This window comes from Cheilinus undulatus, linkage group 5, assembly GCF_018320785.1.
Source record: "Cheilinus undulatus linkage group 5, ASM1832078v1, whole genome shotgun sequence".
NCBI lineage: Eukaryota > Metazoa > Chordata > Actinopteri > Labriformes > Labridae > Cheilinus > Cheilinus undulatus.
The window spans coordinates 20,526,379-20,814,736 of record NC_054869.1 but is presented as its reverse complement, the minus strand read 5'-3'; the positions used below and the strand labels follow the sequence as shown (position 1 = coordinate 20,814,736).

The following is a 288,358-nucleotide window of genomic DNA, read 5'->3' as shown; positions in this document are numbered from 1 at the left end:
AAACAATTAAAATTAATGCTTCCCTTTTACAGCAATGCATCATTTTTCTCCCCTTGTTGGTCTTTGGGGGGTTCACCATCTTTTTTTTAACAATACAAGAAGGGGGTGCTCCAAGTCAAGGCCTGTAAAAAAATTCCTCAAAGCATTCTTAAGATAAACCATTAACCATCAAGGGATGAACAATGGGCCCAATAACCTTACCTTAAAGATAAAAAAAAGAATAACGGAATCAGAGACGACAGTCATGCAAAGTTTTAAGGAAAGTCCTTTAAAACATTCATGACATAAGAGATGAGCATGAGTCCAATGACCTTGACTTTTGACCCACTGGCTCCGTAATTGAATTAGTTCGCCCATATGTCAGAGTGGACTTTGAGCAAAGCATAAATAAAATCCCTTAAGATGTCTGAGATATCTTGATCACAAGCAAGGGATGCACATGATGCCTACTGGCCTTTAAATATGAACTTCAAAAGCCAACTAGGGCTGCAAGCAGCACTGGTGGGCCCTCGCACCCCGTCGCATGTCGGGGTGTGGTGAAACAGCCAGTGTGTGGTAATAGTGGGGTGTTAGCATTGTGCAGTGAGCTGCAAAACAGCAGAGAGACCATGCAGATTTTGAGTGTGGTCCCTTTAAAAAAATAAGCACAGTGCACTTTGTTTATGAGGTAGTACTGTACCTCAACAGTAGTTGGCAGAGTGACAAAGGTGGATACTGATATGGAGAAGTGATCAGGGAATGATCATTATCAAGTAAAATTTATAAAAGAGTAGACATTTTATGTCCAAGGTGCTTCTGGTGTGTTACAGTAGGGGGCGCTACAGCAAAACCATGAAATTAACATTTAACTCTGTAGAGAGGCAGACACTCATCACACGTTACATTTAAAGGCAACCGGCTGTTGAGAGTTATACCCACTTCCTGTCTTATAGCGAAGGATCAAAATGGCCACTGGGGCATCTGTTAATGAAACATATGAATGTTGGGACAGATATTGAGGACTTCAGATCAAAATCAGAGCATGATAGGTTCAACACACTAAGACAAATGCAGAAATGACCCATTGGCGTCACTTCTTGTTGGCAGAAGAGGGTATCATAATCAGCTGTTTCATGTAGGCGTGTTTTGTGTGATACTGTTTTGTTGCTATAAAACTTCGAAGTCCATAGAATGATGTTCCCCAAAGTTACATCAGTTTTCAGTGAAGCATTTTCCAAAAAGAGGCATTATTTTGAAAATGCGGTGAAGCAGGTGGACTTCCTGTTGGGATTCTGGCATGTGTCCAAGAGGCTTTTTTGTAGGTCTGATAATGACCTATATACACACCAAAAATTATAGGCCTAGGATGAATGGTGTAGCGGAGCTGAATTTTTTTGTGGCAACCCACAGAAAACACATGAAAAATCAACAATGGAGTAATTGTGGACTGGCAATAGGGGGGGCTGTGACAAGTAATTATATTAATGCATGGCTGTATTCAGGAACAATGTGTAATTATCCATGTAAAGTTGGTGATGATCGAACACAACACTAAAACGCTATGAGGCAATATTAGTGTAATTTCACAGCACAAAATAGAGAAAAATGAAGTTGAAGTTTGGGCTCTGGTAATGGCCCCGCCCGATGCTGAAATCTCACCATTTGAATAACTTGGGTCTCAAGGTTGTCTAGTTTGAGTAAGATAAATCTGGAGTTAATCCGATGAAATCCCTTGGACACGTTCGTTCAAACAAGTGTCTGTCAGTGAAAAAAGCCAAAAATGCAAAATTTTGACCTTTCAGCATCCGTAGTTCAGTTCCTGTACGTTTTAGAGGATGGTCATAATGTAATTTCTTTTTCGTCTGACCATGATACACGTGTACTGAGTTTCATGAATGTAGGTCTTACCCAGGGCCCTATCTCCCTTTAGGTGCCCCCTAGAGGAACCTGTGCAATGGACTTATACCGTTCCACCACCGGATGGCTATTTCCCGAGAGGGAGAACTTTGGAGAAAGTTTGGTGAGTTTTGGGGCATGTTAAGGCCCCCAAAATAGACCTCAAAGAGGTGAAAAGTAGAAAAACAAATCTTGACCAATCTTTGATCAGGCTCGGGCCCTAATTATTCCGCCCATGAGTTTGAGTGGGCATTTTTGCAAAGCTTTGAGGTAGAGACTTCCTGGTATATTGTGTATGTAAGCAAAGGATTAATATGATTCTGATGACCTTGACTTTTGACCGTCTCACTCCAAAATCTAATTTGAACACCTTCAAGTCAGAGTGGATATATGAGGACATTTTTAAGAAAATTCCTCAAAGAATTCCTGATGTTTTGTATTTACAAGCAAAGGATGTGAACATTAGGTTATATGACCTTGACTTCTGACCTTCAAAATCTATCAGTTTGTCCTTCAGCTGGAGTGGACATATACACAGAGCCTTAAGAGAACCTTTTAGGTTGTCATGTGATATCATGTGTACATATGAGGGATGAACATGTGGTCCAGTGGCCCAACCTTCAACGTTCACAATGGAATTAGTTTTCTCAAAGCATTCTTTATACATTCACAAGAAAGGGATGACTATTAGTCCAATCACCTTGACTTATGACCTCTTACTTTCAAAATTTATGTCAGACTGGATATTTTTCTCAAGCATGAAGAAAGCCCCCCATTTTCTTGATACACTTTATGGACAAAGGTTTTTGGCCCCACCTGGTAATTCATGAATTCAGGTGTTTCAATCAGACCTGTCGCCACAGTTGAATAAAATCAAGCGGTCTCCATCTGCAAACATTTGTGAAGAGCTCAGTGACCTCAAGCGTGGTACTGTGAGGGATGCCATATTTGCAATGAGACAATCTGTGAAATTTGATTCTTCCTCAAGGCAAGGACTATAAAGACATGGTTTGATGAGTTTGGTGTGGAAGAACTTGACTAGCCCACATAGAGCCCTTACCTCAACCCTATCAAACATCTTTGGGATGAAGTCGAACAGAGATTGCGAGCCAGTCCTTCGCGTCTAACATCAGTGCCTGACCTCATAAATGCTCTACAGAATGAATGGGAACAAATTCTAATATATTTGTGCAAAGGTGGACATTTGTGAAAAGTTTAAGAAGAACTCCTCAAAGCCTTTCTGAGATATTGCATTCACAAGAATGGCCCAGGAGCGCATGGAGAGATAACCTGGAAACACCAGTATGGAGGCATAAACAAATCTGGACAAAGAGCCATTTCCATATGTCTGTATACTATAGCTGGATCTCTAGCAAAACAAACCCAAAGACTATAGGTTGTTTCTCAACATGACAGCAAGAAAAAGCAGCAGCAGCAGCAGCAACAGTTTATAGTGCACCGCAAAAAAAAATGACATAGCTGTAAGTTGTACCCGCTCTGTGCAGTGGAGTCATGACAAATGAGGGGACACTGAGAGAAATCCAGGTGACATTCTCTGGCTGACTGCCTTTTCTCTGCCCACCCAGGGGAGTAATTTCACACTGTTGAGAGGCCTCTGCGCACATTTTTCAAACACAGGGAAGTAAGAAGCAGCAATGGATGGTAGCATTTGATTTCCCATGTGTGCACCTGATGATAGGTCCAGTTTTGGGAAGTTTCATGGATTTTAGAATGGAGTTTTTTTTAAGGCTTTACAAGGTGAAATGAACTCTCTGAAGGCTAAAAACCAGACAGAGAACACATCTGGTATGTTAGTTTAAAAAATGGATCTCAGAAGCACTTCTGTTTTGTTTTTGCCCTTTCCTTCTGCTCTTCGTCTTCTTTTCTCTTCTCAGACTCTGTGGGAAAAAGCGGGGAGAAGACGACAGAAAACAAAGCAGAAGGCACTGATATGGGGACGACACCATCCCTATGTTTTTTCTCTCGGTGAATTCTCATAAGGATTATCTGTGGTTATGCTTCTATTTTTTGACAGGTCGATTGAACAACACTATCTTGTTTTCTCTCCAAAGATAGAACCACGAGCAATGGAAAATACTTTGTCTGCTATCATCAAAGGCCACAATAATCCCCTGTGCTTAAATATATATAACTTCTGTCAAAAGAAGGCAAAGAAAGTGGACATGAGAGGAATACACAAAGCAGCTGAATTTAAAGCTTCTTAGGCTGGCTAGCAACAACATAGCCTGCCCTGTAATTCCAGATTACTTGGTCATGCTTTCTCCACATATACATAACAATTTCTATATGATCAAAGCTCAGCCTTTCAAATATATGCAGCATGAATATAATTTCTTGCTTACAATGCAGTTCATAGACTGTAAAGTAGCCCCCTCTGAGCGTTTTTGGACATTACCACCCTCGTCATATGGAGAAATGCCCCAGGCAGGTAGGCTGCAGAAAATGAGCTGGTGTTAGAATCCTTTAAACTTCACTTTAACTACAGCTAAGGTTTTCGGCTCTGTGTGCTTGCTCCCACACTAATTTATATCTGTCAGCATGCGAGCTAATAGAGCAAAAGAGAAATACCAGGGGCATGACGAGAGCTAGGTTCAATGAATGAGCCCCTTCTTTTCATATTTGCACAGGGTCAGAGGTCACACACAAATATTTTGAACTTGCATGTTGCATGCAAGAATAGTGGTGTGCCATGATCAGAAATAACACAAATAAGCCCAGAGGATATAGCACGTAATTACTCTTTATTAGAAGGTCAAAAAGGGGAACCCAAACAGAAATAAACTCCTTTGAAGACGGATGACCAAACAATATACAGCTCTTTTCTCTATCTCTTGTTTTATATAGGTGAAACATTCATGCAAGCATTGTATTTTACATATCAAACATAAAAAATCCTATCTGCTTGGACATTACTCTACAACTACCTCAGATATATAACTTGCAGGTGCTTACATTACATGTCATCAAATTTAACCACTTATTTCAATTATCTTTCCATATTTATACAAAATAGTTTAACAGAAAAAGACATAGGACAAAGAAAAGCATTTCAAAAAATGCAGGTAAATACATTTTTTAAAACAGAAAATGAGTGGGAGATTCCACTCTGGTTGCTTATCAAAACACAGACCTCTGTAAAATTACATAGTCTATTAAAAACAAATAATTTTCTCATTAAGATTTTTGATTAGTTTATAGATAAAGAGAAATATTTTGACACAAATTTACATAAAAACGAAGATATTTTCTCCCATGATCCCTTCAATAAATAAAATTTCATGTTATCGACCATGACCAGGTAAATATTGTAAAGCTGTAATCAGGCAGATCCATCCTGCAAAGCTTCAATTTGAAACGTTTGTGCCCAGTCTGATAATAAACAGACCAACCAGCATCATTTGAGGAGAACAATGTGGTAGCTTCAGGCACAGATAGGTTCTACTGGAAGCCGATAGCAATGGCTGCCACCGGTGTAGCGCTTAGCTCAGTTGTAGCTCTAGTACAGCAGCAGTTTTTAGAACTGGATCACATCTCTTTGTTTAATAAAGAACAAAGAACAGCCACTGAGTTTGCAATTGTTACGAGCGGGGTTTAGTTGTACTGGAAGCAGATGGCGATGGCTGCCACAGGTGTAGTGTTAAGCTCAGATGTATCTATAATATAGTATAGTATAGTAACTGGACCAAATTTCTTTATTTAAACAAGAGCAAAGAGCCACACTGAAAGCTTCTCCTCACAAAGATGTTTTAGCACTCTCCCACCTTGCCTCAGCAACAAGCTTTCTCCACCGATGAGTTCCATTGGTTACAAACTACGGCTGCGCCTGCCTGTCAAGCTCAGGTTACTACTGGAGCTGCACATGCCTACTACCTCATTTTGTCTTGTCCCTTTTGATTGGCCCGTTGGCACGTCTATTCCCCTTCTAAGAATTTTTATTCTGCCCTTCCCAAACACTTTATATGAGAGATTCCCAGATGAATGGGAAATATATCCATGCATTGAATATATGAAACAGTCTATCCAGTGAGCCAGGTTAGTGTCAGTTTGCTTCCTCAAAAATGTCCTCACGTCACACCACAAATTCCCCATTACAATCTTTGCAGCACCCATTTTGTATAAGGAAATGTCAGTAAATGATGCCTGCAAATCAAGCATAAAACAGTATAATCCATAGCAACATCTCATTTGCATCAGAAACACTGAAAGGTCAGAGCTAGAGCTAGCAAACACTGTATGGATTAAAATGTGGCCCTGTTTACTGGTGTTTGTTGGGAACAGAAAGAGCACTTGTTAAATGCCTTCTTGTGTTTGCCATTAAAGACATGTCTGATGAGAACATTTTGACATGTTCATGAGAAACTAAACTAATGCCCTATTCGCATAGGACTAGTATTACCAAGGGATCTCTGGTCATTTGTAATAATCGACAGGACATCTGTATTTTCAATCCAGTGTGAATCAACCATGTCTGTAATTTGTGAAGTAAAACTTACAGGAAAAATTTCCTACCTTATTTCAGCTCCTACATAGGTTCACAGGTAATTCTAATCCTGTGCGAAACAGCATCTCTGTGATTTAAGGTGGTAATTATGTTTTTGTATGGTCTGTGCAACTTTCTGTGTGCTTTATCCTGATTAAAAAAAATATTAAAGGCAGTGTAGGAGATTGTTTACAGTTTTTTTACACATATAGGTTATAAATAGTACTTCTCTTTCAGTTCATTTCTGCTTCTTTGTAAAAATGGTTTTATTTTACCATTCTTTATTATCATTCTTTATTTGGACTGTGCTGTCCAAATGTATGTGCACACACCGCTTCTCTCTTCGTGCACAGTGCTTCTGCTCTGCTTCCTTCAATCCCTGATCTTATATCAGTATAAGTTAGCCATACATTAAATGCATAACACAATTTATGATTAAAATGTGCCGCTCAACATGCAGTGTTCAGGCAGTAACAGCTGATCTGCATGAGAAGGGTTGTTGTGGATGTGTGACAATCCCATATTCATAGAGCACAGAGTAACATCAACAGCATCAACTTCATAAAAACTGTTAAAGGTAACAGGTGAGGTTCAGATTTAACATTAGACATCTCCCCTCTCATACATTAACATGCTTGACTTTCTCTGTCTTCCTCTGTCTGATCAGCTGCAAATATGCACAGGTGACTTACAAGACCTTGGTACATGTTACCTGATAGGTTCACTGTGCATTTTCATTGCTGCAGCCATGCAGCACCTTCATATTTTCCTTCAGAAATGTCTGTAGCCAAAATCTGAGTACATTACAGACTTTGCTTATCCCATGCGAATGCACCGCAGCAAATTAGGGGAGAATTCATAAGGTAATACCAGAGGTGGAAAATGAACACGACTACTGTAGACTACTCAAGTTAAAGCAAAACTGGTCTATAAATCTACTCAAGTAAAAGTAAGTTACAGGCGGGGACCCTAACTCAGTAGATAACTTGCCTCATGGTGCAAATGTGTCAAACTAGGGCTGTTGCAGTATACCGCTATTGAAGATAATTGTGGTATTAAAAAATAAATTTTCGATATTATGTTAAAAATGTGCATATGATAATATCGTGTAAATGATCCAGTGTCACTTGAACACAGTTTGTTTTCTACGTCCGCCCACTTTTTTTCCACCCTGCTTCGTCTCCCTCCTGTAGCACCCCAACAACCACTCCCTCTTCCTCCTCACACACACACACTGACCCTCCGCAATGACAGCAGCTGCAGTACCTCCTTAGACAGGTATTTTGAGTGTAATTCATCTGCCAAAAGAGAGAACACAACATAAATAAAGTTAAAGATAAATTTGGTTAATTGTCCCATTATTATTTAAATTTTTATCGATGTCGTGATAATATCGTTATCGTGACACTTTTTGCCCATAATAATCGTAAAGTGAAAATCTGTTATTGTGACAGCCCTTTGTCAAACAAACAAACAAAAAACAAACAAATAAACAAAAAAAAAAAAACAGGCAACAATCCAGTTGAAAAAAATGTCCTAAAGAACTCCAGCAACAACAGGCAATACCTTAACACATCAACATACAAAACATGATGGAAAACTCTGCCAACACATTACCCAGCTTTAAATTACTGTGTAGTCAACTGAGGTGGAAAATGTACAAGAGTATGGTACTTATGTAAAAATACAGTTACTCCATTTAAAACCCAATAAAACGTCTCAATTACAGCAATCTGAGTAAAAGTAATTAGTTACTTTCCACCCTGGGTAATACTAGTCCTGTGCAAATAGTACAAAATAATGTATTTATATGGGCAGCTATGTGTGGGTGTCAGGGCTTTTGTGCGCCTTTAGATCTCTGTCCATGTAGGGAAAAATTTCTCTTTCAGTCAACTTTGTTAGCACCCTTGTAGTGATCACCACGAGATACAGCGTCACTGACATTTGTGCTGAGTGGATTTCTATTGTGTTACTCGTATGACTCCCAAATGAACCTCAAGCTTAATTGTCCATTAAAATGAATGTAAGCCAATTTTCAACACTGGTGCTTCTGCCATCCACCACAGAGAGTGATGTCATGACAGTAAAGTGTCTGCAGGTGGTTAGTGACTATGGTAGACATTAAAATAAGTCAGAGCTGGCAGTGAGGAACAGTGCTGTATGAGTGTAGAGCTCTCAGGCTGTTGACATATAGTTCCTCTTTTGCTTCTGCATCACCATTACACGATGTGAATCTACACACATTTGTTGTAACCTATTGCAGCATTGCAATGTAAAGGGCTAATGTGGCATCTATGGACTGCCTTCATCACAACATCTGTTGGATTCCACAGTTATCAGAGTGTGCAAACAAAGTGTGAGGCAGGTCAGAAGTCATAGACAATCAGCATCTTTCAGTGAAGGTGACAAAGCAGGAAGCTGGGGTCAATATTGACTCTCTCTGTGTACCAACATTCCTCCCGCTGGGAGACCTGGGGCAACCAATTCAAGGACAGACGACTTCTCTGGTCTTTTCCCCCTCTTAAACAGCATAAAGAAAATGGAAAGGGAAATTTTCAAGTGCTGAAAACTTCAGTCAAGCTGCATGAAAGCTTTCACAAAAATAAGAATGAGTGAAGCAGTTTTTACCCGCAATGTTTTTAAGAAGGGAATCCTTGTCACTCGCTGAAGAATTACTTTGAGAAGCAGCTTTTCACAGGACTGGAGACAGACGCTTTACATAGCAAACATTAGGTCCTCTTCCCTCTGGTTTGTGATGGGTTTGTTTGAACAGGCAAATGACAGCACAAGGAAATCACAGGCATCCTGCGAGTAGCACGCCACATAACAGCAGGAAGTAGACAGCTGAATCCAGGTAAGCTTTCTGTTTTATCCTCTCCTTTGCTGATCCACCTTGGCTTCCTGCAGATGTGAGTCTTCAGGTGTGTTTGTTTGACGCTATTTTTACTCGCTGCAGGTCCAAACACAGGAATAACCTCATATAAATTAAACTGTTACACCCTGACAACCTCTATTTTCCACCCACGCAGGATCGGGCCTGAGACATTCCTGCTGCGCGTTGGCCTTATTGAGCTATGATTGGCTGGTCACATTGACCTCAGCACATCATCAATCACTGCCGCCTCCAGGTGCCCCAGTTTTTTTCCTCCCCTTATTAGTCTCTCATGGGCCAATGCCATGATGGATATCACCACGGGGATATCGTTCATCTCTTCGGGGGCTGCTAATGGGATGAGACCACCCCCACTTTTAGGTGGGGATTTAAGATAACATGAAGAATGTGTCGAGAACATGGAGGGGAGGGAGAGGGGTTAAACAAGGGAACATTTAGGGCTGTTTGTGTTATGATACACCAGGGATTGATGATCTCCTCTGACTAAGACGTTTGTCAGCCTACACTGCAAGCTACGCCGAAGATTACTGCATCCTGCTCCTTTATCGCCTGCCAGGAATACTGTGCTTTTAAAGGCTTCTGGAAAAAGATGGATGCATTAGAGTCATCCTAGACAAGATATACACTCTGCTCTGTTTGTTGTTCACCTCACACCTTAACAAAGCTGCTGTGGATAACGAATGTAGTCCAAACAGCAGGTGGAGCTGTCTGTACAGGTAATAGAGCCAGAATAAGGCATAAATTTAATAACAAGGCATGCATAAAAAGATTGCCCTTGTCTGAACTTAAGGTATTTTTGTAGAAACAATACTGATGTAGCATTTCATTGCAATATGAATGCACTTGAATGAGTCATTGCTATAGTACAGTGTGCTTTCCTTCCTTTTTTAAACCATTAAAAATGTCACATATAGAGAGGGAAACTGGGCCACCATACAAAACACAATGCAAGTAGATTATACAATGCAGCGCCAGAGCATTGCATGAACAAAAATGATGAAATCCATGCAAAAGAGGGCTGCAACTAAGACAAGTAGGCATTGCTTTGCAGCTTTTTCCACCTGAAGTAATGCAAAATTCTGAATAAATCTAATCAGATTCCTTTTGACACAATGCGGACAGTATCTCTCTGGTTCTAAAGTGAGAATGTCTACATTTTCTCTGGCTTTTCCTCTCATAAATCTTTAAAATGCGAGTGCAGTGCTGTGATTACTTGCAGTGTGACCCACTGAACAGCAGATAGCACCATTGGACACGTCATGCTCCACCTCTACACCCCTCCCTCTTTCTACAAATGGGCTGTAGTAAAGGAGGTGGGCTGAAATCAGTAGGTGGATTAAATCACTGCTCTCTATGTGCTCATAATGTACATTCAACAGTCTCCTCGCTGACCTTTTATTCCTTAACATCCCATTTTCTGTCCAAAATCCCTGTATTTTAAAAGAACTGTAAACACAATCTGAATGTTTAGAGTCCTTACTTTGATACCTGAAGTTTCAAGCTTGTTATCATAGGCATGCCATTTACAATACATGAAAGAAACATGATGATAACAGAGGGGACATACACTCGTCTTAGTGTACTGTGAAAACACCCACTGTGCAGAGTGTTGCATAATGTAAAACCAGGGTGTCTCATTGCATAAATACATGTGTGCTGTAAGAATGCTGCAAGAAGGTCAGGTTATGATGGCATACACTTAAGATGCATGCCAACAAATCATGAGACTGTGTTTGAATTAATGAGTCTAAATGCAGGTTTTTGTTTTCCCCTTATTTAAGAATACGTGACGTGGAAACAGCAGTGGTGTTTATCTTCACACTGCTAGAGTGCAGCATTTCCAGCATTTCCTACTGTTTACAATTTCTCCATTTCTTTTGGAGATGCCTCACATTTTCATCTTTATTAGGATAGCGCTTTTAGTTAGTTTGTGATAGATAGCAATCAATATTACGGTTATTCTAGTAAACACATGCAAATATGATTTAATGATGCACTACAATACCAAATCTTGGACTATTTTCATCTGACTTTGCACATAAGGACAACATTAATGACCTTTGATACTCTCAGATTATTGAGAATATACATTCAGATTTTCTTACTTGTTGTGCAACTTATAAATACCCCAATAAAAAGTCACCAAACATGTTATCCACTGCCTAACAGTTTTCCTCCAGCTAAACTTGGTCAAATTTAGTCCAGTAATTGTAGAGTTTATTACTGAATGCCAAAATTTGTGCAGTGCAACTATCCCTTAAATCTATAATACAGGTGCATGTCAAAAAATTAGAATATCATGTCAAAGTTATGTTTTCCTGTGACTTTAGAAATTTACATTTCCATATTCAACATTAATCTAAAAAAAGTGACACATTCAAGACTTTTTTGTTTTGATCTGGCTTAAAACTTACAAAAATCCACTTTATTGTAGAAAAGTTTTCTTCATTCTCTCATTCTGGTTCAGTACACACAACCACAACCATGGGGAAGACTGCTGATTGTTTTCCAAAGCAAAGGTTGCATTTCATTTACAAATCTAGGTCCCAGACTTTGGAGGAAGATCTGAGAGGCATGGAATCTAAGGTGATTGAAGTCCAGTGTTTCCAGTTTCCACAGTCAGTGATTGTTTGAGGTGTCATGTGATCTGCTGGTGTTGGTCCACTGTGCTTTATCATGAGTCAAAGCTGTCAGCCATCTACCGGGACATTTTAGAACACTTCAGGCTTCCATCTGCTGAGAGGCCTCATGGAGATACTGACTTCCTTTTTCAGCAGGACTTAAAACATAACACCCCAGCAGTGCCACAGACTGACTGCCTCCATGCCACATCACAAAGATGCAGTAGTTTGTGCAAAAAGGACCTCCAACCAGTCACTGAGTGCATAAATTAGCATAATTTTCCTGAAGGTTAACATCTGTATTATAAATCCTTTTTTCTGTGACTTTTCCCAGAGCTGGATCTGTATGTGTTTCTATAAAGATTACTTTACTTCATGATTCACTGCTAAAAGCAGCAGTTATACTGCAATTACATCACTTTTGCATTACTCTGCCTGCAATGCACAGTCACTTAGTTGTTAGTAAAGAGCATACATTTAAACCTTACGATAAGGACGTACTCAAGATCACTTTTGATGCTCTTTGAAACAAATAAGGTGACACTAAGCCTGTTTATCTCCTTTGTGAATGTCTGTTGCTGAAATTTCAGCCTCTGATTTATGGTTCATTTTGGCATCATGCTCTTTTCTTCATAGTCCACGGGTCTTTTAAGCTACGAAAGCAAAGCTACAACTTTGAGTAAAGATTTGATGTCTGCTTAACAGCAGTGGAGAGTTGTTTCTGGCCTTGACATAGTTGACACTTCACCATTATGGCAGTGTGCAGACCTTCAAGTCTCAAAAGTTTCCATGATTTGAACAGCTCTGCTTTTTTTACTTCTTCTTCTTCTCTGGACTTTGGCTAATGTCATGTGAGTAATGTGAGTCAAGTGAGAGTCATTTATCTGTATTGTTTGGTTTTATTTTAAAGCTTCTGCCTTAGATTAATACATTGGTTCCAAACCCTGGAACACTTGTTTAACAGTTTATGCAGGGTGTTTTGGTAAGAATAATGTGTTCATCTATTTCCTAAGGGTCTTATAATGAAACAGTTAAAACTGGTGTTGGTTTTTGACTGCTCTGTATCAGTTTTTTCTGTCATGCGGGTCATGGGACTTTTCTTCAATACAAGAAGGAGGCTTCAAGGAAAAAAGGTTAGGCACCAGTGGATTTATAGATGAAGCCCTTAAAGGTGCAGTGTGTAAAATAGGGGAGTATTAGCAACATCAAACAGTCAGAGGCCACCAGTGTAATAAAGAAAAAAAGGTCCTGATATTTGCTCCCTTCTTTGGTTCTGCATTTAGGGGGCCCTCCATATGTATAAATAAAAGGTTTTTTCTGTTCTGGGGTATTAAAAAATTAAACTATTTGATATATTCGGGTAATCAAACACTAATTTAGTCAGGCATATTTATTTGTATTTTGGATCATTTTGACCAAGTTTATTCCTCTAACGACCACATGGCTAAATATTACACACTGTACCTTTAACCATATTTTCCCTTTATCCCACATCCTTTCAAAACAAACCCGATAAAAATCCGGTCTAGTTTGTCTGTACATTTTTGTTATTTTAGAAATAGAATTCATTGGACGTTACATGATGACTCTTACAACATTTGTTCTCAGTGTATGTCTGTATGTGACTTGTAAAAATACATGGAAAATAAACTAAAAGGAGACTGTAGGAATTTTCCCATTTCCATTTCCATAATACTTAAAAATGGATGATAAAACCCCGAGGAGTTGTGTGTAACACTTGTCCTTGTTTTAAGTCTTTATGCAGAGAAAAATCACTGTGGTATAACAGCTTTAGACTGAATGCACTTCATCATTTTCAAGGACGTACATGTCATACTATCACTTTGCAAACTCTGTGATATTTCTTTCTTTCTCTGTCTTTTGAGAAAAGTGTTGCTGATTTTTAATTCTAGAGTTAAAAGCCAAAGTTTTCTTTAATTCTTACGTTTAATAAATAGTGGTTTATCGATGGCCACTGGCTGGATAATTGTCTTTGGAGTTGGATGAACATTTTTAGTACAGTCTGAAGTTCAGGAAGAGCTACAGTACAGTCTGAATCTGTATCCTTGATAGTTTGCTCTTGTCTCTTAAAAGAAAGATTATCTTAGAAAAGATCCTGGATTAACTTTACTTAAAAAATATGCATATGTGAATGAAAAGCATTTTTAGGTTCATGTTAATGGACTTTTTCAGATAAGTTTCTTTTAAATGCAGCTCTTTCATTAAATGCTGACAATAAGACTGATTTCATGCTGCTATAGTCTGGCTTTCCTCTCATGAGATGGATCCAATAGAGGCCGTTTTATTGAGATGACAATAAAACAATACAAATGCATCAACACATTTTTGTTCTTGCAAAGCATCACAATGTGATTAAAAATGATCTGCATCAGTTTCCTGCTTTTATTCGAACCAGGTGATTATGAATTCCATTAGCGGTTCATCCGCTGTGAAAATCCGACCTGATGGTAGTGATTAGGCCCTGTGGGTCTTTGGTCAGTTTGTAGAGCATCGATGTTAGCACTCAATGTCCCCCTGCTGCTCAGCCCAGCTGTGAGGTGAGTGAGCTCCAGATAAACCTCTGTTGGTCTGGAAAGAGGAAATCACTTTTTTCCAAACCATGATATTAAATGTGCACTGCTGGTTTGATTTTAAAGACAGACTCGCTGTTTGTTGATGTGATAAACACATAAAAAAAAGGAATCAGCTTTTGGTGGAGCAACAATTTTGTAATTTTCTTCACACTCCTCGTTTTCTTGGACCCCAAGGCTTTCCCTACACCCATGTTGCCTTTTTGTCCAGATCTCCTGTTTGCTGCCTGATGCCCTTGCCCTTTTGCTTTGTTTACTGAGGCAGATGTGAAGCGGTGTTGGGGAACGGTCTTAACCCACCTCCTCTACAAACAGCTCTGCCGCTGCCTTCTGGACCTGCATTATTGAACACGCTGCAGCACGGCCTGAAGGCTCGACACCAGGTCAGAATCACAGATTCACAATCAGCTGTCGTGGACAAGCTATATTTAAATCAGGGTCAGTGCTGCTCTGAGACCATCATCCAGCACATTACCATCACTTAATAATCTTTGAATGGATCCTGTTTGCATTTTAACATCATTGATGTTGAGTTCAGGGGGCCTAATCCCTATCAGCAAGAGTTAATGGGAAAACAAATTGCAGTGAAACACACCCAGATTAAAGAACTGGTGCAACATTGTTGCCCTCTTATTTCATGAACTTGGATATTTAGAACAACAAAAGGAGAAATTAGAACCCCAAGCTTGTTTTATTTCCCTAACAGAAACCTGACCAGAATGAAGAGTCTTTTTTAACCATGTGTTCTGAAGCTGTATAAAAACTGGACGGATCCTTACCCTGGTGTCTGAGTGAGGTTTAAAGCTCATCCTTTGTGTTGCCATGTTGGAAATTAACTTTCGGACACATGTTAAAATGCAGATTATTGCACCTCTGCATTACTTTCACTTTTCAACACAAGAGCTAGTTACTTGTGTAGCAGTAATCAATGGGAATGATAGCAGGCTGCTGACATCTATCTAGGTCTGAAGAGTTGAACAGTGGACAGCTTTATCGCCTAACAGCAATCAAACAACATCCAAATGCTGCAAAGGTCAAAATATGAAAATAAAAGAGAGCTCGTTCAAAGCAGCAAATGAAATAGACAAATCATCCCAAAATATGTCCCTCAGAATAAAATTCTCTTTTGAAATTTGATATTAATCATTCTGATTTGAATGCGAACACGGAACACAGGTAATGTTGATAAAGTGTGCTCTTATCGGGTATCAAACAAAATAGGCAAGTCAGATGACATCTGTAGCAGATCTTATGACTGGCCACACTGCATTCTGGGCCATCCACAGTCTCTCTGGGCTAGGCTCGCCATCACAGAACTCTCCAGATTCTCTGTTGATAAATAGAACCAAACAATGCCTGCACATTGTTTTTAATAGCAAAGAATATCGAGTGTCTCCTGTGGAGAAAGGTTGAGTCAAGCGGAGCTGAGAGGGAAGTGGGGAAGTAGACAGTCTGGTTGTTGTTTTACATTTTGGGGCTTCATTTAAAATGTTCAGGGTTCACAATGGGTCACCTTGGGTGTGCAGCACCCAACCACCTATAGCTGATGGTACAGTTAAATGTTTTACTGATATTTGAGGCTGAGTGATACATATCATCTGATATATTGGCTGTATAGATAAGCAGCAACTTATGCTACTATCTGCCTATACAGATATAATGCTGATAAGATTGTGCGTCCCAATGTATGACCAGTAACTGAGGATATTCTTTAACAATAATGAAATGAGTTACATAGTAGAGAAACATGATGATTTGTGGCTATAAATAATTCTTTATTAGAAGTTATTAATGAGCACTTATATCTGGCGTCATGGCTGTTCTGGGACCCTGCTGCCTTTCCTCGAGCCCACATGGAAAGTTTTAAACAGGAACAGCACACATTCCTGCTCTTCCTATGCCAACAAGGAAAGCATAAGGCAAGGGCAGAAGCAGCAAAAATCCCTGAGCACAGCATGCATTAGTGACAACAGAATGACACTGATTACACCAGAAGCAGAATAAAGAAGAGGCTGGAGTGGAGGAGGCTTGCAGAGAGTGTAGCCAGGCAAGAGCAGTTTAAATAAGATCGCATGTGAGCGATTAGCCAATAGCATGCTTAGAGCAAATCAGCTGGCCTTTAGCTTATGGCAGCACTTGACTCTGTGGCCTGCCCGAACGAACATTATATGTTTGATTACATATCAGTCAGTGTTTTTGGGGGTCTTTAGTCTACAGTTTTTGATATATTCCACTTTTACTATTGAAATACCTCATTTGAAGCTTTAACATGAAATGAACTCATTCTTACATGCATATGACATTTATTGTTTTTGTTTAATAACCAATTCTGTTAAGTTGCGGTCTCCTTAAATCACTTCCTTATATTAGCTTCACTTAACCAGAGGGGCTTTACATGAAACAAAATAGACCCTTAAACTTGACTATCCGATTACAAGTCCACTCACCAGAGGTAGAAACTGGCTTAGCAATTAGCATAGGCTAGTTGTTTATATAAACAATGTAATAATAGCTACTAAGACTCAAATATGCAGCAGTTACCTTAGAAAACCCTCTCATAGTCTCGGTGGGTTCTAGGAATAGAAATTCCTAAACATTTAAAACAAGTTTCATCTGTCTTTCTGTCCTTGAACAGTGGTTAAAAACATACTAGCATAGGAACGTGTTTCAACTCACGGGGGATCCAATGGACAAAAAATTGAACAGAAAGGTTTCTCCGTGGATCACGGGTAGGATTTTTTTTTTTTTTTTTTTTAACAAAAGATTAGCTTGCTAGGTGGAAATCTAGAGGCAGTCACACTTTCAGGAACATTTTGTGGATTTTGTGCAGTAAATCAAAAATATTTCAGAGCTGGATAACAATGTGTGAACATTGAGATTTCAAGGTGAAGTGAAAAGTGAAAGTAAACTGACTGCTCGTAGCATCCTCTATAGCAGTGGTTCTCAAACTTTATTTTTCCAAGGCATATCTAAGGTTGAGCCAAAATCTCAAGGCACACCACATTCACATCAATACAAAATAGACTTTTTAAATAATGTTACAGTCAAGGAGGCCTATAAGGGGGGATAAGGGGGAGAGCTTTCTGGGGTCCAGCCAACTGGGGAATCATGGAATTGGCAAAGGGTGCCTGAAAGGTGACAAAAATGAGTTAAGAGTGATGAAAAAACATGGCAAAATTGGGCAAAAAGTGGCAAAACAAAGTCAGAAATGGGCGACAACTGGTTAAACAAACGTCCAAACAATGGGCTGAAATTGGCAAAAACTTGTTGAAAGCATTGAAATAGTGGCAGAAATGGGTTACAAGTGGTCTAAAAGGTTAAATGTTGTAAAAAGATGTTAAAAATTAGTTAAAAGTAATATAAAAGGACAAAACTGTGCAAAAAGGTGGTCAGACAAAGACAAAAGTGGGTTATAGTTGCTAAATGTGGTATAAAGGGGTTAAATGTGATGGAAATAATGGCAAAAAATGGCCAAACAGCAAAAGTGGTCAAAAAGTGGCAAAAGGGTAGCAAAAATGGGATAAACGTGGCCAAAAGTTCCAAAAATGTGGCAAAAATGGGTCAAAAGTAGTAGTAAGAATTGGCAAAAATGCTAATAAGCAGCAAAAAGGTAGATGAAACTGTCAGCTTGGTTAAAAGTTGCATGAATTAATAACTTCAACACTAATTTCAACCCAATATTAGCTTGCCACTTAGCTCTAAATGAGGTAACTGTTAGCCAGAATGCTAGCACCAATGCTACCAATCCAACACACTGACATCATCAATAAATCACAACTGGGGAGCTGGGCCCATTCTCTGGGTTTTTCAGCACTTGCCATGATGTTGTAGTAATAACATGATTCCTGATGCACACCTGGACTTGCCTCAAGGCACACTCGTGCGCCTGAGAGCGCCCTGCCACACCATTTTAGAACCACTGCTCTATAGAATGTACGGTGCGCCACCTTGTGGAAACAAGATGAAAATGTATGTCTCAGTAACATAGGTTTAGCAGCCCTGTATTTAATATGGGCTATGCTTGGTCCTGAGTGAGATTTATTTGAGCCAATGAAGAAATGTCTCTTTCATCAGCGCTGCTGCCAGGATAAACTCCAGGCCTACAAGACATGGCTCATCAAGCATTTCCTCTTAAAGCCCCCAGAGCTCTCCTATATTTTCACACATGACTGAGTAAACCATCCAATATCCTGCACTGAGTAGAAATCTGAAGTATCCACACTGCACAGGTCATCTAATGTCATACTGTAGCTTTCCTGATGTCTAATTTCTTTCAACTCTTTCACCCATCTGGGTGTTTTATTTGGGGGGGTTCAATCTTTCCAGATCATGACTTTCCAGTCGGGTGTGTGATGCACATACTTAAAGAACTTAAAGGTGGAGGAGGGATCACCAGGAATACCAAGGCAATTAATCCCATGACCTGTTTGAGGTCAGAGGGAGACGTACACGGGCAGAATTTCATCATTTTGAGGGAGAATGGGCCTGAACTGTAACAGGAAAGTATAAAAAGACTCCTATCTCAACAGTTTTGTTTTCCAACTACTTCTCTTGCTGTAATCTGCCATTGTTATGCTTCATTTTGTCTAACTTTGTGCACACATTTTGGTTTAATTTGATTTTAAATTCAGAATGATGAGAGATCCTTAAGAGTTGGGAAATATTTGTGAAATAAATAAAAATGCACCATCTGCACAGCTTGAATCATTGGCCTCTATTCAAACACAAAAAAGGGTTGCATTTGGTTGTGCTGTCCTGGAAACTCTTGTTCAAAGAAGAAGATGTTTTAACTTTTACTCCTGCTGCAGTATGAAAAGCATATACACCTTAACAAGCCTAAAACTCATGCTTTTTAAAATATGTATCACTACTCACTGTCATACTAATGCAGTGCATGATGACAGGCTAGTTGAAAATACTCAAAAGTGTTTGCACCACTTTACTGTGTGTTTTGGTGTGTGCGTGATGACACCAGCCGCAGTGATCTTTTGTGTGTGACCAAGAGACCAGCTGGAGTGTAGGATCAGGTGTTTGTTTTTTCCTTTTTATTCCTCCTCAGGTGCTTTAACAGTATCCATGTGCACACTTGGACTCCCTGTGTGACAGCCATACTGCCTGCAGTCTGGTCTGCATCTGCCATCCCTGAATATCCAACGAGGAAAGAAACAGAGACAACGCACCACCCAGATAGAACTCTCGCTTACACACAACTTGTTCCAGCGATTCAGTCTCATATAATAAATCTAAACAGAAAAACATATAAAAATGATTAAAGTGCTGAATTTTTCCAGTGTTAAAACAAAGTGTTTAAGCAAGAAGTCTTTTGTCATTCAGAGAGTTTTCCAGTGTTTTAAAGACAAATCAGGATGCTGGCAAATGGAGCCATGAAAACTGAATAACATTTAAAAGCCTGGAGCTTTAGCTATGTCTGTAGCTGAAAACCCAGCCAGTGTTAGCTGGGCTGAATTTAACAGTCACAGATGCTCAGTCTGGATAAGGCACTGTCTTCAGAGTCTCAGTTGTTAACAACAGCAGCGCTCATGGCCGGAGGCTAAGGGTATTTAACCATCATCCATGTGTGTCACATAGCCAGAGGTAGAAAAATTACACAACTACTTTACTCAAGGAAAAGTAGGTTAAAATTTACTTGAGTAAAAGTTCTGGTCAATAAATCTACTCGAGTAAAAGTAAAAAGCATTAATTTTAAAGTTTACTTTAAGTACCAAGTAGCTACTGAGGAGTTGTACGGTAAAATATAATCTTTCTTTATCGGCAAGAACAACAAAAGAATAGAACTCCAACCAAGTTCTTAAATTAAATTCACACCTCTATAATAAACTAATACAACAACAATGAAAGTGATGATTAAACTCATATAGAGTTAAATTTTACACTTTAAAAGTGTCTATATTGGTCCACACTAATCAGACATCTCACATTGTAATGGTTAAGCATTTGTTGCAGCAGCAGAGTATGTTTGCTTTCAGCATCCTGGCTATGACCTTGATATAAGACCTTAATATCAATAAAAAAACAATATGTAACAGTTAACATAGATTTGAGAAAAAATATGAAATAAAACTCCCTTTTAAGGGATATTTTGGTATTTATAAAGTTGTGTTGTATAAGGTATCTGGCAATAGTAGTGGCAACCAGTGTTTTCAGAGAGCATTGCCCATTCAAACTTGGTGAAGCTCTGCTATACAACTAAGTTACTCTGAATAATTTAATGAATTTAAGGTAATGATGGGCAAATGCTGGCTCAATTGTGCACTATATCGAAAATATCTGAGCATTTCATTTTTCACCTAGAAAGTCTGTTTGGTACTATTTTGCTTTGGCTACTGGTTATGCGCTCTTCTGCTACAGCTTCATCAGAGGAATAAGCAAGAAACTATCTACAACAAGCTGTTTCTGCTCAGTTCAACGGCTGGCACAATTTTTCATAAACCAAACATATCATAGCATATCATAGCTTGTCTAGTTATCAGACATTGGAAAAAATCTGCAACAGATATAAACTGACTTGAATGACAAATTTCCATTTGTAAACACCAGCGTTCAGTAAGGCAGGGAACTCTGGATGGGGAGTGATGCAGGCTACAGGCGTCTGTGAGCCGCTATCCTTGATCAGAAATTTCCTGAAGAATGGTTGTGACTAAGTCCCACTCATGACTAAAGTAGCTCTCGTGGACATGGGCTCACAGTTTCCACATCTATATTGGTGGTTAAGTCAGGATCTCCCCTGCTCGCCAGCCTCCACTGACGTTTCTCTCACCTCTCTTTCTTTCCACTAAGTCTCTATCTGCAAAAGTTCCTGTGTACTCTGGTTCATACAAGTATCCCCTTGTAACAGCATTGAAAATCACATCGTAGTCACTTGAGTCAAAATGGCTTATTTTAGTGTTGTTTTAGCTTAATTTGATGTTTCCTCTGATTAAGCCTGTATACCCAAACACCTATTCAGATGTGCTAAGGCGGAAGAACACATAGCAAAATATCTGGCTAGTGCCAAACACATAGGCTTTCTGGGTAAAAAATAACATGCTTTAAAGGGTTTGATATTAACAACTAAGCTAGCATTGTTTTTGTGGGGGGTTAATTTTTCATCTAAGCTCACTAAATTATGTAGAGAAACTATACCAATCTGCTACACTGTATAGCCTAGCTTCTCCAATCTAGCTCTAAAAATAAAGAAATATCCCTTTAACTGGCAGAGGGGGATTTTTTCTGTGTTTGGCTTCCCCTCTTTCCATGTCATATGTAGTCTTTTAAGCAAGAACTAAAGAACAAAAATAATAACCTATATTTTCATAGAAAAAGGGGAAAAGATATGTTTTCATTATTTCTGTTCGAGGAATGAAGGGATGGGATTTGCTCACAAAAAATTCTTTTGAAATTGAAAGGCTTAAAAGCTATTTGATTCAAGCCATCTTGAATATAAGTTTAGTGATTAGGGCTATCCTACAGAATAACAACTGCAAAGTGAAACTTCAAAGTTGAAACTGCCACTCTTAGTTCCTTTTGTCCAGCTTTGATCTGTGTTTTGTTTTGATTGTGGCAGCAGCAGAAATAACTATTTCACATAGGCAAAACTCCTCGTCCTCCCCAGGGTCATAAGCCTCGCTGTGGGAATCACTGAATAAGCTGATAAATGTTTATAAAATGCGAGGGGTGTACTGCTTGATGTAATTATATAGGCTGAATGAAATGCCAATCAATAAGTATTAACCACATCTGCATTTTAAATCAAATCAAAGTGAAATACAACACTTTTAATTGTATGCCTGATAATGGCTTTTGCTGTGTTATTGCTGCACTTCCTCCACTTGAAGCTGCTGTGTTAAAATCTCTCAAAGTGGTGTGGCTGTTTAAAAGCCACACCACCTGATTGTCATTAAAAAAATCAACATTATTAAATAGAATGAAAAAAATTAACATGTATTTTTCTACAATACACCTTAAAGTCTGAGGCCCTGGTCCTCTGCTGGAAAACAGTTGGTTGCCCCCTCCGGGTGGGGAGTGAGTCTTTGCCCCAAGTAAAGGACTTCAGGTATCTTGGGGTCATGTTCACGAGTGAGGGTAGAATGGAGCGTGAGATTGACGGGCGGATTGGTGCATCAGCAGTTTTGCAGTTGCTATACTGAACTGTTGTGGTGAAGAAGGAGCTGAGCCAAAAAGCAAAACTTTCGATTTATCCGGTCAGTCTATGTCCCTCAACTGGTCATGAACTCTGGGTAATGACCAGAAGAATGAAATTGTGGATACAAGAAGTTGAAATGAGATTCCTTAGGAGGGTGGCTAGGCTCAGTCTTAGGGATAGGGTGAGGAGCTAAGACCTCTGGGAGGATCTCGAAGTAGAACCACTGGTCCTTCACGTCAAAAGGAGCCAGTTGGAGTTGGAGCCAGTAGGAGCCAGCCACAACACAAGGGGCTTGTGGCAACCATACTGCCGCCTGAATGTACTTACATGCTTCTGTTACGTTGGAGTGGACAATTAAAAACTAATCCACAAGAGGGTGGCGTCTTTCACCAAGCTACTTTGATGCTACTCCGTCCACCCCGCAGACTGAAGAAAGAACAGTCTGTCATCTGCTCAACTGTGCTCTTGTAGTTGTCTGTTTTTGAGGCCAGGTGAGCTGACATCATTGATATGTTTTTATTTTTGAACAACTCACTCAATATTTCCTCAGAAAACTTGAATAACTTCTGACTGTATGGTCTGTCCGTATCCGTATGCATTTCAAATGTAGACCACAAATGAGCATTTACACTGCCCTAAAGGTGTGGATGCCCCTGGTAATATGTAAGGACATCCAGAGCACAAGTGGTGTTGTGTAAATCCGTTTTCCTGCCTGATGGTGCCTATAGACGAGTTTACTCACCACATCTACGCTCTACTTCAGTCAATGAGTAATGATGATGTAAAAATCCAAAGTAGCTATTTCAGCTCAATTTTTCTGTGTTGACAGAAAACATTTTTAGTTTTAAGTAATCAGTACTCAATCATTTTAAGCATTTTTAAAAAATTGTATTCAAATTATTTGGCAATCATCCCTTAATCTGTGGAGTTTCCAAGATTGCCTTTGGGCATTAGATCCACAGGTACAAACAGAAACAGTGAATTTGTGCTGAAAAGATTTTTTGATTTCCCAACAGGTAAAGGGAAATAGGACAGTTCCTCAAGTAACAGATTACTTTTATGAAAAAAACTGATAACACATTACTTGAATTGTGAAAGTATGGCTTTATATTACTCATTAAAAAAAAAACCTAATATGAGGACCCTAACAAAGTGACAGCGAGTGTATAGGGTTAGTTTAGGCTGGCCATGGAGTCAAGCGCTCCCATTAACAAGCAAGCACTTATCAGCTGACAGACGGCTTATTTGCTCTGTTAGCTAATCACTCTGATACTGTCTTATTTAAAAATGCTCTGGCACAGCTACACTCTGCTGCTCTCTCTGCAAGCTGCTTTTTGTAACTTTCCTCCACCCCAGCTCCTCCTTCATTCTTCTTTACTGTCATTCTGTAGTCATTAACTGCATTTCCATTACCCTTACAAATGCGCATAATCTAAAAAGCGCAATAAAAAACTGGTAATGGAAACACCTGAATTTAGAAAAACCTCTCAAAGTCACTAAAAAGTTTTTCAGATGTTTAAGATATAGAAATATTTGCAAAAGTGCAATGGAAACACTTCTGCATTTACACATCACAGGATGTAACGTACGGTGTCACATGATCAGTTCACTGTGAGAAAACAGTGCAGAACATGTGGACAAAAAAAGGAGACCGAGACTTATCTTAATGTAACCCGTGGAATTAGATTGCCACACAGGACACAATAGCTTCAGAGTTCTTGTAGCTGAGTTTTTATTTTAACAACTGAAAAAAATACGGCAGTGGCCTTTCCAGTCTCCACCTTTAAAACAAAAAATAAAAAATGTACATCATGTACTCTTTCTTTCAACATTACAAAATCACGTGCTACTCAGTCTAGCTAACATTACCTTACAAGATCTACAGTGATGGCGCAGACAATCCGAACACATCTACCTCAGCAGAGCCTAAAACACACCATCTTGTTAACATAGTCACAGAAAACATTTTGTTACAGTAAAATCCAACAAGATGTTTCAGTTTACTTATTGTTTCTAACCTTGTTGTATGCACAGAAACAGTGCAGTCATTTCAGCAAAACCCCAGGATTGTCGCGTGTGGTAAACAGGAAGAGAAAAAGACCATGATGCACTTGGTGGAGTGACGTTTATTGCAACTCCATGCTGCCACCCAGTGACCATAATCAGCAACTACCTGTGGAATTCCACTTACAGTCTGATTCTTCATTCAGTACAAAACGATGTCCAAAACACAAGAAAACAACACAGAACATGTACATTTGAATTCACCAAACAGTTGAACTATAAATACTCAGTGGATAAAATATATATACACTATTTTACCACCGGTCACATTAACATCCTACTTATACCCTCATAAGTGGCTTTTGCCATGTAGATGTAATCATAACAGCACCAACACGCAACAGGTTTTGAGTGTCCAGCTACCTTGCAGAGGAGTCTCACAAGATAAGATTTTACGAGAATTGCAAGGCTCATGCCCAAAACTCCCTTCAATGGAAACACATTCAATGAGCAATTGTACTAATATTTTAAGAAAAATTGCTTTTATTTTGCGAAAAGCTGAAATGGAAATGCAGCTAGTGATGCGTACTCTGGTTTGGGTTTTTGGAAGGGCAAGGGGATCCCAGAACAGCAACATCACCAAACATAACAGCGTAAATGCTAATTAATAACTGCTCATAAATAAATGTTTACAGCCACAAATCAGGTATGTTTCTTGACAAAGTGGTCCTGACTGATTTGAATTAAAGGAATAAGAATCCGAGTTCCACCTACAGCTGAAATGAAAATTAAAGAATAGCATAAAGACAAGGAGTTTTCAAAGTTTTCAACCCTCTACTGTGCAGCATCCATTTGTCTTTGTTAATGTATTTATGTTTGTGCTACAATTTTTGAAGTTTAGTCCTCTGCAGGTCATAAAATTGTTTGATATAGAGAGTTAGTTGCTCAGACAGAGCACAGGTGACAGATATGAATTATGCATTGGAGAGGAAGAGAAGGCTGGATATAAAAAGCACACTCACATATTCACAGTTACAGTTCACCAGAGCTGCACTGTACTGTTGCTTGTGTAACTTTATTAAATAGACTTAGACAAGTGCAGCCAGCACCATTTCAAACACATTAGGGCTGGAGAATAAACAGGCATATATAGAGAGTATAAATTGTACCCACACATATTCGTGTGAGCTTTTGTGCATGTACAAACAGCTTTTTACCCACCCCCACTGTAGCTGGCTTCGTGCTGCTGCTCCCTCAGGCTCTGAAGGCAGTCTGAAGCTGCACTTTAGTGCCTAACGGTGGAGAACAGCTTTAAAAGGAAAGTCTCAGGTCTCTCCATCTGTTGTTCTGTTCTGGGCAAGGCAGCAGTAGCTACAGTAAAATCGCTTCAGTGATCAAAAATTACAAACCTGATGTCAGCAGCAGCAGAAGCACAGTATACCCAGCAGTCAGCTGCTGATGTCTCCACAGAGGACTCCTCGCAGGTCCGCATTTGTCCTCCTTTGCTGCTGTGATTGATACTTCAGGTAGAGCGCCTCAGCTACATTCGCTTTGTACAGGTGTTGTCTAATTAGCTGCAGAAGATTAATGGTGTGGATTAATCGGTGGTAGGAATTTGCACGTGCACCTTAGTGTCAAGTTAATTTTATGGAAATAAGGGTGATGAGGTTTTTCTGGTTCTCTTATGTAACCCGATCTTAAACGTTCTAAATCTGTCCCACCATTTAACTCTGTAAGTTCTACTAAACCATAAGACTTAGTAATAAGGGTATATTCTTCAAGCTGCTTTGTCAGTAGCTTTTACATTAATTCTACACATTATTGACACTTGATTTCTTGTCCTCATACACTCTATGGAGCTATTTAGTTTATGTAAGCAGCTCTGACATGGTTTAAGAGGGACCTTAACCTGACATGCCAGATGGATTTGTTTCACACATCCATCTGGGAAAACTTCAATAGGAAACATTTGAGATGGGGTGTGTGATTGGGTGAATGTTCTGTCTGTCACATCTCTACGGACCAATCAGAGCAACAAAGCATGTGACGTAGCCGCTAGCAAGCTGCGCGTGCGCAGCTACTGAGGAATAACGCGAAACATGGCGACTATAGACATGTCATTACTTGACTTTTGTCATTTTTGAAAAGAAAACAACTCACTGCTGTTCTTTGTTCTTCTTTTAACTAAGAGATGTTGTCAAGTTCTGATAAAACTGGTGCTTTAGCAGCATTCACGCTAATCTCTTCCTCCATAACTGCGCCAGCTCTTGCTGCTGCTTGTCTACGTCTCGACTCTGCTGCGCCTGAAAGTACTGCCCCTCGTAGCTGATTGGTCCTGTCACTTTCTAACCGGGCCCAAACGGTTCAGATGGGAGCTTTGCAAGATGGATTCGCCAGTGAGAAACAAGGAAAAGGGCGTGTCCATCTGCTTTGCAAGGTTGGAGGGACCTAGCATCTGACTTTTGATCTTGTAGATGTCACACTTTCGACTGAGTCTATTACATCACAGCAAAGCTCCCACAGTGCACTGCTTCCCCTCCTAACCCACTCCTCCCTCAGAGTTTGACTGAGTGAAGCCATTGGTACTGTATTGTCATGGTTGACCCGTGTTATGGAACTTTTGTGTTGGAGTGGAGGCGCTTGGTTTGTTTTTTTCTCTTTCTCTGCAGGCTGGTTGGGCAGAGCAGAAGTGGCACCCTCAGCTGCAGCTCATCAGGTGTTGCAGCTGCTGCTATTGGAGGCAATCAGGAGCTCCTCTTAACCACCCTGGGTTGAAGCTTCAGACGTCAGAATATTCCTTCAGCTACTGAGAGGTAACCTGACTCTCAACCACCACTGTGCCTTTGTTAGTGATTTCTTCTGTGCATTTTGAACTTCTGACTCCTAATACTTTGTCTTTTTCTTGCAGTGCCTCCAACACCCTGCCAGTTAATCTGCCTGCCACCAGCCAGCCAAATCACCTTTGTTTCTACCTTTGTTAATAAACCCCTTAACCATCTACCTTGGCCTGTGCTCTGCTTCTGGGTCCAAGTCAGCATATCGTCACAAGTATGTCTAAAATCAGTCTAACTGTTATGCTGCTCAGTGTCTTAGACCAATCAAGTGTTTTTATAGTTTTAATAATGTGACATCAACCCATTTTACCATCATCTCTGAGTGGGCTAGGTCATCTCTCTTCCCCCACATGGTGACAGGGCTAATGTATGGTTGCCCTAAAGGTCAACTGCAAAAATATGTAATTTAATTTGAAACAAAACTTTCATGAAACTTACAAAAAAATTTCATGAAATACAAAAACATTTTGGGAAACATTAAATAGAAATAAAAAAATAACTCCAAAAACATTTCCCAAAACTCAAATCATTTTCTGAAACTCGAAGACATTTTGTGGAACAGTAGAACTCTGAAAAACAAAAACATGTCATGACATGCAAAAACATCTCTTGAAATGCACAAACATCCAATAATATTTCTAAAAAGTTTTGTTGGAAATAAAAACTTTAAGAAAAAACACCTTGAAATGCAAAAATGTTCAAGAGACTCCACGAAAAACATTTAATTGAACACAAACATGTTTTAAAGGGATATTTTAGTTTTTTTTTAAGTTAGTTTTTACTATTGGAGTGAAGAGTTAAAGTTTGTCAAAGGTCACATATTTTACCCTTTTAAGACAAGTAAATGTTGGTCTCAGAGGTCTCCAAAACATGCCTGAGAAGTTTGTTGCTGAAAAAACACTCCAGTATTGGATTTTTGCATGTCTAAAAATCAATCAAAAATTGGCCATAAAACAATATTGGCTCAAAATTACACACTCACACTATTAAAACTTTGAAAATAGTGACAAAAACACAGAGGCCATCTGGGTATAAAATAAAATACTTCAACAAATTTGATAGTGTGCATATTTGAGGGAACATTGTTTTGTGGCTCATTTTTACCAAAAATTTGCATAATTCTGCAGTAAAACTGTACCCATCTGTTATGCTGTATAGCCTGGCTTCCTGGCTGGTACAACCAGCGAGTCCTTCCTAAAGTGTTGATGCTCACTGAAATCACTGAAGGCTTATGCCACAATTGCTGCTAGTTACCTCATCGACTCAAGTTCAACAATACTGAAATATCCCTTTAGTGTTTTTTTTGTTTGTTTGTTTTATTGTTTTTTTTTAAGCTTGGATTATTGTGATATCTGATATAGTAACATTCAAATGGTGAAGATCAAACTTTTAAAGAGCAGTAGAGAAGCATAATTTTTTCCACAGACCTTTTGAAGATCAATCCAGAGAAAAGGTATGCTAATTTTGGACATCAGATGGCCTGAAACAAGGCATCAGATAGACATTAATACTGCCTACAGTTGAGGCAAAAAAAGATCAATCTGCATTGTTAAGATACAGCCATATTTCATTATATGTGTGGATGAAGAACTAATAAGGACGTGGTGCTGTCAGCTAGAAACTAATTTAGAGTCTTTAATAGAGGATGAGAGGAGGTGAAAAACTGTGTGAAGCCATGCAGGGTAAAAACAGCTGACATGAGAAACCGATGAAGAAAGAGGCTTAGCGAAGACTCAGAAGACTCTGAACAGAGGACTAAAGAGTAAACAGAGAGGAGGGGGAAGCAACACACCCACAGACACATAGGCACACACAAAAAGCAGAAGTGGACTCGATCCCAGCTGTATCTATGAGATGCTACCTACAGAAGTTACCAAGAGCACAGAGCGCCTCATAATTAGTCTTTCAACAGGCTGGACATTGTTAATCTCAATCTGTCTCTTATCTCTGGTTCCAGACGAGGGGAATTAGTGGCCCTCACCCTCGTCACTTGGCTTCTTTTCACGCCTCAGCCATTTCTCCTCATTACAGCATAACAGGACCATGTGGCACAACGCGATACCGCAGCAGACCACAGCTAGCTTGTTAGCCCTACTCTCATTCTGCCTGATGAATGATATGTAACCTCTGCGGCATCGGCCTCTCAGCGGCGTCGAAAGGTTCTTTAATCATGGTAGAATTATAACAGAGTGCTTATTGTGCTCTTCGAGTGCACATCGCATAAATGTATTGGTATGTGTTGGTGTATTTCACCAGTAAGACAAATGAATTGACTCAAAATGAAACGACTCAAGGAATGATCAGTTTGGTATTCTTAAACATTCTCCTGAACACCCTGAAGCTGGATGTGCATTTAAAATCCATCAAGGTTGTTTCCCCATGAGTTTTATCTGGGTTCACCTCAGCACTGTTTAAAAAAATGAACATTTCTACTTATCATTTGCATCTGACATCCTCTGTTACTACCCAGATAAAGCTAATTAAGACATTATATAGAGCTAAGACCACACACAAACTGATGTATTTATCTTCCACTGAGAACCAACTCTGAATGTTGGAGCTAGCCTATAGCATCTTGGGAAAATCTCACTCAGCATCAGATAGCAGTTCATAGTCATTCCATTCACAACACGGTAATCCCAGAGCAGGCGTTGCCAAAAACAAGAGATAAATAAGTAATGAAAGTGAATGTGGAGAAAAACAACAGCTAGAATGGAAGACAATGGGAGAACACGGAGTTAAAAATGACAAAAGCGCTTCTGCATCTTATCTAAGAGAGGTTTTATCCCTCTTTCCCTATTCAATTAAAGATACAACCATGGCTTTTTCTCCAGAGGATGACACTTTCAGCACAGCCCAGCACCATCTGATTGCTATTTCACTAATGTTATTTTTATGCAAATGTGGTTTTTCCTTCATTTTCTTTTTCATGTCTTAATGAAGTGTCTGCTATGCTGGCTGTGTTACCAACATTGGCTACACGCAGAGGAAAATCACCAGATACATGCCTGAACCCTCATTCAGGGTAAAACAATTGTGATGAAACAGGGAAAAGAGGTGATGATATTTCAGGTAGATGCCTTAAGAAAATTAACAGAGTAAACGCGTGTGTTTAAAACGTGTTTCTTGCGTAACTTGAGGCGCCAGATAGACTGTTTCATATATCCATTTGGATAGATATTTTTCACTTTCATCTTGGAAACCTGCCATACAAAGCGTTTGGAAAGGCAGTACGTTTCAAAAAATTCTTGGAAGGTGATTGGATGACTGTTCTGTCTGTCACGTTCATAACAACCAATCAGAGTGACAAGACAAAATTATGCAGTAGGTGTGCACAGCTCCAGTAGTAACCTGAGCTTAACAGACAGGCGCTGCCATTGTTTATGAAGGGTGGAGATTGTGGACAGATAAATCTCGTGCTGAAGACAGTGGGGGGACATGCAAGAACATCTTCTCTGCTAAGAGAAACTTTCAGTGTGGTTTTTTGCCCTTTAATGTGATCAAATTCTGATAAAACTGTCACTATACTATAGCTACATCTGAGCTAATCACACTGATAGGGATTGTACATACTGGTTTGCAGTACAACTAAATCCCACCTGTAACTATAACAAACCCATGCTGAAGCAGGTGGGGAGAAGAGCGACGAAGATTTCAGTGTTGTTCTTTGCTCTTATTTTAATGAAGAAATGTTTTCCAGTTTGGATAAAAACTGCCACTGAGGCTACATCAAGGCTAATTACTCCAATGGCAGCAATTGTTTACCACCTTGCAGTACAACTAAACCATGCCTGAAGTGAAAACTCATGCCAAGGCCAGTCGGAAGAGCAAAAATCTATTTTCTGCAAAAAAAGCTTTGGGCACAGTTCTTTGCTTTGTTTTTTTTTTTTGTTTTTTTTTTGTTTTTTTTTCTTTTAAATAAAAAATCTAGTCCAGTGCCTTTTACCATAGCAATAACTCAGTAATATTCAGGAAGTATTTCTGTAGTAATAATGTATTAATTATCTAGTAATTCCTTCTAATATTGTGGTAATCCTCTGGTAATTAGGTGGTTTTTAAGTCTAAGCCCTCTACTCCTTACCCTTATTAACTGTTTTTTTACCTAGAAATTTTTTAGAAATAAGATGATGATTTTCTGTATATGCTGATTTCATTAATTCCCAGGTAATTTCTTTATTTTTGCCCACTTATTAAAGTCAGTCCTTCCAGAATAATTTTCAAGTAAACTGGGTTAGGGTGGAATACCATCTAATTACTAGAGAATTGCCACAATATTACAAGAAATTGCCTGATAATCAAAACATTATACTAGCTAAAAACTTACTTGCTATTGTTTAATAAGTTATTACTTATGCAACTTGCTTAAAAGTTATTACTACCTTATTACTATAAAAATACTATGTAATTAGGCTCACTAAAATAAAGTGTTACTGAAAAACCTGCTTCTTTGGCTAAATCCAAGCTAATCAACATGAAGACCAGCAACAACCTGTTCAATCCACATAAGCAATGCAATGCAATTGAAAAGAAAGTCTATAACTGTACTTAAACTTTCACTTAAACTTGCAATAATTCTCCATACTTTGCTTGGGTTGACCTTAACTGCCAGATAAGCTATGTGTAAAGAGATATCTTAGAAAAGACTAGCAAGGTGTGCCTGCTTACTCCAAAATAGACATACATATATATTTGTTAATATAGGAGGCAGCATTCGATGTTAATATTTTGAATCAGCTTGAAATTGTAGCTTATGCCATACTTGGTTTATCCAGTCATCACTAGGAGGCGCTATGACCTGTACAAAATTTGACCATATAAATATGTTCAGGTCAGGACCCTCTGCATACATGGAAACCTTCAGTAAGATTAGACCATGCACTTCCTGTTTCTTAAAAAACATGCAATTTGGGGGCTCGCCATGGCTATGCCCTTTGAGTTTTCTGAAAAATTTTCTTAACTTTTCATCACTTTTTCATAGCAAAATTCTACTTGACTGGATAAATGCCCTGGGGAAACTGAATCCCCAAAGACTCTTGGGAATGGCCCAAAAAAAAAAATTATAGACAACTTCCTGATTCTTAAAAAATGCAAATTTGGGGGCTCGCCATGGGTACGCCCTTTGAGCTTTGTTAAATATCAACATCACTCTTCATCAGTCATGTCCCCTCTAGCTGTATACCAAAATTCAGCTTGACTGACACCCTCCAACATGTTAATTCTCAAAGGACTCTTGGGAATGGCCAAAAAAATATCCAGTTTTACACTTTGATTCAAAAGGTCAGACTTCCTGTTGAGAATTAACCATGACAATACAAGACTTTTTTGTTTGTCTTTTTTGTGTGACTTTTTTTGTTCAGGTCTGGACCCTCTACATACCTACAAGGAAAGTTTCTGTCAGATTAGACCATGCAGGGTTATAGACAACTTCCTGATTTTTGAAGAAAATGCAAATTTGGGGGCTCGCCATGGGTACGCCCTTTAAGCTTTTTTCACTATCAGCATGACTAATCATCATTTAGGTCTCTTCTAGCTGTAAACCAAAATTCAGCTTGACTGAATGAACATGCTCCGAGAAGTTAATCCTTGAAGGACCCTTGGATAGGACCAAAAAACACCCAATTTTCCACTTGGATTCAAAATATCAGACTTCCTGTTGAAGATTCACCAAGATGATATGAGACTTTTTGTGCCTTTTGTGCTCTAGGTAAAATGGCATAGAGGGGCTGAATTCTAAGCTCAGTTGAGGAGGCGCTACTGAGTCAATTCATCCATGTCAGGAACCATTAAAATATCACATTAAACTGGCATGTGTGACTGCTGTTCCAAAATAGGAGTACATATATCTGTTAATATGGTATAGAGAATTTTCAAAGAGTGCGGGACTTAGATTCAGGGTGGGCTCATTTACTAAACCTTTTGAGGGGCCCAGTCAAAACTGAAGGTAGGCCTGCCTATTAATACAACCATTTTATTGTTTTTTTAATGCTAAAACTGAACTTTAACTACCAAACCCACCATTACAAGCAGCAATAAAGGAAATAAAAGAAAATCAGTGATATAAATGGACCTATAGTGAATTATAATGATTTATTAATGACATTATTTTAAGGAGTTCAAAGAGAATATAAAACTCTTTCACTCTTTTAACACCCTTTAATTTAAATATTGTCATGTTTCTGAAACATAATTACTTTAGCAGCCAAAGGGCTTAGTGCGTATGTGTTAAAACACCAGAAGGAGAAGGTGAAAAACAAGGACTAATTTTGCATCTCTTAAACAATCCAAAGAGTCCATTTTGTGCTGGCACAGTCACTGCAAATGGCAGGAGACAGGATGGCACTAAGAGGGCATTCAAAATTCTTATCACTGCCTAAAGATAAGGACAAGCTGAATTAATTTGAACTTTCACACACAGAGATAGAAATCACCGTCTTGGAAATAGGGAGAAACACGTATTTCAATTAACACACTGCTGTTAATATGTTCAATTAAACTCTATGTTACACAATTATAAAGGAGTGTGCGTTTTAACTGACGTGTGAAGTGAAAAATGCCAAGTCTTACATGATGTATGAAGCAGAGCTCCTGTTGTCACACAAGTGTTTCTACTTAACAGATGCCTTCACTTTTCTTGATGTTAACATGATATGTTAACATAACACCCTATGTTATTGTCTTTTACGGGATAAAAGCTCTGCAAAGATATGGTGATCTGCAGTTAGCACCCTAAAAGTTATGTTTACTGTCCTTGTTATAAAACAAAGACTGAGGATCCAAATGGCTCCTTAATTAAAATGTCGTTAATTTGTGTTCTCTTATCAGACCTCACAGACAGCTCTTAACGCAGGCCTGCAAGGAAGATAGAGCTTGCATGTTCACCACATGCTGCTCCCACTCTCACATCAGCTATCTCAATAATGTGATGTAGGAAGCAACAGTCTGACTGCACAATAATTCGACAATTAGCCAATGACATATAATCTGGGTAATAGTGGGATTGGTTTGCAGGACTATTCGCCTTGTGCAAATATCTCATTAAAAAAGTAAATGAGGTTACATGATCACTGGCTGTGACGATTCGTAACCTTTTCCCTTCATATGACTAACACATTAATATATACACACATGCATAAAACCGCCTGTTGAACATGAGGAAATGCACATGCACACATTTGTTATCAGATGCATATTAAGCAGACCAGGCCAGTGTGGTAATTTACAGTCAGACATTTTCATATTAATGTCATAAATGGATCTGGTTTTATCATCTCAGGACAATTTGGCAAATGGATTATTTAATGAAACACACATTACTGTTATCTTAATTGCCCTATGGTTCTCATTTCACAACAAGTAGTGGAAAAGCTTTCAAATTATCTGGTCAGAAATAAACCTAAACACAGACACCCATGATGACAACATGTTTAATGCTGTATTTTCAACTCCTCCATATATCATCATTTACTTGTGATCAGCTGTTCACATTAGTCACATTTATCGAATAACATAGCTACAATCCCTCATTGTTAGTATATTACAATTCAGTTCAGTTAGATTCACTTCAGTCATACTTATCCTGTCAACAATTCAAATCAGTTCAATATCACATTGCATTCATGATGCATCATGAAGGGTACATGGCCCCTACAATGAAAACAAGCAGCCGTATAAATAGCAACTAACTTCTCAACATTAAGAAAGAGCTTTAGAAAATACTGGAAAAAACAGCCAAAAAAATAATTACTGGAAATCCTTAAATCCAGGCTTGTATTTGTGTCATCACTGCAGGATAAAAGTCTGACTGTCTTTCCCATATTTACATACCAAGCCAACATTTTGGAACCACTACCTTTTTCCATGTTAGGACCCTGTTTTATGATGTGCAGCATGGTTGTCTTTCTGACTTTCCAGTTGCCATGCATGCCCAGTGTTCACATCTTTTATGCTTCCATTAACACTCATGCTCATCTTCAAATAAGCAGTGGCAAAGTGGGAAGCTGGCAAGTTTCTATCTTGAAGATGAAGACCACCTTTAACCTTGTCTATACCAGTGATTTTTTTAAGTAGGGGTCATGACCGCTAGAGGCATTTCTTGAGCCTGACCCCCAAAATCAACATATTTATTCTATGTAACTCTTTATTTATTTTGAGGGGACAGAGCACATAAATGAAGATAAGCCCAAAAGACAAATGTAAATGTGCCAGAGTTAGCAAAACTGCCAATTTACATCCTTAGTCCATTAGCAGGGAACACAAATAGGCAGAACAACAGTACTTACAAACATGCAGTAAACTGTGCTGAATAAAGTGCATGGTATAAAGTATGTTTTAAACATTGGTGGATAGAGTACACAGTTACAGTACTCAAGTAAAAGACTACTCAAGTAGCTAGTAACTTCATGAGTAACTTCATTTTGTGCAATTTATTAAAACATATTGCATTATGACATATTATTCAGGGTAGTAATGTAAACTGCACATTGTTTTAAATAAAGTAGCATAACTCACCAAAAGTAAAAGAAATAAAAAACTTGATACATAACGCATCAGTCAAATTATGTTTGTTAATCACAGTTATGGGATGAAAAATTCAATATACTGAGAAAAAACAGACTCTCATAATAGTTATCTTATTTCTACATGATGATTTTAATCTCATATACATGAATTTGTACCTTGCAGTACTTACTTTTTAATCACATTATATTTATTTTATCATGTGTTAATGATTTTTGGTTCATATTTATGAAATCAACCTTATGAACTGGCCTCATTTCTGACTTTTTTCCCCTTTTTTATGTAATATTTACTTTTCAGCTCCAATTTATGAATTTTTATCCTGATTATCACTCAACGAATTCAGCAAACCAAACTAAAACTTCTTAAAACCAAAGACAACTTTGGCCCACCAGCCCCACATTATAACCATGTTAGGTATAATCACTAGAATAAGAGATATGCCACACACACGATAATAGTATCACCTACGACGTAACGTTAAATAATGCCATGTGAAATCACACTTGTGGCAGAGTTGCAGAGGTGGTTGGATACATGACATCATTTATCACTGACACAACTGTGTCTTTGCAGTCTGCAAGTTAAAACAGAGATTTGAACATAAACTATGTTTAGCTAACTAGCAGTGCAGTCGTTAGCTTGTTTAGCTTTCTTACCATAACGTGCTTCTTAGATTTGACGTGCTAATTTTAAAGCTTGACATTTCCACTGTTTTAGGTAGACACAGTAGGCAGCGCATTATGTGGCTGTTGTTCCTCGTTGTTTGAAAGCAAAGAGTCTTGATGTTGGACCTGGGATAAACATGCTCCTCTGAAGGAGACGCAGGTATTACATCTTCAGCCTTTATCTGCGTTGATATTTAAGGGGGAGGGGTCACTACTCTATTTACTCTGTGGTGCTGAGGATTTTACCTCACACTGCTGTGAGAGCTTAGCTGAGTGTAAAAAAATACTGAATGAAAATAAATTATAGACAAGTAAACGTAGCAACCAGTGCATGCCCAATGTAACGGAGTGGGAGTATAGATTTTTAATCACAAATGTAACAGAGTAGGAGTAAAAAGTACTCTGCTCAAAAACTACTCTCAGAATTAGGATTTTTCAAAAAACTACTCAAGTACATGTAACGTAGTAAATGTAATGCATTACTACCCACCTCTGGTTTTAAAATGCCATTTCAGGTGCAAGGAGTAGTTTTTTACATGTGTGTTGCAGACACAGGTCAAGTACCACACGAATATAAAAGAGGAAGCTTATAGCTGTTATAAAAGGTGTAACAATGTGATGATGGACTGGAGCGTGTGCAGTGGAGTTGCAAAGATTGACTAGAAAGGCAGCGATATGCACCGCAGTACACTTTGTGGGCGGATCATGGCGCAGGTGAAGTATGTGGAAATTAGAGGTGAGACTAACCCCATGTGGCCCTTGGTCCTAAACCAGACCAAGCCACTCTCCCATAGGGGCCAAGGTCATGGTAGGCTAGAAGAGACTCAAAGACATCCGGTTGGACACAAAAATAACTGTTTTAACCTAGATTTTTTAGTTTTTGTCTATTTTTCTTATAATAATTACAGCACGACTTGCCTCTGTATAGACCCAGAAAATGACACATACTGCCCCACTCCTTACCGTATTTCTTTAATCAAAATAGCATGCAATAGCAATATATTTACCAAACACATATCACTGTTTTCTTCATGTCTGTTTTTGGCATGATGAGTGAAAGGAGATGTTAAAAACTGTCACTGCCAGCCTGCTGCATTCTGCAAGGACACAGTGAAATAGTGAAGTGTGGGACAGAGAACAGCATGTTATAATGCATAGGTGGAGGTAAAGAAGCAAATACTTCAGCTTTTCTTCTGCAACCCAGTTTACCAATGAGGGAAGTAAAGAGTTGTGCAGATTGCTCTGCATGTTCAGTAGACAGTGATGTCGGCATGCCCCGCCCCTATGGGCCTCACTACTCTAATTGTCATACTCTACAAATAGGCCATGTCTGTCATACTTCTGTTTTGTACTCATGTTCTCATCTGAACAGATTTCCATCACTAATGCAACTCTTAAGTTGTAGTCAAAGCTTCAGTCATTAAAAGACAAATAGGGCTTGGGTCCATCAGTGCGACAGACCCTGGTCGGAGAGAAAATATAGGGATAATTATATACACAGATGTTTATAACTGTCCAGTGTCAACCTAGCCTACCTTTTTTAATGTTGAGCTCACAGAAGATTAATCAACACAGATCCTGTCCAATCCAGCCAGTTTGTCTGACATTGTAATAATTAATGAAGTTACACTTTTGTGTTTGATGTGGAAGTGTTAACAGTGCCAGCAGCACGTTTTAATAGGTCCTGTGAGAAGAAACTAGAGTTTAATTGACCTTGTTTGACTAATAAGCTTTATCGAACCTTCACATTGTCCCCCATCAGTTTGACCCCTATTCAAGTTTAGCCGCTCAACTGAACTGAGGCCGTCTGCTGAGCCGAGCTGGCCGAAGGTGTCGTTTTACTCACGGGGCTTATGATGGAGATCAAACAGGCTGAGTGATGGCAGGAAGCAGCCAAGCCTGCTATCCTGTCCTCGTACCTGAACAACCTGCAGCATCAGTCAACATCATCTGAAGTCTGAGCCCCAAGCCAGGAGAGAGATGTTGTTTGGGGGGGGGCATGACTGGAGCTCATGGGAGCTGAAACGAGGACAGCTGCTGGGGACAGATGCCACCATTTGGAGAACTATAGTGGGTTTTAACCGTGCGTGTTATTGGGCTGGGGGCCTCGGTGCGGAGGTTGCGCTCAGTCACTGTTTTCAAGCTCAGACAATGTGGACTTGCTGCTTTTTGCAACAACAACAGGCCTCTTTTCTAGTTTGTGTGTGGAGGAAGGAGTTGTGCTGTTCAGTACTTGTACTTATTCACAAGATAATTTTATTTCCTCTAAGTGCTCAAAAGCTCATGTAAACAGATGTGCCTGTAGTACTCACAGGGGAAATGATTATAGCCACTTCATCCTGTATGTTTACAGCAAAAAAAATCCCTTTTTAAATCTAAATTTGTTATGTAAAGAGCAGGTTATACTTCCAGACATATAACTGGGATAAAAAAGAAGAAATAAATAAATGATCTGTCCTGTTTGATGAGCTATGTATAGAGCAGTCTGACTATCAGCAGACAGACTGAGGTTGATTTAAAACTAGGTCTCTCACATCAGGGATGTGTGAAAAAGACGGCTAACTCCCTTTGATTCCAGCAACAAACCTGCAAGAATACATTCACTTTTTCTCCAGCATCCTTCAAATCAGAGTGACTCCACCGCTCAGTTCTGTTGGAGCACAACATGTGCCAAGCAAATGTTCTTCCTGTAGTTGATTTAACTGTCATATCACATCTGCATCAGCAGCAGTGGAGCTGGATCCTGTGTTGAAACCCCTCATTAGTGTTGCAGTGCGCTCTGATTGCTGATTGACCAGATTGGGATTGCAGGCATCAAAGCTGTTTCCTCTTCCAAGTCACATCCGGCCCTGTATTCCCTTCTTTATCCTCTCCTGCCTCCTGAGCTTTAGGGGTTTTTTAAGGTTGGGTTCAGGTCAGATCTGATTGCTCTTTATTCAGGTCTGCTTTTTCCATCTCTGGCTGCCAATTGCTTTATTTTTTGAGAGCTTTGAGCAACATTTAGACATGATTTGAACGTCTGAAACACTCAAAAGCCTCTCTTTTATCGTACGCATAAAGAGTTTACAGAAACTGCACAAAAGATTGAGAAGAAAGGGGATTCAATTGTATTATATCCCCCAGTAGACACGCAAATATCATTTTATTGCAGATAAAATGATTCAACTTTGTATGGCTTGAAATGAAACATACTTATCTGATGTTATCATCGTCACATTTACCACCCCTGTGAGTATTACAGTCTACCTGCTGTTTAAAACCATTAACCAGCAATCAGCTTTACCTCTCTTTCACAGGGCGAGTGTGATTTTTAGCAGCGAGACAATCCCAGCACCACTTAGTCTCTCTGAACTCAATTTCACCATAGAATACATTTCAGGCAATGAAACATATAACTGCTAAGATGAGCTATGTGCTTTTTCCTCTTCAGGTCTTTTTTTTCTCTTTCCTGATGTGGATTTTAAGTCAATTCTTTTCACCCTTGATGAAACTACTGAGTCGTTTCGTGTGTTTTGGCATGAAGTTTTAATGACATGCAGCATTCATTGGCAGAGATGAGAGGGCGGTTGGTTTGAAAAGCTCTCTGAAGTGTAACGCTGCACCCGAATGGCTCATTGGGCCTTTCATGTCAATTTGGTATGATCTCTGCCATCTCCAAATGTAAATAAAGAAAGCTTATGCAAATGGAGAGGATTTTATTTTTCTGCAAGGATTTAAATGTTTGTTTACTCATAGGGCTCCCTGGGAGGATATGGAAGTTTTTTTATTTTTTTTTATGCGAAACTGTTGGGAAAACATACTGTATGAATATGCAGATGATGCTGGCTTATTTTTGCACTGACACCAGGTTTTCATTATCTCATTGGAAATAATCTAAAAGCAAAAATTCTGCAAATGAAAGGGATGTTTTTCCACAATATTTTGTAATGGTCTAAGTCTAACATTTTAAAAACATGAATATCACTGCAAATCTGATCATGACTATAAATTCATTGTGTGGATTCATGAATTCATTATGACATAAATTCAGGAAATGGGCCAAGCCACAATGTCAGTACTTTCAACCAGAAGTTTCAAGAAAAACTTGATTAGACCAACCTTAGTAGAACACTGCAAACATACTCTACCAATGTGGACATGCATACACTATATGGACAAAAGTATTTGGTCACCTGCACCTGCAAATACAATACATGCACTCTAAGATGGAGTTCACCTCGCTTTCGCAGCTGTAACAGCTTCCACTCTTCTTGGAAGACTTCCCACAAGATTTTGGAGTGTTTCTGTGGGAATTTTTTGCCCTGTAGAGCACTTACTAGATCAGGCACTGATGTTGGAAGGGGAGGCCTGGCATGCAATCTCTGTTCCAGTTCATCCTAAAGATGCTTGATAGGGTTGAGGTCAGGGCTCTGTCAAGCCGTGTCTGGCCAGCCAAGTTCGTTCACACCAAACTCATCAAACCATGTCTTTATAGTCCTTGCTTTGTGCACTGAGGCATATTGGAATAGAAAAGGGCCTTCCCTAAACTGAAGCCATAAATGTGGAAGCATAGCATTGTCCAAAATATCTTGGTATGCTGAAGCATTAAGGTCACCCTTCATTGGAGATAAGGCACCTAGCCTAAACCCTGAAAATCAGCCCCATACCAATATCTCTTCTCCACCAAACTTCACAGTTGGCACAGTGCAGTAAGACAGATAACATTGTCCCAGCATCTACCAAACCTAGACTCAACCATCTGACTGGCAAAGAGAGAAGGATGATTTGTCACTTAACAGAGCATGTTTCCACTGCTCCACAGTCCTGTGTCTGTGTGCTTTACACCACTTCATCCAATGCTAGGCATTGGACTTGGTGATGTGATGGCCATGGAAACCAATTCCATGAAGCCCCCACCACACAGTGTTTGTGCTTACATTAATTCCAGTGGAAGTTCAGGACTCTTCAGCTATGGAATCAGCAGAACATATGGAACTTTTACTTACCAGTTGTTGATCGTCTCTGTGGTTTTACGTGGTCTTTCATGCTTCCACTTTCTAATAATATCTTCCTGCAAAGGTGGTATCCTTAACAATATCATGCTTTAGGTCACTGAGCTCTTCAGAAGGACCATACACTCATTCTGAACCAGTCAGGCTGTAGGACTGCCAAAATTAACACTTATCATCACGTGTCACCAAATATATTGTATTTTTAAAAACCATCCTAAAATATAAACTCCTCCATTGGGATCCTGGGTAGTTGGTTCCACTTTTTCTGCCTGAATGACACCCCTGCTTGGAGGCAAATAAAAAGAGAGGCTCTCTTGTGTTTTGGAGCCCAAATATAATTTAAAAAGCAATGGAATAAGATTTCCAACTGTGAATGATGCAAGGACAAAGTAGTGTGACGGAATAAATGCAGAGAAAAGGCTGAAGGCAAAAAGCACCCAATATCATTGTGAAACAAATATCCAAACTACACCATTCGTATGTTGAGGGATTTTGTTTTTCTTTTTTGATTCTAATTGGGTCCAAAGAGGCTCTACAGCACTTTCATATTTAAACTACCAGAATAAGAAGTGTTTTAAGCATGCTGGTCTGGTTTCACAAGCCTACAGGATCAACAAAGATATGTGCTGTTGGTTTTTATTTAAAAATTCTACATGTATTAATGAGTCCAGAACTTCATTCACAAACAGCATGGGGAAAGTGAAGGACTAGTCTTGAAGGGATTAAAGATCTACATAAATATGGAAAGGTACAAGAAAATAACCACATTTTTAAGTAGCTTACAAATTTATTCAGTGCTCTCAGAATTATTTCTGGTGAATCTGACTTTCATTAAAGCATAGCCTTTAAATGATTGCTGGTTAAATTTATGTGAATTAACAGACGTAATACACCTATCAGAGGGAAGTAAACATCATTTTCTTAAAATTTTCAACAACTGTATTCATGTATTGATGGACCACAGTGATATCGGTTGGAGAAGGTGCTGACCTTGGGAACTCCTCGGGAACTTTCACGTTATCTTCAGTACTGTAAATAGTTACCTTATTACTGAGACGTTAGGACAATATTTCTATACATGCTTTGAGCTGCTTCTTAAACTGGTGACTCTCTCAGGCCCTTTAACTCTCATCTTTGTTTTTGAAAAGGATTGGAGGCTCATTGGAGTTCTGCTCATGTACATCTTTCATAGATTCTGCTGCAAACCTTTTGTCACTTTCATCAAACAGACACATATCTACGGGAACTCATCTCCACATGCCTCATCTGTCTTGTATAGGAACTGCTTTTACCTCTTTTAGCTTTTATCCTATCATAGAAAAATATCAAGCTCTGCTTTGATTAAAATAAAGATAAGCATACATTCAAGCAGGAAGACTGTTCAGTATTCATTCATATTGCTCACTCGCTCTCTCTCTCTGTTTCTCCCTACTCTAAGGATCAGTATATAAAGGATGATTCCTTTAAGCACCAAACCAACCAGATCTAGACACAACCTCTATGAACCAGCCATCTTGCTGCTGCCAAACGTCCATCCCAGTCACCATTGTGCAGCTCATCAGTGTCAACACAGGCATTTTTACCATGCAGCAATGTAACTGCCTGGACCCTCAGTCACCAAAATAAAATCAATGCGAGTGCGCTTCAAAAGCAAGGTACACATCCAAATTATTTCAAATCATAAATACATGTATTTGAAATGCAAAGTAGCGGCCAAGAGTGAATCGCATAGCATCAAATAAATTTTAATTGTCCAAAGAAGTTGCTGAGCAGGACTTTTGGTCCAAACAGCAAGGTCTAAACCTGTCAAAGAGCCCCAGAAAGTCTTCACATCATGGAATTTATTAGAGCCTATACAGTATAGGACAATAAAGTGGTGCATTTCTGCACGGTAAAATGGCAAATAGAAATGTATGATGTGTGGCCAAAGAATGGATATTGCACCAGTAGTGAGCATATATATGTTTATTTTTTCATGGGTTATACCCGGCCAATTAGTTGTTTTGCAAACAATCCTAAATATCCGTTGGGGTCGGGAATAGGGCGAAGGCCATTAGGAATGAACGGGAATGGAGGAACGTTGATACTTTAAAGCTCTTCATGGATCTGTATGCTGCAATTATATATATAAAAAAATCTTTCTTTTGTCACAAACATGCTTTTAACTCAAACGCTGATATGCTATCAACCTAATAAACCTTTTGGGATAAGAGATCAAGTAATGATGTGCAATTTACAAACAAGCCTGTTCTACTAATCTCTAATATGGGCCACTGTAGCAAGCTGCCATGTTTGAGTGCAAGTTTCCTTTCCTCCATCCTTTGTCGTGATTTTATCCACATTTGATAACCCAAACTGTTCAGAAATGAAAAGATCTTTGGGAGCCAGACAACTAGCTCTGCTGACCTCAGCCAAATGATCTAGATCTCTTAAAAGAGACGAATTTCCCATCACAATAAGTGAGACTGGACAGACATCAGTGCATACATAGGCAAGATCAGACTTTGATAAGCTAAACCATGGCAAAACTGTACTGAACCAAAATGGTCCGCTCTGTGGAAATGGAAATGGTTTTCAGAGCACTGCTTTTGGACATTTTGACCAGCTGTTCCCAAACCAGTGATATTCACAAATTGGCTGTTATAGGTGTATGACAGTGACCATCAACTGGAGGCCCAGGGCCATATCAGGCCCTGCAAAGCCTCCCACCAGACCCCCGGAGGATTATAAAAATCATTTTAGAGGGCAAAAATATGGCATACAATTGTTTAACTTTATATCTTGAAGTTGAAATAAAAATGTGACTCATCAGACAAGAAGCACACTAGTATTTTTGTAATTTGGTGTATCGAGCACATACTTAATATTGTTATCTTAATTAATTCACTGAGTACCATCGTTGGCTTTTAAATGACATATATGTCATTTAAAAGCCAACGATTGAGTGCCATTGATGTATATATACCTCAAAGTGTTTTTTCAGCGGCTGGCACAAGGGGGCACTCTCACGCTCCCTGTGAGTAATTTTGGGGCTTCTGGGATATGTAGTCGGAACACAGAAGAGACAGTAGATCAAAGCCACAGAGATCAGAGGTGGAGACCCTGGGGTCAAAGAGCAGAGCGATCGTTACGGAGGTAATCTAAGCAAAAAGTTATAAAACAGACGCTGGAAGAAACTTTAAACTCTTGCCTGAGAAATGGCTTACTCACTGAAACAGACACTGAACTTAACGACAGCAAATCCAGGGATCAGCGCGGTCATTCATCTGCCTCGGCCAGCCAAGAGGCTAAAGAATGCTGTGATGTCTCCCCTGTGCGTCGGAGAAAAAAGGCAGCCGCTCACCAGCTGGATGGATACAGCGACAACACTTCAGAGACGGACTTTTCCGACCCAGACTCTGAGGAATGGCTGCCGAGTGAGCAGACCAGATCTTGTTCTCCGTCCCAGAGCAATGGAGGTAAGATAAACGTTAGGAACCCACTGATTATTCAGACAAATTGGTCGAATGAAACCATCACTCATGCTCCTGTGATTTCAGAAGCTTACTTGAGAGAAGAGCAAGCCCCATGCAGTTCTACAACACCATCTCTTGGCAGAAAAAGAGGTAAGAACAAAAAAATTCTATGTTATAGATTATATATATATTTTATATATATGTATATTACATTACTTCAATAATTTACAGGCAGTGCCAGGGGACACGCAAGCAGGAGAGGATGTGGGTGTATAGGGGGTCACGTGGAGGCCGTCCAGTTGGCATGACTGTGACTGGAAGCATTATTTATTTTACAATAAAATAACATTTGTAATACAATTTTCAGATGTCTTTTATGTCATTGAAGGCAAAATTATAACATTCAAATCATTGTTTTGCTTGACAGACTCTCTTTCACAAAAATGCATTTTTCTCAGCTTTCTAGAAAAAAAAGTGGTCTTTTTGGTGAAACTAGCCTCTTTTCAACTTCAGATAAATCAAGAACTGAACAAGGTGGAAACAAACATTTTTCCATGATGAAATAGAGAGTTTCTTCTTTCATTTGAGCTATTTGATGTTTTCAGAGTCATAGTACAAAATATTCTGTGGGTCTTAAAAGATGACTCAAAATGGCCAAGCCACTTTCCACTTTATTAAAGGGCTGGCACTCAATGAGTTAAAGTTGCAGTCTTTTTTATCAATTTTCGAAACATGGCTCTCTGAGAGTGCAGCTTCCCCCTCTTCACAGGAGATCTGTTTCCTGCATTTTTGGCCAATCAAGACACAGCATATTTGCATCAAACTCAGTGACAGACATCAAGAGGGCTCAAGAAATATGTAAGCAAAAAATATCTCAATTGCCCCCTTGTGACTGGCTGCAGTACAGGTGATATCGACTGGTCTTGCTGTGGAAGGCTTATTGTTCCATTAATTTTCAAAGGAAATAATATTTTTACAAGAATATTTTAGTTAGGTGAAATATAGATTTTATTTCAGTTTATTTCAATGTCTGGCCCTCACAGCATCAGTCAGGAAAAAGCTGGCCCTTGTGAAAGTGGCGTTGATGACTCCTGGTGTATGATAAACAAAAACAAAATGACCACAAAGATTTTAATTATCATATTAGATCCCTAACAATGTAAAAGCTTTTACTCTTACAGGAAATGACATAATACATTTATAGTAGGGGGTTGTCTAATGGCTCGGAGGCCAGTGCTGTTACTTCACAATATTAAGATTCCTGGTTTAAATCTCAGTTGGACAGTGCCTTTCTGTGTTGATTTTGCATTTTCACTCAATACATGACTAAATTCTTCGATGCTCAGTCATGCTCATTGGTGACTCTAAATTGCCCGTAGGTGTGAGTGTAGCTGCTTGTTTGTCTCTATATGTAGGCTTTGTTATTGAGTGCTAAGCAGTCCCAGGGTGCACCCCACTTCCCACTTGATGGCAGCTGGGATTGCTCCACCCCCTTGCAATCCAAAACAGGATAATTGGTATAAATAACAGAATTTATAGTATGCAACTGTTATTAAGTTCATGGGAAATGTATTACTATTTATAAGGTTACGTCAAAAGTTGCACATAATGTCTCTCTTTACTGAAATGTCAAACACCAAAGTCAAAGACCTTAAAAAACCTGGCTCAAAGTTAGAATGCTTTAGACAAGTTTTTTCCTCTCTGATATTTCTTCTGTAGATAAAACTACCAAGTGACGACAGCAGAAAAGGCTGAATAAGGACAATTCAGATATAATCTTTATTGGTATGGGATAAAAAGCACACTATAGATTTTTACACCACTGAGATAACACAAAGAAACATCATAAGTCAGCAAACTAGTGCTGACTTTAGTTTTCTCAAGCTCCAAAGATCAATAATTATTGCACAGTGAGTATTCAGCCTCACAAACTGTGTTTTGGATATAACACTGATACACCTGAGTGGTTTAATCTAAGAGAAAATATCATAACAACCAGTGGCCAACATCTCCACTGTCTATTTCCTCTGAGCTGATACACATTACATCACACTGTGAAATAATGACTTGCCATCAGGGAAGGCTTGTGGTCTAAATTAGCTTGCAGACATGCACCTCTATGTGAACGTTATGTAAAAATGTTTAAACCCTTCTGACCCTTTGCATATATTCTCTCCGAGATGCCTTTCAGATGTCCTTGTGGTGTCTATTTTGACTGAATCAGGCTTTTGTTCACTTCTCTCACCAACAGTGCAGTCCTTTTATCACAGCGTTCAGACTTCTGGCTATCACAAGGTATCCAAGCTGACCTCGGTGCTAATAGATGAGGGTTGGCTTGACGCTTTCTGAAACATCTTATGATAATTTCTGTCTAACCTGAGTGTTTTGCAATTAGGGAACCCAAAAAGTATTTGCATGGGTTTTATTAAAGAAGTTATCAGTGCACACAAAATTGTCCCAGTTCTGCCAAGAACTCCCCAAAGACTCTGCAAAGAAGATAACAAGAGAGATATCACAGGTTCCTTGGAGCTCATTAGTCCTCAATACAGTTTTTGTGACAAAAAAGCAGCATGCAGACAAATTTAGCCTGTATAGAATGTGGCTTAAACATCAGGCACTGCTGTAATGATTCAGACAGACCAAACTCCAGCAGAAGCATGATGAAAATTGACATCATACTGTACCTTTTTTTGCTTACAAACATGGAAGCCTTGTTATAAATGAAGTACATGTTGTGGATAGATTTTCCCAGATTGAGCCACATGCTTCGGAATTCCAAAGACAGACCAGGAAGGACAGTTTGCTCCATAGTGCGAGGTGCAAACCGAACACTGTGTAGACGTGTTACGTGAATGTTGCAGGATAGACTGTATGTGTTTTAAACAGTTGAACTAAATGCAGTTCCAATATATTTTACATTAGGGAACTGTCAGAAGAGCTTGTTTTTTATCTGCCTTGGTCAAATAAATGAGCAAAAGAGACAGTGATTGATACAAGGATCAGAAACCTTAAAGTATTGCTCCACACCATCCTGTCACCCAGCCTCACATTTTGTAATGCTGTATTTTCCATCCCTTCTGAACCACTGAACAAAATGATACGCCAACATCAGGACTGGAAATCACTTTATGTGTAACATCTGTAGAGTGAGGCAGGGATCTCTGTATTGTAGTTGTGCCGTAAATCTTGTTAAGAAATCTACCTTGACCAAGTGAGCTGTGTCAGAGTGATAATAAAACGACTCCATCCGTTCTTTTTTTTGTGTTCATGTTGAAATGCCTCCAGACTTGAGAGAAGCCACACGCTCAGAGGCACCCAAAGCTGGACTGACAAAAGATTGCTATATGATCTGCATAAAGTTATTCATCAGCATCACCACAGGTTTATTCTTCCTGGACAATATATTTGGTTGGACTGGATTTTACCTTGGTTGGATTCAATAGTATGCAAGGTGGATATAAATGGTAACAAAACAATCAGTTTTTTAGGCCTAATGTGAATTATACGGTTTCAAATTTCACACCACAAATAGATTTTACTGTTTAAAATATTCATATGGTGAAGAACTGAGGCTTTCAACCTTGTGTCACTTTCCTTCTGTCAACTTGCACAAGGATCAGGCATGAACAGCCCTTTTCAAGTCCAGCCACAAATTCTCTTTTGGATTGAGGTCCAGGCTTTGAATTGGCCCAAGAACATTCACCTTATTGTACATCTCTTGCAGACTGAATAAATTGTCCTCCAGGTTTTTCCTATATTTTGCCGCTGTTACGCTGCTACACTAACCCCAGCACTAGCAGGCCTGTTACCTAGTACCTTACCCTACATGATGCATTTTATGTGTGCTTGGTAACTGAATAACCCTGTGTGAGTGTAAAACTCCCACCGTCTGCGGGGTTTGTGTGTGTGGATCACTTACTCTCTTCGGGCTCCATGCATACCATGACCAGCTCAATCTCCGTCAACCAACGGTAGCGGTCTCCTGCGGCCAGGCCGCTCTTATTGTTATCCGTTCAGTTATGATGTGCTCCCAAATCCATGCTGTGTTGAAGAAAAAACAATATCCTGAATCAGTCTCCCATGTGTCTCAGGGGTAGTGCTTGGAGTCCATTACTCCTCAGCCTCTTGCTACACCTCCAGAGGTATACTTCATAAAGGCTGATCAGTCAGAGCCACCACACCCCTACTGTGTGACATAAATATGACCATGCTTCTCTCTGCCTACCAACCACACCTACCGCTACAAGACACATCCGATTAATTACTTCAGACAGTATCATAACAGCCACATTCATTTAACCTTCTACCTTTACAAGCCTTCGAGGACCAGCTGCCGAGAAGTATCCCCACAGCGTTATGCTGCCACCACCGTGCTTTACAGTGGGGGTAGTGTGTTTGTGGTGATTAAAAGCACCATTTTGGACTCATCCAACCAAAGGACTTTCTTTCACTTGGTGGCCTCTCTCACTAGTCTTCTTCTGGGTCACTCAGTTTGTGAGACCAACCTAATCTAGACAGATTTACACATGTGCCATATTCCTTCTTTTTCATTTCTTGATGATGGATTTAACTGAATTCCCAGAAGTGCCTTAGAAATATTTTGTATCCATCCCCTGATTAAGTTGTTTGGAGTGTTCTTTTGTCTGCATGGTGTAATGGTAGCCAGGAATACTGATTATCCAGGGCTGGACCTTCCAGACACTGATGTCTTTATTCTACAATCACTTGACTTATACTTTTCAGTAACCTTTTCTCTGAGTTGCTTGGAGTATTCTTTTGTCTTCCTGGTGCAATGGTAGCCACTAATACCAATTAACCAGTGACGGGACCTTCCAGACACAGGTGTCTTTAGACTACATCACTTGAGACCTATTCACTGCAATCAGGTGATCCCCAGTGAGACTACTAGCATCATTTGGCTAGCACTCAAAGTTAACCCTGTACATTACAAGGCAATATATGAAAAAGACTGTTCTTTTTTCCCCATGAACAGCAGCACATGTAATAGCTTTAAACCATAATGTCCTCTTCTCTGGGGTTTTCTTTTACAGATGAGATTCTGCAAAAGTACAGCTTGGGCTTTTTTCCCGGTGGTTTACTGCATCCAGCAGAAGAACATTTCATCTAAAGAAAAAAAAAAAGATTTTCTTGATCAAATGTTTTAAACTGGGGCCTTTTCTGTGTTGTAGAAGGCAGCTCATGTTTCACTTTTCTTCTCACTGTCACCCTATTGAGCAGCAGGAGAGCATTAAATGTAATATAAGCTGTCACTCTTGCTCACCTAATGTAACATGCTACAGTACAGTGATGGACAAGCTCCTGATGGGAACAGGACCTATAATTTCCACACATTGCTACAAGTAGTTCTAAGTACACGCAATAGACTAGGAGATGCTGGATTATATTAAATCCTACCACTAAATAGCTTTATTCATCAGTCTTTCAGTCTGCCCTCTTAAAAATAACCTTTCTGGATCATTATATGCTACTCTTAATATCTCTCAGGCTGTGCTGCACCATTCTGTGATTGAAACAGGTCCTTGCAAGACTCAAATTTGATAATATGAAGTTCTATCATGCTACTGTGCAATATTTTACCATTTTTCTCTCTGGAATTTAATGTCAGGGATTTTTTTCCTCAAATAAAGTAGCACTCCTTCATTGAAGTTTGTTCCACTTATCTCTTTGGTGAACATTTAGTGTCTGTATAACATATCAACTATGGTTTTACATCTTTTCCTTCACTCACTTTCAACAGCTTATATAATTTGTTTCATAAAATAACATGTCAGAGTGAGAGAAGACCAATTTCACACTCATTTGAATACGGTTTTTGCCTTACACAAAAAGTGGCATTATCAAATCACCACATTTTTCTTGTTACACAGAGGCTTCTTTGTAAATGAATGTTTTAGCCTCCCTGCACCGCAGGTTCACACGGTGCAATGGGGGCTTTAATCTGCCGACTCATTTCATCAGTTTGCAAAGCTAAATTTAATCAGTGGCTCCCCAGAATAAATATGGCCCGCCTTTTGAATGCAGTAATAGAATTATGCACCTTGCATGACCAAATAAAAAAAGGAGTGAAATTGGAAAGGGAATGAAAAGGTCAAGAAACAGAAAAGAGTCTACAAATATTTAAATCTAGACAGAAAACCATGTTAGATTGATCTATTACAGCAGAGAATGTCTTGCATAAATATAACAGCTTTTTAAATCAAAGGGAGGAATCCTGAAATGGTTTTAGATGCACAATAGATTAATCAAGGAGGACAAGGAGGAAAATTTATTCAGCATTTTGCAAATATTGGTAGTATTCCCTGCAAAATATACAGCATGCCTTTTAAGGTGAGTTTTAGGGCAAATAATTTCTTTATCAAAAACTTCATCCTGCCACATTTCCTATTTTGTCAGACTCCAGTTAATGCATGAAAAACAGTGCACATTGGCTAATTCAGTCTAACATCTGTGAACACAATATTTCTTATCAGGTTTTTTCAGCCAGCTGCACTGATTACGATATCACTGCAACGGCAGTAAATAACTGCATCTAAGTTGTAAAACAAACTTTTAAAAGTCCCACACATTTTGAGGACATATTCAAAAACCACTTCTGGATGATTGAAGCCTTTTTTCCTGCATAAATACCGTGTACGGTATTGATTAGCTGCATGTAAAACATCAATGTAACGAGGGCAACTCCTCCAAAAGACCACCAAAACGTAGTCACTCTCACTCTGAAGGAAAAATCTTTACAGATCAAGCTTTAACAGAAAGGAGCTCCGGACTAAAGTGGTTGCTTTTTAATCAGCTATTAATTGAAAGTACCTTCACTCACCTGAGTAAGAAGGCAATTACTTCCTCCCGCAGCGACACTTTAAAAACAGAATCACTACTGGACAATTCCGTTTCCACTGCTGTGTCAGCCCTGTGACTCAGTCTTTGATTCCCTGCCACGACTGTGAGAACTCACCTGAGAGACACAGAGCTGGGAGAGGCAGCACAAAGAAAATCAATAGAGCAGCTTAATGTGGTAAAACCATGTTGACAATGAGCAAGGCTTGATGGAGTGGAGTGCTGTGCAAAGCCAGCAGACTCTTTACTGGAACATTTGTCTCTGCTTAATTAAAGTACAAAGCTTCTGTGTATACTTAAAAATTCTATAAGATTTGTACATTTTCTTAGTTTTAAATTTTGGCATTAAATTTGTAGGACTGACAAGCTGCATCAGCAATCCTTAGGACATGAATGAATCGTTATAGTAAACTCCCTCACGGTATAATTGAAGAGATACTTGAAGATGACAAAAATCTTTCGGTTAATATTACCACCTAAAGCAAAGGAGTCCATATATTTTTTTTCACTGAGGGTTACATATAGAAAAACAAAAGGATGACCGGGCAACATGGACAGCTCACCTACAGAGTGTAAAACTCAATCAATATGCTTAAAGACAAACAACAGGCTGCATTACAACTTTCCATTAATGCCTGACGAGGCAAATAGCCATTCACTGTGAAAGATTTAAAGGTGTCCAGACAGATTTCAGGAAGGCCACAGCTGGGCCCTGGCTTCCACTGGTCAGGATATTAATGATGCTCCATATTCTTTTGTCTTTAGTCATCAGTGCATTTTGAAATTATACTGTAAATCCTTATTGTTTTGGTTTAAATGCTTTGTTTACCACTTATATTGTCATCTTGACTTTAATCATGAAAAAAAAAAACAGTTTTAGAATTCTAAAATGTTACCAAAACTCAACATTTATTCATCTATCTGTATCCTTCCATTTCTGAATTACAACAAAGTGGCAAAAAAGTCCAAATTACACTTGAAAACTTTGAAGTACGATTAATTTATAAGGAAAAGGGATTATCTAATCCTTTTTTATCTCCTTAAGACTCCATTGTTAAAACACAATGTTACCATTGATGTTCCCAGTAATTTCAAGGTATTAAACATCATTTTAAACATAGGTCAGGTCAGGTCAGGTATGGGAGCATATGCCAGTTCGGCACGCTGGTCCTGTACTGCTCTGGCCTCCCAATGGCCATCCTGGAAGCCTGCGCCGGGCCCATCTCTCCAGCTGAACCCTTCCATGACGCACGTGACTGAAGCCTGCATCTGATCCAGCCCACCAAGGCCTAGGCACCCACTATGCGGTGAGCTGGATCAGTCCCTTGAAAGGTCCCCGTAGAAGCTCCTGCTGACCCTTCCCATCTCTGCTGTCTTGATACACCGTCATGCCTATGATACTTAAAGATGCACCAGAGAGAAGTTGTCTCAAAGGAGTCCTGTCAGCACCTCTGGCCATCAGTCAACGTCCAGGGCCTGAGAGAGTATAGTAAGACTGGGAGGACCAATGAACAAAAGACTCTTGACTTTTGCATGCTCGGATACCAGAAGCGCCACACTGTCGCCTTGTGCACAAGTCCAAGTCTGTGGTTGATCTCAGCTTCACAGTCAGAAGATTGATGACTTACGCTGCAGAGGTAGGTGAAGTGCTTCACAACTTCCACGCTCTCACCATTCACAGACACAGATTTGATCCAAGGCATCCCCAAATGCCTGGATCTTTGTTTTGGCCCAGGAGATGTGCATTCACAACACTTCAGCATCCTCACTCAGAAGGTTAAGACAAGGACATCTGCAAGGATCACAGCATCATCAGCAAAGTCCAGATCAGTGATCTGGACATTGCCAAATGACACGTCACACTTTGCTGCCCCTGTTAACTGCCCCATTATCCAGTCCATATCCAGCACTGAAGAGCATAGGGACTAAGACACATTTAAAACATAAACTAAGCAAATATAACAAATATCTTTAAAAATAATGACTTCCAAAAGGATGGGGCTTCTAAATGAATGAATACATTTATCTATTTTTACATTAACCTTTCCTTCTCCAAGGGTCCTTCTACCTGTAGGAGAAGAGAGACAGCCTCATCCATTCAGGGATGGTGTGAAGCAATGGTGTTTTAGTGTCAGAGTACAATTCAAGAAGAATCAGTTGACTTTTCAAACCCAGCCAATCACAGGGGAACTAATTTGTTTCAGTCTGAGAAACTGGTGCTAAAGTAGACATCGTTTCCAAAAGTTGCATAATATACTCTCAGGGAAGTACTTTGACATTTTGCAAGAGTATAAAGCATCAGTTTGTGGCCATAGTGCTTACTTCATAAGAATAATATACAGTAAATTTAAGCTAACAAACATGGTACTTTAGCTTATGACTTTAAACGGATTAAAAGGATATAATACAGTGTTACTCAACCCTGCTCAACCAAAGAGCCAAACTATTAAAAAAAATATTAAACAAAAATATTAAACAGATATCCTCATGCACACGTTGATTATTGGTCACGTGACCATGTGTATAAAGCACACCTGTGTATCCCCATATGATTATGCTGGGTGAACCTGAAGAAGCTACAGGTGAAACATCTTGTTTGCTCATAATAAAGTTTAAGTAAAGTCTATCTCAGTGTGTGGTGGATTATTTCTTCTTATTTAAAAAATATCTTTGCAAGAACTGCAATCTAAGTGGTGAAAAGAGGCAATAAAGGGTTAAAGCTGCAATAAAAACAAGTAAGAGGTAGTCAAAAGTGGCAAAAAAGTGGAAAAAAATGGGCAAAGGTGGCATAAATTGACAAAATTTGTGTGAAAATTGGCAAAAATGTGGAGAAAAGTGGCAAGAAAGGACAGAAGTGGCAAAAATGGTTGAGATGTGACAAAAACATTAGTTACAGGTGGCAAAATGTTCAAAAGCAGCAAATATGTAGCAAAAAAAATGAGTGAAAAGTGACTAAAATTGGCCAAAATGTGGGATAATTTGCAAAAGGCAGTCTAAATGGGCGAAAGTGGCAAAAAAAGGGGAAAAAAATGGCAAGTTGCAAAAAGCAGGATATGCTTGGCAAAAATGGGATTAAAAGTAACAAAAAGAAGACTAGTGGCAAAAGGGGCTAAAAGCAGCAAAAATTGATTAAAAGTGGCAAAAAATGGAAAAAAAGGGACAAAAAACGTAAGTAAGGGCAAGAGAAATACACAAAGAATAAATTAAACGTTACTGTACAAGTGTGGGAAACAAACTGATTAAGGTGGATTGCAATTGATCATTTCTAGGGTCAAAGTTTCCCTTTTCAAGGTTTTTGGGGGAATAATATTTCAAATTAAGATATAGAAGAGCCACAAATCAACACAGAAGAGCCACACGTTGATTAACACTGTTCTAATGTTTTATAGTGAAGCAACTAACAATACATGATCAGACATCTACAGAAACCACAGAAACCATGTCATTTTCACAGATATGTTTTTATTTGTCAAACTGAAAGAGCCTTTGTTTGAAGTAACATCTTTTTTTGACTGTACACAGTTTCTCACTCTCCTCCGCAGGCTTGAACCTAAGCAGCCTTATTATAGGTACGTTTTCTACATCGTGATCGACACTCAGGGTGAGGAGGTGAGAAATGATATGTGAACAGCAGACAGAGATACAAAGACAGGATGAGCTATCCACTCCTGCTCCCATTTCAAACTCGTGAGATGAAGTTTTACAATGCACAAGACAGTGGAATGGTGAGTATAAAGTAAAGGCTATTAGATCTGTATGATATGCAACAACATAATGTGCCTGTGGACATCTTTGTTATACTGTACTGTTAGAACTCATACATCATGCAAACTTCCTCAAAGCTTTGTAGCAGCCTGCTGGCAGGGAGCTGACTACAAAGACCAATCAAAACAGATGCTGGCCAAGGTTTTGTTGTTTAGAGTAAACAATTGTCAACATAGAAAATGTTCAAGATGATAAATTAGATAGAAAAAGTGTTTTTTCCATGTCTGTGGATGTAAGGAGTGACACAGATTCCCACTTCAAACATTTTGCACAGACTGGTTATGGCAACATCTGGGCAATGAGACGCTTCCATTTATATCATATATGTGCAATTATAGATATCATATATTGTTGATGATATTGCAAGTCAAAGTGGTATCAGTTGAATATTCTTACTCCAATCATCAAGATAAGAGAAAATATTTGACTTTTAATGGATACTTGTCAACCATGTTGATGGCATGACAACTGTAAATGCCACATTTTAAAGTCTGCTAAGCATAACAGCGAGAAATTCTCTCTAATAAATCTTATAACTGTGCTTTTCATTGATTTGAAGAATTATATATATATATATTTATATATACAGTGCTTAACAAATTTATTAGATCACCTGTCATATTTGTCTCAGAGACCATCCAGCATCATGAAGTGCTTTAATGCGGACTCTTTCATTTTCAGTGAGCTCTCCATGTTTTAACAGTTTGAACAGGAATGAGGAATTTCAAACTGAATTCACCTTTTTATACCCAAATTTAAGCCAGCTCACTGGGCTTCTCTGAGAAGTCAGAAATTAATCAAGCATAACATTTAACCAATAAAACTTTTTTTTCTGTTCAGGAATGCAAGTAAATAACTATAATTTGACATATTAATCAAGAAATATTAATGTGCTTTATTATTTTTGTCAGTTTTTTTGTAAATCAGTTAATTTGAAAATTAATGGATAACAACAACAATTATATTTTAGCATTAAAAATATCATTTGGGTTAAAGAGCTTCTACATAATTGGTGTTTTAACCATTGCAGAGACATAAAAAATGATTTTGGTAATTACCAATGCCGTTAATTTAGGGCAGCTGTGACATAAACCTTACTGTGGGTGGTGGTCTAATAAATTTGTTAAGCACTGTGTATATAAAAGAACCTAATGCTGTTTGAGAAACGTCACGGTTCTATTTCTAATCAAGTTCTGATTAAAATGATTCAGAAAGGCGTCAAAATAATCATGGTTTGTAAAAGTCTGACTTTATTTCAGGCTGGGCTGTGATCTCACAACAAAGACGTTATATTTCACTACATGAAATCATTTGTTAGTTTAGTGACTGAAACCTGACAGGTGAAACACGAAGCATAAGAGTAGACACAGCTCCCTGAAGCTGTTATTGTAGCACTCGAGAGCTCTGGGAAAACTAGTCGAGGGTGGAAAGCACTGAAGTAATCCAGTGCTTCTTTTTTTTTTCTTTTTTTTTTTTACCCGTGAAGAAGTGTTGACACTGCTGTGATGCTTCAGGTACTTGTTTGCTTTATTTTATGTAACCAACTGAGTATCGCTGTTCCCTATACTGCAGGATATAACTCATAGAAAATTTAACAAACAGCATCCTGTAACCTTAATATGTCTACAATAGCAGCCTGATAATGCAGAGTGCTGCTTTTTCATGTGACAGTACCTTGCAACCTCTATAAACTTAGCACAAAGAATAAGGATATTTGTGTTAGATTATTTCTTCGCTGTAACAAGATATTGACCCACACCATCACCCTGCCTCCACCAAAATATGTTACTCTATTGATACAGAAATCAGCATAGCATTCTTTGATCCTATGATCAAACTGCTGTAGGCAAAATCTGAACATAACATTCCTCCTCATGTTCAGGTTCCAGTGCATGTGTTGCAGACACCAGTAGTATTGGGCCTGAAAGTAAAGGACAATTTCTTCCTGGCAGCCCTATGAGACTTGAGATTGGCTGCATACAGTCTGTTCTGGATTGTCTGGGCAGAGAACCGTCAGCCATATCGCCCTGCAAATCTCAACTCTTGAAACGGTCTTGGGATGCCCACTTTACGGCCTGTCTCTAAAATCCCCGTTATATGGAACTTGACCTTCAGATTGGAGATGTTACTAGGGCTCACTTCAAATAATAATGCAGCTTGGTTTTGGGAAACACCTGCTTGAAGTTGCCTTATCGCATGGGCCCTATCTGGATCAGTCAAATGTGGCAGGCTGATTCTTGGAGCAGACACTTTGACATGGCCCATGCCCACAGGTGCTGATACTCAGGTGCCAATCAGGATTGGACCTGATTGTCAGCACCTAGGGGTACCAGAAGCTCAAAACAAGAGTCAGTAGCAACAGCATTGGCAGAGATGTTTAATGGGTGCAACCTACATACTAAGCTCTGCTGCTCATCCCACAAATGCATGTTCCTTACAAATGTGGCACCATTTAAAGGGGAAATAAACAGGCTTTCCAACTGTATAAGACTTATTGCCAAGAAGTATTGATACAATAAAGAAATAATCTACCTAACTCAAATTTCCTTACTCTTTGTGCTAATATCATGTCTAATAGATTCCCTGAAATAAAGACCCTTCCCATAATCAATTTAGAGCTTTGTGCTATAATACAGCTGAAGATTCTTATTTTATATTCCAGTTAATAACAACACTTATAATCTTCTAAATCTTTGAAATCAGCTCTCTTTTCAAATAAAATTATTAATAAACCGTAATATTATCTATCAAGGCAATAAAGAATGCTATGAATATTTGAAAAATGCATATATGGGTGTAATATAAATAACTGATATTACTTATTTGACATTTATTTAAATAATATTACACACTTTGTGGCCAAAAGTTAAACACTTGTGGGTTGTTGTGATTGACATCTATCCTGAGCTTTTTTAATTGATTTAACGTAGATCTCCATGACAAAACAAAGACATTACAAAAGGATTTTATGCATCAGACAGATGAGACAAATAAACCTAAATAAATACAAAAAAAGCACAAACAATATTTCCAATAGAAAAGTGATGCAATCAAAAAGTAAGAAAAAAGACAACGAAAAAGAAAACAGACAGCCTATAAGCCTCAGTGTCAGTGCTGCAGCCCTGCACGTCACTGCAGAGCTTGTTTATAGCCGCACCTATCTGTCATCCTAGGTAAGCTTTTGCAGTGTATATTAATGTTTCAGAACTGTTTAAAAATGCACATAAAAATAGGTCCCTAAATCAAAGCCATTGCTCTCAAGGCTGCAGGTTTTAAATGATTTGTCATAATATACATGTATAATTCACGCACCATGCAATTTCTTAGTCTTTTACATATTATACAAGAGCATTAATAGTGTTTGGATTGATGTAGTAATGCCAGTGTCTGTTCAGGTAAAAGCATGGCTTGAGGAAGTGTAGGAATCCAAATAAAAATATATTTGATAATGTGATGACAGGTGATTTCTACATGGTATTTCAGACAGATTATAATGTTATGAAGTGGGTTAATCATGTTCAATGAAGCACAGAAGACAAGTTTCACATCTTTGTCAAAAAGTGACACTGTACAATAGCTTTCATGGCATTAAGTTAAAATCACATCAGGACCCCCTTTCCTGACTCCATCCCCAACTCTGCCCCCCCTTATATTTTACAGAAGTTCATTCCAAACAGGATGGTGACTCTTGAGAAGAATAAAAAGACAAAGATCACGCTTTAAAGAGGAAACTCAAAGACTAAAAGTGGATCAGGGGTAGGTCTGAAATCATTGTACAAAAGAACAAACAGCAACCCACCACAACCAAACACGTATTCTTGAAAAATCCATTGTAAATTGATTTCTTTTTACAGGTTGCACAGTTTCTTTCTGAAATACTGGGTAAGATAATCCAGTATGCCAAGGGACAGGGGACGATGGCGGAAAAAAGATGGAGGAAAAAAGGTCTTCACTCTTCCTCTGTGCATCCCAGTATCTCTACACGCAAAGTGATCCTGCCGTACCACGACCAGGGGAGGATCCGGATGAGCCGAGCGTAGATGGGTGGATCTATCACGTTCTTTCTGTGCGTGTCATTGTCAAAGTTTCCCTGGAATACCTAAAAAAAAACACAAATATAATTTATGAAGTTATCAGAAATAAAAATCTAAGAAACTAAAGGGTTATTCCTGCTGCTTTTCTTCCCTTTACTCTTCAGGCTTTTATCTTAAAGGACTCATGTCTGTGCAGAAACTGAGTGACAGGCAGACAATCAGAGTCAATTCAAACAAAGAAAATGAGAGGACACCCTCTAAAGCCACCCTGATTCTTGTTCTCTTTCTCTTTTTTCCCTTTAATTCCCTATACGTCAGCACATCAGTAGCGCTCCCCTGAGGAAAATTGTGCATTGTTAGCACAGCACAGCTGGGAGTCCCTCCTTCACAATTAGTGACAGACATCCTCTATTGTTTCTGCTGCTTATTGTGGGATGTTATTAGCATACATCTTATGCAAGGGTGATCACATTTTCAAACCTCTGAATAGAAACACTTGAACTTTTCAGCAGACCTACTTATGGGAGCTCAGAGTACAATGGGATTTTTCATCAGTTGACATCAGAAAATGTCTACATGCATTTTGAATGATCCATAAACTTCACAAAAAAGTGTTTTTCCACAGTTTAACCAATTGGTGTGAAGGAGATCAATATGACAAATAACTCAGTCCTGTGGACCTTCAAGGGTCTAGCGTCATCTAGCCAGATGAAAGGAGACAAGTCTCAAGGAATGCTTGACATAGTCATAAACGCCTACCTTAAACATTTTGACCTCATTTTCTTGCAATTCTTTTAACTCCCCAGTAAAAGAATGTCTTTTGAAACTAAGTTATATTGTGGTATAAAAGAAAAGCCCCCTTTCTCCTTCTCTGGATCTATAAAACACTGAAGCAGCCTTGTTTGCATTCTGGAAAATCACACCTAAACTGTCATTATGTAGCTATAGTACCACATCGTCCAGGGTAAGTAATGTAAATCCAGCTGCATTCAGCTAAACATGTTAGCTTGCCAAGGGAGAGATTTCAGCGTGTGCATCTCTTTTATAGCAACTCAGAAGCTGTAAGGCATCAGCAGTTCAAGATTTAACAAAGCAGCACATGCAAATAAGCTAATTGTCCTAACATGATGTGTGCTGTAATTGTTGATTATTAGAAGCTTTGTGTTGATGGGTGCTTATTAGCCAGTAGAGAGAAGTATATTAAGAGGAAATGTATCAACAGGGGCTGCTTCATCAAAGCGTATGATCATTACAATTAAACAGACATGAGTATGGCTGTGTAACTGGGATGTGATGGGAGTCACTGTTATGTGGAGAGGAGTCAGTGAGGCAAAGCCAAGCAGGTGCTAGAGACAGACGCTGACCTTTTTAAAAGTATCTTTAACTTACTCTCCCTGTAAGCAATCATAGGGACTGGTTTGGATTTAGATGGTCAAACACAGCCATGACTTTTTGTTTTATTTTGCTATATAGATAACATAAATGACTCTTCATCCTTGATTCTTGGGGTGAACACAGACACCTTCGCAACATTTGAATCTAAAAGCACAATGACGTAAAAGAAGCCACTCATACAAACTTCCTAGGGCCTATATGATAACTGAGATCAACATCAGGCATTGGTTCATTCACACAGATGGACAACTGTAATACTGCCTGGTAACAGGAATCTCTTCATTGTTAAGTGAGCAAAAAAAAAAAAACAAAAAACAAAAAACAAAAAAAACCCATACATTTAATGCAGAAAGACTTCCCAAGCTTCGGGCTACTTGTAGAACAATGAGAGCTTGCCATCTTGGATGCATATTTAAAAATGTAAACGCAATTGACTGAATGAAACATTTAATAAAGTTTTCCATAAACCAGAGCCGTCTTTTAGACCTGTAATTCACACAAAGGGAGACGCATATACAGTATGCCTGTAGGCTACATAATTTCTAGAGTTTAATTTAATATTTACATGAATAAAAATCATTCAGCCATAAGTATTTTAAAGGGGCATACATTTATTAACACCACAGTGGAGTCATTATCATTGCATAGTGAGGCTGAAATCAACACCATCATAACATGTATCACAAGCTACCCTAAACAAAAGAGAAAAAAAAAAACCTGACACTTCATTTTAGCAAGCCCTAATACCTACACATTCAATAGAAATAAGTGGTAATTATCTAGTAATTTCTCAAGAATAAGGTGGTAATAACCTTCTGATAAGTTGGAATTTTACCAAGTAATAACTCAATAATACATTACTATTAAGGGAGTATGTACCTAAGTAGTAATGCATGAATTATGAATTATCAAGTTATTCCTTGTGATATTGTGGTAATTCTCTGGTAATTATGTGGTACTGTACCCTAACCCTAACCCCCTACCCCTTAGGCCAGGGGTGTCCCAAACCTTTTTCTCTGAAGGCCACATCCAGAAATATAAAAGGAAGTTGGAGCCACTTTAATATCCACGAGGCAAGGTTTATGTAAGTTTGTCTGAAAGTTTGATTGACATTGATTAAGTCAGGAGCAGAATAAAGCAGGAACTGGGGTGGAGGAAGGTTGCAAGAGCAGCTTGCAGAGAGAGTGTCAGAAAGCAGCCAGGCAGGAGCAGTTTGAATATGGCAGCACGAGAGTGAATGGCTTCAGCTGATGTGGGCTCACATTAGATCAGCTGATTGGGGCAGAACTTTACTCTGTAGCCTGCCTAAACTGACGCTAAAAGCTCAATTTAATGGCTGACAAGGTAAATAGATGATCAATTTCAGGTTTTTTGGGGATGCTAATCCGATATTAGGGGGCCCTGTTTGGCCCTAGCTGCCACTGGCTCCACCCCTGGAATATTATTGGTTTTGCTATTTTTTGCAGAAACTCATCAGGGAGTTAGAAAACAAGATGTTATTATTTTGGTTGCCAATATATTTACCATGTACAGTTCTGCCTCAGTTTAGTACAAAAAAAAAAAAAAAAAAAAAAAATCAATAAATTCTTGTTGCCAAAATGTTTGTTTACAGAATTTGCATGGTAGCACCACCTTGTGCTGGATCTATGAAATGCAGTCAAACACAAGCTCCATGTCCAAATGTGGGCCATATTTGTTTTTATTGCTAGAATTTTCTGCGGGCCAATTAAAATTAGACTGCCGTCCGCATTTGGCCCCCAGGCCATAGTTTGGACACCCCTGCCTTAACCTAACAGCTAACCCTAACATTACTCTAAACCTAACCCTTATAATTACTTGAAAATTATTCAGAAATGACTCACTTAAATTTAGTGGGCCAAAATGATGAAGTTACCTGGCAATTATCAAGCAGCTTACATAAAAATTTCTCATCTTATTTCTAATAAATTAATTGGTAAAATGCCACCTAATTACTAGAGAATTGCTACAATATAATGAGGAGTTACTTGGTAATCAATACAGTATTATTAAGTAAACATTTCCTTTATAGTACTTATTAATGAGTTAATGCTTGGTGAAATACCAACTTATTACAAGGTATTTACCTAATGGCTGGCATCAGGCCAAACCCTGTAACTGTTTGTAATTATGATTGTAATTTTTTCTCAATAAATCTGCTATTGGCCACCCTTTACATCTCTCAGTGGGTTTTTAGAAATTTTAACTGAACAAACAGTGTCAAAAATATGTAAACTATGGGAGCGCAGATGGTTGAGTGGTGTAAGGAGCTACCCATGTACGCGGGCGGCCCAGGTTCGAATCCGGCCTGTGGCCCTTTACCGCATGTCTCTCCCCACTCTCTTCCCTGTTTCTGATTCTATCCACTGTCCTTCCTCTATAAAATAAAGGCATGAAAAGGACCAAAAATAAATCTTAAAAAAAACAAAACAAAACAAAACAAAAAAACAACGTAAACTATGACTGTGTATTAAATCATTTAAACAAAACAGCCTTTTTTAATTCCCTGGAAAGTGGAGATTTTGTAGATATGAGGTTTTGGCCTTATGGTAGCAAAATATCATTTTGGTACGACTAAGTATAAAATAGTAAAACAAAAAGAAAGTAAGAAGAAAATCAACATATCAAAAAGAGATTAACTTTAAGCATTTTTTTAAAGTCCTTGACCATTTCTTTGAGAGAAATCCACAATCCATCACTTTATTTTGATATGATTGCTTCAAAAGAAAATATTTCACATTTTAGTCTGTCATTACATGCCACTCTATCGCCTTGGCCTTCTTTTTTCAAGAACAAATCTTTTAAAAAGCATGCTCTTTGGTGTAAAAAGATGTTTCCACTATGGAATTGGTATAAAAATTGTAATTATTCACAAATAAAAAGGGCAGATTCAAAGTGCAGGTTCAAGGCATAATGTTTACATCCTTGTGACATTTTGTGCTTGAATGTCTCACAGGTCTGATGGGGGGATGCAGTGATCTCCCCCTCTATTCCAGCTTTGGAGGGAGTAACAGAGGTATTACAGAAGGGATACTGGATCAGCAGAGCCAGCAGGAGAGTGCAGCGATAACCAGTGTGAATAAACAGGAGGAAACAACAAATACCACGGTGTCATGGAATTAATATGAATGTGTTAACGGGTGATGACAGTTGAGCTTTGTCAAGGCACTGTTGCAGAAATGCACTGTACAAAACAACTCCATTTATATACTTTATACTGTGTATTTATATCAAATGTTTTAGCATCACAGCTTAATGCCTATTTCTGTCAAAGTCTCTGTAAAGCAGCTGTTATCAACCACCCAAAACTTCTCCAAGTATATAAAATCAAGTTTCAAAATCATGAAAAATAAGGCTGAGTTGTCCAGTAGCTCACTCTATTTCCTGATGTTGCTCTTCAAATAAAAATGCTCCATGGTAGTGAGTTGCAGAGATTTTTATTGTTATGAACATTGCAGAAATAGAATGTGTCTACTGTTAGACACTTATCTAAACCTTGATGTAGTGATGCTAGCAGAGAGCAGGGAGTAGCTGCTGTTTTGAGAGAGACAAAGCCTCAGCCTGCTTCAGGAAAGTGAGATATCACTTAAAGTACATTTCCAGCAGGTAGTAATGTTTGTTCCTGCTGTGCTGAGCTAAAGTGACACTGAGACAACCACTCTAGCATATAGCCTACACCCCTGTTCTCAAAGCGCAGCTGCTTGTCCTTGTTTCTGTAGTTAAATCTACATAGTTTTTGTCACCAGTCACTCAGTTACTTTTAATAATCTGTCAGCTAGTGTGGGCAAATGCACACACAAATTAACATTTGGCTGGTGGGTTTCCAATGGAGGCATGGTTTGCCAGCTAAACAGCAGCATGTGTAAAGATAAAGAGCTCAGTGATTTTATGTTGCTGTAGTGTTAAGAAGGCATCATTAAGCTAGCCCTGACAGTGGGGACAAATTTTCAGACTAAATCCAAAATTCAGGCCCACATAATCTCATCTTTTTACATGTTTCCAGCAACTTTTTTCCTATCAGATATAGTGTGCTCAGATATTATTTTCTGATTTACAGGGACTTTAAGACACTTTCATAACTCAGTCTTCTTTGCTGTGAACCCTACATCAAGTAAGGTGAGGATGAATTACTGTTTAATATCTCCTGAAGCTGTATTATTAAACATATGGCTCACTAATGTGACGATCCAGAAGCAGCTGGCCATATAATATGCAATTGTCCCCACTCAACATGCAATAATGTGACAGGATATCAAACGTCTGCGTGGTCTTCCTTGAATGTGTGATTCTGTGTGTGTGTTTCCAATAAAAAAACAGCCTTCGAGGAATTGTTTAGTCTGTCACTGTCAGAGCTTTCTTGTGTTGCTGCTAGCGCCAGCTAAAGCTGAAATCATGTGACAGGTGTACACTTTCATTACTTTCCTTCCTCCACATGTCTAAAACAAACGAGTGCAGGCCACCTTTTCATACTCCGTTCTTTTTCATCATTTCTCTCCTGCAGTGAAACCTGTTCCTGGCCCTGTTTTTCAAAGCTTAGACTGTAGTCAGACATCATGGCTTGCATCTGCAGACAAGCAAACAGCACAAAATCAAATGGCATTCTGCCCTATGACATTTCTCCCTCTGTCTCTGTACATCTGAGAGGCAAAGAACAGAAGAGAAAATGCTCATAATATTTAAGGTTATCAAATCCTACTATTAATGGTTGAATATAAGAATTATTTTCTACCAAAGACAAAGTAACAGACCTTTTATCATAAATGTTTTTCAATCACAACTAATCTCATAAATGTCGTACTTAATCTCTATAAAAAAGGTTTGTTAAAATGTCTCCCAGTTTCCTAATTTAGGACTAAAATGAGTATAAAGATATATGATCTCGACTTTTACATTCAGTACTGTATAAATTAGTAGCACAAGCCTCTTAACTTTGATATTAACCATTCATATCAACCATTTAAAGCCACATTTCTACAGCTCTCAAAATAACTTCAATATCAGAAACTCTGTTTGGCTTCAGGTTGAAAAAAGTTAAAGAGAAAACTGAATCATAACTGGAGTTATCAGGGGTGTGAATCTCTGCTTCTCAAGATGATTCACTTCAAAACTCTATTCACAGGCCATGAACTGATTCACTGCTGATTCATTAAAACACAGAATGATTCAGTTGGATTGGATTGAATCCAGTGCAAATTGATGATGGAATCCCATTAACTTTTTTTTGTTTTATAAAACTGAGAGAAAAAAAGTGGAAAACAAGATCATAACAAAATAGTTTAAGAATCTTCATCACAACTGCCCAGGTGTCTCACATAGACATGTAGTTAGGGGGTAAAATTAGATGTGTTTTTACTGGAACATCAATATTTACCCTTCTGTATTTCTCACTTCATTAACTTTAGGAAATCCTGTTTATGATTAAGATAATTCCCCCAGGAAGCACAACTTAAAGACAGTTTCAACAATTAAAGGAGATTTGGAAAAATGCAGAATTGTTCTTAAATTAATATCCAGGTCAGTGAAAAGCTGTTTGATCTGTTTGTATTGATTATGTCATGAATCACTCTAAACAAGTCCTTAGTCTTTCACTCCCAGGAATGAAACAGGTTGTCTATGATGTGATCATCACTGAGTTGTAAGTAGTGCTGGGTAGCGTCACTTTCAAAACTAACTTGTTAGATTACAGCATTACATACTAAGAAGATAAACTTATTATGTTAGAGCACCACCTGCTGATAAAACTAACGCTTTAGAGTAGTTTTGTGTTAACAAATATTAAAATCCTTTAACAAGCTGTTCCACTTGACAGATGTAAAAACAACATAGAGCAGGGGCCTCAAACTCATTTAGGGTAGGGGGCCGGAGCTGCTCCAAGAGATGTCCTGTGGGCCAGATATTCTTTAGCAATATCAATACGACGAACGACTGATATATAGACTGCTGTAATGTTTGTAAAGAGAAATGATCCAATATTAGATGCAGATACCATTTAATGAGTGCTGCATGTTTGCACACAAAAGGGTTAATCAGCTACTTTAGAAAGAGGACAGGCAAAAATATACTACCCTTGTAACATATGACAATTATTACAGATTTTAACGTTTTTAGAATCCACTGATCATTAATTCACAAGACTGGATTTTTCATTAAATATACATTCGACATGACTGTTTATGGCTTTAAAACAGCAACCTGTTCACAAAACCTGATATGAGCCTTATTTCACCTGACCTGGGATCAGTGCACAGAGTCAAGAGAGAAGAATGAGAGAGAGAGGGAGAGAGTGAGAGAGAGAGAGCAAGAGAGTCATGATCTTGCAGAGATTCATTGCACTACTGCTCTATTACTGTTTGTAGCACTGCAAACTCTCACCTGCTAAGTGAAAACTTCACTTTAAACACTTGTATAAGCCCTACAGTCGTTCTTCTTCATGTCCATTCTACATGAATCCCCCCTGTGCGTATTTTAGTGCTGCATCAAGACTAAACATGCTGACCTCTCATGTCTTAGGACAGCCTGTGTCCAGATTAGGATTGAATGTTCAATTATATAGAATTGTTTTTACTGTTATGGGAAGAATTTTTACTATTTGATGAGAGCTGGAGTTAAATATGCCACAGGATTTATAAACGATGTCCCGTTTAAACGTAAGTGATCAAGACCACAATTTCACTTCTTGTTGACATAAAATTAAACCGTATGTAAATAAAGTTAGTTGAAATTGGTTTGGCATTACAGATTGTAATAATGATGGATTAAATCAGTCAGGAGATTGAACTGATTTGCTCACCAAAGCCAGATACGATATCTGCATTTGTGGCTGATAGACTATTACACAGGGAAAACATTTGTCATTCTGAGTGCAGCTGTTTTAATCCCCCTCAGGAGAACAAGTTTGGTTTGTAAGGCAAAAACCTCTGGATACCTTTATAGACTTATTTAAACTCCTATCCATACCTCTGACCCTTCCTGTCACATCAGTGAGCTGTGATCACAGGTCCTCATGTGTGCGTCGTTTAAAGAATGACTTGAGGAATAGCAGCGGAGACTCTCAGACCAGCAACCTGGTACTGCTGGCAATAAACTCAGACAGAACCCAAGCCCTGGACCAAACAAAAATCATTGTTGCCTTCGCCCTCAACCATAACAACCGGAAGATTGTTTATTATGAAGACATAAAAAGAGCATGTTTTTCAGCTGCAGTGTGTTAATTAAATGCATTTGGGGAATAAGGCACCTATTTTGAATTCTTGTTCTTATCTCTTGTTTATTCATATTATGGATATAATATTAACTGAGCCTTTTGTTGGCTTTAAAGCTGCAGTGTTGTTGATTGGCAGCAGAAACTAGTTGAATTTTGTAACTGAGGCTGTAGTGTGCGTGCCACAATTGGCCCGCGGGCTGCGAGTTTGAGATCCATGACTTAGAGCATAGCAACAGCACATCTGCCTTTGAATGTGTAGACTCTAATTTCATTGTACAGCCTAATATACAGCACATAATCTGTAACTCTCAGATTGATAACACCACTAACAGACATAAAAACCTTTATAGCTCTTTAATCTGCACACAGTCTGACAGCAAACAGGGCAGAGGCATACAAAACTACACAAATGCTGTGCGTGATAACTGTGCATAATTGTAACAGCAAGCGGATAATTCCACAGTGTAATGCCGTCCTCTGCCAAATGTAGTTAAATAAGCTAGCAACACGTGCGTAGTGACACAGCTGTGTTTATCTTCTGCCGGCACGCTGCTACATGCCAAAAGGAAAGACAGAAGGATAAGAAGTGCTGCTGCTTGGTGGAGATTCTTTTTTCCCCTTTTTATCTTTTTTTTTGGCCGCAGAAGAGAAAGGGAATTGTAGATTTTTATTTCAGCAACAGATTACTTTTATGAAAAAAGTAACTAATAATAGATAACTTGAATCGTAATCAGTTACCTTATTCATTACAACAAAAAGTAATCTGAGTACTTTAACAGATTACTTTGGAAAGCATTACTCCCCACACTCATTGTGACTGAGAAATGAAGGTCAGCGCTAGTTCATGTAGGACATGGTAGTTATATGGCCAGCTGTGATCAGCTGACGGCCAGCTGATCCTAATTATTGCCTCCCAGCTCCCACAGCCGATGTATTTAAGTATGACGTACTTCTCACTAATCTGTGCTTGCATTAATGTTGATGCATCATGCTGCAGCTGCTGGCAAAGCTTAACCTCCTCCACCCCAGCCTCCTCCTTTACAGGATAAATCTTATGCACACTCATATTCAGATTCATGCTACTATGGATTAATTATTTTTGAACTAATTTTATTGTATTCAATACACATTGTCATAAATGTGTCTATCCACATGGGGGTTTCTAGCCATACACTCCCTGGAAAATCAAAGCATGCAGCTTGGCAAACTTAAGGAGCATCTTTTGAGCAGAGCCTTCTCCACCAAGTAAAACTGTACATCCATTTTGCAATAGTATGGTTAAATGTATGACAAGAGTGTTTCTGACTGAAAAGCGTTTAATATTCGGGTTTTTTTGTGCTGCTTGTTAGTGTTAGCATCTTTGTAAATTTTTAATTGTCTCAACAGGTAAAATTTGTGTGCTACAGCTGTAATCAATCACTTTCCTTCAATGTGCTTAGACATAAATACAATTTGAAAATTTTCCCTCCTTCATGAAGTCCATGAGTTGTTTTCCTAAGGTGGAGGACTGGAACTGCTTTGGCGATGCTCCGTGTAAGACCAAGATAACGAGTCGGTACATCGACTGATTTGAGTTACATTATCCAGGGCTCCGAATACTGATGCATTCAGAGCTTTGATGGTATAGATCCAGATCAGTTCATAATACACCCCTAGAGTTTGTGTTTTTGACTTTTCTTTAATACTTAACAGAGCTACCTGTGTAAGTTCAAGCAGAAAGACGTTGATACTCATTCATTAAGCCATCACTCATTCTGTCTTCCTGCTCTGGTGATCAGCTGATTATGGGCGTTTACCCACTTAAGTACTAAACCAACCAGATACCATTACAACCTCTTCTGACCCTTTTTCAGCTAGCTGCTGCTATATTTTAAAATCCCCTCTTTCACACAGCCAGTCTTGTTTCGATGTAATTGCTGTGACCGTCTCCAACCCAATCACCTCTATTCCATCTCGTCAGTGTTAAGGCACAGCTCCTCAGAACTCTACTCCTTATTGCATCCTGCATCACTCCACCACCAACAACACCAAACTCCTACATATCCTGCTGTCGGCTTACCTACCTCTACTGAGTACATAAAGACAGCATGACTGCACATTTCATGCAAACTTCATGTTCGAGATTCTCCTGATTAAAATGTAATTATTTATGACATAGTTGATATAGAAAAGGTTTATGCCAATTGTTGCAATTCAGTCCATCGATGGCAAAATAACCATAAGCATGATTTCAAATTTGGGCCTAATTTTAGAAATATGTTTCGGTTTTATATATGCATATAGATGCCATTTGGTCAAAATGTTAAAAATGCTTCCAAACTGACCATTTAGAATATCTAATTTCATGTTAGAGTGGTGAATTAACATATTTTGTCTTCAATGTTAGAATAAAAAGTCAAACTTTTCAAATAAAAATAGGAAATGAGCTCCACAGAACTGTTTCATAGAAAAAGATCAGAAATAAAAATAGATTTAGGTACTCTTTTAAGACCTGCCAGAGAGTGCACAGATTGAACTTTTTATTAAGTTAGCAAACAGTCCTGGCCAAAATGCCCCACTGCCCAGAAAGCCTTGTTGCTTTTCACCACCGCCATAAATGATACGGTGTAAAATATGTCTGTTAAAGTGTCAATAGGGAACCTTGGAAAGCAGACATTTGAGCTCTGGATGAGTTCATATTTGTCAAACCCCCTCAGATGCTAAAAAACTTTATATGCCACTTTTATTTCATCAATTCAGCTTGTGTTAGGCTTCTGGTTTGTCAGTTCTGAAACCCTGACCAAAAAAAGAAAACCTCCCCCTGTCTCTGGACCGTTGTGTGTTGACCTATTCTATTCACTTTTTATTGTATTTCAGAACTGCAGCATTTCTCATTTAGAAGTGAGAAATGTGTCACTTCCAGGAATGTTACCACAACTGTAATGTGTCAACCAGGACACATCATTGCACAGTGTAAAGGTAGAAGAGGAAGACCACCGGAGCAGCAGCAGCTGATTGAAATATGACACCAATCTCGCCTAGACTGTCAGGGGAGCCACAGGGTGTCAGAGGCAGTCTCTAAAATAAACTGTCTACTGCAGGATGTGTGAAGATTCCCAATATGAGGACAAATACTGTGATGATGAAACAGAAACAAGAAAGCCGACAAAAAATTGAGTTTATAAAATACTTCAGGAAAAAAATAATGAATAAACTGATGTTATATTGATTCACTATCCAAAATAAGGCAAGATACACATATCTTATCTCTAACCAAACTACATAAAGACCTGTGACCATATTTGGATGTTTTCCTATAGCATTTAAGGATAAAAAATATATATATACTTTATCAAAAGTTACACACCCTTCTAACACCATGTATAAATGCTACAGGTTATTAACAGGCAATAAGAAAGGGGCCAGACTTAGGCCCTGTTTACATTTTCCACTAATAATGCATCTTGAGCATTTAGGTACTATGTGACTGTACTTTGGTACTCACTTAAAGACTCTGTAAAGTGAAAATAGATCTGTGTTTAGGTTTGTCGTATGACAGGTCACTGTGTTATGGAACCCCCAGGTCAAATGTCTCAAAAAAAAAAAAAAAAAAAAAAAATCTCTATGTTTATGAAATTAAACTTCAAAATCATGAAACATGAGGCAGTAAAATCTGCTCCAGGATGGTGTCGGCGTGTCTGTTGAATGAGATGAAGCCACACCCACTCAGGAGAAATATGATCCTCTCAAATTAAAAAAAAAAAACAAAACAAAACAAAAAACTACAATATGAATTGAGGAAAGCACTCACGCCATTAGCCTGCCTCTTTACCTTTTGTTGGCTTTAGAAGAGGAGACAAAATCCGTTTTCTGGCTAAAATCTCTGTTATGATACATAGGCTGTGGCTGACAGATTTGGCAAATTTACCTCACAATGAACAGAAAAAACAGCATTTAACTGACTGTTAACTTTCAATAAAGGCGGTGACATCAGCTAAAAACAGACTTTACTGAGAGGAACTGCTCTGTGATTTTATATTGTAGTGTTTATATTGGCTGCACCCAAATTAAACCAAGTCATCAAAGAGGTGAAAACTTTCTGTCTCAGTCCAAAATTTAGTCACACACAGATCTCGGTGTTTTCACATGTTTACAGAAACCATATTCCAACATAGCTAATGTGTTAGGACACAAAATTTTGCTTTCACTTTACCGGGTCTTTAACTGCCTTTCTGCGACTCTCTTACTGTAGATTGGTATCCCATCATGCTGTGTGCAGAGAGGCCATACAAATAAATGGGGGCAAATTAGCACAAGCCAGGAGGCTAGCAGTGTCCCTTTGGCAGCTTTTCTCCCTCATTCTGTCATAGATGTGCTTTTAAAGGAAATGGTAGAAAACTATTTAGCAAATATATTTTTTGGGAACTGGTTAAACTGAACTCAATTCAAGACATCAAGTCACTAGGGAGTCATGATGTGCCATTCGTTGGCGAGCCCACTCCAACAGTGAGCATTAGGAGCCTGCTCCCATTTGAGAGACGGTTATCTTTTGCTTCTTTTTTTTTGGTGTTGTTTTGAAGATGTAAAATGCACAATAATACTGAAGATATGATTGGTAACTGAAAGATTGGCTCTTTTACAGAGCTGAGACCAAAAATCTAGCTCTAATCTAGATCATGCCCTTTACTTCGATTATTGGAAACAATCTTAGTGCTAAGTGTGAGAAAAGTTCAAACAAGCTAAAAAAGCTTTTGAACTCTGTTTTAAATGTTCTTTGGTCCTTGAAATCCTGAAAATAAGTTGTTTATTTGCATTTGCTTGCAAATAAAACCTTACTAAAATAAAACCTGTCCTTTTTGCAGTTAAGTTTGATATATGTGAGTATTGCTCAGGCTGGGCTTTTCTAAAGAAGAACAAGTTAACCTCTAGAGGTGCCACAGTGGCATAGCTGTTGTTAAAATGTATCTGCACTTTGGCTGTATGAAGCAGAGAAACTACAGCTGCAAGACTGCAGCGACATATCAAAACACAGATATAGCACAGCATAAATGAGAGTCCCAGTCCGCCATGCTGACCTTTGCTCTGAAAAATAGAGGAAGATTCTCCGCCCCCTGACTGGTACAGCCAATTGGTTTATTTGTGCAGTCTGCCAACTACCAGCAACTGAAATAGTAAGTCTCACTTCATCGCCCCCAAGTATAATTATTTTATCCAACAATCGAGACACAAGTATATAGCACCCATTTGTCTCAGTGTGTCTGGAGGCTGACCCAGGAGCTACAACTCTGCTCCAGACTATTGATTTTCCTGCCGGTGGAGTCTTGGGTCTGCATTACCGAGGGAGGCCGTGTATGCCTCTAGAGATACAACTCCTTGTGCTCCCATTATTTAAACCTGCTGCACAGGTTAAGGCAGCAGGTCATTCGGATCTCATCTCCATCTGCCCTCATGTAGCCTTTGCTGGGACACTACGAAAACAGGAAGTTCATTGAAAGGTCAAGAGCAGCCCAACAGCTTAGAGGAAGCAGAACTACTTCTACTAAGAGAGCGTTGTTATGTTCTCTAGTGCATTCCTCTAATCCTGAAGTGCATTAAACCTCTCTGCAAACAATTTCCACACTCTAAGAAAGGAAATATGATTATTAGTCTTAAGATGCTCTCTAACATTCAGTTACCCTCTGACCTAGTGGGAATTGAAGGCTCTAATGGCTAATTAACCCCGTGTCAACCGAGTGAAACACTATTAAACATAAATCAATTACTTTAGCACTTGATTGCCACCATCAAATGAGTGTGTAAATATTGACACCCGGGATAGAGTAGTAGAGCAGGGACTAGCTAAAGTAGCGACCCAGGTGTGGAGAGGGTGCACATGTGGGAACGAGCCGAGCTGATGTGTATAATTATGGGATGTATCCCAGTTTAATTATGTTTAAACAAAGGGCTGTGTTGCTACTTGACTTGGTTACAAGAGCAGTACACAGGTATTTATGTGTGAAGGAAAGGCAAACAAGGCACTCGATGGATTTTTGCAGAGGGATACTGTTGTGTGTACCCTGCTTTGACAACATCTGTATTCTGACACAGCCTCCTCTCTCAATCTAGATCTAACTGCCTGCAGCCTCAGCCACACAGGAGCTGGAGGGGGGAGCTGAGAAGAATACTTACAAGCCTCTACCTCTGTGCCCCGACCAGACACCCAGACACATTCACGTTTGCAGCATATCCCTGCCAAGTAAAGCATTGTGGTGTGGCAGGAGGAGCCTCGGGACTCCAGCAGCCAAATGTGTCCTCTAGCATTAATGGCTGCTTCAGCAGACTGAAGGGGGAAAACACCTTGAAGAATCATACATCTGAACGGCCCCTTGGCTCCGTCAGGGGACAAACTGATTGACATTCTCTGAAGCCTCGCTAAACACGCCTGCCCTCTAATATTGAGCACACACTGGCTGCCTATTCTTGCTTTGCTCTGAATAATGCAGCAATAACAACAAAGAGAAAGGCTACAGTCCTTATAGAAATGTTCGGTCTCCACTTTAAGAAGACTTTTAAATCCATGAGTAGCTCAACAAAAGTGCTTCCTTTCGCCAAGTCTTTTCTAAATAAATTAGATTTAAAAATAAAACATCTATACCCGAGATGTCACAAGTACTTTTCTCCCAATCTCCATCTCTCTCTGCTATCTCCGATCGTGCCAGTCCTTCAGAGTCCTCCAGTACTGAGTTTGCTTGAGTGAGAATCAAGCTGAGCACGCAGTGGCCCATATCCAAAGATCATCATGGGTGTGGAAATTATGAACTCTGCAAGCAAGGGCTCTGAACGGCAGGAATGGAAAAATATCTCTGAGCCTGGCAGTGATTCAGTAACAAGTATAAGAACATAAATGATATCAGGCTACAGAGAGCTGTTATTTGCCCTAACAAGGTGCTGTCATATTCTAGTACTAGGTCAACCACACTAAAGGAGAACATAAAAAGAAGCTCTGCTTAAAGAAATGAAGATCAATTTAAAATAGCAGTTCAGTTCTGGTTTAACCTCGATGGACTGTTCAGAATTAGTTTTTCCATGAGAAAGCCAGACATCTGTGTTATGTGTATATGTAACTGTGGAATCAATGACGGTATGGTGGTAAATATCAGACTTGTGGCCTTTAATGTGCATATTTCTTAGCAAAATGGCCAATATGTGCAGAAGATAACACATAGTTACTTTCAACTGATTTTCCTTCAGTTTTAATCAAATACAGCAGCCAAATGAAGAGTCATTATTACTCAACTTATGGTATGCATATGAATACAGAGGGAGTCTCTGCCTGTACTCTGTGTTAATTCTCTATTTCTGTTTTCTTAAAGCTTACGGGTACAGATGAAACCTTGCAGTACAAGTGAAAATTGTATCCAGCAAACGTGCTAGCTTGGATAATTCCAGACTCAATCTGGTCCTGATCTGGTTCTTTCTGTTTCATGAGCCTGGAAGACACCACTTTACCTCCTTCACAAAGGCTTTCCTAGCATGCTCAGCCCCTTGGGCCTTCAGTGGCATGGCTAAGACTTTAGCTCTTTTTTGTACTCAAGTGGCTGGTGGTCTTGTTTTGAATTATTTTCTGGGGGAGAGGGTAAGTGTTCTAGGGTGGAGCTCCCTCATGTGGCTATAATGTTTACAGCAAAATTAAATGTCCCATTAGCACAGCAATTCTGAAAACTCAGTTGGCGAGTCCAAAATAGGAATGAGCAATCAAACTGTGGTTCCCAACCCAGACTTGGGAATGAATGAATTAGATGATTGGCTTCCAACCTGGAGTTCCAAGCCCTGTGAGACTGTGAGAGTGAGATTATAATTTACAGATTAATCAAAAAAAAAAAAAAAAAAAAAAAAAAAAAACCAACAAGTGTTTGTAGGTGTATTCTTATGGGATTGTAACAATTCAAATATATATCAATATATTAGTGCTGTTACGCGCTTAAAAAAACTAATCAAGTTATTCACATCCCTACGCTGTGATTAATCATGATTAATCACAGCATTTTTTATAGTTTAAGTATATTTTTATGCTTTTAGATATTTTAAGATTGTTATTGTCAAGTGTTTAATTTTAATTTTTTTAATTCTATGTACAGCACATTGAAAGTGCTGATCTGAGTCCTTCACGATACCAATATAGATACTTCTATAGTTTGGTGGAAAGACAAAATAAGGGCAGATATTTGAACTACTCTTAGCTGAGTAGTGTTTGAGTTAAAAACTACGATTCAGTCTCTAACATCTATTGTATAACCCTCAAATATAAACACATATTTACAACTGTATTTATTGACATTTCTCATCAAAAACTAAATTTTCCTATTTTTCTGTGACATTTGAACATATCATAACATATAAAATACAGTCGTCTAATTTACCAAGGTTACCTGAACACATCATATTTCCCCTGTCAGCTCGTAAAGTCGCTAATTAACTTCAATTTGGCCAATTCCACCATGGATTTCTCCACTGGATTAATATTTCTAACAAACAGCACTTTTCAGCATTTATCTGAGCAGCTGAAGAAGAAACCTGTCCTGAAGCAGCTGAATAGAGTGGTATGAGCATGGCTTGATCTGGTGTTGTTGTTAGCATCTTTGCTTACATTAGCAAAGATGTGCTTTGGTCAAAGATTGAACTTAAGACTCGTTGTGCTTTGGTGTAAAGACAGTTAACCACTGCAGCTTGTACCCACAATTTTGTTTTTATCTTAACTTATATTTGCCAGCTTTTTAAAAAGAAAATTGCTATTAAACAGACCTGGGTTTGTCTTTTCACTCATCACTGCTGGTTGTGTCTGACCCACCTCTCACCTCTTCACCCCAAGGCATGTAAACATCCGTGCTGGAGGACTACAGGAGCAAGCTGTGGTCAAACTTAGTCATATGATTAAACTGCATTATTATTTTTTTAATGAGTTAAGGTTTCAAGATTTATCACAAGCGTTAACATATGTATATACAGTGCTTAACAAATTTATTAGACCACCACCCAAAGTAAGGTTTATGCCACAGCTGCCCTAAATTAACAGCACTGGTAAAAACTGGTAAAACCAAAATCATTTTTTATGTTTCTGCAATGGTTAATACACCAATATGTAGAAATTACAATTATTATTGTTATCCATGAATTTTCAAATTAACTGATTTACGAAAAAATAAATAAATAAAAAAACAGTAAAGCACAGTAATATCTACTGATTAATATGTCAAATTATAGTTATTTACTTGCATTCCTGAAGAGAAAAAATAGTTTTGGTGGTTTAAAGTTATGCTTGATTAATTTCTGACTTGTCAGAGAGGCCCAGTGAGCCGGCTCAAATTTGGATATAAAAAGGTGAATTCAGTTTGAAATCCCTCATTCCTGTTCAAAATGGTAAAACGTGGAGAGCTCACTGAAAATGAAAGAGTCCGCATTAATGCACTTCATGATGTTGGATGGTCTCTGAGACAGGTGGTCTAATAAATTTGTTAAGCACTGTATGTATATAAAATTTTTGACAGCAGTACCTATTTTGGGGACTTTAAAGGTCTTAACTTAGACTGGATAGTGGATAGAGTTGTAAACTGTGGAGAAAAAGAGTGGGGAATGACATGTGGGAAAGAAGCCATGGGCTGGATTTGAACCCACACTGTAAAAAAAATTCCGTTAAATTTACGGTAAAACGCTGGCAGCTGTGGTTACCAGAGATTTACTGTAAAAATTACGGTGAGAATGTATGAGAAAAAACGGTGTTTTCATTCTACAACTGTAAATATTACAGTTCAAACCTGTTTTTTTTTAACTGTAAATTTCTGTTAAAAAAATACAATATTGTAACCATTTATACAAGGATTTGCTGTAAAAATAACAGTTATACTGTAACCATATTTACGGTAATTTGCTGTACAACTTACTGTAATTTGATGTAGAAGTTACAGCTCTATTACAACATTTTCTACAGGGATTGGCTGTAAAAATAACGATAATGAAACAAACCTGTTTACGGTAAATTACTGTAAAAACACCAGAAATCCTGTAAACCTAAATACAATCTATCTCAGTAATAAAAACAGTAGACCCGTATAATGTTAAACGGTATTTTATTATAACTACTTAAATTTTACAGTAAATTACTGGCAGCTGTGGTTACCAGAAATTTACCGTAAAAAATACAGTACAAAACATGAGAAATTACAGCTGATATTTGCAGATTTTACGGTAGTCGCAAAATACTGCCCAACTTTAAATTTTACAGTAAATTACTGGCAGCTGTGGTTACCAGAAATTTACTGTAAAAAATACAGGACAAAACATGTGAAATTTCAGTTAATTTGCTAGATTTTTGCAGTAGTGCCCTAATACTCCTACTTTTAACAAAAGATTCAAGCTCTCTGATAAACAATAAGAAACTCTGCAGTTATATGTTTGCAATAAAAAACCTTTCAACACATCTGATAACTTGTCCGTATACTCACAAAGCAGTTTAGATCTTGGAAGAAAAAGCTTGTGTCCATATGTATGACAGGTAGTCCTTGGTGTAATGCATAAAGATGAAACAAAGTCACTTGCCCCTAAATGATTCAAGAGTAATGAGTCCAGTCTTGACTGAAGAAGGCCTTCCACTTGGGAAGCTTCACATGGCCAAGAAACTTCATCTTCTTGAAGACTCGAGCACAGTTCATCAGGTGTTCTACTTTGGACTGGCTCCATCCTCTCTGCAGCAAGTACATATACAAAACAAAGTTAGAGTGATTCAGTGCTTCAGTTTAATGCCTACACAGATGTAAATTTGAGAAAACTAGGCTCTAATAAGCCATGCTTACAATCAGCACAACAGAATAAAATAAACAGTGTGTACAGTACATACAGATCATTTCTATAATAGAATATGGTGAAGAAACGCAAATGTACCCACAAGTGCCAGCTATTAAGTCAGCAATCACCTAACAACAGCCAATTACTTTTTCCGTTATTGATTATAATGAGACAGTTATGACATATTAATTGCAATTTGCTTTTCCTTTATAGTTTAGAGCTGTGGTGCCCAGGCTTGTATCCACTGAGCTCCCCCCTCCTTCACATATCCAAGAAGATCGGAACCACAAAAAAAAGTGACATAGCTATTGCTGTAAAAACTAAACATAAATTTGAATTGATTTCATTGTTTAAAGAAGTTTTAATTTTGGCAGATATTTTTAATTTTAGTCTTAGTTTTAGTCTTTAAGTGAAATGAATTTTAGTTTCAGTCACATTTTAGTCATTTCTGTCCATTTAGTTTTAGTCCTAAAAGTCCTCACATTTTAGGTTTTACTTTTAGTCCAAGCATTTATTGTCTTGCTTAAATCTGGTACCAAGTCATAGTGGAATGTTCTCTGCACCCTGCCAAACCTGGGGTCCCTGCTTTCTATAGCTGAGAGACAGAAGAGCTACAGCTGCATTGTTTTTTGACAGAATTACCCACAGTGGAGAGATATCATGGATTTTGAATGTCCAACGAAAACTACATTACATTCTAGTCAAAAACTAAACTTAGTTTTTGTCAGTTTTAGTCATCACAGATCTATTTTTGTTAGTCTAGTTTTTGTCATGGAAAACAAAGCTGTCGATGAACATTTTTAGTCATAGTTTTAGTCGACGAAATTAACACTGGTTTAAAGCTACACACAATAGCCCAAACCACAAGTGTTAGCAAAAGACCTTGGTATGAACCATTCATAAGGGTTATATTGTGATTTTAGGTAGTTGAACCACAAGATAAATATTTGCAAACTATGCTCTTTATTTATATATTTACTTGTAAGACCACCCAAATAAATATAGAATTTGCTTTTACATGTAAATATAATATATAATTTTATATATAATTTCTATATAATTTCCCTTCGGGGATGAATAAAGTTATTATTGTATTGTATTAGGGTAAGCCTACCCATTAAGCCCAGGCACCATTTAAGCCCACTTGTGACTTTGAAGTCAATTAAAAAAAAAAAAAAAGAGGGGCCTGTCTTATGCTATACATTATTTTGTCCAATCACACAATTTCTTAATTATATGTCAGTTTTTGTTTGACACCAATCACATTTGTAGATATTGAAAAAGGCCCGCCTACATCTGTGCAGTCTCAAGAAGGCTCAGATAAATTAGCCTCAAAACTTTGGTGTTTTGGGACCCCTCAGAAAGAATCTCTTTTCAACCATTTTCAGCCACTGACTTGTTAAGTACATTCATATTATGTAATTTGAGAGATTATTGATTTGTTTTTTTTTGTGTATAAACAGGTAGTTTTTTGTAATTTCTTACTATTTAGTTTTATGTGAAAAGATGAGTCATGCTAGCTGGCGTAGCGAGCTAATCACTAGTCAATACATGTAGCCCTACTGATAGATACACTGCTTAATGATTAAAAATGATAAGTACACAAACTAAGTGTTTTCTGATTCATTTTACATAAATCTTACATAAAACTTTGAACAAGAATTCCTTGATAATTCAGAAAGTTTGGTAGAAGAGGAATAACTGTGATGGCAAGTTTTGCAGCATATTTAGCCTACAGGCATTTCTTTAAACATTTGTTTAACTTTGGTGAGAACATATTATCTTCATTTCCCTGGTAGTCACTGTAGTACCATTTAAGCCCAGTGTGTTCATTTAAGCCCATCTTATGTGTTTCAATAGAAAAAAATGAAATTTTGAGGTTTGATAGCTTTTCGCTGTCATCATGTTGGATGTTGTTATACTAACTTCATTAACACAAGTACATCACAGATCACACACTGACCAGAAGAATTGTTATGTCAGTTAATTTTGCATAATAATTTGTTTATAGTGAGAAAAATGCCAACAAAAAAGAGGAATTACAGCAACTGTCCTAAAATCATCATTGTTACAGCCAAACATTAAATCCAAGTTCAATAAGATATTGTTGATTCACTGTAATGTCATTTAATACTTTTAAAAACAAACACATTTTCTTTATTTTGTCAATATTGAATCAAATTTTGTCAATATTAAATAAAATGTTCAATGAAATTTTAAATACTGAAGCCAATGAAAATTAGGTTTAGGCCTACTTAGTCATGTTTGTGGTGGTCCATTGTTACAAGCCAAACATTAAATCCAAGTTCAAAATAAATTGTGTTTAACATGTATAACATGTTACTGAATTAATATATGTTTACTACTTGAAAAATGTAATAATTTTTTAAATTTCTGTCAATAAACGTGGTTGTGGGCTTATTTGGAACACACGTGGGCTTAAATGGTACTTAGGTACCAATTAAGCCCATGCCAGACTTTTGACTTTATTCATAATATTTCTTTAATTTGTTCTCTAAAATATGCATAAGTAAATAAATATACCTTCAAATGAGGGATTAATCCTTCATTCTAACAAATGATCATGTTTATAAACCATCTTAGTATCTATGAAAAATACGTGAACTTAGATTTTGGTGGGCCTAATGGGTACACTTACCCTAAATGCTTTGGGGTACAAAAGGATTTTGCTGTAACAAAGATGATGGGCCCTGAATTTTAAATCAATCATAATGAAAACATATGACTCACACAGAAAACTGTATTGGCCCCCATATGGTGTGATCATCAGAACACTGAGAACAAGCTGGACAAAGCAGTGGCATGGCAGTATTCTGGGTATTTCTACATGACCAGATTAATGCAGTGCTTGGTGTAAACTACATAAAATAAACATAAAATGGCTTCATGTTGCTTAAAGAAAGATTAATCTAAAGAATTTATTGAGGTATGTACAAATGCTGTGCAAGGCTTACCATTATTTTTCCTTGATAACTGGCGTCTTTTTAGAAGAGTGGAATACCGGAGACAGTATAAAGTAATGGAGTCCTAGTCACCACTAGCAGAAGAAACAGGACCTTAAAAAAGAGTAAGGAAAAATAGAAAGACAAGGTAAAGCACCAAATCATGTCAACTTAGAAGTTTTGAACACTTATGTATGCACTGATTGCAAAGTACTATCCAATTTTTGAATTCACTCAAAAAAGGAGGGGACCCAATCTCTTCTTGTCCCGTGAGCTGAATGTCTTGTCACATCCCTTGTGTTTTGTGGCAGAAGCTACAGCAGACACAAAATGCAGACATACATGTAGAGTGATCCAGCTGTTAAGCAGTTATCAGACGAGTGTTGCTGTGTTTATATGTTCTTCTAAGATCAACACTAAGCTGTGACTGGTGCTACCCTCTCCACTTAGAGTGTGTGTTGATCCCACAGCTCTGTATGTCATCTTGCTTGCCCTTGCGCTTTTTCTGCTCACAACAGTTTTGGTTTAGAAAAAAATGCTGCACATCTATTTCTTTTTTGTTTTTTAAATTTGAAAATTTGGATACTATCAAACCTAAAAATCTGAACCAGAATCTTTATTGTCATTGTACACAAGTACAACGAAATTTTGCACAGTTCCATTCAGTGCAATTATTATTACCTCTGCCAAGGAGGTTATGTGATCGGCAGGGTTTGCTTGTTGGCAACATAACCCAATAAGTTATGGATAGATTCTGATGAAATTTCCAGGTAATGTCAGAAATGGCAAAAGGAAGAACTGATTTGATTTTGGGACTGATCCAGATCATCGCCTGGATCTAGGAATTTTAAAGGACTCTTCACTATTGGGAGATAGGGCTAATGGCGGAGGTCTGCGCTCTCTGAGTGCTTTTCTAGTTTATTATTGCAACTGCTCTGGGATATGTGCTGTTTTTCAGTCTGTTAGTTTTGGCTCTTATTGTCCTGAACCGTCTTCCTCAGGATAGCAGTTGTTACAGGTGACAATAACACAGTTATAAAAATAACTGATATTGTATCATATGATGCACACGGCTGGAAGGAAATAAAACATTTTGCCAGCATTACACTATACCATATAACTACCTCTAAAGAGGAAAAATTATTACCTCTGTAGGAACTCCTGAGTGGATCCCAATGCTGGTCAATGCATAGCATGAGCTGCCTTGAAGCCTAGCAAGAGGCTCCTGGGAGGATGATAAAAGTAGAAAAGAATTACAAGCAAATCATCCATTACCATCCAAATGAGTCTTTAAAGTGTTTCTGAGATCCACTTACTACAAAAAACAATACATGGGGCAGGCTTTCCACTGGTACCCCATCTGGCAAGAATGTTTCAACAAGGCAAAAGAGGTTGTCTTCTTTTTTGTCGAAACAGGAGAGAAGGGGAAACACCATACCCTTTATGTCCTCTGAGCAGCCCTCCAACTGTCCTCTCTGAATCTTGAGCTTTGTGGCATCCTGCAAAAATCAAGTGAGCTATTAAATCTTTAGTGCAATGACACTGATGTGCACATATCCCCATTGTGCATTTAGGAGGTGCTGGAGCCAACAGGTAGTGCCCAGGACCACCACAGTCCACCACCACACTATCCCCCTTATTCCTGGGGCCGCTACTGTAAATGTGAATATGGGCGAAACTTCCGGTGCCAAAACGGAAGTAGGCTACATTAAATACATGTATTCTAGTACAGCAACTAACTATGGACGCTAACAAAGAACGACAGTTGTTTCAATAGGAATTCTTCTGGAATTTGTAAATATTTATATTTTTGTTATCACATGTTCACATTGTTTGTATTATAAGCTGTAGATAAGTAAATAAGGTGGATACCACATTATTCCTGGGGGTCTACTGTAGCTATGAATGGAAGTGGAACTTCCAGTACAGTAACAATAATAGCAAAAACATGATTTTTCCAAAGGCTTACTAAAGTGATTTAGTGTCAACAGTGGTTGTTCTGAAATAAATAAATATTTGCTGTAATAAATACTGCTTCATTTTTGTTAAATCAATGAGCTGAAATGTTTTAATCATATTTTCTGTAATGCTCAGTACCTGCTGCTATGTTCATGGTACTAATATTATGACAAAGTTAAATATGTCTCTCACAACATGCTGTCCACTGTCTAAATGCATCGGGGATGTGATTCTTTTAGTATTAATTTATCATTAATTCTTAATACAAAACTTGACATTTACCAAACTGAAGAGCTGGCAACTTGAGTCATGGATAATTTTATAAATATAATTCCCATATTTAAGAGGGATTAGTTTGTAAAATGAGAATTTCAGCAACTCCACAAACTAGAAATGTATCTTTTTATACCGATATAAAGCTACTAAAGTTAGCTAAATATGCCCTTGTAGGTTATCTAAAGTAATGTCATCAATTTGAACTCTCCAGTAGAGGCTAGAGAAATAATAATAATATTATCCCGTCTGAGGTGAAGCAGTCTAAGTTTATGTAGTTTGGTATTAAAATTGCTTTAATAGTCACGTTTAGCATCTGGTTTCTATGCAAAGTCCCATTTAGATAGAACGGAGCGGAAGTTGCGCCCATATTCATGGAGGGGTAGGAATAAGCTGGAAAGCCTGCCTCAGGGGCTCTGAACACAGATATGAATGTGACTCTGAAGGGGAAAAAATCCTTCACCTTAGGTCGCTCTGAAGCATCAGTGCTGCGGCGGGACTCTCACTTTTTGGCTAGGGGACATCACGGTCCTCACGGTCACTCCCACCTCATCTGGAAAACTCCGTCCTTTTTCTTTGCCTCTTCCCAGTGTTCCCAGTATCCAACCGCCCATTTTTTGAGCATTTTTCAAAAGTCTGAAGTGGGCGGAGTTAGCTCTGAGCTTGGGGTTCACTTATGGTCCCCAACACAGCAAGTGTTAAACGTTCTCCACGCTAAAATGACAGCAAAAAATACAAATCAAACAGCAATGTTGGCTGGTCTAGAATTGAAACAAAATGCCTCCTGACCCATTTAACTTCTACCTATAAACACGTGGTGTTACTGAATGAAAAGAACTCAAGAAATATTTGACACTACGACAAAAGAGGTTCTACATACCTTACCAATAGCTCGTAGGCTGATGCTCCGGTGACGCCGAATTAATACACGCCAATGTCCTGCTTTGTATTCCATCTTCGTTTGCAGCTCGTTCTACGAGCAGACAGCAACTTTATGAAATATTTCCGCGCACACCACAGAAGACACGAAAACGCTGTAGTTCACCAGGCAGCCGTTGGCGGTTTGATTTTCCAACGAACCACACACGCATGCGTATAAGGTCCTTCTTTCCCCGCGCCTGCGCGAAACCGTATTCGCGCATGGCAATTGACTGCAACCACAGTGCGCAAACGCATTTCGAGAAAGCAGCACTGTTTGTGTACGTGGAAGGAGGTGACTGAAAACTGTTCACTCTGCAGCTCGTTTCCAAATTGTTCCATTTTTAAACACCCAAATCGCTGTTCTAGTACAGACAGAATAGAAAAGCGTTCCTGTGTAGACAGGGTTGAATGGCGACGGGAAACAGTTTTTCAAAATTATTTTTATATATTTATTTTTTATATTGATACAACTTTATTGAACAGATTCCAATAGTTAATACAGCATTGGCACATGAAACAAAACGTATTTTCTAGACATAAATAACCCCACATACAGGTAAAGAGAAGTTTAGATTAAATTACATAAGGTATGAGAAGTAAATTAAAATTTCAGAAACTAATTGCTATTTGCATTCATGTTTAAGTTGTTTAACCAGTAAAAATAACTATTGTATTTATATAATGTATATACTATATATTCAACTGTATTATATACATATTATATATACAGTATGTATCTCTCTCTCTCTCTCTTTATGTATATATAAAATAGTTCTTTCCAATTACCTTGTTATATTTCCTATCGGTAATATGTGTCATCCAATTTCAGTTCTGAAAGATTGACTGAAACATTAAAGTACATCAATGTATTTTGTGTTAGATGCATTAAAGGAAGTGGAATGGCTTTACAAATGCAATGGCATTCTTTGTGAGAGCAATTAACATCATTCTTTTCCAATAAATCAGTTAAACTAAAATAATTGACCACTTTCATCCATCAAATTAAGAACAAACAAAATGATTTTTGGTACCATTCTTGGTTTCAATAAGGTTTTCATATTAACTGTAACTGTCCGTTTATTTCACAAGGCAGCATCATGTGGTGTAGCACTGAGAAACAAATGTGGACATAACAACAAATTGGTGCTTGTTCACAGGTTTTGCAGGTTGACAGGTTTTTACTGTATTTTCTACAGAACTTTCCTGATCATGCAGTATTTTTAACCTCTTGTCCCTGCTAAAATTATGGTATGTGATTGCAATTTTTTTCACAGATTTTTACTGTGAATTTAAATGTACATGAGAGAAAAGTCTGTAATTTTAACAAAATACTACTGTAATTTTTAGAGTAATTGCCCGTCTTGAAGATTACAGTATTTTTCCTTTATTTTCACAATCTTCTTTCGTTTAAACGGTACAATTTTGTAATTATTACGTACTTTAATTGTAAAAATTTATGTTTCATACCGTTGCTTGATTTACAGGAATTCTGTGTATTTTATACAATAATATATGTTTATTTGTTTTACGGTCTTTTACTGTTGCTATTTGACAGTCTTTTGCCGTATTTTCTACGGACATTTTTTACAGTGCAGGCCACCTGGTTAAAGGAAAACATTCACTGTGCATGGGATGCTGGGCATTTCTACTAGGCTACCTGCACCCTAAGTTGTCTATTTCTGTCAGCATTTCATAGATACAAGTGGGGATGGGGGGGGGGGTGAATATTACTGAGTTAGATTGTAATGAACTGCACTATATGGACAAAAGTATTCTGCCTTCCTCAAACTGTTGCCACCAAGTTGGAAGCATAGCGTTATCCAAAATGTCTTGGTATGCTGAGGCATTAAGGTCGCCCGTCATTGGAGATAAGGAGCCTAGCCCAAACCCTGAAAAAAGAAAGAAAAAAAAACCCAAAAAAAAAAAACAGCCCCATACCATTATACCTCCTCAAAGTTGTCACAATGCAGTCAGGCAGGTAACTTCCCCCTGGAATCCGCCAAACTCAGACTCACTCATCTGACTCCCAAACAGAGAAGGGTGATCCATCACTCTAAGGAACACGTTTTCACAGACTTGGTAATGTGAGGCATGCATGTAGCTGCTCAGCCAAGCTCCCATCTCATAGTTTTTGTGATTACATGAAGATAAGGCTCAGAAGTCTCCATCTATTGAATCAGCAGAGCATTGGCAACTTCATGGCTGAGTTACTGGTGTTCCTAAACGCTTCCACTTCTAATAACATCACTTACAGTTGATTTGGACTATCCAGCAGGGATGAAAGTCTTATTCTCTCATCTGCATCTATTTCTCTGTTCTTTCCTTGTCTTTGTAATGTCTTTGTTACTTTGTCTAATTTCTGCTTCTTGATTATTGCATAATAAAGTAGATAAGTAACTTTAAAAGATAGCAGCAAACAAGGTTTAAGTTGGTGTGAGACTGCGCCCTCCAGTGGATGTATTTTTAACTTCCATCACAACGTAGATAACACATGGGAATAAATGGGTAGTGATGTTATATTGTTTAAAATCTTTTTCTTCACATAAAGGGACTATAAATGAGTCTTTAGGGTCTTTACTTGCTCTTGGGTTCTCTCATAATTTTTAATGTTCAGTTTTTGTGGTTGTTTAATCCCACCTGCTTATCCACACAAAATGTTGCACCTGGAGAGACTTTCTCTCTGAAATGGCAAGTCTTAAGAACACTGACATTTTTATATTTGTAAGTGCAGACAGCTTTTGGCAACATAATGCTAAAGGAAAAAGAATATACCCTCAATAAAGTGAAACACTTGTACACATAATTATAACAGATTCCGATGTATTTAACGTTTTATACACATTTACTTGCTTTTTTTGTAATTGCCTTACAGAAGTAAAATAAGACAGTGATACTAAATAAAGATGGAACTTGGATCTTCTTTGTTCCATGATGGCAACATGGATTTGACTAAGTCTTGACTTTTTGATGTACTGGATTGAGAACATCCCTGATGCACAAATACAGACGAAGAGACCTTATCTGTTTATAACACAGCAAAGAGAGCAAAGTAAACACAACCTCTCCTGTGACCGGTATCTGAAAGAGAGGAGGCTTCAGCTCTAGCTGTTACCCGCTGCCTGCAGCTCTCCTGATATCAGCTCAGAGGCTGCTGCAGCCCAGCGCTGTCTCTGCTGTCGTGGGCGATTGGAAAGGACATGTACTCTGTTGAAGGGCCGTAAACAAGATTTTCAGCATAGCACTGGCCGGAGCAGGTTGACAGCACGGTCTTATCTGATGGTGAACCACAGAGAAACAGTAGGACAGCCCAGGCCGGCTCGATTTGAGCCATAGATGAGACAATGATAAAGGGGAGGCAGATGAGTGCAAAATTGAACATTTAATGCTTAAAACTTTTTGACATTTGGTGTTTTGTATGTTGCCGGCTTCTGGTTTCTGTTCTCCAAGTGCATATTTCTTTTATCTCTACCCAGAATGCCCTTTTCCTTTGTTGTGAGATGCATTATTTATAACTCACTCTTACCCACTTACAATGTGCCCAAAGACATGCATTTATGATTCCACTGTTTTTTCAGTGTTTGCTTTGTGTGAAGGATAAAAACAAAGATTTGGTATCTGATTAACAGTCCTGTCAGGAATTTGTTGTTAGCACTAGCTTAAATCTATGTAGCTTGTGTTTATTATGGCTATTATATACTGTGAAGGCTCCTTACCTTGTCCTTTCCTTGTTTCTCATCTTGATATACTTTCCACCGCTCTCCATCGTTACTGTACGCCACTTTGTAAGAGCCAACAAACTGGACATGGCCAAAGTCTTTAGCTCCCTGGGTGATGATGCCAGTGACCTTTGTGGGCACCAGCAGGTCCACCTAAAAGAGGAAAGACACAGAGGAAAGAGAGTGAAATAAATGTCTTACAAAACTTGTCAGAAAATATCAGAGATGCTACATTTTCTCTAAGTAGTCAGCATCTTTTTTTTCCCTTCTGATGTCGACTGAGAATTTACGTATAAAGACATTGAGTGCAAAAAGTCAGCTTCAATTATTCACAGAATATTGAACAGCAAGGCAAAGTCCACAACCTCGCCTCAGCAGAACAGAAATCGCATGCTGCAGCAGCTTCTGAGATGCAGACTGCTCCATTTGGGTTAATTTTTAATAGCTTCTCATTTGTTGCAAACAATTTACAGCAAAAGGGTGTTAGGCAATACACACAAACTGTTATCTCTATTGATATTTTTGGATTCAATTATGCTTTATTATTTAAAGAGAACACACTCCTGTTGGGCTAAGATCTGAAACATGGTTGAGTTAATTCCTTAACTGAGAGGAAACATTCATACGTCCGTCAGCTCCATCACATTCACCTTCTTCAGTGCATCTCAGGGAAACAAGAACAGGCTGAGCTTTTTCTAGGTATGGTTTTGTACCGTGTTAATTATGTCCATGAATAATACATGCGAACGACCTAAAGTGGAAGCAAAAAGGAGGGCGTTGCCTACTTAAATGGACCATTCAGTACCGTGTGGAAGTACACCTCACATTCAACATAAAGCTTCTAAAAGGCTTTCCACTGACATTTTTCCAACATCAAGCACTAGGAGCTGAGTAATGTTTCATTTATTTATTTAACTATTCTAATTTAAAAAGAGCTTTTGTTTCATTTTGGATTTTTGTACTGTCATAACCTGAGGGTAACTGAATTCCTTCCTTCCCTCCTTCAATTCATGTAGATTCAATATTAGGGCATTAAACATGAAAAAGGAAACTTGTTTTGGATTGGAAATGAAAATAAGGAAACAATAAAATAATGAAAGGTTTGATAACAGAAGGAAAAAATAAGAGGAAATAAGAAATCAAGGCAGAATGGTGGACATTTTTTACATCAGTGTGGCTGGAGGGAGATGCTGCAGTGGCTTAACCAAAGTGTGCTGAAATTGACAAAAACATGCAATTATTACTATTTCAAAAAAAATACATGCACCAAGTATGAACCTTAATCAAACTGCAAATAATGCAGTCCTATAAATTATATTCAATAATTAAAAAAAACCAAACTCCAAAACAAGTTAGGCAAATACAGGAAATGGGTTGTACTGAAATGCAATGAAAGCAACAAGCTTGTTACAACCTGGCTTAAAAAACTCAGCAAAAAAAAGCAAGTAAATTTGTGTATGCTAGATTATCTCTTTGTTGTAACAATGCTTCTTGGAAATACATCTGAACAGTTGGAAAATCCTGTTTATAGCCACATTTGAAAGGAACATGCATTTGTGGGATGAGCAGCAGAGCTGAGTTTGTTGGTTGCACCCATTAAAATTTGCCAAATCTTCTCTGCCAGTGCCAAATGGCGTTTTCTTCCATTAACTCTTGTTTGGTGGATTGGATGATGGAAGTCTTAAGAAATAAGACATATTGGCAACTTAACAATTAACTCATTCAACAAACAGGAACCTCAATAGAACTGTGTATGGTTGTGGATGTGTATGGTTCAGCCTGGCACCTCCTCCCCATGCTGGTCACCAGCCTGGTCACACACTGCTGTGGGATGGCATCCCATTCTTCAACCAGCGTTTGTCTGAAGTCAGACGATGTAATTGTGGCAGACCATTCCATCCTTTCTACTCCCAAATTCTGGAAGTTGTCTCTGATAAACCCTGCTCCATGGGGGCGAGCATTGTCATCCTGGAGGGCAGAGTTTGGTCCCAGACCACCATTACCATTGGTTGCAGAATCTCATCTTGATATCTCTCTACATTGAGATTGCCTCCAATAATGACAAGCTTTGTTTTGCCATTGAGAGAGCTGCAGCCCCACACCATCACACTGCCTTCACCAAAATATGTTACTTTATCAGTGCAGCAGTCAGCATAGCATTCTCCATGTCTTCTCCACACTTTGACCCCATGATCCAACTGCTGCAGAATCTGGACTCATCCCTGAACATAACGCTCTCCACATGTTCAGGTTCCAGGATGTGATCCTGACACCAGCACAAATTGGCCTGTCAATGAAAGGCAGCAACTGTAAATCTGTAGAAGACAGCTCACCGTTACAAGGAGCTGACAGGGTGAAGAAACGGTCTTCTTGGTGTCAAAACAAGAGTCAGTGGCAGAATAAGCTGTTTAGCATTGGCTGAGAATAGTTGACAAATTTTTCATTGGCGCAACCCACATACTCAGCTCTGCTGCTCATCTCACAAATGCATGTTCCTTACAAATATGGCACCACTTAGAAGGGAAATAAACAGGCTTTCCAACATTAAAGATTTATTTCCAAGAAGCATTGTTACAACAAAGAGATAATCTAGCGGACACAAATTTTCTTAGTTTTTGTGCTAAGTTTAGTTGATTTGGGATCTTTGGGAGGCACCTTAGTTGGCAGATTTAATTTAATCAAATTTTGAATCATGGATTTATGGTAATACAGTGAGGAAGGGGACTGATGTTTCATAACTTTTGGTTAGCAGTGACCCAGCAGGATATAAGCTGCTCAGTAATATGACCACAATCACTCTTTCTTTGCAGTGAGTCTTCATTACAATTTATCATTATTTAAAGTTTAACTAAGGTGAATGTCACTGTTACATTTACATAAAAAGCAGGAAAGTCAAATGATTAATATGCATCAAAAATAATTAACATGTTAATGCCTAGACTAACTGCATACATTTAAAGCATTACTGTTGACAGCCTTATAAATTATGTAAAAGATAAGAACTTTTTGTTCATTGTTAAGTCTCAACTCTGCTTGTAAGATATTGTAACTATGTAGCTACATGTAACATCTTACTGCAGTCAGTACAGAACAAAAAACAAGTTTTAAAATTGTATTGGAGTCACAAGCAAATCCACAGGCAGAAACCTTAGCATGCAGATTTATGTCTTCTGCTGAATATACACCACACAGAGACGACCATATATCACACTAATAGACCTGGTCATAGGCCAACGTACACTGTGCCACACTCCTTTGACAAAAGAAAATAGGGCTCTGTGGAGATTAAACAAATAAGCAAACATACTGAAATAATGCATGAGTTACGGCTGAGTTTCATTCCACTGCTTGTTCCTCACAACACCGCTGAGCATCTCAGCACATCACGCTCCACTTTTATTGCTTGCAATATGCTACAAACACTAAAACCTATTCTGAGCATTGATTCGCATGAGCTCACTTCGAGTTCTCATCCCTCATAAGATTTGAACGCTACGCAGGAGCCCCCTTTTGTTCTTGCTGCTGTAAAAATAAGAACAGCTCTTTCCTTACTGTACATGCAGACCTCCTGCTGTGTACGTATGCAGGCACTGACCTAGAGCACAACATGCACAAAGTGAACTCACTGCTCTATAAAAGGCGGTCAAGAACATGATCTCCCTGTTCTCCATTTAGGAGATGTTAAGCCAATGGAAGTAGTGCAAAATGCACTGAATTTTGCATGCAGAAATATTAGCATGTCTTTGGTTGCACATGTGTAATCTGGCATGTTTCAAAGTACAACTGTGCTTCATTTGTTTTAAATGCAGTACCTTTTTTTCACTCAACAGACTTCCCTTTTAGTGTAAGTTTTTGAGCAGAGCAATCTCTATTTACAGATTGTGTGTAGAGTTTTAGAATCAGTACACAGGGGCTTGGTTCTCAGCATGTTAAATGTTCGTGTTTCTGCTTGTAGTACATTAGTTGTTGGGGCTGTTTTGAACGTTTATGTATCAGCAGACTTGGATGCATGCAGACACCATGGTCTGTGTTTACAATATAACCCGACAGACTGCTATTTAACATGTCCAATTCATGAGACATGCTTCACGTCAATCTGGGCTACAGTTGTTTCAGGCAGGAGCTTTACAAGACGGATCTACCTACTAACAGAGGTGAACCTGACATTGCAAGGTTACTGACAACAATGGACAAGCAGCACATTATCTGTAAAATGCTATACCAGCTCCCATCAACAGTATTATTGGATGTCTGCATTAAAATGCAGCTAAAAATCCATTATTTTCAATTATTTCAACGTTTTGCCACAAATCTGCTTGGGGCTGTGTGGTGACAGCCAATCAGAATCAGCTTCATGGGACAAGTAATCTCAGTGTACAGGAATCAAATAGTAAATACAAAAAAATAAATTAACTGAAAAAAGTAAAAAAAAAAAAAAAAAAGATTTAAATATTTACTAGCACTTGTAGGTGTTATTTCAAGTATATACAAGTTGGTATGCATGTTTGCAAGATGTGCAAAGGGTGCAAGAATGCTGACTAGACATGATTAGATAAAACATGCAAGGATGTGGGTGGATTTAAAAGAGGTATATAATATCATTTAAGATTGCTGATTAGAGCAATGCGAATAAGAGGTGAGGCATTTTACCACACAGAGCCCTCTTACAGCTTTTGAGTTGCAATGAATAGATTTAATTAAAATAAATCAGTAATTAGGAGGGTAAGTAGATAAATTGGTGCAAATATGCATAAGAGGTGTATATCACTGAGAGCCTTCATACGGCAATTGAGTTACAGTGAACAGATTAGATTAGATCAGTTGTTAGATGCTGTAAATACCTGAAATTACTGAGGGCTGACTGAACCACTTTCAATTAAAAAAAGACAGTTTAAAAGTTCTTCTACTCTGGGTGACAGACTTTAACTTTATTCCCCTTGATGGTGAGTTAATCACAATGAAAGTGGTTTCATTTTCGTGCTCGTACTGCTAAAATGAGGGCAAATAAACCTTAAAATGTATGGTTCATTAGACTTTGCTTTGGGAAGCTATGAACAAAGAAATGACAGCCTCTGCATTGCAGATGAAAAATGCCACACAGAAAAGGAAATCCTGCCTGGAAGTCAGTTAATGCATACCTCTGGCTTTACTGTACTGCAGATAAATCAACATCTATTTCCAGAAGTATACAGTATATAGTACAAGGAGTCCAAGATCAAGAGCAGAGTAATGTTTCTGAGTGTGCAAAATAAGTAGTGTAATTTTTCCCTGTTATATATGTGAATAACTTTTAACAACAGCTCTTATAACAGCCATAATGTCACAACAACCTGTGAGATAAAAGAGGCCATAGAGAAATGATGTCAGTGGCTGTTTGGGTGATATAGAGGGCTGTGGCACCTTGCATTGTGAGCCTGTGATTATGCTCCAGTTGCAGGATGTTAAAGCAATCTTGTTCTACCCAAGCAGTCAAGTCTGCCACCAAAACAAAGGCAGGCTTGAAGGGGAACCTGTAATTGCTGTCACAGGTAGCGGTCAAAAAAATACAACCGCCCCTAGCGACGCTGGCTCTCAACACTTTGATGGCCCAAACTGAATTAGGGAGCGAGATAAGCTTGTTAAAGCAAGGCCGCTCCCCGAGCCCCCACCTTTGTTCTTTTCCTCCATCACCCTCTCTCAACCCCATTCCCTCCTTCATGAGCCGCTCACCCAGACAAATGAGGAGTGTGTGGAGTCTCTGTAGCAATCGCTGCATGCTCGTGGCATAGATGTTCCAAAGGAATAAAACATGAGAATCAATTTTAGAATTTGGCTCGCTGTGTCTTAGATTAGAAAATGCAGCAATCTAAGCTTCCTGTTTCTCTAACAATAAAGCTGCATATTGAAAAGTGAGACTGGGTCAATTACTTATTTGTTCATCTCTTTGATGGCAGCATGTGAGGGGGCAACATTTTTGCACTTCTGCAAGACAAACACCCGTCTCCTCTGCTCATTAAGACAAGAGTTGGCGTGTAAATCTTACGTCCCTGTTTGAAGTGGCTTTTCACATGTAGGATAAAGAGATTACTGCAGTGAGAGGCAGCTTCATGAGGAGCTGAAGGAGGCGCAGTTTTTTTCTCTTACATAAATACACAACATGGATACACTGCATCCAAGTGACTGTTATTCAAATGCATGTGCTGAAGACTCAATGAATCCTCAAAGCCTGTAGGAGACATATATGTGTAAGTGTGTGAGTTTGATCTAGACTTTCCGTATATTCTCAGGGGTCACAGTGAATTCTGAAATGCATGCAAAGAAAAATAAGGCGTGAGCGGGACAATGCTATGGCCCATCAACCTCACCACAGGGAAGCTATTATTAAAGCTTAAAACTGTGATATCAACTTAGAATCTGCACATTCACTGCTCTGCTCTCTGCAGGAAGCCTTAAAAAACCTACAGCCGGTCATTTTCATTATCATATATTTGAACACAACATGCCCAGAGTCTTTGCAGTTTTTCTTCACTTAATCTAACTCTTCTTAACATTAAGTATTATACTTGTACTAGCACTGTTATAAAAAGTCATGCTAGTCTTTATCAAGTCTGGCTAAGGCAGGAGAAGCAATGTTATATCACATTTATAACATTAAGGTAAATGTTTCATTTCCAAACCGCGTCGATCTACATAGAGCAGACCGTTCAAAACAGACGGAAAAATGTGCAAAGTATCCGGTCAACTTTAAAAATATAACACAATGCATGGACTCCTGATAAATCCTGTAAATCATCAATATACCAAGATTACGTCTCATCCTGCAGCACATGCAAAAGGTTATTGAGACGTCAGGGGGTCACAGAAGTAAAACTGCACCATGGACTAGGAAAAGTTAACTTTTCAAGTGAAAAACCAAAAAACTTCACATGAAACCATACATTTTTTAAGCAAACATTAACCTTTCAACTTCAAACTGCATCCATCCATGGCAGAAGCAATAAAATCATGGAATCATGTTGACATGATGGACAAATCAACCCCAAAATCAACCCTTCTAGACACAACTCAGGTTGCAAGGTTGCTTGCCTTCAGTCGGAGCCCTTAGCCCTCAGCTCACTAGTGAAGGTTTTAAATATTTCACCATCTACAGTTCATAACATTGTTAAAAGTTATAGACAATCTGAGAAAATCTCTGCATATAAAGAATAAAACCATACAACCAACACTGACAGCTTTGATCCTTTGATCCATCAGTTGATAATGCATAAAAAACAACATAATTCTGCATGGATATTACAAAATAACTGAGAAAACACTTCAGAACATCATTCAGTTACCACAGTATGATGCGGCATCTACAAATTTAAGTAAAGTCTCAGCCATGTAAAGCGAAACCAAAATCAGCAACATCCAGGAGTACCACTGACTGGGCTTGAGCTCATCTGAGAAGGACTGACCTAAAGTGGATTTTTCGGAAATGGTAGCTTTCAAGTCCTCCAGACTAAAGAAGGAAAAGTACCATCCTGATATTAATCAATTTAAAGCCAAAAAACCAGCATCTGTGATGGTGTGGGGGTGTGTTAATGCAAACGGCATGGGTAACTTGGACATCTGTCAAGGCACCACTACTGCTGAGAGATACATAAAGGTAGCCTCTTTTAAGGGATGTCCCTGCTTTTTTCAGCACGACAATGCCATACCACTTTCTTCACAAGTTACAACAGCATGGCTTCACAATAGAAGACTGGCTTGAAAATGTAGATTTGATGTGGAAAAATCTCTTGTAAAGAACTAAATTTCAGCACTTCTCTGATTGTATATGGTTGTGTTTTGCCCCCAAAGAGAGGCTGAGGGTAGACTGTCTATTTATTAATGGATCTGAGATGATGCTGATCTCTGGGATGGACATGCATTTTAAACAAAATCTGTAATGTTTGGTTTGTTTCTTATTATGCTTTTATGCTCAAGTGTGAAGCACTTTGGTCAGCTGAAAGCTGTTTTAAACGTGCTATATAACTAAATTTACTTACTTACTCACTCAAAGCCATGGAGGCTGATCATGTAGTGGAGGGATGATCACGTAAATTTGTTATGATTAATTAATCAAAATTAGTTACCAATACACTTAGTGAATTATCAGCAGCAGCAGCAGAAAAACAATAACCAAGCAAGGAAACATGCTAGAAAAAGAGAAAAACATCCCTCTTCACTGAGTAAACCAACAAACTCAGCCTCAAGATTTCATATTTCTTGCACTTAAGTGAAACATATTAATTGTAGAGTAGACTTAACATATTTATACTGCTTCACTTAATAGAGTGTATGGGAGTCTCTGGAAACTTAAAAAAAAAAAAAAAAAAGTTCATTTGTAACCAAAGCAATTATTAGTTTCTTGAAACTTGCTTTCCATTGGTTCTGAAGACCAAATTAAGAATACAAGGGAGAAAACTCCCAAAGACACCATCTGATCTGCAAAAAAGATAAACAAATCAGTAAGAAAGTGCTGAAATCCTGCCCAGATGCTGTAAATTGGGCCAATGTGTTCCTTTTCATATTCAGATGATGAAAAAAAATCTGTGCTTTAGCAAAGGAGAGTCATGTAATTTGGATAAAAAGTAGTAGGAAGGCAGCAATCACAGTTTATTTAATGTCTGTGAAGGAGACCAGACAGCAAAACTCATTTAGCTCCTGTGATTCTCAAAGAAGCCTCTTAACCCCTCAGTTTGCTTTAGTATCTGATCTAACTCTTGTTTGCCTGTGTGAAATCTGATCATTACATTTCATGAAAAATTCTAAAGAAGACTCGTCTGTGCTGGAGCAACTTAACTACCTCCAAAAAGCTCTGGAAGCTCCCCTCAAAATGACTCAAAACTACGAGGCTAAAGGGGGACAATTTCCAGACGGACGGCTGACTGAGTGCAGCACTTCTCCACTGAGTGCAAAGCAAAGTCTGTTTGTGTCATGACACCTCTCTGGGGTTCACAAATGTGTCTCTGCACACACAGGTGAGCTAACTAAGCTTATTCCATGAGAGGAAGCAGGTGTTGTGTCATCGTTGCCATTTTCTGTTTGAAGAAACATAGTCACAGAACAAGAAAGTGTAAATTAAAAGCTATACAATAAGAGTGCAGCTTCCTTACAAGTGATAACATAAGCCCAAAACAAATTAGAGTGAAAATTGTGTTCATTAATTTTGGGCCCGTAGCACTTCATAGATTCAGCCTGTTGGACAACAAAGGTCAAATGACTTATCATAAAGTTACATCTACACGGTTGATTATGAAGCTGCAAGTGAAAAAGAAACAGAGCAAAGTTTTTTAAGTGCTAACAGCTCGCTGGTGGCTAAATTGAAATGTTTTTAAGGAGGTACACTTTTAGACCTTCAGGCAGGTGGAAGATGAGTCAGAGCTGAGCATTCCTACTGTCACAATATGAAAATATAAATTCAACAACATGTTCTATTACTGATTCGGGGAAACAAAGGAATCGATATTCAGATTACTTTTGTCTTTGTACAGAGTAACGTAAAGTGATGGGTTTGCATCTTAAGTAATCCTTTCTTATTTAAGAAAAAGCCCCTGCTCTATTCCCGTTCACCTTTTGTTACAAAAATACAACAAAAGAAAATAATTTTTTAGTTAAAACCAATCAAACAAAAACTGAACTCCAAAGAAAACCTTGAATGAACAAGGCCAAAAGCCCAGCTGACTGGAGTGCTGGTGAGCTTTCTCAGTGATTTTCTCTTGTCATGACAATCAGTCTTTTCTTTCTTTTGACCATCTCTTTTCTTTTATACGTTTAACTCTCTGAGCACTTAGCTATTTTTCTAGCTATATTTTGGTATCTTGTCTGGACTTTTTGTCTTTTAAACCTTGTAAAACATCAACACTGTGGTGCACAGTCAAGCTCTAAACCTCCTTTTATCAGGACAGCCTAGGCTTTAAAAATATGTGTGCCGCAGAATAATGTCACTTGAACTTTAAAAACATTCTGGAACTATAAAGACAACAGGAAACAACTAAACAGAAATTAAAAAAATATATATTTTCATGTATTACACACAGTAAACATTAATGACAAAGGGTTTTTTGCCCAAACTTGTTCCCCCTTGTCTTTGGGACAAAAAAGTGAGATGAACGAATCATTTTGAGACAAAAAGTCTTTTCAAAGATTTAAATTTTTACAAAAAAGTCCGTGGGCTTTAGGGAATTTGTGCCATTATTCAAAGCAGTTTCTGTCTGCAGTGACTCGACACATTACAGCCTCTCTGTGTCTCTCTCTCTCTATTATGAGTCATTCAGGCTCTCTTCTTCTGTGTATGTGTGCTGTTCGGCAAAGCATGGCGTGATGATGAAGCAGCCTGCCACTGATTGCCACAACCCGGTCACAATGCAATCTGGGATACAGACAATATGGCAGAAGGCTTTAGATGCTAGCTGACCACTGAAACATAGATTAGAAAATGGATTAAAAGACATTTGATATCAGAGTAACTTGTGTGGATTTAATCTTTACTTCCAGGCTCACTAGAAATGTTCTTTGAGAAGGTGTGGACAGTCTCATTAGAACAGCACAATTGAGGGAAATAAAAGAAGCTGCTAGGATTTATGGTTAAAAAGTTACCTAACTTTGAATAACATGTCTCTTCTTGTTGTATATCACAACACCAGTCTCAAAGGGTTAATATTAGGGCTATAAGATCATGTATTTTTTAATACCAGATTAGCCTGTAACACACATGCAAAGCCCAAAACACTCGGAACTGTCTGACATGAATCCAAATGATCACCCCACTTTTTCTCTATGAACAAACCTACACCAGGGACCACCAGACAAGCACAGCAGTGCTGCCTCACAGCCCTTTATGCCACTGTTCTATTCCTGGTGTGGCCAGTGGCGGCTGGCAGAGTGTTTTCCTGAAAGAACAGCTGTTTAGTCCATCTCAGCTGCTGTAGTAGCAGATCTGTTTGAAAAAAAAAAAAAGGAATTTAGTGTCAACCTTTGTTCAAGGTGTGGAATAAAAGTGGGAAGCAATGCTACACATGTGCTAGGGACTCAAATTGAGGCGCGTCATTTGGCATGATGCTATGGCCCATCGCCAGTATGTTTTGGGCTTTATGTTTAGTTACAAGGTTTAGAATTTTTGGTAGTATTTCATTTCATTAATGCAGTAACGTAACATGTTATCATTGAATGGCAGTAATCTAGTAACATAATGAGTTAAAATAATGCTAAAACCCTGGTCCCAACTGACATAACAAACCATTTCATTATAATAACTGACAATCTAAAATATTGTTTGTTTTTTAGTGTTGTGTAAAACGTAACATCAAAGTAAAGAAGCACACAATAAAACCCCCTGCTATTAAAACATGTATTAATCCTCTTAGCATTTTCCATATGGCACTGTCTTGTGACGCACATGCCACTCACACATAGAGCCTCACTGCATGAACCTTGTTTCTGACACCTCCAGTAACCAGTGTTTCAACATGAGGCGAGGGAATGTCAGACTGTATAAATGTCTGCCAAGCATTCACACAGAGACAGCAGAGTGTACACGCAGTCTGAAGTGGGATGTGGTTGAATTGAAGTAAAAAAAGGACAAATGTGTCCTCACATCTGTGTCATGTTTTGACTGGTAAGGGGGATGGGCCTGTATTTTAGCTTGTGCTTAGAACCCATTTTTTCTTCCTCTTAATTCTTAATTTGATTTTTGAAAGTGACTTGGGGAGAAACTTGAATCATCTGCTGAAAAAGACATCACCATATGAAGCGAGCTGTTCCTACATGAGGATAGATGTCTCTGCTGCTGGATAAGATGACTTTCTTTGGCAGTTTATCACGAGGTAAGCCGGTCCAGACTCATGCTGCAGCCAAAATGCTGGTGATATAAATACAAGGGAAAGCACCATGCAGTGACTCACTGTGAGTTGGAAAAAACGGTGGCATGCATACAAATTTAAAAGCCAAACTGTTTTACATGGCATGGACATTGCTATGCACTCAACATCATCCCCCTTCCTCCCTTCTCCACTCCATTTCTTGCCAATACAGCTGTAGCTTTACAGTTTGCATGCCTAATGTGCTTAAACACATAATGAATGATACCTGCAGCAGTGCTTCCTGTAGTGCTTTCTTGGTGAGGTAGCCGCTTTAACAACATGCACCCTCTGTCTTAACTATCATCAGCATGTGCACACACAGACCAAAGGGGGCTTATGAACTTCTGTCCTGTACAGAGAAAATACCCTTCATTAAATGAGTGTCCCTTTGCACACAGAGTGAAAGATAACCTAGCACTTAGGGAGTTTTGTTTTGGTCATTAGAGGCTGGTGGGACATCTACTGGGTCAAAAATGGCATATTTCAAAAAAGTAATATGAATTTCTTTTTTTTTTTTTGAGATTTATATTATTTATAATATGAATTCTTAATATTACTTTTAATGCTAATACCCACTGCTGGCTATCACACAAAGCTACTGTGCTAAACATGGTAAACTCTTCACCTGCTGAAAAATAACATGCTTTCATAACAAAGGCTGTAATTGAAACCACCTACTACATAGTCCCCTTTAGCAGTCCTCCAGTTTAGCCTCCACTTACAGTCATGATTTATTTGGATTTTCATGGTTTTCATAGAGATTATCCTTTACCTATGAGATGTGTAACATCTTTTTTACACTCAGTATTCACCAGTGTTTGTCTCACATTTATGCATTAAATGCAAATGAATTAATTTGGCTTTGGTTCCGTCACATTACCTTTGCTATCCTCCTTCAAAGTATTCCTTTTTAAAAAACAAAATTGCTGGTATGTTTTTTGTGGTCTGGTCTCATTATAAGCAGTTACCCTGTTATGATAGCTGCATAGTTTAATAAAATACATACAAAATCTCATGTTTTTTTTTTTTTTTTTTTTTTTTTTTTTTTTTTTTTTTTACCATAACACTGTTGCTAACACTAAAGATGGGTTCCATATTGCATACTTCCTTAAATACCAGGGGTTGACCTATAGTTGTTTTCAGGGTCTATACTGATACCAATTACTGGTAGTTCATGAGATCGGTAACCCACATTTGGAACTGATATGCTTTTATTATGATGTATAAAATGTACTTAATGTGGCAAAACTGCATGATCAAAAAACTGAAGAAAAATAATCTATTCAGCTCTAGCTCCATCAGCATGAGAAAAGGTACAGAGAAACAAAAAGCACAAAAGCAGCAGTAAACCAGGAAGTGATGTCATAAGCTCACTGTGTCAGTGGTACCCAGGCTCAAGTGTTGATTGGCTGACATTTATTCTGTTGTATACAGGACATTTGGTGAGACTGGGGAGAGTGAAAATAACCAAGAGGGGTAGACACACTTTGCAGTGGACCAAAGTTGCGCACTCTTTGATCAATTAATTTCACTGATTATCGATAAACAAAATGCTGATACTGATAACTGGCCAAATGGCAAATATTGGCCTAAATAACTGGCCAGGCTGATAACAGTATGACCCCTACTAAATACTTCATATAGTGAGTGCGTAAGTGTGCAAAGTGCATTCACGCTGATATAAACACTAAAATTAAGTATACAGCTGGCACATTCAAAACTGTCCAATAAACGAGTGTGGTATGATGGACACATCCCAGTGAACACCATATTGGTGATTAGCAGATTCATTACCATTCTTATGCGAGCTAACATCAGCAAGCTAGCAACAGTGGCACATTTCAATCAAGCATAAGGCCTTAAAAGCATGGGGCATAAGGAAAGTGCCAGTGGGTGTTTTTGTTTATTGTGAACTTCCCAAATCTATCAGCCACAATGGTCTACAGGTCAAAAACATCATAACAGAGAGATTTATGATAGAAATCAGTTAATTTAATGCCCAATTTCTAGTTGTCTGCTCTGGCACAGAGCCAGGCAGCTGCGCTCTGACCAGAGTTCACCTTGAGGCCAGGGGGCAGGCTAATTGCTGGAGTGCTCGTCTATTTTTCACTTGAACCAGGCGCAGCATGATCAAACATCTCATCTGCTGAAGGTGTGTTGTAATCCATATTTCACTTGTCTTTAGACCTGGATGAGTAAAAGATGCAGGCTGTGGCTTTGTCTCTCTCAAAGCTGCCACAATTCAATCCCTCATGTCTGTTAGCGTTGCTGTGCAAAAGTTTAGCATTTGATGACAGACACATTATGTCTGTCACGATAAAGCCTCCTATGCTAATCATCATGGAAGGCTTTTATTTTGAAGACTGACATCAGGAATTTAAAAGTCTTAAAACTTCCCATAACTCAGGGAATGGATATAAAGGTTAGCTGAAGTGTTAAATACAGAATGAGAAAATGAAACTGAGACTTTTTACATCTAAACTATCTGCCTATGACATAAATGTGACTGTTTCTATGGTGGCTTAAAGAAGACAGTTGTAACATAGCAGCATTACAGACAGATTTCTCTGTTCAGGTTGTAGCATTTTTAATATTTGAGAAGGTCGTATTTCTTGTGAGTGGGTGTGGCTTCAGGTCATTCAACAGACACGCCCACACCACCCTGGAGCAAGTATAACTTTCTTATTTTTCCTGATTTTGAAGCTTGATTTTATAAACCTAGAGATGTTTTTCACAAATTAAATGTGGACTTGTGATTCATAACACAGTGGCCAGCCATACAACAAACCTAAATTAAATTTTTTGTCACTGTACAAGGATTTAACTGACATAAAAGTGCTTTCATTCAACAAAAGTGTGAGTAAAGGTAATCCAGCACAAAAACATGCATGGTAAAACATTTTTATCTGTTTTTATTTTTCTATTTTGTAATTTAACCCAACAAAAACTATAAGTGCTAATTAAGGTCACTGAACAACGACTGTATCTAACTCTAATTATTTCCTCATAAAGAAAAGGAGACTTCATAAAAGCCAGTTCATTCAAGCAGAAACATTTACCTCTGCAGATCCTGACAGGCTACAATTGAAAACTTAATAATCATGCCAAGCGACATCTACATGAACAGATAGAAGGAGCTGGCTACAACAAAAGGAACAGAGAGGAAATGAACCACCATGGTCTGGCTCATTTACAGCTTTTAAAAGCAGGAGAACACCATCTGTAGCAGCAGCAGCAACTTGCATACCGTGTCAGCATGATTGAAGTGAGGAACTCAGATCCATGGTTGTAAAAAATGGCCTTGATGCCGCTAGTAAGAGACTTGGGGGATTTCACACTCTGTTTAATGTTCACTGTGACGAGACATGCGTCGGACACTTACTGATAAAATCGAAAGTAGTCTGTCTCCGTGTGTGATCGTGTCTGAAATCAAATCTGTAATTCAAGCTGGAAGGAAAGAAAAAAGTGCTATCTGCTGGAATATGCATGATGTTCTCTTTGTAACAAAGATGATGCAGGTTTTCAAAGGTCTTAAAAAATAGGTGAGTTAAAAATAAAACAGTTTATGAGTCTGGCTGCTGCACTCACGGCTCATCATACCTTGCTTCTCTCTCCTGCTCCTCACATGGTACATGAAATATTCATGCTAGATTCTCACATGTGTGCACATACACATAAGAACACATTATTCCTTACATACAACAGAGAAAAAAATAAAGAATCTACAAAATTGAACACTTAGAAATAGTATGGGATGTTTAAGTTTATCCTGTTATATTAACAAAGCCCAGCATGCAGAAGCCCTTAGCTTCAGATATGAATAAAGAAACATGCTGCATGTAGCTGTGCATCATGAATGCAGTGCCCACTCTCCTGGGTGTCTCACATAAAGATGTCAGATTAAAATGTGAGGATGTCAGAGGGGGTTACATGCTTGTCAAGAGATGGCTTGCAGACACTCTGAAACTATAAGATACACATGGAGAACGCACTGGACACAGTCTGTGCTGCACTGATTTAAGCTCTAGTGCCTTCTGACAATTCCTGCAGATCCCACGATTACACCAGGCGCTGCTGCAGACTCATGAATCACTCATCCTGAGATAAAACAGATAAATGCATCCTACGTTAGCAGAGAGCGAGCGAGAGGGACACAAGTAGAGAGAGGGAGATGGCGATGAGGATCAGAATGCGGTGTTAAAGGAAAAGATGGCTGCCTTGGATAATGAAAGTAAACATTACACAGGTTCAAAGCAGACCTGTACAGCTGAAGACACAGAGGGAGGGAGGGAGGGCAAGCTAAAAACATCCAATTGAATCAGGGAAGCAGATGGATTTAGCATAACTTCATTTGGAAGCTAATTGAATCAGCACACTAGCTGCAGGGAAAGTGGATAAAAAAGAGAAAAGAAAGAGCCCTATTGGACAGGATTACAGTGAGGCTCAGACGATAATGCCTTAATGAAATTAACATCAGGCATGTTTTTGAATTCAGAGTGGATCCTGTTTAAGATTCTTTTTCAAATCTTGGATAATGTTCTCAAGATGATTGAATAAGCAGTAGCTACAGGCAACATTTTCAAACCAGCATGCAGTGTTCGTGTCTGAAATGGTTTGAAAAAAATCTGAAAAATAAAGGAGTCTCGAACTGGGCAGCTGGAAGTTTGATATCCAGGTCCATCTGACATACTCCTATAGAGAAGGCTGATAATTGCCCCCAACCATCCTTCTTAATGCGATCTCCATCTTGCCAAGTGTTATAATCATGCACACACTGTACACAGATAAATGGAGCGAATTTGATCTCGCCTCTCTGAAACTAGCCTGGTACAGCTGCCAAAGTAAGAGCTGGCTGAGCAATTTGCAGTCATGGTTACATCTGCTGTTCTGGCTTACAAGATTTCTATCAGTGGGTAGTGCTATAACTCTGAAATAGTCAACAAATGCTTCACTAAGACAAATAGAAAGCATGCTGTTATGCCCTAAATGCATTCCATATTTGTGTATAAAGTGCCTTTAAAAAGTACTCACCCCTTTGGATGTTTGATTTTATAAATCAAACATGGTCAATAAAATTTGGCTTGCTTGTCAAAAAATAATACAAAAAACCTCTTAAAACCTCTACAAAGTAAAGTCAATTAAATGTAAATATGTAATGTAAAATAAGTGTCTGTATAAATATTCACCCCCTTCAAGTCAGTATTTAATAGATGCACCTTTGGCTGCAATCACAGCACTAAGTCTGTGTGGATAGGTCTCAATCAGGCTTGCACATCTGGACACTGCAATTTTTCTCCATGCTTCTTTGCAAAAACTGCTGAAGCTCTGTCAGGCTGCACTGGGATCGGGCATGGACAGCCCTTTTCAAGACCAGCTACAAATTCTCCATTGACTTCTACTTTTCCATGACCTTTTCTCTGAGTTGCTTGTTGTGTTCCTTTGTCTTTATGGTGTAATGGTAGCCAGGAATACTAATTAAGCAGTCACTGGGCCCTCAAGGGAAGGTGTCTTTTTAACAAAATCACTTGAGACACAATGACTGCACTCAGGTGATCGCCATTTCAGTAACTGTGAGACTACTAGCAACAGTTTGCTGGACCTGTATTGAACTAGGTCAGTCTCTTTAAAGGAGGTAAATATTTATGAGGTCACTTATTTTAGCTTACATATTTTTATTTAATTCTTATTGTAGAAATCAATTTTCACTTTAATATTGAAAAGGTTTTTTTTTGTAATTTTTTGGGGGGTGAATACTTCTTACAGGCACTGTATCTGTTGGAATTCAATGAAACCAATGTTATGCTGGGTGTAACTGCCACATAAAGTCCTACAAGGTCTGAATCCAAGCTGCTTTTTCATGCAGCTCAATACAGTGTCAATACAGCTAGACATATTTGCAGCATCACATCTGTGTCTAAATGGCTTTGTGCTTCTCACTGATTGCAAAGCAAACACCTGGAGACGATGTCCCTCTGACACTCTATTTCTTTCATCAGTTCAGCAAGAAAACTTGGCTGCTGGTGCTGCTCCTATTGATTCAATTTTGTGTGGAAAGTGGTTCGACAAATAATGCTAAAAAGCTGAACAGCCGGTAGAATAAAGAGTGCACCTAATGTGATTAGAACTCTGTAAAGCCCAAACCACAGAGAAAAGTGCTGTTATCTAGTTTGGACTAGATCAATAGAACTATAATAAAAAAGCTGGATTTAGGATGATACACCCTATGTACTCGCTCGCAATTCATGGTTGTAAGGAGTCCACTGGGGGAAGGGGAGGGTCAAGCTTGAAGGACTCAGAAGACGACACATTGTTGAAAGTTTTCCTTTATTCTTACAGTCCATATTTCCCATGAATTCAACAAAGTGCCATCCTCTTGTTCTTGAAATAAAGACGTGATCAGTGCCATTCCAGATGATCAAAATCCCTCTTAAATCCTTTCATGCTACAATGCTTTTACTCTCTCTGAGGCAGCTTCTCTACGCACAGAAAGGACATGCTTCATATTTGCTGCATAAACACTCAAGAAGCGCTGAGAGTTTCAATGGGACAAATTAAAGCCATTCTCCTCTGTGGATGGATGAAACAAACACCCAGCTAATTCTATTGATTAAAAGAAATGGAGTTTGTTGTCAGCGCTGCTGTATTTGAGGTAGCGATTTGATTAGCAAGCTCTGCTCGGCAAAATTGGTGTAATGATAATACCCGGTTTGATTACAACAAATGCACACTCACAGGCACTGAGCGGGTATCAATCTCGCATTATGTCTACTTATTGTTCCTTTCTAGCCTCCACTCCACGTGGGACGATGCTCTGTGTGAAGTGTCAAAATGTACTGATGCTTTGGAACAGACTGCAAACAGAGGCAGCAATTACTGTAACATCTAATGGGTTTTTATTAATGCAGTTGTTATTTTTGAGGAAAAAAAAGATTCAAAAGGACTTTAAAAGTCTTATAATGTGAGAAGCACTTTGAGGACAATGAAAACTACATACAGAATGGATAAATGAAACATATTTGCAACATTAGAAAGGCAACAATGGAAGAAATTCAACATTTTTACTGTCAATACAATCTATTTGAAGTAACATAACTCCTAGTGTGTCAATACATTGTTTAATGCATCCCTAAAATACAATTTGAACATCAATAGATTATTCTAGGTTGATTTATTTGGGAAAATTCACACAGATTTAAAAGCTGTCAGCTCTAATGTGTTTTCTAAAACAGAAATATAACATTGATTTGGACACACTTACTCCTGTTATTATTAAATATAAGGCACAGAAAAAGCTACACTTTAAAATGAAACTAAGAATTACTCTGCAAATGTATTCCCTTTAATATTTACTCTCTATAAAAGGAATTCCTTAAACTTCAACTGTCAAAAGTGTCTTCATTTGACGCTTTATTAATTCTTGCTCCACCCTGACAAACAGTCAGAAGCCTAAACGCCCTAACATAAATTTAGTGCCTCGCCTCTAGCAACACTCATTACTTTTATCCCGTCCATATAAATGCACCTCTGCAGGACGTGCTTCATTCTGCTTAGCCAGTTCTACTGCAGTATCTCGTTCCCACAAGTGTTTGAATTTAATTGTTGCGGCACAAAGCAAAAACGTGCTTATTCACTCGAGCAGAATTGACAAATTAAGGTTTGCCCTGAGTAACTTTTAATGAGATTAATGAGACAGAAAAGGCTCTGTCACTCACAGGACGAGGAGAAGGTGACTCAGTGCAGCTGGCCAGTACAAGATTGATCATCCTGGATCAAGAATTGGGTGGCATCCATCTGAAGTGCTGCTTGTACTCTGCCCAGCTGGCAATGTCCTGCAGTAGAACTTGTGCCACCACCTTTTGTGTTGGGAGACTTTACATCAAAAAAGTGCTTTGCTTATAGAGTTTGGATCTTGTATTGAGCATATTTAGTAGATAAAATCAAGTAAAAGCCAGTGCGATGGATGATCAGTGTCTTTTAAACTTTTCTCTGAGCAGCCTTTGCTACGTTATCAAACCCCTGACAACTTAGAGCCTGTCTTTATGGCCTTCTGGTGCAACCTTTGTGACGTTTATCTACAATGTTTTTTATTCAATAAGCTTTGAGAGATCATTTGCATATGTCAAACCAAGTCATTCTGCCGACTACTTTTCCTCACAACAGGCCTAAAAACAATGATTGTGTAAAAACACTGGCCCAAGATTTTATTCATCCCCACTTTGCCTAATGATGCTGTGTTCTTCCTCATCAATGGGTACAAATCCACTATTTTTTTCCTCAGACAATAAAACAGTATCTTTCTCTCACATACTTATTTTAATGAGCATTTAAACCCAGTACTAATGAAACACAAGACGTTCTTCCAAACCTTTCCTTGAACACGCTGGTCATTTATGACCGAGGGCTCTGGCTGTAGACGGTACATTTCTGACAGCCACTCTCACAGACCGTCCATCTGATAGACATTATATCTCAGAAAGGAAGTGCTGTAATTTGCCTGTACAACATTTTCAATTTTTCTTTTTTTAATCTCTGGCAGTTACATTGATGAAATAACCATACTGTAAACACTGTGGACTAAGCAACATTTCATAAATAAAACAGAGAAAAATATATAAAACTGTTTGAGAGTACACAAACGGTGGCTAAAATTAGATTAATTAGCCGTAGCTAAATCTAACATAGCTACGTTAGATATTCAAGTATAGTTGCTACATAATGCAATGCAGCTTAAGCAAACGTAGCTAAAACTGATGTAGCTTTGTTGATAGCGTACCTATGTAGCTTACATAGCTGCTTAGTGAGGTTAGTTTTAGTTACTGAGCTCCATTAGCTATAACTCAGTTAGCTGTAGCCACATGGGACTTAGCAATTGTAGCTGAAGCTAACTTAGCATTGAGATTACATAGATATGTAGCTGCTTTGTGAGCTTAGCATTAGCCTCGTTAGCAGAATATCTCTGTTAGCTATGTAACTCTGTTATCTATGTGTCTCACATAGCTAACGCAGCTGTGGAAGGTACAATGGCTGTATGAGAATGTTTTCATGGAGGACAGCCTTTTTCCTGTAAGCAGACTGTTTACTTGGCTTTATTAAATGTATTTTAATCAGGTTTGTCAGGTCAGGTTTTTGATGTTGGTAACCTAAACCTTACAACACAGATGTCAAACTCAAGGCCCGGGGGCCAAATCCGGCCCATGGTGCAGTTTTACCCAGCCAGCCCAGATCATATCATATCTTAATTAGAACTAGCTCACCTAAATTTAACCTCGAAGACTTAAAAAAATCCTTGTTAAATTAAAAAAATTATGAAAAGGTAGAGTAGAAATAATTAGATAAAAGTCAGGAATGAGGAAAAGAAATTAATGTGTTTTCATTTCATATTTTCACATTGCAGCTCAAGATTATGACTTAAATTTAGGATTTTGACCTTTACAATTCATATTTTTGACCTTTTCTCTCATATTGTGACCTTTTAAACTCCTAACTTTGACTTTTAATCCCATATTTTCACTTTTTAAACTCCTGAAATAGAATTTTATCTCATATTTTGACCTTTTACAGTCACAGTTTTGAATTTCATCTTCTATTTTGATTTTTTAAAGTCTTGATCTCATATCTTGACCTTTAAACTCAAGATTTAACTCTCTATCTCATACATTCACCTTTAAAAACATTATTTTGACATTTAGTTTTGTATTTTAACCTTTATGACTTCTAAAGTTGACTTTTTATCTCAGAATGTGGGCCTTTAAACTCATTCATTTAGCATTTATTTGACATGGACACACAGTAACACTGATGCTGTGATATATGGCTCCTGCTGTGATTGAGTTAGACACCCCTGCTTTACACCATACCCATGTTAGCTGTGACCAGAAGAAGTAATGTTTGTTATTGTTTTGACAAAAATATGGAATGGCATTCCACCTGCATGTCATTGAAATATCAGTTCAATGATAAACCAAGTATGATAAGTGTAAAATATTAGCTGTTTGTGTTTTTCATTGATATGTGCTATTCACTTGTGGATTGTTGTTTCTTCAATAGTTCTTTTTTAACCCTAGTTGTAACTGAATGTGTGCAGCACAATGAAGCAGATCAAATTTCACCAAGTGAGGCAGTGAAGTGTATCATATTGTATCGTATCGTATCATATTGGTTGTCATATCATATTGACCACATCGTAATGACTGCATCGTATCATATCCTACATTACATCAAATCATATTGATTATATTGTATTACATTGTAATGTATTATATTAAATCGTATTGACCTATCGTATAGAGTTTTGTAGAAAAAGGTTTCCGTGAGCTGAAGGCATTTGTCAAGCAGGACTACAAGCCACAATCACATCACCAAAGATGTAGAATATGAGGAAAGCACAGCAGTAGCAAGTTCTGATTGGCAACATGTTAATAAAGTGGCGTGTGCATTTAGTAAATAATAGTCTAGATCCAGATGATCTGTGTCCAACACGTTTCCTGTAACAGTAAACTATAATATATAATACAAGGATGATCAGTTACTGTATAATGGCAGTCCTTGAAAATTGTTGTTGCAGAAAATGCCTATCCTTATTCAGTAAATATCCAAGGTCTTTCAGGGAGTCCAAATTGCTGCTTTGTCAAATCCAGCAAAGAGTAAATTTGTTGTTGACTGCATCCTTGTACTGTACAGATGGATTTTAAATCAAAGACAGGAAACAAACAGTCTCAACCCATTTCTGTCAAACAGCTGAGTTGTTTTCTGAGCGTTGCCAGCTTTTACACATTTTGTGGGAGCATGACTTATTATTTTTATACCCATTCATATCCTTCTTCTGGGCTCTTATGGTGAACACAGTGTGTCTGTGAAACTCAAGCTAAGTTTCATCATCACACATACTGAGCATTAATCCCCCATGACCACCACGGTAGTCACTCAGTATGAGTCTATCCCCATTTTTCCAATGATCAGACACTCTATTTATTTGTATGCCTGAAATGTTTGTAAGGGTAATGCACTATTACATTGATAATCAAGACATGTATGCAGTCACACTGTTGGTAGAGATAGACCACTACCAGCAGCTCAACAGGCTTCATACAATTGTGTTCACTTTACTTGCTTCTATCCACTTGTCTCTGTCATCTAGGTTTATAGTCTCACGCTGTGCTCTCCCTGGTCCTGAGTGCTCCAGCAGACACTTTCACCATGTGCAGGCATTTCCTGCTAGGCTGCCTCTCTTCACCTCATCAGCATCTGCCTATGCAAGCCTCCCCTCTCACAGCAGTCATTTGCTTAATTGTTGTGAGTGCTCGGCTCTGAATGTTTGTCTATATTTAAGTTCCCTCGATCCAGTGAATTAACCGCTTTCCCTTTAATCAAAAAACTGACAAAGTGTGATCATGGCTGCAGCTGAGTGTTTGCATGTTTTAAGCCAAACAGTTCAAAGCTATTTCTGTCTTATGCTTCGTAATGATGGAGGAAAAACATTTAAATTGATATTGACTCTATTTGGTGCTCATAAATGTCATGTCAGCAAAAAAAAAGGGGTTCGACATTGCCACATAAGTGAAAGGTGTGCACTGATTTATGTCAATGACTCTATGCTCAATTTCACATTCGCACCCATGTGTCATCTGCATAGGGACCAAATGGTTCTCTCAAAGTTTACACACAAGTTTGAGCCTATCCTCCATTACAGAGGTAGGGGTGATTATCAGGGTGTCACAGGCACGCAGCACACATATTTATCACTTTAAGGAGATAATTAGGTGTGAAAACCTTAGAGACAGGGGATAACAAATGAAGCACAAGGATGGAACTACTTTCATAGCTTGTTCTGTAACCTTTGGAGGCAACGCTTCAATTCAAACACGTGCAAATGAAGTGAAGGTTTCATGCATGCCCAAGGTATTTGCTAAAAATGAAGGAAAGTGATTCCCTATTCTTAATTTCAGTGGATGGTTTAGAATTGATAGGGGGGTTTCTTCCTCCCTCCTTGTTGCAGCTTGTCAACTCCTTTTTGGACAGGGGGCAAATTAAGACTAGTAGAAAAATGCTATACACAGAGAAAAAACAGTGATTAGACAATAATATGACAGCTTGAGGTTTGTTAAATATACAGTGGGTATGGAAAGTATTCAGACCCCCTTAAAATGTTCACTCTTTGTTAATTTGCAGCCATTTGCAAAAATCGTTTAAATTGATTTTTTTCCTCATTAATGTACACACAGCAGCCTATTTTGACGGAAAAACACAGAATTGTAGACATTTTTGCAAACTTCTTAAAAAAAAACCCTGAAATATCACATGGCCATAAGTATTCAGACCCTTTGCTGTGACACTCATATATTTAACTCAGGTGCTGTCCATTTCTTGTGATCATCCTTGAGATGGTTCTACACCTTTATTGGAGTCCAGCTGTATCTAATTAAATTGACTGGACTTTATTAGGAAAGGCACACACCTGTCTATATAAGACCTTACAGCTCACAGAGCAAACGAGAATTATGAGGTCGAAGGAACTGCCCGAAGAGCTCAGAGACAGAATTGTGGCAAGGCACAGATCTGGCCAAGGTTACAAAAGAATTTCTGCTGCAGTTGAGGTTCCTAAGAGCACAGTAGCCTCCATAATACTTAAATGAAAGAAGTTTTGGATGACCAGAACTCTTCCTAGAGCTGGCCGTCCGGGGAGAAGAGCCTTGGTGAGAGAGATAAAGAACAACCCAAAGATCACTGTGGCTGAGCTCCAGAGATGCAGTGGGGAGATGGGCGAGAGTTCTAGAAAGTCAACCATCACTGCAGCCCTCACCAATCAGGGCTTTATGGCAGAGTGGCTCGACGGAAGCCTCTCCTCAGTGCAAGACAGAAACCTGAGTTTGCCAAAAAACACATGAAGGACTCCCAGACTATGAGAAATAAGATTTCCTGGTCTGATGAGACCAAGATTGAACTTTTTGGTCTTAATTCTAAAGGGTATTTGTGGAGAAAACCAGGCACCAAAACAATCTCAACAGTGAAGCATGGTGGTGGCAGCATCATGCCATGGGGGTGTTTTTCAGCTGCAGGGACAGGACGACTGGTTGCAATTGATGAAAGATGAACGAGGCCAAGTACAGAGATATCCTGATAAAAAATTTTCCATTTATTGATGCTCAATAACCATCATTGTTTTGTAAGCAGTGAGGATGAGCCTGTGGCTCAGTCACTCCTTAAATTCACACTGGGACTGTCCATCCTGACTCAGAGCATCAAACAGCACCGGCTTGCATGTCATAGTACAGTGCCAAGTTAGAAAGCAACATTTTTATTCAGTCCCTACATGGCTGTGAGTACAAACTTATGCGTTCATTTGTTTCTGTAGTTGATATCCATCTAATACACGTGCTAATCAGTGTTTCAAGAGTGATTTCTGTGGGAGGGAGGGAGGGAGGGAGAGAGAAAGGGGAGGGGAGTAAGCGAGTGAGAGAAGGAAGCACCACACGCTCTAAGATGTCAATCATACTTTAAAACGACTTTTGATGCGGAAAAAAAAAACAAACGAACAAAAACGTAGACCTGTTCTCAAAAACATGGACGAAAGATTCTGTGTCAGTGTGAAAACATGATAAGATCAACATGAGTTTCTTTTGTAACATGAAAAAAATTTGGACAGAAAAAAAACATGTCAGTGTACACAGGCCTTCAACCTGAGGACAGTGTAGTACGGACACATGAGTTTCTTTTTCAAGTCAGACTGTGTGGGAGTTTTCCTGAAATTAGTCATCATTTAAATTTGACCAAAAATGTCTGCAATATAAATATATATATTCAAAAATTCTCATACAACATTTAACCATCTTATAATACAGACTACTATTTATTTGGCTTGTTAACCACTTTCTTTGTATTTTTAATGCATGGCTATGGTGTCCTGATTTGCTTGTCTGGAGCTTAGTGAGTGTTTCAATATGAAATGTTCCAAAATGAATGTGTCTGAACTGTAATACTACAGCAAAAGGTTTCTGTATAGTTAAACAAGGGTGAGTGCAGTACTTTGATTGATCTTGAATATTAATTTTAAAGACAGAACCTGTCCAAATAAACTCCCTAACTATCTTCTACTTATTTATCTAGAAGGTTTCGGTGAATCATAACAGAGGGAAAAGATGCTTCTGACACAATGTCAGTGAGTGACTGTGTAGTTCATAGCCAATATAAACGCACCTTTGAGCCACCAAAGTCTTGAGAATCCAATATAAATATGTGTGCTTATGAACAGCTAACCTTCTTAAAACGCATTATGAATTAAACAGTTAATTCTGTACCATTTATACCCACAAAACCCATAAAACACTTCATTTCTTATAGTAAATTCATACTGATGCAAGCATTTGGATGTATTTTAAAGTCGGAGCTTCAACAGATAAGCTCTGCTCAATGTGAACATGCCTTTACAAAGTGTTATGTTTCAGTGCCACATCCCAGCCTATCACTGGTGAATCAAGAATCTCAACATCAAAGCAGAGCAAAAGGAGAGGATGAGCGTAAGAGAGGGTGATGTAATGAATCCAGGTGTTTTTAAAAGTAGTACTTGTTCCCTGAGATTGAAGCTATAACAGTGAGCTTTCCCCTTCCTACCAGCTGGGACTTTTTCACTGCTGCAGAACTCCGAGCTGAAATCTACATGGTGATTCAGGAGAAGTCGGTCCTTGCTGAGCAGCCTGCAAAACACAACAACTCCTCTTCGACCTTGTTTACGTCTCTGTCTGAGGAATGTTTACCATATCCAAAAAAAAAAAAAAAAAATCTCCACAGTCCTGGAACAGTGCTTACCATAAAACCTTTGTGGCATTCACAGCCACTCTGTGTAAGGGTCTACTGCCTCTCTGGTAGTTTCTCTTAGCTACGTGGACTTATTAAAGCAAACAATAAACAACTAATCAGCCTCTGCCAGCTGGAACACTTGGCAGCTCAGTCCAACAGCTTCGGCTCCTCTCTTGAAAAGCTCTTGAAAGATTCTGCTTCAGCCTTCCTCTTTGTAATTTTATCTTCTGCATGTAAAGAACACCAGCTTGGACAACCTCCAAACAGGTTTTGTTCTGGTGTTTTTCTTAAAATTTGCTGTTAAAGTCCATATTGTACTTAGTCTGCTGTAAACTATGTTCTCCACTTGTAACTTGCATAATTTCAATTAATTATTTATCAAATATTGGAATCAATAATGTTCTTGTATTATTTAAATACCTTTTATGTATACTTAAGCTTTTTTGTTTAACCACTGTTAAAACTGGGGGCAAATATCAGCAGCAAATTCAATTAAAATGGGATAATTAAGTATTATCTTGAAAGTCTAATAATGGTGGTCTAAGACTCTTAGACAGAAGTGCAGTATGTATCTACAGTGCCAATAAAAAGTATTTACCCACTTGCATGATTTACCCTTTTATTGATTTTATAAATAAATCCTAGTCAATATAATTTGTCTTTTTTATCTGAAAAAATAAAACTCTTGAATGTCAAATTGATAACAGATTTCTAAAAAGTAATGACAAACTAAATATAAAATGCAAAATAAGTGACTGCATAAACATTCACCCCCTTTAGAGTGACTAACCTAATTCAACAGAAGTCCCGCCAACTGGTTCAAGTAGTCTCACAATAAGTGAAATGGGGATCACCTTAGTACACTGAATGTGTCTAAAGTGATTGTAGTACAAAGACACCTGTGTCTGGAAGGTCCAGTCACTGATTTATCATTATTCATGGCTACCATTACACTATGATGACAAAAGAACACCCCAAACAACTCAGAGAAAAGGTTATTGAAAGTATAAGTCAGGGGATGCCTACAAAAAAGTCCAAGGCACTGAACATCCCACCAAATTCAGTTAAATCAATTGTTAAGAAATGGAAAGAATACCTCACATGTGTAAATCTGCCTAGATCAGGCCGTCTTCACAAATTGAATGACCACGCAAGGAGAGACTAGTGGGAGAGACCACCAGGAGACCTATGACTACTCTGAAGGAGTAACAAGCTTCAGCAGCTGAGATGTGAGAGGCTCTGCATACAACAACTGTTGGCCGGGTTCTTCACCAGCCAAAGCTTTATGGGAGAGTGGTGAAGAGAAAGCCACTGTTGAAGAAAACTCATCAGATCTCTACTAGAGTTTGCCAAAAGGCATGCGGGAGACTCCATGGTCAAGTGGAAGAAAGTTCTTTGATCTGATGAGACCAAAATGGTGCTTTTTGACCATCAGACAAGACGCTATGTTTGGTGGACACCAAACACTGCGTAACACCACGAACACACCATCCTCACTGTGAAGCACAGAGCATCATGCTGTGGGGATTCTTCTCTGCAGCTGGCCCGGGAAGGCTTGTAAAGGCATAAGGTCAAATGAATAAGGCAAAATGGATAAATCTTGGAGGAAAACTTAATTCAGTCCGCAAGAGAACTACAGCTTGGGAGAAGATTTATTTTTCAGCAAGACAATGACACGAAGCATACAGCAAAGACTACAGAGAAATGGTTTAAAGACAGCAAGGTGAACCTTCTGGAGAGGCTGAGCCAAAGCTCAGACCTCAATCCAATACAGAATTTGCAGCTGGACCTGAAAAGAGCTGTCCATGCCCGATCCCTGTGCAACCTGACAGAGCTTGAGCATTTTTTGCAAAGAAGTATGGAGTAAAATTGCAGTGTCCAGATGTGCAAGCCTGATTGGAACCTGTCCACATGGACTCAGTGCTGAGATTGCAGCCAAAGGTGCTTCTGCTAAATAATGACTTGAAGGTGATGAATATTAATGCATTCACTTATTTTACATTACAAACGTTATTTAATCAACATCACTTTATAGAAATCTGTTTTCACTTTGACATCAAAGTTTAAGCACTTTTTCTGTCAAAAAAGCCAAATTATATTGACCACGATTGATCTATTTCAAGGGTATAATCTCCTGGGTGGTTAATACTTTTTAAAGGCACTGTATGTATTGTTCAAAGGCTCAAACAGATCTATTGTAAAATTAGTATGCAAGGCAGTTCAGAGACAAAATGATATCTTGTTCAAAGTAATGCCTTTAGAAATCCAGTTTGACATTCAGTGTCTGTACAGACCTTCCCACTACACACCAGAGCAGTCCTCATGATTAATAGGAATACTTAATTTGTCATTAAGGCTGATTAATTCTATTAATCTTTAAGCTTTAAAGTCATTCAGTGATGTCACTGAGAACCAATTATTTGCCATGGTTACTGGTTAAGGAAGATACCAACTCTGGGAGAGAGACAAATGCACCAAAGACGATCATTGCATATAAAAAATCAGTCAGTTCCTACAGTGTATCAGTATAAATGTGCAAACAGCAGTCCCCACTATATAACTCTTAATGTCTACTTCTCCAGAAGCAGATATAATATATAAGCCTGGGTGCACAGAAATGGTCCTTGGCAGTGGAAGCCATTGATTTTCCTACTTCATCTGCACAGCATTCCCCCTCTCCTGCCAGCACTGCATGTCATATGAGACCACAAGTTTTCCTTTACCCGCTGCAATCAATTTTGTTAAAGCCGAGCTCCTCGGCCTGGACGGGGGCCTGGCCTAAGTACCTGTCTCCTCTGACACACAGCCCCACATACGCTCGATGTCTGAGAAAAGCTTTCAGCCTAATAAAAAACATATCTGACTCCAAACCTGACCGATCTAATAACGACCACACGGTGTGACTACAGAGTGCTAACTGTGTCACCGCTCGGGAGGTGGTGGGTGGGGAGCGAGTAGCCGAAAGGCTGAGAAATCAGAGAAATCCCTCTGATCTTCAATTCCCTGAGAAGACGATCCAAATCACAATTTCTTCAATGCTATCAGTTTAACAGCTCGGGTAGGGCACGGTTTCTCCCTCTAAAAGCAAAGAGCATTATTACCTTTTATCTCTAAGGGAAAATAAACTAAATCCAATATATGAGGCCATATCTGAGGGCATGGCTGGCATGGGTAAGCCTGGCTGATACGTATTTCAATCTTCTGTCTCACATATAGCTTAACAGAAAGAATGGTTCATTCATGTTCATTTAGAGATGTGCCATGTCCCTTTCAGAAGAAATTTTCACCCATCAGTTGCTGTATTTTTAACAAATACACCAGATTGGCTGTTTCAGTCAGATAAAAAGCCTGAAATACAACCATAGACTCTTCCAGCCGAAGCAGTGTGGGTGTTAGAGTAAAAAAGACTGGAAAAGAAGAAAAGAAGTGACTGACTAATGCTGACACTTTCTATGAATAATACTGAGAGCTAGCTAATGGAGGTAGTATGTCAAGATCTAATTTCCTTCATAGCTTACAGTGTACACATCAATGAAGTCTTAGTCTTGAAAAATAATTGAAGCCATTGGCATGCATTACCATGTACACACCATCAATTACTATGCCAGAGAGGTGAGAGCTAATCCTCCAGCAGGGTGAAAAGCAGCTATCTGCAAGAACCTGGCAGTCTGCTCTTCATTTTCCTGTTAATAAAATGATTTAATCTCTACATTAGGGAGGACAGATAAGAGATTAAGCTCTGATAGCATCCTACCTGTAGCCACTGTGACTGGTCGCTGTGTCCAGCTGTCCAGGCATTGACCTTGCCCTGTTTGTCCAAACGGGCCTTTCCAGGCTCCCAGGTGAACATGTCCATGTTGAGAGTCCTGAAGATGCTGGAGGCTGTGACCTGGTAGTCCTGGATATGACCTGACTTCATTCCAAGGGGTTCAGAGCAGCCTGGCAACAACAAAACAACAGATTTTTGTCCAGCCCTCATGACCTTATACGTACTTTTGCCCAAAACACCTGATTTACAACATTTTGTAGTTTGCCCCCAAGCTTACAGCTGACATCCATGCCTATGTTAAAGTATGTACAGTAGGTACAGGGAAGACTTCCACTACATTTAACAAAATAAATGAAGGTGTCTTACTTTGGAAATGCAGGGTAAAACCCTACACTGACAAATATCTAAATGCTGATAAATTTAATTCAAGTAAAAGAAAATCCTGCAGAGAAATGTGCAGAATTTTACAACACTGACCATCAAGGTCAAAACATTAGTCTACTTTAACAAATACTTTATGAAATTTCTAACATCACAATATTTCTCAAACAACATTTCAGCCACTCTCAGACCACTTTTTCAAGAAACACACATGATTTGCAGCTTTAAATTTTTCTTAATTAGCAGTTATTAGATAGCTGTTATTAGTTAGCTGTTATTTATACTTGGTAGTGCGGCTGTTCTGGGATCCCCCTGGCCTTGCACAAGCTTTTGTGTGAGGTATTAAGCAGGAACAGCTCATGTTCCTGCTCTTCCTGTGCCGATAAGGAGGCCTAAGGCAGAGAGAGACGCAGCAAAAAACCCCAGAGCAGAGCAGGCATCAATAACAACAGAATGACATTGATCCAGTCAGAAGCAGAATGAAGGAGGAGCTGGGGCATATAACAGGTTTTAAGCCAGTCTTGTTGAGATTATAATGTCGAAAATCCAACTGTTTTCAGTTTGGTATCTTGTAAATTTCTGATAGTACACTGCGGTAAATTTACCCTTTTTAAAACTTGACGTTTTTCAGTTTTAAATGTCAGAATTTAGGACTTTTTTTAACTTGAAAATGTCAAGTTTTTCTTGTAAATTTCTGACTTTATAGACAATGAAATTTGAGTTTGTTTTCTTGTAAATATAGGTTTTAATTTAAAAATGCTTCATTCTCTCTCTAAAAGTCTTGACTTTTTGCTCAAAAATCAACAGACTATCTCCATCTTTTAGGCTGCCCCTGATTTATAATGTTTCTAATCATGATTAAAAAAAAAAATATATATATATATATGTATATATATATATATATATATATATATATATATGTATATATATATATATACATATATATATATATGGACATCTTAATTTGACAACACCGGAGCGAACGGCCCCCCCACCCAAGATCTTGCCTGGACCTGAGATTTAGAACTACTGCTCCACAGTAAGTGTTATAAAGATGCTCACTTAAGGCTACTTCACTTTACTTTAATTATGATAAAATATTTTTATGTGCATGTTTACTGCTGATGAAAAAGTGTACTGCAACCGTCATTCTAAACCGAGAGTGCAGGATAACATTGGCAGCAAGCAGCTGCAGAAGAATTAGCTATTAAAACTGGGCACTGGAAGCTTCAGTTTTAACATCATACATACACCACGACCAGTACGTTTATAAGAGGAATGCACTGGTGGACATCTCTCTTAGTCTCCTTCTGTCTCTATCAAATGCCGATTATATACAGTATGTACATCTGTGAACACACTTGGACAACCATAAATATACGTGGGCAGCCCATCCCTGGTATGTCTGTAGGAAACACTGCATTTCTGGACTGTTGTAGGTTTTAACCCCCAGGGTCACCACAGTAGATACATATGTTGTATTCACAAAAACGGTGAGAAATATGAGGGCACAGTGACACATTGGGCATTTGTGCAACATTTGAATGAATGCCCATGAGGCATGCTAAGATATTGTGTTCAGAGCTTGGGACTGACTGCAGGGAAGCATAAAAACAAGTACATTTGTCAGTGCTGCTGTCACATTAAGGAAAGCAGAATCAAACAACTGTGTAGGAGGTATACTAAGAACCTTTTATGATTTATTTGTGTTCACAGTCAGCTCACTCACCTGTAAGCTCACATCCAAGCAGCTCCATGCGTAGGGTACAGTGCCTCCTGCAGACTTGTGGGTAAATGCGCACGTACTGGGCCTCAATGGGAGGGGTGAAGGAGTTGGCTGATGGAGCGTTGTTATCGACGTTTCCTCTGAAAATCTGTAGCAGGGGATGAAATAACAGCAGATGGGGGGTGGGGAGGATGGTGGAACATCAGTTATGCGGTAATGTAGCAGTCTATCGGCTTCTCTCTCTAGTGTCTGCCACACACTCAATAAATTGCTGTCATTCAAGGTCAATGAGCTAGAATTACAGGGAAAAACAGACAATTTCTCGCACCATTTGAGGCCATAATTCATAAGAACAGTGGTGTGTTTTAAATTAGTGCTCAAATTATATCAATATACCTTCTGGAGTGGTTTATCCTGCTGACCTGAGATAGTCTGATGGCGACCGTCTGGTTTGAGTGACTGATTTACTGCATGCGTGAGAGCCAGAGAGACAGAAAGAGCAAAGCGACAGAGCAGTGTCTTTTCATGCGAAACAGGAAATAGAAGCTGTCACAGGATGGCAACAGGTCGATGTGGAAAAAAATCCACAACTTATGTTATCAAGGATCAGGGCATGTAGCTACTTCACAGACACTGACAGGTCCTTTGGTACAGGAATTCTTCCCGGCTTAGTCTTAGCGTCACAACCTCCAAAAATAGACAGAGAAATAGAAGAGGGACTGCAAACCAGACGGATAATATGAAATATTCAAGTCCTGACTCATTGTTCCATGTAATAAATTTGAGGACAAGTTTGGAGGTTGGGGTCATTCGGAGCTGAGCCAAATGGAGGACAGCGGCGGTTTGCTGTCAGGAATGATAGAATGCTGTGTGGCCTATTTGGTGGCTGTTCATCCCCAAATAGTATAAAATTCAATCTAGAAGTCATAAAAGTGGAGGGGGGTAAGGGGCAGCAAGATGGGCCCGGTGTGTGTGAGCTAATTAAAAAGCCATCTCATCATGTCCTCCACCCTGCCCTTGACTCAGTCTCTAGTCGCTGTGCACGCACGTGTTTGAGTGTGGCCATGTGTGAGTGTGGGATGTCTTAGAGAGAAAACGAGCGTAGAGATGACAATGTGTGTGACTCACCATATCCTCATCTTTGCCCTTGACTTTGTATGTTCTCCAGGTCTTTCCATCATCACTGTAGGCTACTTTGTAAGACTTCACATACTCCGGGCTGCCGATACGCTTTGCACCCTGAGTGATTAGTCCGGTGACCCTCATTCTCCTCTGCAGGTTGATCTGTTAAGTTAATAAAAGGCAGAATTAGGAAATCATTGTTTCATTTCCTGATGGTTTAAATGTGTGTCAGTGTGTAATCATGGGAATCCGTGCAGCGCCATGTATCTTCTCTGCCAGGGCCATCCATCTTATTCAGAAAAATCACTGATCAAATGAAACATTAAATCAATCCTAATGCTGCAGATCCAGTCTGTCAAGTCTGTGCAGGCTGTCAATATAGCGCCAACGTGAAGTTACTCCAAGAGCGAACAGGAAAAGCTTAAAAAACAGGAAAGAAATTAGAGTTGTCATAGATCCTGTTCAAAGTGCACAAAGCAGGATTAATATGATTTAATGAGATGGATGTGTTACGTGTTCAAGCTTAGGTTTGACATGTTAGTCGCTAGCAGGAGATTTTGATTAAGAGGCAACTGATAAAGTTGAACCAATCTCACAAAAATGCAAAAGCCAACGTTGCAGGGTCGGGGTATTGGAATAATTAGGTGGGTTTTGATTAGGCAAATACTATCCTATCCAGTTAAATGGAAATTCTGATTCCATTTAGCCAACTGGCCTAAAGTCAAGTAGATACATTCTGTAAACCTCACACTGCAACAATAAAACATTTTCACACTGTATAATAATAATAAAATGAATAATAATAATAAAAGGTAATATAAAACTGGTTTATGGAATGTGGCTTCACCAACTTTCAGTCCTTTTTGCAGGTTGGTGTCAGCATTCCTGTGCTGAATACCATCACCCAGTGCTTCAATTATAAATTAGTATAACCTAACACAGCCTCTGGACAACAGAATCCTCATCTTCTAAATCAGAATATTGTGGCAGCACGGCAGTAAGAACAACTACAGTGGCTACTTGTGTTGGTAACAAAGCCTGTATCATAGAGAGGGGTTTGGGTACAGGCCGTACATCTGAGACACTGTATATCTGAGAAAGAAAGTGCTGTGATTTGTGGGTACAACCTTTAACCAGTTACAAATATTTTTCAACTTTCAACTTTATTCATAAACATTCATGAAAAAACTGTACTGTAAACACAACAGACTAAGCAACATTTCAAAAATACAAAAAGGTCAGAGGTCTAATTTTGGCTTAAATTATGTAGTTACACGAATGATGGCTTACTTTAGCTATGTTGCCTTTAGCTAAAGCTAACATAGCTAGCTTTAGCTTAAGCTATTCATAGCTGCACTAGTTACGTAATCAATGTAACTACATAAGCTAATGTAGCTAGGTTAGCTTTAGGAGCATGAGCTTTAGCAAACATAGATAAAGCTTATGTAGTTATGATGTGGCTATATAATATATCTGCTCAGCCGACACAGCTGCTGTATGAGCTTAGCTCTAGTTATGTTATCTACGTAGCTCTGTTGTGTATAGCTTGGTTAACTTTAGAAAATGTAGCTAAAGCTAGATTAGCCATGTAGAAAGCTTGCGTACATAGCTGCTTTGTAAGCTTAACTTATAGCTCTGTTGGCATGCAGCTAACAGAACTATGTAAGCTACACTTGCTGTGTTGAAATGTTTTCATGGCGCTGTTCACTAGGCTTTATGAAACATTTCGTAATCAGGTTTCACAGGTGAGGTTTTTAACTCTTAACTTTCTAGAAAGTTTTGTTTTCTCTCACATGTCCTTCATTGTTGGATATGAGGTCAAAATGATTCAGTGGAAGCCACAGTGCATTGTTTACAACATTTCACTGATACATGTAATTCACAGTATAAAAAAGGGGGAAAGAACACGCTGGAAACAGAAGTAGCTTCATATAAAGACCAAACAGGTCATACAGCTTTTACCCCCCTGCCCACGATGCAGAGGGGAGTTTTCTTCAGTATTAACTGCTGAATTCACATTTCAGTTTACCCTGCCTTCTCACATATCTTTTGATTTTTGGGGGAGATTTTTGTCTAATTTGAACATGACAGCTAAAGACAGACCAGAAGCACGGGGAGAGACATGACTGGGATTCAAACCTGCAACCAGTGAATCAAGGGCTGCAGTCTTTGTTTATGGGTGTCTGCTCTATGACTAAATAAAAGGTGCCCTCACATATCATATTGATCTAGGATGCTGGCTGGAGAGAAGCCAGATAAAGTTAGGATGAAAAATGTAGCTCTTTGTGTTCAAACTAGCAAATCAACTAGAATATGCTTAGATATTTTCAAAAGTTTTGTGCATGTTTTAGAAGATTTTAAGAAAGACAGAAACCAGTGCTTCCGATTGGTTGTGACACAATGGCCGTCAAACGATTTATCCCCATCTGAGCATCATCTCCAGCAAAAGTCTTCCTAACAGCCCTCTGCTGTCTTGTTTGATGGACAAGCTGCAGCCTCCCCATGCTGTGTTGTTTGTTTCTCACACCATGCTACATCTATATTTTTCTACTTTCTTTGTCCTGACACAGTCATTGCTGGTTGACTGCCAAACTGCCAAACATTGACTCAATAATTCGGAAAAAAAAAAAAAAAAATCTTTTTTTTTTCTTCCTATAAAGCTGATGGCAGTTGACGACAGCTCAGCTCACAGCAACATGTCAAAGCCTGTAGTGTCCAAGAAATGGCTGTGTTTGGGTAACTTACACACACACAAGCACAAACACTGACTTTATTTTACAGTGAATAAAAAAAGTAGGGCATGATAACATAAGGCTATTTCAGCATTTTAATACTGTAACACTCTTGTCAAAGTCAGTAACACAGGAGGAAAAGTAAATAAGCGGTGATGACAATAATTCATTCATGATTTGGCACTGGAGTTGAACTAAGCTGCTTAATTTCCAGGACAAAGAAAAACAACTTGGCTTGTCTAGCTCTCAATTTTACTAAATGTTAGAGACATTCCTGTCTGTTTTTCAGTTGCCAAATGGACAAGAAGTATTATGAAGTACTGAGTGAATATTAGGCATAGAGCCAGTAACCTGACATGGCAAAAACCTTAACAAGAAACAAAGACTATATCGCCACAAGCGGTGTGGATTTCAGCTCTGTAAGTCGAACAATGACAAGCATGTTAGAGAATTTACAAAGTTGGAAAAAATCACTTTCATCTGTTTAATTTTGTTTAAAGAGTGAGACCAATCAAATGTTCATGTCAACATCACAAGGCCTGCAGCACTTCAATAACAGCACACTCAGAGTTGTGCCATTCGTCTTCTGTTTATCATATTTGAACAAAATGTGGCGTTCATGTTGAATACACAACACAGGAGGTCTCCTGAGTTTCATCAGGACTGATCAAAGGCAGTTTGAGTTACGATCAAACATGTAATAGGTCAAGATCACTAATAAAACCAGATGGTATTTTAGATTTTGATTAACACCAGTTACAGTGAATTTCTGCTCACTCTGTGTTGATGTCAAGTTATGTGAGGTTTTGTTCAACTCCTGCCCAAAGGTAAAAAAAAAAAAAAAAAAAAAAGGAAGGCTTCACCCCAAAAGAACACACCAGACAATTCACATCAATTTTCCTTGATTTTTTTCGGTCCACTTTTAGTCCACTTAGAGGTACTCCAGGTGGGCCACAAGAGACCATTTACAGTAATTAAAAAATACATAAATAAATAAATAAATAAATAAAATAAACCAGTTTTGTCTGATGTACCACTGGTGTCACGGTTTAACTGGTGCTGGATTAACTCATGATACACTGTTAATGATTCTACTACACCACTCATTTCCCGATTATAAGCATTTAGCATTGTCTTTAGGAACATTAATGCTATGTGGGAATAGACTGGGCCACAAAGTAGAAACACATTTGTTTTTTAGCTTTCTCTGCCTTTATTCATAGAGGAGGACATGGGATAGAGCCAGAAACAGAGATGAGAGAGTGGGCAAAACACCTGTGGGGCATGGAGCGTTGTTTGGTGGGTTGGGAAAATGTGCCTGGAAAAAAATGGTGTCAAAAGTCTATGAAGAACATGCATACATACCTTTTATTTTACTCTGTTTTATTATGATAATGGGTCAGTGTAAATGTTTAACCAATATATAGAGACATTTATTGTCTTTTCCTGAAATAAAAAAGTGGCTTCTACCAAGATAATGAGGTAACTTCTAAAGATCTCTAGAAAATTGGCTAAAATTGACACTTTATCATGGGGAAAGGGGGTGTAAAGCATGTAAGTTTGGTCCTGTCTTTTGTTATTCTAAATTCTGCTCCTCCAAGACCTTGAGTGCAACATTTTTATTTACTAAACATGCATTGTTGAGTTTTTTTGGAAATTTGGGTTGCAATTTGTTGTCCGAGATATTGGTGGGTCCTGAGGCTGGACCAGTTGACAACCACCGCCTTAAACCACTAGGCAATCTGCATCCCAGCCACAAAGTACATTTACAGAAATTAATATTCTAAAATAAGTGGTGACTTTGCAGATGTCTGGTTAAACAAAAATTGTCAGTGATTCATTAATTGTACTTTGTGACCCCACAAACACTGATGAGACAAAAATATGACAAATGAAAGGTAAATATTTCTCATGTTCTGGTTGTACAAGGGCTTGTTTTGGTGGGTCCAAGGAGATTTTCAGGTCTCAACTGTGGCTGCAGTGAACTGAAGTCTTGGAGAGGCTGCTTTATAGTCTTAATAACAACATAAAAGATAAAGCACGTAATTAAAATACATGAAATCTAGACTTGGAATTACAATTTATTGTATAATATATTGTATAATATAGGACTCTTTTCAATCCTTTTTCTCACAGAGTCTGCATGATGGTTAACCTGGCACGCCAGACTGTTTCACATGTCCATGGCATGGGATGTATTTCACATCCATCTAGGCAACAGTCCATACATGGTGTCTAGGAATGGCAGAGCTCTTTAGAAAACAAATGGATGAATGCTGAATCTGTTATATTCATCACAGGCCAATCAGAGCAAGAAAACACATGCATCTGCTGCTGGAGAAGAGTAAACTACATCATATGAAATTGGCAAGCAGCCGTTTTTATTTCAATACACAATTCTTCACTATCAGTGGAGCCAGTTAAATTTTTTGAAAAAGCAAGCAAACCTCAAGAAAAAAGAAATATATTTAAAGTAGGATGTCAATTGATCAAAGTGTTATCAGAATTCTGTAGTTTATCACAATTTGCCCTTTCTGTTACATTTTAGTCCACTATTTCACATTTAAAATGTTCTGTTTCAATTTCAATTTTTGAAATGTCTTTAATTAAGGGTAATTTACTTCCCTTTCGGATAGAGACCTGCTTTTACTTTGACAGACAACAGGGAACTTAGGGTAGAGTGAAGATTATGATGTGGACTTAAACACTAAGAAAGAAACTTGTTACAGATTGAGGCAATACATCTTGGTTTTCATCTTCCTTTATGCTACATATTTATTTGATTTATTCTATTTTTTCATTAACTCATAATCATGTTTTGTTGGATTTCTAATCAAAATGTCAGACTGTGATTATATTTTTTTTATGAAAAAATAAAAAGTAAAAACACACACATTAAATCTTAAGACATGTTGGTTCCATGAAGGGTGTACCAGAAGGATCTGCTATTGGACTGGGTAAAAAGGCTGCACTTGTCTGATGTATTTGGTAGAAACTTTGAAATAGGTCACCCCACTGTGAGCTGCTTCATGGTTCTCCCTTGAGCTACAGCTGTGTTTGGCACCACAGCCCTGTGAATCCCTACCCTGCTGGGTGGGGATTGCAAAGCTCCAGCCTCTGCTTTCCTTTCTCCATTTAACAGGTCTAACACCAATAAAAGAGGAGTGCAGCTTAAGTTATTTGATTTCTTGGTTTGAGTTTGAGGATTTCCCCATTTTCAGTAATGTGATCTTTCCCTAGAGGAGGGTGTTTTTCATGTATTTTTGGTGGGTGAGGATCAAAACGACTGGTGCGGTCCGGGGGTTATTTGCCCACATTTATGATGACTGGTGAAACTGTCACTGAGTTATGGCCATCTTTCTGCTTAGGCCTGCTCCACCATAATATTACAGGTCAGTCATTTCAGAATGAATTAAGATATCAACAAGCCTTATGCAACTTTAATATGCTTCACTCAAAATACACAGAACATTTAGTAGCAATCAAATCCTTGATTTAGGAGGAGGATGAGATCAGAAAATTCAAAGTGGAAGAAATCCATCGTGGTGGACTCCAGTGGTCCGGGAGGCTTTCTTGTAGACTACATTGAGGAGGACTTGTGCATCAAATTTCATGTAAATCCCATTTACAGGGCATTTTGTAAATTGCTTTTCCTTCCTTAATTTTAGCACCAACATCTGGCTGAAGGGTTTATACTGCTAGGGTAGGTAAAGAAAGGGATTTCCAGTCATGCTGGAAAGTTTAGTGTGTCTAGTCAACAAAGAAACAGTAGAGTTGAACCTCAGTCATAGACAGGGAATTTAAATAACTCCTCTGGATTCCACTAGTGCGCCTCAAAATTGCATTAAATCTTTTAAGATGTTGCACTCTAGACAGGGAAATCCATAGCTTAAAGTGATACAAACAAGCAGCGTATGATTGTAAAATCAGTTTCTATTTAAGAACATGGACCATTTTAAAGCTCATCTACCAGGAATGGGGGTTTAACTTTAGCAACGATATGACCATATGCAGATCCAGGAGCTTAAGCTCCTTTTCACAGCAGAAATCTTAGCATTACTATGAAATAAGGCAATTTACAAGTAAAATATTCAACAGGAAAGTCAGAGCCTGCAAGTTATATTCTCCTTTTCTGTTAATGAAAACCTCTAAGCTGTGTCTCTTGAGGACATTACTGATTATTCCACTGGCTATTAAAGCCCTAGTCCAAGAAAAAAAATGTTAAGGCTCGCCAGCCTCATCTGACCTGCCAGGAACTAAAGGAGTAATGAGAGACTATTATATTTCAGCGAGGGTTTCCTTTTATCATTTTCATACATATAAACATGACTCATTTACATCTATTTCAAGCATGCACTTAAATCAACATCTCATCTTAATTAAATATAAAGAAGGCTCTTACTTCAGCTTCAGTGACCCACGCTTTCTCATTCACAGTTTCTCTTTTCCAGTTTTCTCCATAAGGAGATCCTTCTTACACTAATTAGAGGCTCTGTCACCAAAAGGCCACCGCTGAGGGTAATTGGTGCGATCTTTCACACTTTTAACGAGCAATCAAGAACATATGTCTTCACCTGAGCACTAATAGTGATGTATTTGTGTGTTTGAGTGAGGAAATAATGTTTTTAAATCAAGATCGTATCTAAAGATGTCTGCAGACACTTCAATGTGAATGATGGTTAACTAAAATATGGAAGGGGATGATTCAGTCTACCATGCAACAAATGAAGGACAACACATGCTGATGTAGAAAAAACATAACAGACATCTGTGGCCTAAGCATAAGGCATAAACTCTTAAAGTTTTGTTCAAAACTTTTGCTAAAAGGATCTAGAGAGAAAACCTAGAAGACAAAGTTCAGTTTGAACTCTTACCCTCTCACCATTTCACCCTTTCCTTTCTTTCCTGAAACACGCAGCTTCCTGTGTATGAAGTGCTCTGGGTAAAATGCATGAGAGAAGAAGAGAAAAAACTTTTACATCAAATGATTTCCATTCTCCAACTTTTTTTTTTTCAACACTAAGAAAAAAAGCACTTGTTTGCATGGTGTGATATAACCAGTTTTCTCTCTGAAAAACATTCACTACTTTGAGAAATAGTTCAGCATGTTTCCTTCCAAAACTTCCTAGAACTGAAGCTGCTGTGTAGCTGTAATTCACATGCTGCTTTTAGGAAGCTCTATTTTTGATCATCACTGATATTGTGAAGAAATGATCAATGATTTCAAGATGTGATTCTACTGAAAGACATCAGCTATATTGCCAAGAATATTCACTTATCCATCCAAATAATTGAAATCAGGTGTCAGACGAATCACACTTCTCCATCTGGCAATCTGATGGACAAGTCTGGGTTTGGCGGTTGCCAGGAGAACGGTACTTGTCTGACTGCATTGTGCCAAGAGTAAAGTTAGTTGGAGGGGGGATTATGGTGTGGGGTTGTTTTTCAGGAGCTGGGCTTGGCCCCTTAGTTCCAGTCAAAGGAACTCTGAATGCTTCAGCATACCAAGAGATTTTGGACAATTCCATGCTCCCAACTTTGTGGGAACAGTTTGGGGATGACCCCTTCCTGTTCCAACATGACTGTGCACCAGTGCACAAAGCAAAGTCCATAAAGACATGGACGAGAGAGTTTGGTGTGGATGAACTTGACTGGCCTGCACCTCAACCCAACAGAACACCTTTGGGATGAATTAGAGTGGAGACTGAGAGCCAGTCCTTCTCGTCCAACATCAGTGTGTGACCTCACAAATATGCTTCTGGAAGAATGGTCAAAAACCCACATGAACACACTCCTAAACCTTGTGGAAAGCCTTCCCAAAAGAGCTGAAGCTGTTATAGCTGCAAAGGGTGGACCAATGTCATATTAAAACCAATGGATTAAGAAGGCAGGTGAGCGCATACTTTTGGCAATATAGTGTATCTTAACTCTGCTGAATCCTGGTTTTAGCAATCTTTTTGTTCTTTTAAAGGGGACATATTTAACCCTTTTAAGACAAGTTTATATTGTCCTCAGAGGTCCCCAAAACATGCCTGTGAAGTTTGTTGCTGAAAAAACACTCCAGTTGGATTTTTGCATGTCTAAAAATCCCTCTGTTTCAGCCTTTCTCAGAACGAGCTGTTTCTGTGTCTGTGGCTGGATGTGGCACTCCTGATGTCACAGACACTTTTGTCCAAAGTTAAGGATCTGACTGCAATTGAACCATCAATCTGCCAGATCAAAGTCAGCAGTGTAACCCACTGAGCTATCCAGCATCTCAGCTGGTAGCTGAGACAAAAAACCGAAAAAATAGTAAAGCACATTAATATTTCTTGATTAGTATGTCAAATTTTTGTTATTTACTTCCATTCCTGAACAGAAAATTTAGTTTTAGTGGTTGAATGTTATGCTTGATTCATTTCTGACTTATCAGAGAAGCCCTGTGAGCCGGCTCAAATTTGGGTCTAAAAGGGTGAGTTCAGTTTGAAATTCCTCATTCCTGTTCAAAATGGTAAAACGTGGAGAGCTCACTGAAAATGAAAGAGTCCGCATTAAAGCACTTCATGATGCTGGATGGTCTCTGAGACAGGTGGTCTAATAAATTTGTTAAGCACTGTATTTTGGTTAGAAAAGTCTGAAAAAGTGATTTTTGTATAATATGTCCCCTTTAATACAGGTTTAGAGTAACCTGACATGCCAGATAGACGGTTCATTTCTCCATTGCCTGGATGCCTTTCACATTTGGGAAAACTCCAATAGAAAGCGATTGCTAGCGATTGCGAGCTTTCACCACCGTAGATTATTATTGGCGGAGCTTCTCAGTGAATACAAGTGATACCAAGGTCGGTCAGGAGACGTGCAAAATCATCTCCACTGCCTTGACAAGCTTTCAGTGTGGCTCTATGCTCTTGTTTTAGAAAGAAATGTGGTCTGGTTATAATTAAACTGCTGCTTCATCCAAGCTAACAGCTAGCACAGCGGCAGCCATTGGAGAAAACAATAAAACGATTGCAAACTCATGCCAAAGCAGACCAGGAGAAGAGTGAAAACTTTCAGTATTGCCGTCTACCCTTGTTTTAATAAAGATCTGTTGTCCAGTTCTGACAAAACTGCCACTGTGGCTAAGTCTAAGCTAATCACTCCACTAGCAGCGATACACTGCCTCGATCTCCTCAAATGCATCCACATTGTGGATTGGTGCTTTTCAAGATGGATTTTCCTGATGACAGAGATGGAGTCTGACAAACCCATCTGCTTTGCAAGGTTAGGTTTAGAGACAGGAACCATAAGACACCTGAGTCTGATGCAAATTTCAGTTCTGCTGTTCTGAAAGGTGAGTGGAGCTAAAAAGAACCAGTTGTCACAATGAATCACTGCTGCACTTCATAGTTAAATCTTGAAATATGCTATTTCATTTTCCCAGCAAAGACTTTTTGGAATATTACCACATGTTTGAGTGTTTACTGTTATGATGTTGAACTATTTATAGACATTTGGTTTGAGAAAAGAAAGGCTAACTACATAAATGACTTAGAAGAGAATCAATAGTTCAATAAATAATTTCAAATTATAGGTTATTCCCCTGAACATGATACAAACTCAGTTTCTTATCTTCACTGCTTTAAAATAACGCTGCATGTGTATTTTTACTGCTGCAAAGAACACAAAATAAGACATTTTTTATTTTCCAGTGAACATTCTGCTGCTCATGAAGCCTTCATTGAGAGGCAAAAACACATTTATTTACAGCTAGAGCCTTGGATATACATGGAACAGACCACACAGTAGCCAGCTTATAGTCCTCTATGTTGCCAAGACCACAGACTATTAATCAGTGTAATACACCCACAATCACACCTTACACACAAACACACACACACACAAAGGTCAGAGGAATATAAAGTAGAATTAATCAAACAACCTCAGTTGGTTACGCATTAAAATAAAACTGTTAAGGGAAATGAAAGTGCTTTGTTAAAATTAGACCGACTTGTGTCCTTGAAGCAGGCAAAGAGCCCTCTGGCACTTTGGTGTAAAAAAAATCATGTGAACATGTTCACACGTAGTCACAACGAGGCTGTTTAATATCCAGCCCATTGCTCTAATGTTTTCAACAACACGTGCAGACAAAAGCACATATTACAACAACATAAGGAGTTTCTATCTGCCTTTCTTTTTACATTCTTTAAGCTTATTAAACCATTGTAGTATTGGAACCTTATGGTCAGTATACTGCTCCAAACTGTGGTGACCAGAGCTGTACTGGGGTTCTACAGACTTGTCACTGAACCTAAAAAGATCTGTGGTAGAAAATAATAATAATTCAGACATTGAGGTTATGTCGTCTCTGGTTCTCGATTTGCAGCTTTTTGTCACAGCAAGGAGAGAAACAAAATATGATTAAAAGTACAACATCTGTGAAGTCATTCAGATGTACAAAGATGTATAATAACAGTTAATGATTGTAATATCCATCTGCTGATGATACGATTTTATATTGTTCCTGTCTGGCACATCACCGATGTAAACATGAGAAGCTCAGCAGTGGCATGACAGTTAGTGCATAGAAGGAACAGCACGGTATCACAGAAGTAGTGAACGGAAATAAAGTGGTACGTAGGCTGTCGATTGTTAAACTCACGTATAACTTCCACCTGAAGTGAAAAGAAGCCACATCTCAAAGCACGATATTAATCTGCAAAGAGGAATGAGGGCCGACAGCACTAGCTTTAATGTTAGCCACGCTGTAGAGAGTATATCAGCCTAACATCACACCTGCTGACACTATGACCCTGTGAGGAATTTGTCTGTTTTCTAAGGATTTTCTCCTCTTTAGACTAGTTGGTTAAATGAAATTTAAATGAACGTTTTAGCCACATACTGAAATAGATGCTTAGGAACATCCTTAGTTAAGACTTGAAAGCATCAAGTCAAGATATAAAAGTATGAAACCCTTCTCTACAGTGTATTTTAAAGAAAGGTTTAGCTTGCGTAACTGTGATTTAAATCATCGTTTAATAGAATATCATGTAAGGTTATTTCCCAGCTTAATAACAGATGGTGGATTAATGGATTTAATTCAGCTGTTCAATTATAACAAACATCATAATACAATAATAATTACACTATTGCTGGTCCAACTCCTGAAAACCAGTAGTTTAAAAAAACTGAGTTGACTTTTTCATTAACCAGTGGCTGCCATCCTGTCCTGTCTTCTCTAGCTCTCTCACTTTTTGAACTAACTAAATATATGGCATGAGTCCCTCTGCTCCTCACTTTAATTAAAGTGAGAGCTGTTTTGGTGGGAGGGGCACAGCACATGCTGTGCTGCAAAGCAGGGGGGGTTCATGTATTTCCCACTCACAAATCCCATAGAGGAAACAAGCCCTACATAGCATGCTACAGAGAAATCATTCCTTCTCTTTTATCCCATCTTCATTATCATGGGAAACTATAATTGTAATTGAAACAGGAACTCAATTAATTGTCCAGCACTAGGTATGAAAAGGGAAAGCCTCCCTTGACAGATGCAGAATCAGACCCTTTTCAGGTTTTAGCATGTCATGGAAGCAACCTGATTGAGATCTGCATCCAAATATAATGTCATTAAGTGTTTAGCTTGCTCTGAATTATGTATGGAGCTCCTTAGCCTTTACAAGTGATTTGAATTGTTTCATTCGTCCAACATGTGGCTGCAGCCATATCTCCCTGATAATGGTCAGACCAGCAGCATATTTCCCCTGAGTGTTCAAATGCAATTTTATGTGTGAGCCAGCCACAGCAAGGCTGTGGAAAACTGATATTCTCAGCGTACAAGGATGTGTGAACAACAGCAAGCTCACACATACATACACACTATAGTGTCATGAACACAAACCAGTATGCAGCAAATGCATGCTTTGTCTTTCCTTCTATGATGTTTTATTAAAAGTGTGTTATGTTTGATTCATTTACTGAGGTTTATAGGAGAGAGCTGACTCTGGCTGGCATCCAAAGAAACACACAGCACCAGAGAAAACCTTACAAATAGCCAAACATATCTGATCCCCATCCTGATAGGGGTGTCAGCTGTCAGTATAACCTATTTCGCATGGCAGACATGCAAAGAAAGTCACCTCACTCTGCACTACAAAAGAACACCAGCGACTCCTTAGCATAATCCCAAAACAGTGACACGACTGTACACCTCCGTACTTACGTCCCAATTATCCCGGCCCTCTGTAGAAACACACAATGCCTACAGCAACCCGCGCAACTTCCCACGTGGCATCATTAAAGTCAAACAAACCGCCTGAATGTTTTATGTCCTGCTCTCTCCTCAGCCTCTCTGTGTTCTCGGCTCCTTTTCTTTCCTTCATGTTGGCTGTTCCTTCGACTATCTCTCTTTGTCTGTTTCTGTTCTTTTTTTTTTTTTTTTAACAAATCCATTTCTGCTCTTTCGTACTATTCTCTTGTTGCTAGCTACAGCTTCACTTTCTCCATCATGCTGTCACACTGTTGTATGTTTCTCTATTACAGTTTGTTCACAGTCCACTGACTGTGTGTTGTGCATCTGATAAACAGTCGACTTCAAAGGCTGCTCTCAAAATGTATGTCACTGCAAAAGTGGCCCAAGACAAAAGAAAATTCAATGAAGCCAAAAACATTTTCTTTTTTACATTACAGCAACAAATTAACCAATAAACAATCTCTCTTTTATTCTATATTTCTTTTATGAACATATAACAGGCATTAAATGATCTAGTTCTGATCTCTTATCACAATGTGTACTACATACGACATAAAAGACATGCACCACTCTCTGGTACAGTACGATATGCATGGTCCATCATATGGGATGACACCTTTTCTTATTACATGGTATTGTTTCCGGTCATATTGTGTCATATCATATCATATCAGATAATATCACATAAAAGGGTAGCATATCGTATTGTTTCCTCATATCGTACCATTATATGTACCGTGTCATATAGTATAGTAGTGTAGCATGTCATATCATATCACATCCTACCAGTGTATTTTATCGTATTGTCATATCATATTGTATTGTATAGTATAGTAGTGTAGCATATTGTATTGTATCATATCATATCAGGCTGCACAGAGGCATGAGTATAATATACAATATAGTCAAGAAAATGCAGATAGTATTTCTTAATGTTTGCAGATACAGCTTTCTTTGAGATGCTAGCAGTGCTAACATCCATCGACTCTGTCCTAGTTTTCCAGTCAGCAAAGGCTTCACTGCAAAACTGCTTTTTATTTGCAAATCCTGTAAAATCTTAACAAGAATCAGTCCCAGCTTCAGCTCCATGATCTTCTTCTACAACCATTTCTCAGAAAACCTGCATTACCCATTATCTACGTCCAAACAGCACTCAATCACATAGTTAACCTGGTAGCATGGGACACAGAGGAGCTATAAGGAAGCACTGATAATTTAACAAGCCAGAACATAAACTAGGCATGCCGACTGACGTTGGATTCGATGGAGTTCCATCAGAATATCACTTCTGCTTAAAAATAAATATAAAAGCAAAACCAGAAAAACAGCCTATGACCACTGTTGATAACAGCTGCAAAATGTTTGACCTTATGGTCTTGCGTGTTAGACTTTTTAATACTTTTCAAAAGCCTTAGTTTTAACTAAATTGATCCATGCACTTTCAATACTTTCTAAGACCTGCAGACCTTGAATAATATAGTGAGGGCTTTTATTAGGGCTAGATCAAGCCAAGGTATAGATCATGACAATAGCTTATAAGAGTTTTTCATTTCTGTTTGTTTCCAAAATCATAATGCATAAGCTTGGCAACAAAAAGAAAAAAAAAAACCTCTTCTTAACTCTCATGTTGATATACTGAGTGCTCTACCATTGTAGATGAAGGAATTGCAGCTTTCACTGCTGCTTAACAAAATGAGACACCACATATAATTCTACTAGATTTACAAGGCTGTCATTGTAACCGTTGAAAATTAAAACAGGGAAAAAGACTGAAATAATAGGACATCTTCTATGGACTGATAATGTGAGGACAGAGGCTTGGGGATGTGAATGTCAGATACGAGCCAAATCCATGTTATTGATGCATCTTTGCAGCTCTTTGACAATAATAGTTCAGTAATTGCAAAGCACAAAGGCTGACATTAACAAAGCTACAAAGAACAAACTAGCGTCTTTTAATGCCTCGCTGCCATAAACATCCAAACCCTTTTCATTACACAGTTCATGGGGATGATTTAGAGGGAAGGCTTCTCGGTAGTTAGAGTAACTCCTTTTCAAAATGACAAAAAGAGGCACTGAATTGCCAAGCATCATTCAATCTATTTTTTTTTTGGAATAACAGGAAAATTGCACTTAATGGCGCTGTTGAATGTTGTGTAAAATTATGCATCAAAACTGTCTCTTGACAGCACAGTGATGTGCAGATCAGAAATTGCACAATACATAACAAAACATCAATGCACCGAGTCATGACAGTACAGTGCACTTTACTTTCCTTGCAGGAGACCCCCCATTTCTAAACTCAATTTATGTCAAAAGAGAGTGAAAGTGCCAAGGCAGTTACAACCTCGGAGCTTTTCACATCTCAGCATCAGAATAAGAGATGGCACAGTTGTGCAACTGTTAACAAACAGCCACAAGCTGAAAACACTTTTGCCCCATCACACTGTTCCTCACAGCTGACTACACCTACATCTGTTCTGCCCCTAGCTCAAACTTTTTATTGCTCTTTATTATCAGTAAGTGAGCCATCAATTTTAAAGTATCTGTAATTAAAACTTAAGTTAAAGTTGTTGCATTTTGACATTTATACAATTTATAGTATTAATGACCACCTGGAGAGGTTAGGCCATAAGAACTTTGCAGACATAAATCAAGGCAACAATTAGGAGTGTTACGACTATGCTTGTGTCTTAATTCATGTGTGACTCGTCCTGGCCTCAGCCCCAGCTCTGCATGTCTCCTGTCCTGTAACTGAGCCGAGCTTTACCTGGATCCACGGCCATCTGTCATTCTCGGCAGCAGTCCAGGCATTGACCAGGCCCTTCCTGTTGAGGCGTGCAAAGTACGGGTACCATTTCTGCAAGCCAAAGAGAGCACGGTGGGTGGAGGAGGCTGTTATCTGTTGGTTGGAGATTATGCCGCCCTCCATGCCCAGTGGTCCAGAGCACTCTGAGGAAAGAGGGAAGGACAGCTGAAAATTATTTCCATTCCAGCTTTCCTTCAGGAGAAATACAAAATACCACAAAGAAAGTATTTTATAATAACAGGGATGCTGTCCTCCACATTCATTTTTCTCTCAAGTGTTTCCACATCAAAGTCGAAACTCTTGTTTGTGTCAAACTTAAAACCAAAACCTCAGATGGATATAAAGCCAGACAAATAGTTGTAATACCAGACAGAGTCATTAAAACTGCTCCATTTCATTCACTTTTCTGTGTATCTTTGTGCTGAGTTCTTGTTGTTGTTCTTTGTTGCTCGATGGTGTTTTGTGCCCTCAACTTTGCCTGGAGGACAGAGGCTGTTGTGAAGGCACATCCCATCCTCCATCCCCCTTCCAATCAGGTTAAGTCATGAGCTTAACCTCTCATCTAATCACCAGTCATCATCATATTGAGTGAGCGAGCTTGCTAATTTCTCAGACAACTACGTTAGCCTGCTTGCTAGCTTCTATAGGAGGGAGTTTATTAATATTAGCTACCATAAGTCAAATCTGAATAATGTCATAGAAGGCAAGCGCTAACTATGCCAAGCTGCCTTACAGTCATCAGCAACCAGCGGGTTGCCTGGCAAGTGGCCAGTATGAATGGTATAGTATGTATGATGGGGTACCTGCCAGGCTGCATGTTTGTTGTGGACGACTGTAAGGCATCCTTCCAACGTATACTCGCTACCTCCTAGTTTGCCTCTTGGCACTTGGGGTTTGAGGGTGGGACGTGCCTTCCAGGCGAAGGTGAGGGCACAAAACTGCACTGTCCAGTCTGTTTTATGTCTCTATAAATGCTTTAATGGTAACAACAAAATTCCCAAATGTTTCCTTTATAACTGAAGTCACAGCAGTTGGAGGAGAGGATAACAACTCTCCACCATCCTGCTATCCTCATCCTAGGGAATAACACACTGCTCCTTCATCTCCCCCAATAGAAGCAGAGCCCTTGAGCCTCTGTCCAAAGAGCTGTAACCACTTCAGGACAGCATTACCCCCAAAGTCAACAGCCTTTGTAACAACTCTAAATATCCAACAGTACAGATGTCTTCAGCCAAAAGCACTGTCCTTTAATCTTTAAGCTGCTTGTTTTCCCCTTGTAATCCTAATTGGTACGTCCAGGAGCATTTTAATAGTCATACCTGCGGTGAAACATCTTGGCAATGTTTATCCAATAGAGAATATATTGTTCTGCAAAACAAGCACTCCTTAGTCTTCCTTGTTTGAATAAAAAGCCTTTAGTGGAGGAAACTATTAATATGAAACACGTGAGAACTGAAGCACAATGAACAGATGGAAAGGGAGCATGCATCCACAAAACAGGCTGATGAAACTGTTTAAAACTAACCACAGAATACATTTTCATTCTTAATATTTCTACAGCTTAAGTTCAAAAAAGGTTGCACACAAAACAAGATTCTTAAAATGTCAAATATAACACAAAACAAATAAACTTTTCGTGATAACATCAGATTTTATGATAGGACTGACTAAATAAAGACTAAATGAGCACGTAGATTGTAAAGTTTGTTTTCCATGATGATTTCACTCAGCCAGCGGAAAGCCATTATAAATGAAGACTCAAGTGTGCCACGAAAACAAAATAATGAATTCAACTGGGGCTGGATTGTTGCTCTAAACAGCTGTGGGATATTGCCACCGTTGGTGAATCAGGCCTTCAGAATCCTGCAGGCTGAGTAAATCGAGTTAGAGAGTTTTGTAACTGAGACGGTAAATTAGATTGTCTCTTCATTGGACAACATTATGAGCACAAGTTGTAAGATACAACTTATTCACTTGCAATAGTTTAGAAATTGGTTTCCCACAGCTGTGAGGTGACACAAAGTCAGCATGGATTCTGCTAAGCAGTGAGAAGGCAAAATCCCCTCAATCACTACATTTCCTCCTGCACACAGTGGCTCTTAAGCACAGATGAATCTGAGATGTGCTGAGCTGCAGTTGTGCCAGATGTTCAAGTTTTAATTAGTCTTTAAGTCTAGCGTATAGGTTATTAATGCTATGTTTTATAGCACTGTAGTTTTTTGTTTCACTGTTCTTTATCCTCAATTGGTGGAGCTAATGCTTGCTAAGCAGTCTAATAAGAATAGTTACCACAGGTTGAGAAACTACCTGAGATTTGGTCTGCATGATAAATCGAAGAAAAAAAAAAAATCCTGACCACAAGAAGACATACGTGAGACTTAATAAATGACAGTGATAACTTGTTTGCATTTCCCTATGCATTCATAACAAGCTGTGTTTACTTATTTGCAGTGTTGGGAGTAACATGCTACAAAGTAGTCTGAGTACTCAGTTTACTTGTTTTGTTGTAACAAGTAACTTAATGTGTTAGTTTTGTAGTACAAGTAATCCTTAATTAGCCATGTATTACATAAAAGTGAGAAAATTGTTACAGGGGAAAACTGCAAGACAATCTGGCTGAAGATAGTTCATCTGAGACGCTGTATATCTCAGAACGGAAATACACGCTAAAACTTTTGAAACAAAATCAAATTAAACTCCTGTTAAGGTTAAGAGCGACTCCTCTTATAGAGCTATGTAGATAACAGAGCTACATAAATAAGAGAGCTATGTAGATAACAGAGCTATGTAGATAACAGAGCAACTCATCTTATAGAGCTATGTAGATAACAGAGCTACACAAATAAGAGAGCTATGTAGATGACAGAGTTATGTAGTAAGGGAGCTACACATCTTCTAGAGCTATGTAGATAATGGAGCTACATAGATAACAGATCTAGGAGGAGGAGATCTAATGGAGCTACGTAGATAACAGGGCTGCATAGATAACAGAACTGCGTAGATAATGGAGTTATATGGTAACATATCTAAGTAGCTAAAGCTACGCTAACAAAGCAGCTATGTAAGCTACATCGATATTTTATCTATGTAGCTACAATAGTGTTTGCTACATTTTCTGAAGCTCACCTTGCTAAAGCAAACTTAGCTACGCTGTCTTATGTAGTAACCATAATTATGTAGCTATTGTAGCTATGTTAGATTTAGCTAAAGCTAACAAAGCTAAGGTGAGCCATCATTTGTGTAACTACTTTGAAAAACGGGTCTTTACATAATTTTATCCTGGATTAGACCTCGGACAGTTTTCTTTCTTTTATGAAATGTTGTTCAGTCTGTAATGTTTACAGTGTGGTCATTTCATGAATGTAGCTGCCAGACAGATGAATAAATCTGAATTTTAAGAAAATTAACTAAAGCTAGAAATACTTTTTACCATCAAATTACGGAACTTCCTTTCTGAGATGTACAGCATCTCAGGTGAATGGTCTGTGAGAGTGGCCGTCAGAGAGGAACTGTTGGCAGCCAGACTCTCTCAGAAACTGCTTTATTTCTTTTGATAGATTGCTGCTACAAAAAGAAAAAAAAAGGCTCTACTGCAAGGGTTGTGTTTTGTTTGGGCTTTTTCTGATACCAGTGCTAAATCAATACTTTTCATATGCTGCTGGTGCCCATACAGTGCCTGAATTGATTATATTGAGAGAAAAAAAAATGCATTGAAAGTCAGCAGGAGAATAATCTGTCTGGGTGTCATGAATAATGTGCAGAAATTTCTGTATAATGTGCCTGTCAAATATGGGATAAGAAAAGCAAATTAGTGAAATTTAACACCCAAATCACACAAATAACAGACATAATTTTGTGCGATTCATTAGGTGGAAGGATATCAAAATAAAGTATTGATATTTCTATAGGTGTTGGTACTGGTACCATGGTGGTAACCATTTTTACAACTCATCCCACCCCACTGCATCATTTCATTCAAAGTCTACTGAACTGTGTGTCTCACCCTTCAGTTCACTCTGAAATATCTGTGTTTAACACCTAAAACCAAACATGTTGGAAGAGAAGGAGAAACTTGGAAGTGTTCCAAAAAAAAAAAGGACGTATGATAAGTGCAGAGTTCAGCTAGAGGCACTGATGCTCCTGTAAGTGTCTGTGTAAAGCAGCCTTCAGGGATCGCCTGGAGTGATGGTCACCTGAAGGCTGCAAAGCCATCTCCACCATTTAAGCAAAACACCTGAAAGTTGCCAGCACACACCCACACACATACACATACCAGCAGACAATGAAACTGGCAGAGCTTTAGAGCTGTAAAGACTTACAATACAGAAAAAAAGCCAAGAGTCAGAGAAGAATGAAACAATGAAAATGGCCCCAGCATGACTTCTCCAGCTGCTAACAGTGGGGATGCAGGCAACAGGGGGCCCGGGCAGAGACAGTGAGTAATGTCTGAGGACAGTCCGGGGGGAACGACTCGAGGCTGGATAAGAGCAAAGAGTATATCTTTGTGTTTTATGTGTGTGGATGTGTATACCAGCAGAGCAGTGTTTGTGTTTTCCACCATGGTAAGTTACCCTCGATTCTCTGGCTCTTCCTGTGAGTCATCGCTTCCAGTCAAATGAGAGGATGGTGTAGGTGGATGCGGGATCCTAATAAGAAAAGCCTCTAATTTTGTGAGGAAAAAAAGAAAGAATAACCTCAAAAGGACTCAGAGAGATTGCCATTTTCATGAGACCTTCATTGCTCAGTGTTTGTGGATCTTTTATTAACTGCAGTGTTGCCTGGAAGTTTGAAAAATAAGCACTGTGTTTTTTATACAGAAATCCAAGCTGCATATGCTTGAATTCTCAGGCATTATCATTCTTGTTCAAAATCAATAGGTGTCTTATCTTAGCAGCTTTATCTTCAACCACATAAAAATACATGGGCAAGTCTGCCATTGTCAAGGAGAATTGTGCATCAGTAGTTAAAAAGCCAAACTTTGGGTAATATTCTGCAGGAGTGACAAAACCTCAGTATGAGAGGACAAATGACTAGAGTTAGTTTCCAGTTACCCAAAAGTGAAGCCAAAAGATTCAGCACTCTGTCGGCTGCCTCCTCTCATGAAAAAACATGCAATCTTTAAAACTGACATGCGTGTCAAATAAATGTTTCACAAATTACAATTCTGTCAGGATGGTCAGGTACTGTCACCCAGTTTCATGTCAAAGTGTCCTTTTCTCAGCTAAATCTGGTTTTAATTGGTTATTTTGATGTGAAAAAGACAGGATGTGATGTCATGATTGGCAGCTCTGTTTATAAATGTGGCATTCTTTACAGGATGAGCAGAGTAGACGAAGAATGATGAAAGGAAATGAAACAGAATTATACAACAGTCATTAAACTTTCCTGTTCTCCTGTGAACTTAACTGATCCAAGGGATTTTTTCTGATGTTTTTCAATACTCCTCTTACTAACTAAAGTTGCACTTTGGTTTGCAGAAGGGGTATTGTGCAACATTGATCCTGTGGCTCCAACAGCCAGATCGCTTCTGTGTGTCTTGGCTCTGAATGACATCACCAGCCCAGCATATCAACACACAGCAGGGTCATAGTCAGCATCTTTTTAACACTTTTTATTAGTTTTACATTTTTGAAAACCCACTGACAGATGAAAAGGGTGACCAATAGCACTGGTTTAGGAAAAAAAATCACTAAAAAAAGGCCCAAGGCCAGGATAATTGGGAGTTAAACAAAGGTTTCTTACAGAATAGATGGATTTAAAATAGAATATTTCCTATTTTCATTTAAAAAAGGAAACTGTACCATTAAATTTGAAGCTAATGGTAAATGGACTTGAGTTTCTACTTGTCTGGCTAAGCACTTTTTCACCGCAAGTCACGTACCCATTCACACCCTTTCACTCCAGACACTCCTCATTCACACATTAATGGTGGAGGTTGCTATGGAGAATTGGCCATCAGTATTAGCTTATGCCATTCAAAACATTCGTACACATTTAAACGGCACTGATGAAGCAGTGGGAGCAAATTGGGGTTAAATGTCTTGGCTACAGAGCTGGAAATCGCACCCACAACCATCTAATTGCCGATCTAACTGACTCCACCTGCTGAGCCACAGTCGTCCTAATGCTGAGTTAGCTTTCATTACATGTCTTTGACATTAACCCATTGCTAGCTAAATTCAATTGCTGCTGCTGTTCAAAATTATTCCACACTGTTTTATCCATATTTGACATCCATCCTCTTGGTTTCTGTCTTTTAGAAAGCAGAAAATTCAACACCCCCCTCAAAACATTTGCAGTATGGCACATACTGAAAAAATCAACAGCCAGAAATCTAGCAGTTCAGTTTGGTTCTTACCTTACCTTTGCAGCACATATCAATAGAATCACAGTCATGCTTCTTTCATTTATGCAGTATCTCCAAATTAAAACCCATCAGTCAGACATGGAAAAAGTCATCCACGCCCTCATTTTGTCTTGTCTAGATTAGTGCGACTCACTTCTTTCTGGTATTAACCAAAAATCCCTTTCCCTCCTTCAACTTGTCCAGAATTCAGCAGCAAGGCTTCTAACAGGTTTTAACAGATGACATCATACCACCCCAATTTTAGCATCTTTACATTGGCTTCCTGTTAGTTTTAGAATTGATTTTAAGATTTTACTCATTACTTTTAAAACACTAAAGGGTCTGGCTATAATATATGTAAAAGAACTTTTAACCCTCTATGAGGCAGCCCACACCCTGAGATCCTCAGGTGGAGGCCTCCTGGTTGTTCCAAAGTCCAGACTTACAAGTAAAGGTGACAGGGCCCCTCAACTTTGGAACGACCTGTCTGAGGAGGTAAGGCATGCATAAACAGTCACTGCTTTTAAATCACTTCTTAAAACTCATTTCTATAGACTTGCTTTTATGTGATTTTGTTTTCTTACTCCATTTTCCTTTAATCATCATTCTACCTTTTGATCGCCACTTTCATTATTACCATTACTGCTACTATTGCCATTTTACTGTTTTTATTATTATTGTTACAAATATTTCTTTACAACTTCTGATTTTTAGCTTGTTTTAATACCTTTTACTCTTCTTATTTGTGTTCTGATATATCTTACTCCTGTAATTGTTTTGATTTCCTATATCCATGATCCTGAGTTTTATTTAGGCAGTTCTTACTGGTTTTTGCTTTCACCCTCTTCATGCTTGTATCATTTTAGCGTTTTCCTTTCTCAGGCTTATTCTTTTACATTCATTTTTCTTTTACAATTTTACCTCTCTTAATGTTTGTAGTTCTTACTGCTTCTCTTTCATTTGCCTTTTAAACTTTCAGTCCCCTTGGTCTCAGGTTTTTTGTGGATGGGTTCCTGTGTTGGCTCGGTACTCATGGGTTCTTATGATGTCTAGTGATATCTCAGGATGTCTTGTTCTAATGAAGTCTTGTCATGGGATATCTAAGCTCTTATGACTTCCTTGGATTTTTAGTTCTATTATTGTCTGAGTAACAATGTTGTTTGGGCTGAACACGTAGTCTGGGTTTTGACCTTGTTTAGGTTCTCTTACCTTGAGTGGTCTCATGTTAAATGTCTTTAACTCTTTTAGGGTTCTGCTGCTTTGTTTTTCTGCATGTAAAAGCACTTTGTAAACCCTTGTTTTTAAAGTGCAATATAAAGTTAATTATATTATATTATATATTATATTATTATTATTATTATTATTATTATTATTATTATTATATGAGTCAGTGTGCCCCCATCACACTCTGCAGAACTTTAAAGGCAGCACCACTGATGCTATCTGAGAGGGGGATTTCAGATTAAACTAGCGCAACTCACAGCTGGCCAGAGCTGTTGCACTGAATCCCAAAAGTAACACTTTTCTTGATGTAAATGCTGTGAAGCATATTACAGGTCTTACAGGATCGCCTGTGATTGAAACAGACATACGACGTCGATAAAGAGGTTTTTTCAGCATACAGAAACAATCATAACAAAGTGAAGGAGACAGGAAAATCCAGCACATTGTGCCTGAGTACCACACATCTGACCACACTGCTCAGTGACTGCTCTCCAACATGCCAGCTATTTTAAAGGTAAAAATATGATGAAATGACTTGACCATTTGGGTTTAATGATTTTATAAAAGGTTTAATGTTGTCTGTTGTCAATGGCAAACATATGAATGGATATCATAGAGCTATGAATGGCAGTTTGTACTCCTCCACAGTTGCCATGTCCTCCCATCTAATTTGTTCTAGCGCTGACTCTGTCCAACCAGAATGAGACAATAAAAAAGAAAAAAATCTTTAAAACATTTCCAGTATCAGCTGTAATTTTTGCAGGTCCTGTAAGCTCACCCCTTCAGCAAAATTGCTTCTGCTGAAAGCGAGACAGGCCTTCTGTGCTTATTTAAAGTTGGTAATTTGGCTGTTCTAGGGATAGATTTGGCAAAGGGTCTGTAGCTTGTGTCTGACTGCTGAAAGGTTTAAATGTCACATATTAAGCAAAATACACTTTTTCAGGCTTTTCTAACAAAAATATGTAACCCTGGCATGTCCACAATCCCCCTAAGAATCATAAAAATCTACCCCCCCCCCTTCCCCTTTCAGATAATGTGTACTGAAACAAGCTGTTCTCAGATTTACCCCTCATGATGTCATGTGGGGACTTAAACCACCTTCAGGTTTGGCTGGCCTTCCCCACTTGGAAGAAATTTGGGAGGGCCAACCCTCCTCCTCTGATCTTCCTCTCAGCTGGCAGCTGAGAGGAGGATCATGAGAGCCACATCTGTTAAGCCACATCCATTTCTTGAGAGGGGTGGAGTCAGGGGCGGATTCAGACAGCTTATCAACATTTAAAGCCACAGACACAGCAACAGCTCGTTCTAACCAGGGTTGAAACAGAAGGTTTTTTAGACATGCAAAAGTCCAATACCAGAGTGTTTTTCAGCAACAAACTTCACAGGCATTTTTTAGGGACCTCTGAGACCAATATAAACTTGTCTTAAAAAAGTGAAAAATGTGACCTTTAAAGTTGGTTATGTGGCCGTTCTAGGCAGAGGTTAAGCAAAGGGTCTGTAGCATGTGTCCTGCTGCTGAAAAGCTTAAAATGACAATTTTAACCATCTTTAAGGAGTTAGTATATTAACCAAGTTCTCTATCTCTGTACAGCTCACTTATGATATTAGAAAACCAGGACTCACAGATGGCAGAACATGATTTACATATTGTAATTACCCCTCATGAAACATCACATGATGAGGAGGATTTGCCTTTACTTGGTGTCTTAAAAGTGTTTATTAATAGTTGAAGGTTTATTTCCTGATCAAAATAAATTGACATAGAAGAACAGAAGCATTTTTTTCATGATCTTTCACTGAATGTGTTAGGGATGCTGTTCCTCTCAAGTACAAGCCCCATGTTGCAACACTTGTTAAAACACCTGAAAGTAAGGTGGGATGTTTACCTTGTTATCACCTTATGTGATGGCAGAGGTGCAACGTTGCATCAACACAGCACCATATTTGTCTAGATGTACCTCTCGGGCAGCTCTCTTGTATATTCTATGTGGATGTTGTGGCAAGACACTGTTGCAGAGTCGTGGTCTCTCTCTCACCTCGCGGCGATGATGGGCCACTCTTAACGAGCTGCCTGCCAGCCGTCCGTCAGAGCAGCGGAGCCAGCCGGCCCCCGGGCCTTGGCCTGCTGGCCTCTGAGCATACATCAGCCTCGCGACAGCACACATCACTAACACCACCGCAACCATGATGTGACAGCTGAATCCATCTCCCACAAGCCCTACCTACAGCCTAAACAAATTAGAGCCCCGTTGAAATTAATGCCAGCACACCAATACTAATGAGCATGTGGTGGAGAGAAGAGAAGAGGAAAATGATAATAAATGCACGACATGAGCATCGGACATACAGCAGTGATTCCACCTGTGACAAATGAGAATGAAGAAAATACACCTGTTTGTATTTCTCGTGAGAGCATACAGTCTGCATATGTGCAGTTATGCATGAAGGTGGCATACATATTAAGATGGCATGAGTAAAAGAAGACACATATAAGGGAAAACAACTGTATACATGTTTAATACAAATAAAGCTAGACCAAAAATGGCGTTTAAATGTCTTGACCTTTAAAGGGCCCTTGTAATCAGTGGTGTACTGGTGTCTGTAGAAATAGGTATACTTTATAAGTGGCCCATCTACCTAAGTATAACCACTTGGTTTCACAAATAAAGCCATGTAAGAACATCTTGCAGTAGGTCCCCTAAAAAGACCTTTAATATTTGCACATTGTCACAACCTCTGCTGCTTCAGGATCATTATGAGATTCATAGCAAATGAAGATTTTACCATCACCACTGGTCCAAACACTGAGCCTGACCATTACACCATTACACCGGTAGCAGTTTGAGACTGAGATGTTGTTGCTCCTAAACTCTTCCACTTTCTAATAATATCACTTCCAGTTGACTGTGGGATATCGAACAGGGATGAAATTTCCAGAACTGTCTTACTGCAAAGATGGCATCCATCACAGTACCATGCTTGATGTCTCTGAGCTCAGAACGACCCATTTTGTATCACACATGTTTGCAGTTGGATGCATGGCAAAGTGCTTGATTTTAAACACCTGTGGCAACAGGTCTGATTGAAACGCTTAACAAGTGTTGCCAAATACTTTTGTCCATATAATGAATATCAAAGTGTAAGTAAAGTCAGCTGAAAAACAAAGTGTAATTTAGACCACAGAATATAACACATTTTATATTTGAAAACTGGACATTGCACTTCTCTTTGCTGTCAGAGCTTGTATTGAATATTTGGCAGTTTGGCTAACTTTGAAAAATGTGAAAAGTTTATTGTGATGGTTTCACGGCAGCCATCACTGCTGCTATTCTTTTCAGCACAAAGGAATATTTCGTACTTGCTGCCATGATCATAAAAAGAAAATAAATTCTTAACATTTTATTCTGAAGAGCACTGACAATTTGTTTTACAGAACCTTGACTTTTAAACCACTGGTTATGACACTCTAAGGCAAACTAAGAAAGCCAAGATTTGTTGTGTTCATTTATTTACTTTCATTGACTGTTGCCTCACAAAAAGTTTTTGAAAATGTATTTAATTCCATTAAATTTGTTATTATGGCATTTTTCAAATGTATGTGCTTGCAAATCATGCTTGCATCAGCACATTCAGGGACACTGTTGCAGCAGGGAGTATTATACTCAGAGGTTAATCACTTTTATGGCAACCTCTCTTAAAGCAACAGAGACAAAGCAGTATGTAAGCTGTCACTTTTACTGTGGATACTGTTTGAACATTTACACCCAGTTACCTGCTATTTTTCATTCATCTTGCTGTAGCATTCAAGACAAGACAAGACAGATTAGTTGGAAGAGTAACAAATTCTTTCATTAAGCTTAACATTTTTTCATGATACAATTTTTGATGCAGTAGATCATTTTACAATTCAAATCCAAACTCTTCACTCTGGCTGTTTTGTTTTCTAACATAAAGCTCTTTTTCAGAAAACATTCAGTTCAGTCTAAAAGTGTTGGGACTGCAGCATGTTCTGTTGTGTAAGATTTGAAATGGGAAAATAAATAAATATATAAATAGCAGGGTTATATTGCTGACTTTAGTGCTTTAGGGCTGTTTGGGGTGTTTACATCTATGCTGAGAGAAAAATGTTTGACTTGTTGGCCTTTTCACCTTTGGGGATTTGTATAAATGGGATACCATTTCTACATAGTTCAGCTTATGTAAACACCAACACATTCAGACTGAGAGTCAGCACTTTCCCAAATGGTTTTATTTTGTTAGAAGAGTGGTGTATCATAAAAATCCTCACAACTTGGAGTGTGCTGCATTATTGTAAATAAATGAAGCAGAATAAATGGTTGTATAATTTGCTTCACAAACATCGAGATGATATGGGGAAATAGAAATTAGCATCATTACACAAATAATGGAGCTTCACATATGTTCAGTGAGCAAGATTAAAATCTTTTTCCTCAATATTTCCACTCTCTACACCCACCAAATAAGTACGGCTGTGCCTCTTCACTCCTCCTTGCCTTCTGTTATTTACTTTGCAAAACAATGACAGCAAACCTTGTCTCAATGGAGAATTGTTCAGCATTTCTCCTGAACAACTGTGCTGCACCTACAGTAAGACAGAATCTGATGAATCAATCTGTTAGAAGCAGTGCAGAGGTTTGCTTAGGGCTCTGAGTCCACTGATACATTAATCCTAAAACATCCCTGGACCGAGCCCACAAAATCCCTTCAATGGCATAATAAACATACCAGGCAGCTTTGAGATCTACAGCTTGTTCATAAAGAAGTCACTTCTGATGGAACTAAACACTGGATTTATAAACTGCTTTGAAACAAATGTTGATAAATAAATAAACATTACATAAATACAAACAAACATAATTTCTAGCACACTAATAAAATGAAGTTTTGTTTCAATAAATGGACCATGCAAAAGTTTTGCATTTTGCATCTTAAAGCTCTCAATGATTAGTCTGGTCAGTCTAGTCAGGGCACAGATGGCCAAGTGTTTTAAGGTGGCCCACGTATGCAGTTGGCCTGGGTTTGAATCCAGCCTGTTGCCGTTTCCAGCATGTCTCACCCCATCTCTCTCATTCCTATTTCCAATTCTGTCCACTTTCCTCCTCTATCTATAAAGACATAAAAAGCCCAAAAATAAATCTTTAAGAAAAAAAAAAAGAAAAAAAAAAGTAGTCAGTCTAGTGGTTCCTAAAGTTGGAGTCAGGATCCCTGAGGGGCTTACAAGATACTGAGTGTGGATTGCAGGATGTTTTCAAAAATTCAACAAAGAGAAATTTAAAGAGGTATGTTCTTTATAAAATTTTCTTTAAAATTAGTTGAATTTAAAATAAAAATGAAGCAAAGCCTGCTAGTCAGTTCATGCACCATCTCGAGCCAGTGGTTCACACCCGACATGCATCTTAATCAAATCACAAGACTCAAATCCTCCTAGTTCACTGGTTTACTTAAGCTGCAAGATTTCCGGTCTCTTCTTCTGTTCTGAAATTGCCTGCTTTGTCCTAGATCGGCACTGTGCTCTCATGATTAACCCTCCTCCACCCCAGCATCCACCTGTAGGCTCCGACAGGGGGTTTTAGATGTTATCTCATCACTCTTCTATTCTAACCTTGCAAAGCAGATGGATTCTCCTGTTTCCCTGTTTCTTACTGGTGAATTCATCTTGCAAAGCTCTCATCTGAACAGTTTGGGCCCGGTTAAAAATTGACAGGACCAATCAGCATCAAGGGGCAGTACTTTCGAGCGCGGCAGAGTCGTGGTGTAAGTAAGCAGTGACATGAGGCCAGTTCAAGAAGCGGAAGAGCTTAGCGTGGATGCTGCTACAGCGTCAGTTTTATCAGAACTCAACAACATTTCTTCATTTAAAGAAGAAAAAAGAACAGCAGTGAATTGTTTTCTTTTAAAAAACGACAAAAGTTGTGTACTGACATGTCTACAGTCAGCATAGTCCCTAGTACAGCCATGATTCGTGTTATGCAGCTCTCTATGGAGTTATCTTGTCAGTAGTGGTGGACCTCAGTTTGGGGTTCAGTTTGTTTCGTTGCTCTGATTGCCCGTAAAGATGTGACAGACAAAACATTCATCCAATCGTTTCCTGAGGTTTTTTTTTTAAGGCTTTGCCCTTTTCCCAAACACTGTCTATGAGTAGTTTACCACATGGATGTGTGAAAAAAAATCCATCTGGTGTGTCAGGTTACCTCTATTCTGCATGAAAAACAAATCTGCAAGGGTTTTGTCTGCTTTATGTTATGGGAATGGGAAATTCCATTTTCACAAATTCAGAATACGTAAACTTAACCTTAACTTTCCTGGTTTCCTTAATGAACTGAATCAATGCATTAAGACTCTAAAATGTATAGACAGTATAAAAAGTAACGGAATGGTTGACATCTTTTGTGAGATTCTTGTAATTTAATAATTGTAGCTGGATATGATGACTTTCTATTATCTACATTTGTACTTTACTATGTTAAGAATGTCCCAACATTTTAGTTTTCTCTCTCTCTGTCTATCTATCTATCTATCTATCTATCTATCTATCTATCTATCTATCTATCTATCTATCTATCTATCTATCTATCTCAAGCCAGTCCAATGGCAAGTTTTGACAAGAGCACAATTTCAGGATCCAACATCAAGTCAACATCAAGTTTTGACAGCTCAACATCAGGATCAGTTGAAGTCCAGCGTAGATTTTTATGTCAGCTCAACATCTGGAATTGATGTGAGCTCAAAGTAAGGATTTTATGTCAACCCAATATCAGAGTCTAGCATCAGCTTAATGTCAGAATTTGACATCAGCCCAACGTTGTGATCTAGCTTCAATTCAAAGTTAGGTCTCGGGGATGCATGATATTATCAGCATGATATTGGTTGGAAGTTGATTACTAGTATCAGCAGTGTATTTCATTGACTAGACTTTGTTTCATTGTTCATTACTAAACACTAGTGGGTTTTAAGGACTAAAGATCTGAACCAGATTTAGATATCGCCACTGGATACAGCAAAAATCCAACATCATGCATCCCTAAAAGTTAATTCATTGTAGGTATCTAGAGCCAATTCAACATCAGGTTTTGACATCAGCTTAACAGCAGCAGCAAGTGAGAAACTGTCCAATGTAGACTGCCAGAAACCCTGCACCATCAAAATAAACATGCTAATAAAATTTTGTATTATATCCCAGTGGCTGTAGGACGGCATCTGTATTGGGATAGAGACAGCGTTCTGCCATTTGGACACCTTTGAGAGGCATTGGAAGCGTGTCAGGTGGTCTTTATCCGGATAACTAGCAATCTTTTAAATCTTGGCTTGGTGAACTAATTCCTTTGCCAGTTGGAAACTAATAAAAAAGGTATGATAATAAAACTGAAAGGCAAGAGTTTCACAGAACAAAATATTAATAAGAGAAATGAACACCTACTGTATTGACAGTTCCTTCCCATGTATTCTCCTGGGCAGTCACAGGAATAGTTGGCCACCAGATCAGTGCAAATGCCTCCATTCTTGCATGGGTCCCTTTCGCATTCATTAATATCTGAAAGAGCCAAGACACACAAAAAGGGTACATTCATTTATTTGGAGCAGACATGTAGGCAATTAGAAAGACCTCATCCTCATTAGAATGCATTGGTAGAGAGCTTCTATTGAATTCTCTCTGTGTGTTTCTGGATTCTGCCCACAGACACTCTCAAAAAGACACTGGTTTCTTGAAACTAATAAATCAAACAAGAGACCCACGAGACATTTGATTCTTCCACACAAGCTGTGAGTTGTGAAATGTTAACAACAATTAACCTATTTACTTCCTTTGCAATATGTTTTATTTTTAGACTTTTCAGCAGACCTTCAATGTGCGCTCCATGTACTGTCATATTCTAACGCTTATGAGGCTACTTTACTTTTTTAAAGCAATGCAAAAAAAATGAAGGAACATTGTTTTATAACACATAACTACAGAGGCTGGACAACAAAAACTACATACTATTTAAGTTATGATGTTCACATTTGCCATAGTGTGTCTGCCAAAGTGATTTCAACTAGAAAATTTACACAAAAGTATGCCAAATGATAAAAACAGGAAAATTAAAAATACACGTTTTGATCCAGTTCGAAAAGGAAATCCTGCAGTTGTGTGCCAGAGAAATAGTTTTAAAAAATAGCAACACAAAAATATTCATCAATCAATCAGAAACTTTGAGTCCCAATGAGCAGAAAGTCAGCTTTGAAAGTTATATATTGAATTATTCAGGAGAAGCACCATTCAATAACCTGAGTTTAGCGTGTGGTGGTGTCTGCGTCTGCACAGACCCTAAACTGTGCCTAAGTAGCTCATGGGCGATAGAGATGCCCAAGTCATCAATGAGGAGAGTGTTGAGCCTGAGCCAAGTTTAAATGTTGCTCTTAAAGACTGGTACAACAAAACCCTATGTAATCATCCGATGTTTTAAAATCTTGGTAGAACTAACAGTGATGAGGACAATTCATTGATCACCCTATTTCTGAATGTTTGGTTTTTATAGCAACTATCTTGCTATAATGCAATTATTGATTCACATACAACCTCTTTTCGTATAAATTTATCAAGTACAATGATCTTACAGGTTAAGAAGACTTGTATGTTTATCAACCTCCAGGTTAATTAGATCATATCAACTAGGGATGTGACTATATTTGTATCTGAAGTGTCTATAAAAAATATTATACTATAAAAAGTAGTCGTCCAATTTATTAAATAGAGATTACCTGAGTGCAGTCAATGTGTCTGAAGTGACTGTAGTACAAAGACATCTGTGTCTGGAAGGTCCAGTCACTGGTTAGTTATCAGTATTCCTGGCTACCATTACACCATGAAGACAAAATAACACTTCAAGCAACTCAGATAAAAGGATATTGAAAAGAATAAGTCAGAGCATGGGTAAAAAAAAAAATCCCAAACACTGAACATTCCCTGGAGTTCAGTTAGATCTATAATCAAGAAATGGCACATGTAAATCTGCCTAGATCAGGCAGTCCTCATGAACTGAGTGACCGTGCAAGAAGGGGACTAGTGAGGGAGGCCACCAATACACCTATGACTACTCTGAAGGAAGCAGTGGAGATGGGGGAGACATTGAATACTTTTATGGGAGAGTGTCAAAAAGAAAGAAAACTCAGATTAAATCTCAATTAGAGTTCACAAAAAGGCATGTAGTAGACTCCATGTTCTTTGGTCTGATGTGACCAAAATGGTGCTTTTTGGCCATAGAGATCAGACAAGGAGTCATGGTTTGTGGACACTAAATAATGCATATCACCACAAACACACCATCCCCCACTGTGGAGCACGTTGGTGGCAGCATCATGCCATTGGGATTCTTGTCAGCATGGGGATGCTTCTCCTGGAAGGCTTGTAAAGGTAGAGGGTAAAATGAATGTAGCAAAATAAAAGAAAATCAAGCAGAACAAGCTTGTTCAGTCTGCAAGGGACCGCAGTCTGGGGGAAGATTTATGACTGAGCCTGAGCAGTTTTGCAAATAAGAATGGAGTAAATTTACAGTGTCCTGACATGCAAGTCTGATTGAGACCTATCCACACAGACTCAGTGCTGTGATTGCAGCCAAAGGTGCATCTACTAAATACTGACTTGAAGGGGGTGTGTTGCCACTTCTTGTCTAATGATTCATCCACTACAGACTGTACCAACTATTACAGGTAGTCCTTAACCACACAAGATGGAACAAAGTGTACCTTTCACTTCAGCCGTTTCCAAATAAATGAGAAATAATTTGTTTTAAATGGCTTGGTTTAATCACTCTCTAAAAAGCTTAATAGCTTTGCACTGATTGATACATTTTGACGGTTAGAAAAAAAATGCAGACAATTCCTCAAGTTAGTTTGTTACAGAACAATTTTTGATTGCATTTACTTCAAAATATTGCAGAAAAAGTTCATGAAGAGAGTGAGGACAAGAAGAACTTTCAAAATAATGGAACTTATTTTCAGTTATTCAGTTGCCCATGGCTGCTAAATTACCTTTTATCCTCTCAAACATTATGAGTCATCTGTGACTCAAAGTATGTTTTAGCCTCTTGAATAAGCATCCAGGCTGAAGATTTAGACATTTTAAGACAGTGAAACATGATTAAAATAAGCCTGTCATGATGCTACATCTCTGAGATTTTAACTTCATCACCTATTGTGACTTGGCACTTACATTAAAATGCATCATTTTTCTGGGGATTACAGTCATTGATTCACACATAATGGTCTGACTGGAAACAGCAGTGTATTCAATCTGAAGCAGAGCGGAAAACTTTATTAAATGAAGAAAAGTGTGCAGTAAGAATCAAAGAGAAGACATTTTATGTGCTTCAACCCAAAACCTGCAAGTGATTTTAAAGTTAAGTTTTTGGAGAAAATTAGGCCATAAAAAACATTTCAAAAACCACACACAAAGTGTCACATTTAGACCTGAAACTCTCATCTTTTTTATTTTCAGTAAGCAAGTATGAATATTAACACGGGCCAGATATCTAAATGCAAGGCTGCCCATAAGGGGGGATTAAAGGGAGAACTTTCTGGGGTCCAGCCAAATGGGGGCCCATGAAGGTCAGCAAAATCATGGTCCATTTTTATGTTAAGCTATAACATCCATACTTAATTTACCTGAATAACAACTAATCAAAGTAACATTTTTTAATCAATTTATGCTGTTGTAAATAGCTTTCTTTAAACTATTAACTCTTTTTTTTTAAGTTATGAGCATAGGTTAAAAGTGGCAAAAATCACATAACAGAGGCCCAAAAAAGGCATAAAGTAGCAAAAATGGGTTTAAGGGGCAAACATGCTGTAACAGAGTAAAATGTGTTTACAATTGGAAAAAAGTGGCATTATAAGTGATTAAAATTTGGTTAAAAGTAGCAAAAAAATGGGTTAAGAGAGACAACAGATGGAAAGTGGCAAAACTGGAATAATCATAGTGGCAAAGACAGGCAGAAAAAGTGGTGGAAAGGGTTGAAAAAGTGCCAGATATTGCTTAAGAGTGGCAAAAAGGGGTCAAAAGATGCAAAAACAGGCAGAAAAAGTGGCTTAAAAATGCCAACAAGAGGTTATAAAAGCAAAAATTGGATAAAAAAGGTAGTAAATGGGATTTTTAAAGTAGCAAAAATGATGAAAAGGGGTTAGAATGTGGCAAAATGGGTAAAAATGCAAAAAAGGCCTGCCAGATGGTGCCCTCATGCAGCCTACTCACCACATCTAAGCCTTAATGCAGCCTCAGTTTTTGGCCCAAACATGCCTAAAAGTTCTGCACAGCACTGTACCATAATATGTTTATGAGTGGTTTGGTAAATGTCCTGGAAATGAAACATAAAAAGAAAATGAATCCAATTTGACTCAACTTGTGCACCTGCTTAATGCATTATTCTTGGGAGAACTGAGGAGGAGTGATTTCCCAGGTAGCATCTACTGCTGTAGCCTACAAAGCACAACAAAAGGAGCAGGTTTCATAATTGGCACAATACTACAGGGTTAACTGACTTTACAGTGGGATATCAGTGAAACATGTTAAGCTGTGAGGACCCATACATGGGATGTTCATTAATAGGACTGCCGCCATATCTTCTTTGCATTATGCCATTGGACAGATGGTCTGTGGCTGTTTGTGTAGATCTTTTCAGTTTTCCCAAGACATTTTTGGAGCTATTTAATAAAGCTATTAAAGACGCGATGCACAGTTGGTGCACAATCCCCGACCCCCTACATAGCATCATGGAGGGATCAGCACGCTCTACAGTCCACTGGGTGTGATAAAGTGGATCCTATGATGTGTGCATCATGAAGAATCAACCTATGAAAGGTGACTGGAGAGCTGCATTGTGCACTGTATGTAAAAAGGCTAAGGCCTTGAAACTGAAGAAGGATGTGTTCTTACACCAACAATAAAAACCAACACCATTATGATGTGTTATTCTGGGAAAATGGACTAAGAAGTTCAAGGTGTGAGGATTTTCATTATCTAAATTCTGCCTTGCTGGTGCATGTCAGAAGACTAATATCTCAGAGCCTTAATGGGTTGGAAGTGAGCATGTTTGGTTGTCATATTCAAACAGAGACAATACTGTAATCTGTTATTATTATATTCCCCCACACATAATACCAGTACCTGTCATGTTTCATATCAAATTAAGAAAAATGCCTGGAGCAAGTTTCCTCCCATTTAGCTCTTGTCTTACCAGCCTCGACTGTGACTGTGCTTTGATGAGATACAGTTGAATAAGATCCTCTGATCTTATATGCAGTCCAAAAACAGACAGTTCGTCAGTAAGCATGCTGACATTATTATTGGTGGTTATTGGAATCAGGGAGGGTCAAGTTCTTTTTGTTGTTGTTGTTGTTGTTGTTTTAATCTATTTGTGCCAAATTTGTCCACATATTTTTTTATGCACATATACCCATTTTATAACAATATCATGTTTATTTGGTCCCATATGAACATGTTCTGCAGTTATTTCCTATTTTTTTTTTTTTGCTCACATGGCCAGAAAATCTTGAATGAGTGGCAACAGTTGTTGCCAGTGGGCACATACCTTCTTTCTACCATTGGTAAAATGTGAATAATAGTACACAATATCATTAGGAAAAAAACTTTAAAACACAACATATGTGACAAAAAGTATGTAGGCTATTATTTGTATACTGACTATTTCCTAAATAGTCTATATGATTGGCAGCCAGTAGGATTTTTCATTCCTCAAGAAATATATTGTAATCTGGATTTTATTCGACAAAATTACCAATGACGGCAATGGCACTTTTTTTGCAAAATAACTTAAAATACAGAGTCCTAAAAGCCCTGTGATTGACTGGTGATCAGTCCAGGATGTACCCTGCCTCTCGCACAGTGAAAGCTGGGATAGGCTCCAGCCCCACCGCGACCCTGAATGGGATAAGCTGTATAGAAAATGGATGGATGGATTGACAGTGTCCTAAATTATTATGCTAAACAGAATTTTGAAACAATCAGTAGTTTCAAAAGGACTGAAAATAGAAATTTGTTGCATTTTTTGCATTAGGAGATAATTTTTCCCAAATCAAAAACACCTCTACAGGTCAAGTTAAACATTAACACAGGGGCCCATCTTTGATATCACCCTGACAACTCTCTCATCGATTGAACTTGCAAGTTCATGTATAGTTTCTGCATGTATTTCCTTTAAGGATGCCACAGTTGCCTCCCAGAGCTGCTGTTTTGAGGTAAACTGCCGTCCACCCCCATAGAGAGTCCTTTTAAGGATGCTCCACAGGTTCTCAGTAGGGTTGAGGTCAGGTTAAGATGGTGGCCACACCATGATTTTTTCTCCCATTGTGCCCATAGCAGCCAACCGCTCAGGGGTATTTTAGCGGCATTGGATGGTGCATTGTCTTGCATTAAAATGGTTTTACTCTAGAAGGCATGGTTCTTCTTTTTATACCATGGCAGGAAATGGGCTGTTAGTGCTCAACATATTATGCTGAGATCCCTTTGACACCTTCAGGCAGCTTATAGAAGCCTACCAACTCACTTCTTATGATTCCAGTCTAAAACATGACTCCACCATCTCCTTGCTGATGTTCCAGTCTTGTTGGGACATGGTGGTCATCCAACAACAATCCAGAACTCCATCCACCTGGAGCATCCAGTGTAGAATAGCATTCATCAGTGAATAAAACTGTTATTAGTCTTCATATATTCCTGAGCCCACCGCTATCTTTTCTCCTTGTGGGCATTGGTTAAGGGGGGCTGAAACACACATCACATGTAACAGGAAGTTCATGGAAACTTATTTGGTATTTTAAGGTGGGTTACACTGTGTAACCCAATGATCCTGTTAAATTCTTACATTTTCATAGAGACAAACAATGGGAAAAGTCTGTTATACAAATCAACTTCTTTTTTTCTAATGGAGCCATTATCTAACCTTGCAAAGCAGATGGATACACCCGTTTCCGTGTTTCTCACTGGTGAATCCATCTTGCAAAGCTCCCGTCTGAACCATTTGGGCCCAGTTAGAAAGTGACAGGACCAATCAGCGTCAAGAGAAAGTACTTCCAGGCGCCACAGAGTCATGACATAAGCAAGCAGCAACAAGAGGGCGGTGCAATTATGGCAGAAGACATTAGCGTGGATGCTGCTAAAGTGCCAGTTTTATCAGAACTTGACGATATTTGTTTGTAAATAGAAGAACAAAGAACAGCAGTGAGTTGTCTTCTTTTCAAAAACAGCAAAAGTTCGGTACTGACATGTCTACGGTCGCCATGGTTCGCATTATGCAGTTCTGCATGGAGTTTACTCCTTTGGTACGGGCGCAGCTTGGCAGCGGCTACGTCACGTGTTTTGTTGCTCTGATTGGCCCAAAAAGATGTGACAGACAGAACGTTCATCAAGTCACCCTCCAAGTTTTATTTTAAAGGCTCTGCCCTTTTCCAATCACTGTCTATGAGTGGATTTCCACTCCAGGTTAGCCATTAACTGGAAGGAACTGTAACTGTAAACATACTTAAAGAGTCATTAATCAAGGACTGCCACATGAAACATTCATACACACAGTATGTGCTCTTTGCTAATTGCCTAAGTGGAAAACTCAAATGGAAATGGTATTTTATAGCCACTTGTGACCACAGAGATGTAATTAATTCAGTGCATTACTGTTATGTAGCTCTACGTTTAGTAGTATTAATAAGAATATCTTAATGTGAATGACGCAAATGCTGCTTAGTGTATATTTAAATCAAGTGACTTCTTAAGGTACTATGTGAGCAGAACAAGAGAAAATTATCATACATGTCAAAGCAAGGAAATTAATATGCTTTCATTGTACCTTTGGTGCTAAGGCTCACATAATGGAGCTAATCCCAGCTGCCGCTAGGCGAAATGCACAAACGCCTCAGACAGGTCAATCACAGTGCAGGAATGTACAATACATTCAAGGCCTATCCACTGCTATTTCACCACTATAATTACACCACTTTAGAAAAGTAAAGCTGTTATTACCCTTTAAGCTGATATCCTCCACTGTTGACAGCAGAAGCATGTAGGTTCAAATTCAAAGGTGAGCCAAATGGGCCGGCCACTGAAGTAGCCTGGAGCGCAACATGCTACTGAAAGAGGAAAACAGAGCAAGCCCATCTTACAATTTGCTTCCCTTTTATGAGAGGCCATCAGCCCCTGGGAGATGAGCGCAGAGGGAGTGAGACTTAAAAGCGGTGTATAGCCGGTAAATCAGGTGGGAGAAAGGGGATTACTTCAGGGAATGCAGTTAATCCACCTGATAAAAAACTATGAGAGGAGAGGCGAAGGGAAGCATGAAGAGGATGGAAAAGACTGAAACTGTGAAAAGAAGGGAGAGACGGTTGCAGAGACGAATATATGGCAGCCCAGAAGGTAAATAAACGGTTTACACAACTTGTTTAACACAGTGACAGGCATCCATCTGAGGTTCTTTCGTCATGAACCCACAACTCTGCATTTAAATATGACATTAAAGCCTTGGAAATGGTAAAACAGCACTTAACCACTCTTCAGTAAAGTGGAAATGGCACTATATAGGTTATAACCATTTAACAAGCCAGTTTGAGTAAAGATTTCTACAGCAGACAGAGACAATAAAACTACCAGGCATAAAATTTAATGCAATACAACACACTGGCTCTTCAATAACACCACTTAAGTGAAACTCATAATGTTCAGTTGTTGTTGAAATAGGGCCAGGATTCAAATTCAGTTGCGAGAGCATTTAGGAGCATTTTTGTTGACTGGTATTCTCTTTTATAATATTTTGCAAAAAAGTGTCAGAATTAAGAGCACTTAAGGAGGCTGCCTTCATTCATCATGAACCAACCTTTGTTCTTTGAGGTCTATTAAGATGAGGATAACGTATTCAGTGCCATCATCATCCTTAATCTTCTGATTCAGCCTAAAGCTCAGTCTCTGAACCCCAAAGCATTTTTTCCTCAGTCTTAGACCATCCTCTCTCACTCCATTGGAATGTCTTGCTCCCTGCTTCTGTCCCTCTTTTGCTCTAAAAAGTGTCTCAGCCAGAGCATAATGAGAGCAATGAATAGTGCGACGTGTCAGCAGCTAACGCTGGCTGTGAGCACTAAATTGGCTATGCTGTGCATCAAGAGAGCAGGAATAGGCCTGCATAGGGAGGGGTCACCTCTGCCCTCTCTGCTGAGCTGCACTGACCTCTACAGTGCCTGCACCTGCTACTACAACCACACAAACACAGCCTGATGAATCTGCTTTCCAGCTCAGTAAACAAGAAAGCTATTGAGACAAATCTTGCACAAAGGAGAGGGCTGCTGAAGACGTAAATGTGCCAAAAAGCGAGGGCCAAAAACTGATGGAATTCCATCAAGTGTATTAAACCTTTTGTGCTTCTCTGAGTGTGAATAATTGAACAATAATTGGTGTTTTGCGACACCTCAGATACGAGCTTTGAGAGCTGACACAAGCAGAAGTTGAGAAAAGGGACCATTTTAGCAGTAAGAGCACATGTTTGTAGTGTTCTCGAAGACAAGTTCAGAATGAATTGATGAGAGTTATAAGGTGGTTTAGAATTTCCTTTCTACAGTTTTTCATAGGATATTTATATCTGCAGTGCACATATTAATACCACATGCTGGGGCTCCATCCTATAACACTCACCCTCTCCACCAAAATTAAACACAAAACAAGACTGCCAGTCACTGGATGGCAAAGGGGCTAAAATCACAGTCATGGATGCTTGAAAAGAAACCAGACCAGACAGCCCCTGAAGGTCAAAGGGGCCAAGCATGCAAAGCCTATGTGACAAGGGTAAAGTCACCCCTTCTAGGGTCATAAAACACAAAGCACCAGGGCCAGACCAGAATCAGTCTGGAAATGATGCTATCTAAACTAGCGCAGCCGGCCTAGCTCAACCACCCAGCTAAGGGCGGAGCAAAAGGCAGACTTGATATGCAATAACATGCGGAAAGTTATTGCGTCACGATGGCTTGTACCTTCTAAAAAGTGACCAGAAAAAGCTGGGAACCACAGCCCTAATGGTTACAATACCTTTGGTTAATTTCAGTAACCAAGTATTCACAGTTAATCAAATGTTCATTAGATAAGATAAAAATGACATTAAAGTAAGAGACACTGTAGTCATAACCACACGACTAAAGGACTATAAAGTTTTAGATATGCATGCTTTATTGTAAGACCTAGATGTCATGTACAAGCATATGTGCATCTTCTCTCTGGCTGGTCAGTCTAGCACAGAAATATAAATTCACAGTATGATCAGTGACCTTTAGGACAAGACAAGACCAGACAAGATAAGAAATAAGATAAGAAAAGATAAAATAAGACAAGATCAGATAAACCTTTACTAGTTATTACAACAGCTCAACAAAAGTAATCAGCAGTAAATAATAAAGAGTAAGGTTCCAACAATACTAATATTACTACTATTGCTACTTCTACTACCACTACTACTAATAATGATAGTCGTATCTACATGTTTACATGAGTCCAACCAATTTCCAGGTTACATTATACATCTTAACAAATGAAGCTTAGTGTTATTTCATGCAGGACAGGACAAACAGTCATACGCCCAGCCATGATCAGCTGAAAGCCAGCTGATCACATCTCTCGCCTCCCAGCTTCCACAGCCAATCAAACCAATCTTTCTCTCAACATAGTGACTCATTTAAATATGATGTCCTTCTCAAATCCCTGTTTGCATCAATGCTGATGCCCCATGCTGCTGCTGCTGGCAAAGCTTAACCTCCAGTGACTCCAGTATCTGGCAATCTGATAGCACCCACAGGAATAATGGGAGTGAAACCCAAGATCAGTTTTACATTTACGGCATACGGGAGAGATAGTCTGTGATATCTTGTGGAAGGTGGTTGGGGATATGTGTAACCTGTGTAGTATTTTATATTGTATCTCTGCTAGTCTGTTACATGTGAAGGTTTTATGTACCAGATGTATTGCCTCCTGCCAATCCTCTTCGATGTATTGGTTACTGAGGACATCTTCCCACTTTCTTATAAATTTGGTTGTGTCAAATTTGTTGTATGAGTATAGTACAGAGTAAAAGAGGGATATTGCATGATTCAGGTCCTCCTGTTCCAGAATAAACTTTTCCACTTCACTGTAAGTAGGAGAGAACACACATTTTCATAAATCTATTGTGCATATCTATCCATGCACTCCCTGGAAAATCTAAGCAGTCTGGGCGGTCTTCTCCACCAAGTAACTGTATATCCATTAGGGGTGTGAATCTCTCCTTTTCAAGACGATTCAGTTTGAATCTTGATTCACAGACTATGATCCGATTCACTGACAATTCATTAAAATACAGAATGATGCGGTCTGATCAGACACGGTTCGGTCCAATTCGATCCAGTACAATCTGATTATAGAATCAAAAGAACGTTTTGCTTTAACAAAAAAATGGTAAAAAAGGGAAAACAAGATCATTTAGTAGAAATCTAAGTTTATTTGATCTTATTTATAGAGCAGACTAAATGCCAGGCCTCCTGTGCTAACATCCTGAAATTACGTTTAAGAAAGTTTCCATCACACCCAGGTGCCCAGGTGTCTTACTTTGACATTAAATTGGGAGATAAATATTGAACTGAGTTTCTATTTGTACATGTTTGTCTCTCTGCACTTCCTTAGCATTATTAATCCCAATTACAGTACAAACTACATATCAAATTTTCCCAAGAAGCACAAATGAAAACGAATTTAAAGTCACAAGGAGATTTAGATAGACAGAGCTCTGTGTGTCTGCTAGTACAGGAGAACAAGGGGTTAAAATACTGTAATATTGAAAACAGTCAAATTAAAACTGCTTTCTATACATCTTTTTTTTCTTTCATAATTCCTCCTAGTGTGAGTATTCAGCCTACATTTTGCAAAAACATCGTTATTTCCTTTCTCTGAGTATCTGACTGTTCTTGATCATTTTCATTCTTGAATAAATTCATTGGAGAACAGCTGATCTCCAGTTCAGTGAAGTCGTCTGTTTAATATCATATCAGTGGGCTCAGATGTATTGATTATGTCACAAAATCAATCACTCCTAACAACACGTTAGGGTTGTAAACCCCGTGAATAAAGGGGCTGTTGTTACAGTGGTAACTGAAGACTTCTCCAAGTTTTAACTCAGAAAAATTTTTATGTTCGGGTCTGTTTGTGCTGCATTTAGCGTTAGCATCTTAGCTAAACTTTACCTAGCGAGCACGTATGGCGAATGGAACTCTCATTTAAAGGTAAAAGGTCACTGCGCGTCGTGTGAGATTAAAGAAGCTGAGCCAGAGCATGGCGGAACAGGCTACCTGCAGCAGAGCCTCAATCTTCTCACATATTTAATCAATAAAATGATTAAATATGTGAGAAGAGTTTTCTTGAAAGAATTATAGTAATAACATTACTAACTTAACTTGCAGTAAGAGAGAAAGGAAAAATTGCACTCTATTGATTGGTGGCTGTAACATTTGTAACCTGAGAATGACATGCAACATAAAAGGCAATACTTAGGATGTTTAAGTTTGCCTGTCAGCAGCAGTCTACGTCATAGTGGAAGAGCCAAATATATTTAACCTTAGCTTGCATTTCCTCTGGAGGCTATTTCAAGTGGACACTGAATGACCATGTAAAGGCATGTGTCTATAACTGAGTTTGCCCCATTAAAGGACATCTTCATCTATTTCAAGCAGCTATCTATGAAGCTCTGAACTGCTGATTGATCCGTGCATTGTTATAGGCAAGGAGTGTCATAGTATCAGGAGCTCTATATAAAGTGAGAAAATAACAGTGAAATATTTGCTAAAACTGAGATAAGCTGATAAGCCATATTTTCCCTTAGCTAAGATCCTGTAAGCCACATGGCTAGAGGTCTGTCAAAACTTTGCTTCCACACAGAGATCTTCATCATGTTACATCTTTGCATCTGTTTTCTCTGTTTCATCATATCTTTGCTTTCTTTTGTGGAGCCAGTGGACCCACACACGTTTATAAGCACAGGGATCCTCTTAACCTTTCCACCCAGACAAGACGCAGCAGTTTGACCTCTACGAGCTGTGATCGACAAGAATGAAGTGGACAAGCAGTTGTTTATGCCTGCCACATAATTAACCCTTGACCTTGAACACTCGTTCTTCCCTGGAAGTAATCATCTCTCTTTTTTTTTAGTGGTTAGGGCTCCCCCTGAGAGGGTCCGCCGATGATGCCCTGTGATTCATGGTGGGACCGCAGATGTTGAGTCTGATGCTGAAACAAGATTCCAATTTGTGCACAGAATGAATTCATCAGGGGGAATGAAAAACACAGAGCCAATGATTAACACTGAAGGTTGTTATTTTGAGTAGAAATAATACAATTATGATGACATTTATACGTTCTCCTACACAGAGCTTCATAAGGGAAGTTAATAGAATGCACATTTCTCAGAATTTCATTGAAAAACAAGAGATAATTTTGTACATTTCATATAGGATGCTCCTCAAGAACATAGCGTGGGTTGTTTGCACAAATGTCGGGGGGGGGGGGACGACTGGTTAGGAATCAATGGAACGGAGACCTGCACACTCCAATTATAATTGGAAAAATTCTATATACAATACCCTGGGCACGATCATTGCACTTCACAAAAAGAAATTTTTTGCACAGGTTGACCAATTTACCTGGCATGTACTGCAGGTGATTGATATTGCATCTTACGTTGTCCTGCAGAGCCTCTAACCCATGCAGCTGACTATGCAATTTTCTGTTTTTATGATTTGATAGATAGATAGATAGATAGATAGATAGATAGATAGATAGATATTTATTGCCACTGCATTGTGAAAACACAACAAAATTACATCTGGCAGTCTCCGCTGCAGCAGTAAACACAGTCGTCTAAGCCGTGGTTAGAAATCTGCAGCCTCACGTTGTCTAGTCTGCTGCCAAGGGAGTGGGCACCTGGGAGAAAGAAGCTTGGTTTGACCGGTTTGTGTGGGGCCACTCTTAGCCTTAAGGCCCATTTATACTCCCTTTACATACGAAAATGTATACGTCCATTTCAAACAATGTTACCGTCACTGCTCACACACTTCCATGTGTCCTTTACGTTGGCATGGATGTTAACTAATACATCCACCGGGGGGGGCAGCCCAGAGCAAAAAGTTTATGATAACAACAAACTCAAAAACAAACATGGCGACAAAAACGGAGGCAGCATTTCTAACCAACTCACACAACTTTTCCTCAAAAAGTTCCGCCTTTGTTATTTCTTCTTCGTGTCTCACTAGAGCTACGTATTGGGTAGTGACAGCAACACTGCCCCCATGGTTTCCGGTGGTACTGCTCCGTTTGGCCCGTATCCATAAGCTTTATGGAAACTTGCAGAAATACGGACAAAATGAACGCGAAGCACGCACAGAAGGCTCGGTCCGTATCTGTATTTAACGTTGAGCATAAATGAGCCCAGCTTGTTTGCCCCGCTTCCGCCTTCTCGTACAATGCCGTCTCTTCCTCCTCCCCACTGGCTGTGGTTGTCGTGCTGCTCCGCGTCCTTCTCCTTTCAGTCTCCAAGTCTCGTTGGGAAAGATGTAAACTTGGGGGGCACGCTGTCAGTTCTGGTGTAAATGTAGGGCTTTGTTTTGCTGTTAGTGATGGAATGCTGGGCCGCTGGGTTTGTACGCGCCACCCCATGCTATCTCAGTTAGTAGCATTCAGTAGTCTCCTGTTGATCAGGCAGTGTTCCATGGCAGTTACTGGCAGTTGTTGTTAGCTTTTAAGCTAGCCAGGAGTTATAGCTGAGGCTGAGGTCTTCTTTTCACCTTTTTGGGGTTTTTCTTGATGGAAATTTTCAGTTCTTTCTCTCAAAGGTGTCCTGGACCATCCATCTTCTTTGCTTTCATAAGTTTTAACATATGTTGTCAACATAATTGTGAAAAAAACACTACAAGAATAACTCAAGAGTGCATCTTTCTTGCTGTCAACTGCTCTGATATATATTGTGTTTTTAAACTGAACACAGAAAATAAATTATTAGAATAACTAGATAGTTATACTTTTTTGTTTTACTTGGGCTAACAAATTGCCGACGCTGGGCTAAAACCCCATATTTCCAAACTCACCACTTTTCAGAAGATGAAAAAAGTTGTTTTTTTCATATAACAATGTATGGTCATAGTCAGCATCTTTTTGAAACATTTTATTGATTTAAATTTGTACAATTGACACACGTAAATATGACTATATTTACACCCATTTAGGCACCCATTTATGAAAAAATCCAGTAAAATTGAGATGTGAGGTTTTTATGTTAGCATAAATGGGATAATACAGTAGGCTCAATAATGACACAATTACTGGTGAAGATTATAGTGAATTGAAATGAGAGATGGTCATGTTACCTGTTGCACTTTTGAAGTTTTTTTTTTCGATAGAAAGTTGATAATTAAATATATTTATGGACATAAAAATTAAACTTCTATTGGCCCAAAGAGAAGTGTGAAAAAAAAAACAAAAAACCTTGATGTCAATGACCGTTTTTAAGGAAATAAAATCTATTTCATCTTACATCTTTATTAGGAGGTCAAACCACAAAAAATCAGTCTGAAATTGGCCAGTCAAACAGGAATCAGCACCACTCTGGTTTAATCACTACAAGGGCACAAAATTATTAAAACAGCATGACATTTTTTCAGCTTTAGATATAAATTTTGTTCTCAAAGTAGACAAGATTGATGCATTAAACTTTAAAATATACAACATTTCAGGTATTTGTTTTAAAATTATACAAATATTTACAGCACAAACAGAGTCAGGGGTTGGGGTGGGGGTGTACCAAGCTTTATGCTATAAAGGAGGAGGCTGGGGTGGAGGAGGTTAAGCTTTGCCAGCAGCAGCAGTGTGGTGTGTCAGCAATGATGCATGCAGGGATTAGTGAAATACATCATATCTAAACAAACTGCTATGTTGAGGGAAAGATTGGAGTGACTGGCTGTGGGGACTGGGAGGCGATAATTGGATCAGCTGTGATCAGCTAATCAGCTATGACTACCATGTCCTGCATCAACTTATGCTGAGCTTCATTTTTAATTGAAATGGTGTTATACTTTTGACTGAATAAACCCCTTGATGTAAGCAACTGAGTAATGACATGTTCATGAATGAGAGAGTCCTGAGTCGACTATTTTATATGAACAACAGGGGCTGGATCTTGTTTGAGAACAGATTTCCTTAAATCCATCTTTGTTATTATCTAATACAAATTAAAAAAAAACAAACTCATACCAAGTGAAGAGCTTTTTGGAAGCTAAAAGATCAACTCTTACCGCTGAGCTGAGCTAAATGATTTTGATCTCTTAAATGAGACAGGTTCACTTGCAAAGCTGGAAATGCAAGCAAGGTCAGGATTTACTACACCAAACCACACATGGTTGTTGTCTGACACCACTCACCCAGTCTTTAGGCAGGCTGTGTTATATTCTGTCGATCCCTGATTTGTATGCTTTTTAGCCTGAATGTATGGCTACTTTTGGGACACAAAAGCAGCCTGTTTTTTCTCTGTGCAATTTAAGCAGTTGGCACAGTCGTGAACAAAACACTTGTATTTTGATTGTTCTATGTAGAAATCTCTTCTTTCCCCCTTACTCAGACCACCGACAGGTCTGTTAGAAAGAAAATTACCTGTGAGCGAATGCTGTCAGTGCTTAAAATAGCAAATTAATGGCATGACCACCACCCTCCGTGACATTCTATACACATGTATCCATGCTACCACTAACACCATAGGGACATAATGCACATGTTGAGATAGGCTGCAGCAGAAACCACACATCCTGAGCAGTCATTTCTACATTTCATTGTGTCTATCTATTGGTGCAAACCTCAGTTATTAATGTATATGTGAATGCTACTACTCCCATCTCATTTTTGTCAGTTCTGATGTGACAACATTAGCTCAAAAGACCCTGCTCCCATCCCAGCTGGAAAGATACCTCAGTAGTTTGTCTATACAGAGTGAGGGCTTAACCACTGTAAATGTGAGATACAGCATTTTTGTCTAGCCATGTAATATCTTATCTTATTTCTCCTGTCTGCGTGCATGCTTTTCATTCATTTTGTCCATGATTGAATGCTCTTGCAGGTTTCAGCATATACTTTCGATGCAATGCAAATTCTGAACATACATTGACGCATTTGCACCGCATAGATTATTGCTTGCCTATGTTAAATCCAGCCTGGTTATTTCTGAAGACATACTGTACTCCAAGAAGTGCTGACATCTCCACAGAGCTGCGTCTTAGTACATGGGCGATCAGTCTTGGATTTCTGCCTTTGACAGGCTCTGGTGCAGTGATATGTGTCTGGTCCACACTACACAAGGCCAAGACAAGCCCTGTCTCTCCAAGTTGAGTCAGAGATGGGAGATGGAACATGGAAGTGCCTGTCTCCACCGTCAATCTGTCCTGTCAATCTCTCCTCGTCTTAACCATGCCACTGAAGTGACTATCAACAACAAAGACAGGGCTCCTATCCTGGGGTCTGATGAAGTCATGCTACCAGTGGAAAGAGAAACTAAAACCATCAGGCAGATCCTGGAACAGTGATATGTCTGGCCTTGGCCAGCCTTGGCTTAGCATAAGTATTGATTTTATTGATCTCCTATGCAGACATTTCTCAATCTCATCTCATATGCAGGTTAGTTTCCACAGTGGAACATGCAGTACAATTTCAAGGGATATGATGATGCATGAAGCTGTGAATTCAGGATTAAGAATAGCGTATTCCAAGGACTGGCTTTTTGAAGTGGGATTAGCCCACTGAGAAGTTATTCAGAGCAGCACTCCAGAAGCCCTTGAAAAGGTATCTTAGGATGCACTGCAGAGAGGTTCTCAGAAGCCAAACACTCATCATTTGGAAAGACGTGCAGACCGGGGGGCTTCTCCGGAGCTGGGCTGTGCAGAATGTGAAAAGCTCTCCGCTTGCAGACAGAATGACACTCAGAGGAAAGCCTTAAGTGTCATTTTAAGCTTACAGATGGAGCCTCCACCGCAGGTGTGTGAGGGGAATACTGATGCAGCCTGGTACAACATTGTGATCCACAAACTCCTTAACACCACCGAGGTGTACTTACTTGAATGTTTAAAACACTCGAATGGTCTGATATGCAGATAGAGAGCAGAGAGCAAACACAAGCTTGAAGCGGGAGAAAATAAGGATAGCAAAAAACGTCTGTGCCTCAAAAACCACAATATCAGGGGACAGCATGTTGACATGCCTCATATTAAAGCAGAAAATGTTTATTTTTCACTACTTCAGTCTTTGCTGGTTTGAAGCAAAGGCAAAAAATTCTAATGGTGGTGCAAAAAATTCACTGATACAGACAACCTATGATAATGATGCAGATCATGGTACTGTACTTAATGCAGGATATGGTTTTATCACTATAATTATGATTAAGGATTTTTTTCTTTTCAAGTACTGGATTAGAATTACTATTTCATTTCAATTCCATGACAACAAAAATGAAAAAAATGATTTTCCCTCATGTTTCAATATAAATATTGTTGACCCATTTAATTCTAAGGGTTGCATAGTTGATGAGAAACAGATCTTAAAAATCACAGTCTCCACACAAAGTGATTGCAACACGAAATGTGGCTTTGTTTGCACGCTATCACGTGACAAAAATAGCGCATGATGATGTCTTGCTGGCATGATTGTGGAGTTCTAAGGTTTAAGCACTCAGCAAATCCTGCATACTCAAATTAACACTGTCACTGTTAACACTAACACTTTTACATTGTCTATATGGGTCCACACCACAGAGTGAAGATTGACTCTTTCTACAAAGTTAATACCTTAACACTAGTTAAGTTGACTCTTTTTGGAGTTGACTGACTTTTATTGACACTATCCAGTACTACTTTAGCTCAAAACCTCTTTGTATTGTTGGAGATGCCAACAATCCCAGTTGATCATTTTCAACTATTAAAGTGTTAATCTTGTACTGTATTTAGGTTTCATTTGATTCACAAAACTGGAAACATAATAAAGAAACCTTTGATCATAGAAAGTTCATAAAGGGCTGGTGAGAATTTTTGTTGCAAGGCAGAGGATAAGAATTTCTCTACTTTGGCTCAGGTGTTAAAACCCTGTTTTTTAAAGCAGCTGATCTGCAACCATAAGCTGTTGAAGCAACTTGTGGTTGTCGATCAACTGCTTTGAAAATAATTTTTTATCATTTTCCTCTCAGAAATTGCCAGAACGAGGCTGTTAAACACCTAAACTGAGCTGTGTTTGCTTTGTCTTTTTCTCCTGTCGCAGTGATGTTCTTGTTTGTGCGGTGTGTTTAATAGCTTTAATTGATCTGATGTGCTATCAGCTACACACCCGCTGAATAATGTCCGCACTACTTTTGTGTAGTCCTTGTCTTTGTCCTCTGTTGTATTTCACTGGGAAACAAAGTGTCCCAAACAGGAGACTTTTATCTGGGAATATTCAGGCTGTTGCTGTCATTGCTATGGTTGAGTGGTTGCTAGGATGGCGAGGTCTGTACCATACCAAGAGGCCTGTACCGAATCAGTACGGTATGATTATGTGTACCTTTAAACCCCTAGTAATCAATGCTCCTTAGGGTTCTATGTTTTTGTTTTTTTTGTTTATAGTATCTCTTACAGTCTCTTACCCTCAACATCCCTTTTAATAGACATTATTTTTTAAGATTTATTTGTGTATTTTAGCTTACACATGTTGTTGCTGTCTTTGTGACTGTGTTTTATCCATGTTTTTATGTAAAAGCTGCTCTGAACCAATTGTCCATTGCAGGATTAATAAAGTTTTTGAATTGAATTGGTGCAACTTGCTACAAATCCCCCCATGCCACATGAGTGAAGTCAGTACCACGGTGGATAACTTCACTCATGGTGCAGATGTGTCTAATATATAGAGCTGAAACGAGTCCTTGAATTATCCGGGTAATTCGATTCAAAGAATTCCTCGAGGCAAATTATCTGCTTTGAGGCTTCGCTTAAACCAGTCATATGTCCATACGCCCATGCTGTATCGCGCTGTGTGTTGCATAGTGTTGTGTTCCACACAAACGGCTATTTATGTGGGACAATGGCCTTGTTTTTCGCTGTTACAATAACTTAACATGTATGATACGAGGCGTGAAAATCACGAAGGAAGAGAAGTTGATGCAGTGATGTTTACAGGTAGGCTACTCGTCCTGCGTTTTTATGCATCCACTGTCCGCGGTTTCATGGTAGATACAGCACTACGCCTGCACCAGTGAACCTACGCAGATCTTTGAGTTTACATGCTGCCTGCACGACTCACAGCGCTCAGTTTGTGTCTGCAGACTTCAGGGAATTTCATAAACTTCTCTGATTGACCCGACGGTTTCACAGAAAACCTTCAGCCTTCACGATTCAAGTCCTGCTTTGGTGCCCCCCCCTCCGCGTGCGCACGTTATACATTGAATTATAAATTATCTAAAATTCAGCGCACTGACATCTTGATTCGAGTGTATTTTGAAAAAGTTTCAGCATCCCAAACAATTTGATAAGACTTATATTGATAATGAATCGATACCAATGAAATAGAATGAAATAGAAATTGCCACAGAGGGTGACTGAGAGCGAAACTAGATAGGTCAAAGTTCATCATCATACAGTCAGGATTCAACAGGCCACAGAAGCAGCTTTATCCCTGGAGATGTTCTCCATGTCAGTGGATGGTCTTAAAAGGTCATATTTTTATTTTATGGTGGATGAACTCACAAACAAAAATGTGCAAAAATTCAAAGTGAACACCCTTTTGAAAAATAGACCGTATTACTGTAATCTAAAGGCTCACTTTTTGGCCATCATCATACCGCTGTGTGAATGATGGAGCTTTATTCTTGCTTTAATGTGAAATATTGCATTCATGCATAAACTAGAGGATGTTAAAATGATTAAGTGTCCCTTTACTTCAATAACAAACTGGAAAATAAATATGAATTACAATGAAAGAAACAGAGTGTTGGCACCAGAAATTTCCTGGTAAAGGATCCCTTAAACCCCAAATATGGCATAATCTTATGTAATTATTTGACTTCCTTTCCTTGTAACTTTAAGAAATGTAAACTGTCATCAGAACTTCACTGCACTTTGTAAAAAATATTTTCTTTAGAGAACCTGTTAATACCAATATTTAATATTTAAGGGACCAAATTTTTTTTCTCATTTGTCTGGTACTACTTCTCTTGAAAAAGCAAAAGTGACTGATTAAAAAAATGCAATCTTTCTTATTAGAGTACTTGATTAATCGTCAGAAGAATCAATAGAGTACTCCACTACAAAAAGAATCTGTTACTGCAGCCCTACTAATATATGTTAAAAAAAAAAAAGCAACATTCCACCAGAAAGACCAGCAAAGGAATCCCAACAGTGACCACTGTACAACAGGCAATGTTTAAACACATTCAAAACACATCTAAACACTTTGTACAAAGGCATGATGGGAAAACTCAATTCTGGTGCTTAGATCAATTGACTCTCTACAGAGCCAAACTAACACAGAATGCATCAACACTGTCAAATAACTCCAACAGAAAAGGCCCTTTAAATCAGAATGTAGTAAAAATGACACTTCGGGGCTTAAAATCAACTTTGAAGTGTTCAACATTGAGGATTCAACACTCCTGTTTATAACAAAGCGCAATGAGGATACTTTAAAATTTGTTGGTATTAAGTGGCAACAACTTGGAAAAGGAAACCAGGTCATGCTGAAAAATGCCACAGGATCAGAAGAGACATACTGACTCATCCTCCTGTGAGATGACTGTGTATACCAAAGTCAGCTAACTGGTTGAGGCAATCTGGTTGTAGATTATGCAGAAAAAAATCTTGACCTCATGCTGACCCTGGATAAATCAATGGGGTTAATCCTCTTTAGACAGATAGTCTGTGCAGTTTCTACTGGTGTATCACCAAGATTGCCTATTGCATTAGCATCACACAATTTGTTTTTTTTCACAACAAATAAAGACAATAAAATAGTCCCTAACCCTAACCGCCTAAACCTAACCCAGGTCAAAACACATTGCAAAGCAAGCCATAAAAGAACTAATACACATCAATGTTTTGCTAAGTTTAGCAATATCTTATGAAAGAGTTGCATTGTTGCCAAATATTTAAAATCACATCTGCTTAAAGAAAAGTAGTTTTGATAAGGGTCAGCTTCTGAAAGACTCATGAAGACTTTAATATTTATAGAGCTGCAATATTAAGATACTTCTGGTTTCAAGAGGGAGTAATTCCGCTCTGATTTTATTAATTCATTTCCTCGCTGACCCGTCTCTGAACTACCCTTTTCTGTGTCTAATGAACACAATAAAAGATTCTGTAAGTGCTTTAGTGAATGTCTATATCATTTCTGCCATATTCATATCTATGATTCAATCAGAAGATGAACAATAATATAAAACCTCCCTGCAGGGCATCCATCAAAAGACTTTATTATGTCACACAAAATGCACATTTTGAGCGTCCATAGTAAAAGAACACAGATATCAATGCATATGCACAGTAGCCACACTAAATTTATGCAGGCCTGTGGAGTCAAGCTGAACATTTATCAGTGTTCTGTTTTGGCTCGCTGTGCCATCCAAAAGCCCCGGGCAGGACTGAATCTAACTCTTCTCCACCACCTGGGATTTGAAAATGCATCTCTATTTATGCTCTGGCTATCTGCCAACAGGCTCACTGCAGAGGCTAGGAGGTGACAGCCCAGCTCGAGTGACCGAGGGGGCTTCACACAATTAGGCCCTGGTTACAGCTCGTTCCATGAAAGTGTTCCTGAGGAGGGATAAAGCAGGTGAATTATTGCTCTGGGGATACGAATAATAAAAGACTTATGGGCTACATTGTGATTTATATTTGGACATTCAAAGCATACAAAGAGCACATTCCAAGTGCGTATTTTTTAAAAAAAAATCCTTTTCTTCTTTTTAAAGACTTTCAACATCCACCACTCTGAAAGCACTTCAGCATTCTTTCCAAACAGTCGTGGCCTTTCCCTAGATGATACTGGAAGGATGCACTTCACACCACTGGTGCGCTCCCTTTACGTTGCCTCAACTTTCTAAAGGAATCAGTGCTATTATATTTGATTTCAACAGCACTGTGGGGAAAAGAGAGAGAGAGAAAAAATAAACTGTCAACTGTAATTTTGCTAGCAGAGCATTACCTTGCCAAGTAAGAAAGGTCATCTTACTCAGAGGATGTTTCTGCAGCAGTTTTTATTTGGCTGGATTTGCAGAATCAAAATGCTTACTGAAACTTTATGGAAAATTTGAAAAGTTTATATGATAGGTCAGAGAACCAGCAAATGTAGATGTCACAACATGCATGACTCTAACTCTGACAAGATCTGCTCCATGCACAGGTAAAAGCTGTCCGGGGTTATTCATGTATTCAATAAACTTGAAAAGGTCATTGGTGATCTGCCAAGCAAACGGCTCCAACGAGAAAGCTAAATAAAATATCTGTGTCAGTGACACAGAAGAAGTGGCCCCTGAACACCTTGATTCCAGCTTGTTTCCACAGCTTGTTATCCAAAATGCCCTCTGACAGAGAAGAGACAGGGTCAGCTCCTCCTGGGATGGAGAAAAGGGGTAGTAGGATACCAGAGAAAATAGACATTTGAAGAACAACACTGATCTTTGACCAGCTCTCCTTCACTCTGTGGGTGCATGCACAGGCACACTCCAAGAAACAAATACACGGAGAGCAAACAAAACATACAGCTTTCTAGAAATACAAATTTACTCAAAATTAACAGAACACTTTATGTTACTGGCAAATGTATCATTGGTGCAGAAGAATGGCGGTCTTATGATATATATTTTCATCACGCCAAATTCTAAAGATACACTAAAATCTGCACTGTAGAGAAAGGGTAGAGAGTAACAAATATTTTCCCACATAACCGTAGTGACTTGTCTTGTGTAGTATATTTTGGACTCTAATGAGTTTTTATTAAACACTTTTTTGTGCTTTGCTACATTTTCAACAGAACCAGTTACTGAATTAAAAAAGGCATAAAAGAGGTCAAAGCTGATTGGCTTAATTTTCTTGGTAAGGAGCGAAGACAGCCTGCGGAGAACAGAAAGCAGTGGTTGATGCTCAAATGAGAGACAGCATTGTCAAAAAAAAAAAAAAAAAAAAAAATGCGTATGAATCTGGAGAAAGGGAATAAACCTCTGGCTACTTTGGCTTTATGTGCATTATGTCAAAAGGATGACTGAAGAGATTAATTTCCCTTACTTACATTTCCTCTAAAAAGCAATAATCCACCTGCTGGTCTTGTTTGGAATAACATGAGACTTCAGGACTTTCTGTATGTTCTTGTTCACCATAAATCGTCAAATAAAGACCAGTAGTCACTTTGCAGCCAGGCTTCCTATTACGGGGTCCACACAAACAAATGAGGCCTGGGTTTAATAAAGGGTTAACATGGTAAATTCTATGCATTTCCATTTTACAAAGCTCATGTTTTAAGGCTTTTAAACAGTAGCCTTCTTTAAACAGCGCAGCTTTTCTTGACTTGTCTATAGTAATCGTCACACATGATGCCACTTGGCAAGTTAAATCTTTTACTCAGACCAGGCTCGCAAGGGAAGATGGAAACACACAGAGGAGTCTGGAGTCTGAAATCAGGGAAGTTTACTAAGGGATAAACAAAGCCAGTTAGTGACAGCAGAGATGCTTTGCTCATGAAAAGAAAAAGGAGAAAAGAGCTTCCATCGAAAATTGACTGTTACATGTATGTTTTAGTACTGCCACAATGATTAATGTGGTGATGTTTAACATCAATGCCAAACAAAGCACACATCTCTGAGCAGTAATCCCCCTTAATATCATTTAATTACCTGACAACCCCCAGCTTATGAGACATTTTATTTAAGGCTGTCAAAACTGAAGTTACTTTATATACTAGTACACTTTGTACTATAACACGAACAATTAAACTCAAAAAACAGAGAGAAAGGATTTGAAATAAAGGTCTGCCTCCAAATAATAAGCCTCCTTCATAAAAGGCCTCATTGTTTTAGGTTAAACGTAATGCTTAGGATCATAGCCAGCATATTTATTTCATAGTGCATCGAAAATTTTGCTGTTGCACTTTATTATAAAGGTTTTCCTTTAGTTAAACTGCCTGGTTGATTATAAATTTAGCACAAAAAGTAAGGACATTTGTGTTTGGTAGAGTTTTTCCAAATAAATAACCTTATATTGTTGGAAAGCCTGTTTATTTCCCTTTTAAATGGTGCCACATTTCTAAGGAACACACATTTGTGGGATGACCAGCAAAGCTGAGTATGTGGGTTGAAAAATTTGCTAAATAGCCAGTGCCAAACTGCTTATTTTGCTGTTGCTATTGACTCTTGATTTAAGGCCTCTGGTACCCCCATGTGCTGACAATCAGGTGCCTGATTGGCAATCTTAATGCAGCGAGATATTGAGATGAGATTCCTCAATCAGTGGCAATCCCACATCTTCACAATCTGGGACTGAACTCTATCCTCCAGGATGACAACGCTAGCCCCCACAGACTAGGGTTTATCAGGGACTACCTCCAGAATTTGGGATTGGAGAGGATGGAATGACCTACCAGCAGTCCTGACCTCAACTCAATTGAACACTTGTGATATCAGCTTGGGCGTGCTGTTGGTCAGAGTGACCAACACAACCACACTGGCTGAATTGTGACAAGTGCTGGTTGAAGAATGGGATGCCATCCCACAGCAGTGTGTGACCAGGCTGGTGAACAGCAAGAGGAGGAGGTACCAGGAAAGTTTTTTCAAATTTTTCATGGGTGCAACCCACATACTTAGCTCTGCTGCTCATGCCACAAATGCATGTTCCTTACAAATGTGGCACCATTTAGAAGGGAAATAAACAGGCTTTCCAACGGTACAAGATTTATTGCCAGAAAACACTGAAGGAATAATCTACCAAGCCTTTCCCTTTGTTTTCTTGCCCTGTGCCTGAAGTAGTGTTCATATATTGCTTCCCTATTCCCCCTGGGTTAAAAAAACAAGTGCCATTGTACATTACGTACTTCTTGTACTTGTTCCATCCCCGGTACAGTGTCTATTGTTTATACTGCCACATTGTAAGGCCAAGAGCAAATCCCTGAGGATCATTATAAGGCTTTCTTTTCATCCTCCAACTCATGGAGCCCCTTTGAGACAGTGAAAAATGAACAGCAATTAAAGCAATAAAAAATGTGACAGAAGTTAGACTTTTCAATGATGCTTCAAGATGTGAAAAATGTGAAACCAGATTATACAACAAAGATGACAGCAGGGGCTTGAGCCTATTCTGGATGAATCGAATGCAACTTATCTAAATATATACCTATAGATATGAGCCAGCATACATAATAAGCCATTAAGCATGTTTGCCACTAACCATATTCATTATTTTGTCTTTTTCCCTCGCTCAAACACACTAATGAGTTTGCATGAAGTAAAATTTGATTCTCTGCTATTTTTCAAAATATATTTCACATGAATAGCGCTGGTTCAGACACTAATCTCCGTCTCTTCACTCAGACAAAATAGGAAAAGTCATCCAAAGTCCAGATTTATCGACTAGATCATTACTAAACCAGCACATAATTGGTGCTCAGCTGTTTCCAGCAGCACAAATGTGCACTGCTTTGAACAAAGAAAGACCAAATGTGCAGTGAGCTTGAACAACAGCACTGCTGGCTCTAAACCATATCCATCTTTTCCATTTTTGATCTGCAGAGACTCGGGCGAGACAGAGAGAGAGAGGGGGGCTCACAGACGCTCTCTGTCTCTCCGTGAGTTGTCGGCGTCTGACGGTTTGGCGGGATGATTGTGGTTGCTTCTTTGGATGTTCTGTCGACTACGGACCCTTCCCCCAGAATTCTCTTCAGTCATTTCTTCCTGTAAATTCAGCTTTCGAGCCACAGACTGAGATCAGTGGGTGGGCTGTGGGATTGTGGATGTAATGTTGAGAGGGTGTCTGGAAATGGCTGTGTCCTCCCCACAGCTCTACATCACAGTAACGGGCAGTGAGAAGAGCCTTTGGGCTGCCAGCAGTTGCAGGAGTTCTGAGGCTTCTTTACGTATGGGGCCACACTTTTAGATCTGATAAAATGAATCACTAGCTGGGGGACACCTCCACTCTGGAGATAAACAATGTGACATTTTTAAAGAATTTCCCCAAACACAACAGTGCAAAGAAAAGACAGTGGAGACTCTTGGATGAACCTAAACAAAGATAAGGAAAAGTGCTATACTTGCTGCTTTGTTCTGACACAAAGCAGAAAAAAACACCAGAGGAGCAGGAGAGTAGAAGTCATGCATTAAGAGGCAGAAGTTTTCCTAAGAAAATAAAGCACTGTTCAAATTATTCATGCTAATTTATGCATATAAAAATAAAACTAGAGTGCAGATTAGCATAATTTCAGTAACACTTCCCGGCTGTTGTAAGCCACAGGCTGTTAGGATGGGACTGATTTATACCTACAAGAACAAACCTCAGGCTCTATGACTAAATTGATGCCTCTGTTTATTTTGAATTAGGTTAACTTCCTGCTAACAAAGTGCTTCTTCTGCCTGTTTACCACAAAAAAAGTTTTCTTTAGCAAACTTTTTTCACTTACATATAGTTGCACTTAAATCAATCTTAATCCAGTTAGCTAAGCCTGCCCTACAAACTTATTTTGTTTTCTCCAAACTCAAAGTTAAAAATCCGCCCGTGAACAAAGCTCAGCTATGGAACTCTTATGATCTAAGACAGTTAGTGGATTTCGGTTCATGAGCAGCTCTCCCCCGGAGCTATGAGCAAAATAGCAGCAGCGCTCTGCTGAGCTTCACCACTGAGATGAATAAAAAGCTGATTTTGTGGACACAGTGTCAATTTGGAGGATAATTTGAGAGAAGTAAGGGTCCATACTTTGGTTGAGAATGGGTGTTTTTTCCTCAGAGTAACCAGAAGCAGTAGCCAAAAACTGTGTAAACTCCTCCACAGTCAAAGGTTTGAAAAAAAAAGGAAAAACATTTAAATCTAGACATTCACTGCCTCAGTTAATAATTTAAATTTGTCTTCCAGATTACTACACCTTAGCTTGAGAATCAGCCTACATTAAATACCCAGCTGATACGTACGCGACTTCCAACATAGTAATATTGATGTAGAAAACTTAAAAAAACATTTTTTCTAGCGTTGTTGAAAGGATGATTGCAGCTAGGGATATACAGCAGCAGTTCACAGAGGTCAGATTTTGGTTTGTACTTAGGTTTTTGAGGAGCTCATGTAAACAGGATAGGACATTGCAACAGAGTCTAAGCAGAGAGCTTAAATACACACTAGTAGCTGCTGTTCTTTACTTCTGCATATCCTTCAGAACGTATTACCATTGCTTAAGTCCTTGACCCTCCCAGCTTTTAAACCTTGTTTTAAACAACAGCGCAGAGAAGTTAGCAAGGGGAGGAAAAGGCCAGTGGATTTCGCCACTTCTCTGCTATTGCACCCGTAGATGACTTTTCTTCTTCCTGTGTTTTGTTTTGCCTGCTTCTTCCTCTTCTTTGTTGGTTGTTGTAAAACATTTAGCTAACTGCCACCTCTGTTGGCAGGTTATACTGCAATCTGTCATTACTGTTTTTTTTCCATTCAGACCATGAACTGAAGAAAGAATTCGGACGTATTCATCATGGGATTATGTACACCAATCTGTGACCCCAGAACTGTGTAGGTTTAGGAGGAATACAAACACCGTCTCACCTTTAGTAATGGTTCAAAGCTAGTTTACAGAATGTATCTAATGTTAGCAAAGCTGTCACTGCAGCTTTTGATTGTTTGTAGGTTAATTTCCACATTCCTGGGCTGAATATCTTCACTTAGTTCTTCTGTTATATATGTGTATAACTTGACAGTCTCTGGATAACTTTATCTCTATTTTCTAGATCAAAATGCTAAACTACTCTGTTCCCACAAGATGCTATCAGTGCTATCAGTTAGCGGTTGTTTACATCCACTTATAGATCATTGTGGCTTCAAGGCAATACTGAGCATGTGGCCAGGACAGTGGATGTAAACTGATAAAAAATGACTTTTACCATTTAGCTAATCACACATCCTTACCAGTATGCCATGGTGCTCAAATCAATCAATCAATCAATCAATCAATCAATCAATCAATCAATCAATCAATCAATCAATCAATCAATCAATCAATCAATCAATCAAACAAACAATCTTTGTTTGTATAGTGTCAATTCATAACCAAAGTTATCTCAAGGCACTCTACACAGAGGGCAGGTCTAGACTATATACTCGCTATTGTGGACTATTAGAATAGACCACTGGCACTAGTAGGAGGGGTAGGGTTGAAAGGTAGGAAGAGGTGAGGGACAAGAAAAACAACAAAACAACAAATAAAAGACAAATTTATGGCAGTTGTGGCCATAAATGTATCTCCCATTTTCAGGCAATTGGTATAACTTTAGTGATTGTAGCAATGTGCAGAAAACTAGCAGGAACAACTTTGATTCATAGAAAACAAAAGTGATAGAAAAACAGAACTATCAGTACTAGAATTAGCGGCTAGGCTGGAAATGAAATATAGAGAACTATTATCAATAAATAGAGCAGTAAAGTAGTGCTGCTCTTAGATTCAATTAAACTATTCTAATAATGATAATAAGACACTGTCTGATAGTCTGGAAAAAAAAGGGCAGTTGGGAAAGGGGATACAGCTGAACTATCAAATGTGCCGGGAAATCATCCCTACATTACAAATTACACAAAATCTAACTGAACTGTTGTCCAACTCTAAAATCAGTCATGAGATTGAAAAATCAGACCAGAACTGGTTTGAAATCAAGCAATGTGTACCTGGCTTAACCAGCATTTATTTCAGGCAGTACTTGAGGCCAGTGCTTGTGATAAAAACGGAACAAGACTAACTTTATAGATCAACATATTGTGTACAAAGGCATTCTGCTCTCGCAAAAAAGAAAACAAACAAAAATAATTTCATCATCTACATAAAAGATTTTCTCTATTTCTAACTGAATGAATTTTGGATTTTGAAAGTCCAGTGAAATGCCATTAACATTTAAGAAAAGGAGAAAGACATTTTTATGCTTCATTGTGAACTTTACCAGAGTGACTTCAAAAGTACAGCCATGCAGTTAGAAGGAGATAACGACTGCCACAATCATAGTGAGAGAGGGCTGAAAAAAACAAGCCCCCTAATTTTCCTCCACTCTCTCCTTCTGATAGCCTCTGTGGCTGAAGTGAAAAATATGCCGGATAATAAGAGCCCTCTTCCTCCATCTCTTCATGTGTCATCACTACATACTGTGGATGCACAGCTTCGGAGTCACCTCCAGTGAGGAAGTGGTAGCTTTGAGAAGGGCAGGACACTTTTTCTTTGGAGAGGTGCATGCGAGTAACCATCCGAGGGTTTGTTAACTAAATGATATGGGTAGGTGTTCCCAGGCTGCCTTGTGCCTCACAGATAGTCTGTTCACAGTACAGGGAGTATTGTGCATAACAAGAGTCCTTTTGTTACTCATTCATGCTGCCTTAGGGTGTAGTGAGATTCTCTTCACTATAATTTGGACTTTATTAGAAAATAAAGCACATAAAACAGATGAAGAAAGGAGATAAGAGTTCTCTTACTCATCGCTCTTGTTAAAAAAAGATGAGTGGTCAGAAGGCCCATGGAGAGGAAAATCAACAAGAAAAGGAAATATAAGCAAGGGCGGACTTACCATTAGGCAAACACAGGCAATTGCCTAGGGCCCTGAGATTTCCAGGGGCCCCCGAACGTCTCATAAAAACTGATTATTGTTTTTTTTTCTTCGATTTAAAGTACATATTATTCTTTTAGTCTTAATGCACACGCTTAAAAATACTTTAGAATGCTTAATCTATCATGATCGTTTCGACAGCTCCCCCCTCCCTTCTCATGCAATAGACTATTCCATGTTACTGCGCATGTGCAGATTGATTCAGGAAGACGGTAGCAAAGCAAACTTGTTGGCGCTGTTTGGAGAAAAATGAAGCAGAGTTCCCCAGTGGAGCGGAGAAGAGGAGAAGGCGAGAGGAAAATAAACAGTTTTTATCAAAACTACCAAAGTTGTCAACCTTTTTCACACTCACAACAAAAGCAGACATGCGACAACAGCAAGAGCTAGACGCTCCTGGCAGCAGCAGCACTGCTGTCAGTGTCAGCCGAGGAGAATGCAGTAGTTCTAGAGATGAAGTGGAGAGTGACACAAGTGATGCTTTTCATCACAAAGAATAGAGTATTAAAGCGGTCGAAATGGTAAACTATATTAAATGTTGATTAATGTTCTTATCAGTTACAGCAAAAGCATTGAGATGATTAACTTGTTTGATAATAATCCTCAAGGAGGATTTTAAGTACTTTTTCTAGCTCAGGAAATAGGAGAATTTTCTCAAATTCACGCTTGTTAGTTGATGATAAACATTAATATTCAGAATCGTTTTTGTTGGTGATAAATAATTCACTGGACAGGGGGGCATAAAAACCTGGTTATGTAACTAGCAACTTAAGCTGACAGATAACTGTAACAGATTTCAAAAGCAGGAGAAAGTGGCCTAAATATTATACTCACCTTTTGTAAAAATTGATCCTAAGTAAAGAACTTGAGGAAATGCATTTAATTACGTTATGTTACTAGGTACATGATTAACACTGTTTAATGTGTTAATTCTTAGAATGAGATGGTAATGGAGCCAGGGGAAAGCCAGTCTAGCTCTGTTATCTTTTATGGTGCCTTTTTTTAGTAACAGAAGATACAACAATCTCCAGGCTGAACCTACTTGCTGCTGCCCACATTGAAGACCTTGTGTTGAGGTGAGAATAAAACTTTTGTTAATTCGGTACAAGGATGTGGAGGGCCCCAGTGACTGGGTTTGCCTTGGGCCCCCAAATGACTAAATGCGCCCCTGAATACAAGCTCCACTGGACACTTCCTAACTATCAGTAAAACACAGGGACCAGGTTGCTAATGCAGTCCTAAATGTGGTACCAAAGAGTAAGCACAGAGTGAGTCCTTATGAAGCCTCTTTTTCTCTCCCATGTGCTGATGAAAGGCATCTGTGATCTGTCCCAGGCGCATTGACTAACAGTAATGGCTCCTTGCGGCTTTACATCAGGCCACAGCAATAAACAGAGGCTGATTATTCTGTGGCAAGAAGCTGTGGAGGCAGCAAGGGCTAATACAGCATGATAGAAACAGTCAATACATGATCAAATACAAAGCCATGCTTTAAGAAATAGGAAAAAAAAAATCTTGCACATCCCACACTTAGCCCCAATCAATCCTGAGCTGCTGGTGTTTCAGGAAGAAAGGTAAAGCCATGTATTGATCAAAGAACAAGATGGAAACCGCTTACAGGGTTTGCACACCATGGAAGGATGAGAAAAGACTGATTTGAAAAACGCAAGAGCATCAGTTTCGCCTGTTAATTTGGCATTTGGCTGTATTTCATTTACATTGCATATAATTTCCTTCATAAATAACCATTACGCTCAGCAAACAGTCTCATATTATGTTGTTAAGTGTTACACAATGTGTAAGGGCTTAAATAATAAAACTAGCATCTCTGAAAGAAAGTCAAGACAAAGGATCTTCTGAGCCTCATTGCTGAGTGAGAGTGAAAAGAAAAGCCAAGAGTGCCACATGCATTCTTTCCAACAGACATCAAAGAAAGGATTGGTGTTAAAGTGCATCGTATTAAATTCTGTTGTTAACCTGACCAGGAGTGAAAGAGTTGTGACAGCGTTACATCAAACATCTGAGAAGGTAAAATAAAAAAGGTTCCATAAAACAGCCAAACAGTTTACACTTGATTTGCCCTTCATACACTGAGAGCGGATGCCCTTAAAATGATCTGCAACCTCGTGACGACTGAAGCAATCAGTCCCAATCTTCACACCATGACAGTTCATTATGATGCTTGGCCACATGCCCAAAAACACAGCGCTCGTTCTATCAGCGATGTGCAGCCTCACCATTACAAAGATGACTGACCTTCCGAGAATAATGGCCCTAAAAATACTCTAACGTGAAGTAACCGGATTTCTCAAGTTAAATGAACTTTTAGGTTGCTTTCATGCCTATAGCTTGAGTGATTTGTTCCAATTTAGGTGCACTGTAAAATAATGCATTGCTGCATTTTTACCCCAGGGAATTTTGTGTTCAGACTGCAATATTGTAAAGTAGGCCTAAGCACAGCAATGAAGGGCTGTGTTACATCATCACCTGCTCTACACACTGCACAGGTGAATAAAGCAATGCACACTATAGCTGCAATTTACAATGTGTGACAGCTCCAAGATGCTATAAGGCAGCAGGGGTGTAAATCATCAGGTTCATCACGTTACGATATGATACCGATATCTTAGAAGTGTTGGAGAACATTACAATATTTTCTGACAGCGCGAAGTCTGCCACTGTACAACTGAAAAAAGATCAAGGACCCTGGGATTGATATTGAATTATATTATCCACCCATTTAACGTAAAAAGCAGCTTTGAAATTTTGTTATTAAAGTGTTTTTGCATTTGGAAAAATTTCACACATTTTTTCAAAATTCCTGTTGGGAATTCACAGTGATGATAAGAGACTTTCTGCTGCATATTGGGAAACTGAATATGTCTAACAAATTTCATTCCTGTAGGTAAAAAAGTGTCAAGGGGCTGTATTTTTTCATGAGTTTAGGGGGCGCAATTGATCCAATTTTCCACATTCATATTTGGAACCTACAAAATACCAAAATTCCCAGCAGGCCACATGCCCATGCCAATTTTTATGAGTTTCCATGCATGTTTAGATACTCAAAAGTCCAGCCAAAGGTATAAAATACTAATGATCCTATGGATTTCAATAGGGTCCTCACACCCTCAGTGCTCAGGCCCTAAAAATAGTCTAAAGAACAACCATGTTTATAACATTAGGAACAAAGACCTGAGGTTTACCATTCTAAAATGACTCTTCCAGATTTAAATCAAAATTTGTTTTTGTTCTGTTTTTTTTAAAGCAGCAATATCTTAAAAAATAAAGTCAAAGCTATAACCAGTGGCACATTCATGTAAGAAAATGTCACAAACACCTCTGAAACTTGACATTTAATGTATTTTATGTTGCAAGGAACAAGACATTATGTGTTTTCTATCACACAGCTCAATGAAATTGATCTTTCACTTTAACGCCTGCTGTGTTTTCACACTGTCACCTCTTTCAGCTGTGATTGTCTGACGCCTGCCCTCAATGTAGAAATCTCAACACCTCATGTTGACTCACTGACAGCTGTGTTGGGTGTTATAAAAGAAAATGGACATATTTAGTGCATAAAGAGCAGTACCCACCCATCAAAGGAGTCTAAAATAGCTTGTACTTATACTAGCTGGACATGTGCAACATCATTTCAGGCTGTGCTTCATAAAACTGGTCTAACAGGAGGGATATGTAGTGCAGGTATTTAGGGAAACGTTCAAAGGTGTGAAATTGGATTTAGCTCTGATGGAGCGCGGACATACTAACAGCAACAGTTAAAAGACAGGGAAGGCTGACGCACATTTTAGACTATGTCTGTAGAGCAGACAGTAAATATATGACGCCAAACATTGATCTGGGGCAATACTGGTTTAAAACAGAGGATTACTGCAGATATGACAGTAGATAAAGGCTAATCCTACAATGCAATTTAATCCTCAATCCGTCTTAAAAATATCTTTCTGTAAGTACTGTATCCTAAATGAAAGGTATGCTCCTGAAAGGACTTACTTATACAGCCCCTGTAAAAAGTATTTACCCCCATGGATGTTTTACCCTCATCTTGATTTTATAAAGTAACTGTGGCTGATATAATTCTGCTTTTTTGACCAAAGAAAAAAAAACCCTCTTAATTGTAAAAGTGTAAACAGATTTCGACAAATTAATGTAAATTGCATAAAAATCTGTACGTCCAAGCTGTAGTTCTCTTGCAGACTGAATAAGATTGTCCTCCAGGATTTTCCTTTATTTTGTAGCATTCATTTTACCTTTACAAGCTTTCCAGGGCTGTCTGCCAAGAAGCACCCTCACAGCATGATGCTGTGAGGGTGTTGCAGTTATCGTATGCAGATTCTCTCCCATCTCAGCTGCTGGAGCTTGTAACTCCTTCAGAGTAGTCATAGGTGTCTTGGTGGCCTTTCTCACTAGTCTCCTTCGTGAATGGTCACTCAGTTTGTGAAGACGGCCTGATCTTGGCAGACTAACACTTGTGCCACATTCCTCCCATTTCTTGATGATGGATTTAAGTGAAGTCTGGGAAATGTTCAGTGCCTTGTAATTTTATTTTGTATCCATCGCCCTACTAACATTTTTTTAAATCCTTTTGTCTGAATTGGTTGGAGTGTTCCTTTGTCTTCCTGGTGTAATGGTAGCCAGGAATACTGACTAACCAGTGACTGGACCTTCCAGAAACGGGTGTCTTTATACAACAAACACTTGGGACACATTCATGCACTCTGGTGACTCCTGTTTCACTAATGGTGAGACTACTAGCACCAATTGGTTGCACCTCTGTTGAATAAGTTCAGTCACTTAAAAGGGGGTAAAAATTTATGTAGTCACTTCTTTACATTTCATATTTCTGTTTAATTGGCATTAATCTGTAGAAATCAGATTTCACTTTAATATTAAAGAGGGTTTTTTTGTATTTTTTGGTCAAAAAAGGCAAAATTAACTTGACTAGGATTGATTCATAAAATCAATATTAAAAAGTTAAGCATCCAAGGGGCTGGATACATTTTAAAGGAACTGTGTAATTAAAAAGGCACAAAAGTTATTGAATTAATTCAGATTTATACATTTATAACAGCTGCCGCCTTTAGTAAGAAAACTTTTGGATTTGTAGTATTCGCAGATAAATGAAAAACTATTGTTAAAGTTTGAATAAACCCATTAAATTTAGGAACACACTGAAATTACAGAGTGAACACTGGCATAACACAAATTTCTTGGACATTCTTTTAAAAAACAGCCAAAATGTTTTGTTTTTTTTTTCTCCTCATGTATGTCCTTTCTGTAACACTTGTCATTCAATAAAAGTCATCACTAAACCACAATAAAGCCAGCAAAGCATTTACTTTTTAGAACAGATTATCTGTATGCCTTTATCTAATTGCAGGAATTATCCAAACACTGGATTTGATTATTAATGTCTTTAGATACAGCATTGTTCCTCTCTCTCTCCCTCAGTCTCTATCTCACACACTCATCCATTCAGCTATAATAACCGTGAGGAGAATTGGCAGACGTTAATGTGCATTCAGCCCATATCGAATCAGTTTCTCACCACCCTGGGGGCTTAATAGGAAACAATAACTGAATTATGACATGAATGCTGGCCAATTGCTCACAATTCTGGCTGGAGACAAACACAATGACATACCGTTGATATGGTGACTCGCTTCATTTCCTTTAATGTTATGGGCCTTTTTATCTAACAAGGGGAAAAAAATGTGATCGGAGGAACAGATAAATAATGAGTGACAGTGACTGTTCCCAAAATAAAAGCCCTTTTCCTTCTACCACTGGTCGTTTCATCCTCTGTATAAGTCTGGCAGAATTATAGACTGATATAAATAGCTTCTTTAAGTATTGCTTCACATCTCCCGGTCTCTCTGTTTTTCTATCCATCTTTCTCCTTTAAGAAAATGATGCCCCATCTCACTGCACATTTTGCACCATGATACATTAAATCCATTACTTGAAAGCACACCTGTGATGAAGGACAACTGTGTTGTGCACGGCTAATGCAATGCTCAGCCAAGCACACACACCAGAGCAACAGGGCTCAGTCTATACATCTTTCTGCAGGATTTAGCACTGTTTGCTTTTTCCAAATCCAGAATCTTTAAATGATGCAGAAAGCTTTCAAAGCAAGACCTTAACATGTAGGCCCCATACTTTACTTTTCTTCTGCTGCTACTTCGCCGAAGCCTATATTTTTCCTGTGTTGTTACAAATTATCAAGCACAAGTTAACTTTTCTAACAGTAAAATCGACTTTCTAAAAAAGAGGGATTGACAACAGCAAGCCTTGACATCTTCTAAGACTTGCTGTCAAAACTACTTTGAAATTGTTTGGAAAAATGGCTGCTTGTGAATCAGGCGCCTTTAGAAAAAAGGTAACATGACTTTTCTTTGAAATGTCAAACAACCTACTTTCATTTGATAACTGTTCCTGGCAAGAAAGTGAACCAAACATGTTGGCTTTAAGGTGTGGAAGATTTTTACGGGGGCTCTGAATAATGGCCTCTGTAAAATGTCAAGTATGTTTTAAAAGAGCCTTTAACTGGGATTTCAGGCCTTTGTAAGTCACTGTAACTCCAGCTAATGCCTGCCACAATGCTCCAAAGGTAAACAAGAGCGAACTGAAAGTGTTTTGCAGGAAGCGAGGTTTGGCACATTTTTTGTCTAGAAAATGAGGAGAAAGCTATACGTAGTCTGTGCCACATTATCTTGAATGTAAATCAAATATTGTACGACATTCAGCACAGAAAGGTGAACGTTAACCTGCACAGAGGAGTGGAAACCAGTGGTGCTAGCACTGCTAGCGTTAGCTACATTCTGTAAACCAACTTTACATTGTGTACCCACTGCGACTGTAATCACATCTTAGATAAACTGTTCAGTTATGACTCTTTCTTGAGTGTTTTTTAATCTTTAGACCAGACTAAACACAACCATGATTGGTTTCACCATATTTGTAATTATTCACTTAGAAACATTGCTAGTAGGGCCCACTAGTTCCAGACCAACTGCAGGAACTAAAGTATGGGAACATACTCATATTTTTGCAGGCCACACCAAACATTGTCACAGCATTGTACCCTTGAGAACACTTAGGAGTGTAAGAGGCTTAAAAGTTCAGAAAGTTCATTTCACGATAGCATATAAATTGCACTTGGGTGTTGAACAACGCTCCTCTTCTAATGTAAAATATTATCTCACAGGCAGCAAAAACCTCCTCACACTAATGTTATTAAGAACATGCTCAACAAAAGAAAGCCAATTCAGCACTTCCTTTCTCCAGCAAACCCACTATCATTTTGCTGAACTCATCCTTTCAGCAGAGATTTACTTCCTGTCCACTGTTCAACAATTATTCACCGCTCAAGGTCATAATTTGTTGAAAAATCTTTCCAGGACGACTCATTCTTGGTGGAAAACGTGTAGAAGAGACACGAAGGTTTCTCAGATCTTGCAAGCTTCTTCATTTAATCTCATGTTTGGAATGACTTAGAGTATAAAGAAACAAAGGAGAGGAGGGTCTGACTCACTGTGTTGGCAGTGGACTCCGCTGAAGCCTGGTGGACACTTGCACACGTAGCCGATGAAGGTGTCCCCTCTGTAGGTCTCACTGATCTCGCATGTTCCTCTGTTGTGACAGGGGTTTGGATGGCAAGGACCTACATTGAGAGAAAAGGGAGGAAACTATGTGAGGAACTGTTACATGATAGTTTGGTCATTTTGAAGAGTAGTAAGTGTTTTAGCAAAATAAGCTGCAGGTCAGCCTGGCCGTTTTAAGGAGAGACAGAGTGACAGCACAGAAGCCATGCTACATTACTATGATGGGGCTGTTTCCACGTTGCGATCTAGATAGTTTTAGGAAAATGAGCTACAAGCAACATCATGGTGAATAAATGCTATATTGAAAGAATTCACAGTGTTTTACTTTATCCAAACGTTGCTTTTCAGCTTGTTTTTCCTTCAAATCAGCAATATTACACGGTACAATCAGTCTTGTCTGCATCCTACGCAAGCACTCTGAAAAGCTGACTAGCATCTCCTAAAGCTCATATACTTACCCTTAGCAAGTTCATCATAAAACCACACTTCCAAAATACAACACTATCCCTTTGATACAGCAAGACACTGATAACAGGCTACACGTCTGACTTTCAGATCTACTGTGTATACAAGAACAAAGTCTTCTGGGTAATTGATTCCCTCTGGAGAAGCCTGTTGATTAAACACTCCCAAACCAACAGTCACAAAGGATAAATTTTGCACTGTCTCCACCCAGTTAGTGAAGAAAACAAGCTAACCCTAATTGAAAGATGCAGTTGAAAAGTTTGAATTCTTGACTTCAATTTCTTGGCCTTTTAGTAATGAGTCAAACTTTATGAAAGGTGAAACCGAGGAGAGCCAGGGAAAGGACAGAGGCTTGTTTTTATTATTGTTGTTGGTCTCTGTGGTCCTGAGGGCAGCCTGAGGTCTAGAAATTCTGAATATGTCGCCCCCAGGAAGGAAAAACTTCATCCTCGCAGAACTAAGTGGAGAGCACAGTATAGCTGCAAGGTAGAGCACAATCACCTGTATGCAAAAACAAGCCTGCATACAATTACAAACACATGGACCGACTTCCAATGCACATGAAGCTTTGGAAGGCCAAAAACTGAGTTGAATATCATTAATTAGGGATAAAGGTATCAGGTTTTAACACAAAACAGAGAAAGAAATTATTCTGAAATAAGGTTTCACTTTAGAATAAACAGAAGTGAATGATAAGTGGACAAGATAATAAACAAATCAAAAGCTAGATGATTCAGCTGACTCATGACCAGTCATCAGTAGTTTAAAAATGAATTAAAACTGTGAATAACTACACTGACTGCTGCTCTGCTGGGTGTGATACACTGACTTGTTGTATAATATTCAAACTTCAGCCTTGAGTGCCCTATATAGCGTGACAGGCCAGAGTTCGGAGCAGCCATAACATTAAAATTTAAAGTTTTTTCTTCTTTTTTTTAACCAGACATAAATACAACACACAGTGAAAGAACTATAAAAAATCCATTAATTGGCAGCTGATTTGTAAATATAAATCAGCAAAAATGTCTTGCTTCATAATATGAAGTGCAAAGATTACCATAAAACATGGTGTTAAAAAAAGCAGATATGATCCAAACCAGGGCTGTCAGCATGAATGCAATAATCTTGATTAAGGTCCATGATTCACGCATTAATCCTTGGACTATAATTGTGTCTTGCTCAATTTGTACTACCCCGTTACGTCACTTACTCCGTATATCATGTATGCTAACTCTGCCACAATGCTGAAGGGGACCTTGTTTACTCTCAAACACATGCAAATAGATGGAAACCATCATACACTGGCTTCACGAGTCTGGTTTTCCTTTATAACTGACAGAGAAAGTTGGAAAACAGCTGGACTTTGTTGAATCACACCCCAAGCTTCTTTGGCACACCTGGATGTGATCATACACCTAATTCACGATCCCTGATTAAAGTAAGCTCTCATTAAAGCAGTTCCCCAATCCAAGATAACACAGGAGAGGTGTTGTACATTGGTGTGAGAAATCACAGTTAGTTTGCTGTTATTTTGCTGTTAGTTGCAGATGAGGGTGCTGCGTAAACACGTTTGAATGTGTGTCCATCTCCATGCAGCCAAATGATGTGTCAAAGCTCCACAATAAAGTACACACACAAAAATCATTGCATGCTGGATTGTCCCTGTCAGGACTTTGGTTATGCTGTTTCAACACCTCCTTGCAGCTAGAAAGACGTGAAACAAGTCCACCACTGCGCCTCAATGTCTCGTTTCATTTTAAAAACTCAGACTACTTTGTAGAAAAAGAGTCAAGTCAAACGCCCATCTTGGTTTGTTGTTGTCAGTTCTGTGTTTACACTGGCACTTCTTTGAGCCTGTCTGTGTGTTATTCAGAGGCTCAGACATGATTTTGCTTTACAATTTAAAGAAATGTACCTTAACATTAAATTTTAAAGCTTATTCTGAGAAATGAAAACTGACTTCATTTTTTAGGAGATGCAGTGATGGAGTAAAGTAAGGATGCGTCCCACTGAGATGAATCTTAATGCACTGTGATGCAGCGTGGTAATGTATGAAATCAAATCGGTGATCATTATCTAACTGAATCATGACACCAGTGAAGATGCACAAACCCAGTTGCCACACACTCAGGGATGGTACAATGACAGTGTAGCAAGAATACAATTCAGGGAGAACCAATGGTCTGCTTTGGTCTGAGAATCTGATGCCAAAGCACAACATTGCACTAAACCTGCATTGAAGTGTTTGTAATAGTTCTGTAGCTTTCTTTGTTGGGCTAAACCTCAAATGACTTCAAGTTTCCAAAAGCTTTATAGACTTGTATTGTAAAAGTTTTCATGTTTCTGTTCCTTACCTGAAATCTGACAACAGCTCAGAATCAAATCAATATCTGCTGGTACTGCGCCATATACATGCCTCAAATTTAACTCAGACAGGAAGGCTCTTATGCTCCACTGCAAGCCTGCAAAGGATTTTATATTCATAACCACTAGCATATGTATCCCTGATGCGTGCAATGCCCTATTCATCATTACTGTCCTTGTCTCTTTAGTTTTTGGGCACAGTGAACTCAGAGAAGCTATGGAGACGCTGGTGAGTTCTTGGTTTGGGAATTAGGCAAACAAAAGATACACTATAAATTTGAAAAACAGGGTAGTAGTTATTAATAACTCAAGCACTTTTTCATTCAGAGAGTGTGTTTTCCTGCATTTTTCCTCCTTTCATTTTCAAAATAATTTATCTCCTTTGGACCAGCTGCGATTTAAATCAAATCAACCAAATGTATATTACTTCACTGGCAGCGCCCACAATATGGTGCTATATTCCTGCCATCTAAAACCTCACTCAGACTAACCTGCAGCGAGGGGCTAAATGTAAATGACGAGGCCTTGATGCAGGGTTATTGGTTTCATAACTCAAGGGCTTGCCAATAGCTGTCTCATCTATTAAACATCCAGTTGTACTACTGCACCCAGGCTGTCAAAACTTTTTGGATTGAGATTGGATGGGAAAACTTCAGAAGTCTCTCGTTGGATATTAATGCACACTTTACTTAAGGCCAGCAAATGAAAATAAAAGTTAAAAAAGGCTGCTGGTTAAAGCAGAGGTGTGTTGACAGAAGAACTAGAAGATGCTAAATGAGCTTTCATGAGCTGTTTTCTAGCTTCCTGTCTCTTGGTGTAATTTCTATTCCAGTCGTTGTAGGCTCATATCTTAGCGTTGACAGGTAAACTCTGTTTTGACGGGTCTCTTATTTCATTTTAAGTGATAAGCAACAAGATGAAGTCTCAAGGGTGAGGCTAGCATGCCCTCTTAAGTCGTTCTGACAAATGAACCGCCACGAGCAGAGAATTTAACAAAGCCGAGTAAATGGGTGCAGCCTTGGATTATAAACCGCATCATCTGCTCACCGCGCGTTTAAGACTCGCCCAAACCCCAGGACATGTTGAACAAAAGCAAGTCTGAAAATGAAATCAGAACAGGAAATAAATAAACAAACAAAGACCACTAGGATTCTTATTAGAGTTCTTGTTGGAATTAGTGGGCCTCTGGATATGAATTACAAATGAGCTAATCCTATCAAAGTCATGCCATTTCAAAGGCAGGACCTGTATCAGTAATAATAATAGCGCCGGCTAATCAGTAGTACAGACAAACATATAATAGCTTTCACTGAGGCCCTGCTCACCGAGTAGGAGGGGGTGACAGGTTTCAGAGCTGTTTTGACGTGACAATCTATAGTCGCACCAAGGCACACTGACAGCCTCCCTAATGGAGAGCGCATAAAGCAGAAAAAGCAGGGAGGAAAAAGAAAGAGAGAGGCAAAGTACATGGGAGTGAGTGAGCAAGATGCACAGAGACGGTGTTGTGTATGACAGCTATGTTTGAGGCAGGAATATGTTATTTTTTAAGGTATAAATGGCTCCAAAACATTACAAAGAAAGATTGATTTACTGATCCAAGGGGCTGGATGAAAATTGGAACCAAGAACATTTGAAGGTGAAAGAAAGTCTTTTACACCCTGTGACAGAAAAGACTCATAAATGATAGTGCTGTGAGTCTGGGAAAGATGGTAATAACTGTTCCGAAAATGCACAAAACTCTGTGACCAATGATGTGAGTGGGTTGAAATGTACAGGGCCCCTTCAATTATTTGAATACTAAGTCAAGAAAACCTGAGTAATGTGCAAAATAACCTGTCAAATCTGTTTTTTCAGATGCAGCAATCAACACAGATTCACGCTGTTCTAACAGCATGGCAGGCTGTTAACTTGAAAGTCTCTGGATGTGTCTTTTAGGTGGGGCGAGCTATTGTGCTGGTGTCTTTTTGAAAGGGTTGACTTATGTTGATTTAAGAATTATTCTTTTATATTACACATAAAAAGTTTTCACCCTCTTGCACGTTTACCCTTTTATTAATTTCATAAATCAATCATGGTCATTATGATCAGTATTCCTGGCTACCATTACACCATGAAGACAAAAGAACACTCCAAGCAACTAAGAGAAAAGGAAGAAAGTTACCTGCCTGACTGAATTGTACCAGCTGTGAAGTTTGATGGAAGAGGGGCCATGTTATGGGGCTGTTTTTCAGGGTTTGGCCCAGGCCCCCTATCTTCAGTGAAGGCCAATCTTAATGCTTCAACATACCAAGACATTTTGGACAATGCTATCCTTCCAACTTTGTGGTTACAGTTTGGGGAAGGCCCTTTTCTATTCCAAAATGACTGTGCCCCAGTGCACAAAGCAAGGACTATAAAGACATGGTTGGATAAGTTTGGTGTGGAAGAACTTCACTGGCTGGCACAGAGCCCTGACCACAACCCACTAAGCATCTTTGGTATGAACTGGAATGGAGATTTGGAGCCAGGGCCCCCCCATCCAACATCAGTGCCTGACCTCATACATGCTCTACAGAATGAATGAAACTACTGCAGGCAGACAACCTGAGCTGTGCTGACATGCATCATAACCAAATTCCTGATGAGTATTCTTCCAGTTGGTGTTCTGTTTAGACAGAAAGATTCCCAGTTGTTCCCTCTGCCCTGCATCAGTTCTGTACTCTTCCTTTCCACCCCAGCATGGAGCATGGTTGGGTGGTTGGGGCAGCACAGTGGTTGTCCATGAGCTCAATGGTACAGGTAAAACATGTCGGCTGATATGGTTTTTTGTTGGCTGATATGGCTTTTTGTATCACTTTGATGGAAAATAATACTAAAAGCTTCATACTAGAGCCACTTAGCTTTGACTGAAAACTCAAAAAGGCATGCCTCTTACATTTACTTTTTTTTTCCATTTATGATTTAAAGAGTTACAGTCAGTAATTCACAGTGACATTTTTGGTGAAGCATGAATACCAAGAGGAATGATGGAAGCAACAGGGATTAAAGGACACAAAACTGCAGATCAGAACACTTAAAAAGCATAAAAACAAAAAGGCATCTCTTCCAGAGGAGGAAAAGGAGTGGACATTATATGATGTGTGTGGAGATCTCATCAGTCTGTCAGCCGATTGCTCTCTTCAGAAGCTGTGTGACGCGTGTCTCTGTGATTCATGTCTGGAGGAAACATTGGCATCTTTTCCTGTGTGAATGTCAGCTGCTTCTCTGCTGTACAAGCCAAAGCTGGCTCTGTGATTGATGTGAGCCTGTGCTGTGTCCGGCACGAGCACTGAGATTTCTTTTCTGGCTGCAAAGGGTCCAATCAATCAGCTGTGAAAACCTGAGCAATGGTTAAACACGGGAAAAGCATCCTTTGTTTCACAGAGGATCAGTCACAAAGGCTTGACAGATCAGGGTTAAAGCTACATGTGTGTTTGTGTATCTACAAACATTAGCTGTTTATAAGTGCATGAGCGAATGCAAATTTCATAACAGCATCATTCAGCTCATCCTTTTATCACCAATATTGTTTTCAACACTTTATTCGACAATGCATCTTTGAGGCTGAAAATCTTGAGGTATTAAGACTCACTCACTCTCATAAGAGGACTATAATCAAGCACTTAGCCTCTTGATTATTATGTTGTCCTATTACGGACTCTGACAACATTCCTATGAAAACATTGCATTCAGGAAAGTGTCTATCCCATTTCAGTTAGGAACACTCTCATCATACATTCTTACCATTTGCAAAATGGATATACAGTTTTACTTGGGGGGAAGGCTCTGCTCAATAGATGCTCCCTGGGTAAGTCAAGCACCATGCTTTGACTTTCCAGGGAGAGAGCAAAGCTAGAAACTTCCATATAGATAGATACATCTGTGACAATGTGTACTGAATACTATGAATAAAGTTCAAAAGCATAGCGTCATGAATCTGAGTATGATGGTTGTAGCAAGCTATACTATAAAGGAGGAGGCTGGGGTGGAGGAGGTGAAGCTTTGCAATCAGCAGCAGCAGCAGTGTGGTGCATCGACATTAATACACAGACGGATTTGTTAGACTCTGTGATTCATGCTCTGAGTTGAATACATAAATTATGCTCAGTTTGACTGATTTGTTTTATTTCTAAACCCTAAAACTTTCTGTTGAAACCAGCAGTTTTGTAAGTGTCTCTAAAACAGCAAATGGGTTTGGAGTTAGACTACGAACATTGATCTACACTCAGATCTTTTTTAAAACAGCCCAAATTAACACTTACCAAATTTAACTGACATCTTTATTAGAAAATAACCTGCAGATATGGTAGTACAACTACTGTATATTGTTGAAGTGTCTGTCAGTGAAAATCGCCCCTGAAAATGAAACTGTCACTTCTTAATTTCTCTTCCACTTTTGCCATCTTGCAGAGTTCAAAGTGACTGGCCGGCCCTTCATCCATCACACTAACCTTTCTTTAAAACCTTACAAAAAAGAAACACATTTTACCTGCCTCGAGAAGGGGAAATTTACATTGAAGCTCTTCAGCTCTGAGTGTGCAGCCAGCCACATCACAGAGAAATCCGACATGGCCTAATTGTGTCAAATCTATTTTAACCCAGCCTCTTTTTCTCATGATGGCTTCACTGCTTCACAGGCTCATGGTCACTGCACCCATCCTTCACCTCGACTGATGAAAGTTGGCACTGCATCGCTGATATTACATCAGTGCTCTCAGCGTGAGACGCCTGCACCTTCATGCTTTTAGTGAGTCGTTGGCCTCCTGCTTTTCTGTGCCTCTGCTGCTCTGCCATTTCAGCCCATCAGTGTTGAACAGCTTCAGACAAACGCACTTTGAATCCACAGTTTTAAGAATGACGCAGAAACAAAATGGTTTGGAATATGTCAAATAAATATCCAAATGAAGAGGTCGCACAGAAGATTGGCATCTCTCTTGGAACATCCAGCGAAAGAGGGAAAATGGAGGTCATCTTGTCAGTGACTAAATGCCATGAAAATGTCAGCACCATGTCCCTGCCTCCCAAAGGTCTTCTCTAACAAAGGCCTTTTGCTCATTCTGATGTTTCTGAGCAATGACAGGCTGTTTACAGTTAAAGAAATTCCCTGAAACCTAATAAGATTTTAGATAATCAGATAGAGGATGGCTCCAACCTGCTCAAAGAAAAACTTTTGCTCTGTGCTCCACAATAAGACATTAGTAACATACTAATCTCAAGGCTTAATTATGATTCTCAAGGTTTCAACAGCATCCTGAGGATTTTAAGCGCTGCAGTCGCTGGGTCTGTGTATTTATAGCGTTTCTGAGGGCACCTGCTACATTTAAGTGCACATAATTCCAGTTTAAATCCTCTTCAGCAGGGGTGCTTCACATTTGACTAGTGCAAAATTTTCAAAAGGCTTTTCTAAAAACTTAATCTGTAAATTGATGAAGAAAAACAGAGTCTGCACCTTACAGAGCCTCCTTGAAGACCTGCACCCTGACTACCACAGAAGCTGCAGAAAGCATGAAATGAACATTGCTTTATGGATGCCAGGGCACTTTGGCAGAAAGCGACTGATGTTTGGCCAAACATTTAATGTGAGGAAAGATTCTTCAGCCTGTGAAACTATCCACAGACAAAAAAACAGAGAGAAAGTTCAATTCAGTCGCCCAATTTTCATGCTGCTTCAAGCTCAACTGAAGCAGTTGATATGCTCTTTCCCCCTTACTAGACAGTAAATTTAATTCTTAATCTGTAATTGTTTTAACATGAGTCTGACGCTGAGAAATACATTTTCTATTTAATCTAAAGTCCTGTCACTGAATATTTTGAGCTCATCTACAGCTGTGAAAGCCAATAGGGACTGTTTGACAGAGATATAACAGGTTACTGGAACATTGTTACTTTAATGTGGATAATTACATCTAAGAATCTTTTAATACATAAAGAAAGACCAGTGACGACAAATCCATAATACTACTTCCAAGTTAAAAAAAGTTAAAATCACATACATATTCAGTAGGTGCATATTAAATATACATATATATATATTGTGAGGTGGCAACAAGCGAGCCCAACACATATTAATACATATGTCACTTGGCATCCAAGGTTAAGCTGGACAGCATTGCTTCTATCTGGGCCTTTTCAACCCTGGTAATATGCCAGGAGGCCTTTGGGACATCCACAGCCTTTTGTCGTGGCTAGTGGTTTTGCAAACTTACTAGCCACTCGTCATTTAAACTAGCCACAGTTTTGGTGTTTGGAAACAATGACAAATCTCCACCAGAGAATGTTGAGTGTCAAACTTCTCCTCCCCTCTGTTTAAACTTAATGGTGGAAATGTCTTTATATGTGTGAAATAAGGCTCTGAAATGGATTAAATTAAATGTTTAAGTAACAGATGACTTACATTTGGTGCGTGAAGCTCACATTTGGAAAACAAACAACTGTACTGCCTGTTGTTCAACATAAGAAGCAAAAAAAAAAAAAAACGCTGTTCAGTTGAATTCTCTTTGACTCCTAAGTGTCAGTTACAGACTTTTATCCTCCTGCTTCTGTTTCTCATTGCCTCAGTGAACTTATTTAAAGTTCCAGAATTTCTATCGTCTTTTATATTCATGAATAATCAATATAGAGCAAGTCTGTAATATAGCCGTGTCAACTGTTTAAATAACATTTAAATAAGGCCCGCATTTGCAGAGTTTTTATCGTATAGGTCGCCCTCGACAAACAAAGATTACAAAGGGATTATTAAGCCAACAATATTTAGACACACTACACACCCTGGCTGCATGAATGACAGAGACACACAGCTGGAGTGCACACAAAAATGGAATGGCGCTGACATGCTAATCATGAGTGGTCAGGGAGGAGTTTTAAAGCAGAAGGAGAAAGCTCATGTCTGAGTTTATCTTCCAACATTCTGAAACATTTTCCCTAAACAGATAGAAGCCTTCAGTCTGCATTAGCAACATCAGCGCGCATTTGTGTCAGTATGTGTGTGAGTGTCACGTTTGTATTTGTCATTGTTATGCAGCATGAAAACTGGTCACCAACGGATGAAGAGACCAGCCACTTTTCAGTTGTTTTAGGGAAATTTAAGCCTTGTATGTGCTAAACAACCTCACTACAACAAGCATCTAAATTGGGTGTCCAAACTTTTTCCACTGAGGACCATATACAAAAATAAATAAGGATGGTGGGACCACTTTCAGAAACCTCACCTTGAGGATATTAAAGTTAGTAAAACCAATATATAGAAGGATAAGAAATGTTTAGTGATTGAATGCTGAGATGTCTTGTTAATGGCTTACAAGGCAAATAGCCAAACATTTTAAGGATTTCGACAGGGTGGTTGGCCCCGGCTACCACTGGCCCCGCCTCTAAAATGCTATTGGTTTTGTTACTTGTTGCTGCAATTAATAATGGCATTAAAAATCACCATATGTATGAATGGTTGGTGTAGTTTAAGCTGAAAAAACAGAAAGACTTCATCCTCATTCTATACCTTAAATTTTTAATTTTGTGCAAAGAATTGAAGGTTTGGGTCTGAACTACATTTAATATTGGTATTGCAGTATATGTAGTTGTTTAAAAAACAACTTTTATGGTGAGGTAACACTGTTCAAGTTTTACACCCTACTGATTCCTGTCACCATTCCTGCTTTCCACCACTCAGCGGCTAAAACTGTAGTGTCTTGAGCTGCCTATGACGTCACTTGCATACCCTCTTATATCTTTAAATAGGATATTTATCTGGATTTGTGCAGGAGCTGTGGCTTATTATGAAGTATCGATGTGGGTTTGACTAAAAATAATACAAAACCTCTTGGCTCTAGCTGGCTGTGTGAAACATAAATATGGCCTACTTTAGACTGAGTAGTATCTAATTGTGATACTGTGTCACATTCACTCTCTTTAGGTTATATCTGCAGTAAAAGTTCAGTAAAACACATTCTTTGTATTCGCTTATCAAGAACCTTCCATTTCTTACCATATGAAAAGACTCCACTGATGTAAAGAAATAATCCCACCTTATGTAGATAAAATGTGCCCAATTTCCACATTTTATTATCCCATTAGAAAAGAGGATAAAATGAATCCAATATTACGCCAGGTCTTGCAAACTAAGCAGATATCCCCTCCCTGCTTCAAATGTAGAAATCTAACAGTAGCTTGTAGATGGTGGCTGGATGAGCGTACAGTAGACGATAGTAACATACAGTCATATCACAGTGGGCACAGAGATATGCTATATAAGGGCCTAAAATGCAGGGCAAACTCACTGAACCATAGTCCTCTTTCTATGTGTGCAGACAAAAGAGCGTGAATATGTAGATTAAAGATTATGGCGCCTGTGAAGAAGCAGCTGATATGCTAAATTCTTCAAAGCTGTCACAAGTAATTTGGTCCCTCATATCGCCCTGTCCTATTTTCTGTCTAAGTCCAGTTCCAGGTCAGTGGTCACAAGTCACACCTAATTCAGGTCATCTTCATATCTCATAATTATTTTTTGTGCTGTTTGCTGCAATCGCTCTAATATTTGAAATGTCTACAGAACAATGATTGTTCTGTATAAAAACTGTTTGTTCTGAAAATTGTTCTGATTAAAAAAGAAGCCATAGAAAGACTTCGGCAACTTGATTTACTGTAAGAAGAAAACACAATCATATGAGCTCGTATAATGTCATAAATAACTGTAAATCATTAAATATTCACAGTTCACATCATTTAAAATTCATGATTTTCAAGCTGCATTGATGTTATGATGCTATATTTTCCACAGTTACAACTCTTGCTTTCTTCATATGCTGTCTTGGTATTTAAAGCTCTTATGCTTTCTTATTATGTTATTTATTCCATTAGACAATTAAATTGCAACCCTGAAATCTGACTTTGGTGGAAAACCTTCCAGTTATAATTTTTATTTATTTCTATCATCCTGTGCAAAGAAAATCTTTTATTGTGTGCTTTGAGTTGAATTGAAGAGTCATATTTTGTGTGCTTTAATGGCATATAAATATTCAGATTAAATAAATACTCCTACTGTGAGCATGCATATGTGAATTAATATCTTAGACTTCAGATCTATCGAGATTACCCAAATATTAGCTTTGCAAACACACCCTGCTTTGATTTCTGGGGGTATTATTACTCATCTAAATAAATCAATCTTGCTTTAACCCATTTGATCTCAAACAAACCAGCAGAAATTAATAACAATAAAAGAGAAAAAGACAGAAACTGATGATGCACTAGGTTTGCATTCAGTTGCAGTGCCTGCACAGGATGTAAAGTGACATTTTAATTATATCACTGATGAAGATAAATCAGGTTCTCATTTGCTGTTGTCCTCTGTGGTCTTGCTTTTGTAACAGAATTCTGGTTTCAGTCTCTTGTTTTTCATAACAAGAGGCAGAATTTCAGAATATATAATGGTCACGTTAAGGAAGATTTTGTGTGATAATTCAAAGAAATTGCCTTAATGGAGTGGAGGTGGGCTCAAAACACAGTTAATGCATTCCTCAGGGAGTAGAGATAATGTATATTAAGATAGATGCACATGATCTGCATTTAACCCTCAAAGCTCATGTGGCATGGATCCGTGTTGCATGCACACCCCTTTGCAAATTGCTTGGTGACTTTTGAACTGTAAGTAGTAGGCACTAACTTGTTTTTTTTTTTTTTTTTCTGTTGTGCCTTTCTAATTATGTTCTCCATGCATTTGTAGCTCTTACAGAACCTTTTCTAGTTAGACTGGAGTTTGCCTGACTTTTTTTAGGAGTCTCTGCGGACGGTGTTGTTGCATACAGCAAGAAGTGACATCGTTTCTAAAAACTGTACTAACTTTTGAACCATTAGTCATAGACACTTACTCTGTTCTATCTCTGAAAGCCAACCTTTTTGTTGTTCGTTTGCTACCCTTGATTTCTTCGGAGCCCTAAAGGATGCCACTCTAGGGAGCCCCCAATGTTGCTGACTTTTCAGAATCTTTAAAGATTAAATCCCCACCGTTAGATCTGAAAATAAGCATCTTTTTACCCATTTTTAATCGACCAATTGAAATCTGTACTTAATCTCTACTGCTTTGAAGAATGGCACAAATTAACCTAACTGCAAAAAAGCACAGGGACTTTTTTGTATATATATACTGTAGATGTTTTGAAAACCATTAGTCAAATAATGTTTAGTTTTTTCAGACGAGACATGAATAATAATAGTAATTACACCCTCCATTTCTTTATTTTTTTTTGTCTGAAACCTATTTATATAATTAGTGCTTTTGACCAATTCATATCCTGATCTTGACATTCAGTTACATAAGTGTTTAAACTATATCTTTTGGGTTAAAAATATGTATAGCAGCTGTCCCACAGAAGTTGAAACCGACTGTTGCAAATGAATTTTTCTTTTACCTTAGCTGGTGGCATTAGCATGCCTGAGTAACTCTGATGACCACTCAACAGTCACAGAATTACTCATTTGAAAACCTCATATACATATTTGCACTAATTAATCAATTCACTGGACTTATTACTAAATAAATCTATTTGCCGTACTTGTATGTTGTTAGTACCTGATCTAGTCACTGTAACTCAAACACTTTTAGTTTGCTTTTTGTGGTAAAATGACTCACCTCATGCACATTTGCACCATCCAGCTATCTTAGATTATCTCATCTACTTCATGTAAATCTGCCCACATCCTTACATATGTTATACTTCTGATAGAGTCTGGTCAGCATTCTTGCACCCTTTGCACATTCTGCACCATCAACTTCATTATGTGGGCATTTAGAAAATTTACTTAGCAATAAGCGATCAAGCTGAAGAAGTCACTGGACTGAATAAGGCTGTTGGATTCTAAAAACAATCTGAAAACTCAGCACCAGACATACTGGGCGTTTCCCTTACAATGCACTACTGTGGCAGATTCAAATGTAGTCACTTTATGGACTGTATTACCAATAATATAATTGTGGGAGTGCTGCTGACCAGGCATGATCAGTGAGACGATAGAGGAATTAAAGACTTGGATAAAGAAGGCTGGGAGGGGGGACGGCTAAGATTGTAAAACTGAAAATGCCCCATCTTTCTATCCCTGACTCTCTCTCTCTCTCTAACACACATGCTCACATATGCACACAAATGCAGGGAAATCACGTTACCAAGCATAAAAATGTCCCACCTGCTGAAGTTGGTTCCTCACCATCTGCTTCTGTTGAGACATAGAGGAGGACAAGAGAGAGAGGAGGGAGGGAGAAACATTATATTAGCTTTATGCCACAGTATTCAGTGCTGCAGCTGCATGTAACACTGCTGATTCAACTGGATTCTTAATCACACTGTGCACAGACGTGCAACATTTAACATGTTATCCACACATTAATCCCCCCACACCTGCTACCTGTAGGGAGGTGCATCCTGCTGTCTGAATACACCACACTGTTTCCATGAAGCGTGACCTGGCACTGTGTCACAGCCCATCCCCCATTTATACTCTGGAACGGTGCTTTGTCTTGGTCAGTGGCCTCAGACTAATACGTGTTCATCATTCTGGACCAGAGTAGGATTAGACCCCGTGGCATACATACTTGTTTGCTGCATCCCTGCTTCCTATAAGCCTCCAGCCTCGCTATGTTGGAGATTTGGCATGTCTGCCATCATCTCCACAAAACTAACTCCATCTTCAGTTGTGAAATAGCTCTAAAATGTGGCCTGAAGCTGGGACAGCTAAGGAAGCAGCTTTGGAGGAGCATGGCTGAAGGTATTAGATGGATGGGAGGACGAATGAAATCGACATTATTGCAGGGGAGGATCAGTAATGTGTTACATTTGGAGCACTCATTGGATGGACGGATGAAGAAACATCAATGTGTTGGGATTTGGTGCTCTGATATCCACATTAAATATGCATGTCTGTTATTTCTCAATAGCTAATGATACTGCCTAGCAGAGAGGCGGCTTAATTAAAGTATGATTTACTGTCATGTACATGTTTTCTCTCTCAGCTTTGAATACTAATTCCACATTAGCATATGCAGAGGGTTAAGGCCACATAGATCATGAGGCAGACAGTTATGGGTGCAGATCAATCGTAGAGAACTAATCAAGTCTATGTTCAAACCTTACAAATAGAAATATACACAGAGAAGAGTTTTCCCTTACTTCACAAGCCAGAAAGCTGATTTCTGTCAGTCTCCCCCCGTGGAAATAAAATCACTCCACAAAGTGCTCTCAGAGGGTTTTAAAAACTTTTATACTGCCAATCTAATTTAATGTGGTGCTTTAATTCTGGGGGGTCTGTGTTCATGTTTGGCGAGAAAAGCTGAGCTGACTGTTTTGACAAAGAAAGGAAACCTTTAAAACAAATGATATCCACTCAGACAGCAGCCATGAGTCTCTTCTCAGCAGCCGCAAACTGAAGGGGAGAAAGATTCGCCAAGACACCATTGTGATGAACAGACAGCATTAAAGAGTGAACCGCAGACGTGCTTTAAAAGTGAGAGAAAGCTCAAACTGAAGTCACAGGCAGCCAAAGCCAAGCTCCTTCCCAACCTCTCATCTGTCTGCCAGTGGAAGCTCTCCTTTGTGATTTCCCATGCACATGAGGCCAGTGTGTAATCCCGAAACCAAGCACATTCCACGCTTCGCTTACTCGACTGCGGTTTTTCCTCCTGCCATTTCCTCTCCTCGCTTACCATAGGGGTCAAGCCGCACACATGCTAGCCCACAGACACGTACTGTATACAGAGTTCACACACAATTACACACCCACAAAGAAGAAAAACACATCAACAAGCGCCCCTCAGGGCAGACAACCATTCACACCCACGCACAAGTACACATGGAAAAGATTGAAATACATGAAAGGATGATTTTTTTGTTTGTTTATCCAAGTATTAAAGTGGAAAATGGTATAAGAGCATAAAATACTGACTCTCAGTTAAAAACATATTGGGCTGGGGGTCATCGATTGTTGGTCTTTGCTGTAGTTTGGTCAGCTACATGCATTTTGCATCAATACTTCCCATGAAAACAAACGTCACAGCTTTATTTTTGATACTGAATCACTTCATTTATGAATGTTTGTTTCAGCTGAAACAGTGAAACTTCACACTTGTTAGCACCTTCTTGGAAGCACTTACTATGTAAATGTCTCAGTGGTACACAGTTGGAGTAAACTGGCTTAATCTCCTACACATGCATGCCATGAGTAGGAGGTAATCTGTGGTGCTAGCACGACTCAATAAAACATTTTAAGGATCTGTGGTTACACATTTCGTACAAGTGCAGTTGAGAGATTTTGGAAAATTTGTGTTGTTTTTTTATAAGTGAAGAAAGACAAGTTCATGTGATGTTCCTAAAAGAAATATCTTAGGACAGCCAGAGTGGGTGCTCGGGTTAAAAGGGTGTGTAGAAGTTCATATCCTATCTTGTTGTGGCCACTTTATTTTAATCTGAACCACAACATTTTTATTTCCCTTTACTTAAACAGAAATGTTCCGATTTGGGGCAGGGATCTAGTTTTAACAGGCTCTTTTTGGAAAATACACATATGTGACTGTTTAGTTGTAGAGATATAAAGACTTCTACAAAATCCTTAAGTGGACAAACATCTACAATTCATTTTACTCCACTTTCTCAAGATAATGAGGTATTTCTGGTTTGATGACTTATTGACACTGCAGACTAGCAGCATTTTCCTACAGGATTGTCCTGTATTATGCCGCATTCATTTTACCCTCTGCCTTTACAAGCCTTCCAGAGCTGTCTGCAGAGAAGCATCCCCACAGCATGATGCTGCCACCACCATGCTTCACAGTGGGGATGGTGTGTCTGTGGTGAATATAGCGTCTTGTCTGATGACCGAAAGCACCGTTTTGGTCTCATCAGACCAAAGAACTTTCTTCCACTTGACCACATGCCTTTTGGCTAACTGTATAGTCAAGATTTAATATGAGTTTTCTTCAGTAGTGGCTTTCTCTTTGCTACTCTCTCACAAAGGTCTGACCGGTGGAGAACCTGGGCAACAGTTGCTGTGTGCAGAGTCTCTCATGTCTGCTATTCTGCTAGTCATAGGTGTCTTGGTTGCTTCTCTCACTAGTCTCCTTCTTGCATGGTCTCTCAGCTTGTGATGACGGCCTGATCTAGGCAGATTAACAAGTGTGTCATATAGGGGTGTAAAGGTACATGTACAAGTAGCCGTATTGATTCAGTACGGGCCTCTGGGTACAGTACAGACGTGTACCGAATGGATACATGTGGAACGAAGCTCATACACGGACGGAAAACCAAAGAACAACTCACTGTCACTGTCCTGGCAACAGCACAACCACAGCAAACAGCAGCAACAGCCTGAATATTCACAGATAAAAGTGTCTTGTTTAGGAACACTTTGTTTCCGGGTAAAATACAACAGTGGACAAACCCAACAGTAGCGCTGACATTATTCATCAGCTGTGTCGCTGACAGCACGTCCTTCAGCGAAACAATCAAAGCATTTGAAAAGGCACCACTCAAACAAGAACTTCACTGTAACAGGGAGAAACAATAAAAAGTCTCATTGGCCGGTTATGAATTTCCCATAATTTTAGATCTTTGTATTATAACAATGGTGCTCTGGTTTTGTAAATCAAATTAATTCTACCTTCAACTATCAACTTTGGAGAAGGGGGAGAGGGGACTCCGTCATGTCTGCAGCTGGATCATAGGTAAAGTTATCCTCAGATTTCACACGGCTCTAACCTCTTTATCTGCCAAGATGGGCTGTGAAAGTTCTCCATGACTTTGTAGTAGGTCTCATTGGTTAAAAAAGTAATCCAGTGCGTAAGACCTTGTTGAAATTGGCAGGATATAAGCTAATTATCATACTTAACAAGCTAACTTACGGTTGTATGAGAAGGTGTTCAAGTTGGCTGATAAATTTTAGTGTTTAAAGAATGGGTATAAATAGGTCAATATATCAATGAGAATAACCTAGTAATTCAAAAATGTATTTATTTAATAATATTTTTATTAATTGAAGACCTTTTGGAAGGAGGCTGCAGCATTATTAATAATTTAAAATGTAATTTATTCAGCCTATTATTTTTTATACAATTTAATACACTTAAAAAAAATCTGTTATTTATTTGCTTTAACTGCATACCGAATCGTGACTTCAAAACCAAGGTACGTACTGAACTGAAATTTGTTCATATCGTTAAACCCCCGGTGCCATATTCCTTCCATTTCTTGATGATGGATTTAATTGAACACTGGGGAATGTCCATTGCCTTGGAAAGTGTTGGTACCCATCACCTTGACTCATGGTTTTTAATAACCTTTTCCCTAAAATAATTGGAGTATTCTTTTGTCTTCATGGTGTAATGGTAGCCATGAATACTGACTAACCAGTGACTGGACCTTCCAGAAACAGGTGTCTTTATACTACAACCACTTGAGGCGCATTCGCTGCACTCAGATGATTCCCATTTCACTAATGGTGAGACTACTAGCACCAGTTGGCTGGACCTGGTGATTATTAAGCAGCCACTTATGTTTTGTTTAATTGACAATATTTTGAAGAAATTTGTTTTCACTTGAAATTTAATAGACTTTTTTGTAATAAAAAAAATATATATATATATATATATATATACCGACCATAATTGATGTCTAAAATCACGTGTCGAAAAGTCTCTTTATAAATAGGCTTTGTGTGATTTGCTCCATTTCTTTGTTCTCTTACATATTTTTTTTACCACCCGAGGTCCAAACAGCACCATTTTTCATTAAATAAATCCGACTGGTTTAATAATACCTGAAATATGGGTCACATTTAGTGAGTTGGTGATGGGTCCTGGGGCTAGACCAGTTGAAAACCACTGACCCTAAACCATTTCAAATAGATTAAAAATACCTGTTCTTTTCATTATGTCCCACAAACATACATCTTTCTTTTCACTCCCTGTTAAATTGATCAGCTATTCAACCCTCGTGTTATTTCTCCCAGAGACACCTCTACAAACACATCTATATTGAATCCTGAAACAATCCTGAATCCCCTGCTGTGATTGCGACATACTGTTTCTCAGAAAGTGTTTTGACTTTACAGATCGAGCATACAGTGAAGTGAAATGTCTGTCATCAAAAGTTAAAAAGAAACATATTCAAGCATTTAAACTGAAATCATACATCTCTTCATTGAACTATTGTTTCACCTTTATGTAACTGATTTCTTAACAATCACCATCCACATGAAGGCATCGTCAGACTGATCAACAAACTTTTAAGACATGGAAGGTTCTGGAGATGTCTTATTTAAACTGTAGCTCCTGCTGTCCATGATGAGTCTCCTTCCTCTGATATACACTGCTGGTTTAATCTGACAGACAGCCAGGAGGCAGTAATAACCAACCATAATCTGAATGGGAAGCAGGCAGCTTGTCCAGCACAGGGCTGATATGACCTCAAGGTGTTTATACGAGATAGAGGGCCTGGAGCACAGGACCAACTAGTACAAAACTGTTAAAACCACACACAGAGTACACACATGCAGGAGGAAGGAAGGAGCACGTGTGTATTCAAAGTCACATAGAGACATTACATATAGATTAAGATGGAGGAATACTGTAAGCCTTATTATTATTGCAGTTGTTTTTAACTTTCTTTGAACACGCAATGGATCCACATAAAAATTAAAGGCCAATAAGGTAACTATGGAGTTTGTTAGTGAGGTTGACTAGGCGTGCTGTGTAACATCAATGACCTGTTTTATATGCACATACTTATTCCCATTCACTTGACATTAATTGCGCAAAACTAAAAGCTAAGTAAGGAATTATATATTTTTTTAAAAAGCAGTCATTACTAATAAACTACATTCTGTCTTCTCAGTGACCTTGGGCTTCATTCAGAAGAAATAATTTCACACAACCATGATAAACAAAAAAACAGCTCTGTTTACACAGATTTTCTGCCAACAATTATAACAGGATATTACAGTGTAAAAGTGAGTCTTCACACACAAACAAGTCCATTCATTTAATCTTCCTGGATGGGGGAACACCATTCTGAATCAAGATTTCTGTAATAGATTTTTGAAGCAGCATGCTGAATTTAGTCCTTTAAATAAGACTGCACCTGTAGCTGTAATAAAAGGAATAAGATGTTTTTGCTTCTATCCACATGAATGTGACGAACAGAGGCCAGAATTCATAGAATTCATTCATTCAATACATGTGCAAGTATGTAGTGTATAAACATGTGTATTTTGATCATTTTCCAGTATACTGTTTAGAATTCCGTTGCTGACAATGTCATCAAAAAGTTATAAAGACATCGCAATCAAGATGCTAAATCCATTAGCCCAGCAATGACCATTTATTTTGCGTATAGGTTTCAGACTTAAAAGAAACTATGGGATAATAATGCCCTGGCTGCTTCTGCTTTACATCAGTGCAGCACAGTCAGGATACTGATGTTTCATAATGTGAATCTCACAAGATTGTTTTGTCAGATTTCTTTGTTTTTCATTACTTAGTCCATAAACATCGGCTCCTGTGCACCACTTGTACACAAAAGAGCATTTCTCCATCTCTCTGTGCTCCATCATAGTTTGTATCGTCATATGTTTGAACAGCTAATGAAACTACTCTGTTATTTGCATATGAAGGGAGAATCTATTACAAAAGTTAAATAGAGATGCATGTGGAGACTCATGATCCAGCCAGGTGTGTGCCTGTTGTATTATTTGAGACTCTTGAGTAGTAATTTCCCTTAAAATGCACATCTCTAATCCAACCAATGGCCAATAATAGGGGCAAGCTGTTCAAGCAATGAACCAAAGACAGCCGGCTTAGTAATGAAATACAACTCACAAACACACCTCCAATTAGTTTAATCAGCAGGGGGCAGATAATAGGCAGTGATCAAAGACAGATTTGCTCAGCCAAGTCTGTAATAACAAATTTACTCAAACCCAAAATTTAATCTCATATTTTAATGGAAAGAGAAAATAATGAGACACATCTCAGTGCGACAATGACATGTCACACACTGAGCTGTAATGTGCTCGTTTCAGACCTCATGAATTGCAAGACTTGTAATAATGTTACACCAATAAGAGATTAACTGAATAGATGGTCAATGAGATGTTTGTATGAGGAGTCAAAGGGAAAACGGTTCACCTGGAGTGAATAAGAGTGTGAGATGTATTTGGATCAACTTTGATAGACCTTGTGATCTTAGTATCACAGGCTGAAGGCCACAGAGACATAGAAACACTGAGGTAAATGAGAAAAAAGACTGGATAAGGCTACAGATCTATTAGTTCATGACCTAAACTGATGAGAATAAATACTCCATTGGTATGGGAAACAGATGAAGCAGAAGATTGCTCTTACATAAGACTTTCTGTGTAAGACTTCAACAGTAAAGTGTTTCATCTTTTCTGTGGTTGTTCAGTTTTATTTCTTTAATGTGGCCAAGTCAATTTAAACAAGCAAATCTGAGCTGCAATTAAATTCCTGACAGCTGTGAGAGTGGCAGTAAATAAAAGTGTGAGTGATTTTCTCAACAGTGGAAACAGACAATCACATGCCATTTTTTTTTTCTCTCTGAATCACTCATCGAGGTGCCAAAAGGTTTGAAGAATGCAGATTTAATAGCATACTTGATCAAATACCAAGATGGCTGTTGGGTTAAGAGGTTAGATGAAGTGGAAAGAATGAGAAAAGCAAAGAGAGTAATTTGAACAACTGCAGTTCCACTGCATTGTTTGGTATTGTATATTGACAACAAAGCCTTGTATTCTTACTGACATTTGTAATTGTGTAGGTGAAATATAGTCCATGTATGAGTGAAATTATTATGCTTGATGTGGCTATTATAAAGCAGAAAATATGTCATTCAAAATTATGTTTAATGTGCATTTAAAATAATGAGATAAAGACATCTGTAATACGTTGTGTGGGACAATGTTGCAAATAGTACAATGAAATGTTTCTATTATTTCTCAGTTTCGGCATTGATCCTACAAACCTGAGGCTAAAACATCTTCACTCTCACCCATCAAAGGGAAACACCATATACATACTAAACTGACAGCAAAACTAAATGACTGTTCTGTAAAGGAGCGATGGGTGGTAAACCAGTATCAATGCCATCACCGGTATAACTTCCGAGAGGATCTCGCTGTAGACCTCTATAGTGGGGCAATCTTGATTGTGGGGTAGGAAGTGACGTAAATTACCGAAGCTAGAACCAGAATGGTGTACTGAATGACATATATTTTCTGCTCACTGTCAGTGGTTACAGTCAGTGGCTAGTTTTCACAACAGCAGCATTTTATGAGTAAAAATAATTTACTAGGAAACCCAAAGAATGTTAGGGACCCGAGCCCTAAAGGTTAGGGTTAGGGTAAGAGGGAGGAAGATAAATTAAATTTAACACACCAAAAACTAAGGAAAATACAAAGAGGGTTAGGGTTAGGCATCCGAACCCTAAAGGCTAGGGTTAGGGAAAGGGGGAGGAGGATTTAAATAACCATGACACAAGCAAACAAACAAAGGAAAAACCCAACAAGGGTTATTACATCACTTCTCGCCCCATGGTTGAGGTCACCCCCATTACAGAGGTCTGCCGCGAGATGCCTCTAAAAACTTCTTCCATGGAGTGGGAGTTGTCACCAGTTTAAATGCATGCATTATTTTGTAGTGTACATGCATGGTATAACCAATGTCACTGATAGCATACCAAAGAGGTCTGTGACAGACAACAGCTCAGTCTGAGTCCTGTCATCATCACTCCGACACTCAAGAGCAGCCAGGTAACAAGCCAAACATGTCAGTGTAACTAATAAGGTAGAACGTGTTCTCTCTAAGCTTCATGTGTATATAGAAGGCAACATACAGCAAGTGCTCTCACTTTCTGTAGGCTTGACTGGGGATTTAAGACAAGCTGTGAGCTACAATGGATTGACTAAGTTTGTTTTCAACCAAACACTGCAGCGATTCCAATAAAAACAGCTGGTTTAAAGGTGTGTTTTAGCTGATGACTTGTTTGTTTTAAGCCCATGAGACAAGCTGTTGTGTTAAACATGGTGTGAAAAGTAGCTGTAAACACAATAGCTCCGTACACTCATCAACACTAAAAGTCTGTGCTTGTTATTTTGCTTGAGTACTTCTATTGTGAACGTCCCAATAAGGAAATGTAGTGCTGTCAGTAGCACCTTGACACACCTCAACAGGAGAGAGAAATGAAGCTTAAAACTACATGTGCAGTTAAAAAGAACTGAACACAGGTAGGCGTAAAAATCAGTTTTCTGTGATTTACCCTCAGACATGAGATGAGTAACACCTGAATATGCATTAAATGTGTTTTTGTTTTAAGTTTGTAATATTGCAGTTCGACACCGTTACTAGAGAGGGCAAACAATTCCATGATACACGTTTAAGACCATACCTCCCACTCATACTGTAGAGTTTAACCCTTGGGTATTTGCACACTAGAGGAAATTTGTTTAAATGTGTATGGTATTTTTAAGAAAAGACTCATCAGGTGCCTTTCATATGAGGAGATAACTTTATCTGATAAAGAAACAGATCTTTTGTGACTGTTTCTTTTTACTCTAATCATACCAGCAAAAAGTGGAATTGAAACAGGAGGAGTCTCCTTGCAAATGACTACAATGTGTCTGCCTTATCAGCCAAAGACCTACCCTGATCCTATTTATACAATCTATGCATAACTCTGTACCTTGTGATCATCAGAACAAATGAGTAATAAAACATCCTCCAACTCACAAGCAATAAACAGTGTGTGCCAATAAAGACATGACCTGTTCTGACTGAGTTCAGTTTTTGGACCAGGCGGTGAACACATTAATTAATGTAAAAATGTGCATTTTAGCAGTGGTGCTAATGGGACTTCAAGGACTATTGAAGAAGGAGGAACTGCAGTTTATTGAACTTTCACACTGGTTTCCATTTTTAACATTAGAGCTTTCCAATTTACAATCAAGGATTTCCAAGGCTTTTTTTCCACGTATTGCCACTGATTTTAGTCACAAAAAGCAAGAAATAAAGTTGAAGATGAGAAACCACTTCATAGAGCGGATTTTAAACCACACTGCACTTGCTTTTAGATGCCTTTTTAAAGACATTAAACAAATCAAATCATTGTCAGATGATGGCTAATATGTTCCAAATCACATTAGAGCTGATGGACTTTCCTTTTTGTTCCCAAAAGAGTTTTGCAAAACATCCAGTCAATAATGAACAATACCACTCAGATCAAAACAAGAATGCTTTGAATGACAAGAACATGTGACATGCATGCAGATTGTACATTCATGTGTAGAATATGTTATAAGAGAAAGGCAACTGGTCCAACTGTCTTCACATAACTCCATGAACTATGTTTCAGTTCATAGTGGTCCTTGTGCATTTGAGCAACTCTTGCAATAGTCATTGCAGTGGGTTAAGGTTGTCAAAATGTTTTATACTTTGATACTTTTTCTTTTAAAGAGCTGCTCTGATGACCACTCAACAGTCACAGAGTTACTCTGATGACCACTCAACAGCCACAGAGTTACTCTGATGACCACTCAACAGTCACAGAGATATTCTGATGATCACTCAAAAGTCAGAATTACTCTGATGACCACTCATCAGTCACAGAGTTACTCTGATGACCACTCAACAGTCCCACTGTTACTCTGATGACCACTCAACAGTCACTTCTGTAACTTTTAATACAAACATTATTAACAGGAGGCCTGTCATCACTTTTGTAGCATCTTCAATAACAGACAGTGGTGCATGGCTTCATTTTATTACCCCAGGATACGGTGTTACATTATTACCCCATGACTTTTATCAGTATTTGTTTTTTACTAATATCATATGATATCAAAGTTTAAAATTCTGGTAAGGTGACAACAATGGGCAAAGTTTGGTTTATTGTTTTTTCAAACATACACGTAACCACAACCAAGCAGTGTCTCTCCATCAGACAATGATGGCTTGAAGATTCTCTCCAACACAATGTCTCTATAAAGCTCATCCAGCCTTCATAGCCGGTCAGCCCAGGACAATGTCAAATGCACATAATGGATCATACTCCCATTTAGTAGTGTAGCATCAACACTGGCAGTGAGCCGTCACTGCTAATGCTGACAGCCCTGACACCACTCTCTGGAGCTGACAAATCCTGTTTGTGTCCGTCAAGTGTCTTATATATGAATCTCAAGCTAGGAAAAGAAAAACTTTCTTGTCCAGAGGTTTTTTTTTTTTTTCTGTTTCTATGGCAGTGAGTGGCAGACAGGATCCCTTTATACCAAGAAACAGCAGTCAGAGAAAAATAGAGCCCATAAAATTATCACACATGGCAGTTTAATTTGCCACAGAGCTGCATTTAATTACTGCATGATTCAAGTCGCAGTTTGAGCTGTTCCTCGTGTTTTAAGCTGTAATCAAGTGGTTTTAATTATAACAATCAAATTCAGGCAGCTGCTGAAAAAGAAAGGCATGCATTGTTATAGATGGCTTAAAGTGGTAATTTAAGGTGTGAGACACCAAAAAATATAAGTCACATGATTCAGAAAGTCACATTTGGACACACTGAGTTCTAAATTTCCTCCTATCACACAGTCAGAATGCATCTGAGACTCCTTTGTTTCTTTGTTGAGCCTAGTCCAGCTGGTGACAAATACCGTCAGAATTTTTATCATCTCATAATTGTTATTCTGCTGTAAGAAAAATGGTTTGTTGCAAATGAGGATTCACCCGCTGTACTGTTGCACATATGGCAATTTGTGTTCATGTGCAACATTAGCACAACAGATATCACCTTTCCCTGCAACCCTACCCCACCCACACACACGCACGCCAGCGTACTCTCCAACCCCCAGCAGATGCTCACTGTCGACTGTCTCCCACATAGCATCACCCTTAAAGTGTTTGTTCCATCATAGCTGTGCTTATTAACATTAAATCATCTTGCTATGGAGTGGGTGGTTAAGTGTGAAATGACTCACAGACACAATACAGACAATAATTAGGGAGCTATTGTTGCTGCTCCTCTAGCTAATGACAAGGAAGTGCACTAGCATACTGTACCCCTTTTTATCAAGTGAAGTGGTAAACAATCTCTCTGTAAGTAAACAACCCATCCATCCTCATTTGACTGTTCTGTCAGCAGAGCAGGAGTGCAGGCTAGCTTCTCCATTAGCGACTCTTTCACATGTGGTTTAGGGAGGGGGAAAAGCGCTCTAGATGTTTAACATGCCATTTGAGCCTCTTTAAAGTTAATACAACACATGGAAGTAGGGATATTGTGGGAAAAAAGGACTGCAATATATGGAAAACTCCCCATCTGACCGTGTTTTTGGTTTTACAGTGTACAGTTTCTTTCTTTTAGAGCTTATATCAGATTGTGGTGGTAAAAGCATTAAGCAAACAGTTATCATTGCAGAACGAATTTCTTACTATACTAAAGCAGTAATTGATGATGTGAGATCAGAATCCTAATATAATTTTAATACAATTCCAAACTTGCTGTACCAGAGTAATGGATTAAACACACTGGGGAATCTGCTATTTTTATCCTTTTTGATAAGGACTTCAATTTACAGGATGAAAATGGCACCTAAATAAATTTACAGTTTAAAAATTATTTAATATAATAACTGGATATTTCTTTAAAGATGCATTTCAGTTTTGTTTATTGATGTTTTCTTATTTTATATGAATGACAACATTTTTTTAACAAATGAAAAATTATGAGAAATTAAATTGTAAGTTCCCTTCTTCTTATTTATCTATTTTGCTTTCTTTTTGTGAATAACTGTAAAATACACTTTATATCACCAGCATATAAAATTCAACCTATGTTTTGGGGGTTTCCATAGGGAAAGCAGGCTTAAACTGCACACTGAAGTCCATGCTGTTTATGAATTTTATATTATCTTTATTATTTTATCTTATCTTTTACAAAAATATATGGACAGCTACCCAATAATAATTCCATTATAATAATTTCATTATTTTTAAATTCATATTCTCATTGTTTTTGGTGGTAGTAAGGTTAAACAAAGCTTGAGTTAACTGGAAACAAGAGTTCTTATTCAAATACTTAAATATCATAATTGTATTATTCCAAATACATGCATCTAAACTCTTGGCTGGCTTCATATTCACTGAGAAAATAATACGGGGCAAAAGTAAACTTAACGTAATTTAATCTGTGATATCAACAATAAAAATACAAGCTTCCAGCCTCACAAAAAAACATCAGCGTTATTTATTTTGTTAAAACAGCAGACAGAAATTTTGTTCTGAACAAGAATAATTCATGAAATGTACACTAATCTTCCGAAGTTCATCCACATAACTTATTCTGTCTTTCACAACACAAAATACTACATTACCCATAAGCTATCAACATTCCCTGTGGTGCATTGTGGGTATTTTAATATTAGTGATTAAGAGCTTTTCAGACAATAAGGAATAGATGAACTGTTGAGGTCGGAGGATTTCAAATCTGGTTATATGTAGGCAGAAATTTCCCTTGATGCCTTGACACTGTATAAAAATACATATATAGAAAAAAATACACTATATTGCCAAAAGTATTCGCTCACCTGCCTTGACGCACATATGAACTTAGGTGACATCCCATTCTTAATCCATAGGGTTTAATATGATGTCGGTCCACCCTTTGCAGCTATAACAGCTTCAACTCTTCTGGGAAGGCTTTCCACAAGGTTTAGGAGTGTGTTCATGGGAATTTTTGACCATTGCTTCCAGAAGCGCATTTGTGAGGTCACATACTGATGTGGGACGAGAAGGCCTGGCTCTCAGTCTCTGCTCTAATCCATCCCAAAGGTGTACGGTTGGGTTGAGGTCAGGACTCTGTGCAGGCCAGTCAAGTTCATCCACACCAAACTCTCTCGTCCATGTCTTTATGGATCTTGCTTTGTGCACTGGTGCACAGTCATTTTGGAACAGGAAGGGGCCATCCCCAAACTGTTCCCACAAAGTTGGGAGCATGGAATTGTCCAAAATCTCTTGGTATGCTGAAGCATTCAGAGTTCCTTTCACTGGAACTAAGGGGCCAAGCCCAGCTCCTGAAAAACAACCCCACACCATAATCCCCCCTCCACCTAACTTTACACTTGGCACAATGCAGTCAGACAAGTACCGTTCTCCTGGCAACCGCAAAGCCCAGACTCATCCATCAGATTGCCAGATGGATGTCACTCCTGAGAACGCGTCTCCACTGCTCTAGAGTCCAGTGGCGGCGTGCTTTACACCACTGCATCAGACGCTTTGCATTACACTTGGTGATGTACGGCTTGGATGCAGCTGCTCGGCTGCTGAAACTCATTCCATGAAGCTCTCTACACACTGTTCTTGAGCTAATCTGAAGGCCACATGAAGTCTGGAGGTCTGTAGTGAATGACTCTGCAGAAAGTTGGCAATCTCTGTGCACTATGAGCCTCAGCATCTGCTGACCCCACTCTGTCATTTTTATGTGGCCTACGACTTCGTGGCTGAGTTGCTGTCATTCCTAATTGCTTCCACTTTGCCATAACACCACTGACAGTTGACTGTGGAATATTTAGGAGTGAGGAAATTTCACGACTGGACTTGTTGCACAAGTGGCATCCAATCACAGTACCACGCTGGAATTCACTGAGCTCCTGAGAGTGACCCAATCTTTCACAAATGTTTTTAGAAACAGTCTGTATACCTAGGTGCTTGATTTTATACACCTCTGGTCATGGAAGTGTTTGGAACAACTGATTTCAATTATTTGGATGGGTGAGTGAATACTTTTGGCAAAATAATGTATCTCCAAAAAAACTCTCTTCCAAAAAGCTAAAAAAAACAATGATTATTCAACTAAACAAGACACAGTGCTTAACAAATGTATTAGACCACCAACCAAAGTAAGGTTTATGCCACAGCTGCCCTAAATTAACAGCATTGGTATTATTAAAATCATTTTTTATGTTTCTGCAATGGTTAATGCAAGCACTGTATATCTAGGGAGTATTGCAGCAGGAAGCAACAAATGTTAATTTAAAAAAAATGTAGGACACTTATTTAATTAAAACAAGTAGTATTTGTGCCTCTGATACAGCAGACTAAATGACACTTCAGACTGGATTCCATGGTGGACAAAAAGAATAGGTTTAAGATAGCTTTTCACAATATGTTGCAATCTTATCATTATCACAATCTAAGCTTTAACATTAAACGCATCCTGAAAGTGTGAATATATCACAATAATTGAGAAAATAGTTTCAAGCCCTATCAGTTATCATAACAGCAGGTTATTCAGGATCACTTTGTCCAGAAAGACTCATGATTTTCAATTGTGCACATTATTCTCAGCAGTTACTGATTTCCTCTTATTGCTGTTATGTATATTTAGCAGTGTGGTTGTTCTGGAATTGCCCTGCTCTTTTAAGCAAAGACCAACACATGTTCCTGCTCTTCCTGGGCTAACAAGGAAAGCCTCAGGCAGGGAGAGAAGCAGCAATAAACCCAGAGCAGAGCAGGCATCAGTGACGACAAAATAACATTGATTAAGTCATGTGTAGCATAAAAGAGGAGCTGGGATGGAGGAGGGTGCAAAAAGTAGCTTTTAGAAGGAGCAGCAAAGCTAGAGCAGTTTACATATGGCAGTGTGAGTGCAATTAGCCAATAAATAGTAAAGTTAACCCAATCATGAAAACCAGTCCTTCCTTTCTTACGGCCATCTTAATGCAACACAGCAGATTAGGGCCACCTTGTTTCTGTGCCTGTACCTCCTGACTCTCAGTCCTTACAAATAAGCCAAGGCCACAAATACTGCTGTGTACGTTTGACATTAAAACTGACATCTGTGGGCAATAACTTTAAGGCATTGTTTAGCATTAAAAACATTTTTCGAAGCATCATTTGAGCCTGATTCAAAGTAGAGAAACCCTGAGACTGTTTATGGTTCAATAGCACATATGGTCTGATGTGATTGCTTGTAGAGTGGATGCTCAGTCAAACAGACCATCAAATTTCAATAGCAAGTATAACATGAAGAGAAACCCACTGGCTTAGACCATTGGAGGGGAAGTGTTTTTTATGTGATCAATACTGACTAGACATATCCCACACCAGATTCATACTGTGTTTTTGATGCACAATCGATGTGTTTTCTGAAGTCTGCTCTTAAGCGTCAGCGTACATAAAGAGTGTCAGCAAATAATACATGTTCTCTGTCGTGCTATGGACAGTATTGATTGTCCACAGCCTATAGAAGGCTGCAACAAGAATACAGAAGTGGAGAAAATTGACAATGTTCAGACAATTGTCAATAAAATGCAATGCCTGATGCCGTTAATTGCTGTTGTGTAAGAATTCAGAGGATTGATGGATTCCCTGTGCAACAGCTGATCATGTATGCACTCCAGTCTGATGAATAAAGTACTCATTTTCACATTAATTATAGCTTTTCTTCCAGATATAATTTCTCACTGAATAACGGTTGTTGCACCATTTAATGAGCAACAAGCAGATGCCTGTCAAAGAGGAGAATATGCATGGCAGTGAAGCATTTTCACATCAGATGCCATAGTGTTTTATTGCTATATTTGTTTTCTTGTGACTGCATGCGGAAAGAAAAATCTTATAACCGTCTATGTTGCATGTCACAGAAGGAAATATGATTATCCGATGAGGGTAAGAGGAGACAAGAATGTCCTGCAGCTGCTTACAGTTTTAAATATTTTGTGTGTTGTGGAGACATCTTAAAAAGGAATCCCACACGGATGCCATCACTAGTTATACTGCAAAACATATATTAATAAATAATATTGTTGGTAAATAAACTTATTGTATATACATTTGCCACGACTTGTTATAATATGTGGTCAGATCAAATTTGAGCTTCCTGCTTTGCTTATTGTGGTTTTTCAAACAGCAAATATATGTCTAAAAACAGTTCATATATACAGCCTCCTCTACCAGAGCAAATGTATATTTATTTGATCGGTGTTTCCAGATGAATAATGCAAGCAGGGATTATAACTGCACCAAGAAGAAGAAAAATGGAGGAGAGGAGCGGAGCAGAAGAAAGAAGCAGACACAGCAGACTACAAACAAGGACTGTTTGCTTCCATATGAGACACCACAGCACCATCTTAAAGCTACAGTTAAAAATAAAACAAACAAACAAAAAATGCTGCTATCGCAACCTTCACCCTCACTTCTGCAACAATGTAAGTCAAACCCCATCAATGTGCGTGCCACCAGTAAACAAAAGCAAATAAGCTGCCACAGTGCTCGAACACACTGACCCCATTATGTTGCACAAGCTGTTTCCTGAAATTTTATGCTAATTTTCTGCCCCTCTTGGATCACAAATCACTATTTACTTTAATTACCTTAGAAGGGACTCCAGAGGTTAACCCCTATTCTGATTTAAAAGAGAGCCAGGAACAGTTTTGTGATGATATTTATTTATTTATTGTCTTTTTAAGAGCTTTTCTTTACGAAATGTAAAACAGGAAGTCTTTATCATGAGCAAACACATTTGATGTTACACCAAGGTGTTTAAACATGCTCCAGGTTTGTCATTTGTTGCAAAGAAGGCTGCAAGGCTTTGGACACACTTAAAGCAAACACCTTGCAGATCTGCCATCTGTTATAGAGTACCATGTATGCGTGGTGAAATTATTAAATAAAACTTCTTTTCTATTCAGTTTCTTCTTTTTTGAAGCCATTGAAAAGGGTATTTTAAGTTCATTGTTTACATTGCTTCATTTTCAGTTGAGCAGTCTCTAACTTCTAATGAGTTCATGCACCTTTAAGATTAAAGCAACAGTATGTAGAAGTTTGGTTTGGTGAACTTTGGCACCCACTGAGGGTCACTAAGTGAAACTGCACTGTCTGAAACACACATCACACTGTTATCCCCCTCTTTGCACAGGATTTTGCACCAAAAATATGACTCTGCTTAAGTCTGCAGCCAGTTGCTAGGAAACTGTTTGCATATTGAGTATGGGAATGTTTGCAGTCTACATTGGAGAGATTCATTAATGAAACACTAGTTGAGATAAGTTTGTTGGTTGCAATCTTGCAGATCAACGAGGAAAGAGACCACTACAATAAGATAGGTTCCTTTAATTTTCTCCATAAACAAGCCTTAAACATAAACTGGGTTAAATGACTTTCTACACTTGGTAAAGCCGCAAAACATTACGTCACAATCTGTTATGAATAATACCTAAAATGATGTCCACTTTGCCGCCGGACTGTTGCTTTTGTTCTGGCTTCTTGTTCAGTCACACTAGGTTTTTCTCTTCTTAGCTTCATTCATCACAATTCTGGTCAGATGCATGTCCACCAAGTGGTCTGGTTCAGATTGGTTTAGTATGGTACAAAATCATTCGTGTTTCAACTTTCAAATGTTGGGAAAGTTTTGCACCTTTCTGTTAGGGTACCAAGCATACCTGTTTAACCCTATAGGGTAGAACTAGACTCACTGCAGTCAGCTGATTGGTTGAGAGAATCATCACGTCCCATGCTACAGTGGCAGTAATAGGCTAACACTAAACACACTTTGTTTTGTTCTGAGAAAAGAGGCTTTAACAGCTTTTCTGTCTCATTTTGTAATACACATACTTTCAAAGATTTTTTTTACATTTTGGCTTTATTTTGAAAGGAAGGGACTGTGGATAAGGAAATTAAGTAGAAAGGAATGATGTGCAACAAAGGGGCTCCTTTTTGGGTTTTCAACCCTGTGTGACTTGCTGGGATGACTTGCCTCTATGAATGGGAACAATGTAACAGCTTGGCCATCAGCTCCCCATAAAAGTGCTTTAACAAGAAGTCAGTCAATCTTTGTATAGTGCCAACTCATAACTCAAGTCATCTGAAGACACTTTGCAAAAAGGGCAGGTGTAGACCGTACTCTCTGTCATGGCCTATTAAAATAGATCAGTGTTAATCATTAACACTATAATTAAGACTATACCCTATTAGAACAAAGACTAGCATTAATCACCATGAGCACAGCATTAGCAGTATTTAGTCGTGTTACAGAGGCAACGTAAACCTTTCTCAACTAAAAGGCAGGACTGTGGAGCAGACCAGACTCATGCTGACAGCTCTCTGCTGAAGCTGCAGAAATGGTGATACAATACATAAACTTGTGGGATACTGGTTAGAATGAAATGCCAACTCAATTCAAGACAGCAAGTAACAAATGGATTGATATTGATTAAATCGGAAATAGCACAAAGGAGGAGCTGGGGTGGAGGAGGGTTAGAAAAAGCAAAAGCATAGCCAGGCTAGAGTGGTTTAAATATAGCAGAATGGATGTGATTAACCAGTAGTGGGCTTACTGCAAATCAGCTGGCCGTCAGCTGATGGGGGCTTGCGCGAGATCAGCTGATCTTGATAATATGGCAGTGTTTGACTCTGAGGTCTACACAACTAACGCTATACACTTGATGTGAAATGCTTGATTTATGGTATTTTGGATTCAGGACAAACATTTTGCAATGCTCACCCTCTGAACAAAGCCTGTGGCCTGGCAGACTGGTGCACAGTTAAGCTAACCCAGTCATGAAAACCAGCCCCTTTTCTCTTAAATCCATATTTTGATGTTACACAGCAGATTAGGGCTACCTTGTGTCTATACCTGTACCTCTAGACTCCTAATCATATAACGAATTAGCCAAGGACAAAAATAATGCTGGAGCAGACCATACTCACGGTGACAGCTCTCTGTCAAAGCTGCAGAAATGGTGATATAATATCTTGCATACATAACTTGTTGGGTCCTGGTTAGACTGAAATAACAACTCAATTCAAGACAACAAGCGAAGAATGGAGTGACATGTTCGCAATTGATCCGGTTTTAAGAGCCAGATCATATATGTGAATGATGAAAGCCAGCTAGACAGCTGAGAGTCGATTTCTCTTTATTTTCTATTTTTGTTGTCATTTAATAGAAATAAAAGCCAAAATATTACTAAATGCTACCTCCTCTAACAGAGCTGAGGTGGTCTGGATCCTTAATTAGAGTCTGATTTACTATTTCTATAAGAAAGGCTGAATGGAATTTGGTAGTGGAAATGCAAGCAAGAGCGGGATTTACCCTTAAAAAGCATACCAAAGTGTACAGGACTGCTGGGGGGAACTGCACCATTACCCACAGCCATCGAGTCAAATGCTGCATTCAATTGTACTTGGAACTCGGATAAATCCAACTTCCGAATTGGCAAAGTGCAATAGAACGGCCCTTGAGCTCTGGTATCCAACTCGGGAATTCGGGTTGGATCCAAGCAGCCCAAGTCGGTCGGAATGGCGTAGCAATATGGTGTCGCATATGTGAGAGTCATTTCCTCCTCAGCTTTTACTTTTACATGCCGTCTAATTCAGTGTTTGTGTAACTACAGCACAGGCCTCTGTACAGCTCGCTTTGATGCCCGTATAAGTTCAATGATGCATGCAGGATTCCCTTCGCTGGTGCATTCAAGTCATATGTACGTTTCTCTTTCTCTCTCTCCCTCAAGTAGCTGAAATATTTCCCCAACAGTAATTTTTGATCCTCAAAGAAAAAAAAAAGAAAAACATCAGCTTACCGCAGCCGGCCATGTTTTCCAAGCTTATGCAATGAAACGCATTTACCTCGGAAGTCGGAATTTCTGACCCGGATCTTTCCAAGTTCCGAATACAATCGAACGCTGCAAAACAACACTGAGGCAGGCTAACTGGCTTCTTTTTAGCTGATGGCTGGTGTGTGAGAACTACTGTTTTAAGATGGAAAAGTTGTATAGTGTTGCTTTAACATCACAACCTCTCGTATACATACATGAACATTCAGGTAAATGCTTCATTTGAAATATTTCAAAGTCAAATGAGAAAATTTGATCCATTAATCAGGCCAGATTTTCTTCATTGTGCATCTCTTCTTTGTACATTGCTCACAAAGGACGAAGAATTCAAACTTGAAAGAGTAAACTAGATCTTTGTTTCCTCGCCAAGTGTGTATCTAAAGTGTAATTTGTTCACATCAAAGGCAGAGAAGAGAAAAAACCCTGACTCATTCCACTGTATTCCACATTGTTGGTGTAGAAAGGGAGGAGGGGTGAAACTCTCACTCCTCCTAATTGGATGTAATAGCTAGAGGGAATAAGCTCGCTTTGGCCTCTGGGAGGGAGGGGAGTGAGAAGAGAAATGTTTAGAGAGGGCTGAAAATGCTAAACATCCATGAAAGAGTAGAAAGACAGACAGTGTGGTCCTGTTAAGCCCAACACATGCACACGCTACTGTTCAGATAGTGAACAAAGATGGGAAAAATGAACATGCAGGAATGTGGACTGGAATTAAAAGGTGCCAGAGAAGAAACAGAAGAGAGAGACATTTTCTAAAAGCAGAACATCAAACACTGAAATGGTTATTGATAACAGACAGCATGCTGGCTGCTGGGTGTTTGGAAGCTTTTGGCAGAACCCAGTCCACAGAGAACAGATCTAGATTTTCATTGCAGGGACATTTGAAGATGAGAGAAACCTTAGGTGCTTCTGTGAAGTCAGCCAATAGCTGAGGGCAGTTCTTTAGACTTTGCCCCTCATTGAGATCAACTGATTTTCTCTGCTTGTGGAAGAGAGGCAGAAAAGGCCGGATTTAGTATTAAGAGAGGTCCAACGAGTAGCTCCCTTATTTCAAAGGAGTCTAAAGGCTCAGTGGGATCAGCGTTTATGACATGGAAATTTCGGATTGAAGTCATTTTACTGTGGTGGAAATGCAGCTTCAAACTCAAGCTTGTCCAAAGTCTTTGTGAAAACTTTGGTGAACTTTGGCATGCAGGTTCAAGCTGCTGAAGTGACAAACTGCTGTGAATTATCTTTTCAGCTCTGACATTTGAGGGACAAGAGAGTCCAAATTGATTTTCATCCAATTTGATCAAACGCTTCCATCTTACAGTTATAAATAGCTCAAAAAGAGAAAAAGCAAGGTTTGTAGTTAGTCATGAGATAGATGAAGGCTGTGGCTAACCCTGAATTATAAGAGAGCGTAAGCAATATTCCTCAACATACAGTATACCATCATGCATTGTGGTGCAAATCTTTGCCAAGCATGAAGCAATATGCAACTAGGACTGGATGATTATTGCAAAAATAATAATCACAATTCTTTTGACTAATATTGAAATCACAATTAATAAACACGATTATTCATTGATTTCAAAATTTCAGCATTTATTGAACCACAACTTGAAAGAACAATCAAAAATAAATTAGTAACAAGTAAAATAATAACAATATATTAAATAATAGCAATAAAAAACAATAAATATAAAATCTACATGCACTCCTGTAAAACTTGCAAAATTTGCAACATGCAAAAAACACTAATAACGCAACCAAAAAAACAACCCAAAAATACTCCTTGAAGCACACATTAATCGTTTTTCTTCAATTATAATGTTTTCATGATCATGAGAAGCCAAAATTGAAATTACGTTAAAAATTCAATTAAGTGTCCAGCCCTATATGCAACTGCAGACAGACAGACCACAGAAGCACAAGAAAGTTGACATTTGGAGGCATTTTTTTGCGAAATCTAGAAGCTATTTAATACAGAATGATTCTGAATAAATGAAAGATGTTAAGGCCCGACAGAAAGCATCAGCACTCAGTGGAGAAGTCTCTAAACCACTATATTTAGCTAAAAAATGCAACCATATAGATGAGTAGCAAAAAGCCACAGAATTTCCTCTACTAAAACTATGACTGAAAATGTTAGTCAACAGCCTTTTTTTACATGTAAAAAAACTAAGACTAAACAAAAATAGATCTTTGGTGACTAAAATGAGACTAAATGTCATGTAGTTTTTGTCAGACATTGAAAATCCATGATATTTCTTCACTGTGGGTAAATCTGTCAAAATACGATGCATCTGTATCTCTTCTGCCTCTCAGCCGTAGAAAGCAGGGACCCCAGGTTTGGCAGTGTGGAGAGAGCACACTACCATGACTTAGTAGCAGATTCAGACAACAGAATAAACGCTTGGACTATAGGTTACAACTGAAATGTCAGTACTTCTATGGACTAAACTACATTACAATACCTTTGAGTTTTTGTTGACTAAAGCTAGACTTAAACTATGAAGCCAGACTAAAACTATGAAGGGTAGAAATGACTAAAAGACATTTAATCTAAAGACTAAGACTGAGACTAAAATGAAAACTGTAAAAATGAACACTGCTGGGAGAGGGTAGCAATGACTGCTTCTTTTGTAGCTTCAGCTCAGATGTAGCTACAGTTATAGCAGCAGTTTTATCAGAACGGGGCCACATTTCTTTATTAAATAAAGAGCAAAGAACTGCACTGAAAGCTTCTCTTCTCCTATCCATGAGTTTTATCCATCAACAACTGCAGTGCCTGTCTGTTGAGCTCAGGTTACATCCGGAGCCGTGCATACTACCTCATTCTGTCTTGTCACTCTGATTGGCCCATCATGACTGTGAAAGACAGAAGGTTATTCCAATCACCTTCTGAGATTTTTTTAAGTCCCACACTTACCAAATGCTTTGTATGGGAGGTTTCCCAGAATAAATGTAAAATATAAATGCAATGGATATATGAAACAGTCTATCTGGCATGGTGTGTATCCTCCTTTAGTTTTTCCTTTTCCTTGTCTGGTTCAAGCTAAATGTCAAAATTAGGTTTAAAGGGCTCAAAAATATAATTACAGTTTGCTTAGCATAGACAACACAAAAGCTAAAAGTGCTATTTGGACAACTTAAATTGGTAATGCAGCATAAATATATGTTTAAACTGGGTTAGTCCAGCTTTATTGAATGTCTTGAACTTTCTATAAAGCCAAACTTCAGCAGCTATTGGGCAAAGCTTTGTACTCTACTTTAAGAGAAGTACTGATTTTCTCAACCACTCAGTGACAGAACAGTCCAGGATTTTTCCTAAAATGTCAAACTACTTTTTTTACATTAAACAAGCTAGTGGAAAAGATGGCACAATTCTTTGTAGTCAGGACACCATCAAGCATCAGGAATCATTTATTTTTGCAATGACACAAACACATTTTTGCCCTTTCTGTTTCATGAAAGTGCCAACGCAGTCTGCTATAACCATGGGAATACATTTGCAATAATACTTTTATGAAATAATCATATTCATCATCTGTTGTTGCGCATGAAACAAAGGTTTGTTTCAGCTCCATTGCCATTACTGCCACGACCACACAGTATGATGTAAGCTCTGAGCAAGCCTAATCAAAACCTACAACAGCCAGAGCCCAGACTCAGCACACATAATAAGTATGGTGTGGCTGAGCTTTGGTCACTGTGAGGTTAGAGGCTGCACCCATTATCTTCTCAAAGGTCTGCACATGGAAAGTCCTCTCTTGGGAGTCCTTGTCATGAAAACACGTCTGTTGGCACAGACTCAGCCAACCATAAATCTCAGGGGGGTTGGATCTTTCTTCCCAGGCCGAGGTACCCTCACCTCTTATGTGGTTTAAGCCCAAACCACTTTCTCCAAGAAATGTTTTTAATCGTTTCAGACCACCTTTCCCTGCTCCTCTGACTTCATACTGGGAGTAAACCAAATTTACTCTTCAGACAGCCTGTGCTCAGACATATCCCCACAGGAGCCCTGAATTCCAGATAACACCGCCAGGGCTACGGTGCCTGCTGTGGTTAAGACCTCGGATGAGCTCAGAGAGGGAAAGGACGGTGCGGCGTGAAGGGAGGGGTTAAATAAACTGCACACAACAAAAAGCCAAGCAAGCTGCTTTCTTTTTTCTTTACAGTAAAGGTCTCTATTCTTGTTAGGCAGAAGCTGGTCCTCTACCCTGCCCTGTATCGCTCTCATTACTGAGCGTCCTGCCTCAGCCAAGTCTAAGCCCCACAGAGGTGCACAGAGGGCTTTTGTCTGAGGATAAGATCAATATATCTCCTCATCACAGGCCAGGAGCAGCGATAATGCACTCAGCCCAGGGTCTGGAGGGTTCACAGGATTTGGCAGCCACCAGAGACCAAGGACTTGCGCGTTGATGTAGTGACACCATTACGCATGTACAGTATGAACGCTGGAGTTACTGCAGGGGAATAAAAATGTGGGATGGTTCCTCGACTGTGGTGACATTTCTCATGTGTGGATTTAAGAGACAAGAAGGATTCGTATGTTAATTATACTGCCATTATAAATCAATATAAAACACAATGGGATGCAGAAGCACCACCTAATAAAAATGTTACAGGGTTAATGAGTCACTCAATGCATCATGCCCCTCTCATGAATGTCTAATTTGTAGCAGTAAAAAAATGGACTTGGGAACCTTTGACAGCTAATTTTAAGGTGTAAAGCCCAGGTGGCCTAGCCCTGCAATAAAGTCTGATACAGTGCATGTGTCTGAAAATTTAGTACATACAACCTCCTCCCTTATGCCACTGTGAATGAGTGAATGATAAAGATTTCTCTAATGAAAGAACAGAGCATCACAAACCATAAAAAACAACATTTATAATGCATAGCAGCATTCAAGTGCAGGAAATGTTTCCCTATGCTATTGAATTTTATCATGATTCAACTCTATTAGTAGCTTAACTTTTAACTCGTCTGTGTTTGGCACTGACACTGCTATCTATTCATATTTCTTTTTTTACTGTATTTTCTCATATGGTATTATATCCTAGTGTACATACGAAATGCATTTAGCCCAAAACACACCAGTGCCAGACAGCATCATGTCATTTGATGCAGCACAATTGCCACCCCCATCACACCAACATCAGCGCATCAACAGTGAAACACCCCAACAGACACTGCAGGGCCAGGCGCTTGATACCAGAGCCAAAATCCCAATTGGGGGTCGCCTCCTCGCCTCGTTGGGTTAGTTAGGGAGCAATAGAAGCAGTGGTATTTCACCAGCAGCTGAGTCCTCCTGTCTATTTTACACGCCACACAAAAGATGGCACTTAATATTCTTTGAGAAGAAAGTACTATGGCAGTCAAGATGGACAAAACAGCAGTTCTCTTGGGGAAACATCAGCCGCAGCGGGTGGCATAGAGCAGTAGCCTAGAGAGCCAAGGGTACACACATAAAGATTATCTTATGTATTATAAGTTTATCCTATAAGATTATCCTGTGGTCTGAGGTGTGTTAAGAGTGAATTTGTCCCGATAATCAGCTCCGAAAACGGCCGGGGCCGACAATCGTAAATATCTAACTTGTTCAATATTTACGACCAAAAATCTTCATGTGTGTGGGGAAAGCTGATGACTCCCAAGTCATGATTCGAATTGTGACGTGGAACGGAATGTAGCCAATCAAGAAGCGAGCTGACTGAGGAACAAGGAAGCAGGCGTAAATAAAAACAAATAAAAAAACCTGCTGAAGCATCTTAAAGTTCAGTGGACTTCTCTTTTTTTAGTTCGGGATTTTCAGTTAAATATAGTCCCAAGAACACCATCATTCCCTCTTCTTGTATGTCCTCTTCCATGTTGCGTGTTGTGTTTTCCAGTTGTTGCTATGATTCGTCGTTTTTGTTAGATCACGTGTGATCACGCGATTTCCGGCTTGGAGGACGAGATTCTAGATCCGTGGTGGGACAGAATCATGACATGTGTGGTATGCTGTGTTGACGTTATCGGAGCACACCACACACACTACGATCAAAACTGTTCAATGCCTGATTTTTTATCTTCATGTGTGGGGTCTCTAACAGATAAAAAATCTCTTAAGATTTAGAAAATCCTTATGTGTGTACCCCGCTTAAGGTGCATCCACAGGAGTCCAGCCGCTGCTGGTGTGGGTTTGTTCGTAGAAAATAATGGAGGCGATCAATTTGATGCACATTGAGCTGCACTGGTGTGTTTTGGCCTTTTACTAGACATATAGTACTGTATTATATTTTTTTGTTAATACGTCATTTAACCGACATGAGGTGCAAAGGAAGCCATCAATAGCAAACTGGAAAACCATCTTTGAACAGAGGTGGCAGACAAAGGCCCTTCTTATTCCCTGTATTTAATGAATCATTGGATTCCTTTTGTCAGTAATCCAAGGACACGCCCTCAGGTAAACTGAGTCAATGACTCTGCCAACAACTCTCAGGTGACCACCCAGATCCCCAGCATGAATGGTTGAAAATGGCTTCATTTCTAGCCCTGGCTCCAGTCGCTTTTAGGACTGAAGAAGTAATCTGGTTTACAATTAAAGCATGTTCATGAAAAATTAAGGGAGAAAAACTGTTGAAGAGATGTAGCCTTTATTGCTTAGGACAAGACTCCTCAAGAAACTTGTCTCCATTTATTTGGCTAGTGTTGTAGTAGAAGATCTGCAGGACTAGGTAAAATTTGATATTGATCCCTCCATGCCAGGGTAACCAGTTAACCCACCCTTTTAGTTAAAGTGCAGAGATCATACCTAATAATGCAATGGTTTTCTAGCTATAAATGCTGCACGCAGGTCCATTTAGAGCAGGGCAGTCCAAAGAATGGCCCTGCGCCAACTGCAGCCCACAGTCTGTTTTTAATTGGCCTGCAGCAAAGTCTAAAAATAAAGTAAAATATAATACTTGTACTTGACGGTATTTTAGGTTTTGATATCAGATATTTGAACAAGAATTTGCTGAAGTGCTGTTTTCATCACTAAATAAAGAGAACAGTGTAAAATGTAGACAACCACAATAATAATATCTCAATTCATAATGGCCTGATTAATAAAGATAGCTGAGGCAGGTATATCTGGCACAAATTCGGCAACTTACAAGTGTTGCTGGAAGATGAAACATTCTTAAAGGAAATACGAACCTCCAGCAATGCTTGTAGTTGATGTGACCCTGATGAATAGAGACAAAAGTATTATGGCAGAAAAAAGCTGCACAAATGGTGCTCATTTGCTAGTTTCTCTAAATACTCCATCTCAAGGACTGTATTAAAAAGCATATCGCACTGATCATCTTCAAGGTCCAACAGTCCTTTAGTAACTGGCAGTTTTATGCAGTTTTCTCTTGTTTTGCATTTGAATATGGAGATGAGCAGTAGCATCTTCCCTCTCTGCTGGACAAAGTGTTATTTTCATCCTGGATGGTTATAGCGGTAGCCAGACCCTATTAAATTTGATTGGCCACCCCAAAATCTTTAACAACAACTGACTATTTGCCTTGTTAGCAATCAATGGGAAGCAGTAATGTAGGTGTTTTATTTTCTTAAAGCACACTCATTCACTGAGCATACAGTGCCTACAAAAGGTAACTCACTACAGTGGATGTCCTTTGTGCATCAATTATGATCAAAAATTTTTTTTTTTTTTTGGACAAAAAACAAAGTGAAAACAAAATTCTAAAAAGTAATTTCAATTAAATAAAAACATGTGTGGTTACAAAAAAAAGTGACAGCATAAATATTCACCAACTTCAAGTCAGTATGTAGTAGATGCACCTTTGGCTGCAATCATAGCACTGAATCTGTGTGGATAGGTCTCAAAAAAAGTTTGCACATCTAGACATTGTAATTTTACCCCATTCTTTCTTGCAAAACCATTCAAATTCTGTCAGGATGCATGGGGATTGGGCATGAACAGCCCTTTTCAAATCCAGCTGCAAGTTCTCTGTTGGATTGAGGTCTGACCTTTGACTCAGCAACTCCAGAACATTTGCCTTGTTGTCTTTAGACCATTTCTGTGTAGCTTTCTTGTATGCTTTGGGTCATTGTCTTGTTGTAAAACAAATATTCTCACAAGCCATAGTTCTCTTGCAGACTGAATAAGATTGCCCTCCAGGATTTTCCTGTATTTTTCCACATTCATTTTACCTTCTTCCTTTACAAGCCTTCCAGGGCCGACTGCTAAGAAGCATCCCCACAGCATGATGCTGCCACTACTGTGCTTACAGTGGGGATGGCGTGGTTGTGGTGTTACACAGTGTTTGGTGTCCACCAAACATAGCGTCTTGTCTAAAGAGCCAAAAGCACCATTTTGGTGTTATCAGACCAAGGAACTGTCTTCTTCTTGACCATGGAGTCTCCTACATGCCTTTTTGTGAACTCTTTCTTCCACAGTTGCTTTCTCTTTGCCACTCTCCTGTAAAGCATCTCAGCTGCTGAAGCTTGTAACTCCTTCAGAGCAGTCATAGATGTCTTGGTGGTATCTCTCACTAGTCTAGGCAGATTTACACATGTGCTATATTCCTTCCATTTCTTAGTGATGGATTTAACTGAAGTCCGGGGATGTTTAGTGCCTTGGAATCTCTTTGTATCCATCCCCTGACTCTCTGAGTAGCTTGGAGTGTTCTTTTGTCATTGTGGTGTAATGGTAGCAAGGAATACTGATAAACCAGTGTTAGAGCTTTCAGACACAGGTGTCTTTGTACTACAGTTGCTGAGACCCACTTACTGCATTCAGGTGATCCCCATTTCACTAACTGTGAGTCTACTAGCACCAATTGTCCGCTTCAGTTAACTTTGTAGTCTACAGTCAAAACATGATTCCTGAGCTCCTTGTCTTAATCTAACTTAATCACAGAGAACAGAGGCATAAAGCCCCATATGATGGATGGTTTTAATTAGCTTAATATGCAATAATTCAAACTCATCCTTTTTCAATTTCTTGGTAATTGACAGACAGCTAGGGTTGTGTGGTTTAGTAAGCATTTTTCTGCAGTCGTAATTTTACTCTCAGAGTGCCACAACATGACTTTCAATTAAAATTTTTTATGCCATTATAGTTCTTGATATAATGATTTAGATGTGTATGGCAGCTTTGTCGTTCCAGTACACTGATGTGTAATCCAGTCAAAAATCAAGTTTCAAGTTCAACATCCTCACAGTCCCTGTCATTTTTGCTTCACAATTTTATTTAAACTGTTTTTCATCCACATGTTGTGACTCACACCATTTACATTCAGGTTCTTGTGAACTGTATATGCCCCATCAAAAAATCAAGCTACAGTTTCTTGGAAAGCAAACACAGACTCCGTGAGAGGAGCTGCAATTATTGAATTCTTGCAGTATCTCCTATTGAGCTGGAGCTACAGTACAGCTGACCCCTCCTCCCTCCTCACATCTACTGGACAGCCCCCGTTACAGCTTGTGGCTTAAATCTCGTTTGCAACATGCCCCCTCTTCCCGTCTCACTTCGCCCACCACCTCGTTTCTCTGCACGCTCATTACAGATGCCCTAGTTTGCTCGTGAGCCAAGAGAGCCTTGCTAGCCTCATTACAAACTTGGAAACCTCCCATCTTTTGTACCTTTTTTCCAGACAAGATCTCCCACATTTGTGCTTGTATCCCAGAAGTAGCATAGAAAGATTCATCAAACATGTATAAAGAAGTGCAGCTCACATCTCGTCTGAATCTTTTCTCACAGCGAGCGCTGAAGAGGAAGGTGTCTGTTATGGAGAGTGCCAGAGCAAATTAACAGAGCGGAGGAGAAAAAAGGGATCTGAATGGGGAATGCGTTTGACTTGAAAAGTGTGTCACTAATTCACAGGATTAATGCATATTCATCAGCACATGAAGGAATTTGTGTGACCCTGTTCGTTAAATGTTTACCTCATTAGCTCTCTTGTTGTCATGATGTTTTCCATGTGGCATTTTGGATGAAAGGGAAAATTATGCCACACAAATACACTCTGAGCAACCGGCTGATTCAAAATTCACAAAGGATGCCCTAGAACAGCAACTTTACGGCAAGACACAGATAGCTTCAAATAAGTTTTTTAAATGCAGGAAACAGAATGAATTACATCGTATTACTACATTATCCTTTAACTTCCTTTGCCTTCAAGGGAAACCGTTTTTATAAAACTGCTGATATGACTCCCTTATGATTTCAGTTATTAAGGAGAATGTTTGATACATGCAGAGGCAGAAAGTAACAGGTTAGCTTAGCCTAAAAGACTTGAAACAACTAAACTGGTTCAGTCTACACAACCATAACACTAAGCTTGCTAAATGTCATCACATCTGGAGTGCTAAAAGTAAATCAAGAAATGAAAGGATGGCATAAAGCCAGCTGATTGGAGGTTTTGTGACTGACATTGCCTTGGCTTAGAAATGAGATTTGCTGCAGTCTCAGTTGGTGGCTCGCCAGACTCCTGCTGAAATAAGACTCCTGGAATGATCCTGTGCAAAACCTCCTGTAAAATGTTGAAAATGGGACTAATTCAATGAGATACAAGCTAGGCTAACTGCTTCCACAAAACACTGAAAGAAAATTTTAAAAAGGAAATAAGGGTGGAACAAAAGGCCAAAATATTCCCTTAAAATTTTAAAAAAATGCCATTTTACTACGAAAGTAAATCTTGAACCCTTTTAGCTGCCAATTTGACTTGTCAGACTTTTCTTAGCCTTTAAAACTAGATGCAGTACTCGGCCAAATTGGCAAGCACTGTCTTCACTGTACGGCCCGACCAGTTAACCAGCCTGCCTATTAAATCACGGGGTTATAGCCTGTTGGTCACACTAATCTGTTTATGTTAGCAAATTTAAGTTAGGATTACCTAGCATTAGTGAACTATAATCTTTAGCCTAGTCAGTGGCAACACATGAATGTAATGGTGCAATATCTCAGAGTAATACTACACTGATAATATCATGCATCCCTGCTTTTCAGTTCAGTCAGCCAAAAGCTTAACAGCCAGAAGGCAAAAAACAAGAGAAAGAAAAAATATTGGATGAAAAGTCAATGAAATGGTTGCTGTGTAAACATGGCTTTAACCCTTCGAGCCCTATTCTTTCTTTACCATTGTGTCCCACCTAGACCTTTTGTCTTAAAAAGCTTTTAAAACACCAATCCTGTAGTGCACAGTCAAGATCTAAACATCCTTTTTTTTAAGGACAACCTGGGCTTTAAGAATATGTGCTACTGCAGTAATGTCATTTTAATTTTTGAAGTTATGTATTGTAACTATAAAGAATGAAAGTAAACAGAAATTAAAATTCAAAGATATTTATGTGTTACTAACAGTTAACAATACTGTCTGCACAAACTTGTTCTCCCACCTCTTTGAGACAAAAAAATATTCTGTGACATAAAGTCTACAGAATATTCAAATTTTTCACAAAAGTCCTTACTCCATTGGGAATTTAAGTCATGCAGTGACACAGAAGGACATCACGGCCTCTCTGTGTCTCTTTCTCTCTGTCGTGTGTCATTCAGGCTCTCTTCTACAGTTTCTAAGTGTTTGCACATGCACCATTTGGCAGAGCATGATGTGATGACGGAACAGCTCAGTCACAATGCATTGTGGAATAAAAACAGACCATAGGCTGAATGGCATTAGCTGCTAGCTGCAGGAACAGTCAATGGATTTTAAATGGATATAAAGACGTTCAATATCAGAGTTACTGGTGTGGATTTAATCTTAAAAGACCATGGAAAGTCACCCAAGTTCCAGGCTTACTAGAAAACATTCTGTAAGAGCTACAAAGGCATGGATAGGATTACCAGAACGGCACAACAGAGGGCTTTCAGAGAAAAAAAGGAAGTGATTTGTGGGTCAAAAAGTTATTTGAACTTGAATAACATGCCTCTTTTTGTCGTATACGACAATGCCAGGCTCAGAGTGTTACTTTCAAGTTCCTAAAGCTGCTGATAAAAAATGCATATAACTTCCTAGAGGACATAACTGGTTTTATCTTACCAAAAAAAACTTAAAAAATTCTACAGTGCACAAAATATTTCATAGTAAATCCAAAAGTTAAAAACAAAACACATACAGTAAAGCACAATCATTACCAAACTTCCAAATTAGCTTCGAGCATATGCTAGTGTGTCTGGTGTCTTGAACTGTGCAGTAATGGCTCCATTTTATGTACTGCATCATGTTGAGCATGTTTTAGGGTTATTTATCATTCTCTAGAGTACTTCTCGTGCAATATATATTCAACGTCGAGACAAAATGTTAATATCTCTTTTGGTTTTTAAAGTAAAAAGTAACACTGGAATATGTATGGCTTAATGAGATATTAATGATCAATGATAAATCAGATATAAGCCAAACCAATTGGCTTATTATTTAGAAATTTGTCAGTATTGTGTCAAACATTTTGAACTATTCCTTTAAATTGTTTTCTTCATGTGATAATAGCCAACGCTCTCCATCACTGGTTCATGGCAGCTACCATTAAAGTTCATCTGAAGAGAACTTTATGGGTCATACTGTCTCACTTCATAGCATCTTTTTACGCCTGCATTTAAAGGTCAAACTGGCAGTTTAAACAGTGAAAAATGTTTTAAGGAAGCTGCTAGGATAAGACTATTCTACTATATGAATGTTAGAAGTAGGTGAAGAACTAGTTACAAAATATCTTCTGATCCTGCCGCTTCACACTCACTGGCCTAAGCTGTGCATTGTGTGTGCTGAGAAGGGCAGGCCTTGACAAATTGAATTTCTTCATCCTGCTTATGGCTTCGGTCAGTGAATTTCATAAGGCAGGCGCTACTCCCTTTAAAGAGCCTCAGTATTAAACAAGGCAAAGCTTAGTGTACTGAGTGATATCTATGTGAGGCACCAATAATCACTGGAGTTAAAAATAATTAACTTTGCCCACACTTTGGTTAATTAATTCTCTGGATTCAACTTGGTTCACTTCAGCTACCTCCATGAACGAGTGACTAGCAATTATCACTGTACCCACATACTGGAAATGCATAACTGATGTTAAAATCACAGGCAGAATCAAACACAGACTCTAGTACACAGACATAGACAGAGACAGAAATCTTCAAAACAAGCACATGTTCCAAAAATCAAACAAGCCAGTCCAAAACACAGCGCAGGCAAAAGCAGTCCAACACTTTTGTTCAGAACATCAAACCAAATCCTCCTCCAGCCGCAGCAGCCACCTAAAGACCCATGATTTGATGTGTTATAATAATAACTTCTTGCATCTGTGTGTGTGTGAGAGAGAATGAGAAACAGAGGCTGCAATATCCCACAAAGATTTCTCTTCAAACACTGAAGCTGGTTATAAATATGAGCTGAGATTTAAACTTTTGAACTCGTTTAGCTGCTAATTTGACTTGTCAGACTTTTCTCAGCTTTAACACTAGACTCAAATGTACAAGCATAGTCTTCACAGTGTACTTTAACTTCATACTAGCTGATTCTACAATTGAGCAGACCTACCTTGAACATGTAGAGGGTCCATAAGATCAAGCATGTAAATATTTTATAAGGCCCTGCAACAGTGAATAATAGAGAAAGCACACTGCAAGACTACCTGACACAAGCAGAAGTAAGACTGCATTCAGCATTATGAAAGATGTCTGATGACTCAAACTAGATATGAAAACAAAACATACTGTGAAAAATCTTTATTAAAGTTGAATCTTGGAAAATGATCACCAAGGTTGGATAGTCACTAGAGTTCAAAACATCGTTATAATACTAGTAGGGCGTGGTACATGGATAGAACCTAAGATCAAAATGGTGCTTTTCAGCCATCAGACAAGACCCTATATTTGGTGGACACCAAACACTGCACATCACCACAAACACACCATTCCCACTATGATGCACAGTGGTTGCATCATCATGCTGTGGGAATAATTCTCGGGCACTGGCCCTGGAAGGCTTGTCAAAGTAGAGGGGTAGAAATGGTTTGAAGACAACAAGGTGAATGTTCTGGGGTGGCCGAGTCAAAGCCCAGACCTCAGTCCAATAGAGAATTTGAAAAGTGCTGTTAATGCCTGATCCCTGTGCAACCTGACAGAGATTGAGCTGTTTTGCAAAGAAGAATGGAGTAAAGTTTCAGTGTCCAGATATGCAAACCTGATTGAGACCTATCCACACAGACTGCATCCAAAGGTGCATCTACTAAACACTGACTTAAAGGGGGTGAATATCTATGCAGTCACTTATTTTACATCACATATTTTATTCAATTGACATTTCTTTGTAGAAACCTGTTTTCACTTTCAAATCAAAGTTTTTGTAATTTTTGTTGCCAAAAAGCCAAATTATATTGACCATGATTGATTTACGAAAGGGTCAGACATCCAAGGGGGTGAATACTTTTTATAATAACAGGTGTACTTCAGCCATCCACTGTAGTGAGTTGCACCAGAGTAGTCGCTAGTCTGTTAAAGGTCTTTCTTGAGGTTTTATGGTGAGAATTTTTTCAAAATTTCTTACCTCCCCCTTAGATTTTCAGACTTCTGCAATATTTGATGTGACTCACTCAACAGTGTGACAAACAAAACAGATTATTCACTGCATTTATCCATGTGGCATTATGTGACACCAAGACTCATAGTAATTATGTTAATTTCATTATTCATGATACATAATGACTATCTTTTTGCCAGAGGGTGAGACTGTATGTCCGTCTGCACTGTCGTAGTGATAGGCAGGCTGGGAAAGCTAAAACATAACTCATTCCCAATGCATGCTGGGATAGGCTTCTGGCTCCAGAATGATGACTTTAATAATGAAAACAAAGCTTTGTGTTTGGGGGGTTGTTATGTGACCGCCACTTCAGCAGTTTTAAGTTTGTGTCTTATGATGGCTGTTTATGTTCCTACAAACTGTCCTTAGGGAGTAACCTTTTAAGAAATGCACGACCGCAGTGATTCTAGCAGCTAATAAACACATTTGAAGAGACAAAACTGTCTTTTACAATAGTGGTATATGGTCTTATTTGCAAATTGCTCTTGGTTATATAACTGCGCTAAGGAAAAAAGAAGCTTAATAGCAGAAACCCAGATGCTTGCGTCGATTGTAAGATAAAGCTGCTGCGTATCTGTGTTAAATTGGGGGACATTGGCCCTAGGGGAAACCAGCAACCTCGATTTACCAATAAAGCTGCAGTTAGCCAATGATTTCTTGATATTACTAGAAAATAGAAAGAATTACAATTTTAAAGAACTCCTGTCATCAACACTGCCTAAAGTTGAGCAAACTGCAACAACCCTTGGGCCTCTTTGTAAATGTAAATGGCCTCCAATGACATAATAATGTTTTTAACACCTTTTAAAAAGGCTTTACTGTGAAGTTTGAAGGTGAATGACTGCTGCCCACTGAATTGCACATGAAAAACTATTTCATCCTTTTTCTATGGTACCACACACCCCCAGGGGTATTCTTAAACATCTGGGCTGGAGATATGCCACTTAAAAACTTCACTTCTTATTGGACAGCATTTTTCACTAACCCTCTACCTCAAATAACCCCTCTGGAAAACTTGGGTGTAGTCCAGATTCATTTTTGTTCATAAATGAGACGGAAAACTGTCTCTCAGTAGAAATTTGGCTTCTATGCAGTTTGTTGATATCAAAGAACATATCAAGGACATCTTTTCTTAAGATTTTCATTCGGCAGTTAGTCTGCTTGTTCTCAGCAATTCACCAAACACCATCTTCCTTGGCATTCAGCACAGTTTAGTGAAAAAGCAGGCAGGCTGGCATGATAAACACAGGGATATTTTTTGGTTTGTTTCTTTGGCAACATTTGAAGTATGGATACACAGTGTGCAAAGAAGCCAGAATGGCTGCATAGACGTTGTGTGGTGACATTTCTGGGTTACCTCTCTGTTGCATCAAACAAACAAACAAACAAACACACAAATGCACGCACAAGAAAAAAGAACCAAGCATCATCAGAGCAGTTATTGACATTATCAGAAATAGCATTTAAAAGCTGATGAGTCCAGGAATGAGCAACAAGCAAACACATTTTCAAGAAAGGTCTGTATCAGATAAACCCTCACTGTTGGGTAGGAAGGAAAAGAATAACAGTGAGACAAAACAAAGTTTAACGGAGGCTGGCATATTAAATGTTGGAATATAGCCTTTATTGTCAACTAATTACTATTTTTTAATTATTACATAAAAAAATGTCATTTTAAGTCTTTCAAGCTACAATTTTGTGCATCCTTGTATGGTACTGTATCATATCATATTGTATCAAATAATATGGTATGGTATAGTGTGGTATGGTATGCCATGGTATTGCATGGTATGCACTGAGTCCTTTTTTGTCATATGGCATGGTATGGTATGGTATATCTTATTGTATTGTGTAATACAGTCTTGTATCCTAATGTGTAATTTGGCACAGTATAGCATGCTACAGAGCAGTAAGGTATAGTACAGTTTGGTAAGACATGGCATCTTATGGCATTGACTCCTGTTTTGTCATATGGCATGGCACTGTATGGCATGATGTTATATTGTTTCCCATTGTCTTGTATCCTATTGAAACAGGTTTAATATGGTATGGTATATTATGATGATATAATATGGTATCTCGTTGGATCATATCCTAAGTGGGTTTTTCTTGTATAGTATGGTATGGTGGTGTGGTAACTCAATCCTCCTCATCATCATTATCATTATCTGTCTTTGTTTATACCTTCAAATTCATTCATGTTTCCCTCATTTACACTTAATGTCAAGTCTTAAAAATGTACAAATCCAACAATGGTATGGTATGGCATGTGGTTTAATTGTATCTAATTATGTCTTACTATGTGGTGTGGTATGATATGGTATTGCATGGCATCATCATATTCATGCTTGGAAAAACAGAGCCCAATAATCCCCATAACCTTTTCAACCTGTGTGAGCAGACAGTTATATGAGCCCTCAACATTAGAGTTTGCCTCCCGAATAAGAATAAGTAGCCCACATCTCCTTAGGGCTTGTTTGAAGTAAGAACTTAAGCCACCTGCACCCATCTGATCTCAAGTAAGTAGATTGAGCTTATTGAAAATGCAGTGGTGTTCCAGAACCCAACGGAGAGACTTTATCAGACCAAAGCAAAGCTCATTGCTTTAACTCCTCAATCTTATTATGACTAAAGCAGGCTTAGCTTCAGTCTGCAGCAAGCCGAGGCATGCTTGTCCAGTAAATAAAAGCTGAAATGTTGCAGGCTTTGGGTTTATATGAAAACTTAGCCACAAAATCTGCTCTCACTACAAACTCCTTACAGGCCTGGATGGCCCACACACACCTGACGATGCTATAAAACTGAGTCCATTGAGCACACTAATGGAAAAGTGCTTTGAGGAATGGATAAAACAATATAAACTACAAGCATAGGCTCATACTCTCTAAATAAAAGGCATTAATATGATCACACACAGCAGACATAACAACTAAAAATGTGTCAGGAGCTGGCTTTTTGTTGTAGATAAATCACTCAAACATTCAAAGGTCTATGCGTCATTGTGTTGGTGAACAAGCTTCAAACTCTAAGAAATGACATTGTAATTTTAATCTCACTGTCTTAAAGCTTTGTTCACACAATAAAGGCAGAACTTTCTCACGTCTGCTCAGATTTTCAGACTGCTGCAGTTATGCACATCATCCAAAATAATTTATTCTGTTTATTGATCCCCTGTGAAAAGCTACAGGACTCATTCACTTGTGGACAACGCTCTGAATGAATGGCTGCTGTTCAGACAAAAAGGGCATGGCCGCTGCACTCAGTATCCACTCCACAATCCACAATGCAAAAATTGTGTTTGGCTGTGATAAGGAACCGAGTAAAAATCCACCCCAATTCTTGTCTGTGAGCTTCAAAGTCCTACCCACAACTTCCTCCCTTTGCATGCAGAAGCTGTCTCACAAAATCTTAACACCCCACTCACTCACTCACTCACGCTTTAAGCAAAAAGAAGACCCTGAAAAAAGCTAAAGCAATTCATTTATACAGTAATTACATGCCTCTGTTGTAGGTGCAGAACCCTGGCTTTAACTTGATGAGCTTTCTGTTTCCATTGAACAGTTAGTTAGATAGCATTAAAGCTGCCTAAGTCGAACTGTTACATGCATTATTATACCTAAAATAAGGTAGAGTCTGCATTCTTACAGCTGCTTCCTCACAATGCATACAAAAGACATGCACATGGATGTAGCATTTTTATACTTAACAGGAAAGTGAGTGATGAAATATGTGATCCCTCTTTCCTGCATGAGCAGAGGATGAGGAGTGCAGCTTTAGGAACGAGGCCAATCTAAAATTTTTTGGACTGTATTTCTCAGATGAAATGCTCTCATCTTATTTGAGCTCTGATTTTTTTTTTTCAATAAAAAGGCACATCCTGTTTGATGATGCCAGCCACCTGAACGGATGGTAGAGAAGTATAAACTAATGTTGTCTGATTCAATTAGCTGAACACATCCTTACCCCTTGCAGAAAACCAGAAGCTATAAGGCAATCAAAGTGGCCTCATACTACTGAGTGCAATGTACATTATGGAGGTATTGTAGTTTAATTGAAAGCAAACTCATATTAGCATAGAAGTTAAGTCATCAGAGCACTGTTCTTCCTTTCACCAGCTTCAATTAATAGTAAGGAATACTGTGCAGAGGTAATGTAAGAGCTGAAAACTGATCCGGTGAACTAATCACAGCTGATCCATGACCTGTTAATCATCTTATATAGTCGGGTGACATGAGATCTGCGGATCAATGCAAAATCTGTAATAATGGTGGGAAATAAATACTCTGCTGCAGAGTCTCAGTGAAGAATAGGAAACAGATCCACTGCAAGGGAGATGGTCAGATTGAAAATATTTTTACAAAGGTTATCAAGGTCTTTTAACAGAAACAGATCACAAAGTGTGGATATTTCATTGAGTACAGATCATTTTCACAGCTTCCCTTCACTCTTGTATCTTGCAGGTATCAGCTGGTGGATGCAAACATCATCAATCAGAAACTTTACATAAGTAGTGTTACAGCCTGCTGTAGTCCGTTGCAAATAAACATCAAAAGTCGTGTTCTGTCCAGTAAATGTACAGCACCCTTGCTAGCCAAAGAAGGTTATCAAGAAGGTTATCTAGGTTCTGTTTGTAAAGCTGATGTCCCTGATTATTGATAAAGGCACCCTGAGAGACAAGCTGAAGACTGGGACTGATTTATAGCGTGCTCAGCCCTAACCGGTGGATGAGTCTTTCCATGTCGTTATATGCGATGCACACAGTGAGCAAATAGATGCTGCGCAGATGGAACTCTGCACAGACAGATTCTGTGCTACAGCTAGAGCCACACACTCAAACCAACATGTCAACGCTGTGAACATGAGGTGCTTTTCAGCACAGGAGAAAAAGCTTTGAAACATGTTAGGATAAACACAGCATTTCCCTGCACTTGGTCCCCTCTATTTAAAGCACCTCTCTGCTCATGGTGGATGCGCATCTATACTGCCTGTATGTACAGTATGTGCCTTCTCCTGTTCTTCCCTCTCTTGCGGGCTGAAGGAGCGAGGTATGTTTAACCCTCCAATATAACTCTGGACAGTTTTGTCCAAAAGGGTGGGTTTTTCACTTTATTTTTGGGGTAATTTTGTCTGAGTAACTGCAAAAGGCGTGCTTTTATGTAGGAAGGTTGCTTTCTCCATACATTTTGAAAATTCTAATTCAATTTTTAAAGGGCCTATAGTTTACTCTGTACAAATTCACTACCCCAATAAGTCATTTGTTGACAAAAATGACCACTGTAAAAACACTGATTAAAAAATTATACAAAAATATTTTTCCCCAATTGTTTTCTTTCGATTGATTCTTTTCACAAGATGTTCCTGTGTTTCAAATACATCGTCCAGATGTGGCCATCGAACAGGACATCTGGATCCTGCACCGTCTACTTCTTAGAGCACCTCCTTTTTTAGCAGTCCTTGTACGGGATGAAATAAAGTAACAGGTTCAGCACGTCGATCAAAGGTTTGTAGGCGTACAGTAAAAAGCCATCCACAATAAAGATGTGGATGTGTCTCCTCATCTTTAGGGTCAGACTTTGGGACAATCACAATGAGATTTCTCAAACTTAAGAGGGGACAAATTCAGCCATAGAGATTCACCATATGACTTTTTATTTAAACTTATCTCAGAAAGAAATATCCTTTTTTTTAAAGAACTGCAGCATAGCCTCTTTAGCCTTATATATTTTACTACTTACTTCAGCATGAACCAAATTGTTAAAAACGCTCATGTTTAGTCCTATATCTTGTCTGAAATAAAGTGGTATTATAGAAAAATTATACATTCACCAGCTCTACCTCGTAGTCTTATTTTGGTACGATGTATATATTTCTCTACAAAGATTAGCATCTATCTCAGTCTGTTTCACTTTTTAATCCAGGATGTGAAGCAGCCCCAATGACTGAACCAGTCTCAGGTGGCGAGCATGCTACTCAGTTGTGCATCAAGCTACACTTGCATGCTTTAATGTCCTCATCAATATAACTGTCCTTTACTGGAGATCTGATAAAAAGGTAATGCAGGAAAGTGGACTAGACTCCATTCGTCTGAATCTTTTGCTAGCAGCAGCTAATAAAACAATATTGTCCCTTTTTTAACACCATGATCAGTGGCTGTCTGCCTTGTGTAAAAAGTCATTTCAGGGCTCTTACAGAGGAGATCACATCAGCAGCAGATGAATCCGTTGTGCTGATTGCTCTCGTTAGCTGCTTAAATAGAGCGAGAATTGTGATTAAGTTTTAAACTAAGTGCTGTGCAGTTAAAGTTGCAGGGCAATCATAGCCCACATGGATATCTTTGGCGAGAGTGTGTTTTTGTTCGGAGAGGCTTTGCATCATGTAAAATGTAGCCAAAGTTTTTTGTTGTATCGGTGTTTCATCCACATGGAAACGGCGTTTTGGGAGGCCGTAAACGCTACTTTTTGAAACTGGGTCCCAGACTGAACAAAACTATAAACCTGTAAACGCTTACTGTTTCGTCTCCGTGTGGACAGCCAACTGCATCTTTCTTGAAACGATTACATCACACATAGCGTAGGCCACTTACCCGCATGCGCATATCAAACCAAAACAACAATGGCAGGTTACGGGGATGTGTTCGTGCTGCAGAAGCTATTGAGCTTATTATGGCTTTTACAACAAAATATGATGCTCCTTTACCACCACCGCGAATAGCATACACCAGATGTTCTTAAATCCAACACAGAGAACAACGAGGGGGGCAACTAGAAGAAAGTTTGTGTCAGTTTTCTGTGATCTTCTTCTCTCTTTTGGTGCATTTCCATGGCAGCCATACAGCACCACTTACAGGCTTGGCATATGTACTACAGCATTTCCAGTTGTTTAACTGGAAACACTGTAGACATTAATGGAAAACTTCTTCCTAACAAAACAGATATATAATATTTTCATCTCCGTGTTGACAAGGCCATAATCTAGCTTTTCATCTAGCTTCAGATTATCTGTTTTCCATGTTTGACAAACATTGGCAACTGTTATCAGCGCTTGTCACATTTTTTGTTGCTGAGCGCTCACAAGGCCACCATCGGCCAATGCCGATGTTCCACCGATGCAATGGTGCATCACTACATAATATTGGTAAATAGTATTGCCAATAAAGGATGTGACACAAAATTCCTGTTAGAGATTGTTTTGGGTGCAAATGAGAGACAGTCATGTGACCTGGTGCAGATGTGATGATTTTTTTACCAGTTTAAAAGTCAGTGTTTTATTATGTGCATAAAATTACACACCCATTAAAGATCAAACAGTACAAAAAATATTTTTTGCTGTCAATAATTTTTATGAAGAAAGACATCTGGAAGGTCAGACCAGGAACACATCAGAATGGGCCAGTTAAATTGGAAATGGTGCTGTAGGTCATAACATGATGCAGCTTTTGACATGAATCTGTTGGACTCAGCATTTTAAAGGCAAATTTGGGTTTCTCTAACTACTCAAATTATAACTAACAGAATTGTACTATTACTTATATAAATTTAGGAGGTTTTGATTTATAGTGCTGTTAAAAGCCAGTTTGATCATGGCTAGCGACTTGGAAAAAATAGATTATACAAATCTTTCCTGCTGGCCAATCTGAATACTGTGACTGTTTCAGTTCCTCTACTTTAAGTGTTATGCAACAAAATTATCCTCGAAAGCAATAATTTAAGCTGTCCCATCAAATTAGATTATCTCCCCCAGGCTGAATCTGCTCTATCAGGATGCTGTGGATGTACTTCTGCTTCATATTGAGTCACACTGCATAAGATTTGAGTAAAAAAAATGCTAACTCTGTATAATCCCCACTCAGATATAGAAGCTATTACACCGTCTCTATTCCAAGCACAACATCATATAACTTTATTATCTACCATACTCCTGCCACACAAACACACTTCCAGGTCTCCACTGTGGGCCGCCTCGTGCCTCCAAGAGTTGAGTCATTAATCTTGACCCAGTGGGATTACTTAAAACCAGCATGTGGCCTTATGACAGCTCGCTCTTTGAAAGGACGACTGCTGCAGCATGTTCTCAGCTGAAAAAGTTAAGTACACTCAACATGAGATGACACTACAAACGCAACATTCATATAATCCTTCACTGATTCATACAAGTCTTTCTCCCCCCCAGCACGGTCATGGTCTGAATTTTGACACCGGCATTAATGCAGTGCTAAGAACATCGCCTCTTAAGCTGCCTGTCATGACGTTACACGATACTTGTAGTCATCTTTAGACCTTGGAAATGTCTGGGAAAATTCTGATTTGATGTTTCCAGAGTTTTGTGAGTAGAAACATCAAGCATTGATGTAAGGATTAGGGGAAACAGGAGAGAAAAGGAGACTATTTTTACCCCTTTAGGTCTTTGTTTTTTGTCTTTTTATCTGAGTGAAGTGTTTAAATGCTTTACTCTCTGGTGTACAAATGCCGACTTAATAGGCTTGAAATTGTCTTTTACATTTATACCTGGGTTGAAAGCACTGTAATTTTCAAACACCAATGTTTTAATTGTGTGAAAAGGTTGATGTCAGTTAGGAATAATAAATCCAAAACAAGGCAGCAAAAACTGACCGTTTCATGCAGCACAGGCCCGAAATTTTACAAGTGTGTTGTTGGCTCTAACAACTTATTTTACCTCTGTGCCACCCAACTCCATTTCAGGGCCACTGTCAAGTTCCTCAGTAAGCATTTCCTCAGTCTGTGTCCTTGCAACCTCTTCAACCATCCCTCCAGTGCCCTCCCAATAAGTCAAGCATGAAATGTAGGCAGGACAAGAGGCCAGACTACAGCTGAGACAAACAGCACTGTCTCCATTAACTTGTCAACACAGGAGACGGATGAACTCTCCTTCAAATATTAATGGGATTAAAGAACATGCATACTGATCATAAACAGGCTAATCAAGCTCCACAAACAGGAGAGAAATAAAGACAGTGGCTGCAACAGGAGGCCATTGTGGGAGGATTGATTATATGTTCTGATATCCACTCTTTCATTTCCGTATGTGTGGGTCGCCATCCAATGAGAGGCTCCGATTTCGTCGGTTATCAAGGCAGCTGATCTGACAGAGGTCACACCTCTGGCGCCTGATTGAAGACTGTGCCATTTAGAACTAGAGTGAAGGGCATTGTTGGGGGAGGCTGCACATCACTGTTATTAAAAGTCACCTGTACATCAACCATAACCTTCAGCACCCGCTAAATGTAATGAGCTTTTAGCACGCTCTCTACAGTCTCATCTGCATGGATCTGAGGGGAATATCATCCAATTGTAGCCATAAACACATATCTAAGTTTGTTGTTCCGGTCTGCACGGGTTGGCCAGTTAACTTGAAATGTTTGAATTAAAGTAAAACAGCATAATTCAGAAAATCAATTATTTTTCCCAGAGGGTTTTTAAAATGCCAAGAAATCATTATTTTTATTATTGATCAGTCTGCTGATTACTTTCTTGATTTACTATTTAGTCAATTAAATGTCAGAAAGCAGTCAATGCTGCCTGTTTTAATTTTACTAAAACCTGAGACAACATACTCAGATTGATAGTTCAACTGGACCCCAGACTGATTAGGTTAAAATCAAATTTTAAAAAGTGGCAAAAACAGAACTGAATAAGGTTAAACTAGCAATTTTTGCACAAAAAGTCACAATTGAGGGTAGAAATAGACGCTTAAAATTATTTGTAGGTCCTTACACTCATCACATAATCAAATATTTGCTGTTGTTGTAGACACTAGTGGACACACAAAATATATGTTTGCAGGGACCACTACTTTAGTGGGTCCCAACCTGGGGTCTGGGACCCCTTAGGGGGTGCACCAAAGATCTCAGAGCAAGGCTTTGTCTGCTCTGAGGTTGTCAAGATTAGATTTGCAAATATTAAGTAAAATCATGATAAAGCACTTAATAAACAGTTTACACAATAGTCTTTTGGTAAGAAAAACCTGTGAACAGTCACTTCCTTAGAGTTCTATCCACGAAACAATAAATGGATGTTGATTTTTGGCAGCAATATGACCCTATAATTTTTTTTTAGGGTCTTTGGGGGCTCAGCTTGGCTTCAAAAAAGTAGGGTGGGCTCCAAGGAAAAATGTTTGGGAACCCCTGCAATACTTGAAATAAGGCATAGACATTTCTGTGTGGATGAGGTTGTCACAATACCAGAATTGCAAACTTGATACCTGTCTCAATACTGTTAAAAAAAAAGATAGCTTTGGGTTAAAATATGAATATTCCTTCTAAATTCAATTAATGCTCTGGTGTTCTTAAATCATTCTAATAACACAGACTGTACTGACTATCGGTAATGGTAGATACAAAACTTACAAAAAATAAAAAAAATTCAATGTCATAGTGAAACACATTTCTTCAAAGTAATATGTAATGTAAAATAAGTGATTGCATAAATATTCACCCCCTCTAAAGTGGTTGACCTAATTCAACAAAGGTCCAGTCAACTGGTGCTAATAGTCTCACAATTCATGAAATGGGCATCACCTGAGTGCTGTGAATGTGTCTCAAGCTACTGTATTATAAAGACACCTGTGTCTGGAAGGTCCAGTCACTTTTTTAATCAGTATTCCTGGCTACCATTACACCATGAAGACAAAAGAACACTCCAACTCAGAGAAAAAGCTATTGAAAAGTAGCTGTCAGGGGAGGATACATAAAAAGGCATTCAATATCCCCCAGAGTTCAGTTAAATCCATCATCAAAAAATGAAAGGAATATGGCACATGTGTAAATCAGCCTAGATCAGGCCGTCATCACAAACTGAGTGGCCGTGCAAAACGAGAGAGGCAAGACACCTATGATTGCTCTGACGAAGTTACAAGCTTCAGCAGCTGAGATTGGAGAGACAGCAGACAGCCCTGGAAGGCTTGCAAAAGTAGAAGGTAAAATGAATGCAGAAAAATACAGGAAATCACGGAGGACAATCTTTTTCAGTCTGCAAGAGAAACACAGCTTGGAAGAAGATATACTTGGTAAAATATCTAAGGGGGTGAATACTTTTTATATGTACTGTGCATCAGCTCAAGTCTTTTGATTTGTTCATTCGCATTACTTACACTTTAAAACGTGTTTTACAGACTGAAGTGTTAGTTCTGAACCATATTTATATATTGACATCAGCAAAAATACTGGCATATCAAATCCTAACTTGTCCATGACTAGATTTTCAGCACTTGGTAACAAAATGTGATAAAGTGCTGAAAATGCTGACAACCCAAGCATAGTAGTACTTCGATCCCTGGTCCACTGGATTAGCTTTTTCTGTTTGAGGTGTTTAGAGCCTCATAGTTTCCAGAGCAGTATCATTTTACACTCACTTGCCTCTCATTACTAGTCAGATCCATTGTTTATTCAAATGTAGAGACTGTAGCCCTCTGCCAGGCTGCCCTCAAGTTTAAAACCAATAGAGCCAAAGTCTGTGAGCACAATGAAGAACTGACCACCCCAGTCTTGAGTCATCTAGCAATCACAACCTTTCTACACCAACACCATGTGTTTACAAGCTCTTAAAACTGTGTCAGAGTCAGTGGCATCTTTGAGCGAAATGAACAGTGACCAACAATGCTAACACTCATCATGATTCACTAACAGCAGACTTTCAAATCTCCTCTCCAGATGGCCGTCCATTTGCCTAAAAGGCTTTAATTGCAGCACCATTATAACAAGCCTGAGACTCAAATTAAGATGCAAAGAATTCATTAAAAGGACCTCTCTAAACACGCACAAAAGCATCCTATATTTCCATGCAGAGGGCTCACTGGTGCAGTCATGTGCTTTGTGCAGGCGGACAGGCGGAATCCTAAACAATGTGTGCGAGTCAGCACCAGTAACCGAGCAGAGGAAGTGATGTATTGCACACTGACTTGGAACAATGCAGTCTGTTTTACCTGAAGGCGAATGTTTCTACCCCATCAATTTGTTTCAGCAGACAGAAGCACCCTGTGACACCTTCAAAAGACTGTTTGTTAGCAGCTGTCTCTACAGACACCTGCTGCCTTTGAAGAACCACAAAAGATAAGTAAAACGTAGCTTTCGTGCAGTACTATCATTTCAACGCAGTCTTTCTGGGGGTTTCTTTATGAATGAGAGTTTGGATTCCATTTGACCTCTGGAGCCCCTGACTCCACGGCAGTTCTGTTGCTAAAAAAGATACCTAAAGGATGCTCGCAATCAGATCAAACAGCCTCTTCCATCTCCTTGAATCAGCTCTAAAGAGGGTAAGGTTGCAGCTGTGCTCTGTTCAGAAACAGGAAGACAAAAAAATCCCTTCACAATACCGAGAATTCAACTTGGATATGATTAATTGAGGGACTATTTTTAACTTGCTGAGCATTAAACAAGTCGACAAGCTCCCTCCTCTTCCTCTGTATTCATTATGCCACCTTACCAGGGAGTAGTACATCTTATAAGGGCTGACTCTGACTTGACACAGCCAGGCTTAGGTAGCTTGAGAAACTCACAGCTCAAGGCACTCTTAGTGTAGAGACCCGGGTCTGTCTGACATGAGTGACTCCTGAGGGCGCGCTCGCTGATAAATGAGGAGAGACAGGGAAGATGGTACGACCCACTTCTATAAGGGCTACAGTGCTTCTTTTTTCACAGATCCCACAGGTACTATTGTGCACTGTTCATGAGGAATATACAGCAGGGAATACGCTTAAATATTCCCAACACTCGGAAACTGAGAGGGCAGAAGATGGAGGTGTATGTGTGGAAGGATCTGGCATCCTCTTAACATACAGCTGCATTTTTGGTCAGACTTGGAACGCACAACTGACCTTCTCATGGTGTCATCCTAGTCAATACTGCTGCTGTGCTGCAACTAATACCCTCCAAAAGGCTTTCTAGCATATCTAACCCAACTGATAACATCTAAAGCTCAATCTGGAAATCGTTCCATCAGCGTATTTATCTTAATTCAGTTCTTCAAAGACGGAAAGGTGAGGTCATTCCTGCTTTAAATTACATAGTCTTTCTATTTAAACATCACAAAGGGGCAGGGAAAACAGTCGAAGATGATCACTGAGAGCGCACCATGCAATGAATCTGTGCACATCCCTGTCTTAAATGTGCGCGCATAATGCACCGACTGATTTTGTCCAGTATCACAAGGAAATTACGCACGGATCAAACAAATGTTTTAGCCTCCTTTAAACCAACACGGACAAGTGCCGTTACCAGACCAGCAAACTAATTAACTGAGGTGTTGAGCACAGATTACTGGCAGTAGTTTTCTGTTTCTAAACCCCGCTGAAAGGCTGCTAATATTCCGCAAACAACACAGGTTCTCTACATGAACGCACCATCCCAGTTTGCTGGGCTTCTAATGTGGGATTAGCCAATTTTAATTATGATTTACTTTGTTCCGGTCGCTGTTCATCAGTCTGCAATTCTTCCACGTTAAAGGGCTGGTGGTGTAAATTGTTTGGGCACAGATAATGACAGCTGTTGTCTACTTTTCCACTCACCTCTCGCGTGCTGCGGGACAGCGGCGCTCAGACAGAGCGCGAGGACAAGGAGTAGCGATCCCATCCTCTCTCACAATAAGCAGGTCTGACTTCCAAGGTTACGCGGATGTGGTTCAATAAATCACGGAGCGATAAGTCAAAAGTTCTCCCTCCCTCGCTCTCGCAGGGCAGTGGGAGATGTGGTTGTATGTCCTCTCAGGTAAAGTCCTCCTCTGTGATAAAGTCGGCGCACAGACGCTCTCTCCTGGGTTTCTGTTTGTTTTTGTCCGTGCAGGAACAAGTGAAGTGTGCCTGCCTGCCGGCCAAGCCTCCGCTCTGCCTGCTTTCCCCGCTCCTACCGCAGTGGTGCGATGTAGTGGAGAGAGCGACGTGAGCGCCCACTGCTCCCGGACAACTACTGTGTCAAGCCCACACTAGTGGCGAAAACCCCAACTTCCGGCTGCACCTTTCAAAACAAAACTAAAAAGTCATTATAATTCAATCAAAACTGGATTATTTCTAATTGTCTGTTATTAAGTAGCGTTACTGGTCGACAATTATTTTTTGTTTGATTGTTTTATTTTGTTTTCCTGCTGTCTTTCTTTGACAATTATAAAGCCTAGCAGGCAATGATACAACTGAAAACGTTCTTTTAGTCATTATTATTTAATATGAATATTTATTTAAACTAAATGTTCAATCATGTAAACTTAACTTAAAGAGTAATAAAAATGATATTTTGTTTTGTAGGTAATTATACGAACTTGACGTAATTCCTGGGTAGGGGTGTATTTCCGATACTGACGCTAACACTTAAGAAAGTAGCCACTCTCATGAGCACTCTAGATGAATGCATTATGCATTTATAACCAATATATTTCATTTTTTTAATCACAACTTTTAGATTATTAGTTAATCTTGCATGTTAATACCCAGGATTGATTTCAAGCAAAGTTTTCATGCACTTATTTTTTCAATAACTGTAATGAACTGAATTTGTAAACATCTTGTAGAATGAAGTGGATGCATTATGTTTTACAGAATTTTGATTTAATCACACATATTAATCCACACTGTGAATGAATCTATTTAAAATACTATCAGCATGTATGCACCATTTCTTTTCTGAGTTTCTTTCAAATATATTTTCTTACCCAGGTGTGTTCAAACATTTTTCACTCAGGGCCCCATACAGAAGAATATGCATGACTGGGCTGTTTTAATATCCTTCACCTTAAGAGTATTAGAATTAGTAAAATGAATCCAATGTAGGATAAGATGTGTCCAGTTACTAAGAAAAGCAGACGTGACAAACTTAGGAAAGTTAGGGTTTGAAGAAGTCCAGTGGCTGTGTGCTTTACACCACTGCATCCAACGCTTTGCATTGCACTTGGTGATGTATGGCTTGGATGCAGCTGCTCGGCCATGGAAACCCATTCCATGAAGCTCTCTACACACTGTTTTTGAGCTAATCTGAAGGCCACATGAAGTTGGAGGTCTGAAGCGATTGACTCTGCAGAAAATTGGCGACCTCTGCGCACTATGTGCCGCAGCATCCGCTGACCCCGCTTCGTCATTTTACGTGGCCTACCACTTCAATCGCTTCCACTTTGTTATAATACCACTGACAGTTGACTGTGGAATATTTAGGAGCGAGGAAATTTCACAGCTGGACTTGTTGCACAGGTGGCATCCTATCACAGTACCACGCTGGAATTCACTGAGCTCCTGAGAGCGACTCATTCTTTCACAAATGTTTGTAGAAACAGTCTGCATGTCTATAGGTGCTTGATTTTATACACCTGTGGCCATGGAGGGGATTGGAACACCTGATTTTAATTATTTGGATGGGTGAGTGAATACTTTTGGCAATATAGTGTATAAAGTATTTCCTTCTGAAATTAAGTGTATCAGATTTGGAAAGTAGGCTTAAAAGAAAAAAATAAAGTAGAATTTTTGAAAACAGCATATTAGCATTTGAAGTTGAACATAGAACTAATTTTTACTCCTGATTATTATCAACAGTGCCAACTCTACCTTTGGTTCAATGTTTCTCCTGTAATGTCTTCAAACAAAAGGGTGCATCAGATCAGACTTCAATATACAATGACATATTGTTGCATCAGCCTTCTCATAACTTGGAGGATTTTGTTAGAAGCTAGAAAAATCAACTCATGCTGATTAGCTGGAACTATTAATACAGAGAACTGAGGATTGAAAGTGTTGTGTGGCTGTGTGTGCGCGCTCACAGATGCCACTGAGTCTCTTCTTACGTCTAATTGGTCTCCACAGTCAAGAGACAAAGGAGTGCTTTCTTGGCACAACAGACAAGGAATGATGGAAAATAGTCAGGGAAGGAGCATTCATACATGTTTTGTTCAGGTACTCATACATTAATGTTTTAAATTACCAGAAAAGTACTTAGTAGGTATGCATACTGCAGTATAAATGCTCCCCCTACACCAACACTTCAAGGACAGCCCATTCAGCTCGCCTGAGGATGAACGCCTCTCCACTGGTCAAAGTAAACCAACCGGGGCGATGTCCTGCTGATGGAGACAAGTTTTCTCCTCCTCCTCCTCTTCCTCTGAAGATTTCGACCAAAAGTCCTGCTGGGTTGGGGGTTTAACTTCTGTATAATCCGTCGCTTCAGCCTTTTCTTGACCTCCTTTTCACTCCCCATGACTTCCTTTCATGCCCGGGGAAGTTGGATAGCTGTAAAAGTGTGTTTCCAATAAAAGAAGCTGGTTAAGTTTAGAAAGGGAAAAACCTGAACTTTGCAACCACATATAAAAAAATAACCGTTGTAATGTCAAAAGGATACAAGAAAATAGCTATTTAACCCTCCTATTATCCTCAAATATTACTAACACATTTTACCCTTGGGGTCAACCTGATCCCAGAGGTATTTGCCTCCAGAAAATGATTTACATAAAATTGTTGACAAAGTTTTTTTTTTTTTGGTCAGGCACTTTGTTTATTTGTTGAATACATAAATAACCCCTTGCTAATGAAACCTATCAGCGAGTTGACCTGTCCTCTAGCGCCACCATCAGGCCAAACTAATAAACTAAAATTAATGTATCTTGAAAAGTTTTCATACTCTTCTCAAATTTACTGACATTAATGACCACAAGAGTAGGAACCCTATTGGTTTTGGTGGTGATATGACCTTTCCTGTAGCGCCACCATCAGGTCAAACTTTCAGTTTTAAAGTTAGTGTCTTGAAAATCTTTCATCTAATTCTTTTCTAATTTTGGATTCACATTCATGACTCTCACAGAAGGACCATATTGATTCCTCTCGTAAACATATTTATTTGCTTATTTTTATCTCCTTTTTTGTAACATATTTGTGGTTAGTCACTATAAAGTCTCACTCACCCCTCCTCTTTTGTTATCGGGGCTTGGGACCGGCAGTGGCAGAGTGCAATATTCTTAATCGATAGTGTTATGAAGACCTCTAATGATGACTGGATGTCTTCAACATGGCTGATTGCATATAGCATAACCTTTTCCTAGAGGACATTTTCAAGTGAGAGAGCATGCAGATTGCAGTACACAGAGCACAATGAGGAATGATTTGGATAGAGGACTGTCGTGCAAGCTTTTGTATGTTTGCTCCTCCCTTATTTTGCATGAGCTACCAATGTCCTTGAGGGAATACCCCACCCTCCACAGCGCGGGAAATATCATTTCTACTTCGGCAGGTGTGAGTACAGTAGGTCACACATACACGCAGACACACCTCCATGCCTATGGTGCGGGAAAGTTCTCTTGAGGATATTGTTTCCCCCTCCCCCATGTCACATTAGCACCAAAAATGGAAAATTATGGTCCCTCTACTCACTTCAACAACAGGGTAGATGTGCTGCTAAGAGTGTGTCCCACCAGACACAGTCAGCCATGTTGAAGACATAAAGTCATTATTCCAGCTATTCATATAACCATCCATTGAAAATATTGTACTAAAGATGATAATTTTAGAGGGGAGGCATGTGTAGTTGGTAAGACTTGGATGTGATCAACTCGCAAGCCCACACTGACTTCCTCAATTTGGCAGGAGTTCAAAGGTCAAGTTGTTTCCACATGCCCACACCATGAGTAGTATCAAAGTTCTCGTAGGAATAGTTGTTCTCCCCACCTCCCTGTTATGTATCAACTCAAAAGTATCAACTCTGCACTTGCAGGTGTGGGGATGTTAGGTCACACACACACACACAGACAAGTTTTACACAGCACTGACCCCAGAGGAACACCAATGCGTACAATATGTGTTCAGCACATTGAAAAAAATATCATCATGATAATTTTATGCTTAATCAGTTGTCCCCATCAAATTAGAAAAAGTCATGAAATATGAAGCAAAAAAAAAGTCAACTTTTATTTTTTGAATGATAAACACTGAATGGGGTCAAATTGACCCCAAAGACATTAGAAGGATTAAGCTCTAATTGTCTGATTTGATTGACCACATGTTTTAGTTTTAAGAAAAACGGTACTCAATCATTTAAAAAAAAATGTTAAAGCACAGTATGGTTTTACATTGTGCCCAGATTATTTGACAAATTACAGTATGTCATAGAAATAAGGGAACATTTCAGTGGATGAAGAACATGTGGTTTAAACTAGAGTACTAAAACATGTTTTTATTTAGTTTAAACAGAATCCCAATGAAAATGAAAAAAAAGACAAGAAAGCATTTATTTGTAATGACCACTCAATGGGCTAACACTAATACCATTAAACACCGGTGTTAAGGTTAACAGGTGGCTCAGACTTGTTGAAAACAAAAAAGAGAACTTTTGAATGCCTCGTTTTGTAGGCTGATGACTATTCTCTGACTCATCTTAACAAAGAAGGATTCACATGTATGCTTTCTTGGTTTCTGATCTCTCATCCTCAAGATTATTCACATAATTTGACAGCGTCAGTGGCATTTCTCAAGGCACAGTCAGGGGGAAGAGGCTTTCTAGTTCAGGGATCTCAGAATTTCATCTCTGCTGTTTGCAGATGATGTGGTTCTGTTGGCTTCCTTGGCTGGGGACCTCCATCAGGCACTGGGCCGTTTGGGGCTGAGTGCGAAGTGGCTGGTATGACAATAAGCATCCCCAAGTCTGAGGCCATGTTCCTCTGTTGGAAAACAGTGAGGAGTGGATCTTTGCCCAAAGTGAAGGAGTTCAAGTATCTCGGGGTCTTGATTATAAGTGAGAGTTGGAATGGACTATGAGATAGGCAGGCGGATTGTGCAGCATCAGCAGGTTTTTAAGCACTATACCGTACCTGTGGTGAAGAGGAAGCTAATCAAGGTAAAGCTTTCAATTTACCAGTCAATCTATGTTCAAACCCTCACAGTTTGTCATGAGCTTTGGGTAATGATTGAAAGAATGAGATTACAGGTCCAAGCAGCCAAAATGTTATTTCACAGGAGAGTGTATGCGCTAAGCCTTGGAGATAGGGTGAGGAGCATGGAATTCCAGATGGATCTCAAAGTAGAGCTTCTTCTCCTTCACCTTGAAAGGAGCCAGTTGAGGTGGTTTGTAAATCTGATTTGGATGCTTCCTGGTTGCCTCCCTGTGGGGGTCTTCGTATGGAGGTACGTACAACTGGGAGGAGACCCCAGGGCAGACCCAGAACTTGCCAGAGGGATTGTATATCCCATCTGGTCTGCACACCTCAGATTCCCTCAGAAGGAACTGTAAAACGTTGTTGAGGAGAGGGACGTTTGGGTTGACTTACTTCACCTGCTGCCACAGAGACCCAACCCCAGGACCACTGGGACATCTACAGCACAACCAGGTACTTGTGGCAACCCTACTACCCACCTGGACAGCACCATTGGCAATGCTTACTAAAAACATCATTTCTTTTGTCAGGGCCTTTTCACCCATGGTAATTTACATGAATATGTCCAGGGGTTTTCAGTCCCTTGGGACATCAAAAGCAAAACCAGGGGCTCATGGCAACCTACCTGCTTACTTACCACATCCACCTGTTACACCGCCCTAAAGATGTGGACATTTTTTTCAACAGATTATTTTCGCATGCTCCTGGTAAAATGCAAGGACATCGATAGCACCATTAGGGTTGTGCCAATCCTCCTTCCTGCCCAACAGTGCCCTCTGGTAGCCTTACTCGCCATATCAACGCCTTACTTCAGCCTCAATTTTTGACCTAAACATGCCAAAAAGTCCTGTACAGTACTGGTTGTCTCTGAAACAAACTGTGGGCATAATTACTGACTCAAATGCATTGCAGCCTAAGGTGAACATTTGGTAGTTTGGCATATCTTTGTTTTCCATTAAAAATATTGCATGCAAACATGTGCACTCTGCTAAATTGCACGGGTATACTGGTAAAGTTTCAGTGAAAAACATTGCCAAGGTATTTTTCATAGCTGTATATGCTATTACATCTTGGTGCTAATAGAGACTTTAATTTTGTAAAGTACTATATGTTATTCCGGTGCAGGATACATTTTCTTTTATGTTTGTTTTTCTATATGTTGATGGTTTGAGTCCTTTGCACCTGTTTTAAAAGTGTGGTCCATTTTTACCATCTTGTTTGAAATAAAGATCAAATCAAATCTTTGATTTTCCAATTTAGACTGTAAACATGCTTGCTTTTAATGTTTGATAAATGCATTCCCATCCTAAATACCTTTCTTGCAAAACAGACAGTTCAGTATATCATATAAAATTTTTCTATGATTGTTTGACAGCTTCAAAGGGCTGGTTTGTGTAAAGGAGGTGAATATCACTGGGTTGGCTGAGGCAGGGATGTATTTTCATTCAGCCAAGAGATCCTGGCAACACCCCTGCCTGGATCTGTTACAAAACTTGACCTCAAGGTTTGTTAAAGTTAAAGTGTTTTACAGTTGAACACTTCAGATTCTCCAGTCTTGTGGCCTCAATCTCACGTGTCCAGCTGTACATTCATTTCAGCACCTTTAGGGTAATGAAGCATGGCCTGAAAGGTTGATTTAAGAGACCATCTTCTGATTTCTTCCACCCATGCCTCCAGACAGCACTAACAAGGCCCTGATGAAACCAGAATTTAAGTCGCTGCAGGTGTCTCACTGAGCTGTGGCATTTTGAAAATTAGATTACTTCCACAGGGGTGGCATCATATTGATTGTTCATGTGCCACGTGAGATATTTCAGCCACCACTGATTGGATTTTGATGAAACTTGGGGTTAAATTAATGTGACAATTGCACTTTAGTGATTCCAGATTTACACTGTAATTAACCCATGGCAGGGGATTATTACAGAACAAATCATGGGCTCTTTTCTGGCTATGTGTTTTAAATGTTAAGATGTCGGTAGAATAATGGTTAGGAGCGTGCAGCTCCTGAGTGGAAATTATCAAGGAACATTTACTATAGGTCAGTGATAACTCATTAGAGAGAATGCATCATTTTAAGTAACATCTTTTACCCTCTTTGGTACCAAACGCAGTTCCATGTTTGACCACAAAAATGAATCCAGAGCTACAGAAAGAGCACAAGCTGATGTCATCATCCAGCTTCCAACAGCTACCAGAGCGACCTTGAGGTGTTTCAAAGCTCTTCAGATCTCAGATGTCTTATGGTTTAATATTGATAGAGACTTCAAACCATATAAGCTTGGACAAGTCCTGTAAATTCTCCCCTTCCATCCTGTCCTACATATATGGAACAACCCACTGTTTACAGCAGGCGGTCTATCACTGACAAAGAGTATTTAGATAAATCAAAATTTCACTCAACTTTGGCTTATCATAAGAGATGAAGACATATTATCATTCCAAGAGTCGGTTCAAATAATCATTTTCTGATTATTTACAACATAGATGTTTTGAAAAAAACAATGCACGCTAAGAATCATGCCAGGGTCTAATAATGTTATTAATACAAAATAAAAGGGAGCTAGTTCTGGTCGAGAAACTGTCTCCGCTATGTTTAAGTCACTGATCCAATCCCTCTTTGATGGTACGACCGCCATCTGATTACAGTGGAAACAAGACAATCACTTACATTATCTCTCCCTGCAGAGCAGTGGGATGCAATACTACAACAGTCATCATTAGTTTCCAACTGTGTTAGATATAAAATGATCCAAATTAAAATTACAGGCATACATGACACCAGATAAATAAAAAAAATGATGACACCATTTCTGAATGGCTGTGGTGAGACTGACACATTGACTGCTACAACATACATAAGTGGCTAATGGAATTTTTAGATTTGCTACAGTGCTTATTAAAAATACTCACCCCTTTGGATGTTTTTTCAACTCCAGCCACAAATACTCTATTGGATTGAGGTCAGGGCTTTGACCGGACTAATCCAGGACATTTACCTTGTAGTTTTTGAAACCATTTCTGTTTAGCTTTCACTGGATGCTTCAGGTCATTGTCTTGATGAAAAATCAATCTTTTCCCAAGCCATAGTTCTCTTGCAGTTTGAATAAGGATGATTTTGTTATACTTTGCCGCATTCATTTTACCCTCTGTTATCTCAAGCCTTCCAGGGTTGGCTGCTGAGAAGCATCCCCACAACATGATGCTGCCATCACGTGCTTCGGATATGGTGTTTTAAACGTATCTTGTCTGATGGCCAAAAAGCACCATTTTGATCTCATCAGACCAAAGAACTTTCTCACACTTGACCGTGGTCACTCAGTGTGTGAGGATGGCCTGATCTAGCCAGATTTACACATGTGACGTCCATCCATCTATCCATCTATCCATCCATCCATCCATCCATCTATCCATCCATTTCCCTTCACTTATCCAGGGTCGGGTCTCCCTAGTAACATTTTCCAGTTCCTCCTGAGGGATTCCAAGATACTTCCAGGCCAGATGGGATATATAATCCCTTCAGCGAGTTCTAGGTCTGCCTCGGGGTCTCCTCCCAGTTGGACATGCCCAGGAGACCTCCACAGGAAGATGCCCAGGAGGCATCCTTTTCAGATCTTGATGATGGATGCTACTGAACTCCAAAAAATTTGTATCCATTCCGTGACTTATACTTTTCAGTAACCATTGCTTGGAGTGTTTCTATGTCTTCGTGGTGTAATGGTAGCCAGGAATACTGATTAAGCAGTGACTGGACCTTCCTGACACAGGTGTCTTTATACTTCAATCACTTGAGACACATTGACCATGCTCAGATGATCTCCATTTCACTAACTGTGAGACTACTCACACCAACTGGCTAGTAGTCTAACAATCAGTAACCTGTCAGCTGATTGAATAACTTTCTCTCAGCTCTTGTAGCCAATCACAGCTTGTTTTCTTATTAATGTACTCCATTTGAAACATATCCACCACATCACACTGCTGACAAAGCTTCTCCTTCACCACAACATCTACCTCTCTATTTGAGGGGAATTACTGATACGCTTAAGTTTCAAACTTCTCCTTGGAAGTCAAAGCATGCTAACCTAGGGAGGATTTTTGAGGAAAGCTTTCAGCAAAATGTATATCAACTTTGAAATAAACAGTTAAATCTATAACGAGAGTGTTCATGACTGAAATTCTGAGGGCTTTGTTTCGTACTTAGCAGATCATACTTAGGAGAAAATGAGATCACTTTAAGAGTTATTAGCATTAAGAAGGATTAAAAATGAGAATAAACAACAACTGGGCCCTGGAAAATCTTAAGAATTATTTGTAAAAAATGTGAATCCATTGAGGATAACTGATACTAATCCTGTGTATTAAGACATCAATTAAATGTTAGTTTAACAGGTATTATTTCTGTGTGGATTAAAATGGGGTTCTCTAAACCACATGATATTCCAGTTTCCTTTCATGTGACTGGCCAACGTGCTTTCACAGGCATAAAACAGACACTGAATTTGTATGCATGTTTTACTTTCAACTTTTCCAGAGAGAGAAGGAGAAAAAAAATCCAGCAGAGAGATGATCAGAGAGAGTTGGTCACTGGCTCTGCAGCTTGTTGGTAAATCTGTACACTAAGCACAGACCCCTTGACCTCCTCCCAGCCTCTGCTGCCAGCCTACATACTGAACACAGCTCTTACAACTGTATTTTGTGTATCCTCCACACTGCATCAACCATGCCACAGTCAGCCCTCCTTCAAAACTCCTCCTGTCTCCTCATCTGCCCTTGTGTTTTTTTTTTTTTCTCCGCGCTTGTCGAGAGGCTGCAGCTCAGACCAGTGAGTCCTCCTCGGCGCACATCCATCCTCATTTAGACCACGGGGACCCATTTAGGATGAGCAACGGTCTGGAAAACACAGTGACCTTCTCATATTTGACTCATTTACTGCTGGTTTTATTTGAGCCTCTAAAAAAATGAATGCTGGGTTTTTATTTCCAGCAGAAGTTGGAGAGTTGTTGCAGCTGGAGTGGGCACTATGTCTCCTCTAGAATTATCCCGCACCTTGAAGGGCACAAGGATTTTATCCTTTTATCCACATGGACAGGGAGGCTAAAGCACCTTAAGGATGCAGAAATTATCCGAAATTGAAACTTCATGGGTGAAGAATCTATGATTTTGGACAGAGAGTAGCACCGGCATGAGTCTTTTATTATCTGCCATGCCCTCAGCATTTTCATAACCACAATTTTAATGAGGCTAACCTCTTTAAAACGGAGGATAACTGCTTTTTCTCATCCTCCCCTGTCTGCATTTCCCTCCCTCCCTTTTTCCCTTCCCTGTCTCTCACATGGGGGGAAAAGAGGCTTTTTCAGATCCACTCACTCCCTCTCTCATCTCCCATGTCTCCAGGTTCTCGCGCTCTCCTCCCCAATCAGACTGCTCGAGTTGTGTTCAAGGCCTCCCTTCTTTCTCTCCGCGCTCGCCACAAAGACAGTCTAACAAAGGCCCAAGGCAGGGAAAAAGAGAAAGAGAGAGAGAGAGCGAGAGTAAAGGGAAAAGAGAGGAGCGGCGGCAGTGGTTAGAAGGCTAGTGATGATGAGGTGGCAAAGTGGTGGTGGTGGTGGTGGTGGGTGTTGTATGAGACAGTAAAGGAGATGGATGAAGAAAGTGGGAGAGACGGAGAGAGCGAGGGGGCAGATTGAGACAGTAAGGAAGGCAAGCAACACTAAATTAGATGCTCTTGGAGAAGAGACAGAGAATTAATTCCAAAGAGAATATTGCATTGTGTCCTCTGTTTTTTTCCCCCTTCCTCTCCCAGCACAGGGACACGGAGACGAGTTATGTGTTTCCCCCAGCAGGCTCCTCTATTTCTCCTCTCTCTTCTCTGTTAGTCCCAGGCCGATGATACCACTGGCAACAGCTTGTGCTTTCCCTCTTTGTCATTCTGCTTATTGTTCGACGCTTTCTGCAGTAAGTATACTTGGTGCAAAAAATTACACATGCACAGCAAATGAGATTTTGATTTAGTTATGATTGTGGTGCTCATAATGAGGAAATACTTTGTGTATTTGGGGATTTTGTCATTAAAAGTGAGACAAATTGCAGAATTACTCTAAAAGAACTGAATATTTCATCTCTGTATAACTCAGAAGAAAAGAAAAATAGCTTTCAAGTTATTGTTTTAGAATACATGCACCCATTGTTTTACTGAAGGCCACATACAGAAAAAAATATAAGGATGACTGTGCCATCTTCTTATACAGTACTGTGCAGAAATCTATTGCAAGTTTCGGCCAAATATTGAGGCTGAAGCAAGGTGTAGATTTGGCGAGGAAGCCCACCTGAGGGCACTATTAGGAGGGAAGAAGGACTGACACAATCCTAGTGGTGCTCTGGATGTCCTTGCAAACTACCATTCAGTCACCATGTCCATGTGGGCCCCCATATGGGTTATATGTGAGCTGCAATATGGGTCCTATGTGGGCTTGTCCAGAGTTTCATGGTGGCCCTACCTGTGATTGCATATGTGAACTGCAGGTATGCATCATCCCATGAGAGATAAGATAAGATATGATAAAAGATAAGATAAGATAAGATAAGATAAGATAAGATAAGATAAGATAAGATAAACTTTATTGTCCCTGGGGAGGAATTTGTCATGGACATAAGTGCAGTGTTGCTCACAATCAATACATTCATCACAAAAACAAACAGGCAGTACACAGACAGACAATGGTCTACATTGACCCAGAATAAAAGAGAGTTACAGGTAGAATATTACATTGAACCTGCCCTGTAAGATTGCACTGGCTTCACTGTGGTAAACAGTTTGAAAAATATAGACCCATATGGGCCTCCAGAGATGGGGCCATATAGGCTCCATCTCTCAACATCCAAGATAGATCCTACTTGTATCCACATGAGCAATCTCAGGGATGGGGCTTGTATGGGTCTCATATGGGCTGATCCACACCTGCAGTTGACATAGGTAATCACAGGTGGGGCCACCATGGAACCCATACATAAGCCCACGTGCAACATATAATCCATATGAAGGCCCACAAGAACATGCTGGCTGTGCAGGGGCATGGGAAAATATTCTGTTGAAAAAAAAAAAAAATCCATACTTTGTAGCACAGTGAGACATGGGTATGGCAAGCATGGCCTTGGGTGCTGTTCAGGTGGTGCAATAGAGCTGCCATAAGCCCCTGGACATGATACGGATGTCCAAAGGGCCTAAAAACTGCGAGCTATCTCTGGGCATATAACCAGGGGTGACCAGACCCTCACAAAAGAGATGCTGTTGAGCTTGACCTTGGCTGCTTAGTGACAAACATGTGTTGGCAGATTTGGCCCTTGGACTTGTAATGGAAAATTATGTCTTAGACTTGTAACCTTGTATTTATCCAACCTAAGCCTTTGCCTTGTCTTTACCAGGTCTTCACCTCTTGAGGAAGTTTAACTAAAGAATCGTCGGAGTGGTCTACAACCTCTCATTTATGGCTTCTACTATTGTGTTTGGAAATGTCTTATATTGAGGTTGAAATGGACCTTTGACCTGAAGTTTTAGGGCCCAGAAAGGATTAACTGTGGTGACAAGAATTTATTTTATAATCTTTTTTATGATCTGTGTTGGGGCATACATTTCAGATGCTGCCATGGCCATTCTGTGGTCACGGATGGTGTGTCCACCTTCAGGTGTGAATAAACCTTGTAAGTTTCTCCTGCTGATTGTTGTCAGTGTCTTAATTGTCATGTCATGTGTAAATGTACATGTGTAACATGTGTAATCTGCCTAGATCAGTCCATCCTCACAAACAAGAGGGAGACTAGCTGAGATGGGGAGACTCTTCATAAAACAACTGATGCTTTGGCTGGGGATTTTCTTCAGACAATATCCGGCGGACACCAAACACTGCATGTCACCGCAAACACATCATCCCCACTGTGAAGCACGGTAGAGGCAGCATCATGCTGTGGGAATGCTTCTCGGGAGCCGGCCCTGGAAGGCTTATAAAGGTAGAAGGTAAAATGAATGAAGCTAAATATAGGAAAATCCTAGAGGACAATCCTATCAAGTCTGCTAGAGACTAGAGACTCAAGCAAGACAATGACCTGCAGCACTTAGAGACAACTACACAGACGTGCTTCAAAGACAACAAGGTCAATGTTCTGGAGGGGCCAGGTCAACACCCCGACCTCAACACATCAGACAATTTGTGGCTGGACTTGAAAGGGGCTGGTCACTCCATTAAAGGGTTTTTGTTACTTTTCTGGACAAAAAAAAGCCATATTAAACTGACCAAAATACATTTATAAAATCAATAAAAGGGTAAAAAAAAAATCAATACTTTTCACAGTCACATTTTTTTTGCACGTTTACAGCATCGTCTTTGAATTTCCTCTTCCACAGTAAATGAACTAATACATTGCCTCACGAACCCCCCACCCCCACCCGTAACCATAATAATAACCAAGGTCTGCCACTGAGCTGCCCATCCCATCTGTTTCCACCACAGCTACGTCCAAGGAAGCTATCCGGAGGTTTCCTGAAACACTGGGCTGAGCCCTCACACATCCACAGACCTGCATTTCTTATTTACACTGCAGCGGGAGAATTAGAATATTTGGCCGGGTTTGCTGAGTAGTCAGCTACGCTCGGCTGATGTTCCACTCCACGGCGTTTTTGTCAGTTTGTGCTGAATGCATAATAGAGTGATATATACCAGGTTCTCCTGAATGAATGACACTCGCCCTCACAGTATTCTCAGCCATCTTTCATGAAACCATTGTTTAATTAGACAGGACTCTTTTAGACATTTTTAGACATCTCTGTTGTGGTTTAACTCCAGACAGAACTTAATTAGAAGTAGTGTTGAGAGCACTGTTAGCAGAGCATATTCCAATTCATCATCTTCACATTGCTTTAATTATTAAAAATACCAATATCATCAAATTTTGAATGCAAATAACTGTTTCAAATGATTTAACTCTCTCTGTCACAGATTCCTCAAATCAGCCACACTTAGCAGGGTGTAATTCCAGCACACCATAATGTCTTGTTTGGCTCTGTGCAGCTTTTAATTACAGACAGCTTTGTTTACTTTGATTCTCTGCTTTCAAATATTTCCACATACTTTATTTACAGGTGCTCCTGAAGTATTAAAACAATCAGATTTTGTTTGTGTTATATAAATGTTGAGATCCAGGACAGACTTTTACTTGCAAGTTAAAAACTTGACAGTTTAATTCCAGGGTAAAGCAACTATTTTCTTTACTGACTCAGGATGGCACTCAACCAATAACAGACGGCTGAACTCCAAAGCTTGCACAAGCACACTTTTATACTTTGAAAAGCATACAAAACATGCATCTGTGTATGGCATGAATGCACTGTTATGGTTAAGAGTGGTTTCATAAGTGCAGAGTTGCATCTTCTTTCCAAAGACCTCTGAAGCTCATTTTCCACACCACATATCAACAAAGGCAAACAGCCTGGAAGGACCATATTTCTCATGTTAAAATCAATATGCTTTTCACCTGCATGAGACAGCAGGATTTATAATGTTACAGTGTGAGTTATGAGGAAGTCTCTCCATCCTCCTCCTCCACACACCCACCTCCTCAAACAAAATCCTCACCCATCCCTCTCTCCTGTCTCTCACCTAGCTATCTGACCAAAAACCAGCTAAGTGCCCACTAAAAGGTATAAGGGGGTTCTTTGCTGAAAACCCTTAATTTGCCGCAATCTCGAGTTAATTACAGCTTGTTTGAGTTGATTTGATCAACGTTTCAATCAATCAGCTGCTCCATTACTGGCATGTTGATCAAATCAACCACAAAAGGTTCACTGAAGAGTTCTCTGCTGATTTACAGAATAAATGCAGAACATTAAAGTCAACAGTCTGTTTCAAGTCAATTAAAAAGATGTTAAAACTTTAAATTGTGTTTCAAAAATATAGACCAAAATCCTGCTGATGAGTGGCTCATATGCCAAAAGTGATTAAAGGCAATATTTTCCCAGTGTCAGCAGCACTGATGATGAATCTTGTTTGAAGTTTGTATTTCTGTAATAAGGAGCAGCAGCTGGCCCATGTTTGCCCTCTACTCTAACCTCAGTCTAGACAAATCTCTTTAAACTCGTCAGACAGAACCAAGGATATCTGTAGAAAACATGAGTCACAAAGAACCAGGGGTTTTGATCATTTGGATTTTCTTAATGTAAAAGTTCCCAGAGGTATGCTGTAAAGTCCACATCTTAAGGACATGGAACACCTGAGTGACTCCTTCCATTTAAAGACATTTTAGCCTAAGCAGAAGAATCAATCAGGGGAATGATTGATCTGAGGTAGAATTGCTTGAAAATGAACTGTGGTAATATGTAAGGGATAATAGTAATGAAGCTTCAGGTTAGGAGACACTATGCTTCACTGAACTGCTTAAAACCCATGAGGCTAATCAAAGCCTCTGTTCCCATGGAGGCAAGAGAGTGTTAACATGCCCCCAGAGGGTCCCTCATATGATCAGGCGACATGTAACCCAGAAATTCTAGACATATGTCTAATATTACTGGGCTTTAAAAAGTTTTCAACCCCAATGTCTTGCCATTTTATTGATTTTATAAAGTCATAGTCAGTTAAAACTGATTTCTACTAATTAATGTAATTAAATAAAAATATATGTTAAGAAAAAGTGACTGCAAAAACATCAACCCACTCTAAAGTGACTGACCTGATTCAACTCATGTCCAGCCGTTTGGTGCTAATTGTCTCACAATTTGTGAAATGAAGAGTGCAGTGAATGTGTCTCAAGTGATTGTAGAATGAAGACACCTGTGTCTGGAAGGTCCAGTCACTGGTTGATCAGTATTCCTGGCTACCATTACACCATGAAGATAAAGGAACATCCCAAGCAACTCAGAGAAAAGGTGATTGAAAAGTAGCAGTCAGAGGATGTGTAAATAAAAAAAAAATCAAGAAATCGACATCTCCTGGAGTTCAGTTAAATCCTTCCTCAAAAAATGGAAGGAATATGGCACATGAGTAAATCTGCCTAGATTAGTCCGTCTTCACAAACTGATTGGCAGTGCAAGAAAGAGACTGGTGAGAGAGTCCACCAAGACACCTATGACTATGCTGAAGGAGTTACACGCTTCAGCAGCTGAGATGAGAGAGACTCTGCATACGACTGTTGCCCAGGTTCTTCAGCTGTCAAAGCTTTATAGGAAAGTGGCGAAGAGAAAACCACTGTTGGAAGAACAAGTATTAATATTTGACTAGAGTTCACCAAAAGACATGTGGCAGACTCCACGGTCAAGTGGAAGAAAGTTCTTCAGTGGTGCTTTTTGACCATCAGACCAGATGCTATATTTGGCGGTCATCAAACATTGCACATCACCACAAACCCACTATCCCCACTGTGAAGCATGGTAGCGGCAGCATCATACTCAGGGGATGCTTCTCCGCATTCAGCCCTGGTAGGCTTGTCAGAGTAGAAGGTAAAATGAATGTGGCAAAATATAGGAAAATCCTAGAGGACAACCTTATTCAATGTGCAAGAGAAATACTGCTTGGGAGAAGATTTATTTTCAAGCAAGACAATGACCCAAAGCATACAGAGAAAGAATGTTCTGGAATCACTTATACTGTATATGAAATCACTTATTTTACACACATAGCATACATATATTATTTTACTTTACTTGAAAATCTGTTTTCACTTTGACATGGAAAATGTCTTTATATTTCTTTGGTCAAAAAGGCTAACTATTTTGACTGATTTATAAAATCAATAAAAGGTTAAAACATTCGATGTGGTTCATACTCTTTAAAAGCACTATTTCACGGTGATCTTTATTTATCACTGCTGATAGATTCCATACTAATCATTGTGACTTGAATTACTTTGTTTGCAGGGTATTGCGGGGTATTTGTTGGTAAACTCCCTTCTTACCCAACAACTCTCCTGTCTATGTAGCTGTCAACCCATAAAATCAAATCTATGACCTGGATCCCTCTAAACCACTGAGGTTTAGGACTAAATGGGGTATGACTTCTTTTAGCGTGCTGCACCTGTTATGTGGAAAAACTTCTGAACTACTTACAGAATGTTATTGCAACGCTTTCAAAATGTGATATATAAACCAGGGGGTGGGTGAGCGTATTTGAAACTGTTTATTCTGTATTTTTCTGTTCTTTTTTTATTATATTACTGCAGGACACCCCTGGAAAAAGACCTCGGTCTCAGTGGGTTATCCCTGCTAAAATAAAGGATGAATTGAAAAATAATAATTTAAAAAATCCTCCAATCAAAGCTCAACCCACAATTCAAATATCCTGCTCACAAGGCTACTCCCTCTTCATCCTTCTTCCGGCACAAAAAGACAGCATGGCAGGATAGCAGTCCTGATGGTGTTCACTTGTTAAACACTGATTTGAACTCAGGGGTCAGGCTTTTTAGGTATGCAGAATTCACCAAGACATCTGAGCCTGGGAGAAGAAGATGAAGGCTAACCAATGAGACTTTTTGATCAACATGACAGTATGGTAGGAAAAACTGAACATTTTCCCCCAGCAAGTCATTAATTCACTGGATTTTTTTAAAAGCCATTCCACAAGAACTTTTCATTTTTCCCCATCTCAACTGGAGGACATGGACTCTTTCTGTTTAACTCTTTTTTAAGTGGGCTCTTATGAAATGTTGCTCATGTAATGAAACTTTTCGATTTTTTTGTGTTAATGGTAAGAAAAGTACTTATTTTGAAATACACTTTATTTAAAGGTCACATAATATGCAAAGTACACTTTTTCAGGCTTCTCTAGCTAAAATATGTGCCCCTGGCCTGTCCACAAAGGGAGTTAGCACCGCCCCCAGGTTCGGTTGGCCCTCCCTGCCTCCTCCTCTCAGCTGCCAACAGTAACTGAAGGTAAAATGAGTGACTACATGAATATTCACCCCTTCAATCCAGTATCTAGAAGATCCAACTTTGGCTGCAACCACAGCACTGAATCTGTGAGGATAGGTCTCAATTAGGCTTGCACATATGGAATTCAACTCCATTCTTTTTGCAAAGCTGCTCAAGCTCTGTCAGCTTTCATGAGGATCAGGTGTGAACAGCCCTCTCAAAGTCAAACCACAAATTCTCTATTGGATTGAGGTCCGGGCTTTGACTCTAGAAAATTCACCTTGTCGTCTTTGAAGCTCTGGCTGTATGCTTCAGGTCATTGTCTTGCTTGAAAATAAATCTTCTCCCAATCCATAATTCTCTTGCAGACTGAATATGACTGTCCTCTAGGATTTCATTTTACTCTTTACCCAAGCCTTTCAAGGTCAGCTGGCGAGAAGCAACCCCGCAGCATGATGCTGCCACAAAATAAGCAGAAAAGGTGGTAGATAGTTTAGTAAGTGGGAAAATTGCTTTAAAGTGGCAATAATATGCAGAAAATATTGTGAAAAAAGATTTAAAAATGGCCCAAATTGGTTAAAGGAGGCAAAATGGGTCAAGAGAAGTCAAAGCAGGCAGAAAAGGCAGAGGAAAAGTTTTTTAAAAGTGGCAAAAATGGAGGGTAGTGAAAAGGTGTTATATGTGGCAAAAAAAATGGGTAAAAATGCACAAAACTGATGAAAAATGGCAAATAAAAGTCGTAAAAATGGGCAGGAAAGGGGTTAGAAAGTGCCACAAATAATGAATTTCAACGTCAGATCCCAATAATAGTTTGACACACTTTTCAGCGCCAAAATAAAGTAACTGTTAGCACCAATGCTGCTGATCCAGCACACATACATTGATATGATCAATAAATCACAGGGCCCACTCTCTGGGTTTGTCAGGGGCCCAGCCAACTCTGTGGACAGGCCTTCTGGCACCTACAACAGTTCAAACTTCTGCCCAAAGGTAAAATCTGAGCTCTGAACCCTCCTGAGTGTTTTTTAACCTCTTCTGTAGGAGCTTCATTATTCTCTTAAAAAATGTTTCCCAAGGATTTTCAAGCCACTACGATTTAAAAGCACTGAATTTGGAGTAATGAGTCATAGATGACAAAGGGCTAAGTACAGATTGCCTTCATTTGGATTTTGTGAAACTTCAGCCACTCATCCCATATATCAAACAATATTGTAAACCCTTGACAGAACATATGAGTAAACGTGTCTTTGCCTCAGAGAGTTTTAAAGCCTCTTCCCAACAGCCCTGCAGTGTGTGGGTGGAAAAAGTGGCGAAACACAAGGTCACACTTTACATCAGATCTCCATTTACAGGGGGTAAATAACACCAGAGTGCCTTTTTACTCTATCACATGTGTGACTTTGTGACTTCTTCCTTTGTTCCTGAACGGTTGAATACAATGAGAGGGTTGTTGACAATCTGTAATGACAGAAAATGCCACAGATTACTAAATGTCACTTCTGCTGTTATAGTAATTGTTTTGTTGATTTACAAGAGAGAGTGTTGTCAGTTTAGATGGATTTTTCAGTGCTGCTTTGACAAATGCACACTGAAAAATATTATCAAATGACTTTAGAGGCAGAGAAAAGGTCAGTAACTTTCAAAGAAATAATGAATAGTGGGTAAGACGATTAAACAGAAAAATAGAGAAGAGAAAAACTCATGCAGATTTTCATACGCTATGTCCATTTAAGACTAAAGACCTTGTATATAATTGAAACATGCATGCTGGACAACCCAGTGGCTTTGTGTTAGTATGCTTCAGAGACATCCCTTTAACTGGGATTGATAGGGATAACTTCCCTGAGGACCAGCATTCTTGGAAGAAAAAATATCAGCCTTTTCATCAGGTAATCAAACAGAACCGATCAAATTTTAGTCTTTTTCTTTTAGATTCAGCATGAAAAATAAAACTCCTTTCGCTGACGCATAAACTATCAGCAGGTTTATTCACAGACAGGGTGGAGGTAGATATTAAAGATTAATCCCTGCCTCTTTATTGAGTACCTTGGCAAAAACTATTAAATGATCAATATGTTAGGGAGAGCAAGCATGTCCACTGACATGACAGTAACGTTGCTCCCTGGTTCAGGATCAATATATTTACCCTTAATGCAGATACTTTCCCCTCTTTTCTAGATTCTTCTCCTTTCACTCAGTCCAGGACCGACACTGTAAAATGATAATTTTCAGGAAATGTTTTTGTCCATTCTCACCCAGCCAGGCACAAAACAGTGATGTGTATGCAGCCACACTGAAAAATGTAAATTATTCAGAGGTTATGCAAGGGATTGTCTTGGCCGCTCCTGAGTCAGGCGGTTAGAAACTCTCTGCAAATGGAAGCAGGATTTTCAATTTTCCTACCCCTCTCCTTACAAAGAAGCACACTTGACATTTTTGCATTCCAATTCAAGAGCCATTTTTGTGATACGCTGTACACACACCCACCCTTCCTCCTCTGAGACATGGAAAACAGCTGTGGGAACAGAGAACGCTGCAGGGTAATTAGCACGCTGCTGGTGGAAGTGGAGTTGGAGATATCAAATTCACTTTTCCTCATCAATAAGGAGAATTTTCCAAGGCTTCTGAAAATCTCACCATACATTAGAATATGGTAATTTGAATGCTTCTGGATAAAGTTCAGTTCACACTGCTACAAAATATTAAAATCAGACACACTTTTTTAAAGGACCGACACTTTTTGTTGTCTACAAGGTAGGGCTGTCAGTATTGATCCATTAAATGCTGTATGATTAAAGACTATAAGTAGTGCATTCATTCTTTAGTTTCATTAATCACAGCCTCGTCATCTCTTTCAGTGCACTGGAGTTAAGTTACTTTAACTTCTCCCTGCAGCCACATGGATGTAATGTAAATATTGTTGCCTTATTTCCTTTTCAATCATTAGCAAGTTGCTTTTTCCATGGCTAAGTTCATGCCAGAATCTTGATCTACTAGTTCCTTATTTTCTGTCAAAATAAAAGCAGAAAAAGCCAGTTTAAAACAGTAAAATAAATAAATAAATAAATAACCAAAAAAGTTTTAACCTAAATTGCGGAATTTAAAAATGTGACAGAAAATGTCAATTATTCACCATGAAAAAATCAATCAATTGACAACCCTGTTATAAGGGTGTAAAGCTATAATATGCCAGTTTAAAAGATGTCAAGCAAGGCTACTCTCGTTATTATTTTAAACTAACAAAATAACACGAACGAAAGAAACGTCAAAACAAATGAAAAACCCCGAACTGTTATAATTGTGATGTCCAAAAGATATCACACTTTAAACTCTTTGGTCACTCAGATTAAAACAAATCACAGCACCCCTACTTCCTCACCCATCCATCAGTGTTCTGACTGAGTACAGCTGTTCTAAGGACTGATCTCTATTCTGATATGCTGTCCAAGATCATTTGTATTTCAGACCACAAAAAGTCTCTACATGGCTCTGCCCATCTCTTAGCCTGGCTGACTCTCTTCTCTCAATAGTAGCAGGGAGAGAGAGGGGTTCATGTGAAAAAGAAACCACTTAAGAAATGTCTTTGAACCACCGAGGGAAACATTTAGAAATCTAATGTCAATGTGATCACAGAGCTGAAAACAACAAACCAAGAGATTGTCTGACTTCACTCTTTTCCAAATGGTGTATCTAGTTAGGATACACTTGATACAATATTGCTTGAAATACCACATATTATAATTCTAAATTTCCCATCACTGTCAAAAATAAAGCCTACTGATGCATCATGTTGAATCAGCAGCCAGGTTCCTACAAATTCTGAAAACATACTGCAATTAAAGAAAAACTGTAACTTTGTTTTCAGGGCTAATCCAGACTTCAGACATATTGATCTTCAATTCCTTTGAAAGAAGTTCAGCACATCTGTGACTGAGTGAAGAACAGGAAGCATATTAATATGCAGGCTCTCAATGATCAAATTGTACGGCCAAATGCATTAACTATGGATCACAACAGGAGATCATAAATGGCTCAAAGGTCTCTCCTGAGTCCCCACTACCACCACCCACATATAGAGGGTCTCCATGGAGACATAAAGCTTGCATGAAATAAACAGGCAAATGCATATCGAGAGTTTTGTTCTGCATCTTAAGCACCTTTAATTACACACATGTGGGTTACACATGATTTTCATTTACACTCATTTGCATATTTTATCTGAAAAACCATATTTACGTTAGTGCAGGCACAAAGATATACTGTACACAAGTAGTGAGTCTTTTCACATGTCATTTCTAGGTCAACAACTCAACAGGAGCACAAACAAGGTGCTTTGATCACAATCTGACGTCGCTACTTTGGCAGCAGAATGTCTATCAAAGCAGAGCCTGGATAATTAGCACAGTTATACTCAGAATAGTTCACTACCAAGGAGTGCTCCATGTGCCAAATTAAACAGAGAGTGTACAAATAAACAAACCATTATTAGGTGGAACATTGCAGATTGTTTTTTACTCTTCTAAATAGTTTTTATTTTATGGCAACTATAAACAGCACTGAATACAGGGCAAATCAAATGGATTTAATTAAGGACAGGAAAAGATTTCACTGGATAATATTTGAAATTCAGCCTTATTTCTAATGCTAAACTCAAATTATTGTATTGACCCATTTCATATTACAAATGTGATATACGCTTGATTCTATACACCTGGGTCAACGCATCTGATTGTAACACTTAAATTCAATAACTGGTGTGGCCGAATACTTTTGTCCATATAGTGCATGATGGTGCAGGATTCCACTCGGTGTTATTACTGGCTTCTGCTTGTTTCAGGGGAGTTGGAGATTTGGTTGACCTCATTAATGTTCACTTGGACTACAACCAAAAACAAACTGAAGGAATAATACTGTAACACAAACATGACTGAGAAGCGCTGCAGAGTGTCCAACACAAAGAGAAGCACTGACCTGAGACAAACCACAGTTAGTAGGAATAAAATTATTCAGCCTCTTAGTATTTGGATCTCTCTAGTGTTTTTCCACGGATAGTTGGCACAGCGCACATGAAAACAAGACTTTGGGGAGTTTCACTTCCAAATGGTCTGTTTTTTTTCTATCTGAGGAAAACCAGCTGGATGCCTTTTGACTGTGAATCAGACTGCTTTTGGGAAACGGTTGTTTTTAGTGTGTATTTTAGTGCCTAATGATGACACTTAAATATGAGGAGAGTTACAGCCTTTGCATTGTGTCAAGAAGACCAATTATAGGGTATGTAGGGTGGATTATTAAAACCGCCTTATTTCCTGTTGAATGCAGCAATGTGCAGCCTGATGCAGTTTATCATTAAACTCACAGAGAAGGGAACTCTTAGGATTATTTTTCACAAGAATATGTGAGCTTTTATAATTGGAGTGGCAACTTGCAATTAGAATCTGATTGAATTTTTGACCCAAAAAATCTTTAATATCAAAGTCAAAACAAATTCCAACAGTATAATGTCAATTAAGTGAAAAATATATGATGTAAAATGAGTGGCTGCATAAATATTCAGCCTCTTCAAGTCCGTATTTAGTAGATTTGGCAGCAATCACAGCTCTGAGTCTGTGTAGATAGGTCTCAGTCAGGCTTGCACATCTGGATACTGCAATTTTACTTTTTTTGCAAAACTGCACAAGCTCTATCAAGTTGCACAGGCATGAATCCTTTTCAAGTCTAGCCACAAATTCTCTGTTAGATTCAGGTCTGGGCTTTGACTCAGACACTACAGAACATTCACCTTGTTGTCTTTAAATCGTTTCTGTGTAGCTTTCGCTGTATGCTTGTCTTGCTGGAAAATAAATTTTCTCCCAAGCTGAAGTTCTCTTGCAGACTGCAGAAGATTGTCCACAAGGATGCTCCTATATTTTACCCTCTGCCTTTACTGCATTCATTTTTACCCTCTACTTTTTCAAGCCTTCCAGGGCCAGCTGCCGAGAAGCATCCCCACGGCATGATGCTGCCACCACTGGGCCTCACAATCGGGATGGCTTGTTAATGTTGATGTGCAGTGTTTGGTGCCTCCAAACATAGTGTCCTGTCTGATGTCCATAAAGCCCCATTTTGGTCTCACCTGACCAGAGAACTTTCTCCCACTTGAGCATGGAGTCTCATGCCTTTTGGTGAACTCTAGTCCAGATTTAATAAGAGTTTTCTTCAACAACGGCTTTCTCTTTGCCCATAAAGCTTTGACCGATGAAGAACCTGTGCAACAGCTGCTGAAGCTTGTCACTTTTTCAGAGTCATCATAGATGTGTGGCCTCTCTCGCTAGTCTCCTTCTGGCTCAGTCAATTATTTTGTGAGGACGGCCTTTTCTAGGCTAAATTTGCACATGTGCCATATTCCTTCCATTTTTTAATGATGGATTTACGTAGCTGAACTCTAGGAATGGTCACTGCCTTTTCAATAACCTAACTTTTCAATCAACATTTCTCTGAGTTGCTTGGAGTGTTCCTTTGTCTTTATGGTATAATGGTAGCCAGGACTACTGATTAACCAGGGACTGGACCCACCAGACACAGGTGTTTTATACTTTAGTCACTTGAGACACCTTCACTGCACTCAGGTTATCCCCATTTCACTAATGTGAGACTACTAATTCCAATCTCACTTTGAGATAAAATATTTTTTTGTAATTGTTTTAGACAAAAAAAAAAAAAAAATTTGACCATAACTGATTTATAAAATCCATAAATGGGTTAAACATCTAAGGGGTGAATATTTTTATTGGCACTGTAGTTCTAATCACAACAATCAGTAGTGAAAATTATTATTTTATTATTCTAAACACATCAGAGACCAAAAGATGCAGTTTGAAGCGTTTTTAATCAAAAATGAGCTCCCTGTTGACACAATATCTCACTGTCAACACGAGAGATGAAAAACGGTTCTGTTTACCTGTCCTCTCCCTTTGACACTCACTGTTTTGTCTCAAATAAAGCACATTTTTCAAGCCTCGCCAATAAGTCTGATTCTTGTTTATGGAATACTCCCTTCTCATTTTCTGTTTGACTGATCTGCTGTCTTCGAAGCCTCTCACACAGACACATTATGCACAATGTGTCTCATCCTGAAAAAATCAAGCTCTTTCTCTTGTTTCTTGTCTGTCATGCTCTCATGTTTTAAGTGTTTCTTTCCTGTCTTTTTCTCCTGAGAGATGTCACCCAGAGGAGATTTGTGTTCTGTTGTAGGTCACTCTGAACATGGACATGCTGCACATAATAAAAAGAGGGGGTTGTGTCACAAACGGTCTTCTTTCCAGACCACCAGGTCAGACTGAATCTCTGTATAATCTATGAAAAGACTCGGGGCCAAAAATGAAGTTCATCTGAGGTGACAAAGAAAAGGACATCTTGAAAGAAAGTCTCCGCAGTTCATACGCTCTCTTTTGTTTGACTGATGTTTTCCCCAAGGCATTGGAAGGAAAGTATGAATAATGAATGGATCTCACTGCAGTTTAGGTTATTCCCACCTGGAGTATCATATGATTTCAAGAACTAGGTCAAAATAATAAGAAACGCAAAAATCAACTGGAATGTTATTTCATGCTCCAATTCGTTTTCTTTTATTTTAAACTGATGATTTCTTAAGACCAGACTGATAGAAAGACATACAAATTGTTGCTTTAAACTAATATGGCACAGTAAATAATTTTGGTCATTCAAAAGTGACAAAGCAGTCGAACCATGTCCATGTTTTGATATTTGCAGCCTGCTGGCAAACATCAGGAAAGTCTGTATGTCTGCAGAGACTCCAGAGCGGGTGGAAATATTGTGTGTGATGTTATGTCTTCAGACCAGATTTATTTCTGAGGTTGGAAATTCGACAGAAAAAATAAGAGTGAAAGGAAAAAAATCAACAAATCCAGTGCTGCAAATGCTGCAGATGTGTTAAAAGGAACTCCATCAACTCCACTTTAAAGTCATTTTACAGGTCTGGAACTACACTGTGAAAAAAAAACCTGTGTATTAAATCACTGTGATGCTAGAGAGAGTGATGCAGAGCCTGATGAATAATGAGCACAGCAGCTGAGTTTGCAGACGAGAGAAAGACGTCTAGATATGGAGTCAGAGCTTACTAGATAAGTAGTGAGCTTAGCAGATATCCCTGTTGCCTGCTTCTCGTCTGTGCTTGAGGCTAGCAGCTCCAGGCTATATTAGCCACTATTAGAATAACACGAACACAACTCCAACCTGTCGACTGAGCTGACAGTGAGCTGAGCTGGGTATTGTGTAATGTGGATGGTGAGTTTGACATGGAAGGATAAAGTGTGGAATAAAAATTACTGTAAGTTTGGTTCTGGAGCATGAATATTGATCTGTGTTAAAATGCAAGTGAGTGAAAAGCTAAATGTGTTTCTAAGTCCACCTATCTATCTATCTATCTATCTATCTATCTATCTATCTATCTATCTATCTATCTATCTATCTATCTAAACATCTGTGTCCGCAGTATTCCTGGCTACCATTACACCATGAAGACAAAAGAACTTGCAGGAAAGCTTTAAGTTAAGGGATGGATACAAAATAGTTTCTAAGGCTGCGAACAACCCCTGGAGTTCAGTTACTGTAAATCCATCATCAGGAAATAAAAGGAATTTTACACGTGTGTAAATCTGATCAGATCAGGCCGTCCTCACAAACTGAGTGGCCGTGCAAGAAGGAGACTAGTATGAGAGGCCACCAAGACCCCATGACAACACTAACGGCTCATTTATGGTTGAACTCCATACAGATTCAAACGGACCATTCAGTCTGTAAAATGCATTCATTTTTCCTGTTTTTCATCCATTCTCTCGGAGCTCACAGATACGTACTGTATGTCTTGTCTCAGTTTAGGCTATTCCCACCTGGGAACGTTGCCATACTGCTGCCAATCATGGGACGGTGTTGAGCAATACGGCCAACAATTCAACCCAGAGTAATGCACCATACCCTCTGTGAAGCACGGTAGTGGCAGCATCATGCTGTGGGAGTGCTTTCTGGCATCCATCTAGCCATCCGTCTTTTCTGTCAATATATTTGTCTTCACTTTTATGAATACAGTTTGTCTTGCTCAGTCTCAGACTTAAAAATCTTTTTTTTTTTTTTTTTTTTACCACTGATGATAAAATCAAAAGAAGTGGTAATTAAAATTTTGCTTGTGAAATAGATGCAAGTGATTACAGCTGTTTTTTTTTTAAACCATTGGGTCCAGCATATTCAAAATCAATCCAAAGTGGCACAAAAACATTGCCTCTCTCAGCAAGGCCAAAAAGAGAAAAAAAGAAACACAAAGTTTCAATACTTTTATATGATGCATGTTTTCAAAGGGTACAATATCCTCTGTTTTGGTGTTCAGTGATAATGAGAAGTACCATAGCTTTGAAAAAATTACCTCTATTTCGTTAGACAGGTGAGTTGAAAAAGAAAAGAGCCATCAAAAAAAAAAAAAAGAAAGTACACTATTATTTGGGTAAAATTCTTGTTTGAAGCACCAAATGTAGCTCCAGCACTGTCTGAATCATTGTTTTCCAAGCAGTGGCTTATGAGTTCTAAACATGGGTTGTGAGCTGTCTTCAGTGGGTTGTAAATGCATGCCTTGGAATTTTATTTTATTTTTGTGTGTGTGATGCATTTGTTTTGTTTATTAGCTTTGTTTTATAATGGGTTTTTGTACCATTAAGAACCAAACTGCATCACTTTTCATTAAATAAATTAGCAGTCAAAAATGTTAGAAATTTTGGTCCCGGTATCTCATTAAAGTAGCTGGTGGGTCCTAAAGTCATACTCGTACCAGAGAGCCACTTGTCTAAATTGTACTAAAAAACCTGGCAACCTGTCTGAAAGGAAACATTGCCAGGCTTTTTAGTTAGCAGTGCACAGGAGCTTGCTTGTTATTTTTGGTGATTAAAAGCAAGAATTTTCCCAACACTGGGTGGCCTGATTGATCAGTGACCAGGCAGAACTGACTGATTTTCACAAAAGTACATGGTAGATCAGAATAAATCACTTGTGGTCTCAGACGTGGTTGTGGTTGATACTCAGCTGACAGAAACAGTGTGTGTAGGGTAGTGTAAATGTAAAGGCTAATTAAGCATTCAGCCATGAAGTATTTAGTCCATCAGTACTGAAATGCAGCACCTTTGACCGTCAGCTTAAAAAAAAAAACTTCTGTCAACTCATCTACTGCTGCTTCTAGTCAGCCCAAGCAGATGTGGTAAATCCTTCAGACTTTTTTGGGTCCCATTAGTCACAGATACTAACTCATTGACTGCCAGCCCTTTTATAAAATGGAAAGTGGCTTGTGCCAGCGTTTTCAGCCATTTTGAGTCATCTTCCATGACCCACAGAATATTTTGTACTATGATTCTGAAGACACCAAATAGCTCAAATGAAAGAAGAAACTCTCTATTTCATCATGGAAAAAAAAAAAAAGTTTGTTTGTAGCTTGTTCCGTTCTTGATTAATCTTAAGTTGAATAGAGGCTAGTTTCACCAAAAAGACCACTTTTTTTCTAAAAAGCTGAGAAAAATGCATTTTTGTGAAAGAGTCTGTCAAGCAAAACAATGATTTGAATGTTATAATTTTGCCTTCAATACCATAAAAGACATCTGAAAACTGTTATACAAATGTTGTTTTATTGTAAAATAAATAACAATGCTTCCAGTCACTGTTATGCCATTCACACTCTCGAAGTGGACGGCCTCCACGGGACCTCCCGATACGCCCACGTCCTCTCCTGCTTGTCGCTGTATGTATCCAGCTGGCGAGAGGCTGCCTTATTCCTCTGACACACGGGGGGAACCTTGCGGCATTCTTTAGCCTCTTTGCTGGCCGAGGCAGATCAATAAAAGCGCTGATCCCTGGATTCACTGTCGTTAAGTTCAGTGTCGGTTTCAGTGAGTAAGCGATTTCTCAGGCAAAAGTTTAAAGTTTCTTCCAGTGTCTAAGTTAGAACTTTTAGCTTAGATTACCTCCGTAACGATCGCTCTGCTCTTTGACCCCAGGGTCTCCACCTCTAATGTTTGATCTACCGTCACGTCCAACTGTAGTGTTCAGACTACATATCCCAGAAGCCCCAAAATTACTCACAGGGAGCGTGAGAGCGTCCCCTTGTGTCAGCTGCCGAAAAAACACTTTCACATACATATACGTCAATGGCACTCAAACGTTGGTTTTTAAATGACGTACATATACGTCAATGGCACTCAAGTGTTGTTTTTAAATGACGTATATATAAGTCAATGGCACTCAGTGAGTTAATGAATGAAATCCATGTTGAAACCAGCAAAATAAAAGCTATTTAGCTTATTAAAGGATGTGACATAATGTTATCTTATTAGATAGAGGTAAATAAAACCCTCCATCATGGCGTGTTGAAATATAACTTTAAGAAAAGGATATGTAGGTTTAGCCAAGAAACTTCAATATACAGTTGACTGGCAATGAAAATCTTTTTCTGAGCAATGCAAAGTATTATTTGCACTATTCGCACAGGATTAGTATTACCTGTAGATTTCTGATCATTTGTGAATTACCCACTGATGTCAGTGTTTGCTGCAGTGAATTCACATGGGCAAGGCTGTCCAGAGAATTGGCTGGACCCCTGACAAACCCAGAGAAAGGCCCTCCCCAGCTGTGATTTTTGCCAGTTTTAACCCATTCCTGCAACTTTTTAGCCAATTTTGTCACTTTTTAGCCATTTTTTTTTTACCAGTTATTGCCAGTTTCCCCAACTTTTTATCATCTGTTCATAAGTATGTACAACTGTATTTTCCACTCTCAACCCATTTTGCTAGTTCTTTTTGTCACTTTTAACCCCTTTTGTCACACTTTGCCTATTTCTGCCTCTGTTCACAATTATTAGATTCTTTTCCATCATAATTTTCTTTTTTTTTTTCTACATTATTTTCTGATATCCTTACATTTGTGCACATCATGGCTTAGCTTTGAAATCTACTGATTGGGAGGTTTTTGCTCTGCTCTGTTGAAACAAGTGAATAAATGCAGTTTTTTTGACTAAATAAGAAGGACATTTGTGCTTCTTTAATCAGGTTATGCTACCATCTACAGGACATCCAGTGCAGTTCAAAGGTAAGTAGACTGGCAAACCACTAAATTATCTGCTATATCAGAATATGAATGGTTAACAGTATCGGCTGATATTGAGATCAGTGATCGGTATCAGTAACCTAATCAGGGGATTTCTACTTTTAAGGACCAATATCTTTGTTGTCAAAGGTATTGATTTCATTTGCTTCATGTATCATATCAAAGTTTCAAATTCTGGTAGTGTGACAGTCCTGGAAGGGTACAAAAGAAGTTTTTTGGTATCAGCTTCAAGTGAGCATGCCTCACTTGATTAAATGAGCATCCACGTTTGGAGTACCTCATTTATTGTTTGATACATTCATGCGTCTACTTCAATCCAAGCCACCATCGGATCTGGCAGCACAGTCTGCATACGGCTTCAAGAAGGCTCGCCAGGGGAATGAAGTGGCACTTGCAACTGAGAGCCACTTCAAACCCTGGAAAGCAACGTTTTCCTGCCCACTTCAACTCCAGCATGGGTGGCTCATTTCCAGGGGGTCTGCATGCATAATGTCCCATTGCCTCAAAGCACATTGGGAGATACAGCCCCATTTTGTTCAGTCTCAGACACAGACTGATAAGTCAGCAGTCTTATTCAGATAGGCATTTTGTTTCTCCATGTAGGAAACAAGGTAACAACAGGCCTGTGAATCAACAGAGAAATTTAAAAAGAGGCCATTCAGGAGCAGGAGCCATTCCAATAACTGTACCTGCTCTGCTTATCAGTGTTTAGTTCTTTCAAAGTTAATGCACTGTGCTAAAAGTTTTTATAATTGCATTTTTATCTCACCAGGTGCTGGTCATGCCTTTTGGGGCTTTGTGGCTACAGCAGGACATGCATTAGAGGGACTTTCCTGCTTAAATTAAGACTCTCAGACTGCACTTAGTCTCATGCTGTGAGCTTTCTGGGGAACCAGACAGCCTGGGAGGAAGAGCTGCCTGAGAGGCTTAACTGAGGGCACAGGGCTTCCTTTGGTGGAACACTTCAGATTAGCAAACACACTTGCTAAAAAGCTAACAGGGGTGTAGACTTTGCTGTTGCATAATAGAAATGGATGATAGAAAGTAAGGCTGACTTTTTTCCCCAATGAGACATTACAGAAACTTGTCATTTGAAAACTGAGATGTTGTCTTTGTTTAAAGGTATACAATGCAACATTTAAACATTAATGTGACAGAATCAAACAGATCCTTATTTAGTACTGTATGCTGTAAAGTAATGACATTTTATAGAAAGAAGGAGATAAAAGTTCCTTTGGGTTTGTTGTTCTCAGCTTTGTGTTCACACCTCTGGGGTGATATTTCCATTATCTTATGTTCTTTTCTCAGAGGTTTAACCTGAGCTTTTGTCTGGAATGCATATTTAGTTCCTTCCCCTTATTTGGGATTAGTAGGACCTGATAGGTTTGAAAGCTCAGCCTTATCTCTGAACGGGAATTTGTTTTACCAAAAATTGTGCCCACAAATGTCTACAGATGGACCACAAGGACTACTTAAGCCCAAGCATTGATAAATTTCCACTGATAGCTCTGGATTTCTTGGCCATTTTCCATTCCAAAATACACTTTTTGACACTATTACCTGAAATGCTGTGAAAATTCTTAACCATGTTTTGAAAATATACCATTTAAAGAACCCCCAAGTTTTTCCAAGTATTCCACAAATGTTTAAGGGGAATTTTCATAAAGCTCAAATATTCCAATAAAAACTTCTCAGAAAATTATTTTCAAATTCCTTTAAAAAATTCAAGAGCACCCCCTAATTCTACAGAAATTACCAAAAAATCCCCTGAACATTCAAATAAATTCCCTAATTGTCTAGAAAATTCTCAAAAGTTACAAAAAACCAGCACCACAAATTCCCAATCAAATTTAAAAAATTACGAATACATTTCCCAAATTTCCACAAAAATACCAAAAACAATTCAAACCAACCCCCCTCCCCCAAATGTTAAAAATAAATTCCCAAAAATGACCATTGATTTCCTGAATTTAAATGAAAGTATCTGAAAATTTCCAAATACATTTCCCCCAAACATCTGGATTCTTCTTCTTTAAATTCCCCTGAAAAAAAATAAATTCCCCTGCCCCCCCAAAAAAACCTTCTTTGTAACTCTCACAAATGCATAAGCATTTCCCCAAAATTGAAAAAATGTCCAAGCAAATTCCCCATAATTCCCAAACATATATGCTAAACTAAAATATTTTTAAAAGTCATAGCAAATTTTCCCACAATTTCAATCAAACTGCAATGAACATTCTGGACATTTATCTAAAAAAATCTTCAGGTAAAATGTTTGCTATCCTGTCAAAAAGCCAAAATATAATGTTCTTTCCCTGTAAAGTGAAATCCAACCTTTAAGTCTTGACACACTAGAAACACTATATAGCCAGAAGTATGCGCTCACCTGCTTTGACTCGCATATGAACTTAAGTAACATCCCATTCTTAAATTATAGGGTTTAATATGATGTTGGTCCACTTTTTGCAGCTATAACAGCTTCAACTCTTCTGGGAAGGCTCTCCACAAGGTTTAGGAGTGTGTTCATGGGAATTTTTGACCATTCTTCCAGAAGCGCATTTGTGAGGTCACACACTGATGTTGGACAAGAAGGCCTGGCTCTCAGTCTCCACTCTAATTCATCCCAAAGGTGTTCTTTTGGGTTGAGGTCAGGACTCTGTGCAGGCCAGTCAAGTTCATCCACACCAAACTCTCTCATCCATGTCTTTATGGACCTTGCTTTGTGCACTGGTGCACAGTCATGTTGGAACAGAAAGGGGCCATCCCAAACTGTCCCCACAAAGTTGGGAGCATGGAATTGTCCAACATCTCTTGGTATGCTGAAGCATTCAGAGTTCCTTTGACTGGAACTAAGGGGCCAAGCCCAGCTCCTGAAAAACAACCCCACACCATAACCCCCCCTCCGGCAAACTTTACACTTGTCACAATGCAGTCAGACAAGTACCGTTCTCCTGGCAACCGCCAAACCCAGACTCATCCATCAGATTGCCAGATGGAGAAGACAATTCGTAACTCCAGAGAACGCGTCTCCACTGCTCTAGAGTCCAGTGGTTGCATGCTTTACACTACTGCATCCAAGTGGTGTAGAGCTAATCTGAAGGCCACATGAAGTTTGGAGGTCTGTAGCGATTGACTCTGCAGAAAGTTGGCGACCTCTACTCACTATGCGTCTCAGCATCAGCTGACCCCGCTCCGTCATTTTACATGGCCTACGACTTAGTGGCTGAGTTGCTGTCATTCCCAATTGCTTCCACTTTGCCATAACACCACTGACAGTTGACTGTGGAATATTTAGGAGCGAGGAAATTTCACGACTGGACTTGTTGCACAGGTGGCATCCAATCACAGTACCACACTGGAATTCACTGTGCTCCTGAGAGCGACCCATGTTTTTCATAAATGTTTGTAGAAACAGTCTGCATACCTAGGTGCGTGATTTTATACACCTGTGGCTATGGAAGAGATTGGAACACCTGATTTCAATTATTTGGATGGGTGAGTGAATACTTCTGGCAATATAGTGTATGTTGCAATAAGGTTGCTGTAAACATGTGAAAATACTGAGATCTACGTAAGTGTGACTAAATTTTGGGTTTAGACTATTACAAAGTTGTTCACCTCTTCATGAATTGGTTTTATTTGGACAGGGCAAAAATCTAAGCCAATGACATCACCAGTCTTAATGGGGAATTACCCTATGCCCCTAATGCTAAAATGATATAAAATCACAGAGCAGTTCATCTCAATGGTTTCTTGTTAGCTGATGTCTCTGTCTTTGATAAAAGTTAACAGCCAGCTACATGCTGTGTTTTTGTTCATTGTAAGATAGATTTCCCAACTCTATCTGCCATGGTGGCCTATGGGTTATCAAAAGTATCATAACAGAGAGATTTGTGCCAGAAAACTGTGAATTTAATCCCAAACTTCTGTTCTCTGCTCTGATGGGAAGCTTTTTTTTTTTAACTGAGAGGATCATATTTCTCATGAGTGGGTGTGGCTTCTGCTCATTCAACCGACATGCCCAC

General features: G+C 38.9%; 1 protein-coding gene across 2 annotated transcripts; it reads right to left on the bottom strand.

The window, feature by feature from the left end:
• Window positions 1-56,612: 56,612 nt before the first annotated feature.
• edil3a (EGF-like repeats and discoidin I-like domains 3a) lies at window positions 56,613-254,323 on the bottom strand. 2 transcript variants are annotated; one of them, XM_041788413.1, is made up of 10 exons: window positions 253,986-254,323; window positions 205,473-205,502; window positions 191,384-191,512; window positions 153,405-153,518; window positions 138,358-138,539; window positions 122,655-122,810; window positions 121,530-121,674; window positions 119,405-119,589; window positions 88,991-89,146; window positions 56,613-59,812 (listed from the first exon to the last, which is right to left on the bottom strand). In XM_041788413.1, exons 1-10 carry the CDS (start codon window positions 254,047-254,049, stop codon window positions 59,663-59,665), a joined length of 1,311 nt encoding a protein of 436 aa, XP_041644347.1. In that variant the 5' UTR covers window positions 254,050-254,323; the 3' UTR covers window positions 56,613-59,662. The 2 variants fall into 2 exon arrangements, with proteins under 2 accessions (XP_041644347.1, XP_041644348.1); XM_041788414.1 differs by having other exon boundaries at window positions 205,473-205,499.
• Between the last annotated feature and the right edge of the window lie 34,035 nt (window positions 254,324-288,358).

Bases quoted from the DNA above. Each gene is read 5' to 3' on its own strand.
- edil3a (XM_041788413.1), bottom strand. From the start codon at position 254,049: ATGGGATCGCTACTCCTTGTCCTCGCGCTCTGTCTGAGCGCCGCTGTC. The intron at 153,519-191,383 runs GTGAGTCAGACC...TGGCTCTTTCAG, and splicing joins CGGAGTCCACTGCCAACACA to ATATTAATGAATGCGAAAGG. The intron at 59,813-88,990 runs GTAAGGAGCCTT...GTTTTTTTTTAG, and splicing joins AGAAACAAGGAAAGGACAAG to GTATTCCAGGGAAACTTTGA.